Source organism: Hemiscyllium ocellatum, chromosome 35, assembly GCF_020745735.1.
Source record: "Hemiscyllium ocellatum isolate sHemOce1 chromosome 35, sHemOce1.pat.X.cur, whole genome shotgun sequence".
NCBI lineage: Eukaryota > Metazoa > Chordata > Chondrichthyes > Orectolobiformes > Hemiscylliidae > Hemiscyllium > Hemiscyllium ocellatum.
This window is the reverse complement of record NC_083435.1, coordinates 33,664,811-33,953,168: the sequence shown is the minus strand read 5'-3', so window position 1 is coordinate 33,953,168 and position 288,358 is coordinate 33,664,811. Positions and strand designations below refer to the sequence as shown.

At 41.2% G+C, this 288,358-nt stretch overlaps 2 long non-coding RNA genes and 6 other non-coding genes across 12 annotated transcripts; 3 read left to right on the top strand and 5 right to left on the bottom strand.

The window, feature by feature from the left end:
• Positions 1-167,156: 167,156 nt before the first annotated feature.
• On the bottom strand, positions 167,157-167,228 carry trnae-uuc (transfer RNA glutamic acid (anticodon UUC)). The gene has a single exon. It is a non-coding gene; the product is annotated as a tRNA-Glu (tRNA).
• A 3,238-nt stretch (positions 167,229-170,466) lies between these two features.
• Positions 170,467-170,538, bottom strand: trnae-cuc (transfer RNA glutamic acid (anticodon CUC)). Its single transcript has one exon. It is a non-coding gene; the product is annotated as a tRNA-Glu (tRNA).
• A 3,072-nt stretch (positions 170,539-173,610) lies between these two features.
• LOC132832487 (uncharacterized) lies at positions 173,611-233,984 on the top strand. Of its 4 annotated transcripts, none has more exons than XR_009646950.1 (5): positions 173,611-173,729; positions 215,905-216,001; positions 218,903-219,001; positions 231,057-231,378; positions 231,873-233,984. It is a non-coding gene; the product is annotated as an uncharacterized LOC132832487 (long non-coding RNA). The 4 variants fall into 4 exon arrangements; XR_009646948.1 differs by lacking the exon at positions 173,611-173,729 and adding an exon at positions 214,980-215,226; XR_009646951.1 differs by lacking the exon at positions 173,611-173,729 and adding an exon at positions 214,980-215,226 and having other exon boundaries at positions 231,057-231,382; positions 232,715-233,984.
• On the bottom strand, positions 199,172-199,243 carry trnae-uuc (transfer RNA glutamic acid (anticodon UUC)). The gene has a single exon. It is a non-coding gene; the product is annotated as a tRNA-Glu (tRNA).
• A 7,070-nt stretch (positions 233,985-241,054) lies between the features above and the next one.
• Positions 241,055-241,128, bottom strand: trnan-guu (transfer RNA asparagine (anticodon GUU)). Its single transcript has one exon. It is a non-coding gene; the product is annotated as a tRNA-Asn (tRNA).
• Positions 241,129-245,402: 4,274 nt separating this feature from the next.
• On the bottom strand, positions 245,403-245,474 carry trnae-cuc (transfer RNA glutamic acid (anticodon CUC)). The gene has a single exon. It is a non-coding gene; the product is annotated as a tRNA-Glu (tRNA).
• A 5,647-nt stretch (positions 245,475-251,121) lies between these two features.
• Positions 251,122-281,207, top strand: LOC132832716 (uncharacterized). Of its 2 annotated transcripts, none has more exons than XR_009646972.1 (5): positions 251,122-251,470; positions 253,999-254,113; positions 264,971-265,231; positions 272,519-272,565; positions 279,593-281,207. It is a non-coding gene; the product is annotated as an uncharacterized LOC132832716 (long non-coding RNA). The 2 variants fall into 2 exon arrangements; XR_009646973.1 differs by lacking the exon at positions 251,122-251,470 and adding an exon at positions 252,374-252,434.
• Positions 272,711-272,782, top strand: trnae-cuc (transfer RNA glutamic acid (anticodon CUC)). Its single transcript has one exon. It is a non-coding gene; the product is annotated as a tRNA-Glu (tRNA).
• Positions 281,208-288,358: the final 7,151 nt, after the last annotated feature.

The window sequence follows — 288,358 nt, the reverse complement described above, 5'->3', positions numbered from 1 at the left end:
ATCTGCAGTCCTCGCTCTCACCCTCTATAAGCCTACATCTACATATTGCACTTGTGTGGAATTCTCACCACATTTTCCTAGCATTCTAACTTTGCATTGCACATTTCGAAACACAAACAAAATCTGAATGCATTTTTTTCTTTAACTACTGCTGGGTATTCCCCGCAATCCTTTACCCCTTCCCCACAATTTAAACAGGTGCCATCATATGCATTACGAACAGAAAGTGTGTATTTGGCGCCATCTGCGAGTGGAGAAATAGAGTGAATGTTTCCAGTCCTGCAAGGCTCTTTTCAGAACTCTTCACTCATACCAGCCACACTTCTAACCACTTTTCTTTTCCACCTTAACACCGTAAATTATTTGTGTCACATTATTGAGTTCGATGAATTTGGAAATGCTGACATTATGCCAATGGTACCATCACGTGAAATTCTGAGGTTCAGACTGGAGTTCTGGAGTCATTATTTCAAATATCATCTCAACGCTAAAGGAATTTCAATGTAATTAACTCATAAATTTGGATTAAAATTTGAGGCCATAATAATGATAATGGAACAAGCAGGACATGGAGTTGAGGAAAACCATTTCATTCCCTAATACCCTTCATCCGAAATTACTTTGGCTGAAATATGACTCCAGATCCACAGCAATGTGATGAGCTCCATATTAACTGCCATTTGAAATGATCTAGTACGTCATTGATTTTAAAAACGATAAGTAATAAAGTTGGATGGGCCACCCAAAATCTATCTAGAAAATAGAACAATAGTATACCTGGCTCAGTTGCTAGATCCTCCCAAACGTCAGCTGGGAATTGTGCTATAATCGGGGGAGCTGTCCAACAGACAAGTAATAAATTATACCTGAAATCCACTTCTTCAGCATCCTCCATCAATATCCCTCTCCCACTGGCAGAATAAATACAACAAAGATGGGAAGGATCAAAGGTATACAGTCAGGAGTTCATGATAGTCCTGAGAGGCCTCTAATTTGACTTTGAACCAGCTGACATTTCAAGGTATCGGCTCAAACATGAGCATGGAAACCTCCTGCTGATTTTCACCTTTCCTTCTGTCTTATCCTGTTTTCAATTGATAAGTCAGATTATCTCCATGTCGAATACACTCGGAAGAAGCATTCAGGGTGTTACGGGTATATAATGTACTTTGAATGGGGTCGTCAAAGTTAATCACCAATTAGTTCAATGGTATAAAAGTTGGGGAGGTAGAAGACCCAGTGGGCCATCAGCATGCATGCAACTGTATTCAACAACAGCCTGTAACACTCATCCTGCAGCTTAAATGAGAAGTACGGTGGAACATGTCAGAATATATTTTTTGTTAAAAATGTGTATCCACCGGGCTGGGAGAGTTAGAGGTCCAAAATTTGACATAGCGGAAGAATGACCATGTCGTTCACAGACAGGGTAGTGCATTTTGGAGGTGAGTAAGCAGATGGTTTTCCCATGCATCTGCCACGTTTACAATCACTGCGGCCTGTTCAGGCTTTCAGACTAGCAGAACGAGCATGAGAGTGATCCAAACGTCCCTGAACAGTATCCACGATGTGTGAAGACATATACGAGACAAAATATTCAGAGTGTGTCATAAAGGCATGGGAATAAGCATGGATTACTTTACCCTACACATAATCTGAAAACATTGGATTGGTAACAGTAGCAATTCCCTTGATGGCGAACTAACAGAATGGTTTCAAAATAGTCGGTCCGAGCTGCACGTTCATGAGTTGACAAGAGGACAGCTTATATGGGAATTGACATTGCATAACATCATTAATAAATAATTTCAGAGTAAAAGTAGTTTCAAATAGTAACGATCATAATGCACAATTTTGCAGTCATTTTGGAAAGGAGATGAGTGGGTCTAAGTATTGTTTACTTAAATTAGGACAGCTGTGATCTAGCTGGAATGAACTACGATATTAGGGTAAGTGATTGGACAACCTCAATTATCCAAACGTCGATTATCCGAATTTCGGATTATGTGAAAGATCGTAAGATTCGATGCTTAGGTAAACTGTTTTATCTGAGCATTAGATTATCCAAATATGCGATTATCCGAACAAAATATTCCTCCCATGTCATTTGGATAACTGTAGTTTACACTGATCGTTATTATTGGGCAGAAATGAGAAGTGTTTTCTCTCACTCAGAGGAAATACTTCGTTTGAAGTTGATAAATATGCATTCATTGACTCCTGTTAGGATGGAGATAAGTAGATTCCTGCTAGTAAATTGAATGAATGGCTATAGGGTGGGGGTGGGGAGTCTGTTGGCAGTCAGGACAAAAATAGGTCAGCTTTGATCTTATTGAATGCTGGAGCAGATTCAAAGAGGTGAATATCTTCTTTCTGTCTCTAATTTGTATTTTTCCATATTTCTTAAAGGTTCACAGAACTTTGGAGCTACTGGCTGAGGGAGAGTGGTAGGTGCTAACCAGCAGAAGGTTTTCTTTTCCACATTTGACCTGCTGCCATGCATCTGATTTAGAGTTCAGAATCTGTGCAGCGAGCTATCGAAACTTCATTTACTGACTGCATACCCATGTGACAGCTCTGGAGGAACTGCCCTGCTGGTGGGGAAAAACAGAAGTAAGGTAGTGATGTGGAAGTCTGAAATCTGTAAGGTATAATTCAGGGAATATGAGTAGATGAGACTTCTGCTCCAGTCATGTTGATATATGTCCAGGATAATAGCAAATCAGAACTAAAAGGACGGAATGGTCATGATGCACAATTGCAGAATTGGATGCCTAGATACATATCAGTTTGCAAGTTTTACTCCTATTAACATTTATGCTCTGATTCCATCCAGCTGAAATCCTAGTTATTTCAGTGGGCAGTTAAGAGATAACCACACGTCGTGATTCTGGATCACTGTAGATTAGAAAACATAAGGATAGCATATGTTTTACTTTGAAGGGCATTTATGCAATAGTAACTTTTCTGCGAGGTTTTAACAGCAAGTGGGTTGTTTTTTTTATTCTGAATTAACTAATTAATTGAACATATGTATCCTTCACTGCTGTTCTGGGATTTCACTTTGATTCACTCAAACTATAAGCTCATATGTCTAGATTGCTCACCTACAGTAGTTATATTGGCACAAGTCTGTCCCCTTGTGCAACATGGTTGGTACAATGACATGTATTTACATAGCATGATTGGTAATGAAACACATCGTAAAGTATTGAGGAGTCTGGCCAGGCAAACATGTGACACTTCATTACCGAAATATTGAAATCAAAAGAATGAATTTCTGCAGAGAAATCAATCAAACATAAAATCAGCAGTGATGGTTGCTTCAGAAACAAGCATTTCGATTAAAACCTTCTTTAGGGGTGCTTTTGACAATTTGGTTCTTTGTCATGAACAGTTTAGATCTCAAAATCTCCCGCGTCTCCTCCACTAGTCAGTTCAGGTGGCTATGGTAATTTAGTAAGAGCCTCCTATAACAGCAACAGATAGCAAATCGAACGATGCTAAATTGTTAAATCCGAAAGCTTCATGTCATTGTAAAAAAAATCTGATTTGATTTGACTTTAACAAACAATTTATGCATGCTTTTCATTGTCTGAAAAGGAAAAGTAAGATTGAAAATTTAACATGTAACTTAGTATTACTTAATATGTAATTTAATATGCAATTACCCGGATTATCTTGAACAGGAGACGTCAGTAGGTCAAGCAGGATGTCGACGAACTATATCATGACTGTGTTTCCTGATCAATATCATGTACCCTTATGCAGAGATACCAAGGGTGATTCTAATATTTTATGGTTATTTGTATAGACATCAATTAATTCGGTAGATATAAGTCTTTTTAGGCTGAAGAACCTTTCATGCTTACGTTCTTTTACAACTCAGAAACACTTGGGACATTGTGCTGCATTAAAAGTTCCTAATATGTTTTTGCTTGCCAGAAGGCAGTGGAAAGAACCCAAACTGTCTTTTAAATGAAGCAAGGTTCCAGTATTTATAACATTGTCATTTGCAATATGCGGATGCTCCAGTGTGTTTTGCAGACAATGACATGCAGTTTGAAGTGCTTGAATGTAGAACATGAAACATAGAACATACCCTGGATGTAGCACTGACCTGTGAACTAACCTAAGCCCATCTTGCTACATTACCCCATCATCATCAATGTCCCTAATGTGGCTGAGTTAACCACATTTTAGGCAGGACATTCCACGCCCGTTATACTCTCTGAGTAAAGAACCTGCCTCTGTCATCTGTCTAAAATTTATCACCCATCAATTTGTAGTTGTACCTCATCGTACATGCTGACGTCATCATCCTAGGAAAAATACTTTCACTGTCTACCCTACCCAACTCTGTGATCATCTTGTATGTCTCTATCAAATGCCGTCTTAGCCTTCATCTTTCCAATGAGAACAGAACAAATTCTCTCAGCCTTCCCTCGTAAGCCCTTCCCTTCAGACTAGGCAACATCCTCGTAAATTTCGTCTGCAACTTTTCCAGTGCTTCCAAATCCTTCCTGGAATGGCGTCCACCAGAACTTTACACAATATTCCAAATGAGGCCGCACCTGTGTTTGTATAGTTGCAGCACATTACAGCTTCGGAATTCAATCTCGATACCAATAAATATAAACACAAAGTATGCCTTCTTAACAGCCTTATCAACCTGGGTGGCAACTTTTAGCAATTTATGTATATGGACTCAAAGGTCTCTCTGCACTTCAAAACTACCAAGAGTCTTACCATTGACCCATCATTCTGCCTTCCTGTTGTTCTTCCCAAAGTGAATCACCTCATTTTATCTGTATTGAGCTGCATTTGCCACCTCTCAGCCTGATTCTGCAATTTATCCAAGTCCTCACTGCAACCTGCAACCATCTTCTACCCCGTCTATACTTCACCGACTTTAGTGTCATCTACAAACTTATTAATACATTTACCTATGGCTGCGTCCAAGTCATTTATAAAAATGGCAAACAAGAGTGGTCCCAAACCAGATCCTTGTGGCACATCACTAGCAACCGGACTCCAGGCTGAATATTTTCCATCAATCACCACTTACTACCTTCTGACAGAAAGCCAGTTTCGAATCCAAGCTGCTAGACCACCTTCAATCTCATGCCTCTGCAGTTTCTCCAACAACAACCTTTTCAAAGGCTTTACTGAAGTCCATGTACACCACGTCAACCGTCCTACCCTCATCCATATGTTTGGTCACCTTTTTAAAAAACCCTGTTAGATTTGTGAGACATGGCCTGCCCTTTATGAAACCATGTTGACTACATGAAATAATGTTTTTGCTCGCTAGATGATTATAAATCCTATCTCTTATAATCCTTTCCAAACCCTTTCCCACAACAGACGTAAGGTTCACTATTCTATAAGTACCTGGGGCAATTCGTCAGTTCTGTGTTACTTAACCTGCAGACAATGATGACAGAACCATCAAGGCCAAAGTTTCCAAACTCTCCTCCCTAGCTTCTCAGAGAATTCTTGGACAGATCCCAGCTAGCCCAGGGGACTTGTCTACTTTCTCTCATTCTAGAATGGATAGCACGTCTTCCTTACTAGCATCAATTTTTTCTAGCCTAACATTCCATTTCTCATTCTTCTCCTCTACAATATTCTAATTTTCCTGTGTGAAAACTGATGAGCAGTATTCGTTTCCCACCATTCCAAACTCCAAAGGGTCCACACACAACTTCTGACTAATGTGTTTGACTGGCCAATTTCCTACCCTAGTCACCCTTTTGTTTCTCATGTGCACATAAAAAAGCTTTAGAGTTCTCCTTTATTCTTACCTACTAAATACTGTTCATGTTCTCTGCTCGCTCTTCTTAAAACTCCCTTTAAATGCTGCTTAGTTAATCTGTAACTCTCCATTCCCTCATATGAATTATCTCGTCTCAACTTCACATAAGACTCCTTCTTCTTCTTAATAAGAGTTGCAATTTATTTAATAAACCACGGCTCCATTGCCTTCTCACTTCCCCCCGCCTGACAGGGACACACCTCTAAAGGACATGCAATAACCATCACTTAAACATTTCGATTGTCCCCATCCCCTTCATTTTATAACTTTGACCTCTGGCACGTATCTATCCCTTTCCATCGATCAACTAAACATAATTGAATTATGGTCACTCTCCAAAGTGCTTACCAGCAGTATATCAAACACCCTCGTGAGGGCGCTTCGACATATTGTGTCAGGAAACCCCTCGTGCATACATTACCCAAAAACTGATCCACCCGACAGGCTGTCATAATATTTAAGATCATGGCAGCCCGCTTATGATCACCCATTCCCAGAAGGGAATCTGACTGCAAGTCAAAATCAGTGCAGTCTATTAAATGGTGAACACTACCCACAGGCAACAGCCTTCCTTTGAGGAACATTGTGAGAAGCAGTGTTTTACAACAACAAAAACAAAAAAAGATTGATTCATCCCACACTGACCAAATGGTCAGAATCTTTATCGTTTGAAAAGTAATGTAAGAATGGGAATGATAGTCTAAAATTAAGCACGCAATAAGTGCATGACTTGGGGTATTTGAATTGTGGACTTTACATGAAATAAATTTCCCTGCTTTCAACGAATTCAACAGTCTACAATCTACTCGTTGTTTTTCTGATACTGCCGTTAGCATGGTAAATTGCACACAATTCATACATTCAAATGATTTATTCGCACCACCGTGTGCTGTAAAAGCAACCTGACATTCCTCAATAGGCTGGTGTCTGATGGATTGCAAAAAAAAGGTGGAAAACAAAATTCACTTAAACTCTCACTCTGTTAATTTTTAAACAAAATAATCAGGAGTTAAGCATTCAATTGCAAGTACAGATGTTTGCAAGTTCTATTCAATTGCAAGTACAAATGTTTGTTTTCCTCTCATCGTTACGAACCAATATTGACCAGATTCAAAATATCATCACAATTAAATTTTAATGCATTTGGAAAATCTGCCATACATTATGCCAGTAGAATTTTCGAGGCATTTCTCAGATGCATGATTTTAAGAAGCAAGTAAAAACATTCTTTCTCTGTTGGCATCAGAGCAACTGAGCTCCCAAAATTAAGTGTTAAATGCATTTAATTCATACTGCACCTAAAACAGAATTAATCCTCTTAATCAATTGAAATCTCAACGAGTGTCCAGATATGACACAACTGCATGTCACAGAAAAACACTACCTATGTGTTCACATCTTATTCGGTTTCAGATTAAATTAAGCCCTGTCCTTTTTGGCAACCTACCCGAGGTCAATCTCAAAGCAATGTTATCAAAGTGACTTAAATCCATATTTATTACCTTTAAATTTTGATTGTGCTGATTTGCTTTATCACCTCAATGCTGCCACCAATTCTCACTCACTTCCTTTTTAAGTGAAAGCAATAATGCTCTAGTTGTTTATATGTCATCACATTTTAATCTATAAAACAATTAACATAAAAAATCGATATTTTTCAGCCATGTTGACAAGCTCAGTAAGAAAAGTTACGTAATGTCCATACTTAAATAACGAAAAGTAAAACTATTAAATGGCTGAAATACATTACAAAAATAAAGGCTACTATCAATACTTTGCATTGACCCTTTAAATGCATGAACTCTCTGTTACTTCAACTCTCACACTATTTCTAATTCTTTCCATCTGTTCTGCCATGGAGGTATCAGGCTGTTGGGTGTCTGACTCAGCTTTTTTTCGTAATCATTCCTTTAACTACCATCGGGTCAATTTGTGTCACGCAAATGTTTAGCTTTGCGGGTATGTAACGTGGTAGCCGTTCACTTTAAGGATCCTCAGTTCCCAAAAGAGATGTCCCGAAATCTAGTATTATGATGTACCTAAGGGTCACACAAAGGGAATTCTGGGTATGTTCCGTCCCAAACCTTCATCGCACTCTTCCTTCATTCCTCTAGATTGTTCCCACTCCTTTCCTTTCCATGGATTGTATAGTGCAACAGAATACAAGAAATAATTCACAATGGAAGGATTTCGAAGTTGTTACAATGTCAGAAAAAAGAAAAGGCAGTAAATCACAGTTACTTCATGGATGTGGTGATAAATCAGAATTCCTGTGTTTTTTCCGAACATATAAAACAGTTGGAACAAGCAAACAATCAACAGGGATGGACGAAATCCTTCAGGCTAATATTAATGTTTCAAGTAAAGCAGAATGGGGATGCTAACGTTAGTTATGCATTTTGGAAATCAATCAAAGTCAGCATATTCAGGTTTCAAACATTAAGTTGCCTGCAAGACGACAGGTTCTTTTCTTACTTCAATTTCAGGAATTGCTTTGCAAATCTGGTTCAAGTTTGTACTTCATTTGCTGAAGATTGTCAGGCATAGCATGTGGGAGAGCAGGGGAAAGTCGCCAGGGATTAAAATACCATTCAAGGCCCAGTGTTAACCCCCATTTAAACTCTGCAGTTTGTGGTTGAATGTTAGTTCCAAGTCATGGTGATATTTAAAAATTTGTGAAAGATCTGAGATTTAGCTTCACGATGTCTACTGTGTTACATCAATGGACGTAATTCCTTTTGATGATTATTTAGTTGTTTTGCATTCATCATGGATGGAAGTTATAGCATTATTCTAGCTCATTTTTCAATCTAAAATAAAACAATACATACATTTACTTAAGTAACATGTAGTTGTCAATATTGAACTGAAAGATTTTGATAGCGTACAAATCATAGTTGTGCCGCATGCTAACTGAGAGCTGGAAGACTTCGTGGGATCCAGTGAATGATACAACCATTTCCAGTCTTGCTATTGCATTGTTCGTTTCGAACTCTCCAAATGCAAATCTACATAACGTTATAAACTGAAGTATTGTGTGGTGGAATTACGAACTTGTTCAATGTTCATGTTTTAGATAATGAAATCAGAGACTGAATTCCCGTACATTTTAACTTAAGACTGAAAGATCAACTTGAATTTAGACAGTTGCACCTCGCCTCATCAAAGACCGAAGAATTTTCGCATGTGCGCTAGAATCAGCATGTTATCTTCAAAGTGGTTCTGTAATAATTCTGCAGAATGGAAAAACGAATTAGAAAAAGTAACATTACACAATGGTTTTCAAAAGCAGGAGTTCATAGACGAGATTAAATAGTATACATCCTTTGCACGGTGGTGTTTAGCTCATTTGGCGATATGGTTATTCTGCGGTGAATAATAATGCCAACAGTGTATTTTTGGTTCGTCTTCTGGCCAGTATATACTTATAAACGGACTACCTCCAATGGAGCGAATTGGAAAACCCAAGGCTACCAATAACTCATCTTCACATTCTCTCCTTCAGACCCATTATTTGATCGGTATTGGAGGCATTCAGGCCAAGTTCTCTAGATTGAGCCAGTATATGGCAAGATTTTCTTATCTGCAGAAGTTTGGCCTTTGTTCATTGGCGTTTAGAGAAATAACGAGCAGCCTATTGAAACAATCAAGATTCTTCGGAGGTTTCGGAGGGTTGATTCTGCGAAATTACATTAAGGTGGCATTATTTCAAATGAGTTATTTCTTTTGCCCTGAAATGCATTTTACTCAGTATGAAATAGCCATTAAATGTCTACGAATGTATTTCCAAAATGTCCCTTCACCCGATATTCCTGATCTCTTTATTCAGCTATGCATCTGTATGAATCTAAGTCCTTGTATATTGGTTCAAATAATAATTTTGGACCCTTTGTGTCGACAATGATCTTAACCTGAAATTCAATCACGTCATGATTGCAGCTTCTGTAGTGAACCTTGTTACAAGAAGATTAATTGATCCATTTTTTTTGTCAGTTGCTTAGTTTCTAATATCCTTCCCTACTATTGACTTTAGTTCATAATGCTCCAATAAAATGTTGTGCAACTTATAAGTCAGTCAAGATCACTCCTGTTTATTTCCCAAACACGCCATCTCATGAAGGGTCTATCATTACCAAACCTTTAGAACACTTTTCAAAATGATGCATTCCCTGAACTTTTTCTTAATACTATTCAAAATTATTCTATACCAGGATATTTAGAATGAATGACTAATCTGTGCTCAGCTACTTGGTTGCTTTGTTCATCGTATGCATGTTAGTTAATTAAATCCCAAGCCAAAATAAAGGCAGATTTCGCTGGGGTGGGGTGGGTGGGCTGGGGGAGTTGGGGGTAGCTCAGCAGGTCTGGCATCATCTGTAAAGAGAAAACAGAGTTGTCGTTTCACGTCCAGTGATCATTATTCAGATTTCTGGTTATATTTTGAATTTCAGTATGCATAATTTTACCTTTTTATTTTGTTCAGTGAGTTAATGCCTGAGTGTGTTCTATTAGTAATTATACATGTGTTTTCCTGAGCTAATGGACAATTCATCAGTCTCATTGTTTGTGATCAATCCCTCAGACGGATGTTTTTTTTTATTTGTACATTCACGTGATTTGAGATGTGTTGGCTCAACCAGAATATGCTATTCATTCCTTGTAACCTTGGAGGTAGGTGGTCAGCTGCTTGATTGAATATATGCAGTGCAGTTACAGTCGTTTCCTCGACATTACTGATAGAAAGACGTGTCAGAGTGTGGGCATAGATACCACCATTACGCGTGGGGACACGTCCCACCTCGGACATGGTGGGTGCTCATGTGTCTCAGCTAACGTTGTTTATCTTATGCGTTGCTGGCAAGGATGCCCGGAGGCATGGTACATTGGGGAAACCGAGCAAAGTCTATGACAACGGATGAATGGGCACCGCACAACAATCAACAGGCAGAAGTGTTCCTTCCCAGTTGGAGAACACTTCAGTTGTCCAGGACATTCAGCCTCGGACCTTCGGGTGACCATCCTTCAAAGGGGACTTCGGGACAGGCAGCAGAGAAAAGTAGCCGAGCAGAGGCTGATAACTAAGTTCAATATCCATAGGGAGCGCCTCAACCGGGACCTTGGGTTCATGTCACATTTCAGGTGACCACCATTGCACTATAAATACACACACACACACACACCATCCTACAACTCACACACACACACACAGGCACTCCTATACACACATACACTCGGACACACATATATACTGAAGTGCGCACAGACACCTACACACACCCTTACAGACACACACACTCCCACACTCTTACATGAACCCCCTCACAGACTTAAGACACTCTGACTCATTACACACACACATGCACTTTCTCACACTCACAATCCCCCAACCCAGACAGACATACATACACAGACAGACAAAAACCCACATATATGTATTGTGTGGGGTGAATTTGGACTTGCAGGGTAACATTTTACTTTACTCAAAAAGTGCATGCATTCATTTAGAACTCCGAGCTCAGAAACTGCATGAATTCATGCAAATGGGTGGCACGGTGGCGCAGTGGTTAGCACTGCTGCCTCACAGCACCAGAGACCCGCGTTCAATGCCCGCCTCAAGTGAGTGACTATGTAGCGTTTGCACATTATCTGCGTGGGTTTCATCCCACAATCCAAAAATGCGTCGGTTAGGTCAATGGGCCATGTTAAGTTGCCCGTAGTGTTAGGTGATGGGATAAATGTAGGGAAATGCGTCTGGGTGGGTGACGGGTAGGTGTGGACTTGTTGGGCTGAAGGGCCTGTTTCCACACTGTAAGTAAACTAATCGAAAAAAAAAACCGTTATCTCACTTTTTAGATTGGAATCAATCTAAACATCATGGCATAGATAGAGAACACAGGGGACAACCACCTTCAACATTTGGCCCAGCTATCACCATTGTTAACAGCTAGCTTGAGAATGCAACTTTTTTTAAAAAAAGGTTTAGTGATTTACCTACGAAAGAAATGAAATTATCATGATATTCTAACAGATGAAAGGCTGAACAGACAATCAATTTTTCAATGTATAAAATCAGTTACATCACACTGTAAGTTTTTCCTATGAATTCTGTATTTTAGGATTAAGCCCTCCACTCCCACCTGATGAGGGAAAGACACTCCGAAAGCTGGTGTGTTTCCAATTAAACCTGTTGAAATATAACCTACTGTTGTGTGATTTTTAACTTTGATAGAAAGACGGTTTCAATGATTTTGATGCAATGCAGTGAAGTTATGATATATTTCCAAAACACACTGGCGTTTATCTTCAAGACATTTGGAAGGTGATAGTGCGTCTTTCCTTTTGCCACCAGCGAATGCTTTATATATCGTACACGGTACAGTTGTCTGAATTGGTATAGTAGTGAATGTTTATGGTTTTCATTGTGCTACCCAATCATTAGATGCAAACATATACGCCTTGGAAATGGTGATCATATGATCCTTGTGAGAATATTTCTTGCTTCTTATTAGCCAGAGACTAACAAATGGAGTGAAGCCTCCTGAGTGTTGAGTTGCACTCATCATCGTTGTGCATTATAGATTTGGAGACGCTGTGTGCATCCAAAATAATTAACTCATCACACAATGTGTATCGCATCATCTGGGTGCATAACCATAATAATTCTATTGCTGATTCAGTTCAAGATTTGGGCAATACTTGCTCCAAATTGTTGATGGTGCGAGATTACATTATAGCAATAACATTGAACATCAAGGGAAAATTGTTCATAGAATCACTTAATCATTGAATCATACAGCACAGAAGAGCTTTGTGGCCCATGAGTCTTTAGCGCCAACAGTGCACTGAGTTAAGGACCAGCCCACACCCCTCAAATCATTTGAAGAAAGTTGCCCAGACCTTAATTTTGCTAGTTGTTTTAAACAGGTGTGTCTCAGATATGTCAGGAAGGATGCAGTTGGTCAACCACGTAGTTTTAAACGAAACAGAATTTATTTACAGGTTTGTTCAATGAAACACAAACATTAAAAAAAAGGAATAACATAACCGACCTGAAAATCCAAACAGCATCCCAAATTAATGATGCTGTGACAAATACTTACAACAATCCCCATAGACACCCATTGGCACAAAGGTAAAATCAAATATAGGTTCTTACAGGAGAGAAGTTAGAGCGTGAGTACCAGGATGGACCTCCTTTGTCGGGTTCAGCAGCATCAACGCAATATTGTTGTAAAACCAAACACAACCAAACAAAAGTGGAACTGGGAGAACTGGCCATGACACTTTCAATGTAAAAGTTTTTTCTTTTTTAAAACTTGAAAGCGTTTTGCCTGCGGCAGTATCTGTTAGCTATAATCAACGTAGCCCTAAAACTCTTCAACTTAGAGTTTTCAGAATCTGTGTCTTTTACAATCTCTATGAAAGAATATCTGAGGATAACATAACATTGTTAAAAGAGTGGCATTGTAACAGCTGCTGCTGATATTACTCCCACATTCTCACACAAGGTCCATAAATTTGAATGTTATGATGCTTCAAGTATTCATCAAAGTGCTTCGAAAAGGTTGTGAGGTTAGGCACATTAACTACTCTTTCCATGCAATATATTCAAGACTCAAACCACACATAATACGAAAGAAAATTTTCAAATTCCCCCTGAAATATCTACCTGTTACCTGAAAGTTTTGTCACCTTGTTCTAGACCTTGGACAAAATGAGAGGGGTGCGGAAGTCGTTTTTAATTCATGATGTCCATGACCTTGATCATCTACATGTCCCTATTCGTTCCCCCACAAACGTCTGTGTTCAAGAGAAAAGAGCACGAGCTTATCCAGTTAATCTTCACAACTTAAAGGCTCCATCCAAGGTAATATTCCGCTGGATCTTCTCTGAACGCTCTCAGGTGTACTCCCATCCTTCCAGTGGTGATGAGAACTTGACATAGTACCACAGCTGTGGCTGAAACAAAGTTCTGTGCAGCTCCAACATACCTTTTCCTTTTATAATTTTTGATGCTTTGATACAGATAATCTGTTCCCGGAAATGAAAATCATGCAGTACTAGTCTTAACAGAGTAATACTTGCCAATTTTTAGATGAAATGTTCTGTATTCCAGTATTGTGTATGATGAGAATCAAACTGTTGTAATACTTAAGACATTGAGTATGGTTACACATCGTTAGGCAAAGATCTTCAGATATTCCTATAACTAACCTTTGATGGGTCATTCAAGAACCAGTTGCAAAGATTTGGGCCTAAGAGACCACCTGAGGAGTTCCTACACTGATCTCATCTGACTTAGATCAAATGCTGCCTTAACGTCAAAGCAGACATCCCGAAACGTCGATCTTTCTGCTCCTCAGATGCTGCCTGACCTGCTGTGCTTGTCCAGCACCACGGTAATCGAGACTCTGATCTCCAGTATCTGCAGTATATGCCATGCTTATGTCAATTTTACATTTCAGAATCACCAGGTTATAGCTGTTGCGTTCGTTAACATTTAATCTTGAGAATTTTGACATTTAGTATTTATTTGTATATCATGCAACTGAAAATGATCAGTTGTCAAACTCCCTATATTTCTATTATGATGTCTCCTTAGTCTACTGCAGCAAATTTCGCAACATTTTGTTCATTACTATTTCAAATTTAAGGACAGTTGTTTTTCAAAGCGCATGTTAGATCCATGTGCTTGTTAGCTGCAGCTAATGTATTGTTTTGAAATGACATTTTATTTGAAATGGTTGTCGTTAAAGATTCATCTTTTGAGTTTAATATGCTATTGTAAACACTGTTCCTTTGACCTATTTTATGTGTTGTGTGAGTTTGAGATGGTGTGTTATTTCCAAGAACTTCAGTTAAAAATAATTTATTCTGCCTAATTTTATACTCATTTCCAAATTAAACCCAGGGTCATTTAAATAAATAGTCACAATTATTCTGGTTGTCGAGAAAATTAAACATATAAGTTTTTTTTATATTTTATCTTGAGTAAGTTGTAAGCAGTAATATAAATATTAAGAGCGAGTAATTCTGTGACTTACAGATAAAAAGCTGTGTTCTTTCTTTTTGTCAGTGAGGTAACTTGAATTAACGGATGTAAAAATTCTGGAGTATAGTAGAACACCACAGACAGGGTGCATAAACGTTAAAAATTGCATAAATTGTATTGATACATTATGTGGGGCATCCACATCTCAGAGTTCATTCGTGCCAAGGCTTTCAAATATTGAGCTAGAATGCTGCATGAATGCAGCAGCATTCAGTGAAATATATCATCGATATTAAAAATACAAGTATCGATTGGACTTACTGTTTTTAAATGATCAATCTATCAAAGGGCGATTAAAAGACGAAACATCTTCTTGAGTTCAAGATCTTTCAGGATGTGTCAGTATTTTAACGATGTTGCAATCCTAAAGTCCCCACAGACTCCACAGTGTATAAATTAAGGTCTCGGCTGATGTTTAAGTCTGAGAGGTAGCTTGCTTCACAAAACGGTAGATTGACACATACAGAAAATGTTTTACATTATCCGGAAAATATACTACCTAATTGTTGCCATTATTGGTGTCCCCGGTAAGTGCCTGTAATTGCTTCTACAGTTTAAACATTTGTTTTTCCTCTTGGCTCTTTTACTGCTATGACTCTAAGGTTTTTTGCGCTAGTCAGTCTTGACTACTATACAGATACAAGGTAAGTCCTACGGTTTGATAAGACAACAATTACGGTTTGCAGTACAGGTTAGTTGCCTCAAAAAAATCTTTGGCTGTGGCACACTCTATCTGAATTTCAAGAATTCTTCTGTCATACAAAATTGCATCCTTTCTAAATAGTCCACATATCAGATAATTGCCTGAGAATTGATGTTCGTGTAGATATAGTTCCTTTTAAGTTTATAATGAGTAGATCTGGAGAGGAACGCTCGCCTCACTGAGTATTGGGAATATCTAACTCTGTAAAATTGTAACGTGCTCAGGATGCATTGTTTCTACTTCCGAAATTAAACTAAGAATTGCTGATACTTCACTAAATCTTCTTCCTGGACATCTGATGTCACCATTCCATGGAAAAAACAAAAGCGAGGGAACATTTTTATTGACAGATGATGACATTTTGTGGTAAATTTAAGAAGTCTGATACCTTGAGTTAGTTGATAATAATCTCTAGTAAGTTCAATAAATGTTATGTTTAGCAATAGGTAACCAAGAGGACCGTACATGATTTCATTTAAATTGCTGTGTAAATACTTATCCATATTTTAAGTAATTACCTTTAATTAATTTGTTTGGCGGTTATTAAAACCCAAACTGCAACTTAACAGTAAGGAACTATCAGATTTGGATATTGTCTTTTCATGGTCTGTCTGATACATGCAGAATTTGGTCTTTAAACGCTAATAATGGAACTAATTAGCCTGTGGTCATCCAGACGATATAGCATCACTTCCTCATCCTTCATGATGGATCGATTTGAAAACAACTCAATGTTGTGTGTTCATCCATTGGCTTATAACAACTCAATACATGAACAGCGTATTTTTTTCACACATGAAACAAGACCCCGTTTAAGATGGCAGAGTCGGAAATGCAGAATTTGTTTGTTTAACGTTGAGTATCTGCCTGCTTTATTGTGACGACATTATGCGTGCGAGCACAGCGCAGCTCCATAGACAAGTTTTCACCGTTATGAAAGATTGATATCCAGATCCTCCTAGTGATTTGTCAATGCTACGGGATTTCATCAAGGAATGATTATGCGCGTTGCTCAGTGCTTTCCAACTCTCCGCCTGGAATGCTGATTACTTTTGAAATCACACATCAAAAGCTTGCAGAAGAGGTGAATTTGAGCGATTCCAGCAATGGTAAAAGAATCGAAGTTGATTGTGGGGGTGATAGACCTAAATGCTTGGCTTCAAGAAGGGCATCATGTGCTGATCTGTTGAGTCTGGACTATATGTTACATGCTGTCCAGATGGGATTTGTAGAACAATCGTCATTTGGCACAAAAGCAATATAATGGCAAGTTTTATGAGCTAAGACTTATGTTGACGATAGGAAGTCAGTTCTGTCAATGAATCACTCATGTCATTTGCAGAAACTTGAATTAGTTACGTCCAGTGTTTCACGTCATCAAATACCTGTATGCTTTTTCCCAACGTTGGGTAATAAGGTATGGGAAAGTCCTAATATATTTCAATTTCTCCCCACTTTTATTTTCAATGATATCTGCCTTTATGCCATTGAGAACTGTTTCGGTGGTGAAATACATGAATGCACATGTCAATTTATGCAACTTATTAGTCAGTTTTGTTTCCTTAAAAACTTCATCAGTTTCTATTTAATAAAAAAAATGCTTCTGCACTTCAGCCATGAAAGTTCTGTCAACTGATCTATGATTCTTTGGACATGCTGCACGTTTTAATTTTTTAACACAGGAGTCAGACATATCTTTCTTATTTTATTTTCATCAGTTCAAAATTTGTCTTTTATGCACAAATGCATGGAATCATTCTATTTGAATTAAAAGTTTTATTCCTACTGTTATTCATCTGTCATTTATTTTCGCCGCTCTATTTTATATCTCTACAATCGTTTGATGTATTAATATGTTTGCTGGTTTAAATTTCATTTCTCGACTTCATTCCTTTATTTGGGATCTCAATTTTCATTCATTTTCTATTATTAATTCAGCCACTAATGTCCACAATGAGGGTGCCAATTTCGTTGGCTTTTCCATAAAGCTCCAGAAGTTTGTTTGCATTTTTATCGTTTCTGTCAATTCTATTCTACTGCAAAATCCAGCATTTCAGCGTATCCATTTAAGTCACAGTGAATGATAGAATACTGGCAGGCATCAATTTCCATTTGCATCCCATTCTTGATTCACAATCCACATCTCACTCTGTGCTATTTAACCAGTGCCCTCTGTTCAACTTCAATCTTCAGCTCAACAAAAGAGGAGAATGATGCAGTTATATTGAGTCTTCCAGCTTAACTTTACTGAATATGTTAGTAATTCTAATTATTGTGGATCAAAACTTGGTTCCAGTTTTCTCAGCTAACGTTGGTGAGAATGAAAGTTGTTCACCTCAAACCTTCCAACCTGGATAAATCAAATGTCCTGGGTCTGAACAGTAAAAAGTTTGTGATTGCTTGAATTTGAAATCATGGTTTGCTTTTTCAAAATTGTAATGTCTGTCACCACTCAAATCAAAGCAATTATGGTTGGTTAACTACAGTCCTTTTTGTCTTGTTTGCAGTTAATTTAATGGCAATTATAATATTGTCCCGGAATAAATGTGGTCTGTCCACCTGCACCACCCGTTATCTCGTGGCCATGGCTGTTGCAGATCTGATGGTTATAATTGCTGAGGTCCTACTTTGGAGAATTAGTTATTATTTCTTCCCAGGATCGTTTCTGGAAATCACTTTTGTATGCAGTACTATCTTCTTCCTTGGCTGTGCAGCCACTGACTGTTCTGTCTGGTTCACAGTTACTTTTGTTTTTGATCGATTTATTGCTATTTGTTGCCAAAAGCTGAAGCTAAAATTTTGCACAGAGAAAAATGCTGTCATTGTTCTCACTGCAACTTGCATTTTGTTCTGTTTAAAAAATGTTCCCTTCTACTTTACAATCGAATCTGCCGAGATGATCGGCAACATACCATGGTTCTGTTTCACTAAACCAAGCTATTTCACAGAGCCTGGGTGGATAGGATTTAATTGGTTTGATACAGTGGTAAACCCATTAGTTCCATTTGCTTTCATTTTGCTGCTCAATACTCTGACAGTCAAACATATTTTAGTGGCCAGCAGAGTTCGTAAGAATCTAAAGTGTCAACGGAACGGAACGAATTTCAATGATCCAGAGATGGAAACCAGAAGGAGGTCTGTGATTTTACTCTTTGCCATATCCAGCAGCTTCATACTTCTATGGCTTATAGATGTCGTAGAATTTCTATATTACAACATCACAGAAATAGATCCTTCAAATTACAGTTACACCTTATATATCTTTCGTCAAGTTGGAATTATGTTGCGAAGTTTAAATTGCTGTACAAACACATTTATTTATGCAGTTACTCAGTCCAAGTTCAGACATGAATTCAAAAGTTTGGTGATATATCCAGTTGCATCTGTCACTCCACTAATCAATCGTCATAAGCACTGATTTATCCCACAGACGGATTCCAGCATTCACAATACGTAAAATATATATTTAGCCCCAGACTTCTATGAATTGAACTGCATCATGATGATATGAATATTTACTCTTCAGCATGACCGCAATAAGATATATGAAGACTTTTCTTTTTGACTGATAGTTGTTCGAGAGACACAAGTACTTTGAAGGTTAATCTATTAATTTAAAACTTTTAATTAATGGCATATGGGCATAACTCAGGAAATCTTATGCATATTATAAATAATGTCTATTGAACTGGGGAAATTACAATTCTTGCTTTCCCATGCAATTTAGGGTGCTTCGCCTCTTTCCAATGCCTCGAAAACGTACCACCACTGATTATGAGGACCATATCTTCAAACTTGATCAGATGTGCTAATGGGCTAAGGAGTGGCAGATGGAGTTTAATTTAGATAAATGCAAGGTGCTGAATTTTAGGAAAGTACCCCTTAGCAGGACTTATAGAGTTAACAGTGAGGTCCCCCGGAGAGTTGCTGAACAAAGAGACCTTGGAGAGCATGTCGTTAGCTCCTTAAAAGTAGAGTTGCAGGTAGAGAGGATGGTGAAGAAGGCGTTAGATATGTTTTGCTTTCTTAGTCAGAGTATTAAGCACAGATGATGGGAGATCATGTTGCGACTGTACAGGACATTAGTTAGGCCACTTTTGGAATATTGTGTGCAAATCGGATCTCCTTCTTATCAGAAGAGGGTTGTGAATCTTGAAAGGGTTCAGAAAAGATTTACAAGGATGTTGTCAGTGTTGGAGGACTTGAGCTAGAAGCAAACGGTTGAATAGGCGAGGGCTGTTTTCCCTGGAAAGTTGAAGGCTCTGGGGTGACCTTATAGAGTTGTATAAAATTACGGGGGGCATGGATGGGGTTAATAGATATGCTCTTTTCCCTGTGGTGGGGGATTCCGGAACTAGAGGGTATAGGTTTAGGGTGAGAGGAGAAAAATATAAATGAGACCTAAGAGGCAGCTTTTTCACACAGTGTTTGGCATGTGTTTGGAATGGGTTGCCAGAGGAAGTGGTGAAGGCCAGTACAATTGTAACATTTAAAAGGCATATGGATGAGCATATGAATAGGAAGGGTTTGGAAGGATATGCGTGCTGGCAGCTGGGACCAGGTTGGGTTGGATATCTGGTCGGCATGGACGAGTTGGATCAATGGCTTAGTTTCCATTCTGTACATCTCTATGACGCTATAATTTTCTCAAGTCCTTTGGTCAGCAGTCAAAAAGTGTGACGCAGAAAAAGCACATCAGGTCAAGCAGCGTCCGAAGAGCAGGAACTTTGATCAGCAAATGTTGGTGCTTTTAAAATCTTTTGAAAACATTAACTACATGTTAATCAATTGCAGCATGATATATTGATTTGTCTAGGCTACATGGATCTTATAGTCAATTGTTCAAGAAAAAGATAATTAATCCCAGATTATATTACCCTTGCTGAACAGTGAGGAACGTCACCAACACTGTATTAGATTAAATTCATTTACAATGTGGAAGCAAGCCGTTCAGCCTAACAAGTCCGCACTAACCCTCTGACGATTAACCCATCCAGACCAATTTCCCTCTGAATAAAGCACCTAACACTATGGCCAAATTATAACTGCCAATTCACCTGACCAGCACATCTTTGGACTGTGGAAGGAAACTGGAGCACCCGGAGAAAACCCACGCAGACACAGGCAGAATATGCATGCAAACTCCACACAGGCAGTCACTCAAGTCTGACATCGAATCTGGGTCACTGGTGCTGTGAGGCAGAGCTGCTAGCCACTGAGACACCGTGCCACCCCAATTGTGACGGCTTCATTAAGATTTTAATTATTTCTTTTTCCATTCACCTCACTATGTTTTATGTTGTCAATTTAATAACACAATGGGATAAGTTGAATTTTCCTTTACTTCTTTGTTCTAAAAAAGAGGCAATGGTGGTCACGAGGAGAATATTGATTTTCTTGAACTCATGTCTCAATCATTGCTTTATTGCTGAAATTCTCATTAAATCAGATACTTGCTTTTCACTGATCATTTGCTCATTGTTTTTCTTTGCTTTATTTGATGATGGGACGTCTGGGGTAGTCTTCGTTTCCTTTTCTGCTCTGAAGGTAAAAATAATTCAGAAGATCAAAATATAAATCGTTCAGAAAATACCAATCATAACAAGTTGTTATGAATTAACTGTAATAATGTGTGTCATTTGTTATAATTCCAGCATAAAAATTACGTGGACACAGCCGTGGATATTATTTTTCGAACAGGGCTAAAACGCCCAGCAGTATACCTATTGTCTTATGAATTGCGTAGTCATTGGGATGCTGCCATCTCATATGACTGAGAAGAACCCACGTTGTCCCAACCATTTGTTTGACAGCTGGTAATAGTAAATCATCCTTAACTCTCGTGATTTCCTTATTTGTAATGTTTATGCATCTTACCTAAACTGCTGCTTCAAAAACACTTAATAAACTTGACTAAACTATCTGTGATTGATGCGTTACGTTTTCTTCCTGAATCGAAAATCTTCCAGTCTGTCATTGAGTTTTCAATTCTGGAAGTTTAATAATTGTTACATCCCAAATATTTGCCATTTTCCCAAAGATTGTGACGACATTTTGTTGACTCGCTGGGAATGCCTCGTGTACCGTTCTGTAAATTTAAAAAAACTGTCACGTATCATTTTCTGCCCATAATACATTTCCGTTTCATCCAATTGAAATTGTTTTCGTACTCCAGTAGCCACAATTTTGTTCATCAACATGTTACATGGAACTTCGTCAGATGACGTTTTTTCGTATCCATGTAGGCAACATTCATCAGATTATCAACACCCACCCTTCCCAAGGTTTCTCTGTTTTTTTTTCAAAAAAAACTTGCATTTCTATGAGCCAAGCTTGATCTGTACTTCACTAATTTCTGAGGGCATTAATTGAACAACGAAAACGTCAACAAGCGCCTGAATTTCTTTTCTGCTTTGTACTGCTTATTCTTTTCAATATTGTCGTTCCTACTGGTTTCAAATGAAATGGTTTACATTTGCTCAAATACTCCTCTTGGAAATATGTTTGAAGTTTCATACTTGCCCCCTCCCAATTGCCTGGAACATTATGTTCATATGACAAAGGTTGAAAAATTGCAATAAAAACCTCCAATGTGACTTTTTTAAATAGCTGGAATAACCTGGAATGGAAACTATGAAGACCAAATGGCAATGAAGGCTCAGTAGGCCTCATGGCTCCTATTAGTTTTCAAATTATCAATACTAAAATTTTGTCAACTTCATCTTTTTTAGTAAATACAAATATCGAAACTACATGTTGGTTAAAGATCCAAACCTCGCCCTTTGCCATTATTGTCGAGCTCCATTTAAATATCAATAAGACCACTCAGCATCTTATTACCCACAGTTCATTGTCATGTTTTGGGAGCATTTTTATTCACTACTAAAAAATATATGGAATGTTTCAAGAATTTGTGTTTTATCTTTTCTGTATCATTCCAAGTTTAGTATATGGATCGGAAATCTCTCTCTTTTATGTTGAAGACCATTCTTTCTTTATCATGAGCAATATTATCTTCAAATACCCTCTCGTCCGATTGCACTTGATATTGTTGTTGCTTGATCGCTAACTTAACTTCCACTGTCTTTCCTCTTTTAATGCATCATTACATTTTCAATTTCTCTTGTCCAAACATTACCAGTCATTATTTCTCCCAAAATCCTGCTTTATTGAAATGCATCTTTCTTTACGTGACTCAAAAAGTCATCTCCAAATTTAAAAAAAACATTCATTTTTCAGTTAAAGGCTTTGTTGTCAGACCTTGTTTCTAATTTATCTCGGCTAAATCTTCTCGTTTAAACGATAGACTGCTAACTTGAATCAGATTTTATCCCTCAGAATAAGCTGAACATTGCCATCCAGTACTAAACAACTGACTCCCCTAGCTTACTTTACCACAGCTATTCACACACATACCCCACACCCCAACCATACCCTGCAAGGATTACATCTCATTCTCCCAATTCCTTGCCTGTATGGTATCTGTTCAGTTGATCCAGCTGTTATCATGGATTTCTTCTTCCATAACTGGGCTTTCCCTCCCAACACTATCACCCGTGCTTCTGCCTGTGCCCATTTCCATCATCATGATTTCATCCCTCTTTTCTTCACTTTGCATTGCACCAGTTTCTTCAAATCATCATTCTCTGCCATTTCAGAAAACTCCAGAAGAACGCCACCACGAAGCACAACATCCCTTCATTCCACCTGTCTGCACGTCACAGGAATCTTTCCTTCTGGGTAATCCTAGGCCATTTCCCAACAACAAATGATGCACTTCCTTCCCACGACACGTTGCCATACATCCGGAGAAGGTGCAATGCCTGCCCCTTCATCTCCACCTTGCTCATCATCCAAGGGTCGAAACAGTCTCTACAAGTGAAACAACATTTCACCTATTTCCTCAAATCTTCTGTGTTATATTTGCTGCATTGGTGTAACTGATTGTAGACTGGGTGATTGTTTTGCAGAATACTTTCAATCGGTTCACAAGCAGAACCGCTACTTTCCCACAGCCAGTCACTTTCACATAGCATCCTGCTTGCATGCCTAATTGTCTGCTTTTGGCATGCCGCAATGCTCCAGTGAATCACAGTGCAAACTGAAGGAACAACTTCTCATCTTCAGATTGGGCACTGTAGATCTTTTTGAATTTAATATTGAGTTCAGCACCTTCAAATTGTCAACTCACTCTAATTCCTCCTGTTCCTTTTGAGCTTTATGTTTTATATTTTCTGTCACCATGTCCGTCCTCTTTCTGCTCTCCCACCCCAGTGGGACTGCCTGTTCTTTACATTCTCACAGGTAGACACACCGTTGTTCCACTGTTCAAATGTTCTGATCACTTAATCTGAACAATCAAAATCTTTTCTCTTCTAGTGTTCCTCCTTCCCATTCCCACACCCACTATTGCATAACTACTGGCTCCTCCACACTTCACGCTAGCTCTGATGAAGTGTCAACTAACTCGAAACACTAGCTTGCTTTCTCTGCATGAATGTTGCCTGATGCATTCTGAAGTTCAGCAATTTTTGTTTTCCGCACAGATCCAGCTTCTGCAGTAATTTGCTCTTACATTGTGTTATCCCGCAGAAACCTGGTCCAATTAGTTCAACTCCTTTCCCAACACCAGGTTCAGCAATGCCTCATTCGTTTATTTTATGGACCTGAGACCATACAGATGAATAAAGTTCACTTGATGTTAATTTCATAATTGTTCACTCGCCTTATCCTATAATCGATACCCAATCCAATATGGAACAATGACTCCATCAATATCGTTGGTAAATGGGTCTTCCATATTTTATTGAGCTTCTTGTTTTTTTTACTCTGTCTCCTTGTATAGCGGTCTCCCTCCCTTTCCCTTCCTAACTCTGTTTAACACTAACAGACTAAACACAAACAAGAATATGGAAATCCATGCAGATGCACATACACAGATGTGTGTGTGTGTGTGTGTGTGTGTGTGTGTGTGTGTGTGTGTGTGTGTGTGTGTGTGTGTGTGTGTGTGTGTGTGTGTGTGTGTGTGTGTGTGTGTGTGTGTGTGTAGAGAGAGAGAATAAGGAGACAGTGAAGTATTGAATAACCCGAGCAGTGAGATCACATTATTTTTGCTTCTAAACTCCAATCAAAAATAACTTTTTTTTAATATCAGGGATACGTTTTCTGTATTTTAATACAACATAGTTCCTTATCTGTATTATCACCAAATTTTCCTTTATGTCTCGATGTCTTGTTTTTATTGCAATATAAACGACTGCGTATCGTTTTAATCAAATAAAACTCTACCTCTAAAAAAATTACACACTTGTTCACCCCCACCTCTGTACAGTTAGGCGACGTGGAGTCAGGGATTGCATTTTACAGCAATTTCTTGAGGGTCCATCTCATGTGCTTTGACTACTGAACTTTCACTGTTGTGTCGCATGGAAATATGCAAGACAAGCACCCTGAGATACACAAGTGCCACGAATGCAAAGAAAAAAAATGACAATTTTGTTGAATTCTATTAAATTCTTCAATTTTGGCTTTCAATTTCTCCATGCACAAGGAAGATCTGATTGTAGATAGGGCAGCATTGCAAAAACTGGCATTTGCTCATCCAGAGTTGGCCTCGCAATTTTCTCTTCCTCCAAAATCAATGGGATGGTAACGCCTGCGAAGTAAACTACATTTTGTAGCTTGTTTTGTTTTTATGCATTCAGATATATTACAATACAAATCTTGGTAGATGGAACTTTAAATTTCTAGACCAGCGACTTGAACCCACCAGTGTGTCATCAAATCATTTACATGGATGTTTTCCTGTTTGAACACGTTAAGATGGTTTGACAAATGATGGACAGTTTATTCTTAAAACCTGGATGGTCCGTCTCCCAGGTAGGCTTGCCACCAATGTGCTGCAGATAAATGCTTCCTATTGCCATTTAATATATCTCTAATGATAAAGTTAGCATTAAGGCATTTTACCTGAATGCTCGTAGCATTCATAAGAAAGCAGGTGAATTAATGGCATAAATCATAGTGAATGATTACGATGTGGTAGGCATCACAGAGACGTGGTTAATGTGGGGTCAGGACTGGCAGTTAAACCTTCAAGGATTTTCAACTTATCGAAAAGACAGGGAGGTCAGCAGAGGGGGTGAGGTTGCCTTGTTAGTTAAGAACATAGCGTCGGATGATGTAGAGTCTGTGTGGGTGGAATTGAGAAACCACAAAGGCAAAAAAAAATTATGGGAGTTATGTACAGACCTCCTAACAGTGGTCAGGACCAGGGTGCGACATGTACCGGGAAATAGAGAAGGTATGTCAGAAAGGCAAGGTCACGGTGATCATGGGAGACTTCAATATGCAGGTGAACTGGGTAAATAATGTTGCCAGTAGATCCAACGAAAGGGAATTCATGGAATGCTTACAGGATGGCTTTTTGGAACAGCTTGTCATGGAGCCCACAAGGGAGCAGGCTATTCTGGACCTAGTGCTTTATAATGAACCGACTTTATGAAAGATCTTAAAACCCTTAGGAAGCAGCGATCATAATATGGTAGAGTTCAGTCTGCAGTTTGAAAGAGAGAAGGCAAAATCGGATGTAATGGTGTTACCAAGTATGAGGTCATGACAGACGAACTGACAAAAATATACTGGAAGCAGAGCCTAGCAGGGAAGACAATAAAGCAAAAATGTCAGGAGTTTGTGGGTATAATTGAGGACACTGCACAGACGTTCATCCCCAAGAAAAGAAAGATTATCCGGGAAGGGATTAGACAGTCATGGCTGACACGGCACGGTGGCACAGTGGTTAGCACTGCTGCCTCACAGTGCCTGAGATACCGAGTTCAATTCCCGACTCAGGCAACTGACTGTGTGGAGTTTGCACGTTCTCCCCGTGTCTGCGTGGGTTTCCTCCGGGTGCTCAGGTTTCCTTCCACAGTCCAAAGATGTGCGGGTCACGTGAATTGGCCATGCTAAATTGCCCGTAGTGTTAGGTTAGGGGTATGGGTGGAGTGCGCTTCGGCGGGTCGGTGTGGACTTGTTGGGCCGAAGGGCCTGTTTCCACACTGTAAGTAATCTAATCTAAAAGGAAGTCAGGAAATGTATTAAAGAAAAATAGAGATCCTATAAAGTGGCCAAGAGCAGTGGGAAATCAGAAGATTGGGAAGGCTACAAAAACGAACAAAGAGAGAAATAAGGAAGGAGAGGATCAAATATGAACTTAGGCTAGCCAGTAATATTAGAAATGATAGTAAAAGTTTCTTTCAATACATACGACAGGCAAAAGTAGACATTGTGTCACTTCAAACTGATGCTGGAAGCCTAGTGATGGGAGATAAGGAAATAGCAGGAGAACTTAACAAGTACTTTGCATCAGTCTTCACGGTGGAAGACATGAGTAATATCCCAACAATTAAAGGGAGTCGGGGGGGTTGTGTTGATTATGGTTGCCATTACAAAACAGAAAGTGCTAGTAAAGCTAAAAGGTCTTAAAATTGATAAATCTCCTTGCCCCGATGGAATACACCCTAGAGTTCTCAGAAAGGTGGCTGAAGAAATAGCGAAGGCATTGGTTGAGATCTTTCAAAAGTCACTGGAGTCAGGGAAAGTCCCGGATGATTGGAAGATCGCTGTTGTAACCCCTTGTTCAAGAAAGGATCAAGACGAAAGATGGAAAATTATGGGCCAATTACCCTAACCTCGGTTGTTGGTAAAATTCTAGAATCCATCATTAAGGATGAGGTTTCAAAATTCTTGGAAGATCAGAGTCTGATTAGAACAAGTCAACATGGATTTAGTAAGGGGAAGTCGTTTCTGACAAACCTGTTGGAATTGTTTGAAGAGGTGACAAGTAGTTTAGACCAGGGAAACCCAGTGGATGTGGTCTATCTGGAATTCCAAAAGGCCTTTGATATGGTGCCACACGGGAGGCTGCTGAGCAAGGTGAGGGCCGATGGTGTTCGAGGTGGGCTACTTGTATGGATTGAGGATTGGCTTTCTGACAGAAGGCAGACAGTTGGGATAAAAGGTTCTTTTTCAGAATGGCAGCCAGTGACAAGCGGTGTTCCACAGGGTTCAGTGTTGGGGCCGCAGCTGTTCACATTACATATTAATGATCTGGATGAAGGGACTGGGGGCATTCTAGCGAAGTTTGTCGATGATACGAAGTTCGGTGGACAGGCAGGTAGTACTGAGGAAGTGAGGAGGCTGCAGAAGGATCTAGATATTTGGGAGAGTTGTCCAGGAAATGGCTGATGGAATTCAACGTGAGTAAATGCGAGGTCTTGCACTTTAGAAAAAAGAATAAAAACATAGGCTACTTTCTAAACGGTGAGAAAATTCGTAAAGCCAAAGTACAAAGGGATCTGGGAGTGCCAGTCGAGGATTCTCTAAAGGTAAACATGCAGGTTGAGTCCGTGATTAAGAAAGCGAATGCACTGTTGTCATTTATTTCAAGAGGGTCGGAATATAAAAGCACCGCTGTGCTACTGAGAATTTATAAAGCTCTGGTTAGGCCCCATTTGGAGTACTGTGTCCAGTTTTGGTCCCCACACCTCAGGAAGGACATACTGGCACTGGGAACGTGTCCAGTGGAGATTCACACGGATGGTCCCTGGAACGGTTGGTCTAACATGCGAGGAACGGCTGAGGATCCTGGGATTGTATTCATTAGAGTTTAGAAGATTAAGGGGAGACTTAATGGAAACTTACAAGATAATACTTAGCTTGGAAAGGGTGGACGCTCAGAAATTGTTTCCATTAGGTTAGGAGACTAGTACCCGTGGACACAGCCTTAGAATTAGAGGGGGTCAATGCAGAACAGAAATGCAGAGACATTTCTTCAGCCATAGAGTGGTGGGCCTATGGAATTCATTGCCACGGAGTGCAGTGGAGGCCGGGATGCTAAATGTCTTCAAGGCAGAGATTGATAGATTCCTGATGTCTCGAGGAATTAAGGGTTACGGGGAGAATGCTGGTAAGTGGAGTTCAAATGCCCATCAGCCATGATTGAATGGCGGAGTGGACTCGATGGTCCGAATGGCCTTACTTCCACTCCTATGTCTTATGGTCTTATGGTCTTAAAATCCAAAGTCAGCACCGTCGGAGTGTGTATTTGCCTTTTAGATTCAAGGCAGGAGTCCTTGTATTTTCGGGTACACACTAGAAAAAAATGTGTTCAACGCACAATTTTCCGTTTAATGCATTCATTTTAATTAATGTTGGTCAGTTTAGGCACGAACTTTGACTGTAGATTTCAAACAGAACATTTCACATCAATAATCCTATACAACAATCATTGCTAGAATGCTTTCAATTATACCACATCTTGTTTAAAATACTATGGAGCATGTAAAGATAAAGAAACAATTACACTAATAAACGAATGATACGCTTTTCAGAAAACAATGATAACTTTATTGTAACTGTGTGACTTATATTGGGCGAGGATTAATACTGAAATATCTACAAAAGCATTGAATACAAAAAAACTTCCAAATGCATCAATACCAAATTCTAAACTGATTCATTAATTCACACGTTTGGTCTTGTGATGAGAAAGCAGATCATTTTGTATTTGATGGCCAAGCAAGAGTCGCCATAATTTCCATTTTTTAAATCAGTCTCATTAATGTACCTGTCACAGACACGGGCTCAACCACTCAGTGACATGCAGTCATAGAATTATACAGCACGAAAACAGCCCCTTCGGTCAAATCATTCCCTGCCCTTGAACAATATCCCTTTCCACATTTCACATTCAAATACTTTTCCAAATTCTTTTTAACATTTCAACTGTATCCACAAACAACGTACGATCATTCCAAGCGCGAATCTCCCTCTGTGTAACAAAAAGCCTTTCAAGTGCTTTCTGAATCTTTCTCCTCTAATCATTAAAACAATACATCTACTCTTGAAGTCCCAAACATTGGGAAAACAAAAACCCTGCCATTTACTTTATTTACAGCCCTCATGATTTTATAAGCCCCTCTTAGGTCCCAACCTATTCAATCTCTCCGTATAACTCAAACAATTCATTTTTGGCAACATATTTAGAAACTGTCCAACGTAATTAAATCATTACTATTACAGGACGACAACAACTGGACACAGTAAACCACAAGAGGCTTCATCAACACCCAATATACTCCCAACAAAACGTTCCAACTCTTGTACTCAAAGTTCTGAGCAACTGAAGCAAACTTACTAAATGCCTTCTCAACCACTATGCCTAACTAGGTCACACATTTCGAGGAAAAATGTACTGGAACCCTTAGATTTCTGTTCGACGACACTGCCCAAGACCCTGTTTTTAATTGTGTCCGTGCCTGTTTTACGAAAATATCATACCTTGCATTTATCTAAATTAAATGTCATTTGCCAGTTTTATTTCCATTGACCCAACTGATCAAGATATCTTTTTAGTATATGATTGCCTTCTGAATGTCTGTCGCTCTGCAGTCATCAATCTCCTTTTTGAGATCAAAAAACCCAATCAATTTTGAGATGCGAATTTCCTCGTACAAAGCCATGATGATGTATCCCTAACCTTAAGTATCCTCTCCAAATGGATATAAATCCTATATTTCAGAATAAGCTCCAACACCGAAGTCAGGCCGAGAGTTTTATATTTTCCAGGCTTCTCCTTCCATTATTTCTTTTACAAAGGCACAACATTAGTAACTTTCCAATCATCCGACATCTCACTACTAATTATAGATAATACAAATATTTCTGCAAGGGGCCCTGAAATTTCCTCCGTTTCTTCTCACAATGTCCTGAGATACACTAGACCAGATCCCAGAGTTTTCTCCACGCTTATATTTTTAAAACCTTCTGCGATTCATCTTCTCCTATGTGAACTGTTTTCAAAACATCACTTTGCATTTCCCTGAGTCCTGGCAACTGAAGCTCGATCTTAATTTCCACTTCAATGGCACCAGCCGTGAATGCAGTCCAAGGGTGAAGTTCAGCAATCTCTGAGACGTCCCTAATATTAATAGCATATTGGATGAATAGTTGCACGCTGAACTGCGTCTTCTGAGTACGTTTCTCAGACATTCCTCTGTGCTTGATGGCCAAAACATAAGTCCAGGTTTCACTGAAAAACAGCCTTTTATCGCACCAAGTCTATCTTCTTTCAAAAACCTTCTACTCACGCATTTTTTCCATCAAATACATTTTACTCATATTAAATTAACACTTAATGCCATTTTCAATTGATAAATTTCACAAGGTGTGATGGGGAAATAAACCGGTATTGGGACACAAACTGATTTCAACACGTTTAGATGTCAACTCTGGAATGAATAATGAGTTTATCGACATACACAGCAAATCTAAAAGGCCATTGGATACTGTTGAATATTTACAGTCGATGAAATGATATTGTTCAGAATTGTCCTGCTGCTTTGGCATAAAAGAGAATTTTAATGTGCAAACAGAACCACCAGGTAGGAAGTCAAAATGCATTGCAACGTGTGTTAGAGTAATGTGCAAGTAAATTAGTCAGAGAAGCATTTCTGAGGCCATAGTGGTTTTGTTTTTGTGCAGATATTAATTACCTGCCGATGGAGATAAACACATTTCCCAATAAAGAAGCCAACAATTATTCAATATATTGGGATCTGACAATGCAATAGGGTCGCTTTGTTAACATTTGGAAAGACATTGCAAACATACATAGTATTATGCACAAAAATAAGACTCAGACTTTAGATCCTGCTCTGTTATCTTATAAGATCATAACGAAGGTCATTGCAACCCCACAGCTGCATCACTGCCAAGCTCTGATAAAACTTCACATCCTTGCCAAACAAGAACATATCAAGTGCTGCCTTAAGAAGTGCTAAAGGGCTTCGTTTCAACAACCTTTGCAAGAACGATTTACAAAGACTTCTACTGAATGAAATAATATCATTTCCACTATGATGATACTGTGCCTTGAATAGATATGTTCTGTTCTGTTTCTCTTCCGAAGACCTGCTGTCACAGTAGTGCAAAAATGCCTCATTCATCAATCAAATGGTAAACAGTTTTGAGTTCTCCCTGGGTGAATATATTAAAGAAAGACAAAAGAGGTTTGAGTGGCAGGATAAGGCAGACACAGGTCTTGTATTTAGTTCTTCTTTCAATTAGTTGAGTCGGACTTTTCCTGGCTGCGGGATGTGAAGGCTTGAGTTATCTGCTGCAACAGTAACGTCTTATGCACCGAAGGGTTTTATACCAGGCCAGATTCACTCAAAATATTTTAACAAGATAGCCCTGACACCAACGGACTTTTTTTTTTAAATGTCAATGACAGATGCAGAGTGAATATTCCAGGCGTGTTACAGCTGGTCAAACTACTTGGCTTTCAGCAAAACGGATTTTATTCACACACTGCGGTTGTAATTCGAAGAAAAAAATAGTATAAATGTACATATTTGAAAACCCGACCAAACCTAACACAACTTAATGACTGTTCCAATTCCCGCAACATCATATAAACACACCTCTTGGCAAATAGAAAATTCAAACGCAGCTTTTACAGGTGAAACAGATTTCAGAGAGAAAGTCCTGGCAAGACATCTATTAAAGCATGGAGTCCGTCTATTCACTGCAACTGCTTCTCTGCTACCAGCAGTTTTTTTGACTTCATTCTAAAATAAAACCAAATGAGGATAAATATGATCTGGAAGACTGGCCGCTTCCTTTTAATTGTACTTTTTTTTAACCTAAAGGGCTGCTCTGATTGTTGACTTTGGCAACTTCTGTTCGCCATGTCCAGCCATATCAACACCTTCACCATTACGATCCCTTTGAAATAAATCAAAGAAAGAATGCACTTGTTAAACTGATGATATGGTCACTGAAGTTTTCACTTAAAAATCGAAAGTGTAAGAATTCTACTTTCGGTGTTTTTTTTTTCTGATACACTGCAGAGAAACAGTGTGTGAGAGTAATAACTTTTTGAAGTGTCTTTGACAAGGGTATGGTTGTGGGAAGCTTCCTATATTGGAACAGTTGATGATTAATTGTTAAATAATGCATTGCATTGTTAAGTGTTTTATTTAGTAAAGTTATGCCAATTCGTCTTTTTGTTGGATTTTAACCGTATGGTAAGAATAAAGTGTGTTTTCATTAAAGCTTAGATGTCGATCAAACGAATTGAAAAAAATAAAGAATTTAATTTCGAGGTTATCTTCATAATATGCTTTGCAGTGTATAGTTGGGGTGGTGGTGCTGACTGCTCTGGGCCATAACAAACTGTGGAATTTTGTGGGAACAAAGCTACTGATTCCAGGTTGGGTTGAGGATTCTTTTTAAATGGGTGATAATTCATTTTTAAACAGCGACCCTCGAGCTCCAGATGTTCCCATTTGTTGAAATGTCTTTCATCTTCATACGTGTTTCACTAAGACACACCTCAATCAGCTCTACGGTAAACAATATAATCTGGTTTCCAGCATCTGCAGTCATTGTTTTACCTGGTAAGCAATATAATCCTACCCGGTCCAATCTTGGATCAAAAAGCAATCATTTGAATCCATGCATAACTCCAAGAAATCTGCATCAAAATGCCTCCATCTCATTTTCATTCGTCATTGAGTAAGGTGAACTATCATTACACAGTAATTTAGATATGCTTCAGCAGTTCAATGTGTAAAGAGGCATAGTCAACTCAGTTTTGCTTTCAATTCTTGTTGTGCTATCTGTTAATGTGGCATTAAATGTACCATAAAACATCTGCCCCTTAATTATTAACATGTTACAAATACACTTAAACACTTATTGTCGAAACACTCTTTTTTCCAGACTGTTTATACAGAACAAGCCTTTCGTTTTCTTTTCTTTCCGGCTAATGGAACACCCCATTTTTGCAGTTAAACACTTCATCATTGAATCATCATTCAATTCTCCCAAAGCATCGAAAGAAGAGTACAGTACTCAAACCTTAGAGTCTATCCTGCCATTTGTGATAATACTACGTAGTGTATTTTCTCCCGTTTCTTTTTTGTGAAGATAGATTCAGAGAGAGTTACCGAACAGTATGCTCAAAGCCAATAAAGCCAAACAGCTAACGAGACTTTTTAATATTAAAGTTGGAACAATAGAAGCAGGCTGAATGTGCGGGCTCAAGCTTCGAAAGAACCAAGATTGTAACTTTAGCTATTAGCACTAGATTTTGGGGTTATTAAAGCTGATATGTCTTGCTCTTTTTGTTCCTGCTAACTGTTGGGGTTCTCTTCATGTTGCTAGAATTACATGGAGGAAGAGCACCTCATCTTCCACCTACGAACCCTCCAACCACAAGGGTTGAATGCAGATTTCTCCAGCTTTCTCATTTCCCCTCCCCCCACCTTTTCTCAGTCCCAACCCTCAGACTCAGCGCCGCCTTCTTGACGTGCAATCTTCTTCCCGACCTCTCCACCCCCACCCCCTCTCCGGCCTATCACCTTCAACTTAACCTCCTTCCAACTATCGTATTCCCATCGCCCCTCCCCCAAGTCCCGCCTCCCTACCTTTTATCTTAGCTTGCTTGGCACACCCTCCTCATTCCTGAAGAAGGGTTTATGTCCGAAACGTCGATTCTCCTGCTCCTTTGATGCTGCTTGACCTGCTGCGATTTTCCAGGAACACATTTTCAAGTTCTGATCTCCTTCATCTGCAGTCCTCATTTTCTCCTAGAATTATATGTCAGACAATCTATTTTGCTCAATTTGTCTTTACCAAGGGTGTGTTTGTGGGATGTTACAACTGTAGAATTCATTTCAGTTTTCCAATCTATTTAACGTTTGCAAATGTTTCTTTCTCTTGTTGTCGATTAACGTTTGTTGCAAAACAAAGTGTCTAGGAGAAAGTGGAGGACTTCAGATGCTAGGAGATCATAATAGATAAGTGTGGTCCTGTGAAAACACACCAGGTCAGGCCGCATTCGTGGAGCAGAAAAGTCGACGTTTCGAGCATAAGCACTTCATCAGGTATGAGGGGGGAGTGGAGAGGCATAAGAGAAACAACGACTTTCCTGCTCCTGGGATGCTGCCTGAACTGCTGTACTTTTCACCGCCACATATTTTGACATAAATGTACGGAAGGTTTTGCTTAAAGATGAGTGGATTGACCAAAAGAATTGCATCTGGAACACAACACCACGCACGTACCTTAAAAATAAGTAAAATGTTAGGGTCTGGGCAGTGTTGTTAATATATTTTGAAGGAGTTTGATCTTTCCTTAATGTTTTCTAGATCATAACTGACCATCTATCGCAATTCAATGTTTTCAAACCAAGTCCCATTTGTGTAATGTCATTAACAACTATAAAAAGTCTGTAAATCTCGATCTTGGAGAACTTTATTAATAAGCTTCACAACACCTTCTGGAAATGAACTCCAAAAAAACTTATCACTTTGTAAATAAATATCTTCCTGATACCTAAATAACTCTATTGATTCGAATGTCAACAGCAAATGGAAACTTTTCATCAAATTCGAATTCGCTTGCCCATTAAAGATTTTGCATGTTTCTGATTTTAACTTGCATTCTTCTAATCTACAAACAATAAAGTTCCATTTGTCTCAATATCTCCATAAAGGGCAATTTCAGCAGCTGAAGAATCTGTCTGCTGACCATCTTCTGCACTCCTCCTTCATGGCCAGCGCATCCTTTCTTCAGCAATGTGAAAAGAAAGCACGCAGCGCTGCCACAATGTTATTGACAGTGCTCTGTACGAATACAGCAAAATCCTTTCCGTCTGTAATAAAATTGTCTTGTGATAAAGCCGAGCATACCTTTCTTTCTGCCACTGCATGCTAGCTTTCAGTGACTTATTAACAAGGAGAACTAAATTCCATCCTTTCCTATCACTCACAATTTAAGAAATACTCTGAAACAGTTTTGCTCCTTCATTTTTATGGCTACCAAGCTGACATTAGCATTTGTATTCAAATTCTCTGGTTGCTGTCTATTATTAATCTATGCTGCTCCAATTTAGTTCTTGGCCCTCAAGGTTTTATTTCCATTCTTTCGTTTCTTGCAATGGTAGCTGTTAAATGGTGAACTGTCAGATATATCCAGTATATTTGCTCTCCAGTATACGTTGGATTAATCTAGCTCTTAAGTAAAGTGTGGCTTGTTAAGTCAAACGCAACCCACAGTTTATCTTTCTGTGTGATATGCCAACTGCATTTTGTTCTATATTTACTCCATCACTTTGTGCTGGATTTCAAAAAGCGAATTTACCTGCCAATTTCAGGTATGTAAAAACGCAACTCCATTCCCAAAGCAACCTTCAAGGGGAAGCAAAGCTCACGGACCTTATATCAATCGGTGTGGTAAATGACAATACGTTGGACCCGTTCTCATGTATTAAATGAAAGGTTCAAAACATAACTGGTTTAAACCTGACAACGCTCAGTCCACAAGAAGCACAGTACAGATTCTTTTACGAATGTGTTTAGTATAAACACCTGAACGTTCCTCCCAACAAAATAACTTGAGCCTTCCTTTGAATGTCAACAGCGCAGCTATCCAGCTTTTTAGTTATATAACCATTAGAACATATAGAACATAGAATGCTGTCCAAGCCCTTTTGGCCTCGGTGTTGCGCCGCCGTGTAGAAATAATCTGAAGCCTATCTATCCTATGTCATTCCATTTTCATCCATATGATAATCGAGTGACCATTTAAATGTGCTTAAAGTTGGTGAATCTTCTGTTGTTGCAAAAAGAGAGTTCTATGCCCCTACGACTGTCTGAGTAAAGAAACTACCTATGACATCTGTCGTCTAGCTATTACCGCTCAGTTTAAAACTACGCTGCATCACAACAGCCATCGCCATCCGAGGAAAAGGGCTATGACTGTCCACCCTATTAGCGACTTTTCAGAAACTTCGTAGGTCAGGTTGAGGTTCTGGTTTTGGGTTTGCTCACTGAGCTCGAAATTTCATTTTCAGACGTTTTGTCAACATACTAGCTAACATCATCCTTGAGCCTTAGGAGGAAGCACTAGTGACATGGCCCGCTTTCCAATTATGTGTTTAGGTTTCCTTGGGTTGGTGGTATCATTTCCTGGGGTGACATTATTTCCCGTGTTGATGTCCTTTCCTTTACTTTTAATCAGGGGATGGTAAATGGGATCGAAGTTAATGTGTTTGTTGATACAGTTCCGATTGGAAGGTCATACTTCTTGGATATTCTCATGCATGTCTTTGTTTAGCTTGTCCTAGGATGGATGTGTTGTCCCACTAGATGTACTATTCTTCCTCATCTGTACGTAAGGATACGAGTGAGAATGGATCATGTTTTGTTTTTGCTGCTAGTTCATGTATAGGGTGTAGGTTTGCTCGCTGAGCTGCAGGTTTGATATCCAGACGTTTCATAACCTGGCTAGGTAGCATCATCAGTGGCGACCTCCAAGTGAAGCGAAGCTGTTGTCTCCTGCTTTCTGTTTATCTCTTTCTCCTGGATTGGGTTCCTGGGGTTTGTGGTGATGTCATTTCCTGTTCCTTTTCTGAGGGGTTGATAGATGGCATCTATATCCATGTGTTTGTTTACAGCATTATGGTTGGAGTGCCAGGGATCCAGGAATTCTCTTGCATGTCTTTGCTTAGCCTGTTCCAGGATAGATGTGTTGTCCCAGTCGAAATGGTGTCTTTTTCATCCGTGGGTAGGACTACGAGGGCATGAGAGTCGTGTCTTTTTGCGGCTCGCCGGTGTCCATGTGTCCTGGTGGCTAACTTTCTTCCTGTTTGTCCTAAGGTAGAGTTTGTGGCAGTCCTTGTATGGAATTTTGTAGGTGGCGTTGGTTTGTCCATGTGTTGTACTCAGTCTTTTAAGTTTGTTAGTTTTTTGTTTGAGAGTGTTGATGGGTTTGTGTGCTACTAGAATTCCCAGGGGTCTTAGTGGTCTGGCTGTCATTTCTGAAACTTTTTTGTGGTGTGGTCAGGTGGTTAGGTTTTCTGGCTGTGTTTGGTCTGCTTGTCATGTTTTGTTCTTGAGGAATCTGTGCTCATTTGTTCCTCAAGAACAAACCTTCCAGCTCAGCGAGCAAACCTATACCCAGTTCTCCCTATCTAATTCTCTGAATAGCAACCTTCTTGCATGTGATGAAGAAAACAGAGCCAGATTTTTGTTTTTAAGAAAATGCATAAAATATGATCAAAAATAATTTTCCTGATCAATTTAGGTCTACTGTTTCTATCGCTTACTCTGAATTTAAATGGGCTTTATACGGAATTAACATAGTACCAAATGCAATTGGTAACTCCTGAAACCAATATGATTGTATGCACGTAAAAAGCAGGTGAATGTAAATTGGGAGATCAGTTTAATTGGCACCGTTATTAATTTTGCATCACCGTTCCATATCCTTGAATTCTCCATCTCATTGAATGGATGTTGAAGGCTTCCTGCTTGTCAGTAAACTAAAGCAGCTTTCAAAGGTAAATTTTAATGTTCCATAAAATATTTCCTCAGTGCTTTGGCGTCACAGAAAGCTGTTTTTGTGTTGTGTATCAGATTATTAAACCTTTATTAAAAATGAAAAAAAAATCACTAACTGTGAAGTGATCCTGAAATTAACATTGGAAACACAGTTACAACACAGTAAATGAATGAACAGTTAATGAAGAACGTCCGACCAGAGTCTACAGGAAAGCCACACAAACAGGCGAGATGCTTAACTATAGAAACAATCATCCCAACATACACAAACGGAGCTGCATCTAGACATTATTTAAACAAGCCACTGCACACTACAGTACCCATGAACTATGACCAGAAGAAAAATACTTATTCAAGAAGAACGGGCACCCAATTAGCACAGTCCTCTGATTCTTAAACGGCAGCCCCAAACAAGAACTCAAAGTACACCCAGGTACTCTAACCACATTAACACACATCAATGACATCACTACCGAAACTTCGTCCCCTTAGGGCATGGTAGCTCTCAAACCTATCAACACACTTAAACAACGGCTAATGAATAACACGTTTGAACAGTGGCTGATTAACTTGAAGGAGCCTACACAAGAAACACTAAAACCCATATAATTTACCGAATGAAATGCAAGGAATGTAAGAAACACTACATCAGACGGACAGAAAACTAGCCACCAGGCTACAGGAACAACAACTAGCCACCAAAGGACATGACCAACTATCACTAGTATCCTTTCAGACAGGTGAAGAAGGGCACCACTTCGACTGGGGCAACACATCCAACCGAGGAGAGGCTAAATATGGACACACACACACAAATTCCTAGAGGCTCGCATTCAACCGGAACTGCATTGATAAACACATCGATTTGGTCCCCATTTCTCAACCGCTGAGAAAAATAACCCGAAATGGTATTACTCAATTTAAGAGATCAAGACACATAAATAGAATGTTGGACATAACACCAGTGATTCACTGGAGGCTCGCCGATGATGTTACCTAGCATGGTGATGAAACATCTGACAACAAACCTTCCAGCTTAGCGACAAAACGTACAACCTGAATCTCAACCTGAGCTACAAATCTTCTCCAAAATTGTAAGCAGTAAAGTAAACTGCAAGATGCTGACTATGAGGCTGCAGAGATGAGTGCAATGCACTAGGTACTTGTTGTGAGCTCAGTAATCTAAAGCAAGAATAGCAGAATGCGGGAGTAACATTCAATACTTTCTTCCTGCCTGTACGTATGCAATCAGAATGATATCTGAATTCCCGAAACCATCAGAACAAAGACGCTCACTTTAGCAGCGTTGACTAGTTTAATAATTGTTCCTTCCATCACTTGCGCTGTATTGTTAATGTTTCCTATCCACAGGAGAAACTGAAGTATTTCACAAAGTTTCACGGGCAACATCGCTTTCTACGACCTCATAAACAGACAAGTGGAGCAGTCTAATGTTCTTCTAAAAATAGACATCATCCTAATTAGAAAATGAATCACAATCCTGATGAAAAACTCATGCTCGATTCGTTGATTCTCCTGCTCCTTAGATGCTGCCTGGCCGACAGTGTTTTGCCAGCATGATACGTTCCGACTCTGATCTCCAACATCTGCAGTCTTCACTTTCTCCTCGCACACGATACATTCATCCTGATTGTGCGAAAACCCTGAAGCTTAGTTCTTAACAGGGAACTTTTTCTTGGACTTTAGTGTCTCCATAAGCCGAGCAATGATCACCTGTTAAACATTAACAAAGAGTGGAGAACAACTATACATGTCTTGATATAGGAAAATCCGCACAACGACTTATTATTTCGGAACACTGAGCTGGTTTTGTTGACCTTATAAGTCTCTTAAAGTCACTATTTTCGTGACTTCTGCTGAATATGGGAAAAAGAGCACCATATTTTCTGAGTCACTTTCGCTAATAGTTGAGTTTCATTGACACTGGTAATGCTCCGAGAATTTCCCATTAAGCATACTGGGCTGCTGTGACCTATTGACATATATATGAATGATAAAGACTTGTAAAAGATGGTTGGCTTGTATCTTGGCTAGACTGGCTTTTGCATGCCCACACGGACATTTGCAGATATAGTTTGGAAAGCATAATCTGAAGCTGCAGCAAAAGGGGGAGCTATGGTTCACGAGAAGCAAAAGTAGAAATCAAGTGTTGAGCAAGAAATACAACTGAAATGAAGCATAGTGTTTCAAGATCAGAATGAAAGAAAGAAAAGGAGGATACATGTTGCATATGCAAAAGGATTGAGAGTTTGAAAGCAAAAATTGAGTTAATTGGTTAGGTTTATTTAATTAGTTATTTGGCTGAAAGACTGGTGTTTGAAAATAAATGGTTTTCAATTCATGTGCCACGGAGAAAGAGGAAGACCTGCTGTATGGAAGCCCTCAACCTCCCTTGTGGTCGCTGCGGCTTGTCTATCCAATTAAATGTCTGCAGCTAGTCATATAAGTTCTTCTTTTCTCTTACGTAAGGAGAAACTTGGACGAGAACACAATGTCGATGAAAGAGCCACAGGCCCAAAATTTCAAATTTTAATTTGATGAACAGAAGGGTAAAATTCGGCCTGAGTGAAAACTAGCAGGTATGAGCTATCAGCTTCAGAGAAAAGCGGAAACATAGGTAAAATGGGTTATAAAAACTTAGGAGTTACCAAGAGTTTTAAGTTGGAGATGCATCAATCGCCCAGAGCTTCAGCTAGTGCCTGAGGGCATGCACTTTATGTTTCCACAGAATGGTAACAGTTAATGGTGTTGGCATGAGTCTATTGCATGTTTTAAGAAAACATTATGACCCATTTTCGGAAGGCTACAGAACATTCATGAAGGTCTGGAGCAGAGTAGTGAATAAGTCACACGGGGAAGCCAATCCTTCTATCCACCCCTGCTTCAATCCCCTCCTCTCCTGTTTGAAGACTCATGGTAATATTCATAACAGAAAACGATGGAGCAATCTGAGACCAAGGAGAATATCTTCCCTGAGCATCGGGGTTTACTAGGGAGAAGAAGGAGATGTCAATGGCCGAGCTCAAACACTTGGATCGGTTGGAGTAATACTCTTTCTCAGACGGATAGAGCCAGACAGAGAGTGAATGCAGTGGAATTTGGGAAATGCTCACATGGTTCAGTTAAGAAGGAATATTATGTTAAGAAGATCGAGTAGAACTGCAAAATGAATTCGGCTTCCATGTGGCGTCCTCATTGACAAAATCACTTAGGTGAAATGTTTTAATACATAAACTATCTGTAGTGACCAACGCACGGACATCATTGGCGTCCCTGGACTGTTTTCAAAGTCCAAAGCCGAACACTTTCCACTTTCAGTTCTTAGACATCGCACCTGAGCCTGAATGACGAGTGCCGCTGCACTACTGCATGACCAGGATTCAAATAGTTGAAAGAAGATGAGGTAACTAATACTGTCATTCGTGGCTCTGTCCCTCGATGACCCTACTTCTGTGCTATGGATAAATCACGTGATTTCAGTCGTGGATCAGCAACACATGCTGTTACACTGTGGAATCTTTTTTTTTGCCAGTTTTATTTGCTGCCTCAGTGCCTTGCAAAACAATCGTGTGTGTCTAATTTGCCGTGATTTGCACTCTCAACACTCTCAACATAATCTGATCGAGGCTACTGAAGACTCTGGTGAAAATGTGTCCACAGATGCCTGACAAATGCAGTTGGTGTTTTCGCTTTTGCTGCCAACACTAATTAATCCTTCCACTGATCTGGCCTTTTTGTGTCCTATAGTGACTAGTTGTAATGTTGCAAAATGTGTAGCTCCCTTTCTAACATATTTTGAGGATTTTTTTAAGGGACAATAGACATAGGAGTTCCTGTAGATTTTAAACAAAATCAGAAACATATTCTGAAGACACGTTACCCTATGTGAACCAAAAACTCTGATTTCTTTCCACAGAATATGCCAGACCTGCTGAGTGTTTCCATTAATTTCTGATTTGCAAAATTACTCCACCTGGAATGCAGTTACATCCTTAGTAGTCACGCTCATTAGAAGATCACCCCCCAAGTCAGTGTGATTTGCCCCACGTTCTAACGAGTACATACTAGATTAGAGATATTGAACCATTAATAGGCACAGACTTGACTGTACAAATTCGATGCGAAACGTAAAGACTGCATGTAAGCAGAGGCCATCAGAATGGTAAAACAGAAAAACGTGAGCAAGGGTTTATTTTATGGGAGGCTGTGTGTAAAATAAGATCCAATGTAACACATTTTCCAGCTTGGATTATTCCTTAGTCTTAGATATTCAGGTTCCCTCTTGGTGGGATCTGGGAGTTGGGGTGTGGGAGGGACGGGATGAGGCCAGTCAATCTGTTTGCAGAATTTTGCTCAATACAGCTAATACCAAGTTCATTGGTCAAAGGGTGAAGGAACCCAAAGCAATAGCCACCAAACTCCATATGTTTCCACTGGGCCTCAGCAGTAGACCCAAACCGGAATATTGGTTTGGATCAAGGACTAGTCCTCACTCCAGACACAATCGAAATTCTGACCCCGGTAAAAGACTTGCCCCAATTACCTATTCGGGTCAGGATGCTGGACAACATTCAATCTGACACCTCAGCCTTGGAGACTGAACAGCAGTTCGCCCCATGAGTTCCTGCCAAGGAATGCAGACTTTTGCACGCAGCAGCCCCATCAGGGAAAGGGATATCTGGAGCCATTCTATTTAAAATAGTGTCCTATTCGGCGATCTAGATCAGTAACAGAAGCAGTCATTCCAATGCTCTTATCGTGACCTGGTGGAAGTGCAAGTCCCCTGGCAGGCAGAGCCTCTCCTCCCGGGCGGACTAATCGATCGGCTATGTTCCTTCCTGTCTCTCACTCTCTGACATAGACACACACGAACACACTGCATCTACTAATCCCAACTCCAAGAATATTGTAATAATGTTCAGCTACTAAAGTAAACAGAACTGTCAGTGCATTCTGGTCGTGGCTGCCCGACGGTATAGTGTGATCCATATGCAAATCATTTTCATTTTCCGTCCATTTTTCATCTTATCCTCAAAAGTTAATGCACTGGCCTGCTTCTTCGTCCAAAATGCCGATTATAAATATCAGGCTTGAGGTAACCCCTGACATACAAGCATGCACAGGTAAAATATCCCCAGGTCCTCCATTTTAGATGATTAGATTTGATTTATAATTTTCATATGTACCTGGGTACAGAGAAAAATGATTTTTTTTCGTGCAATGCAGACAAATCATATAAAGTGCATGAGGCTAATGGAATAGGTTGAATAATGCACATATTAATGCTGCAGAGAAGGTGCTCAAAGAGGCAGACCAACATGAAATTCAACATTTGTGAAGTACATTCGGAAGACTAATTACAGCCGGAAAGGAATTGTTCCTGAATCGTTTGGTCTATGTATAAAAGCTAGTGTATCTTATGCCCAGCACAAAGACGGAGCAACAGTTTGTAACCATGGATGGAGGGTTCTTTGATTATTTTGTCAGCCTTTATTAGGTAATAAGAAGTATTGATGGAGTCAATGGATAGCAGGTTGGCTTGAGTGATTGACTGGGCTGTGTTCAAACCTCCTGTTGTTTCTTATGGTCCTGGGCGGACCACTTGCCATAGAATGTTATACATGACTCTGGATTAAATGTTTTCTATGGTGCAGTTGTACAAAACATATGAAGAATCTTGATGGAAATGCTGAATTTCTTTTACGTACCGAAGACATAGAGACATAGTGGTGCTTTTTGGACATCGCCTCAATGTGGATGGACCACGACACATTGCTTATAATCATCATTCCACAGTAAGGAATGGGCCCTCTATCAAGCTTCCCGAAGTCAATGACCAGATTTGTTTTCGCTTTGCTCACGTTAAGGGAGAGTATTTTTAATCTTTACACCATGTCACCAATCACTCTATCACTTTGCTTTCTACTGTGTCATTATTATATGAGATCTGGACTTCAGGTCGTGTCAGCAGAGAATGTAAAAATAGAGTTAGGGCAAAATTTGACCACACAATCCTGACTGCATAGGCAGTACAGTAAGGGTGTGAGTATGCAGACGTGAAGAGCACTGGTGTTTAGGGTTATTGTGGAGGAGATTTTTTTTCTCACTGATTATGGTCTGAGGGCCACTAAGTACAGGATTCATTTGCTTGGATAAACCATTTTGGACGTAATGTGAGGCCTGAGACACAGGCAATTGACTGATGTAAGAGGAATTTGCAGAAATCAGTTAAAGCAATCTTTGGAAGGAAATTTGTCGTGCACAGGCCAATGGTAGAAGGAGTTATACAATACGTCTACAAGTACAGAAGTGTGTGTAGGTATCTAAACGAGGTCAGATATTATCTAAGGATAATAACAGATATCATCTGTCACCCTTCTCCAGGGTGATGATGTGCAGCATTGTCACGTGAATTATCAGGTTGTGATTGTTGAAAGTATTCATTGCAGTCTGTAAGTGGTTTGCCCCACTGAATGCAGTCGAAAGTGAGGATGGGTCCTTCTGAGCCATCGCAATAACTCCTCAATTTTTGAGAGGTACAAACAATGGTTGTGTATTAGAAGACAATTTGCAGCTCAGAGGATTGTTATCTGAGGAGACTGTCAGGGTTTTTCCACAGGCAGATACATGGAAAAAGGTTATGTGGCTATCGGTCCAGAGAAAGGGCTAGAAATTTGTGACGCTGTTTGCACGAAATTGGAAATGGGCAACTAGCCAAAAGTGCAGGCCTACACGTTTGTCTGAGGACTATAGCAAAACTTCAAGATGGGGTATGTTTAAATGCAGACAGGCAAAACGTGATATGAAAACATGCGCAACGAATTGGAAATGATGTGTTAGATGTCTGGAACTCAGCTGCCAGAGTGCTTCACTCCCCAACGTTATGTAACTTGTATTTGATCGTTTGACAGAAAAAAAGCTGATTGACACAGGGAGATCAAGAAGCAGGCCACACAATGATTTGATAACAACTTACGGTGCAGATTGTCAAACTACCCACAACGCAGGTAATTTGGATAATGAACTCAACCAGTTAACCAATAAAGTTACGCAGACACCGTATATAATTAATCTGGACAGTCAGCAAAGGGATAGGGAGTGGGCAGGCAGAGTGATCATCATGGTAGAGAGATCTAAACGAAAATCAGGTGGACCAATACATACTAATGGTTCTAGAAAAGCATATACAGTATCATCCAGAGAAAGATAGATAATCACAGAGGCAGACCAATAGAACCCTGTGCAGAATCTGTGGACAGTGCATAATCAAACTTCGAACTTGCTAAGCAAGGACACTTTCCATCTTGAATCAACGACGAACTGATCAAGTATTGCTTAAAAGGATGAAATACACTGATATTTCAAATTTACAGTAACTGATCAAGAATTTATTTAATGGATGAAAAGCTTTGGGGATGCTATTCAGGATCGAAATCACAAAGTCCAATCACATTCGGCTAATCGTTTGTGATGGGGAAAATGTTGGCAATATCTGAGACGGAGTATTGAATGCATATGGATCTCTGTCTTCTCTGTGCTTTTGAGGAAAAGGGATGTCTTTTATGTATCAGCGAGATAAACTTCGTTCGACAAAAGTAAATAGTTTTGTGCTGCCATTTAATATATGAATTGAAAATATTTTGGGCAGTTTCTGTCCAAACATCCGTTTAAAGTGTACTGTAGAAATCCGGAGACTGACATAACCGGTGTTGCCTATAGGGAGAAGACAGAATGCTGCATCACAAAATCCTGATACAACACCCATGTGAGACTTTCATATGTAACAGGCAAGACACAATCATTTCTATTGAGCCACACATATCAGCTCCGGTAGGACAAATCAAATTCTCACATAGCACCAGCCGTGTGAAACGTTATTACTACAACCCAAACCTACTGAGTCACAACTCATGCATTGTCCATTAGGCTCTGGACCATGATTTTCCAAAGTCAGTGAGAATGCAGTTGCTGGGATAATGTGATTACTGCTATAATATACATATAGTACACTGCTATAATACTATGCCACCTGAGTATTGGCAGACCATAAGCAATGATATGATGTCATAGGCAAAGAGGTCCTGGGTTTCTGAAAGGTTTACCGATTACATATTGGGGTTCGAGATTACTATTTAAACAGACCATAAACTGCTGGTTATCTCCTAACTACAACAATTTTGCTCACCTGCCATTTCCCTGTATATTCGTCTGTACAAATTGACTTAAATTTTAAATATGGAGTGCATGGTGTCCTGTGTTTCTTTAATGAAGAAATGTGTACATGAACATGTCAGAAACCAGATGAAATTTAAGCAGCACAAAACGCTGATGCACATATGATATTACATGCTCAATGAATTTTGAATTAATGCCTTGAACAGTGTTGAGATTTTAGCCACATCAATAACATTTTGGTTAACAATGAAAGTCTACTTTTACTCTTCAGAAACTTAGTTTTAGAATTTTAGTTTCAGAATCTACATTGTCCAGTGGTTATACCATGGGACAACTGAGTTTTACCTGAATAAGTATCAATGATATGGAATATGTACATTGCGCAGGGCGCCAGGGTACACCAGTCTATAGTTCCCTGGCTTGTCTTTACCGCCCTTCTTAACAGTGGCACCACGATTGCCAACCTCCAGTGCTCTGGCACCTCACCTGTGACTATCGTTGATACAAATATCTCAGCAAGCGTTTCAGCAATCACTTCTCTAGCTTCCCACAGAGTTCCCGGGTACACCTGATCACGTCCTGGGGATTTATCCGACTTTAACAGTTTCAAGAAATCCAGCACGTGCTCCAATGTAATCTGGACATTTTGCACGATGTCACCATTTATTTCCCGACAGTCCATATCTTCCATATCCTTTTCCATAGTAAATACTAATGAAAAATATTCATTTAGTATCTCCCCCATTTTCTGAGGCTCCACACAATGGCCGCCTTGCTGATCTTTGAGGGGCCCTATTCTCTCCCTAGTTATCATTTTGTCCTTAATATGTTTGTAAAAGCCGTTTGGATTCTCCTTAATTCTATTTGCCAAAGCTATCTCATGTCCCCTTTTTGCCCTCCTCATTTCCCTCTTAAGTATACTCCTACTTCCTTTATACTCTTCTAAGGATTCTCTCAATCTCTCTTGTCGATACCTGTATATGCTTCCTTCTTTTTCTTAACCAAGCTATCAATTTCTTTCGTCATCCAGCATTCCATATTCCTACCAGCCTTCCCTTTCAACCTGACATAAATGTTCTTTCTCTGGATTCTTGTTATCTCAGTTCTGAAGGCTTCCAGTTTTCCAGCCGCCCTTTTACCTGCGAACATCTGCCTCCAATCAGTTTTTGTAAGTTCTTGCCAAATACGGTCAAAATTGGCCTTTCTTCAATTTAGAACTTCAACTTTTATATTTGTTCTATCCTTCTCCATCACTATTTTAAAATGAATTGAATTATGGTCGCTGGCCAAAGAGCTCCCCCATTGACACCTCAGTCACCTGCCTTGCCTTACTTCCCAAGAGTAGATCAAGTATTGCATCTTCTCTAATCAGAAAATGGTCCTGTACACACTTAAGAAATTCCTCTCCATCGAAACGTTTAACACTATGGCAGTCCCAGTCGATGTTTGGAAAGATAAAATCCCCTACTATAACTACCCTATTATCCTTACAGATAGCTGAGATCTCCTTGCAAGTTTGTTTTTCAAATTCCCTCTGACTACTAGGGGGTCTATAATACAATCCCAATAAGGTAATCATTCCTTTCTTGTCTCTCAGTTCCACCCAAATAACTTCCCTGGATATATTTCCCGGAATATCACCCCTCAGCACAGCTGGAATGCTATCCCTTACCAAAAATGCCACTCCCCCTCCTCTCGTGCCTCCTTTTCTATCCTTCCTGTAGGAGTTGTATCCTGGAACATTAAAGCTGCCAGTCCTGCCCATCCCTGAGCCATGTTTCTGTAATTGCTGTATTATCCCAGTCCCATGTTCCTACCCATGCCCTGAGTTCATCGGCATTTCCAGTTAGGCCGCTTGCAATGAAATAAATGCAGTTTAATGTATTAGTCCTCCCTTGTCCCTGACTGCCCTGATGTTTTTTTTGGTTTGTTTGTCTTCTTTTCTCAACTGTACTAGTCTCAGATTGATCTCTCTACTCACTATCTCCCTGTTCCCCCCACCCCACCTTACCAATTTAAATCCTCCCAAGCCGTTTTAGCAAGTTTCCTTGCCAGCATATTAGTCCCTTTCCAATTTAGATGCAATCCGACCTTCTTCTGCAGGTCACTTCTACTCCAGAAAAGATTACAATGATCCAAAAATCCTTCCATACACCAACTCATCAGCCATGCATTTATTTGCTCTGTCCTCCTGTTCCTGCCCTCACGTGCTCGGAGCACTGAGAGTAATCCAGATATGATTCTCGAGGACCTCCTTTTTAAATTTGTGCCTAATTCTCTATAATCTTCCTTCAGAATCTCAACTTTTCCCTTCCTACATCGTTGATTCCAATGTGGATAACGATCTCTTGCTGGCCCCTCTCCCCCGTGATAACATTCCGCATCGTCCTGAGACAACCTTGGTACTGGCACCAGTGAAACAACACACAATTGTTCTTTTTCTCTGCTGGCCACAGAAATGTCTGTCTATATCTCGGACAACAGAATCCCCGAATACAATTGATCTCTTAGAAGCCGACGTAGCCCTCGTTGCATTAGAGCCAGTCTCAATACCAGAAAGTTGGATATTCGTGCTGCATTCCCCTGAGAATGCACCCCCTACATTTTCCAAATGTTCAGCTGTGGGAAGGTCAGTTTCCTGCTTGTGTGCAGACCGGAGGTGTTCCGCATGGCGGACACCCAATCTGCATTTAGTCTCTCCAATGGAGAGTAGGCCGCATTGGGTGCAGCAAATACAATACACAAGATTGGAGAAGGAACATTTGAAACGCTGCTTCACCTGGAAAGACTGTTTATGCCTTTGGTTGGTGAGCAGGGAGGAGGGGATGGGGCAGGTGTTGCACCTTCTGCTGTTACATCGGAAGGCAGTGGTGGTGATGCAGGTTGTGGAATGGACTGATATATCCCGGAGGGAATGATACCGGAGAAATCTGCAAGTATTAGTGACAGTTACTTTTGTAGACACCAAGTTCGCAGCAAAAGACGTGAGACCAAACCCAGAGTAGAATACCATCCAACCAGACGATGAAAAGGCTTTCAACATTCTGATTGTAACAGATGATGTTAACCAGCTGGAAGTTAACCAGCATAATATGCACAAAGTAAACTGGCAAACACACATTCAACCAAAGACTGACATCAATTAAATCTAGTGAAAGACATTTACCAGGACCATCAAAACACTAGCTTAACACTGAAAGCCGCTACATTAGCTGCACACAATGGATTTCCCATCTCTTTCACTGCCACATTAACAATGCGATGTAGCTACTGTAATTAAACATGGAAACCTCAAATATTTTACCTGATAGACACAAACCGACCAGAACTACAGCTTTCAAAACAGCTCACAGATCACAAAGCTACCCATAGTAGCAGAAAAGACTGAGAATATTCTCACTGACTCAGTCCAGGATTTCCAACAATTGTACAATTGTTTTAATGTCATAGGAAGTTTCAATAGTGACAATATATTACACCTCAAAGAGCACAAACATCATCAATTGACCCTCTCTGATAGTGTGTGTTCACATCCAGGAAAAGGTTCGATATAAGTGCAAGGACTCGAATACAATGGTACCAACCATTATGTGCATACCCACACAAATACATTTGATTCTGTGAGTCGATGACCAAACCCGAACATGGACGTCAGCATTCCACTTGATCTAAACATTGACAGTATGAATATTCAGGTTTAAGATCTTCTCAAAGTCAATCTATAATGCATTTTGTTCAACAATGTCATTTCGAAACAGCTAACAACCTATAACTGAAGGCAGAGTTATCACTATCAATGTTATCATTGAAGGGTGGCCTAACATTGTTAGAGATTCCAAATACTCCCAGGTAATTCTGGACTTAACAGACATGAGCTCAGTATCTTAAGGGGACCATTTTATAAGATAAACAACTACTCATGCCCAAAAATTTCTGTCAGGGAATATTGTTACAACTGCACCAAGGACTTTATGGGCCTACAGCAGATTTCATGCCTGTCATGTGATTCAGTTTATCAGCTAGTATATAACAGTGGCACCAAACAGTAGGTGAGGTATGTTAGTGCCACCAGCCACAGCAACGTTGAGAACAATTGAATCCATGTGAGATTCCAGCAGTACTTTCGTCCCAAACGGGCAATGATCTAGTTGTCATGATTGGAGATGGCCTCATCTTTGTCGCTGATCTATTTCTCCAAATGTCCAATTATCAGACAGGTAAGACATTGGAGGTGCAATGGCAAATGATTATAGGATGATATTTAATGGCTCAGATATTCCAGCGACTAGACAGATGTACCTGTAGTGCAGACTGGAGTTCAGCATCAGGAAACCTAGCACAGGGAAATTGTCGTGAAATTTGACGTTTCTGATAGGCAATTCCACTGCAACTCGAACTGTCTGAAAACATCCATAAAAACTGAGTTTGGAGGGTCCTCACTAATTTAAATTTATAGCTACTGAGGAAAAGTTAGAGAATTAAAAACTTATCCTAATTACAATGTAAACAGTAACCTGAACCCCAGATTCACCAGTGACTCCAAACTACACCACAGATCATCAATATTTAATACTCCTTAGGGACTCAGGTACAGAAATCATGAAAAGGTCTTGAGCAAGTCCAGAAAAAATTCAAAATCCTCAGAGATTGCAAGGAAAAGAATACAAGGAGGGATAAGTTATGTTTTAAGTAATTCAAAGGACTGGTTTGACCAAAACAGACCTTTGTATTTCTGACACATAAGTTCTGGACATTTTCCCACAGTAAGGAGTCCTTGGAAGAGGAACAGGGAATTAATCAGACTGAGCCCCAGACTGAAAGAGTTATGTTATGAGGAGAGATAAAGCAAAACAGGGCTAAATTTCCTGGATTTCGGATTTTCCCTAATCTCTCAGCTCACTCCTTTACTGATCACTTAACATTGATGATGCCTCGGAGGTCATGTCTGCCTCACCAAGGGGAATAATCTGCAATGAATATCCTTCATAATTTCAAAATATTAAATTCAAGTCTAATTTCATCCCACCCTGTTCTAAAAGAAACAATTTTAGTGACCTTGGGAGGAGAGTTAATGAAATCAAAGCATATGCATTTCAATTACATTGGAACAGAAAGTAAAGAAACACACAATATTGAAGAGTTTCGATAGACTGGGGCGGTAGGAACTGCTTCCACTGGTAAGAGGATGGATAAGCAGAGGGCACAGATACAAGATAATTAGTGAATGAACCAGGGAGGATCTGGAAGTTTATTCATTGCTTCTTGTTGTGAACAATTACTGGGAGCGAAGGAGGTTGGAGGAAAAATAGTGGTCTGGATTTACTAAGGAAAACCAATCCCATTCAGGTCGCCACTCCAGCCTGTTTTATGAAAGAAGGGAGCCCCACATTTTCGAGAGGAGATTTTAATTAGGGCTCTGTCAGAACTGCCAACCTGCATCCCCTTTTCACAGCATTCAGCTGCCACATTCTGACATGTAAAGGTGTGATCTAAGCACGGAAGGGAAGTGTAATGTTAGTTGCTGGGAGGGTAAATGCTAGATAGTATGTCAGGCATACAGGTATGTCGGGTGTTGGCTAGTTTGGGGTGGTGAAGGGTGCCACATGGGTGAAGGTGCCAGGGGGCCAGGGAAATGCTGCAGTGTTTAGGGTAGGTTGGGTTGGGAGGAAGCCATTTGGTCCAGTGGAAATGGTGGTCGTCACAGATGGTTTCTCTCATGCACATAAACACACACACACACACCTACATATAAAGATAGATACACAAATACACAAACACGCATACGCAAACTAATATGTACGCAGAGGTATGTACATATCAGTACAAACACATAAGTACATACACACATACCTAAATGAACATTCAAGCACACGTACACACTAAAACACTCATAGGAGCATACAACTATTCATATGTGCACACAAATACTCGTAAATGTACACAGACTTGGAGACACACACACACATGCAAGCACGCTACATACATATACAAAGATTTGTACTTGCACACAAACATATTCACACACAGAGAGAAATATATACATAAGTGGCCACAAACACATGGCACACACACATAGACACAAACACATGTACACATCCATCCACACCCGCACACACATACACATAGATACATATACACAAACACATATATGTATGTACATGCATATACACACACGTGTACACAGAGAACCAGACACGACACACATGCACACACAGAACACACATGCCGAACACATACACATGCAAAGAACAGGCACACAACACACTCCGCCACCTTCCCCCCAGACCTGTCCCTGTCCCCCCCACCACACACATGCACACACACACACACACACACACACACACACACACACACACACACACACACACACACACACACACACAAAGAACGCGTGTACACACATTGCCTTGTGGAAAATTCAATCGTTCAACAATTCCTTCATAGTTTGTTACAATGGAATTTCTACAGGGTCCCATTCACAACTCCCTGCTTCACTGGAATAAAACTCTCTTGTCAGTGAGAGCTGCAGGCCAGCGTTGGACTATGAATAAAGAAGTGGTTGTGACTAACTGGGTAACTCTTTCAAAGATCCAGCAATGGGATACCGAGCAAAACAGCTGTCATTCCAGTCATGCTGTTGTGAGCATCTCTGCTCATAACTAATTTCCCATTCCTGGTACTTCCTGATTAGTCTATTTTACTCTTTCTGTAGGGTAAAATCATTAATTTACAAATAGCATTGCCAACAGTAATTCCTAGCATTTGAAACTTTGTGTATGTGATGAACACAATTAAGCATGATGGATATTTATAGCCAGTGGGCACTTTACTTGGTGCTGCACAGCAGCATGGGTAAGACCCTCCAACAAACTTTCCATACTGTTGACATCTTGAGTTTCACTATGAGATACTCATTGTTTCTCCGCCTCTCTCTAATGAATAGCCTGAATTACCCGAGGAACAGTCTGGTCCTTGGACAGTGATCTGTAATCTGAGAATCATTCTGGGAATTATCAGTGCAGTTGTAGGGGTCATCATACTGATTAAAGTGAGGCAACGGCTGCAATTCCTGGTATCTAGGGATAAGTACAGGGTGCAGTGTCTGTGTTTATAACACATATTCAGGAACGTTAAGGACACACAAGGTCACTAGTCCTTATTGCTGTACATGTGTACACACACATGGCAAGCTCTGAGCTAGTCTGCTATACTCCTTGCTGACATTCACAGGAAGAATAAGTCCTTGGGTGAGATGGAGATGGGATACATTCAGAGCTGCCATCATTGGACATTTTTTTTCACTTAGACCATAGCACTGCAATAATCCACCCAGCCATTTCAGGGCTTTCTCATCAGCATATTCATCCCATTGGCACTGCTTCCATTAACCTGCAGATGTATAGTGGCACTTTCTAAATTTTAAAGCATTCTGAGAATAAGGAGTATGTGAGTGTAGACTGTAAACCACTAAATAACTGGAAGCATATAAAGGAATAAATTCGGGGGTGAATTACGGGGGAAAATGCAAAATCTCCAGAAACTGAAGAGGAATTCATACTGTCTGCAGTGTCTTTTATCATGGGTGGCATTGAATACTTCATTCCAGCCTGCATGGGACAGAACCTGACCATTCGGTACCTCCACCATCCAGTGAGGTCATGAGTAATCTGCAACTTTACTGCAATAATCCATCTTTAATTCTTTCCCTTCATATTTTTGAATGACAAAATAGCTTCTAATCTCTATTTTAAAGCTTACAATTGATCAGACTTCCAAATTGTGAAAGTGGGTTTTAACCTTCTACCATTCTTTGTGTGTAGAAATGCTTTCTAATTTTTCGCTGACCAGGTCCACCTCTAATTTTTACGTTATGCAACCTCGTGGTAGACTCAACAAACCAGTGAAATAGCTTACATCAAGTTGACGGCTCCCAGTAATTACTTTGAAATTCTGATCACCACTAAACTTTAACCTTCTTAATTCCAGGGAATACAACCCTAGATTGTTTAATCCCTTTTTACAATGCAACCCTAGCATTCCGGGATCATTCTGGTAAATTTACGTTGAACCCCCTCCAGGACTAATACCTCCTGCCTGTGGTGATGTTCCCAGGACTGCTCCCCGTAGTCCAGACATAATCTGACCGATTTTCAATAACTAAAACATGACTCGTAACCCCTTGTATTCTTTTCCTTTAGATATAAAGACCAGCACAACACCAGCATATTTTGTTATTTTCCTTTCCGGTTGCTGACATTTTCATTATCTGGACATTCACTGTTTCTATTTCTCACCATTTGTCAAAATGGATGCTCCCACGTTTCTTACATTTAGTTACATTTGCCGCAATTTTGCCCTTTAATTAACCTTTTAAGATCTTTGTGATGTTACACTGCTATCTTAACTGTTTACAATGCTATTTTTGAGTCATCAGCAAGCTTTGATATACGTTTTTCCCCGTCATCTACATCTTCCATGAATATAGGGAATAGTTGAGACCGCAAAATAGATTTTCTGTGTCTCCACTATCCCCATTCCGCCAGTTTGAGAGCGTTACTATTATTCCTGCTGTTTCTCCTACCAGTCAGCACCTTCTCACCAAGTCACTAATTTACCTTCAATTGAACTTTACCTCACAGCCTCCAATGAGGAGCTGTACCTGCACCATTCCAGTTGATTTGTGCTATGTGGGTTACCTGATACACAGTAAGTGTTACATATTCTTCTACAATTAGGCCTGCCTTTTATTGTGCAAACAAATGAACATTGTGCCTTTATTTTCTAACTGCTGTAATATTGATCTGTCTGTCATTGCTAATCTTAATCAATCTCTGGTCATCAAAATTCCACTTCAGAATCAACACAATTAGGTAAGAGAATAAATATCTTACACTGAGCCTGATTTCCACACAAAGACTGCAACAGTTCACATTTATGCAGTCAATGAATTTGTGATGGTGCAATAATTTCTGATCATTTCACAGAACTCCAACAAACAATTACTTCCTTAACCCACAGATTGTTTCAAACTCAATTCTTCGTTGTTACTCTTAACATTTACGTCTATAACTGTACTGAAAAAAAATCATTTTTGCCATAAAACACAAGCCGTTTTCCAAGATTTGAAACTGTTCCCAAGTGAAACTATTATTTCAATAATCACGTTCTCAACTTTAGCTTCCAATCTTTACGACATTCTTAAGAGTAACGTAGCTTTTGTTTGTCATTTCTACCATTAGAACTAATATAGGAAAGACATGAGGCAGCGTTCCACCAGGATCAAGGTGCTACATGGACAGCACAAACTACACAATTAAACACGGCTTGAAGTGCAAAACACACAAGTTGCAGTGCAAAAGAAGAATGGTGAATAACAGACATTTTTCTGGCAGCAGTACAAAAGTATTTCAGTTGAGAAAGAGTCTGATTACACTCTGTTAAGGAGCCTGATTATCTGGGGGAAGAAACTGTTGCACAGTCTGGCTGTGAGAGACCACATGCTCCAGTAGTGTCTTCCAGTTGGCAGGAGGGAGAAAAGCTTCAATGAGGGGTGTATGAGGTCTTCAAAATGCTCTTAGCCTTTCGGATGCAGAGTGTGGTGTAAATGCCAGTCATGGAGGGAAGAGAAATCCCAGTGATCTTCTCAGCTTGTCATATCAAATGTAATTAAAACAATTTCTTTTTTGCAGTCCGATTCTCATGTCTTAATTTCTACACGTATCATCAGTGCATTAATTTAGTTTTGTTTTATCTTGTCTGAATGTTTCACTGCCTTGATTCTATCTGCACTGTTATAATTGGCTCTTCATAGTTGTATTTTAATGTTCAAACTCAAGATAGGGGCAAGTCTTTTACGTGACAGGATCACATATTTTGAAATTGTGAATCTTCCGACCCAAATTTTCTATCTGCATCATCAAATGGATTTTGGATCTTTGTGCCATTTCCAGATCAGCAAGCCCAGAAGAGCTGAAGCAGAACCACTTACAGTTTGGAGTAATCTGTTTATTGATGGAGTAACTGTATTAAAGCTGGACATATTTCTCCTGCTTGGGATATCATAGTCTAATTTGTCAGTGTTAGCTAGCCATAGCATCTTATAACATGTGATGGTTTTGCTCACTGTATGCGCTGTTATTTTGCAGACTTTCTTATTGTGATTGATTTACTTTCTTATTCTACGCAGATGTTAGAACACGCCCAAGGTACTAATGGAAGGATTGTGCAAAAAAGCAGATTGGAAATCAATGTATTCAGCTTCCCATGTATATTTGATGGCTTTCTTTTCAGTTTAAGTAGGAGACAGAAATGCTTTACCAAACCATGAATTCTTCATCTTTGCACGGTGTCCTCTCATTGCACCGAGAAACATAATCTTTCAGCTTCCCTGACCCACAGTTCTATATCCTCTCACACTTTGTGTGAAGCAAGAGTAAACTGAAACTCATTTCTGCGGCTAGGCAGGTTTTATACAATTTTATCCGGTGAATTCATGGTAATTCTTTAAATAATTTTCCAAGATAGACTAACTTGCTGGAAATAAAACATCTCCTTTTCTTGTACCACATGCATGATTTCACTTCATTGAGATATTTACAGTGTCTCAGATTTCAATCACACCTGTACGAATCCAGAATGTTGTTTCTGTGATCGTAGATGTATTTTTACCATCTTGTCCAAATACTCTGTCCTCTACACAGTGCTGTTGGATGACTGTGAATTAGCAGAATTCAGTTCTCTCCTGGATAGTAATGGAATTTTTTATCATTAGTAATTATTTTTAATTATTTTTTAGTAATGGGTTAACTCTGTCAAAAGGGGAGGCAAGAGAGAGGGGGAGTGTCAATTTTTATTTGTGAAAACATCACGTAAGTACTTAGAGAAGATATTCCTGTTGGGATCATCCAGGAAAAGCTGTTTGGGTGTAACTGAGAAATAAGAACGGAGTGATCACTTTGACGGGATTGTCAAATCGGTTCCCCAATAGGTCAGCAGAAAAGTGAAGGGCAAGTATGTCGGGAAATCACAGATTTATAATAGGGTTTTAATAAGTAGAGGATTTTAACTATTTCTATTACTTTTTAAATAGTCATAGTCAGAAGTCACACAAAAGCAGGTAACAGTGCAACAGGTTTATTTGAAATCACAAGCTTTCAGAGCACTGCCCCGTTGTCAGGGACCTGACTGACCTGACAAATCAGCTGCACGTCGAAAACTTGTGATTTCAAATAAACCTTTTGGACTATCGCCTGGTGTCATGTGACTATTTCTGACTTTATCCACCCCAATCCAACACCAGTGCCTCCACATAGTAAATTGTCGTGGAAGTGAACAGGCCTGGTCAACAAATTAAAGTTCTAAATTGGGGCAAGTCAGGAATTTTAAAAAGTTGATTGCATGTAAAGGGAAGTCTGATAATTGGGACGCTTTCAAAAGTGAGATAACGGAAATTCAGGGACAGCGTGTTCCTGTTGGTTTGTTGGGCAAGGCTGGCAGGAGTAGGAAACACTGGATGATCACAAATATTGAGGCTCTGGTCAAGAAAAAATTAAGGGGGCAAGTTCAGGTTTAGACAGCTAGGATGAAAGTAATCCCTCGAGGAGCATTGGGAGTGTATGAGTATTCTTAAGAGGGAAATCAAGACACAAAGAGGGAGAATGCGTGGTAACATTGGCAGATAAGTTGAAGGAAAATCCAAAGAGACTCTAAGTATATTAAGAGCAAAACAGGAACGAGGGAGAGAATAGAACTCCTTATAGATCAACAAGGCCATCTATGTGTGGAACCACGAGAAATAGGTGAGATCCTAAGCCAATAAATCTCTTCAGTATTAACTGTAAAGATAGACAAGGAAGCTAGGGAATGAGGACAATAAATGCTGATGTCGTGAAAAGATTCCACATTTCAGAAGAGGTGGTGCTGGAGTCTAAAACACACAAAGATAAATAAGTTGTCGATGACAACTATATCAGTGATATAGTATATTCTGAAGAAAGTTATCTAAGAGTACAATAGGATCTTGATCAACTGGGCCAGTGGACCAAGGAATGGCCTATGGAGTTTAACTTAGGTAAATCTGAGGTAAGATACTTTTTGGTAAGACAAACCAGGGCAGGACTTATACAGTTAATGGTTGGGTCCTGGGGAATATTGTTGAATAGAGAGACGTATGGGTTCAGGTATGTAGTTCCTTGAAAGTGGCATAACAGGTAGACAGGGTGGTGAATTAGGTATCTGGCACACTTGACTTTATCAGCCAGAGCATTGAGTACAGGAGTTGGGTTATCAGGTTATGGCTGTAAAGACATTGGTAAGGCCACTTTTGGAGTACTGTGTACAATTCTGGTCACCCTGCTTTAGGAAAGATGTTATTAAACTGGAAAGGGTGCAAAAATATTTACAAAGATATAACTGAGACTAGAGGGCTGGAGTTATGAGAGTCTGGATAGGCTGGGACATTTTTTCTGAAATGTAGGAGGCTGACAGGTGACCTTATCGAGAGGTTTATAAAATGTCAAGGGGCATGTATAGGGTGAGCTCAGGGTCTTATCTGTGGGGTGGGGAAATCCAGAACTAGAGGGCATAGGTTTGAGATGCCAGGAGAAAAATTTAAGACACCTAAGTGGCAACTTGTTCACACGAAGGTGGAATGAGCTCTCAAAACGAAGTGGCAGAAGTGGGTGCGATTAAAACATTTAAAAGATATTTCAACAGGTACATGGATAGGAAATGTTTAGAAGAATACGAGTCAAATGCTGGCAAATGAGATTAGTTCAGTTTAGGAAACCCGGTCGGTATGGACAAGTTGAGCTGAAGTATCTATGAACCCAGGCTGTGTGCCTGTACGAATCTATGACGAGGAAGGCTGGTGAGGATGAGGTGAGCACCAAACCCATCTGCCCATCCTCACCATGAAATCCCAACAACAGGAATCATGGGAGACTTAAAAAAAACAAGCTGTGGGAGAATATCTTCCAAAACCAAGGCGAATAGTTAAAACAAAGACATGATTAGGTAATTGTCCCAGATTACAGCTCTTCAACATTCCAATTGGTCACAGGGAAGAGGTTTTTAGATGAGGGTCATTATCCAAATGGGTGATACTCTTGACAAGGGAGGTTAAGTTTCCTATGTGGAGTCAGGTGAGAGAGAATAGTGGTTTATGGGGAAAGTTAAAAAGACTGGGGATAGAGTGCAAGGAGACTCGATGTTCAGTGAAAGAACAGAGACACAGATACAATCGGGACCTGAGCCATTGGAGTTGGGGATGTAACAGAAGATTGTAAACAAAAACATACAAATAAATTGAAATGACACTATGGGCTGAATGAAAATAAAGAACAGAGAATATTGAAGTTACTGGACTGAAAAACACTAAGGTCTGTTTAGGATTGCAACATGATTTAGGGAACAACAATGATCTTACAATACATTCCAGCTTGCGGCTGACCCACCATTGAGTGTTACAGCACGTGGTAAACCCTTGTGCTAATTAAGCCAAACACTCAGAAAAGCTCACCTCATCTCATAATCTGTTAAAGTATGAGTCACATGTAGACCAGACCAGATAAGGATGGCTGTCCTTCTTGAAGGACATACAGTGAACCAGATGGGTTTTTCTAAAAATTGACATTGATTTTATGGTCATCATTACATACTTAATTCCAGATTTTTTTTAAAAAATGAATTTGAATTCCACCTTCTGCCATGGTGGGATTCGAAACCGGCTTCCCAGAATATTCTGTGACTTTTTGGATCAGTAGTCCAGCAATAATATAAGTACACAATCATTTATCAGAAACCCTTGGAATAAATGACACTATTTCAGTGAAAGTTTTTTTTTGGAAAATTACTGACAGCAGATGCAGCTGTGACTACTTCACGCACTGAGACACAATTAACTCCTCTCAGTGTTGGGCCACGATGCTACGTAGAATCTGAGTGATGTGGGGCATGTGGGTGTGGAGTTGGGTTAACTGTTCACACGCCAAACAACCTTGTTATGCCGAAAAGCATTTCAAGACAGAATCTTTGGATTTTGGCGCTTTTAGGATTTTGGAATTTCACATAAAAGTTTGTGTACCAGCGACACTAGTACCACTAATCAAGCTGGTAGGGTTCTAAAGGACATAGCTGCTAGACTGAGTCTGTGTCAGGTGGTGAGGGAACCAACAAGAGGGAAACACACACTTAACGCCATCCTTCCAATCTGCCAGCTGCAGATACATCTGTCCATGATATTATCTTTAAGTGTGACCATCGCACAGCCCTAGTGCAGAAAAAGTTCTGTCAAGATATTGAGAATATTCTTCATTGTGTTGTGTGGCATTATCACTGTGCCAAATGGGACAGACTTTGAACACAGTTAGCAACTCAAAACTGGACATCCATGAAGTGCTGTGGTCCACCATCGAGCAGAATTCAGTCCAACACAATCTGTAACGACATGGTCTAGCATATCCCTCAGTCAACCATTACTATCAAACCAGGGGATCAACGGTCATTCAATGGACAATGCAGGGGAGCATGCCAGGAACAGCATCACGCATACCTAAAGGTGAGGGGTCCACCTGGTGAATATACCAAACAGGAGTACTTGCCAAATACAATAAGCAGAAAGTGGAAGGCACTTATGTCAGCTCCAGGACATTTCTGCAGGAGTTCCGTGGGAGTTCCTCCTTGGCCCAACTATCTTCACTTGTTTTATCAATGACTTTCCATCATATGGTCAGAAGTGGAGAGATTCACTGATGATTGTTAAATGATCAGCAACATTCGTGAATCCTCTGACACCAAAGCAGTCAGTGTCCAAAAGCAACAAGATCTGAATAGCTTGTGATGAAATGTGGCAAGTAACATTCAAGCCACAGAAATGACAGGCTCTGACCATCACTCACAACAGACAAACTAATCACTGACCCTTGATGGTGTTACCATCGCTGAATTCCCCACTGTCACTATTCTGATGGTTATTGTTGACTAGAAACTCAACGGAACTCACCACATAAACACACTGGCTCCAGAGGCTAGGAATACTGCAGTGAGTAACCCACTTCCTGAAACCCCCAATACCTATCCACCATCGAAAAGGCACAAGTCAGGGGTGTGATTGAATACTCCCCACTTGCCTGGATACATGCAGCTCCAACAACACTCAAGAAACTTGAGACATCCAGGAAAAATCAGCCTGCTTCATTGCCACTATGTCCACAGATATCCACTCTCTTCACCACGGTTGCTCAGGAGCAGCAGTGTGTACCATCTACAAGATGCACTGCAGAAATTCACTAAACATCCTCAGACACACCTTCCAAACACACAATCACTTCCACCTAGAAGGACAATGGCAACAGGTACTTGGACAACAACACCACCTGCAACTTCCCTTCTAAACCACCCGTCATCCTAACTTCAAAATGTATCGCTGTTCAATGCGTGTCACTGGAAGAAAATCCTGGCTTTCTCTCACTAAGGACATTGTGGATCAACCTACTGCACATGGACTGCAGCAGTTAAAGAAGGCAGTGCACCATAACTTTCTCAAGGGCACTAGAGACGGGCAATAAATGTTGCCCATGCATTGAAGAAATAAACAAAAAACATCATAATGTTCTCTTCTCAATTGGAATAGGCAAAGATGGGATGTGATGGGCATTGAAGAGTTGGAGAGCAGTAAAAATCTTCACAGAATTAAGATGATGATATTGAGCAGAAAGAACATCGCATTCCGTATGACAGAGCACAATAGTGTCAGATATAACAATGCTAACATGACATGAATGATACTCATATGTAGTAGGTGAGAACCACACTGTTCATTTACTGACTGTACATTTGTTGATGGAAAAGCAAATGTTTTCTATCTCCACCTCTGAAGCAAAAGTAACTTTTCTTTTCTTTACTTTAGCTGTTGCTGAATGAAAGTGAAGGTCTTCACTGCGTGAAAGTTTTTCTTCAGTATATGATCCACCCCCAATGAAACTTGAGAAGATGTTGAGGTACTCAAGGTGTGACTAATTGTGAAATACTCCCTCACTTGGAATTCTAAGATGACTGGAAATCCTGCTGAGTGAGGTCTCTTGGGGAAGAGTGACCTTAATATGATAAAACTCTTTATCAAGGTGGAGAGTGATATAGTTAATTCTGAGATGAGAGTCCTGCATCTCAATTAAGGAAACTATCATGGTATGAAGAGCAAGTTGGCTTTGATAAATTAGAACCATCACTGTAAGAGATGACAGTGATAGACAATGGCAAAAATTTCAAAAGTGCATGGAGGACTTCAAACATTTTTCACTGTTGCCTGGCACAAAAATAATACGGAACAGGTGACCTGGCCATGGTTAACTAATGAAATAAGGGATTATACCAAGTTGAAGGAAGGTGCACACAAAATGGCCAAAAGAAGCAGCAGACCTGAGGATTGTAACTATGTTAAACGTTCAGCAAAGAGTACCAAGGGATTAATTACCAGGGAGAGAGCCCGTACCAGAGTCAGCTTGCAGAGAACATTCAAACCGATTGTATAAGTTTCTAAAGATGTATTGATATGGACCAGACCAGACACCTTAAAATACTTTAAGAATGTAGATTTGACCCTATTTTTTCTTATTGAAAAGGCAAGTGTGACATGCTAATTCAATTGGTCAACCTACTCAACACTATGTAAAAACAGATCATTCAAAACACAAAATACAACAAAAGTAAAAGAAAAAGACTTAGAATAACTTAACTGTATTGGAAAACCTAATAAAATAATAGATATTGTAACTATTGCTAATGAACAGTTCCTTTATAGTCACATCCCAAAAACATATCTCTTGGCAAAATGGAAAATTCAGAAAAAGATTCGTCTCACAGGTACCTCAGCAGCAGAGAGAAACGCCAGCCTCTAGCTGTTACTAAGGGAGAGAAAAGACAACTTCGAATTCTTCAAAAATCCAACAGCTTCTGTCTCGTTGGGACTCCAATAGCAATTGCTTCAAGCTAGACTTAAAAACTAAAAAAAATCTAGAAATCCTGGCCCCACCCAACCATGCTGCGTCCATCATTCCAACATTAAAAGAAAGCACTGTGGACTCAGACGTTGTTTAATAATTAGTGTTCAAACTGGACAGTTGTGTACCAGTCTTAAAACCTCTCTGTAAAAATAGAAGCACAAAATTACCTCTTAAACCCATAGCAACATCACAATATGAAAAGAAAGAACGAGTGAAGACAAATGTAGATCCCTAACAGTCATAAACAGTGAAAGTTATAATGGTACGTGCAAAGAATTGACAGAATAACTGAAAATATAATTTAATTTAATTCTGTCCTCACAAAGGAGGACAGAAATTATATCCCAAAAATGTTGAGAATTTTATGACAGATATGAACAGAAGGAAGTCAGTATTAGTCGAGAAAAGATGTTGGGGATGTTTAAGGGTTTAAAGCCCCACAGGTCGCTGGAACTCAGCATTCTACATCCTAAAGTATTGACGAAAGTTCATCGAGAAAGAATGGATGCACTGGTTGCCATCTTTCTTGCTTCTGTCGACCCTGGAACTGTTGTTATGGGTTGGACGTGAGCTAATGTAACACCATTATTTAAAAAGGGAGAAAAAAGGAAGACAGAGAGAAAATCAGTTCTGAAAGGGCAGTTATGGTCGACAAATCTGGAATTTTTAAAGGATGTAACTAGTGAAGTTATTTGGAGGAGTCAGGAGAAGTGGTTTACCTGGACTATGAGAAGGGTTTCAATAACGTCCCATATGAGTTGAGCACGTAAAGTTAATGTATATGAGATTGGTGCTTGGACCCCAGCGAACATGTGCAAGTCTAAAAGTGAAAACCGTAAACTAGAGTTTTCGATTTGGATACAGCCTAATTAAACAAAATCAAACAGCGTCTATACACAGTATATTGGGGAAGTGTGCTAATTGGTCAAACAATTGAAACACTTTGGAGAATTTTTTTTAAAATTCAAAATCAGCTTATAACTCTGAGGGGAAAATGCTCAATTTAACAGAAAAAAAACCCATCCAGGACAACTGAAGAGATAACAGTAAAACTAATATAAAGGGCTAACAAAAATGCAAAATAAAAGTACAAATTCTTCTGAATGGCAAACATATAAAGACAATCGAAGGGCCACAAAGCAGCTTATAGGAGTTATGATAAAGGATTATTAAAGGAAATTTGACAGGAAGTTTAAAATCAAGAAGTGTTGTAACTACATAAAGAAAATGGTCACGAGGAACGCTGGCCTACCAATGACTGAAAGTGGGGTAATGTCAATGACTATCAGCAAATGGCAGACATGTTGAATAATTATTTTATCCCAGCAGAAGAAAATAAAACATTTACAGCAGAAAAGGAGAAAAGCTTGTCAGAAGTCATGAGGAAGTTAATAGAAGATTGGGAACAGAGACCGAATAAAAAGTTGCATTGTATAAAAATTTTAAAAGAAGGAAATTAATGGAATTAAAGAGTAACAAATTGCAGGATCTGACGGTTTCCATCCAAGGATGTTAAAGGAAGTAGAGGAGCTTTCAGAATTCGCTAGACACATAAGTCAACCCTCTAGATTGACAAATTGTGCACGTCGCTCCACTTTGTTTGGAATGGATAAAGAGGAAAGCCAGGAAAGTTCACACCAGTCAGCCTATTATCTGTGATGGAAAAATTGTTGGAGTCTGTAATCAAGGATCGGTTAACTGAATATCTTGACCATTTTCAGTTAATTAGGAAGTGCCAATAAAGTAGTTCATGCCTGACAAACCTCATTCAATTTTTTGGAACGGTGACTCATGTCTGTGAATGTTGTTTATATCAACTTCAAGAAAGCATTTGATAAAGTCTCACGTAAAAATTTGTTAACTCCGGTAAAAGCCGACATAATTTAGGCCAAATTACTGATAGGGCTGGGTAATTGCTTGAGTGACAGGCGACAAAGTAGAGATAATGGGGAGGTATTCAAATTGGCAGGATGGGACCTGTTGTCCCACATAGATCTGTGCTGGGTCCTCAATTATTCACCTTATTTATTAACTACTTGGATAATGGCATACAGAGTCATATATCCAAATATGCTGATGACATAAAATTAGACGACATTATAAACAGTGTAGATGGGGGGATAGAATTACAGTGAATATTGATAAAACAATGAAATGGGCAAAACTGTGGCAGGTGGAGTTCAATTTAACGTGAGAATATCCTTTTTTAAACAAAAAAAAGGATAAATCATTTCTTGATGGCATGAAATTGAATACCGTGGATGTCCACAGATTTGGGGTCCAGGTGCATACATTTTTAAACGTCACAAACACGTGCACAAAATAATCAAGAAATCTAGCCTTTATATTTCGAGAATTGAATACAAGTTGAAGAAGATACGGATGCAGAAGTAACGTTGCAGTTTTCTACAGGGGTGTAAACCCAAAGGCAGGAACCACTTGGAGTATTGAGATCAGATCACACTTTAGAAACTAAGTATTCGTCTTGGACTGGGTGTAACGCAGGTGAAGAAGAATTATATCTATACTTCAGGAGTTATGAGGTCAGATTGTAGAAATTAGGTTTGTTTTCTTTGTAGAATTTAAAAGGTTAAGAGGTGACTCCATCTAAGTCCTCAAGCTATTGACAGGCAAAGACAGGATTGATAAACATAAATTATATCCACAGGTTGAAGATTCCAGAATTAGGGTTACAGTCTGTAAATTCAAGAGGTTTCCAAGAGATATTCAGAAGCACTTCCACAGTTCAAGGGTGGTAGATGTTTGGAACTCTCTCCCACAAATAACAGTGGATGCTGGATCAGTTATTAATTTTAAATCTGACATAAAAAGTTGCTGTTAAACAGAACTGTTAAAGAATGGGCCAAAGGCAGCACATGGATTTAGGCCGTGGATCAGCCGTGATCTCACTGAATGATGGAATAGGTTTGAGGGGCTCACTCTTTTGTTTCTCTGTCTCAGAATTACTGGAATGTTTTAAATATATGGACATTGTAAAGGATTTTTTTATGGCATGAAGAAAGAACTGGAGGTTTCATTACTGGACCTTGAAGCTTGTATTCCTTTAATCTAATTTTGGGATGCACCCAAGTATTTTCAAACCTCATCTAGATTTTCTGAAGTCAGAGTCTGACAACCAGAATGATTTATCCAATTCTTCTCACATAATCTGAAAGATTTTCAGACTTTGCAGAACTCAGGCTATTTATTCATTTTTTGTGATGGTATTTCTCACATGCTATCAATCTTATTGTACAGTCCATTAATCAAGTTCCATATGATGACTCCACGTCAGAGTTAACCACAACATGCATACAACCGTTCCATTGTCCTGGCTTGTGATTCAAGGGTCAAATATAAAATAAACGAGCAAAATTAATGTCATTTACTAAATACCGTTCAAAGACTGTAACAAACACTACATTGGACAAACAGGCAGAAAACTATCCAACAGGACATATGAACACCAACTAGCCACAAAAAAGCACGATCGTCTCTCACTAGTATCCTCACATACTGATGAAGAATGACATCACTTCAACTGGGACAACACATCCATCCTATGACAAGCCAAGCAAAGACGCGCACAAAAATTCCGAGAAACATGGCGTTCCAATCGAAACTCTATCAACAAACACATCAAGTTGGACTTCACCTACTACCTCCTGAAAAACTGAACTGGAAGTGACTTCATCACAGGAAAAACATCACCGCAGGAAGTGACATTACCAACCCAAAGAAACCCAAACATATAAATTGAAAGCAGGAATTTTCAGCATTGTTTTGTCTGAGGTCCAAAATTGATGTTACCTAGTAGAGTTACGAAACATCTGGAAATTAACCTTCCAGCTCAGCGAGCAAACTTCCCTCCAAAACCTCAAGCTGAACTACAAATCTTCACAAAACTCGCTACTGTTATTCTTTTTTGAGACCTGATTCCTGAACTGGCTGTTCGACACAGCCAGTTTGTTATTGCTATTCCTTGAAGAGGACTGATTTTTGAGATGGCTCACCACACAGTCAGTGTGGAACTGATGTATTTCAGCTCTCTCCAGAGAACTGTTGTTTCACTGGCTGCTTGCAGTCTGTTTTTTACCCTTTGTTATTTCTAAGTAACGACAATGTTTATTTTGTGGCAGTGTTCAGCTTTTGCACGACGGTTTTTAATGTCTGCAATACCTTTTTTTCACGTGTTTTCACTTTTTAGATTTTGGACTGAGCCCCTGTGAGCCAACTGCACTCTTACAAATGAACTCTCCCTCTGAGAGTGGGCCTGAGCCTCTGTGGGTGGATCAAACCTCTGAAGAGACTGAACAACTGTGTGTAATATGAGGTGAGCATTCGCTGCATAATGGAATTGACTCTGCCTTTTTGATGATTGGGTTTATCACCCGCACTGCCTTGTGCGTTCCTGGGTATGGCAGGCCTTGCTGTGAGCCAGGAAGCTCATAGGTTGACCAGAAAGCTGTCAACCTCATCCCACCTGCCAGCACCCGGCCCATGTCCATCCAAACCCTTACAATTCATATATCCATCCAAATGCTTTTTCAATGTTGCAATTTTACCAGCTTCCACCACCTCCATTGGCAGCTCATTCCATACACTGCGTGAAAAAGTTGCCCTTTAGGTCTCTTTTATATCTTTTACCTCTCACCTTAAACATATGGCCTCTAGCTTTGGCTCCCTGGCCCGAGAGAAAAGACTTTATCTATTTATCCTATCCATGCCCCTCATGATGTTGTAAACCTCCATAAGGTCACCACTCAGCCTCTGACTCTCCAGGGAAAACAGCCCCAGCCTGTTCATCCTTTCCTTATAGCGCAAACTCTCCAACACTGGCAACATCTTTGTAAATCTTTTCTGAACTCTTTCAAATTTCACAACATTTTTCCGATAGGAAGGAGACCAGAATTTCACGCAATATTCGAACAGTGGCCTAACCAATGACCTGTCCAGCCGTAACATGACCGCCCAACTCCTGTACTCAACACTCTGACCAATAAAGGAAAGCATACCAAACAGGTTCTTCACTATCCTATCTACCAGCGACTCTACTTTCAAGGAGCTGTGAACCAGCACTGCAAGGTCTCTTTCTTCAGCAACCCTCCCTATGACCTTACCATTCAGTGTATATGGGCTGCTAAGATTTGCTTTCCCAAAATGCAGCACCTCGCATTTATCTGAATTGAACTCAATCTGCCACTTCTGAGCCCATTGGCCAATCTGATCAGATCCTGTTATAATCTGAGGTAACATTCTTCGCTGTCCACTACACCTCCAATTTTTGTTTCATCTGCAAACTTACTAAGCATATGTTTTATGCTCGTATCCAAATCATTTATTGAAATGACAAAAAGTAGAGGAGCCAGCGTCGGTTCATTCTTGATTATGTTTAATTGAAAAGTCTCTTGCAGTTCTGGTCTCCTGCCTATCCGAAGGATGTTGTGAAACTTGAAAGGTTCCAAAAAGATTTACAAGGATATTACCAGGGTCTAAGCTGCAGGGAGAGGCTAAATTGGCTGGAGTTGTTTGCCCTGGAGCATCGGAAGCTAGGTTACTCGAGGTTTACAAAATTATGGGGCATGGATAGGATAAATAGATAAGTCGTTTCATTGAGGTGGGGAGTCCAGAATTTAAGGGTGAGACAGGAAAGATATAAAAGAGACCTAAGGGGCAAATGTTTCACGGAGAGGGTGATGCATGTATAGAATGAGCTGCCAAAGGAAGTGGTGGAGGCTAGCACAATTACAGCATTTAAAAGCCTTCTGGATGGGGATATGAATAGGAAGGGTTTAGAGGGACGTGGGCCGAGTGCTGGCAAATGGAACTAGATGAGGTTAGGATATCTGGTCAGCATGGACAAGTTGGACCGAAGGTTTTGTTTCTGTGCTGTACAGATGACTGAGTATGTAGTAATCAGACAAGTAAATAATCAAAATACGTGTTGGTATAAACAAGAATGCAGAAGAATTACTAACAACTGCCATCAACTCTATTCCTGATGAAGGGCGTTTGCCCAAACATCGATTTTCCTCTTCCTATGATGCTGCCTGACTTGCTGTGCTTTTCGAGCAACTCGCTGATCTAAACTGTGGTTTCCAGCATCTGTATTCCTCACTTCTGCCTGGCATCAACAAATGTTGAGCAGTGTTTTTGAGTTTTTGAACCAACTGTCGAACATCTAACGTGTTTAATGGAAGGTTCATGCTTCCTCAAGCTTCAACTGTTTGGTGTATGTCCCCATCTAATGAAAGTGAAGGTTTATGATAAGTACTGCGTTTTTTTTGTTATGTTGATGTTGAGTAAAAGATACCCTTTTCGTTAATATTAGACATACTCACGGGCTTGTTTGGCAATAATGAATCAAACTTTTGACGTTAATCTGATGTGCATGTCTCTTAATTCCCCTCGTTTACATGGAACGATTGCTGAGTCATATTGTCCTTATTCAAAATATTTAAGTTGAAACCAAATTAGGAGGGTCGTTATGACAAAGCAGTAAAATCCCTACCTGAGCCAGGAGCTGTGGAGTTAAGCCTCATCTGCTCTCGAGGTAGTAATAATATATTTGAACAAGTGAATTTGAAAATTTCTAGACTGAGAAACTGCAGATGTGTCCATGGACTGTGATGATTGTTCTTAAACGATCTCAAAAAGTGGGGTTCTTGTAGTGCAGTGACAGTATCCCTGCCTCTTGAGGTATGGGGTGTGTGTGTGTCTTGCACAGAGTGGTAATGTCCTTATCTATAAACTAGAATGCCAGGGATCATGTTCCATTTGCCAGGGAAATGCAATTGTGTCTGAATAAGTTGTCTTAATTTGATATTTAAAAATGACAGTAATTTCCCAAAGTATCTCACCACAGTGGGCATTCAGTGAGCTATGGAAATGTGCTGCTGTCTTCCCCTCCTGCTTGTTTTCATACCTTACATTGTGATTACTGTGGATGATGCTGATATTTAATACAAATGACCCACAGGCTCGGAACTGCACTAACTCCATCTATGTCCTTGTGCCTCTCAGGGTACTCGTGCTTTGACCATAGCTGCCAGCTGTGAGTTTAACAGCTCCGGGAACTGGACCTGCTTCGACCAGTTCATCTACGCTGATCATGTATTTCAAATTTAACCAGAAGAGGTTCATTGTGGTGAAGGATTAGGTGAAGTCTTACGTGGAGAGATTCACTAAAGAGAGAGGGGAAGCCATATGTCAAGAAGTGCTCGCTACATGTCCAGCTACCATTGTTTTCCTGGAGAGTGAGGTTGCTGCCCTGGAAATGTGAAGCGGTATTGGTGGGGGAGAGGGTGGTGTCACAGGGTGATGCCTGCACTGCCCCCCTCCTCCCCCTGGGTTGGTGGGTGAGCACAGGGAGATCTCAGCACTGCCTCTGCCTCTCCGGGGCACAGGGAGATATCAGCAGTGTTCCCTGCCCCAATGTGTGTCTGAGAGGAGAAACTTTCCCAGGGTTTGTATCACCGCCATCCCCATCTGGGAAACACTGCACCGCACTGGAAACATGGTCCCAGACTCAGTCTGAGTTAGAGATCCTCAGCCCACACTGTTCCTGTTACACGGAGCTGTAAAATCCCTCCAACCCTTTTGTATGATCAGCCCTCTGCAACATCAAAGGATTAGGGTGCACAGGGCCACTTGGCCCATTATGACTGTACCAGCTCTTCAATTATCACTACCTGCTAAAAATGTCCCGCCTTTACTGCATATCCCTATATTGTTTCTTCCAAATAATCAATCCAGTCCCCCTTGTATGCCTCCATTGAATCCTGCATCAACCACATGCACAGTGTTTAAGAGTTCTGACATCACCTTTGCAAGACATAGCGGACGTGGATTTTAGGCTACCATGTGGAACCTTGTCAAAACTCAATTATTGAAGTTAGTTCACATGGAAATCAGAAAGAATTTGCCAATGGGTTACAACATTAGCTTAATGGTAGGATACAGAAATGGTGGAGGGTGGTTTGTCAAACTGGAGGCTGTGATCAGCGGTGTTCCACAGGGATCGGTCTGGGTCCTCTTGTTTGTCACTTATAAAATGGATTTGGATGGGAATTTAGAAGGCATGGTTAGTAAATTTACAGACACCAAAATTGATGACAGTCGACAAAGAAAGTTATCTAAGAGTACAGAGGGATCTTAATCAATTGGGCTGAAAAATGGCAGGTGGGGTTCAATCTGGATAAGTTGAGGTATTTCATTTTGATACAACATACAGGGGTATGGTTTACACAATTAATCGTAGGGCCTTAGATAGCTCTATATTAGAGTGACCTAGGGGTGCCGATGCATAAGTCTTTGAAGTTTGCATTACATGTATACAGGCTGTTTGAAAAGATGTTTGACACGCGTGCCTTCATTACTCACACCTTTGAGTGCAGATGTTGTGTTGGGCCTCTTGTTTTATCATGTGCTACTTATCACTTCCATTCACCAGATGCTATTATGTTTTCTAATCAACCTATTCAGTGCTGCTATTACACCTCTCTGGAACAGGTGGACTTGAGGGTAGGGACACAACCACTGTGCGTCAAGAGCCCTTCTGTAAATTTGTGTTTATTTTACTCCTACTTTAGTGTCTGTGATTTTTAGACAAGTAGAGGTCTCTTCTCCACTTTGGGTGTATAAAATGTTTCAATATCATCAACACTTTCGAACGTGTATATTTTATACATTTGCTGTTTTTACCGAATTACAGTGAGCCCACTCAATCTCATTTCACCGCAGACACCTTGGCCTAAAACTAAGACCTTCAGACTTTCAAATTTCTCTCGTTCAAACACAATATTTCACTTCAATCTCATTGTGGTCACTGTAAGCGAAATATTCCTGCTTTGGTCGTGGTGGTGTCCCGACTGCATTGAGGCCCATGTTTAAGCCCCACATCCAAGGTTTGTAATAAAATGTCCAAACCAGTTGATTAATGAAATAGCTTAAGTTTTAAAGTTAAATTTGACCTTGCTCATTTCTAAATAATGATGCTGGACACTGAATAATATGTATTCCGTGCTGATGCTGTACATTATGCTGCTTGCCTGGACCTTTCTCCGTATACTTTACAAGTTACTGCAGTTAATATCGAACATTATCTCTTCTCACAGTTTGAGCTGTCACATGGTCTGACTTGCAGTTTACACTAGGGCTTCTGGAGAATTTGAGCCATTTAGAATGAAACTGTATCTTACTGTGCGTCAATCCGGGATATTTGTAGGTTTTCGTAAATCCTATTTTTTTCAGTTACAATTTCACAATTTTCAAAGCATATCTTAATCTTGGTCACCTGAATGAAGACCAGGCCTCAGATAGGCATCAAACAGGATATAACATATCCAATTCGGGCTATGCAGGAAATACAAATGAGGATGGGAGAGTCAGGCACAAACTGAAAACATTTGAACGTGTCCTGTGCTTTTGTTAATAACTTTCTTTCTGCTCCATTTGAACTGACAGTCACTCTCCGACCTACAGTATCTCAGCATTCTGCACAGTCAGCTCTACTCTCATGTCATGTCAATGGATTTTACCCTCCCCAGGCTGAAAAATGTAGCACCAATTCCTGATGGTGTCATCAACACTGTCCTGTTATCGGATGGTGCCTGGATTAATCAGATGGAGGATCTCCTCCAGTTCCAGCCAGTGTCCGAGGTATAAATGCACCGTTGCATGCAACACAGCAGCCTGAGTGGACTCAAGAGTGTGGACTTGGGTAAGAGACACTTTTTTTTATTCTGAAGCAATATTATGTAGATTGTACAATGTTGAAGTACTCTGATCTGTGGTGGCGGGGGGAAGTGGAGTAACAGAATTAACAGGTTAATCCATCATAAATAAATGCAAATGACAAATGAATCTTAAGTCACCACTTTACCCACATTTAGTTCCAGTGTGCTTTTCTTAATTACTGCCCTTTCTCTTCCATTATAAGCTGTTTGTTTTTCCTTTTCTGTATCAACTTGACTTCTCCATAAGGTTTCAATGTGAATCCTTAAGTGTTCACTTGATCGTCTAGGCACAATTTTGTTCCATTTCTCCAAGGTGAGCTGCGCATTTGAAGAAGCTGAAGATGCTTGAATTGAGGACACTGACCTGAGGAACTCCTGCTCTGGTGTAAATGATTGGCCTCCAACAAAACAAGCTTCCTTTGAGCTAGAAATGACTGCAATCAAAGCTTTCCCATTGATGCTCACTGACTTAAATTTTACTACAGTTCTCTTGATACCATTCTTGGTCAAATGTTGTTTTAATGAAAATGTTAACCACTCTCCTCTACCTTTTCGGATGCTACTTTCCTATCTGGACCATGGCTGTAATGACGGATGGAGACAAATGATCCTGACAACCCAAAATGATTTCAGTTTTACTGACAGATGTACCGGACTATTTTCTTCATATTTGTGGATGGAGCTGTATTTAAACTTAGCAGCATCCTTAATCAATATTGGCAACTTTTAAGTCACTTTTCTCCCAACTGTAAAACATTGTGACACCTTGTGTGGGTCTGCTCCGATCGGAAAAGGCAACCAATGCTATTCTGACCGATCTTAATGGACATAATTACCCTTACTCAGTTGCTGCTCATGCCTATGGAAGGTACTGGACTCTTACCTTGAATTCAGTTTAACATTGTACAGATTACTCTATGCCACTTCCGTGGTATAGGGAAACGCTCTTGGAAATCAAGTACAGACAGCACTTCCTATTTTTCCTTCCTTTTTTTTCTCAAGTGAAGAATATTTGGACAAGTTGGATCTTAACCCATTAATGTTCTTTTGTGGGTAGCTTGTGGAATTCCATCCAAAAAATAGTGGAAGCTGTTATTGAATTTACGTAAGCTACATTTTTGATCAACCAGGGTATTGACATTGTGGGATCAGGGTAGGGAAACTGCAGTTCAGCTTCAATCTGATCAATTCTGATCTCAGTAACTAATAAAGCAGGTTCGAGGGACCAAATTGCCTTCTATCATCCTATGTCATGTTCCCATTTCCTCTGAGCATCGTACCTAAACCAGAAGGTAGCTCCCTGATGTGTTGTCAATATGAAGCTTATGACACCATCTGTTTTGACTTCAACAGAAGTCCGGAGTATTCCTGAATTGGCACATCCCAAGATTGTTGTCGGAGCCCTGTTCTTGGTAATTGGGCTAATCATCTTGCAGGTTGGAGTGATAATGAGGCTGAAGAATGCTAAAGGTGAGCCTCTAAGGTGGTGGTTGTCGGGAGGGCGGGCGTGGCGGGATGGGGTGGTGGTGGTGGGGGGGGACGGAGAGACGAAAGTAGGATAATCCTCCAAATAGAACAGGACTATGAAAATAGAGAAGGGAGCTGGCTATTGGAACTTGCTGTGCCAATGCCATGATAGGAATACAGAGTTTTACTGTCTGGCATTCAAATGTCAATTCCTAGTGGGGTACTCTAGTTTCACATTTGACCTCATTGGAATATAGGCATTGTTGCATGTTGATAACCATGATTTGGAGGTGCTAGTGTTGCACTGGGGTGGGCAAAGTTTAAAAATTTCACAATGGTTAAAGTTCGACAGGATTATTTGCAAAGCACTGGCTTTTGAAATGATGCTTCTTCATAAGCTATAGAATTTATAGGAAAAGAGCTGCAGTCATAGAGTTACAATGACATATTAAACTAATTTAGATAAAGTCTTTTAGAATGGGATATGCTGTTTTACATTCTTTAATAAGTAAGTCCCAGAACTCTTTTTACTGTGAAGATAGTACAAAGAGCTAAGGTGATCACTGTTCTCTTGAGGAAGTGTTCTGTTTGAGCCCATTCAAAGTGAATGGTAAAATCTGATGTGGTGATTGAGGCTAGTTCTTGAAAATGTCAATCAAATAGTGTCTCCTGCACAAGGTCTGGGTTGAGATTCATCACTCTACTTCACTGAGCAGCTACGTTGATGTTGTGCCTGCCCAGCATCCTGCTGAGAGTTGCTTTCACCTTAGCTTTGTTGTCTGGTTGTAAGTTTTCTAGTTGAGCTGAAGCGTTTGGTTTCAGGCGTTTTGTCAACATGTTAGTTAACATCAGTAAGCGTCTGGTGAAGCGTTGGTTTTATGTCCCGCTTTCCAATTGTTTCGATTTGCTTGGATGAGTGATTTCATTTCATGCAGTGAATCATTTCATGTGTTGTTAGGGTCACTTCTTGTTCTTTTTGAGGGTGGTAAATGGGGCCCAAGTCAATGTGTTTGTTTGCAGAGCTGCAGTTGGAATGCCAAGCTTCTCGGAATTCTCGTGCATGTCTGTTTGGCTTGTCCAAGGATGGATGTGCTGTCACATTCAGGGATCATGTCTTTTTGTGACTCGTTGATGTTTATTTACCCTGGAGGCTAGTTGTCTGCCTGCTTGTCCAATGTAGTGTTTGTAACAGTTCTTTCAAGGTATTTTGTAAATGATTTTAGTTTTGTTCGTTTTCTGTGTTGGGTCTTTTAATTTGAGCTTCATACAAGACTAAATTTTGCTGGTTACCTGAGGTTGGCATTGGTTAGGGATCCTTTTCTTTCCTTCACTTGGACTGAGTAGAGCATTGCTGTATCTAAAGATCTTTCACCTCCTGAGGTGCCAAATTCAACATCAGCCCTGACTGTCACTCTAAAGCTGCCTGTATTTTGAGGTATGACTGAAGGCTGTCAGGTGCATCTTTTTGCTGTCTGTCATTTCTAATTGCGACCGGGTTTAGTGTAGCTGTTTGGCTGTTTGCTGAACAATCTGCATATTGCATCAATCATTATGACAATCTACACATGAACAAGGTTCAAAATAATTTCAGTACACCAAGGTAATCGGCTGTATCATTTGGTGTGTCCATATGGCTAAATAATTGGCTTCCAAATTTAAAAATAATAAAGTAATTGGTCACCGTTTGAAGGATAAACAATGATCAAAACTTCAGCTTTTAATTTGTGCCAAATGAATTTTTCACTTCTAATGCAGAGGGGAACGGCATGTAATATCTCAGCCAAAAGGCCGCAGCTCTGACAGTGCAGCAGTCTGAAATATTGCATTGGCGTATAACCCTGTTACGATTAAACCCTCAAATGAAACTTGAACCAATAGCCATCCTCATTAGAGACAAAATAACCTCATATTCATTCTCTTGCAGCTAAACTGGACTCCAGCTATCACGGTCCACGTAAGTATACCAGCTATTTTGGATGTGGTGAAGAAGGAATACTTTCAAACAATGTGCCAATTCTGACCAGAAGCAGATTTCCTGCTTAATTCTAGCTGTGAATATTGTAAGATGCCGACCGAGGCTATGAACTCCTTCAACCTACTTTTCCATTTAATAAGATTGTGGCTATCTGATGGCCACAATACTGCATTCATGCTTACGCTAAGACAGGTTCATCTGTTTAGGTTGTAAAACCTCCTCCAGGAATTGTATTGAAGCATGCACCAAAACCCACTTCACATCAGATTTTGCAAGTTGCAGTATAACTTGTACCCTTCCTAGAGGATAAACAGTACTCAAACCATCCCTCCTGTCTGTTATGGCAGAGCAATGAAACAGGTAATCTCTGGACACTATGGGGATTCTTTGTCAAACATGAAGCAGTCTGGACCCTAACCTGTCTCAGACTGATCTGTTAGCAGTATGAGTAGAACTGTTCCTGTCATGAGATATTAGTCGAGGTTTTCCTTCTACCACACGTGACTCCTGATTGCATTGTTATTGCCAACCATGTATTTTTAGTTTATTCAGAGATATGGATTTTCACAGACTGCTCACTGTTTACCCTGGAGAAGATGGTGATGGGCTGATGCTGTCTTGAACTGATGTAGTTCTTTTGGCGTAGGGACACTATTATTAAGGAGGGACTTCAGGTATTTCATCAGCAACAGTGAAAAAATGGTGTTGTTTCCGAGTCAGTAATTGCTGTGACTTTTGAAAATCTCTGGAATGGTGATCTACCATCCATTACACAACTGCAAATGTCGACTGTCAGTGTAATGCACAGCTTTTGAGACCACTGGGGCAAAATCAGGGTATCCATCCCATCATATCTGCTCCACCATTTAACTATGGCTGATTTGTTTCCCAACCCGAACCTCCTGCAGTCTCCCTGTAGCCCCTGGTCACCTTATCTGTAAAGAACCTATCTATCCCTGTCTTAAATACACTCAATGACTTGGTTTCCATGACTTCCACAGATTAACCTTGGCACTACTATCTGTAAGATTTGCAGGTTGCAAATTAATTGACTGTGTAAATTAAGTTGGGTTCTGTGTTTTCGAACATAAATTCTCTATTCCAGGTCGGAGTGCACCTGTAAGTTAAATGTGGACGGGACCTGAAAGAGTGAAGTGATGTCATGGATTAAACAGCTCCAAAATGCTTCGAAATTTCAACGTGACCACAGACCATCATATAGGCTGCTTCACGTTGACTTTTGATTGAGGTTAATCTCATGCAATGTATGACACTTGTACACTGTAACTTTTTAATCATATCCAAATGACCTGTAAAAACAGATGTTTAATGTACAACTGCCACAGTGTGATTAACTCCTCCCTCTGCACCCCATCCTCACCCTGAGATACTGGGATTAGTGCGTGGGTGGAGGGAGGCTCTCTCTTTTAAACTTAACTTTCTGTTCACAAAGCTTTGTGGGAAATTAGATTAGATTAGATTAGATTACTTACAGTGTGGAAACAGGCCCTTCGGCCCAACAAGTCCACACCGACCCGCTGAAGCGCAACCCACCCATACCCCTACATATACCCCTTACCTAACACTACGGGCAATTTAGCATGGCCAATTCACCTGAATCACACATCTTTGGAATGTGGGAGGAAACCGGAGCACCCGGAGGAAACCCACGCAGACACGGGGAGAATGTGCAACCTCCACACAGTCAGTCACCTGAGTCGGGAATTGAACCCAGGTCGCTGGCGCTGTGAGGCAGCAGTGCTAACCATGTTCTGAAATTTCCGTTATTTACTTGAAAAATAATCTATTTTCTTTCTAAACATTTTTAATGCAACAATTGATTTTTAAGATCCCATACATGGACTTTATTCTTGGTATTATAGCTGCAATCAGTTTGATAAAGACCATTTGTATTGGGTTTGCTGCTGTTTGTCCTTTACTGTCACTCAACACAAAGCTTCAACTACTAACCAATAAACTTTGGGACTGTACAATTGCTGTCTGCTTTTTCCTATTCCAACAAAATGCGCAAAAGGCAGTCTTTCCGTATTGAATTTTGGTAGACTGAGTTCAGTTTGTGGAATGTGCCCTTCATGTGAATTTTCCTATGTTAAAGCTAAGCTATTTCAGAGCGGAGAGGCTGTCAGCCAATCGCTGTATACAATGCAGATCCAAACATACGTGAAGCAATATTGATCACTGGTGTCGTGGAAATTAAATCGACTTGACTCAGTTATTATCATGAGCAAAGAAATGAGTTTTATCCTTAATCCTGCAGGATTGACTCATTACACTAAGACAGATGCCTCAATGTAAGGAGTACTGAGCATTTTTCAGAGGCTTGTCTTACACTGTTTCTGATCATGCTCTCAAGGACAGAGACTGGGAGAGCTCAAGTCATTATTCTCTTATCCCCTGGTCTTTGACATAACAGTTCTTCAGCATTCGCTGAGTTTGACTATCTCAAGGTTTCATCGAATGTTTACAGAATTCAAACAGGGATAAACTAACTGCAGACCTTCATCAAGGTATCGTTTACAAAGCTCAGTACAGCATTGAATTGAAGAAACACATTCTCCTTTAAATTTCACAGTACATGGCTAAAAAATTTCACAGTAATTGGATTACTTTTCATTACATTTTCCTCCTTTCTGTCATAAAATGACAACAAGGAGAACTACTGCTACAACAACAAAATACAGAGCGAGAATAGTTAAACATCAGAAAATGTTTAGGAAACACCAGGCCTTTCCTCAGACACCACCTACCCGAAACATAGCTTTTTAGTGGTATCGTCACTTGCTCTGGTGTGCCCTGTACACAGCCAATGTTCACACGTCACACTCGTCAAAGTCATGGTAGTGTGGGGTCCACACAATGTCCCTGCCCTTCCGAATAGTCCTACCAGGGCGCTTGCTAAAAGTGTGAGCTGTGGCAGCCCCATATTCGTATGAGGCTTCTAATCACTATTTGCACTTTATTGGTTCCAGTGCTGTCCGATGCCTCCTCACATGCTTGCAATGGCTGTTGTTTATCCACGTGGCTCTTTCTGCAATTTTAACAGTTGTCTGTATTGCAAAGAGCACTTGAAATGTCCAAGCCACCTATTCACCTTCCAGTTTTTCCTCCTGAAGTCTTTAACCACTATCCAGTCTCCAGGTTCTAGATCATGCAGCTTCCCTCCTGCTGGTTGGGGTAGTGCTGCTTTCACTTGATTCTGTATTTGAGATAAAAATGCATCAAGTTTTATACAATAATGTAACATCTCATCCTCACAGTGGCTTGTTAGCTGCCTTATCTTAGGTCTTGGGTCAACTCCTGTGTTGGGCGGTCTACCAAACAAAATCTCAAATGAGCTAAAGTTAGCTCTTCCTCTCCTCCTAGATTTCACATACATTAGCACAATCAGAAGAGCCTTTGTCAATGTCACCCCGAGTTCCTCACAACTTTTTTGTCAATTTTTTTTAGGGTAACATTTTCTCTTTCCACTGCCCCACCGCTCGCTGGGTGGTAGGCACAGTGTTGTCTCATGTTTATTGCCAAATAATCACTTATCTGTTGTAAGGCATTATTGGCAAGTGGTGTCCCATTGTCACTACTAAGCCTTTCAGGGATGCCCCATCTCGGAATTATTTCAGTGAGCAAAGCTTTGGCTACTGCACTGGCATCCTGTTTAGACGAAGCGCTTCCATCCATTTAGAAAACATATCAAATATTACCAGACAATACCTTTCCCTTCGCTGGGCGTTAGATCAAAGAAATCCATCTGTAAATGTTCTGAGGGTTTGTGGAGTCGGGAATGTGCTGCCTGACTCATCTGTATTCCCCCCCTCACATTATTAGCGGCACAGATAACATACCACCCACAATATTTCTGGTAGTAATCCCTTCGTGTACCAGTGTGCCGAAATTCTGCTGTATATTCCCCCCTCCACCCCCTCCCGCACCCACCCGCCCCCACCACCCTTTTGACACATGGTCCTTGCCGTGTGTCAGTTTGGCATAGAATAGAAATAATGATCGTGGTGGACAGGGTTTACCATTGGGACCACACCATACCCCTTCCCTCACATTGCATCCTGCTTTTGTCCACTCACGCTTTTCTTCCGGTGCGGCCTGTGTCTGTAACTCCCGTAGGTCTGCTGTTGGGGTACAATTTTTTGTCATACACATGTCAATCTGCTTACTTGCAGGATGCTGGGCTGCCATTCTTGCTGCTGAGTCTGCCCTTGCATTGCCTTGGGAAATAAAAGCATTATATTTTGTGTGGGCTTCACATTTACAAACAGTGATTGATTTGGGCAATTCCAGGAGGTCAGAAATGAGGCCATGGTGTTCGATGGTGGAGGTCAAGAAGCCCCTGTGTTTCCATAGGTTTCCAAAATCATGTACAACCCAAAATTAATACCTACTCTTTGTGTAAATATTCAGTGTCTTTCCCTCAGCTAATTTACATGCCTCAGACAAGGTAATTAGCTCTGCTGCTTGCGCTGGCAGATGAGGAGGAAGTGATCCTTCTTTGATTATCTCGTAGGTAGTCACTACAGCATACCCAACACAATTCTCGCCTGGGTCCTTGCGCCTGAATGCTGACCCGTCCACAAAAATCTCCATATCTGGATTTTGAAATGGTGAATCCTGCAAATGTGATCTAGGGCTGCAAATTTCATTTGTTACAGCGACACAATCATGTGGGTCTCCGTCTCTTTCTGTAGGGAGAAGGCTAGCAGGGTTAAGGACGTTACATCACTTTATTGTACCGTTAGACATCTTCTAGAGCACAGTAATATATCTGAGACAATATGCTGCTGACATGTGTGCGTTCCTTTGATCGCAAAGCAGTAAGGATACTGCCTGTATGACCAGAAGGGTTAATTCACCATTGACGACTACAACACTGGATACTATAACACCCTCTTCAGCTGCGGACCACGGCTCGCAGACATTTAGGCAATGCTGCCGCTACGGGGTCTAATTTAGCTGAAAAATATGCAACTAGCCGCAAACTTCCCCCATGATCCTGCAATAACACTGAATATCGTGCAACCACACTTCTCGTCTACCGTTTGTACAAAAAGCTTGTTTGGATTCGGAATCCCCAGTGTAGGTATAGTTTGAAGCGCCTTTTTTAATTCAACATAGACACTTTCGGCCTCTGGGTACACTAAAGAAGGCATTTGCTAAACGTACAACAGTGAATAATTTACTGTCCAGTGGAATTTGAGCCAACATCGTATAGGGTTTGGGAACATTTTGGGCGCAAGGGACAACAGCATTATTGACTGCTTGCAGGTCCCTAACAAACCTCCATTCCTCCGGTTCATCAGGAATGCTTGCCTTTTTGAGCAGAAAAATGGGGGTTCTCACTAGTGAGATTTCACAAGGGATTATCACTCCAGCCTTTAGCAGGGATCAATGACCGGAGTAATTCCTTTTATGGCCTCGGGTTTAACGGGTATTGTGCTATACAAGAACGACACTCAGACTTCGTTGTTATTCGTATGGGTTCACAGTCTCGTATGAGCCCCACATCATGTTTGCCTTTTGCACACACCTCAGTAGGGACCGTTTTTAATCTTGGGTCTGAGACTTCTATCTTAGGAAAACGCCAGGCTACCCTCAGAGGCTTTTTAGGGCTACCGCGGGTTACCTGGACCATCCTAGCTGTCTAAGTTAGACAATTTGGTTTCTTCTTATATGTCCACATAAGTGCATTGAACCACATAACCACATCATCCCTGAAGACCCAACCTTTCGTTCTTTGTTCCTTTAGCACCCATGGTCCAAAATACTGGACGCCTTCCCCAGTGACACGTGCGGAGCTGAGGCGTCGACATCAAAAAGATAGGGTCTACTTGCTTTCACAGATACTTTAGATAAGTTTACACTAACTTCACATATTTGATGACTCCAATAAAATTCGCAAAATAGCAACTAATCTGGTTTAACTAATCTCCTGAAGCAATCCTTCTCATCTGATTCATTAGGATCATCGTGGTGTACGTGTGCTGTGCAGTGCAGCATGATCCCAGTAAGAAAATTGATGTTAATAGGATTAACATGTTTACTTGCATCCAGAGCGAGTGAATCACTCACTGAACTTATCGCTCTCTGGCTTAATTGCCATTCATAGATATACCTCAGTGGTCGTGGGTCATGGTTGCCTGCAAGGATAAATCTTCACTTTGAATTACCTGCAAGTCCGTCAGAGTACTGAGCAAATCCAACCCATTGTGTTCAACAACATTCCACTCATTTTTATTGGTTTCGATTGTCTAAACTGGCTTAATTTAAGGACTGAATATGTTGCTCCTGAATCTACCAAAAAGGGAACTGTTGTTCCTTCCACATATAACGTAAAGGTTGGCATCGGCGGATACACAACATTGTTATATTGAACACGTTGTCCATACTTCGCAATTCCAGTGCTCAATATAGAGGTGGGACATGTCTCAGTGCTCCGTAAGGTGAGTAGAAGAGATTAACATAAGGGAGACTTCGTTGCCAAGCATCAGGGAAAGAAGCTTATCCGTACCCTGAGGGCTCCCCACCTCCACCTCAGCCTTCCCGTCAGTCACCAGCCCCTAGGGCCGATTGGGGCTGTCTGTGTGGGCATTGTCTCGCCCAGTGGTCCATTGCTCAGCAAACAAAAGCACCTGCCAGTTCTACCTCTGCCAGCACCATTTCCACAACCTTTTCCTTTTCCTCTTCCACGACCTCCACCTCTGCCTCTCTCTGTTCCTGCAGTACGTCCCTCCAACTGACCATTTGCATAATAGCAAGCTGAGTCTTATGTGCTTGCTGTTCCATCTTTAGTTTCTGTTTATCCTGCTTGTGGATAAGCAATTTTTTTAGCTTGCATCGCATGTTGTTCTATCAATTTCAACTTTCCTGTGTCCCAGGTAATACATGTGTTTCTTTTTTTACCTTTTTTGCTATTTCCTCCTTCATTCCATTGATGAAGTTGTTCCTCAGGTGTGCTTCATACGCCGTGATTTCTGCCGCTATTATGTTGTCGGGTGTTCTTAGTCCACTTTGGGCGTTATGGACTTCAATGAGACGCTTATGGTACAGGGACACTGAGTCACATTGCAATTTAGGTAATGTCCATTCGCACTGCGAATGCCTCCATACAGGCTGCTGCCGGCGTTCAAAGCAAAGCATTAAAATCTCCATTCTCTTCTGTTTGCGGGTCAGTTCATCTGCCAAGGACATTTATGGCTGGCCAATTATGCTTGATTTTGGTGACATCGGCACACAGTGTTCATCCCAGAAGATATCCCATCTCATGTGACATGGGACGGAACCCAGTGTAGAATTTTGTCACTTCTTTGGCAAACTTATTACCTCCAACCTCGCGTGCGTCAGGCAACTGCCAATATGCACCTACATAATCCTTCCTGGTCCATGATCAGTGGAGAAGTAATGTGCGCTCCTCAACCATTGGTTCTTGCAGAACTACCTGATAAGATAATCGTATGTTAATGTTCTCACCGTCTGACTCATCATTCATCGTGGGGAGATCACGAGCAGGCCCTGGATAATTTTCCGTCTTGGAGTGGCCGTCGCTATTTTGCGCTTCTTGCTTCAATTGTTTTCAGGTATGACTTGATATCAGTGATTCAGCAGACTCTGAGGCGGCGGTTGCTGACTTGAAATCTTCACCAGGCGGATCTAGCAGGGGCGGTGTACGCCGCGGAGGGCAGTCATCAAGGTCAGGATCTGGAACAGACTTAAGACACTGTCCAGCTTCGTTAGGTTGTTTTCCGCGCACGTCTGCATATGCGCGAGAGTTTGTACACATATTTGATCAATCTTTTACTTGAGATTTCCTTTCTCTGATACAGCCTTGCCTTCCACACTTTATTAGCACTCCAATTCACATGTTCTATTTTTCTTTTGCATTTCTCCTTCTCACTTTCATCCAACCTCGACCTGAATATTTCCAACTGCCTTTTACTAAAACTTCCTCCCTCCGGAAAACCAAATTTCGTGATCCAGAATTCTAACTGCTTCACAGACACTGGGCCATAACTATTTAGCATGTGTTGTGTTTTTCGTTGGCCATTCCAAGTCCTCTGTGGACCCTCTTTTGTTTTAAATTGCTGGGACCCATTTTTAGCGTTACTGGAAAAGTGTTCAGCTCTCTCTCTCTCGTGGTATGGTTATTTTTTTCCCCTTTGACTTGCTTTTTTTTCTGAATTCGACTACTCACAAGGCCGGGTTGAATGTTTCCAAAGTTCAGCGAAAACGAGCAGTCCTCGACTGCAGAATTCAGCGAAGTGTTGGAAAGTTCAGAAAAATATTACATTAAGCTAAATTAAATTTAACAATTTTTCAGATTTCACAGTAAATATTAATTTTGTTAATTTTCAACTACAATCGATAAAGAAAGGGAAAGCTAATCTGTTATTGGTTGCAACACAGAGTGAAGAACCAAGTTCAGATAATTCCAAATTGAACATCCCTCAAATTAATTGGACAGTGAGGAAGTTCTCAAAAGAAGTGACAGATTATTTGATTACTTTTCAGAGGGGTATCGAAAATACATGGAAGTGTTATTGCAATCAAATGGGACATATGTTGGATTAAGCTCCGGTGTGCAAATCTTAACATGCATGATGTAGATACAGGAAATGCTGTTCCAAATAAGCAACATGCTTATGGATGTAAACCTCCAAAATTCACACAGTTTCAAAAGGAGGTTAATTGCATGGTCAAAGACAATATAATCGAAGAGAGTTGCAGAAACGGGAGCTCACACAATATAAAGTTGCTGAAAGCAAATGGCACCTATTAATCATCGACAATCACAAAGTCGATGACATTACAAAATCTGATTGATATCTTACTCCATGTTTGGATGACTCTATTTAAGAAGTGGGAAAAGGTATATTTAATTGCAAGGTTAAAGTTATTCAGAAGATACGGGCAGTTTTTTTTTAATCTGAAAGAACAAAGGAAATTTCAGCCTTCCTGATACCGAATGATATGGACCAGTTTATCGTCTTGGTATTTGTTAGGAAAACTAAGCCAGCTACATTTCAAAGATTTAAATAATAAAGTGAATTTTGATTTAGCTAACTGTGTGTTGTATGTCGATGATATGGTGATTTTTAGTCGTTCATGACAGGAACATTCGAAGCACATATCTGAATTATTTGGGAACAGATTAGCGTTGAGTAGCAGGCTTGATGATAAACCTTGCTCAGAGTGAGTTCACAAAAGCTCAATTCACGTTCCTGGGTTATGTCATTGATCATAGACAAGTGACCCCATAGGATGTGAAAACAAAGGTTATTAGGGAGTTTCATATCGCATTCATGAAGAGAAATTGCGATTCCTGGGACTGAGTAGGTTAATCCAAATTTTAGAAGTTTGGCTGCTCACCAGCTGATTTGTTGAAGAAGAGCATAAAGATTTAGCAGGCGCAGAAATATCAAAGACATTTGTTGCCTGGAAGCTCTGTTAGCCACTGTTTGAGTGTTAGCCACACCTAATTACATAATGCCATTCAATGTGATCGTTGCTGCAAATGACTTGGGTGACGTTGCTGGTCCCTTGCAAGAAGAAAATAAATAGACCTATTTATTATTTTTTTCAGTAAAGGGAATAGCAAATCAACTGAAATACTCCACGATTGGAAAGGAGGTTTTGGGTTTTGTGTTTGCATTCCATCCTTCCAATATTTATATTTGCTGTCATTAGTCTAAGATAATTGTATATACTGTCAGTAAGGAGTGAAAGCTTTTGGACAAAAATGAGGCTAAAAATTCTCGACTCATCAGATGGACATTATTATTACAGACTTTCTATTTGAAAGCTAAACTTGTGACAGGATGAGAGAACGGAACTGTCAATGTGTTGCCGCGACTTTGTTGAAAGAAGGTGATGGGACAAATCAGACTATAATGGACTGTAGTAGCGAATGTTTGTATATAAGAATCCATGTAATGTATAGGTATTGCATTGTATTATTAGGATAAAACTAATTCTTTTTCAAAAATGAAGCCGTTTTTGCATATTAATGGTTCTTTTCATTTAGGGAGGAGATGTGACGGTGCAATGACTTTAAGATGCTTGACTGAGGTTGAGACAGAGATACTGAGCGTTTTGTTCAAAGCCAATAAAGTGAACAACTTGGGAGGTCTTCGTTTATTTTATATTCGTAAAATTGGAAATATAGACGCAGCCTGAATGAGTAGGCTTCAGCTTGCAATGAACCACGATTTATAATTTGGCGTTCAGCAATGGCTGGGATCTTGAAGATGGATGTGGGAGCTGTTATACCTCTCTTTCTTCAAGCAGAAATGCTGGGGCTGTCTTTTTCCTGCTCGAATTGTGTGTGAGGTAATCTATTATACTGAATTTGCCTTTGCCAAAGTTATGTTCATGGAATGATTCTAAAGTGTAACAGTTGCTGTTTAGTGTTTTAATAATTTACTATTCCAGTAAAATCGACGTGAGAAAGCATTTTTCCCCTTAATCTTTGGCTTAGAAATGGAAGAGAGATCAATAACAATCTATGATTTGTACAGGGAAATCCAACATGTTTATGCAATTTGTGTTGCAAAAATCAAATACAGCGTAGTTACTATCCTTGCCCTAAATTGCGTCCATTCAATCCTGTCAAAAACAGATTTATCAATGATGGTCATTCCTACACACAACTTCCAGATTCCCATGGCCTCATGGAGTTTAACAGCCATCTTAATCTTTCGGTCTTTGGATCTTCCTATGCATCCATTCATTTGAGTGCAATGATACTCACTATGCACCTTCAGATCTGTCTCAGGCTTGCGGATATCTAAAGACAGCTTAAAAGCAGTTACTCATCATATTTTTCACTCTCCTAATTATAAATGCAAAAATTAGCAAGCGCACCTTAGTTTTTAGTAGTTTCTATAAGATTTGTAATATTGATTTCTGTTATAATGTTTGGATATATATAGCTTCTTCTACTGTTCCCGCTTCGTGATTAGCAAATTGTGCTTAATCTATATTTTATTAGGCATTTTTAGAGATTGGAGAAACTGAGGCTAATTACATTTCAAATCTAGGTTTAAATGTTTTTTTTCCCAAATGCTTCTATTACATTTTGGATATATGTTTGTCTATACAGATGGTGAAATTTATCCTTATGATTATCTGAAGAACTATTAACTGGAACATGTTTATTAATATTGCAAGTAAATTCAAAGAAACAATTATTTACGATAAAGTAAATTGAGCTGTTATGCTTGACGCTGCTGAGGGAGTCCATTTGTTTGGTTCATGGGCTGAGACTCGCATCTGGTGCTTTTAGATTACTGAGACAATCATGATTTCATTAATGAGGCTGGGATCTATTGATTGTTTGCCTTTCGGCATTGTCCTCTGAAATCTGTCTCAAATGGTTGCTCGCAAGGCCCCATAAATGACCTCAGAATTTTTCACTGTTTATGTAGGTTTTTAAAATTTTGCTTATGTTTCGTCAGTCATTTTGTGTAAGCAGTCATGGGCCATTTTGTATACGCAGGTATGGGCCGCCACTACAAATCTTCAATATAGTTATGTTAAAGCAATCCTTGTTTCTTTTGTTGTATTTTAACTAAAGCGTACAACTAGCGTTTCTTTCTGCTTCAAGACTGGTAGGTGCAAGTCTAATCGAGTTGCATCCAGATCTCAATACCTGGAATTGACAACAAAAGAGAAATACAGTCTTGGCTATCTCCTCGGCATGTTTTGAGGGGATTTGATATGGTCCATAAGATACGAAAGGTTGTACTAACTTTGATTTTACTTTACATGTGCTTTCAAGGAAGAGTAGAAGAAAAAATCTTTGGTGTGTGGCAATGGTTACGCATTAATATCAGTATCTACTTCTGGATTAAGAAAACACATGTTTTTAAAAAAAAACTTTAGACAAGTTGATATCTAAAGTGCCAATTTCGTTCGTGTAATGTGATGGTCAAACCAGACGTAATTTTCCAATGATGTGTTAGGCAGAGCTTTATTGATGCTTATCAAACAGTTCCAGACTCGCAACCAAATATTCACAGATGAAGCAAAAAATTCCATTTCCAGTTTATGTTCAGATGGAATGCAATATGTTACGTTTTATTTGCCATAATTATCTGATCTGTGGCATACTGCTTGGATACAAATCAAGAATATTATTAGTAGACTTAATACTTGATAGTCCATCATTTTTTCCATTCATCAGAAAATGCTGAAGTTCCATTCCATTTTCTGATGTGCAGGCTGTCAAAAAAGTAGACTAAACTGTGTTCGTTTTCCATTTAAGATATTGTGACATGCTTAGCTATTATATTTCAAATAGAATCCTTAATTATAAACAAAAAACTCGGAGCTTTCTCCATATTACTGTCTTTCCCACACATAATAGTTGCTTACGAATATAAACATGCATGAAACGTTTTTATTCAAAAAGATCACCTGACGTTTTTCTGACCGTCAGAAATCATCTTAAAATTTAGGTAGATGCACTAATTGTTTTATTTCAAATGGACAATAAATTATACACGACGAATAAAATATCGGTATGTTAGCAGATTGCATAATTTTCTTCGCGGGATGAGCCATGAAGTAGAGGCCGAGAATCTCCAATTTGAATATTATGCATTTCCTCTGAAAGAAGGGAAAAACTGGTCATTATTTCATTGTTTTCAATTAAGGTTGTTCCATTTCAATTGATGCCTTGGAATCCAGGCTAAGCTGATGATGTTATTACCTATGTAGTCACACCTTATATTTTAACTTGCTTTTCGTATACCACATAAGCTACTGCTTTTGAAGTTAGATTCATCTTTCTCAGCGTGCACAAACATAGAAATTGAAACTAAATAAGTAGCAATTTGTTGTGGCACGAAGATCAGTCATTCTCTTTGTTTTTTGAAACAATCAGAATCTTTACTCTTCTTGCCATTTTAAGACGTTGTTTCAACGAAATTCATTTCACTTTTTAACATGGAAAACCAAAATGTCAGATCTAACCTTGTATAGTTGGTATTTTCTATGGAGATTGTTACTTTGTTATCAAAGATAGACATTAGGGTGCTGCGAATAAAGATGTTTTTTTGTACAACTAATTACTTGATGTAACTTTTGTTTATGCAGCATCGGGCTGCGTCTGGGTGTGCTACTCTTCAGATGTTCCGCGTGGGCTTCATGAGCCGTGGACTGTTCCACATTGTGGAGATTCTATGAGTTTTATGCAATATTTCTGCTTACGGAGGTGTCAACGTTTTGGTCCATTAGAGTCAACAACCTTCGTCTTTTGGCTTTCATCATGTTGCATGCTGTAATACATATGATGTACCATAATGTCGAATTTGATGACAATGTTTGGATTTTTCTGGAGGTATTCCATCCAGAAGTACTTCTGATTGCAAAACTTCCCAATGTCAAATGAATAATCGGGAGAAATTTAGACATATTCATAGTATTGCGAGTTCATGGATAGGCTGGCATCTTTACATGTCCACAGGATAGTTAAGGGTAAAACAGAGTCCTTTGCATCTAAGGTCACATTTGCTCGAGACCAGTTAAAGATGATTAATTTCATTCACTGAAGTTCATCAATGAACCTAAGCATTTTGTGCAGCTTTGAAAAGTGGTTACACAGCCACCATAAAGCTCTCTATTTATTTTAAAGTCAATTTTTTAAAATTGAATTCGAATTTAAATGACTGCCATGCTAGCATTTGAGCCCATTGCTGTAGAATACTAACTTGAGATTTTTGGTTTGCTCCCCAGTAAAATCATCAATACATCATCATCAACACGCTTGACTACGAAAGTTACAGTTAAATGGATTTGAAATATTACTTAATTATAATTAATGTCTGGTTGTAACAGGCTGTTCCTTTCTTGAGGTATTTTCGGTGTTGGATGTAATTTCCTCGAATTAGAGGAACAGTAATTACTGCTTTATACGATGTATTATTGTTTTGGAAGTTTGGAAAAAAGGTTAAAACAACAGCTCTTAGAAAAGGGAGAGAAACAGACAAAGGCAGCACATGTTGAGGTCAGTGCAGACGAGACAGAGAGAGAGAGAGAGAGAGACCCACACCACTAACTGACACAACAAAGAACATGCACAGTCAATGCCTTTGCTGTTGAATTAATGTATTGATCGATATCGGAGAGCGTCTGGGAAAATTAATAAACAGTGAAATTCACAACTGATCTTGGAGGAACCTGTTTGGGAGTGGTCATAGTGCAGAGACAAGTAAGTGAATAGCTTTAAGTGTTGCTTCGGGGCCTTGCTGGAAGTCCGCAGTAGTGAATAGAGTAGAGTATGTCTTCATTATACGTTTTATTGAGATATGTCTCTTGCTTAAATTTAAAAATATAAGCCATAAGTATTGAGTTAGCTGGGAACAGTGTTTTGTCGAGGAATAATACGGCGCTATTCTCTGGGTCTGCAAATTAGAAGAAGCAAAAATGACCCTCAGTAGAGTGATATGCTCTTCTTGTTGAATGCGGGAGTTTAGGGGGAGTTTATGTGTTAAAGAGGATAACATCTGCAAATAAATATCGGTTGTGAATCCTATCAAATTGAATGGAACTGTTAGAGTGACAGTCAGAGGCAACTGGAGGTTCACATGTGCAAATAGATTTGATATATGGCAGTTACAGGAATGGAGAAAAGTCGCAGGTACAAGCACAAAGAACGGCTAACTCCAGGAAAGGTAAGAGAGGAAGGAACATCGTGCAGGAATCTTCTGTGGCTATCCACATTTCAAATAAGGATGCTGTTTTGGAAAACATAGGGGGTGATGGATTCACAGGGAAATATATCACGACAACATAAAGTTTCTGCTATTGAGACTGGCTCTGATGCAATGAAGGGTACGTCGAGGTCGGAGAGATTGATTGTCTTCAGGGAGTCTCTTGTCCGAGGTACAGACAGACGTTTCTGTGGCCAGCAGCGAAAAATCAGAATGGTGTGTTGCTTCACTGGTGGCAGGATCAAGAAAGTCTCAGAGAGGGTGCAGGATGTTGTCAAGGGGAAGAGGACCCAACAAAAGGCCATTGTACACATTGGAACCAACGATTTAGGAAGGGAAATGTTTAAGACAGTGAAAGGAGATTGCAGAGACCTCGGCAGGAGTTTAAAAAAAGGAGGTTCTCTGAGAGTAATAATATCTGATTTACGAGCCAGTGAGGGTGATTAAGAGGAGAATAGAGCACATTAATGCATAACAGAGGAGCTGGTGGATGGCAGCAGAATTCACATTTTTAGATCATTCAAATCTCTTTTGGGGTAGAAGTGATTTGTACAAGAAAGACGGATTGCATTTGAAATTGAAGGGGACTGGCAAGGAGATTTTCTAGATCTGCTCGGGAGGAGTTAAACTAGTAAGGCGGGAGAGGTGGGAAGATAGTAAGGAAAGAGATCAATCTGAGATTAGGATAGGTGATAAAAGAATCGAGCCAAATAGTCATGGAAGGCAGGGACAACGCGGAGAACAAGGTAGGATTGATAAAATAAACTGAATTCATTTCAATGCAAGTGGCCTAACAGGGAAGGCAGATGAACTCAAAGCATGGGTAGGAATATTAGACCGTGATTTCATAGCTATTATAGGAACTTGGCTCAGAGATGGATATGATAGGCAGCTGAATGTTCCAGGATACAAGTGCTACAGGAATGACAGGAAGGGAGGCAAGAGAGGAGGGGGAGTGGCATTTTGATAAGGGATAGCATTACAGTTGTACTGAGGGAGGATTTCCCTGGAAATACATCCAGGGATGTCATTGGGTGGAACTGAGAAATATTAAAGGAATGCTCACCTTATAGGGATTGTATTATAGATCCCTTAATAGTCAAAGGGAAATTGAGAAACAAATGTGTAAGAAGATCTCAGTTATCAGTAAGAAGGTTGATTATGGTCGGGGCCTTTAAATTTGCAAAAATAAACTGGGACTGCCATCGACTTAAGGGTTTAGATGGAGAGCAATTTGTTAAGAATGTAAAAGAACATCTTTTGATTCAGAGTGTGGATATGCCTGCTAGATAAGGTGCGAAACTTGACCTACTCTTGGGAAATAAGGCAGGACAGGTTACTGAGGTGTCAGTGGGGAGCACTTTGCAATCATAATTCTATTAGCTTTAAGCTAGTAATGGAAAAGGACAGACCACATCTAAAATTTGAAGTTCTAAATTGGAGAAAGCCCAATTTTTGACGGTATTAGGCAAGAAGTTACAAAAGAGGATGGGAGATGCTATTTGCAGGTAACGGGACAACTGGAAAATCCGAAGCCTTCAGAAATGAGAAAACGAGGGTCCAGAACAAGTATATTACTGTTAGGGTGAAAGGAAAGACTGGTAGGTGACGGGTACAGATTGGAGGAAACAATAGGGGAAATAATGTTCCATAGAAACTGTACATTCCTGTCCTAAAATTCTGTTTTGTACCTTGATTAGTGATTATTTTTAACCTCTTTTCACAGGGATATTAGAAGAAAAGTTGGGATCAGAAAACTCAAAACAACAGTGTCATATCCACATTTGACAGTATTGCTTTACAAACAGGTCCTGGTTATTCTCGGCATTTGAATGTGAAAGGAGATACGTTTTGTTCCATTTGTCTGTTCAAAACATTTCATGCATCGATGTGACTTGAAGAACACCAATACCCAGACACCTGACTGAAAATGTACCGATGCAATGACTATGAAAAGAACATCAACTAGTTATCATTGCTGAATAAAAAAATAATATTTGCAGCAGGAGCAAATGTACATGTGTACTTCGTGTGGACAAGACTTCAACTCATCATCCAACCGACAGCATCACAGAGCCACCCAAACCATGGAGAGACCATAGAAATGTGGGGACTGCAGGAAGGGATTAAACTATCATCTCAGTTGGAGATTCATCGACGTAGTCACACTGGGGAGAGACTTTTCAGCTGTTCGCAATGTGCGAAGTGTTTTAGAGAATCATCTATCCTGCTGAAACACCAGCAGCTTCATACGGGCAAGAGACCATCCAGCTGCTCCGTGTGTGAGAAAGGATTCAACCAATCGTCTCACCTGCTGACACACCAACAATTTCACACGGAGTGAAGGCATATAGTTGCCCTTATTGTGTGAAGACATTTACCCGTTCATCCAAACTTCAGAAGCTTCAGCGAGTTCATACCAGAGAGAGGCCATTCACCTGCTTTATTTGTGGGAAGGGAATTCACTCAGCCTTCTAACCTCCTGACTCATCAGCGGGTTCATACTGGGGAGAAGCCGATCACTTGTTCGATTTGTGGGAAGGGATTCTCTTACTTCTTCCACCTGCTGACCCACCAGCGAGTTCATACTAATGAGAGACCTTTCAAATGCTCTGGCTGTATGAAAACCTTTGCACATTTATCGAACTTGAAGACGCACCAGCGAGTACACACTGGGGAGAGACCACACACGCCATGTATGTGGGAAAGGATTCACTCAGTCATTTAACCTACTAAAACACTAGCAAATTCACAAGTGATTGCAGGGTTGGACCTTGCTTTTGTCACTGCTGATATTAACATCCACAACTGAACCACATTCTGAGAGTTGGGTTTTGTTTCTGCTGATGGAACTAAACTCCAGCCTGGTCACATTGCTAAATTAATAAATAAAGCCGTTTAATCAAATATATTTGACTCCATATAGCTCAATGGCCCACAGTTGTATATTCAAAGGAGAGTGTCAGCAATGTAAATGTCCTGCATACAAAATAAAGAACATGTGCATGCTTAGCATAAAATGATTTATTTCTCAGCATCTCACCGAACTTCGCTTAAATTACATTTTGGTTAGTTTCTTCTCTTGCAGATAAACCTGGGAGAATTTTCTGTTTTAATGGAGCTACGCATTGTTTTTGTAAACTTGGGATAAACTATACCATGATTTTAAATACTTGCCATATGAATTTAGCAGGTCTCACCAGTTAAATGCAGACTGAGCCAAAGAGAAAGTCTGCTGCCAGTTTGGATTATTCCCATCTCTAGCCTAGAAAAACTCTCACGACACAGAGGCTGCCAAGCATTACAGGAAACTGAAGTAGGACCAATCATAGATGAGTAGGGTCTAGGTTTTTTTCCTTTCTCTCACGTTTCTGATGGTCAAGGACTTGGACCACTGGAGTTTCACTGCTGAGGAGATTTTTTTTCTCTGCCTGTGCTCACTGCTCTTGAGATTCCCACACATTGTCATGTTGTGACACTGTACCTTGTAGATGCTCGTTTGCCACTGTGCACCAGAGATGTATTAATTATAAGCTTAGGTACTGAAGGGCATTTCGATCAAACGGTTTGTTTTGTCCTGAAGGATGTTTGTGGATTTGTATTCATCCAGGTTGTGGAGAGTATTCTATTGCACTTGTGAGTTAAGTTCCGTGACACTTTGAGTCAGGCGTTGAATAACTCTTCAGAGAATCTCAGCTTCTAACTTCTTTTTGTAGTTACAGAAATTCCAAGGCAAGTCCAGGTAAGTCTCCGGATGACCTCATGAGATGCTACCAAGTTCAAAGTTGCTGACTTTGGCATCTCAACATCATATTCAGTTCATGAAAACTCCAGGTAGTACATCTTTTGTCTTCACTTTGTCAGGGTATGTGTGTCTCTCGCTCCAAACTCCTGACATCGTACCGGGTTCACATTGCTGGGAAGCCATTTACCTGCTCTGTACATGGGTAGGGATTCTAACATTTCTTCCACCCATTGAAATGTCAATGATTGTTCTTTGTCAGTTCGTCCCTTTGTATCTTACTTCTGTGCCAAAACAATTGGTCTGATTGAGCTATGTGCGTTGTGAGTTAACAGTAAGCATACTACAGAACACCATTTGATCTGTGCCACCATGATCATATAATGGTTATCACTCTTCATTGTGGCCACCGCCTTTTTGTTTTGGAGATATTTTGCTATCTGCCGCTCCTGATCACTGAACACAATGAGGAATCAGTTGCAGAAAGAAATAAATTTGTCAGCAAGACATATTTGCACTTTCCAAATCTCATGTACTGATATATCTTACTCCAGAAATCAGATCCACCTCTTCCATCCCATGGTTTATTGTCTTTAACTATCACTGATAATCATTTACTTTCACACTTGCTCATGCAAGCTCCCGAAGAGTTTGCAATCTGCAGAGCCACTAGCAGCTTTGTACTGGAGCGAGGTCCTTAATTTGTTGCATTGGTAGGAAATGTTTCACCTGCAATAATTAGTTAAAATAGTTAAGAGGCAGCATTGTTTTGGAATTTCGAAAAAAAAGTCAAAACAACAGCAGTTTTAAAAGGGAGAAGAACAGATAAAGGAAGCACATCGTTAGGACAGTGCAGGAGAGAGACAGAGAGAGACAAAGAGAGAGAGAACCTGAACAGTTACTGCCTTTGCTGTTTTTGAATTCATGTGTCGCTGGACATCGGAGTGTATTTGGGAAAATTAAAAAATGGTGAATTTCACATCTAATCTTGGAGGAACCAGTATACACGAAGTTCACAACACAATCAAAAAGGTTAATTGCTGTTTTAAGTCTGTCCAAGAGAAAGGCTGCATGAGTGAGCACAGTGAGTTCTTTCTTGATTATATGTTTTTGGAGATAAGTCTCTTGATTTATCTTGAAATATAAGCTATTAATTTAAATTGGTGCAGTGTTTTTGGAGGAATAAGACAGTGTTAATTTCTGGGTCTGTAGATTGTGACGGAGCAAAAATGGCCTTTGCAGTGATATGGATTTCTTGTCAGATGTGAGAGTTTAAAGAAAGTTGAAGGGTTGCTGCAGATTATATCTGCCATAAGATTTGCATCGAACAGCATTTATCAGTTCGAGTGGATCAGTTGGAGGGAGAGACATAAGGGAAGAGGATTTTGCAACAGCAACACTGTGTGATGGATGGCAGTTATAGGAAGGGGGAGAAGTCCCAGATATATTCACATAGATGTGTTAACTCCAGGAAGTGTAAGAGAGGTAGGCACCTATGGCAGGAGTCTTTTGTGGATATTCCCATTTCAAATAGGTATGCTGTTTTGGAAAATGAAGTGGGTGATGGATTCACAGGGGACGTAGCAGGAACAACCAAGATTCTGGTATTGAGACTGGCTCTAATGCAACGAGGTGTACGTCGGCTTCCAAGAGATCAATTGTGTCAGGGGATTCTGTAGTCCGTGGTACAGATTCACGTTTCTGTGGCCAGCAGAGAAAAAACAGAATGCTGTGTTGTTTCCCTGATGCCAGGATCAAGGATGTCTCAGACACGGTGCAGAATGTTCTCACGGAGGAGAGGAGCCAGCCGAAGTCATTGTCTACATTAGAACCAACGATACAGAAAGTGAAATTTTTGAAATTCTGAAGGGAGATTACAAAGAGTTAGGCAGAAAGTTTCAAAAGAGGCCCTCAAGGGGAGTAATATCTGCACTACTCCCAGTGCTATGAGCTAGTGAGGGCAGGAATAGGGGAAAAAGCAGAAAAATGCATGGTTGAGGAGCTGGTGTATGGGAGAAGGATTCAAATTTTTGGATCATTGGAATGCCTTTTAGGGCAGAAGTGAACTGTACAAGAAGAATGGATTGCACCTAAATTGGAAGGGGGCTAATATACTTGGAGGGAAATTTGCTAGAACTGCTTGGGAGGATTTAAACTAGTCGGGGGGGGGGGGGGGAAGCCAGGGAGGGAGTGAGGCAAGAGATCAATCTGAGAATTGTACAATTGAGAACAGAAGTGAGTCAAACAGTTAGGGCAGGGAGGGACAAGGTAGGACTAATGAATTAAACTGCATTTATTTCAATGCAAGGGGCCTAACAGGGAAGGCAGATGAACAAAGGTTATGGTTAGGAACATGGGACTGGGATATCATAGCAATTACAGAAACCTGGCTAAGCGATGGGCAGGACTGGCAGCTTAATATTCCAGGATACAAATGCAACAGGAAGGACATAAAGGGAGGCAAGAGAGGAGGGGGAGTGGTGTATTTGATAAGGGACAGCATTACAGCTGTGCTGAGGGAAGATATTCCCAGAAATGCATCCAGATTACAGAAGAGGAAGTGCTGGATGTCATGAAACGGTTAAAGGTGGATAAATCCCCGGACCTGATCAGGTGTACCCGAGAATTCTGTGGGAAGCTAGAGAAGTGATTGTTTGGCTTCTTTCTGAGATATTTGTATTATCGATAGTAACAGGTGAGGTGCCCGAAGACTGGAGGTTCGCTTACGTGGCACCACTGTTCAAGAAGGGCGGTAAAGACAAGCCAGGGAACTATTGACCAGTGAGCCTGACCTCAGTGGTGGGCAAGTTGTTGGAGGGAACCCTGAGGGACAGGATGCACATGTGTTTGGAAAGATGAGGATTGATTAGGGATAGTCAACATGGCTTTGTGCATGGCAAATCACGTCTCACAAACTTGATTGAGTTTTTTTGAAGAATAACAAATGAGATTGATGAGGGCAGAGGAGTAGATGTGATCTATATGGACTTCAGTAAGGTGTTCGACAAGGTCTCCCATGGGAGACTGATGTGCAAGGTTAAATCCCATGGAATACAGGGGAAGCTACCCATTTGGAAACAGAACTGGCTCAATGGTAGAAGACAGAGGGTGGTGATCGAGGGTTGTTTTTCAGCCTGGAGACCTGTGACCAGTGGAGTGCCACAAGTATCGGTGCTGGGTCCTTTCCTTTTTGTTACTTACATAAATGATTTGGATGCGAGCAGAAGAGGTGCAGTTAGTAAGTTTGCAGATGACACCAAAATTAAACAGCATGGAGGCAGCTCCTTTGGCCCAAACTGGTACATGCCAACCAAAATATACATCCACTCTAACCCCATTTCCCTGCACTTAGCACATACCTTCTTAACCTTTCCTATCCCTGTATTTGTCTAAATGTTCATGCACCCGCCTCAACCACTTCCGCTGTCAGCTTATTCCATGAACCTACCACCCTCTTGAACCTTACACTAATCCCCTCTAGTCCTCAATTCGCCAACCCTGAGTGCATTCACCTTCGACATGTCTCTCATGGTCTTATACACCTCTACAAGGTGCCCCCTCCGTCTCCTATGCTCTGAAGAAAAAAATTCCTAGTTTGTCCAACAACTCTCTATAACTCAGGCCATTGAGTCCAGGCAACACCCTGGTAAATATCTTCCGCAGTCTATCCATTTAATAATATAAAAGCAGTGACGTGCTTCTGAGACTTTATAAAGCTCTAGTTAGGCCCCATTTAGAATACTGTGTCCAATTTTTGGTCACTCACATCATGAAGGACTTACTGGCACTGGAGCATGTCCAGTGATTCATACGGATGATCCCTGGAATGGTCATCCAAGCATATGATGATCGGCTGAGGATACTAGGATTGTATTCATTAGAGTGTCGAGGGTTGTGGGAAAATCAAAGAAGCTGAGAATATAATACATGGCTAAGAAAGGATGGATGCTGGGAAGTTGTTTCCCTTATACAGGGAGATTGGGACCCATGGGCATTGCTTTAAAATTAGAGGGGGTGAATTTGCAATGGAAATGAGGAGACATTTATTCAGCCGGAGAGTGGTGGGCCTGTGGAATTCTTGCCACGGACGATGGTGGAGGCCGGGGCGTTGGTTATCTTCAGGGCAGAGATTGATAAATTCTTGTTCTCGCAAGGAATTAAGGGCTACAGGGAGAGTGCAAATATGTGGAATTGAAACGCCCATCAGCTATGATTAAATGGCGGAGTGTTCTCGATGGGCCGAATGGCTTTGCTTCCAATCCTATGTCTTTGATCTTCTAACATCCTTCCAGTAACGATGACGAAAACTGATCACAATACTCCATGTACGGCCTCTCCAACGTCCTGGACAAATGCAACATACCTTCCCAACGTCTGCACTCAATGGCCTGGCTGATAAAGGACAGTGTGCCAAAAGCCTTTTTCAACGCACTGATCTCTGTGACTCTATGATTCTTCTTATCTGCTGACACACCACCGAGTTCACATTGGTCCACATGATGAAGGAGCGACGCTCCGAAAGCTAGTGTGCTTCCAATTAAACCTGTTGTACTATAACCTGGTTTTGTGTGATTTTTAACTTTGTACACCTCTTTTCTATGCAGCAAAGGGTTTTCTCAATCTCTCCATACCAGCCGATGTGTTTTTTCAGGGAACCCCAGGAAAGCATAAGTGCAGTGTTTGTTGGGTGGTGCCGTCATCACGTAGTGGTTTGTACTCTGCGTTGTGGCCGCAGCAACTTCCATTCGAATCCGAGTCACGGCCCATTTCTGCTTTGGCGTATTTTATGCACTGCCGCACCTGGCAAAAGAACCCGGGTAAGGAAGAATAAAGATATGTGATGGCAAAAACTGCTTGCAGCTTCTAAACCTCGAGCGTCTGTACTCTCCATCAAACCTTACCCTTTTCTCATGTTTTCTTTTCCTCACTCTAAATCACTAGCACTCATTAATTTTCATTCTTCCATTACATCTTTATTTTCGTGCTGCATCACCTAAGGGAACAGTTTCCATTTATTTCCATATTTATACTTCCACGTGTGTTCTGCAATGATCGCTGTTCCTTGGACTATGTGACTCAATCCCACCAGCTGTGCAGTGAAACCAATCGATCCCTTTAGATGTGCTTGATATCCAGACAGGTGAGCAGTGCACCGACAAACCGATGGAGAGTTCAAGATCGAACTGCCAGGCATCTCCTCTGTTGAAATATGCAGTTGCAATAGATGGACGATAATCCAAAATATTAAAAAATGTTGCAGTAAGTTATCCCTGAGAAAAATGTTATTGGCATAAGCAGTTTTCGGAAATGCCGACTTCAAAGCAGATGTGAGTGAATATGAGCACTCATGTATGAGAAACGCTCAAGGAGTTGTACCCTTGAGTGAAGTTGTCTGGAGTTCAGGATGATTTTGTAGCAACGTGACCAGAAGTTGCTGTCAGAACTGATAAAGAGCCAATGAATTCGAAGCCTATCTTTACTCTCTTCCACAGACGCTACCTAATTTGTTGAGTTTTTACAGCAATTTCCGTTTTCCAGCATCCGCGAATCTTTATTTTATGGTGCATAGTGATCACATAAAATTAAAGAAAAACAGAAACTGCTGGGGATCAAAATTATGTGGAGATCAGACAACCGTTTCTTACTCACTTACTAGCTGAAATTGTTTGTATTTGGCCTATAGAATATTAACACTCCTCTATCGTTAAATTGTCCCATCTTCCCTTGGTCTGAAACCTAACCGAATTTGAAGCTGATTTCAATATTTTGCTCAAATCGCGGATCTGTCAATGCGGATTCTGCAACCTGAGGTCGGGGCCAGAGTGCGGGACTGTTCTGTACCGTCCACAAAATGAACACCACCGTCATAGAGTCACAGAGTCACAGAGATGTACAGCACAGAAACAGACCCTTTGGTCCGACTCGTGCATACTGACGAGATACTCAAAACTAATCTAGTGTGATTTGCCAGCATTTGGCCCATATACCTCTAAACCCATCTTATTCATTTACCCCACCAGATACTTTTAAATACTGTAATTATAACAGCCTCAACCACTTCCTCTGGCAGCTCATTCCGTACGCAAACCACCCTCTGCGTGAAAAAGTTGACCCTTGGGTCCCTTTTATATCTTTCCACTCTCGCCCTAAACCTATGCCCTTGAGTTCGAGACTCCACTACCCCAGGGAAAAGACCTTGTTTATTTATCATATCCATGCCCCTTATGATTTTATAAACATCTGAAAGGTCACCTCTCAGCCTCTGACACTTCAGGGAACACAGTTCCAGCCTGTTCAGCCTCTTCATTTTGCTCAAATCCTCTAATCCTGGTAACATCCTTGGAAACTTTTCAAGTTTTACAAAACCAAATTTCACAGTTTCCGATAGGAAGCAATCCAGAGTTTATGCAATATTCCAAAAGTGACCTCACAAATATCCTGTACAGCCGCAACATGACCTTCCAACTCCTATATTCAATGCTCTGACCACACCAAACACCTTCTTCACTATCCTATCGACATGCGACTCTACTTTCTGGAAACTAGCAACCTGCACTCCACGTTCTATGTGTTCAGCCACACTACCAAAAACCTTACCATTAAGTGTATAAGGCTTGCTCTGATTTTATTTTCCAAAATGCAGCACGTCACATTTATCTAAAATAAATTCAATCCTCCACTTCGCAGTCCATTGAGGCATCTGATCAAGATCCTGTTATGAGGAAAGTTTCTTCAGTGTCCACTACACCTCCAATTTTGGTATCATCTGCAAGCTTACTAACTCTACCTCTTATGTTCGCATCCGAATCATTTATATAAATGACGAAAAGCAGTGTGACTTGCACTGATCTTTGATATAAATGACGAAAAGCAGTGGCACTCCACTGGTCATATGCTCCAGTCTAAAAAGCGGTCATGATGATAGGGGACACGACCAACGGAAGCAATTCGGTGTTCAACAGGAGGAAAACGCGTCGCTGGGTGGGCTCGATGATTTTATAAACATCTGATGCTTTTAGTTAACATCCAAACGCTCTAACCATTTGCACCACAGAGACTAACCACAACTTGCATGCTTCCTCTAGTCTGAATAAAATCGTAGACGGAACAGCGCTCTGAAAGTTAGTATTTCCCATTGAACCAATTGGACGATAACCTGGTGTGTGAGTTTTAACGTTATCCACTCTAGGCAAAACACCGGCATCTCGAAATCATGACGACACTCTCGTTCTCATCCAGTCAATGTTGTATGTATTTTTGTATTATTTCCTGACCGAGAGAAATGAAAATTCTTTGGATGAGGCAGATCAATTCCTTTTATGGAAAATAAAGAACTTGAAAGCATGGAAAGTGTTAAAGCATGAAGACCATTGGAAATCTGTGGTCTGTGGAAGGCAAAATGGGATAAGCATAGTGGAACGCTCTTACACCAATTAGCAGAGTAAGGTTAAGGATAACTCAAGTAATGAACCAAGTTTCTCTATTAAGTGTTATTATGACATGATTGGGACCAAGAATATTTGGGACATGGCATTAAAATATCTAATTCGTAGTCAGTAGAGTCAGCTTGAGACAGGAAACTATTGTAATAGATGGAATAGCTAAATATCTATCATAACAGGTTAGTCTAGAATGGACGATCACTGTAGCAGAGTTGATAAAAAAATATATAATCATGACATTAGCAAAATATTAAGTAGGGTCTGGAATGAAAGACCATCGTTGCAAGACTTAGCACTAAATATCTAACCGTAACATTAGAATAACATTAAGTAGAAAGTACAATCAAAGAGATAATGGGAACTAACATCACTGGTTTGTTGTGCAGCTAGAGTGAAGTACTTTGATTAATATTGTTGGACATGCTGATAACCTAACAAAAACATGATTAAAGAAATATAAAATTCCATGCACCCTGAGATTTGGGAGCATTCGAGAATCTAATTTCTCAGTGTCATGGCTTTTTTTTTTGTTTCCAAATAGAAGACTTCATTCTTGAATAACTCCCTTCGTGTCCTGGAGATTCTCTCTATTTTCTCCACAACACTTACACCCATATTTTAACAAGGAATGCGTGAAAGGGGGAGTGAGGGCGGTCATCCCCTGACTATTTTATTTCGCATTTGCTTTTGTTAATCAATTTTCCTAAGATTCTAATGACGAGTTATCGCCACTGGAAACGTAAGCTTGCTCTCTCTCCATGGAAGCCGTCTGACCCGATGTAATCTCCAGCATTTGTTATTTTCAATACTGTACCATCTATAGTGTGAGCTGGGGAACTCATTGACCATGGAAAAGCTGCTCCGAAATTGTTTTGGTGGTTTTTTTCTTTGTTTTCAGCTGATGCACTCAACTGGGCACTCTCTTGTGTCATAAACTTTCTCTGCTTGTGATCTGCACAAAGTTCCTGATTTTCGAACAGCTACTGCTGTGTGTCTCTGGGATAACGCAATGGTTTGTGTCCTGTATAGTGGACGGAGCAAACGACATTCTAAGAGAATGTTATAGACCCAAAATGTTTAATCTGCTTGTCTTACCAAATTATTTAGGGGTAATTAGAGGGTGGGGGAATGGATGGATGATTCTTGGAAGGGATGGTATGGACTTGTCGGGCTGAATGTCCTGTTTCCATACCATATGGGATCTAAACTTGAAAAGCCCTACTGCATCAATGTGGATTTCACCAGTTTGCTCATTTCCCCTCCCCAACCTTATCCCGTTCCAACCTTCCAACGCGACACCGCCCTCATGGCCTTCTTATCTGTCCATCTTCTATCCTACCTACCTGCTCCAGCATCTTGTCAGACCTATCACCATTACCCACACCTCCATCTACCTATCCGAGTCTCAGGTACCTTGCCCCCAGCCTCACCCCGCTCCCATTTATCACTTCACCGTGAAGGCTCCAGGCCACAATCCTGAGGAAGGGCGTTTGCCCAAAACATTGAATCCCAATGCCACTCTCACCCTGATGGCCACCTTTCTGTGTGGCTGCATCAAGTTGTACGTGGATCCCCGGTATGCTAACACCAAGTGTCAGAGCATACTGAAGGTCTACCTGTCCCCGGTGTTGCAAAGGATTGGCCTGGACTCGCTGCAGAATGTCCCAAGTAGTTGGACCATTCCGTATCACCAGTCCTTCGTGGAGAAAGTGATGAAGCAAAACACCTTTGACGGCAAGCCCAACAGAAAATGGTCAGCACATAGTATCCTTGAGACCCTTCGGAAAAGGAGAGGGAGGATCCTGTCGAACGTTCCCTGGGCAGACTGGCAAAGTCATTTGACAGAATGCATCATTGCCAGAACTTTTCAACAAGTACCAAGACATGGCTTGCCTGGTGGTGAGAAGGGCTCTGCCTGTGAGATCCTTTACACACGTCCGGGCTCTCTGCCGCACCGCACGCTGCACTTGGCTGAGACTGTCACACACGTCCTGCTGGATTGTGCCCCCGCAAAGGAAGTCTGGAGAGGAATGTAGTGATGTTTGTCGAGATTTGTCGCGAGCAACTCCGTGAAGCGGGACTCCATGCTCTACGGTCTGTTCCCCAGGACGCACACCGAGACGAACATCAATTGTGCCTGGAGGATCAGCAACTCGGTGAAAGACGCTCTTTAGTCTATCCAAAATCTGTTGATCTTCCAGCTGAACGAGCTGACCCCGACTGGCTGTTTTGGACTGGCACATTCCAAGGTCCAGGACTATGTGTTGAGGGATGCGCTGAAGCTTGGGGCAGCTGCCGTCAAAGCGCAGTGGGGAAAGACCAACATATATCTGCTTGAAAAGCATAGGGGGCCCACGCAGTAAGTGGGCTCTGCTGACGCCTCAGCAAAATATATGGATAGTAAACGTACAGACCTGTATATATGGTTGATTTTTTGATCTCTGCATGCAAAGAAATGGAATGTTTACGTATGTATGGCATGACCAATTGTACAGATCATCAAAATACTTTATGAATAAAGCACATTTTTGAAATGAAAAAGAAGATTCTCCGGTTCCTCGAATTGTGCCTGACCTGCTTTTCCAGCACCACACTCTTGGCTGACACTAACTCTACACCACTCAATAAAACATTTCATTGCTTTCAAACTCACACAAAAGTCTCTCATGGCGGAGAAAATTATTGCAGATGCTGGAATATGCAATGAAACCGACAAATGCTGGCAATCACAGCGGGTCAGGCAGCATCCATGGAGAGAGAGCAGCGTTACATCCGCGTCCTCACGACTTGAAACGTTAGCTTGCTGTCTCTCCATGGACGTTGTCTGAATCGCTGTGATCTCCAGCATTTGTTGTTTTCAGTCTGTCATGGTAGAGTCTGCTGAAGGTCAAGATGAAGCAATTAGTGACTACATGTTTACATTTTGCTTCTTCCTGTAGATCATGAACTGTTACAATCCTGTTTTTAATAAGTTTAAGTAGTTGCTTAATAAGTGGAGACATTAGATGTTAGATCACATTGTGTCAGTTGGCAGACAAAGAGTAATGGACAGGAGTGACAACCAGAAAAGTGTTGCCTCACACAGCTGATCAGCATTTATTCCCTATTTTACACACTTTAAATGTTATACATTATTCTTGCACTGGTGAAACTACTTAGTGTTAAATTGAATGGATTGGCAAAGCCATCGATTTTTTTTTTCTCGCAGACGTTCGAATTCTGTTCAGAGAATCTGCGCAGTAATCCCCTATGCTTCTGAATGAACAAATCCTGTTCTGAATTTCTTGTTTGGTCTCTCATAGCCCAGTTCTTACGGAGGCTAACGCAAAATTGTTCCTGTGATGGAACATATGAACATCTTGGACCACGAGCAGTTTTCTTGTTACGAACAAATTAACGAATCAACAACAATCGTTGGCAAATAAAATGATTTACTTTAATTTGGCATTAATTTATATTCATTTGTTACACAGCAGTTGTTCTTTATTCCGCTGTACAGTTTACTCCAGACACCTCATTCTCAATGCACTCCAGTGCATCCTTCCCACGTGTGGAAAATGACCAAAACAAATTTAACGATTGAAAGCGTTTTATGTTGATTGTATACTTCCATTTCAAGTTCCATTGTTTTAAAGTCGCAGCCGGTAGTGAATTTCCGCCTGAGTTTACATGTAATCTTGTAAATTTCAATGAGATTTGCATTCGATTATGGGAAAGAAGTACAGATCAGCACTTTTGCCGATTGCAATTTATCCTGGGTGTGCGTCCGCTCCTTGACCCTCTGCAGCCATGAAGCAAAAATTACATGCAGTGCTCTTAGAATGACAATTGCAGTCTGGCAGTTCGCCACATCATTGTTCTGCCATTCTTACATTCCGATCACTTATTCTGAACGATCCAAATCCTCTCTCCTGCAGCATTCTAACAAATCCCTCACTGCACAAAAGGTGCCAATTCCACACTTCACCAGCTCTGATAAAGAGTTATCCAGACTCCAAGGTTTAGCTTTCTTTCTCTCAATGGAAGCTGTCTGACTCGCTTGTGGTCTCCAGTCTTTTCAGTAGAGATTCCAGCATCTGTAGTAAGTTGTTCCAGGATTTCTACAGTACATATGCAAAACAGTGTAGTACAAGAAGATAGTGCGAACTGATCTCTCAATTGATGAATGATCATCTTCCGGTTTTCTTGCGATATTAAAGTGTGTGGACAATTTCCTTGGGATTGAGTGCGCAACAATTCATGGTGATGTTTTTATCAAGAATGCTAACACTGACGTGCTAATGCGTTCCGGGGTGGACTCGTACTATTTACATTTTGGTTAATAGCTACGCAGGCTGATTGATTGCGCCATAGAGACTTTGCACACCAAATGCGCCTAGGGGACACTCATAGATATCTTGGAAACAGGTTATGTGGTTTGCTTACTCTCGCCGTCATCTTCGTTATAGCCATTTAATGCATCGTTAACGATATATTCACAAGGTTTTGAAGCCAACATTGCACTTTATGACTTGCTATGCAATATTGGGAATTGCCTCAGTAATACAGATTCAATAATTTTGTGGAGACGTTCGGAGTAAATGTTCAAGTATCTAAAATGAGAAAGAAAAATTAAAAATAAATAAAAATAAAGAACTGCTGGAAAAAACTCAGCAGGTCTGAGAGCACCTGTGACCGAGCAGTTCTGAATGAGGAACAGTGAACTCCGACACTTTAACTTTGCTTTCTCTCTACAGGCACTCCCAAGCCTGTTGAGTTTCCTCCAGCCAACTTTGTTTAGATTAGAAAGAAAGGTGCACTGAAGCGCCCATCAAGAGTTACAGAATTGGTGTCTGTTTTTTTTTCTTATTTTTACATTTCACTCGACTCCTAACTAGCAATATTTCCTTTCTAACCTCTCGCCTTAAGATACTGATTCAAACAGACTGCTGCAAGTTGTTTTTACAGATTTCAAATACACTTTAAAGCTACTTCAGTTGAGGTGCAGGTTGAATTAGTGGAGGCAAAACAATGCTCAACACATTGCTCCATTTGTTAGACGTTTATTCTGAAAATTTTTCCCAGAGTTGGACATATTTCCGACTGACAGAGTCGCTACATATCCCTCTCCAGCTGTGCTCTCCATATGTATACCTGCCGGAATGTGCATATTTGCCAGGTTTCGCTCCTACCAGCGCCGTTTGCCTGTGCAAGATTATGGAGATTTTGTGAATGAATGAGTGCCACATTCTGGAAAAAAGTGTTTTCAGGAACGTGTGGTTATTTGACCTCCCCTCTCCACCTTGCCTGCACCCGAACAAAACAGACCACATTCACAGAATCAAGTTCAAAATCATAGAAGCACAAATAAATCTGTTGGACTCTAACCTGGTGCTGTGTGATGTTTAACTTTGTCCACCCCAGTCCAAAATCAGCACCTCCAATTCACAGAATCAGTGTGGTGTTTTCCGGAGACGGGACGGGGGTGCCGAAAGAAGGTCAGATTATCATGATTCACGGAAGGAAATTATGAAAGAAAACGACAAGTACCGGAAATATGGAGCAACACTAGTGACCTTTGTGGGTGGAGAAGTAATTCTTCTTCGGAAGAGGAACAGATTCGTGAGTGTAAAGTTTTCGTAATTGATATTCCTTTTTTCCTCTCGCATAAAGTGAATTATGAACTGTGAAACGGGCATGAAAGTAAATATGTGCAAAGCATTCGATAATGCAAATTAGATGTATACACCTGTAGTTGTTAACCCCGGGAATTACAGACCAGTTAGTCAAAGTAATGGAAAGCGTACTGAGGGATAGGATTAATGAGTATCTAGAAAGGCACTGCTTGATTAGGGGCAGTCAGCACGGATTTGTGAGGGGTAGGTCTTGCTTTACAAGTCTAATTGAATTATTTGAGGAGGTGACCAAGCATGTGGATGAGGGTAGAGCAGTGTATGTAGTGTACATGGATTTTAGTAAGGCATTTGATAAGGTTCCCCATGGTAGGCTTATGTGGAAAGTCAGGAGGCATGGGATAGTGGGAAGTTTGGTCAGTTGGATAGAAAACTGGCTAACCGGTCGAATCAGAGAGTGGTGGTAGATGATGAATATTCAGCCTGGAGCCCAGTTACAAGTGGAGTTCCGCAGGGATCCGTTCTGGGTCCTCTGCTGTTGGTAATTTTTATTAATGACTTGGAAGACGGAGTCGAAGGGTGGGTCAGTAAATTTGCAGCCAATATGAAGATTGGTGGAGTTGTGAATAGTGAGAAGGGCTGTTGTCGCCTGCAAGGGGACTTAGATATGATGCAGAGCTGGGCTGAGGAGTGGCAGATGGAGTTCAATCCTATCAAGTGTGAGGTTGTCCATTTTGGAATGACAAATAAGAATGCGGAATACAGGGTTAACGGTAGGGGTCTGAGTAAGGTGGAGAAGCAGAGGGACCTTAAGGTCTATGTTCATAGATCTTTGAAAGTTGCCACTCAGGTGGAGAGAGCTTGTAAGAAGGCCTATGGTGCATTAGCTTTCATTAGCAGAGGGATTGAATTCAAGAGTCGTGAGGTGATGTTGCAGCTGATTAGGACCTTGGTAAAGCCACATTTGGAGTAGTGTGTGCAGCTCTGCTCGCCTCATTTTAGAAAGATGTGGAAGTTTGAAGAGGGTGCAGAGGAGATTTACCAGGATGTTGCCTGGAATGGAGAATAGGTCGTACGAGGATAGGTTGAGAGTGCTAGGCCTTTTCTCATTGGAACGGAGAAGGATGAGGGGTGACTTGACAAAGGTTTAAATGACGATTGGGGAATAGATCGAGTAGACAGTGAGAGACTTTTCCCTGGGTACAACAGAATGTAACAAGGGGACGCAAATTTAAAGTGATGTGTGGAAGGTATAGGCTGGATGTCACGAGTAGGTTCTTCACCCAGCGAGTGGTGGGGGTATGGAATGTGCTGCCTGTGGGAATGGCAGTGTCAGAATCATTGGTGAACTTCAAGCGGCAATTGGATAAGTACATGGATAGATGCTAAAGCTAGGACAAATGTCCGGCACAACATCGTGGACCAAAGGCCCTATTCGGTGCTGTATTGTTCTATGTTCTATGCACTATTGCCGTCTCCCACCCATCTCGCCACAAGCTGTCCTGAAATCTCCATCCACTGATCCAACATTTTCGCTGTCTACAAACATTTATCCTGGCTGTCAGCCGAAGCCGGAGACAAAAGTGATGAAAATTGAGGTAGCACGAGATCACTAACCAGATCTTTGGTAAACATTTGGTTTCACAGGCAGCAAGATACAGAAGCTGGAACAGTTAAGCGAAAACTATTTACATTGCAGATAGCTCTTTAAAAACTGACTTCTCTGACTGGGAATCGAACCCGGGCCACGGCAGTGAGAGCGCTGAATCCTAATCGCTAGGCCACCAGGGAGTCACGCAAGCAGCTGCTGTCTCAATGCCATTTACAGTGAGGTCAATGTATCGAAATGCATCGAAGTGGTCATGTTTGAATTGTTTTATTTCCATGCGCTGAATATTACATTTTTTTTCATGTCTTTGCTTGCTACAAATCTATTTCGGTTCATCTGTGTTTGAAAGCTGCATTTGGCTTCATTCAAAGATCTTTTTTGAAAAAAAAAGTAATTGTCAACACGATATTCCACTAATTTTGTTTGGGACAGGAAATTTGCCATCATTATCTAACGAGAATCATGTGAATTCAGCCATAAAGCACTGTGCTTGATTTTTCAAATGCCCTCTGAAATCGCCTGTCAAGCTACCGGTGTGTTTCAAACCACTGTAACTAAGACCATTAAACGATGGACCATTGGAATTCAGCCAAACATTGTTCATGATCATAATTCAAACTTAATGCTTTAGTCCTCTACTCTGACTTCAGATACTTTTCACAAAAAAAAATTCACGGATGAACCTTGGAGTGTCACTGGCTCAGCCACGATTAATTGCCTGTTCTTAGTTTCCCTTCAGAAGGCGATTGTGTGCTGACTGAAATAACATTTGATTCGGTACAGTGTAGAAATAGTCCCTTCAGCCCAACAGATCCACACTGACCCTCCGAAGAGTAACCTACCCAGACCCATTTCCGTCTGACTATTGCACCTAACATTATGGGGAATTTAGCATGGCCAATTCACCTGACCTACACATCTTTGAACTGTGGGTGGAAACCGGAGCACCCGGAGGAAACCCACGCCGACATGGGGAGAATGTGCAAACTCCACACAGACAGACTATTGCAATCCATGTGTTGGAAGGGGACATATTTTGCCAAGAGTGAAGAAATTCCAGGATTTTGACCAACCAATATTGAAGGAACGGTGATACCTTTTTAGTCAGGGTTCTGACAGACTTGGAGGAGAACTTGCAAGTGGTGGTATTCCAGTGTAGCTGCTGCCCTTGTCCTTCTATATGGTATTGGCTGTGGATAAAGAAGAAGCTAAGGATCTTTGGTGAATTTCTGAAATACATTTTTGTAGATGGTGGTGGAAAGAATGGATTTTTTTGGATGTGGTGACAATCAAGTGGGCTGGTGCCAAGCTTCTTCTAAGTGGTTGGAACTGCACCCATCCAAGCTAGTGGGGAGTGTTCCATCATAGTTGTCACTCGTAACTGATGGTCAGGCTTTGTGGAGTCAGGCAGTGAGTTACGTGCAGCAATTAACAAACCACTAGTTTGTTTTTATTCAGCCAACATAATTATATGGCAACTCCCATTCAGTTTCTGGACAATTATAACCTCCAGGATGCCAGTAATGCGGGATTCAGTGAAGGCAACATGTGAGAAGCATTGGTTAGATTGTCACTAATTGGACATTGTCATTGTCTGGGATTTGCAGCATAAATGTTATTTGCCACTTCCCAGCCAAAGTCTGGCTCCTATCCAGATTATATCGGATTTGGATACAACGACTTCAATATCTGAGGAGTTCTGAATGATGCTGAAAATTGTGCAATCTTCAGTGAACATCTTCACTTCTAACCCTGTGATGGAGGGGGTTTCATTGATGAAGGAGTAAAATAGGATTGGCCCTTGGCCACTCTCTTAAAAAATAACTACAGGGATGCTCTGAAGCTGAGGCGACGACCTCCAAAATGTGGTCTGCACGACTCCAACTCGTGCAGAGTTTTCTGCTGGTTCCCATTGACTCCTCTTTTGCTTGGGCTCCTTGATGTCACACTTGGTCAACTGTGACCTTGATGTCAAGGCTGTCACTATCAGCTCACTTCTGAAATTATGCTTTCTTGTCCACGTTTGAAGCAAGGCTGTAAATAGGTCAGGAGCTGAGTGGCCCTGGAAGAATTCAAACTGGGTGTCACTGAACCAATTATTGCTGAGCAGATGCGGCTTGAAACCACTGTTCACGACAACTTCCATCAATGTACTGATGACTGAGGGTCGACTGATTGGGTGGTAATTGATGTTATTGGATTTGTCCAATGTTTGTGTACAGGGCACATCTGAACAATTTCACACGTGTCACTAGATGCCAGTGTTGTAGCATATTGGGTGAGAAAGTGAGATCTGCAAATTCTGGAGATCAGAGCTGAAAATGTGTTGCAGGAAAAGCGCAGCAGGTCAGGCAGCATCCAAGGAACAGGAAATTCGACGTTTCGGGCATAAGCCCTTCATCAGGAATGAGCTTATTGGAACAGGTTACACAGGACTGTAGCACAATTTTTCAGTACTAATGGTGAATACGTGCCACAGACATTGCAGTACCCAGGAACCCATTTGATTCTTGATATCACATTGAATTGCCTTAAAACTGGCATCTGTTAAACTGAAGACTTTGGAGGAGGCCAAGATGGATCCACTTGACAAGTTCAGAGGAAGATGGTTGCACATGCTTCAGCCTAATCATTTACACAGAAGTGCTGAATTTCTGCCCTAATGGGGATAGGATGTTTATGAGTGTCTTCCTCCAGTGAGTTGTTTAATTGTCCACCACCGCTCCCAACTAGATGTTGTGGGACTAAAGAGCTCAGATCTAATCTACTGGTTGTGGGATCACTTAGCTCTGTCTACTACTTGCTGCTTATGTTGTTTGGCATACATGTAGCCTTGCGTTCATCAGGTTGACACTTCATTTTTAGAATTTCCACGTTGTCCCACTCAGCATGCCCTCCTGCCCACTTCATTGAACTAGGTTAGCTTGCTTGGCTTGATGGTAATGCCTCATTTGGCAAATGGCTGCCACGAGGTTGTAGATTACGTTGAAGCATGATTCTGCTGCTGCTGATGCTCACAATGCACCATAGACGCTCAATCTTGAGTTGCTAGATCTGTTTAAAGTCTTTCCAATTTCGTATGTGAGTCCTTCTGCACAAACATGATTTGAGGCATGATCAGTGTAAAGGCAGTACATTATCTCAACAAGGACTGCATGGTTGTCAATTACATCTGTAGCAGACAAACCGCTCAGAATGACGTCAAATATGTTTTCCCCTCTTGTTGGTTGCTTCACCATTGCCTGACCGAGAGTTGCTGTTGTTTCTGATGCCAGAGGACGATTTTCATTCCATTTTTCACTTTCTCGTGGTTAGTAGCATTGAGAGCAGATAACAGTCACATAATGACCAGAGCAGATAAGATTTCATTTCTCTCCCACAATCACCAACCGTCATCATTGAAGTGTGAAATACATATTCATGTTTCTTGGAAATTCCACAATCTGCCTTCATTGGATGTGAAGCCAGGTCTCTGGAACATGACCTCGGTCTCCAGATTGATACCATCAAGACATCACCTAATCGCGGCATGACTGCACCTTGATATTATCTTTAATGTTTGTTTCTTGAATCCTACAAACCCACTGAGTTAATTTAAAGATCTCTTAACAGTACTACACCTGCCCTGTGAGAAACCCAGGCCCAACTCAGTTAAGCAGAAGCCCATTTTGTCTTGCACAATAAATTTACCCAGAACTTGTTCAAGAGCTTCAGCTCTCTGATTAATTTATATTTGTTTTTTTTTCATAATTTTCCACATTATTTCTGCATTTTGAAAAATAAAATGTCAAACAGTCAGTTTTCGCTGAAAACACAATACTCTATAAACAACTTGTTTAGTTGGGCTGAACAATGGCAAAAGGAATTGAAGTCTGAACATAATTTTTTTAAATTTTATGAGGACTAACAAGGCAACGAAGTATCTATTGCATGTGAGGACTCCAGGAAATACTGAGAATTTCAGTGGCTTTGGTATACATGCTCATAGACGCTTGTAGGCAGCAAGACAACTACATTATTGGTTCATGCCGTTAAGAAGGCATATGATGTACATGCCTTTATGAGTCAAAGCGGGGAGAATATTACTATTATTATTATTATCATTATCATTATTATTGTCATTCTTATTATTGTTCAGCAGCATATATTTTGAGGCTCAAGCGGGAGTGCTGTGTGCAATTCTGCTCACCATGCTTTAGGAAGGATATGAATGCACTGGAAAGAGTGTAGAGAAGCTTTGAGGGGATGCTGTCTCGGTTGGAGTGATTCAGCTCTAGAGAGACTGCGTCTTCCAGGGCAGTTTAACATAGAACAGGGAAAGCTGAGGATGTATGTGATTAAGGTGTTCAAAGTCCTGATGGATCTAGACAGGGTAGATCAGGAGAATTGCTTTGCTTAAATGTTGGGGGTCAATAACTATGGCGTGCAACTTTACGAGAAGGACCAGGACATTTCATTTTTCGAGGAAGTATATTTTCGCTCAGTGTTGCAGATATCTAGAACTCACTACGTAAAATGGCAGGAGAGGCAGGAATATGCAAAGCCCTTAAGAAATTATGAGATGAACGTTTCAAACAAATTTGCATCCCGGACGAAGGGTAAACTATTGGAAAATGGGGTTAGAATAGACGTATGTTTGATACCTGGCATGGAGACAATGGGATCCAGAGAAAGGATTTAGCTTGTAAACATAGAGGACATGGAATGAGAGGGAGAGGAAAAAGCAGAAACATAATGTGTCAAACAGACTATGGGCAGATATAGTGATTCTTGTGGCACTGTGATCCTGTCTCCATGACTGACTGATAAGTCCAGGTTGATGTCTTGTCTGCCACAGAGATATGCCACAACCAGTTCATGAAAACATAATTTTTTGGGCCTGCTGTCACTGGGTCTGAAGCCAAAGAGAAATAGAATCATAGAGTGATAGAGATGTACAGCATTGCAACAGACCCGTCAGTCCAACCTGTCCATGCCGACCAGATATCCAAACCCAATCCTGTCCCACCTGCCAGCACCCGGCCCATATCCCTCCAAATCCTTCCCATTCATATACCCATCCAAATGCCTCTTAAATGTTGCAATTATACTTGCCTCCACCACTTGGTCTGGCAACACATTACATACACGTAATTCCTCCCTCTTAGTGAAATAGTTGCCCCTGATGTCTCTTTTATACCTTTCCCCTCTCTCCCTAAACCTATGCCCTCTAGTTCTGGATTCCCTGAACCCAGGGAAAAGACTTTTCCCATTTATCATATCCATGCCCCTCACAATTTTGTAAACCTCTGTAAGGTCACCCCTCAGCCTCCGAAGCTTCACTGAAAACAGCCCGAGCCTGTTCAGCCTCTCCCTACAGTCCAAATCCTCCAACCCTGGCAATGTCCTTGTAAATATTTTCGGAACTCTTTCAAGATTCAAAAATTCGTCCTGATAGTAAGGAGACCAGAATTGTATGCAATATTCCAACAATGGCCTAATCAATGTCCTGTACAGCCGCAACATGACCTCACAATTCCTGGTCTCAATATTCTGACCAATAAAGGAAAGCATACTAAATGCCTTCATCACTATGCTACCTACCTGCGACTAAACTTTCAAGGAGCTACGAACCTGCACTCCAAGATTTCTTGGTTCAGCAACACTTCCCAGGCCTTACCGTTAAGTGTATAAGTCCTGCGAAAATTTGCTTTCCCAAAATGCAGCACCTCGCATTTATCTGAATTAAACTTCATCTGCCACGTCTCAGCCGAGTGGCCCATTTGATCCAGTTCCTGTTTTAATCTGAGGTAACACGCTTCGCTGTCCACTGCACCTACAATTTTGGTGTCATCTGCAAACTTACTAACTGTACCTCTTATGCTCACATCCAAACCATTTATGTAAATGAAAAAAAGTAGAGGACCCAGCACCGATCCTTGTGGCACTCCAATGGTCACAGTCATCCTGTCCGAAAAACAACCAACCACCATCACCCTCTGTCTTCTACCTTTGAGCCAGGTCTAGATTCCAATCTCACCTGCTCCCAAGGTGAACCACAATATATGTGAACAGGTTGATTTGAATATCTAAGCCCTGTTTCCCGACTGGTCCATATAAGCCCAATTTGAAATTCAGGGGCGTTTGTGGCAACGTGGTCATGCCGTTTCCAGATGGCGTGAATTCAAATCCCATCTGCTCCAGAGATGTATTTTAGCATCTCTGAAAGGGTCATATGGGAAAGGGGTATATTATTTCCTTGAGCTGAGATGTGCTTTCGTTTCCAATTCGTTGGCTCAGTAAATACTGGTCTAAATGGACGAAACATTATCACACCCGAAATTTCATCCCTCTTATTCCCCAGGTACTTATTTCTGCTTCTGTTATATACATGAAATATCTACCTGTGTTCCTAAGATCAAGCCTTCCATCGCCCTTCTTGCTCCATTTTCCAATATTTTGGATGTGAGAGACATTGCATACAAGCATTGACAATGAGCAATTCGTAATTTTGCTATTATTCAATCGCTGTACTTACTATTTTTGCTTTTACCTATAATTTTCGATTTTTAGGTATCAGATTTTTTCTTTTATTGATAATTTCTGCTTATATTTCTGACTAACGCTGACTTTGCATTTGAAGTGAGTTTTGCAAAGCTAGTGCAAAGTGATAGAAGTTCCTTTGATTGGCAGCTCGCTCTCGCCCGAGAGCAAGGCAGCAAATAGGTGACTCGTTTTTCACATCACAGCGATTGTGAACTGTGGAGACACTGTGAACGTGGTCTTGTTTGTAAGCTAAAAATCATATAACCCCACGTTAATCTCCGTCTTGTTGGATGGTAATCTGGTGTTGAGTGATTTTTAACTATGTCCATCGCAGTCCAACACGGCACCTCCGCATCATTGTCACTGAGCTGCAACACGTGGCCAGCAGACCAGCTCCCAGGCCCGGAATGATAATGTTGGCAGAATTTTTTAGGTCGTCGGTGAGTCCTCCAGACAGAGGTGCTAGCTGACAACCGAGGAGTGGACTGGCCCCAGGCGTTTTCTCGCTGTATCCGTTTCCACTTGGATTCCAACCGAATGCTCCTGTTTCATTCCACAGTCCAAATATGCGCAGTTTGAGGAAGATTGGCCATATTAAGTTGCTCCAAAATATACAGGGATGTGCAGGCTTGGGGAATTCGCCATAGCAAGTGTGGCTTTAAAGGATAGGGTTTGGGGAACGGATAGGTCTGGATAGGATGCTCTTCTGATGTTCCATGCAGACTCGATTGGTTAATGATCTCTTTCTGTTCCCGAGGGATTCTCTAATTCTGGACCTGGCGTTGTGAGGGTGCACCGGTCGTTATGAGGTCACATGAGCTAAAGGTGCAGCCGTAGATTTCCTATACTACCGAAATAAGCCATTCATTACATTCAGTCGGCACTGACCCTGCAGGCAAGAGGACATCCAGACCAATGGCAATGGAGATTCGCCTTTTCCACGATTCAATGTGGTCATAGCTGATCCAGATTCATTCCCCACCATTTGCTTTATATTCCTCAATCCTTTGGTTGGCAAACATCTTTCAAGAATGTTGAGGAAAGAACACTTGACCTGAAACATTAAATCTGGTTTGTCTCCATAGATTCTTCCAGACCTGCTGAACATTTCAGGCAATTTGCTTTGTATTTGCTTCTGGATTGTAGTAACTGCAGTTCATTTTATTTAAACATCTTTCAATCTCAGAACAAGGTGGGAAAGAGGAGACAGGAGCAGTGAAACGGACAGCATGTTACATTGGACCTCCTGTGTGATTCTTCATGAATTTCCTTTCTCATATCATATGATTTGCCTTCTCAGTACAGTCGCAGGAATTAGACGCACGAGAAGGAAATTTAAGCCTGTCCCTTTGTCACACTCTGTTAGATCCAGGTGGAAAAGATGAGAAAAGAGAACAAGAAGAAACTATGGGCCAAGTGCAGAAAATGTTGGAGAAACTCAGCAGATGGGTTGAGCATCCTGCTGAGTTTCCGGGAATTTCTACTGCATCTGGTGAGCTGGCTCAGATTACTCATTGTCTCTCTTTTCCTTCCTCCCAGTCAAACAGGAGGTGGATTGGATCTTAAAATTGCACTGAATCAGAGGATGATACAGATGGAGGTAAGTTGGCCCTTCGTGTACTTGAACTGAATTTCTGAATGAGTATTTTCAAAAGGAGTGGAGAGAGATTGGTCAACAGAGCATGGCAATGCCGGATGAAAAGGATACATCAGGGTCTTCAAGTACAGAATTAATTGATCAAGGTATAAGGAGAAAGAAATATTGCAGTGAGGAACTGCAACGGTATGGACCTTCAGATCTATAGTCAGCATCACGAAGGTGTGGTCAGGATGAAGAGCCCAAGCTAGGCAGTCAGAGACAAAGTTCATCAGATGAACAATAGGACTGTAGTAAACATAGCATGGAGGTGAACAACGTCAGGAAACGTAAGAAATAAAAATCTGAGTGTGGAGGTCCTCATCCAGACAGTGAGAGCATCGGATGGAGCAGCCTCATGCAAACATGAACAGCGACAGCAAAATTTCTGAATAAAATTTTGAGTTTTGAGGTGCAGACTGAGACAATTGGAAGAATTGTCAGCACAATAAGGCTCATCTGAATTCGAACAGGCGGATGAAAATCAAATCAGCCACATTTAGTGAGCTGACTATTCAGTCACTTTATTTTGTGTCCCGACATTAGTGCTGGAATAGAGAATTTGAGATTTATGTATGTTTTCTTTCAAATGCTTAACATATTTCCGTACTTCATTTATATTTATGGGAAGATTATATTGAGTATGATATGTTCGTTGCATGATCTGTAGAGTATGAGATGTCATGAATGTGCTTGGAATTCCAGTTGAACAAATCTCCAAAATTTCCTGTGCTTTCAAATTTAGTGCTTCCGCTAAAGTGATGGGTGGAGGCAAATCCCTGAATAGCACGTTATTTTCTTTCTCAATGATCACCCGGCGAATTACAAAAATTTGTTCAGAGAAGGGATAGTTCATCATCAGTCAGAATAAGAGGTAGTCTGGAAAAATCTATGGCGTATCGCCATCAATACAGTTTTGCTGTCGTGAAATCAGCAAGATGAGAATTCCTCTCGGAGTTCGGCCAGTGCGTATTTGCACTGGAGAAATTGATAAAGCCTAATAGAGGAAGGGCCACAATAGTGTGCAGTACATTCTGTTGTTTTGTTTTATATCCGTGAACGTGACAAAAATGTGGTGTGCTATGAAATGGGGCCATGGTTAAGGATGTCAACAAACAGCTCGAGAGCATCCTGACTGGGCAGCACAAACAGTCAGATATCAAGACATAGATACAAAGAGGATGAAGTACTGTAATAAGAAATTTTCAACTAGATTGATTAACGGAGCCTCATTGTTGTACTCTCCGCAATATGCGTTGCAAAACTTACTAATGGCTATAGAAATAATCAAATGGATTAGACGAATGAATACCTGAAGAGCTGTTGTAAGATAAAAAAAAGCCTTTCGGATTCTGGATCACTGAGTCTGTGACTGGGAAGATGGAACGTGCACTAACCCAAAACACTGCAACAAAAACCGGCGGGAAACTAAACAGATAATGTTTTTGCTATGAGTGTTGCTGGGGGAGGGGAAGAGTTCCTGATACTATTGGTGGGGCAATTGTAAAATAATTTGATGGAGAGATGGATGCAGAAGTAGACGTACAATAGAGGGTGATGGAGTTTCAAGAAAGAAGAGATACAACTCTTCAGGCACAGGTTAAGGCACGATCGGGCATGGTGAAACTGAAGGACATTTAATTTAAAGGAACGGAGGATGGATAAATTTCGTACGTTGAGTATCACGTCACACTATGATGTATTAGCTACTGGTTGAGGGTGGGACAAGAAAATATGGCAGATTATAGAAGCTTGCGGACTGACGGGGTCTAGAAAGAAAAGTACCGAGGGAATAACAGACTATAGAGAAAAAAAACGAGGATGACGATTAAACTTGATCTCATAGAATGATGAAGCAAGCTCGATGGGTGAAATGTCCAACTTCAACTCAGACATTTTGCACTCTTAAACAGTGTAGTCACTGAAGTCTGTAGCAAAGCCTCTCACTGCTTCCACTCTCTATGTCTTTCTGCAACATTTATTTGAACCAATTTTGTTGCCAATTTGATTGCCAATGCAAATGTAGTTATATGGAACACGGCTTTTTCACACAACATTGTTTTGCACAAAGACAATGTTACATTCCCTGCACTGTTAGTTCTTACTTTGAAGGTTTACAGCTTGTGTTTACAACTTGAGTGTCTCTCATATTTATTGTCCAGCGAATGTATTTTCCCACAATTTAAGCATCGATGATATTCTTGAGCACGACTATGGGTACTCCATTATTGTTGTTGTAAATACTTCAATTTGTGAATCTGCGAAATCCTTTGCTCTGCAACAATTGCTCGCGGGATCTTTATTAGTCTTCATCATAGAGATCATTTCCTGCATTGAGTGTGTGCTGGTCTCTCATCGATACCAAACCTCATTTGAAGTATAAACAGAAAGACAAAATCCATGTTATCCGATAGTTGAAAATGATCTCATGGTCCTCACTTGCACGGAAGAAAGCACGTTGTTTTTCTCCGTAGAGTTGTATCAGACCCAGCATGTGTAAAACATTGATGATGTGTTCATGAACTATTTCAGTGTTTCTGGGAGCTTGCTGCGTCCATATTAGTGGTGCAAGTTGCCGCCTGCAAGCCCTGATTTTGTGGAAGATGCAATATTTCTTTATCATTGAGTAGCGTATTCAGGTCAACGTCCAAGGCTCCACCATAAGCCAATCCGTTTAGATTCTGTTGTACAAACAAGACAAGCCCACTGGAGCTCACTGAACTTTATGAAGAAAAGGAAGTGTGTCTTTAGGACTCCCACCAACACAATTTTGCTGAGCAGTCTAATGGCCTTAGTTGATAAACAATTAAAGAACGCTGTTACTTTTAACCTACTGTCCATTGTTAGAGTTGCAGAGGAGATTTACCAGTATGCTGCCAGTTTACTGGATTGTTGGTTGACAGAGAAGTTTAATGCCAACAGCGAAGGTTCTGTTCCCATCAAGGTTTGAGATTACTTGAAGGACTTTCCTTCTCAATCTCCTCCTTCACCAGAATTCTAGAGGCCCACAGGTTGAATCACCAACAGTCCCTTCTCTCTCTATTGAGAGTCCAGACCCTATGATCTGGTAAGACTATGGCGTCACACAACATTCCACTTGGAGCATTTCAGATATATCCAGAGCTTGGATGGCTTTGAATTTTTTTAGTGACATAGTGTTAGGGACGGAGCACAAAATTGAGGGGTATATGAATATGAGGGGTGTGGACAGGGTGGATGGCAAACAGCTATTATCATTTGAAGAGTTACTAATACAGGGCTATGATGTAAAAATGAGAGCTAGGAGGATTTGTTTTTTTTTAAATCAATTAGTGAAATTGTAGTATTCACTCCCCAGATGGCAGTAAAAGTTGGAGTAGCACAATCTTAAAACTCATAGTAATGTCCATTTGAACTGTTATAATTCCAAATGTCATCGAGCAAATTTTTGGAAGTTGCAATAGTCGATTGACACAGGGTCGGTGGCTGAAAGGCATTGTCATGTGTATGTATATATGAACGTCCTATCTTACCTCGGGAGGCAGTGATTCAGTTATACAGAGCATTGCTGAGACTGTAGCTGGAGTATTCTCTGCGGTATCATTCACTGCACTTACAGCAAAATAGAAAACCGTCGGAAGCAATACACACAGCATCTGTTAGTGTCTGGGATGAACAGATTGCCTTCTGAGGAAAGGGTAGGCAGGAGAGATCCATACGTTCTGGGATTTAGACGACTCACAGATAAATTAATTGAAACAAATAAAATGTTGAGATTGCTTAGATATTTGTACGACAAAAGCGTGTTTCCTCTTGTGGAAGAATCCAGATCATGTGGTAACAATTTTAAAATAAACTGTCCCCAATTTGAAATATAGTTGAGGGAACATTTTATCTTTCCTGCAGATGTTTATCTTTCTTTCTCATTCCATTTCTCGATAGGTAGTGCGTGAGAATTCTGAAGGATTTTTAAAGTTTGATGAAGACATTATTGATTACTAAGGGGGTGGCAAGTTATTGATGACGTTGTAGAGTCGAGATTAAAATAAGAACAATCATGAACTTCGTGAATGTTGCAACAGTTTGAAAGTGCCAAGAGATATATTCTTGTTCCTTCTTAACATGGTCACATGAACAGGAAGATTTAAAGCTGTTTCATCGATGAGTACATATAATTTCATTCTGCGTAGGCAATGTATGTCCCTTGAGAACATTCGTTTCATTTTTAAGAGCATCTTTTACTTGGGTTTTGTGATGTACTTTTATTTGGTGAAGCGTCTCCGGAACAAATAGACATCTGCTATTGGAGGGAGAATGTGAGCGACAATGGACAAAAAATATCTATTCGAGTTTCACATATATATATTTTTTTCTTTTCAAAGTGGAGAGAATCTATTGTCCCTAACTTGCTGCTGTTGCAATTCCCCGTCTTTACATTTTTGGATGATTCCTTGTTTTATGCCATTATATAGATATTTGTTTATGTTAGTCGTTCATGGGATACTGGTATATCTTGTTGAGACATAATCGACATTGCATCACTAGTTCCCCTTGGTGTTGGTATTGGTGACCTGCTTTCTTAAACCACTTCAGTCCATTCCTTGTTGGTACGTGTATGGTGTAGTGAGAGATAGAGCTCCAGGATTTTTCACCTCGTGCTCCTGATGTATAAATTACATTTACCGAACTACAGACGCTGAGTGGCTTGGAGGTCAACTTGCAGAAGGTAAAGTCTCCATGTAGATTAGATTAGATTAGATTAGTACTGCTGACCCGTCTTCCTCAGTGGGCGGTGTTGTTTGTTTGGAAGTTTCGTTCTGCAGAACTTCGGTGAAATTCAGCAATGTATCCTTTAGCTTGCACATGTTGACTGTGCTGACCCTCGATGTCAGAGTAACGAAATATTTGTGGATTTGATGCCAAGAACGTGAGTTGCTTTCTATTAGATGCTGGTGATCTTGTTCAATGTTACCGCAGCTGTTCAAGCAAGTAAGAAATACTCCATGAAACTCCCAATATTGTGTTTACTGAAGGTATACAGAGTTCGAGGAGTGATGAGCTCGGTTACTGCCAGCAGTATTCCTAGTACCTGACTTCTTCTTGCAGCTACAGCATTTATGTGCCACGTGCAATTCATTAATTACCAAGAGTACTATTTATGTTTTCGTGTTGGGGATTCAGAAATTGTAACCCAAATGAATGCTATCGGGGTAATGGTATGCTTCTGTCTGATTAGAAATGCTCATTACATTGCAAGTGTATGCCATGGTTGCATTTTTCCTAGATTATACGGTATACTATAATAAGCTACCATATCTGTAGAGTCGCATTTATTGCTGCAGCTACACGGGAAAGATCAAAATGGCACAGAGATAGTGTCCCTACCTTTGAGACAGGCGCCCTGTGCTCAAGTCCCACCTGATCCCGAGGAGTGTCATAGCGTCCATGAAAAGGTGGATTATAAATATCAACAATGTGAAAATCGAAGAACGTTTTACACAATGATAACACTGTTACATCTGAAGCAGGAGTCTGGATTTAAGTCCCACCTGCTCTGGGCGTGTATGATATCATTAATCGGCAGAATGATTTGAAAATGTCTATATTGGCAATCTACTGCAAAGAACCCGTGGAAATGGACGTGATAGAATGTGAACAGCCACAACCAAAACTGAGGCATCACTTTGGTTTACGTTGACTCCGATTTGTGTTGAGTTCCTCGGGGCTACATTCAAATAAGTTCTCCCTTGAAGTCAACGTCATTCACTCTCAACTCAAACGCTAGGGTTGAAAAACGTTTGTCGCTTTGAACAAGACTGTGATGCTGTTCAAATCTGAGTGAGCTCATCGCAAATAAACACATGTGTACACGTGATTAGTAAGCAAGTTGTGTTTGATTTATCGATTAATGACACATTCTATCACTTTGATGACGAATAATATCGTATTCATAGTTCATCCAGTTGCCACATTAATTATGTCCTGTTTTTGTGCACATAGCACATACCATCAGGTAAATTGCAGAGTTGTAAGTGTTCAAGACCATACAGCAATGTTTGCAGAAATAAAAGAGTTCTTTACACTTACAGGAATGTCATAAAAGGTCAAAGCCTTTCCACTTACCCCATTGCCTTCTGACATTTCTTGACATCATTTGTCGAATTAAATTCGAGGAAGTTTGTCATCAATTATTTTGGCGTTCTCCAGTGGACATTCCAATAAAGATTGCTGCAACTTGCTCAGATTTATTGCTTGTCTTGTGTTAGTCATGTCCTCACTCTTTCGGACTACTTTGCAGTATCTTCATGCATTGTGGTGTTTAGTGGTATACAAGTGTTCATGTCACAATTCAGCAACTGTAGAGATGAGAAGCGTTATTTGCAAAGTTGCTTATGAGCAATTTAAGATTTCCATGGCCATCGGACATTCGCACACTTGGACTGTGACCAGAAACTAGAGAATTAGCGATACGTCCACACAGACAAGTGTAGAATCAAACCTGTGTTCCTTCTGCTGTGAGGCAGCAGAACTAACCACTGAGCCACCATGCTACCCAAATATGAATTGTGGTTACATTAATCTCCCGAATTCCTGGGTCAGTGGCGAAATGGTAATCACATTGGGCAAGCAATCTCGCAAGTCTTGACCAAATGTCTTTGTTAGAAGGTAATGAAATTTGCATTCTCCAAAGTATTGGAATCGTGAAAATGCCGCATGATGACTGTGTAATATTTTTTGTAAAATATTCATCTACTTCGTAATGCCGGTCAGGAATAATTCTGATGTTCTGACATTCAGTTTACTTGATCTAGCCTTAAAAAACTAGATGACAGCAACATGGTTGACTCTAAACAGACACTTGGATAGTATTAACGTGAAAAAAATCGTTGTCCTGCGAATTAAACTTCAAGTTCATTTCGAAACATGGCTTATGTTTCAGAAAACATCATCACTGATCACGTGAGTCATTGTAAATATATTTCATCGAAGCCAAACAGTTTATTCGTTTTTTTCGTATCTAGCCTATCTGCAACATTCTTATGAAGTGATGTGTGTTAGAAAATGGGCAAATGTCCTTAAATCCGTGAAGCTGCCTGTTTAGGATTGTGGTTAGGCTGCAGGAACGCATCATGTTCCCGCAGGAACACCATGCCTGACTCCAGGCCAGAAAAATTTCACAGCTTGAACTGACCAACTGCACAATGCCTGACAGATTTTCTAAACTGATATGTCGATTTTCAAAACTGCAGAAGAGAGCGCTTTTACACTTTGGTCTCATTATCACCGTGTGTCCATGAGGAGATAAAATCGTCAGCTGTTTTATTTTTCTTTCAAATTTCAGTATGGTACGATAGTTCAAAACAGGCAGTCTATCCACAGAATGAAGTCTCTCGGTCTCAGGCATGAAAAAGCTGTTATGGTGACTTGCCGGAAGTAATTTGCAATTTTAAGACAATCACAAGTGAAAAGATATTGATCTGAAGCTCCCATAGCTTGGTCCTTTTTTTTTCCCTTTTACTGACAATGGAGACAGTCCCGTTGTCGTCCTTAGTATTTTCACGTGTTTTGAACTTTGAATTATTGAAGTATCAAGCTGTTAAGTAAACAATTTGCTTTAGAATTTATTTTCTTCCATGCAGTATTTACTCTAAAATAACACGTTCAAGTGGAAGAAAATGTCTATTTCAAGTGCAGAATCCTGATCACACAACGAGATTAGTTCATTTCTAAATGCAGTAATACACTTGCGAAATTCAATGAGACCCATACTGATATTCTTTTCTCACAGTTATACGTGTAATTTCCTATTAATTATCTTCGTTGCAGTGAACATACTGACGATTATCGTGGTGATCATTCGCATGTGCGGTCCTCTCAAATGCATTACTTGAAATCTGGTCGCCATGGGAGCAGCTGATGTACTCATTGTAATCATCGATCTCATATTGAGATAGATTCAAATTGTTTCAGAGGAACAGTTTATTTTTTTGCGTATTCGATCCCTTTGTGCAATATCCATGCTCTGCCTATCTATGCAGTCACAGATTGTTCCACCTGGTTCACTAAGGATTGACTTATAGCTATTTGTTGCCAGAAACTGACAACTAAGTGTTGTTGGCAGAAAACACTGGCTATTAATCTAGGAGCTGTGACTGTGCTGAGTTGTTTTAAAGAATACTGTCTGATATTTCATTTTCACCAATCAAGACTTGTGACAATGTACCCTGGTTTAGTGAGGTAACAATGCACACTCTGCAATCACAATTTTGGGGAACAATTGTGTTTCTGCATCACAGCCTCACCACCTTTGAACCCTTTATTTTGGTTATGTCACCGAATGTTTTCACCGTCAAATACATTGTTGCGGCCAGCAAAACTCTCAGGAGACTTAGACGTCAAAGCAATAGAGACAGTCCGAAGTTCCCACAGATGGAAAACATAAGAAAATTCATAACTTTACTCTTTGTAATCTCGGGATATTTAGTACTATTATGGTCTATGTTTATGTTACCTTCCAAGTGGGGTCGCATGTGCAGATGGGTCATAGGTCGGTATTTCACCCGTTTGCTGCAAAAACCATCGCATATATGCTGTAACTCAGACAATTTTTGGATAGCAAATGAAACCTTTGGTGGCCAATCCCTTTATGTTTATTAGAAAAATCAATAAATTATTAAATATATTTAATCCTTTACAGTAATACTGTTTTTGTTTCGATGAACTATCCTTCCTAACAGATGTCACTGACAAAGTTAGCACTGACACACTCACTCTGGGGGAAAAAAAGCAATGGCATATTGTACAAGACATATCAAGAGACTTAAAATATGGAATCATCACACCAGACTCGGAAACAACAGGAAACTTTTACCAATATATTAGCGCATCAGGCAGTTTTATACTCAATGATATTGTTAACTGCCGACAAAACACAGTTTATATGGCAAATATTTTAACTTGAAGACAGGGGTATTTGCATTGTTTGTCAGCTTCAGCGTGGTTTAGTCATTTATTACCTGTCAAGAAATGGAGACTGTGAGGAACATTTAATATTCGCATGTTATGTGGTAACCACCACAAACCCCAGGAACCCCATCCAGGATAAAGATATAAATGGAAAGCAGGAAACAACAGCTTCGCTTCACTTGGAGGTCACCACTGGTGATGTTACCTAACCAGTTAATGAAACGTCTGGATATCAAGCCTACAGCTCAGCGAGCAAACCTCCACCCAAGAACTGATGATTTTCATCAACTTAGTCCCGCTTCATTCTTTGATACTGTTCACTGACAAATTCATTGTCAGTCAGAACTGAACTTATTGAAAAGAGGTCTGTGTTGTGTGTAACCTTGAATATCCAGACCGTTATTTTATGTCAGTGAGAGAAGCATACTTCATTTGTTAATGTTCAACATCGCGCAGATTTCAAAGCAAGTCTTTGATCAAATTGGATGCAGTGAAGTAGGTAGTGTGTATTGAGCCAATATAGAATTAAATGAAATCCTGATTCATTAATATTTTCCTCAAATGTATTTGTCAAGTTTCTGAATCTGAATCCCTAAAACATACAAGTGAATCCCTTACATTCCCTACAAACCTGTAAAGAAAGTCATAATTTATCCAAAAGTACTGACCCGTCCAGTAACTGATGCACTCACAAGCTTCTATAAACAGAGTTGTCCTTATTATCATATAGGAAAGTTCCAAAATCCGCAGGGCAAAAAGGGGAGTCCTCATGACTTAACAGGTCAGCAAAGGTAAATGTGTTTCTTCTTTTCAGAAGAATGCTTTTTTTAAATAATTCACATCCACCTGTATAAGCTGGTGTTTTCATTTAATAACTCTTTATCAATGCAGCACAACTGACCTGAAAATTGTCTAGAGCATTATCTTAACAGTTTGAAATATAAAAACTGCCATAACATTCGGTGCCAAACATTGTCTTCTTAACGACAGGTATCTTCCTCCAAATGTATCATTGAATTCCGCAAAAAACGTTTTCCAGTTCTGAAATATGGTTCCACTTTTTTGATTGAATCCATCTAAATAAACAGTTAAGTAAGGTATAGGATCAGAATGTTAAAAATAGACAACTTCTTTCCCCAAGGAGAAAGTGAGGTCTGCAGATGGTGAAAATGTGTTGCTGGAAAAGCGCAGCAGGTCAGGCAGCATCCATGGAACAGGAGATTCGACGTTTCGGGCACAAGCCCGAAGAAGTGCTTCTGCCCGAAACGTCGAATCTCCTGTTCCTTCGATGCTGCCTGACCTGCTGCGCTTTTCCAGCAATACATTTTCAACTTCTTTCCCCAAGCAAACTTCAAACTTTCAATACTTTTCGAAATGTTGCTGGCAGATACTGTTTTAATGACATAATTTTCAAGATATAATCTTTCCAGGTCGCCATCAATCACACGAGGACTTCACGGTTTTCACCGCTTGCTACACACAAGGGGGCTCTTGGCTTTTCCATAAAACCAGTGTTAAACTTCAGTATCTCATATTCGCACCAAACTAATTGAATTGGCTCCAAAGCATTGACGTACAGGCAATGGAGGGAGGACAATGACACTTCGGAGAACTGAATGCAGAAGAATGATTTTAAATAGGTTACACATTGAAAGTGTTAATTAAATGATGGGAAGTGAAGTTACGATTACATTCAAAGAGGGAATTTTTGATTAGTTAGTAATGGTGAAGGGGAGAAAACATCTGGAAAAAGAAGTAGGTTTCAGTTTTGAAACATCAAGAATAGACACACTAGGACTAGACTGGTATAGAATCATAAGTTTTCTTCACTAAAGTGTTATGTAACAAAGTAGTAAACGTTGACTCATCACTACATTTTGTCGACCGTGTTGCAGAGAACAGATCACATAAACTAACGCCTGCATTTATTTGGGATTTTGTCGAGTTTATGAAAGCTACAGATCATTACTGATTACAACAAAATGATGTTTCCACGTAAAAGTTGCTACCTCACAGCCTGTATAGAGAATAGTATTCAGCATCACTACCTTGCAATTAAATAGGTTTGGAAAAAGGAATGAATAAGAATTAGCTAAAGGTCGAATCGGAAGTTGACTGAGTGTTGACTTTCCTCTCTGAGTATTCAACGACTCCAGGCTGTTGCATTAAATGGAGAAAATATGTCTGTCTTTTGTAAATCACACATGTACAACGCCATGAAGAGCATACTTATTCACATTGGAACACAACTAAGCCTTTCAGCTCAACTGGTTATTCCACCATCTACTGCAATCATGACTTGGAACACTTCAATGTTATTTCTCAAATCACCTCCATTAACCTGTAGATCTTTAGTACACAACATAGCACAAGCATATATGTAACTGAAGTCAATAATAAAACTTCTGCATCTCTCTGTGATAAACAATGCCAAAGGTCTACAACCCTCTGCATAAAAGTCAGTTCTCCTCAGGTATGACTTAATTTGGATCTGTTTTTAAGGCATAACCCTAGTTCAGGTCATCTCAATTGGTGAAATGTCTCACCTGAACCTACTCTGCGTATTCATGTTTTCTGTTTGAAGTATTTCGTTGAGATTGTTCTCATTCCTCGAAACCTTGTCGATAATCTGGTGAACATACGTTGCACTCCCTCCGACTCAATATATTTCCTGCGATGGGAACACATCAGCAGCAGTCTAAACAAGCTCCTAAGCAAGCAATGTAATCCTATTATACTCCTGTCTTCAAATCAACATTTAAATGCAGTCTAGAATTGTGTTAGTCTAACTCGTGGCCTTCCTGCAACTGCGTGTCATCCTATGTAAATTTGTATATCCACACATTCCAATCACTTAATGTTTGAGAAATACTGTGCATGCTTGATAATTACAAAACTGAATGGCTCCGCACCTCTCCACATTATACCGCAAATGTCAACTACTCGTTTATTCATGACGATCATTCTAATATACCTCGGGCCACTTTCAACAAACGTCCAAACATTGGACTTGACTCTTACCTGCAAATCGTTGATATAGAGTGAAGAGTTCGTGCCCAAACACTGATCCTCACGGTACACCACAAGACATATCACGCCAATGTGAAAGTCACTCATTTATTCTTGTTCCCATCTTCTTTAATCTTTAATCTATATCAGTTCGAATTTCATGCATTCAAACCTGTCTAACCTGCTTCCTTTGTACCATTTTATAAAACGTGTCACGAAAATCTATGGATACAACATCCATCAGCTCTCCTTAATTTAGTTTGCTGGTAATGCCGTCAAAATATGTCCAGCACAGTCGTCAAACAGTAGTACCATTGAAATTATTATTAATCCACACCTATTTATCGCATTGTTTGTTAAAGATTCTAAATTTTGTCACTTCCTTCTGCAAGGCCAGAAGGTGAGTTGTTCCATCATTTCTTACCTGCTACCTTCCCAAATAGTTTTGTGAAATTCGTCCCCTTCTGTGTATCTGAGGAATCATTGTAGAATTTATAGAATGCTGAGTGATAATAAGCAATGCTCCAACTAACTTCATAGCATTTTCCATCAACACTGAGATGTGTACTTTCAGTTTCCAAGTGTCTTATCGGCTTTCCCTGCTTTTAAATTTACTAGCACAATGGTTTTACTTTGATCTCATCTTTCTTCCTTGGAACCCTAGTTCTGCTAAATGTATTAGTTGTATTATATTTTCCGTTCTGTTTTAAAGCGAGCCATTTAAAGGTGGTGGCCTTGATTAATGGTGTGTGCATTTTGGAAAGTATTGTCAGGCATTCTCCAGCTTCAGTCAAGAGCAAATTATTACCAAAGCATTAAGCAGAAAACGATTTTTAAAAAAAAAATACATCAGCGGAAAATAATGGATTCACAAACAAGCTTTGCAGCAAGTGCGGAGAGAAAATGAATTCAAAACTGTTGGATTAAATTTGCCAAAATTATGTTGCTCAAATTATAATAAAGAGCACTGATTAACTGTACTAGTTAGTCAAATGAGGGTGTGTTCTGTCAGCATACCTTTCGGAAAGCTATTCCTGCAATCACCATGAAACCGAACCAACTGTCCAGAATGTGATGGCTTGACTTGGGTCCAATAGTCGAGTTGGAATTACACCTATTTTAGATAATTTTTTTGTTATTTTCATTACTAGTCATCTGTTCAATTATTTTTAATTATCATGATGCAGTATGTTTCTCCTCCTCCTTTACATGCTCCCTCTTCACAACCCCGTTCCGTTTTTATTGTTGTTGCACTCACTGACGGGCATTCTTTGTGAATCATTCAATGTTAAAGCAAGCAAAAAATGCACAAAAATTCAAGTAGGCTAGTAGTGGCACGTTCGATTAATGAATGTCCTGTCATTGAGATGCATCCACTTGAGCTGTACACATTTTCACTTTCATATGATACTCCTCGAATGTTTTGCTCATGGGCAGAATCGAATTGACGGGATCCTTCCGTCTTATATCTGGAAGATGATGTCGATGCATTTTGACTTAATTGTGCTCAGCAACCGGAGAGCGTTTCACAAAAGAACCAACAAAGATTTACGTGTATAACTGGAGAAAGAGAGGGCTGCACAGTTACAGCCATAGAGGTCGTCGTGGTTGCGTGGTTAAGGCGATGGATTCGAAATCCATTGGGGTTACCCAGCGTAGACTCGAATGCTGACGACTACGTCGCGTGCTGCGTTTCTTGCCTTGATTTTCCTTCTAAATTATTTGGGATGTATCATGCTTGAGGTGGTATTTGCGTTGAAGCATGCAATACCACGCGTTGTTTTGCTATTTCATTCAACTGAAAAAAAAATCTATCTACAGATTGAGTGGGGCTTTTCTGTGTTGTATGATTTTGGCAGGAAAGCAATCACCCAAATTCAGCCTCCGATCTACGAGTAAATATCTCCCAAGGTAGACTTCGGGGCACGCAATAATTGTTTGATTAAATTTCACGAAATTGTGTTGCTCAAATGGCCGTTCACCATGTTTGGGAACCATGAGTACGGCCTCAGACAGGATGTTGACTTCATGTCACACGGTAGGTGAACCCATCACACTATTCACATACACACACGCGCACGCGCACACACACACACACACACACACACACACACACACACACACATACAGTCATATGCATGGACACACATATTTCTCATAAACACACACACTCACACAGACACATTCTCAAACACGCAGTTGCACTCATCCTCTCTCATAGGGATATACCGCACTCACGCACACACTATCTCAAACACACAAACATACTGAAGAGCACACACACCCACACTAACTCCCTCTCTCTCCCTCAAACAACTACACATCCTCGCTCACTCTCTTTCTCTCTGTCTTTCACACAAACACTCATATGCACGCTGTCACAAACGCACATCAATGTTTGGGGTGAACTTGTGTTTGCAGACACATTTCATCATATTTGTGCAATATCCATATTGTTCCGTCTGGCTCACTATTGTGTTTACCAAGTATCAATTCAATCTATTTGTTGCCAGAAACTGACAACTAAGTATTTCTCGCGGAAAACTCGGGCTATTAATCGAGGAGCAGTGATTGTGCTGAATTGTTTAGAGAATGCTGTCTGGTATTTCACATTCACCAATCAATATTGGCTTGACAATGCAATCTGGATTCTTGAGGTAAAAATGGATGCTCTGCAATCCCGGTTTTGGTGAACAATTGAGTTTCTGCATCACATCCTCACCTGCTTTGTACCATTTATTTTGATTCAGTCCCTGAATGTTCTCACTGTCAAACACATTATTGTGGCCAGCAGATGGAAAACAGAAGAAACCATATCTTTACTCTTTGTAATCTTGGGAAATGTCATACTTTTATGTTCCATGTTCATGTTGTATTCTTTATGTGGTTGTACGGGGAGGTGGGTTATAGGTGTGCATTTCTCTCATCTGCTGCACGAACATTTGCATATATGCTGTAACTCAGACGAAGTTTGGAGAGAAACTGAAAAATGTGTGACCAGTCCATTTATGTTTGTTGGAAAAGTCATTACATTATGAAATGTGTTTAATCCGATCGAGTAGTATTGTTTTTATTTTGTTTAAATAAACTTCCTTCCAAATGTCACTGATAAATTTTACACAACCAGTCTGGGGTGGTGGGGTAGGGAGGGGGTGCGGCGGGGAAACTGCATATTGTACAAGGCACATCAAGAAAATTTGGAATCATCCCACCAGACTCAGAAACAACATGAAATTTTTGCCATAACATGAGCACATAAAGCAGTTTTTTTTCACTCAATGATAGAGTTAATTGCTGACAAACCACATTTTACATGGTAAGCATTTGAACTTGAAGACACGGGTACCGGGGTCCAATTCCCGGACGAGGAGGTTGTTACTTTGGATTAAGTTCTCGTGAACTTTTTTTTAAAATGCCACTAGAAGAAATTATAATGTTAAAAGTAAGTGTGCCATCCAAGCTTGTCAGAGATATGTCACGAACACAGCGCAATTAAAATGTGCCTTAATTGTGCCAGAAACGACACGACCAGCTATCCCTAGTAGCCACACACGCAGACAACAGCAACATGAATTCGACTGGGAAAACACTACTATCATAGGGCAAGCCAGACAGAGAACAGCCAGGGAATTCCTAGAGGCATGGCATTCATTCACAAACTCCATCAACAAACACATCGACCTGGACCCAATATACCAACCACTACAGCGGACAGCTGAAACTGACAACCGGAAGCGGCAAGGACAGACCACTATAAATACCGGAAGAAACATCAAAGAAACGCTTCGCAGGAGGCTCCAAAGCACTGATGATGTCACCTAGCCAGGGGACGAAACGTTTGCAACAAAAACTTCCAGCTCGGCGAACAGAACCACATCATCTTGTCCTACTGTGACTCCATCCTCTCCCCCCAAGTTCAGGCATTTCCCACTGACATCCGAGAAACCACTCATGCCCATCATATTGACAACAACTTCCAGTTTCTGGCTCCACAGCGCTTTCTCTTTATAATGGATCTGCAGTTATTATACACGTCCATACTCCACAAGAAAAGCCACCATGCCTTCTGTTTCTTCCTCTCCAATAGGCCCATCCAGTCCCCTCGACCAACACCCTCCTCTGTCTCACTAAACTGGTCCTCACACTTCATACTATTTCCATCAACTGCCCCCATTTCCTACAAATCAAGGATGTGTCCATGGGTACTTGGATGGATCCCAGCTATGCCTGCATCTTTGATTGTCATATCGAACAGCCCCTCAAATCTTTCACCATTACATCAAGCATTGCACCAGGGCAGTGTCCTAGCCCCCGACTGAACTAGAGCAGATTATCGTCCTCGCCCATAACTTCCACCCCACTCTCAAATTCAGTTGGTCCACCTCAGCCGCCTACCTCCCCTTCCTTTAATTCAACATTACATCTCTGGCAACATCCTGCAGATAGGCATCTACTACAAACCTACAGACTCCCATAACTAACTGGACTGGACCTCCTCCCACCCAGCAACCTGCAAAATCTCTATTTGTCCAATCACCCACACTCCATCACATCTTCTTGAATAAGTAGACATTCCACTCACGACCATCCTTTAAGGTAAGACACATGTTCACCAGCCTCTCTTTCAACCTAGATTATTGCATCAGGTACTCCCAATGTGGTCTTCTCTACATCAGGCAAACCGATTATAAACTGTGGCAATGACTCACTGAGTATCACAGTCAGATCCGCAGGAGCCACCGGACATACCAGTCACCACCCAATTCAATTCCCCCAACTACTCCCTTTCCAACATGACTATCCTTGGTCTCTACCATTTCTGAAACAAAACACAATACCTGTTGGAGGAACAAATCTTATCTTTCGCCTGGGCATAATACAGCCATGAAGACTCAACAATGCATTCTCCTACTTCCAATAACCTCCCTCCCCATTCCCCAATTCCCCTCTCAGCCCCTGCGCCTCACTGTCACTCTCCCTGCCGCCAACTGGATCCATTCCTCCCATTGACCAACCAGGTCATCCCCTCCACTTGTCTTCACTTATCCCAACTTCTTCACCGTGCCCCTGCATCTTCCTTCATCTACAACTCCCCCAACAGTCACCACATCAGTTCTCTAAATATATTGCCAACTGCACAGCATCTTCTTGATTTTAGTGAGATCACCACTGCCATCCAAGGGCAGCCTGGGCTCTTGGCCTGGGGCTATCTGAGGCCAACAGAAAGGCCCTGAATGTGGCTACTTCACGGAATCCAGGAGACGCTCATGGTGACTTCACAGACTCACATTCCTCGTTTTGTTTTCAATTAACACTTGGTTTGTCACTTGCCTGGAATCCCCAAACCGGGGAATTTGTAGGATCACAGAACTACACAACACGGGAACTGCCTCATACATGCCAATCATTTGCCAGCACCCAGACCATACCGACCTCCGAAAAGAACCACACCCAGACCCATTTTCCTATATTTACCTCTTCCCCTAACACTACGGGCAATTTAGCATGGCCAATTCACCTAACATGCACATTTTTGGACTGTGGGAGGAAACCGGGGCACCCAGAGGAAACACCTGCAGACACGGGGAGAGAGGGCAATCCCCATACAGGCAGTTGCCCTAGGCGGGAGTTGAACCCAGTTATCTGGCGCTATGAGTCAGCAGCGCTAACTACTGTGCCACCATGCCGCCCGGTGCGCCAGCCTCCACAATTTCCTCTCGAAACATTCCTTGTATGCACCATCCTCTGCTTGAAAACATTACCTCTGGGGTCACTTTCAAATCTTTCCCCTCTCAGCCTATCCCAATGCCCTCTAATTCTGGGCTCCCCCACCCCAGGGAAATGTCTCTGACTACTTAGCGTATCCATGCCCCTCGTGATTTTATAATCCTCTGTCGGTCATGCCTCAGCCTCAGATGCTCTAGGGAAAACAGCCCCAGCTTATTCAGCCTCTCCCTATCGCTCAAATCCTCCAACTCTGACAAAATCCTTGTAAAATGGTTCTGAACCGGTTCCTGTTTCAGAAAATCCCTTCGATAGGAAATAGTCAGAACCGTACATGATATTCCAAAACAATAGCCTAACCAATCGTGTGATGACATCCCTGAAGTGCAAAAAGCAATCAAAACATCTGCAAACTTACTAACTGGGATGGTACGGTTGTCCAGGGTGTGTGGGAATTGGGAACACCTGCACTTGCTCCATGAGGCAATTAAACCATGAGCATTCTCTATCCTCTAACATTGGCAAAATGCTGTGATTTGTCTGAATCTGAAACAGAATGCTGGAGAAACTCAACATGTCTGGTAGAATTTGGAGAGAATGAAAAAACATTTTGAGTCCAATGAGAACTCTTCAGAACTGATTTCAATCACACCAGACTCAAACAGTACAAAAGTTTCTCAGCATTTTCTGTATTTGCACCTGTCTATATATTCTGTTGTACTGAAATGTGCTTGCCCCTTTAAGAGATTGCTTCTTAAACTATTGCACATCATTAAATTCTTGGACACGATATCATGTTTATATCCCCATAACTTGCTGTCACATCTGCATTCTACAGAGTACAGATACATTCCATTGAAACACCCTTCAGTCCAAATAGTCATGCCGAATGTGATCCCAAACTGAACTCGTCCCAGCTGTTTGCTCCGAGACCATTTTCTTCCAAACTATTCCTATTTCTATATCTATCCACATGTCATTTAATCATAATTGTACAACCTTCCACCACTTCCTCAGGGATTTCATTCCACTTATTTTCTGCATAAAAATAATTCCCTCTTATATCAATTTTAATTCTCTTCTCTCTCACCTAAAAAAAAAAGTGTCACCAAGTCTTCAAATTCCCCATCCTTCAGGACAGCCAACCATCATTCACATTATCTACACCACTCAATATTTTATTAACTCCTGTCAGGTCGCCTCTCAATCTCCCGCACTTCAGTGAAAAAGGTCCCAGACTTCCCAGCCTTTCTGTTTAAGAGTTGAAGTGTGGTGCTGGAAAAGCACAGCCGGTCAGGCACCGTGTGAGGAGGAGGAGAATTGACGTTACGAGCATAAACCTATCTTCATAAATTCCTGATGTAGAGCTTATCCTTCAAACATCGATTCGCCTGCTCCTTGGATGAACACGCAAAGCCATTGCATAAGCTGCAGTCTGTTAACTGTGCTCTCATTCTCACCACCAAAATTGCCACTATTTTGAATGTTCCAAAAGAATAAGCCTCAAACTAACTACCCTTGCAAAACTCCACCTCACCTTTAACACGTTTTCGAACCTCCCTTCCTCAAAAAGCCACAATCAATCCTTTCCAATCACATTTCTATCCCTGTTTCAGTACCAAAATAGCTACTGTCAAAATCATCAGAGTCAACTGATTGATTCAGTTCCTTAATCTGTCTTCGGATTTTAAAATAATTCATTTCACCATTCTCTTCCAATACATCTTCACATCGTTCAGCTGTATGAGACTACCCTTGCAAAAGTATAATCATGGAAATATTAAGACCCCTTAAAGATCAATAAGGTCGTCTGTGTGTGGTGCCAAATGAAACAGCGAAAATCCTGAATGAATAATTCATGTCAGTATTTACCATGGAAAAAGATATAGAAATTAAGGAATTCTAGGAATAAATAGTGAGGCCATGAAAAAATTCTACACTGCAGAACTGGAGTTGCTGAAAGTCAGAAAATGCATCAAGGCGGATAAATTCTTGAACATAATCACGTGTATCCCAGGACAATGTGAGAAACGAATGAAGAAATTGCTGTGCCCCTGCCAGAGACATTTGTATCATTAATATCCACAGGTGATGTGCTAGAAGCACGCAGGGTGGTTAATGTTGTGTCATTTTGTTAAAGAAAATTAGCAATGAAAAACTATGACACTACAGACTTATTAACATAATGTCAGTGGAAGTAAGTTATTAGAGGGGATTCTTAGAGATGGCATTGACAAGCATTTGGGAAGGCAAGGACTACTTAGGAATAGTCACCATAGCTTTGTATGTCAGAAATCATTTCTCAAACATTTGAGTGATTCTTTTGAAGAGGTGACAAAATATCTAGATGAAGGCACAGCGATAGACTTTGTCTACATGGAGTTTACTGACATCTTTGACAAGATTCCATATGGTAGACTGATTAATACGGTTAGATCATAATGATCCAGGAAGAGATAGCCAGTTCGATACAAACTTGATTTGCTATTAGGAGACAGAATGAAGATTGTTGTTTAGACTTGAGGACTGAGACAAGCAGGGTGCAACAAGGATCAATGCTGTGTTTGTTATTGTTCATCAGTTATTCCATCGATTTTGATGAGAATGTAGGAGACTTGATTAGAAAATTAGGGGATGAACCATAATTGGCAGTATAGTGGACAAGGAAGAACATAATCTCAGGGTACAACAGAATCTTGATTAACTAGAGCAGTGGGAAAAGGAATAGCAGATGAAGTTCAATGCATATAAATTTCTGACAATGCATTTTGTGAAGACATACCAGGACAGGACTTGCAGTTAATGGTCGGGCCCTGAGGAGTGTTGTCAATCAGTCTTAGCGGTGATTGGACGTAGTTTCTTTGAAGAAGTGATACAAGTAGAAAGACTGGTGAAGATGGCACTTGCACTTCTCCTCCAAAGTTTAATGGAGGTCCCAGAAAAGAGATCCTTTCCTTACATGATTCAAAGATTACAAACAGGATTTTAGAGTTTGAGTCGCAAACAGAACAGCTGGGATCTCATTAGAAGGCTGCACAATTTCAAGGGGACAAAATGTCCTAAACCATATTTCTGCACTTACATGTCGTTAAAAAAAGTGAATTATTCTATACAAATGAGATCACATTATCTTCACTAATATCAGACATTACTTCCATTTTAATTTAATCTTTAAATTATAAAATTTAATTTATGATTCAAAAGGTGAAATCCCCGACATAAGCAGTGAATAACAACGTTCCTCGTGTCAAACAATATGGAACAAAGCTTCCCACCTTCATGAATATTCTGGTGCACAGAGAGCTGACTGTCACTTAAACCTGGCCTTTGACTCCATGTGCTCTGACTTTCATCGTGAATGCACTATATTCTCACTTTCTGAAGGCCTTTTAAAAACGCAAACATGTTACATCCACTGTGTTGCCGTTATCTACTTTTCCTGTTACTGTTCAAAGTATTAAGACTGAACACTTTGCATTTTGAAAACAGCACTGACGGTTTTATTTTAAACAGTATTTTCTATTCCTTGAAGTCAATTCTCTATTTGAATATAGATTTCTCACCACTATTATGTAGTTACTTGTACGTAATATTTTGCATTAGGTTTTGTTCTCATTTTATTTTTCAGAAATGCATTTATAAATCTCCTGTTGACTTGTTTCTCTGTTGAACAGTGCTTCTGAAAGGGATACTGAAGTTCTGAGGATGAAAGTAAATAATGATCCAATATTCCTAACAGAGGTCCCAGAATGAATAGGATCCAAAACAAGTTCTGATTGAATTCATCTGATTCAGTCTTTTGCATAATTAACAAACTCCTTCCATCTCACGTGAACGTGCTGGTGTTTCTGCAAATTAGAAGATCGATTCAATCCCATCTCATTCACTGCGCACGTGATTAGTCATGTGTGCACAGTGTGAACCCACTAGTGTGTCAAAAACTCAGATGACCATGTAAATCTATTCTCACACACAGGGCAGGTAAAAGGCCGCTCCCCATTGAGTAAGTGCTGGTGTGACAGTTGGTGGGATACGTGGGTAAATCTCTTCCCACACATTGAGCATGTCTACAGCCTTTCCCCTGTGTGAATTCTCTGGTGCGCAATTAGATGAGGTGACTGTCTGAATCCCTTCCCACAATGAATGCAAGTGAATGGTCTGTCATCAGTGTGAACTCGCTGACGTGTCTGGAGGATCAAGAATTGACCGAATCCTTTCCCACATAGAGATCAGATGAATGCTCCCTCCCCAGTGTTAGTGTATCGATGATTGTTTTAGTTCAGATGTGTAATTGAAACCTTGACCACAAACAGAGCAGGTGAATGGCCATTCTCAGTGTGGCTGTGATAATGAATTTCCAGTTTGGATGGATAATTGAATCCTTTCCCATAGACCCCAAATCTCCAAGGCTTCTCCTAAGAGATATGGCCTTGCATCTCTCACACTTGGATAATCAATTGAATCTCGTCAACGCACAAAACAATGGAATAATTATTCCTCATCGTAAATGCTTTTTTTGAGGCTGCATAATTTATAAAACGTTATTTCTCAGTCAATCTACTGGAACAGATGCACTTTGAGTGTATGTGTGTTGGTGCTTCTCCGGTGACATTCATTCAGGATTTTCGTTCTCTTCAACCGAACAGGCAACAATTATCTCATTCTACATCCAAAGGTAGATGGCATTCGGGGTCCAAAAACATCTGATGAACTGATTCATGCTGTTAGATCTTAATATGATATTTGGTTCGAATTTCCCATCTGCAAATGCTCTTCTTCCAATGCCCTGTAAAAAGGAAATCATAAAAGTTATCAGTGTTATAACAAGAGTTAAGTTCGATTGTACAATTATAGTTTCCACAGAATATACTTGCTGAACTTGCTTACTTTTAGCTCCACATTCATTTACCACTCACTCATTCTATTTTTCTGCATCCCAGCATGATATAGCAACTGCTCTTCCCAAGACCAAAAGATATTTGGTCTTGGGAAGAGCAAATTCATCTTGTAAACCATCTTTCTATCCATTGACTTCATCTATACTTCCTGATACTTTGGAAAACCAGAAAAATCATCAAGGCACCTCCTTCTCTAGTCATTCTCTGTTCTACCCTCTTCCGTCAGGCAGAACACAACAATTTATACAAAATTTGTTTGCATTGAAAAAACAGCTTTTCCCATGTCGTTACCAGACTTTTGAATTGACCTCTTTAGTGTTCGTGCGGATCTCTCTCTGCACCATCTCAGCAGATGGAACATTGGATCCTGCATTCTGTTGTTATCCTCACGCATTTGTACAGAATGGTCTGGCTGTAAAGCATGTAAGCCAACACTTTTAACAGTACTTCAATACATGTGACAATGACAAATAAAATCAAATCAAATCTGCCTCGACTCGGTGTCAACATCGAAACCCATCACAGCATCCAAAACTTATTACTCTTTTTGTTGACTTTCCCTTTTTATCCTCATGGTCTATGACTGGCTGTATTCATTTCTCCACTTGCTGATTCCACTGAATATTTTGAATCTGGCTATGTCAGGTTCTAAGCACACCACCTTAACTTCATATGAGACTCTGTGCCCCATCTATCGGTGTGATAATCGAAAATTTGCTGAAGACGCTATTCCTCTTTCATCAGCTGACGCCTCAAACTTACAATATACCTGCTTGAAATTAGACATGTTAAGTAAATAAAAAGAAATCGCTGTCCAGTGTAAAACTGAGTAAGATAGACAGTAGAAACGTCTCCTGCCTTCTCAAACGTAATTAAGGATGGTCAACATATTATGGCGTTGGCAGAAATACCCACAACACATTAACTAAAGAAAACCCTGGCTTGCAAGTACTCAAGAAATTCTGTTCATTAAAACTACGACTGTAAGGCAAAACAGAAGAAGTCATTCAGACTGTTGCACCATTCAGTTTGTATCCTGGCCAATCAATGTCCATGTCCGTGCTTCCTGGGTGTAATTGCATGGCGCCTGAATGAGCTCGAACCTTCTAAGGTGATTTCTAAGAGCACTGAATCAGAAATTTAGACCGATTTACCTTTCAAACTGGAATAATTTCACCGAGAGATATTGTGAGGAAGAATCGAAAACCGTTTGCACAGACGCAGAAGACGGGAGATGGCCGTTTTCCGCTGTTTTGTTTTCAGGTTGCAGGATAAAGGTCCCGTCTGCGATTCCAGCCGCTGCAGAATATAAATAGCAGGAGGGCTGCAAAGCACGGGAGCAAAAAGCCCAGCTTTCTCGAGAGAAGCAAGTCCCATAGAGTAGATTGCACATTGGGCCTTCCAGAAGTTGGCTCGGGTCGGTTTTTGGGGCGAGGGGATAACAAGTGACAGGTGGCTAAGAGGTGCTTATTGCGGGTGTCGGGGCTCGAAACAGAGTTGCTTCACCTGGTGATTTGACGTCTGTGGTTAGCGTTTACTTGGCGTTATCACTCTTCCACCATCAACTCGCCGCCAGGCCCTGATCTCTTTTCTCCTGTCCTCCGCATCTGGTTCGATACAAAAGAGCATCCAGAATGCCTTGCTGCCCATCCTTGTGAGCACGCGGCATTTTCAAATTCAAAGGTTTGGACAGAGTACTTTCTCAATCGCAGAGCATTGTGGATATTGAACTTGCGATTACTGGTTGGCTCTTCAAAAGCGTCGAATTTATTGGGATTAGCCACAAAATGTGTTTCTCCGCCCGCAGAAATTGTTGTGCATTTTCGATTTCGTAATGTTATGGTTACCTTTTTTTAATAATTGAGCAAGTTCCCTCAGGCATCGTTGTTGCCCAGTGCAAGATTCAGGACGGTACTTCTAATGATTCACCACTGACGTCTTGAGTACAACTTATCCATCGTTTATTCAACCGTTTCATTTCTTGACTGGCTGGATTGAAAACTTTCCTGAATACAGATAAATGCCTCTTCACACCAAGTTATAATGCGTAAATACAAATTATCCAAGTTCTGATCATGTTTTGAACAATTATTTGTAAGAAACAGATGCATTCTCTGTTTACAAAATTACTCACCCACTCAGTGATTCTTTATACATATCTTCGCCTGGGTCTGTTTGCCGTATTCCTTATCTGTCTGGTACTTGTTCATTTATGACTCCTTTTTCTAATGCTCCAAGTCTAACACCTCCGTTTCAAATGAAGAAGTTGGGAATTTTCTTGCTGTGAAAATAGGAATCTCAATTTAATACTTATTAACAATATAGTTTTTCTCTCTCACTTTTAGCCCTATACAGGTATATATAGTATGTCGGACAAACAATGAGATTCTGCTGAAGGACGAAAGACAATCTCAGGATGATGTGAAGAAATAGAAACTGAAAGGTAATCATTGCTGTTTGGAATAGATCAACAATGGGAATTAAATATTCAGATGTATGTGACTTTTATGCAAAAAAAGCATGAAGAAAAGGGGAGTAAGGTAATATGGTTCGTACAGAATGGAATAAATATGGTAGCAAGGAATAATCCTGGATTGGTGTGCATTAAATCTATATGGATGAAGGAAATGAATAAAGAGGTAAAGAAGACACTGTTAGGAGCAATCTGTCATTTCAGATTTCAATAAATTAAAATTCCACTGTGTGCCTTGGTGATATTCAAACCAAGCTCAGCACATTATCTCAATCTTTGAATTAATAGTCCAGAGAGCATAGCACTCGGCCTCTTCCAAAATGGGGCAAATGGGGTCTAATCATAATAGCAAACTGCATCTCATTGAGAGGATGTTGCCAAATAGTTTATGATGATATATAACAATGACTTGGCTGAGGAAGATGAATGTGCCATTCGTGAGCATTGTTTTGAAACTGCAATATCAACTTTTTTTTTCATTGTTAAACTACACCATTACCTCTATCTTTTGGTGCACTCCTGTCTGACTTCTCCATCTGTGGATTTCTTTGACAATTCATGATCTCTTTAAGGGCATGTTTGATCCCAGTTCAGTGTTTGATCTTACCCACATTTTCCTGCCTTTCATCCTTGTTCTTCAGCTCCCAACTCCAAGGGTCCAACCTCCTTGCCCTCATCCTGTGTGCAGTATTCATCCTGAGGACTTCCCTCTTCTACTTATAATGATCAAATTTCTCAATTTACGAGCAACACCTGGTAAATATTGGCCGTTTAATTCCCTTTTTGGTCATCTTTCTTTCGAGCAAATAGCCTCATATTGACTTTGAAAACTATTGTTAACAAACTGTCAATTTTAGCAGTTGAAGTCTTATACCTGCTAAGCATTTGTTTATGAAGCGCCTCAGTCCTTGTTACTTTCCATAATTTTTTTGATAGCTTGTCACAGGAAAGGGTTATACAGAAAGTTTACGGCGCCTTGTGTTAGAAAGGGTCAAGAATTAGTTACCAGACAGAAGCTGAAATTAGAGTTAAATGGGCATTTCTGAGTTGGCAGGTTGTGATTAATGGAGTCCTGGCAAGGAGGAACTTTGGGACCTTTGCTATTTGGAATCTATGTTCATTACTTATGCAAAATAAAAGAAATAATTGTCTTAATTTTGTCTATGGTACAATTTAATTAAGTGAGTCATGATGTAGAGGTGGTGATGTAGGACTGGGGTGTATAAATTTAAAGATCTTGCGACACCAGGTTTTTGTTGTACAGGTTTATTTGAAAGTGCATGCTTTTGGAGCACTGCTCCTTACTCAGGTAGCTGTGTGATTTTTGATTAAGTGAGCAACAGTGTGACAAATGAAATATGATATTATTCACTGCTGACAAAAATAGAGAAGCTGAAGTTTTTTTCAAAGCTGACAATCTTCCAAATGTAATGCATGCGAAGCATTAAAATGCTATCACGAAGGTACACCAAGCAATGAGAAAAATAAATGTTAATCTTCATTTGTATAAGGAAATTCTGCAGCTGAGCAGGACTTGCATGACATCACAATCGGAAAGCCTCGTACTGTTTTGCTGTTCACATTTAAGGAAGGATGTATCATAATTGGAGGCAGCGGAGTGAAGGTTCAACAGATTGGACAATGGAACAAGGGAGTTCCTTTGTGAGGAGAGGCTCTATAACTTGGGCATCTGGAGTTCAGAAAAATAAGAGGTCATCTGACTGAAATATACAAGATTCTGAATTTGTTTTGCAGAATAAAACTGAGAGGATGTTCAATATAATTTTGTGCTTTGGTTCAAGAAGTGAGTTTCAGTATTAAAAAGTAATTATTTCGGAACCATCTGAGAAAATTTCTTCACTGAATGAGCGATAAAGTTTTGTCATTTTCTATCATGAAGTCTTCTGGATGGGAGTTTATTGACAATATTGAACGGTGAGACGGATAGAGTTTTGAATGCTTGAGAAATTAAGATATATGAAGAACAGGCAGAAAACTGGAAAGCAGTTTGGAGATTGATGATTAGAAATGAGAATGTTGAGTGTTATGGTGTTCTCCTGAGTTTTTTAATGTGTTATTCCAGATTTCCAAAGTCTTCAACATGTTGTTTTTGTTGTAATTCAGACCTTGCACACAGAACTCAGTCAAATGTTGCAAGACAAGAATCAGTTTCTGGAAGTGTGGATGATGATTTGCAGATGAGGTCCCTTCGAAGGTAACTACATTTCTTTTCGTCTCCCCTAGGTGTTTATCCAATTTGCATTTTAAGTTAATTGCAGCAGTTTGTGCTGCAGTGCAGACGGAGTGGTAGCTGCCATTTCCTTAAAACGCTTCTTCAAATGTTCCCCTTTGTCTCCACTTTGTGCCATTTGAGTTAATATTTCTTCATCTGTCTTCAGGCTTTGTTTATTGCTTTGAAAACACGATGGCATAAGTGACTCCTGTTGATGAGCTCGTGAAGGACAAACCCAGCAATTTCTAATCCAGTTATAAAGCTGAGCAAATTCTAAGGCTCATTAAAACTTTATAGCTTTTTAATAAATTTTGTATGTTCAGAGTTTGTTTAAATTTCAGTTTTGTTTTGTCGAAAAGCAAACCCAGTATTAAGTTGGGCAAATGATGAAAGAGCTTTTTCTTTGTGGTGAAGGCGCTCTTCCTTTACTCTTATTTCAGGATAAACTGGATGTTCATTCCACAACAATACAGTATCACGATATTTGTTGGATACAAGCACAAGAATTTCTTAACGTGGTGTCTTTGATTTAAGGTTTAAGGTTTTCAAGACGAGCGTACAGCCTTGAGTTTACCTTAAGTCACTGAGAGCAATTTTGCAGCAGACTCCTGATGACAGAGCGTAATACTTTGAGGCTCAAGGGAGGAAAATGGAATAGAGAGGAGGTTTGGTTTAGTGAGGGAAGTAACTGAGGCTATTACTAATAGGATTGTTGTAACTTCCTTTCATCTGTTCAGAATACATGAACGTATAAAGCAAAATATCCCATATGCTTTAACAATGCTCAGTTTGGCATCAAGTGACTAAAAGAAACAACAAGACCACCCTAACACTCTTACAGGACCTCACCCATGAATAGCAAAGATGCAAATATCTCAGCAAGGAGCCTAGAAATGACATCGCTAGCCTCCCACAGAGGTCTGGTTCATTCTTTTTCTTGAACAAAGTCTCAATTTCCCCTAACAACCAGCATTCCCTGCAATTACCAGCCTTGTCTTCGCCCTAACAGGAAAATACTGTCTCTGTACTCCTGTTATCTCAATTTTGAATGTTTCCCTTTCTCCAGCCTTTATCTGCGAACAGCCACCCACATCAGCATTTGAACATTTTTGTCAAATACCGACAAAATTCACCTTCCTACATTTTAGAACTTCAGCCGTTTGATCTGATCTATCCTTTCCCATCATTATTTTCAAACTAATAAAATTATGGTCGCAAGCCCCAAAGTGCTCCCCCACTGATACCTCAGTCACCTGCCCTGCCTTATTTCCCACGAAGAAGTCGAGTTTTTGCCTTCTATTGTAGGTACATCCATGTACTGAATCAGGATTTTATTTATTTGTTTTGAAAGTCAAAATCCCCTCCCATAATCCTGTGATTCATGCAAACAACTGAAATCTCCATAAAGGTTTTTTTTTAACTGAAGTTCCGTTTGACTATGAGGGATCTCTAGTACAATCCCAATAAGGTGCACATCCCTTTCTTATTTCCCATTTCTAAAATAACTTCTCTGGGCAAAATCCCAGGATTATCTTCCCAAAGTACAGACATAATGTTACTCCTATTCAAAAGAACCACTCTAACCCAACCCCCCTCTTTTCTTGAAACTCTTTCTATCCTTCCGATAAAATCTATACCCTGGAACATTAAACTGCAATCTGGTCCACCCTGATCCACATCTCAGTAACTACCATGATATTCGAAATCCCATGTTCCAAATCATGCCCTCAGTGCTTCTGCTTTCTAATGCATCCTGCCTTGAAATAGATGATGTTTTATTTATCAGTCCCACCTCATTTCTATTTTGTTCTTGATTGCCCTGTCTGTTTGATTTACTCTTTTTCCCAACTGTACCAGTTTCAGAATGATCACTTTCCTCACTCTCCCCCGGTTCCGCTATTCCACTAGATTTGCTTATTTCTACCCAAGCAGCTTTAGCAAATCTTCCCACCTTTATGTTAGTCCTCTTCCAATGCAGATACATTCTGTACTTCTTGCACAGGACATTTCTCCCCAAGAAGACATTCAAATGAGACAAAAATGTGAATCCTTCTCCCTGTATTAGTTCCTCAGCCACGCATTCATCTGCTGTATCCTCCTATTATGACCATCACTAGTTCATGGCACTTGGAGCAATCTAAATATGACTATCCTCGAAAGTTTCATTTTTTATGATTCAGCCACAGCTCTGATATTATCTCCTCAGAATCTCGTTCTTCTCACTTCCTAAGACGTTAGTTCCAGACCACCTCCTGGTCCTGTTCCCCTTGGAAAAGTTGCTGCACCCTTTCTGAGATAGATTTGATCCAGTCTCCACAGAGGCAACACACCACTCCGATATCAAGCTGTCGGCTGCAGAGTCATCTGTCTGTGCCTCGAGCTAGAGAGTCCTGTATCACAATCGGTCACTTGGAGTTGGCATATTCCTCATTCCATTAGAGCCAGCATCAGTACAAGACACTTGCCTGACAGTACTTCATTCCCTTGAGACTCGATCAGCCCCTTCATTTTCCAGAACAGCATGCACGTTTGAGATGAGGATAACTACAGATGACCCCTACAGGACCTGCCTCCCTTTCTGACCTTTCCTCGAGGTCACTCATCGTCCTGAATGTTTCATCGGTTTATCTCCCTCTCTTCAATTTTCATCCATCACACCCCCAGCTACTGTAATTTTTGTATTCCAGTTGATCCATGCAATTTGACAGGATTCACAACCAAATACACTTCCTGCAGACATAATCATCAGTCACATGGAAATTCTCCCTAATCTCTCACATCCGACAGGAAGAGCGCATCCATCCAGCAAAAAGAATCTTTACATATTAACAATCTACACACCCAGAAATTAACACTGTCTTACTGCTCTAAAAAAAACTACTCCAAACTTTTTACCTAAGTTTTTATATTCTTAAAGTTTTAACAAAATAATCAAAAAGTAAACACATCCTCGCTATTGTGGATTTAACAAAGAAATACAGTGTGGGTACGCTTTTTAAAATGTCACTTTGGTGCTCTCCTGCTGTGAGCTGCCACAGACAGGTTTCTCCAAGGTCAGATGTGAATTTTGCTGTCTTAAAGTCCCCTTATTCTTAGAAATAACTAATAACCCTTCACAAATTTGTTTGATAAGTAATTAGAATCCCTACTGTGAGGAAACAGTCCCCTCAACCCAACAAGTCAACATCAACCCTGCGAACAGTATCCCACCCAGAACCATTCTCCGACATTTACTCCTTCCTCACTCAAATAACCTACACATCCTTGAACTCTATGGGTAGTTTAACATGGCCAATTTACCTAAACTGCACACATTTAGATTGTGGGAGGAATCCAGAGCACCCGGAGGAAACTCACGAAGATATGGGGAGAATATGCAAACAACGCACTCAGTTGGTCGAGGTCCCAGGTACTGTGAGGCAGCAGCGCTAACCACTGAGCCATGGAGCCGCTTCTCAATTTCCTGCTGACTATTGACGCGCCTATATTTAATTCCAGTGTGGTGATAATCCATTTCTTCTTTTCATTTTCACCCAAATAACTTCATTGAACGTAATCACAGGAATATCCTCCCTGAGTATAGCTGACCAAAATGCCACACACCTTTCACTCTTGCCTCTTTTCTCTCCTTTCTCTAGCATCAGTACCCTGAAACATTAAGCTGCCAGTCCTGTACTTCCCTGAGACAGGTTTATGCAATATTTATGATATCCCTGTGACACGTTTCCAACCATGCCCCAATTTATCTTTCAGTCCTCTTATATTGAAATAAATGCAATTTGATTGATCAGTCTTATTTCGATCTCTGTCTTGCTCTTGCCTGCCTTGACACTTTGACTTGCTCCTCTGCTCAATTGTACCAGCCTCAGTCATTTCTCTTTTTTCACTATTTTATTGCCCCATCTCCACAGCCTTTACTGTTTTAAGTCACCTGAGTTGCATGACCAGTCTACCCACCAGGATACCGTCCCCTTCTAATTCAGCTGCAAAGCATTCTTCTCTTAAGGCCGTTTCTGTCTCAGACAAGATTCCAATGATCCAAAAATGTGAATCGCTGCCCACTGCACAAGCTCTACACTTACACGTTCTTCTGCTCTAATCTCTCCTTCTTATTCTCACTCGCATCAAGCACAGGGTGTAATCTATGTGACTGACTGTGTGGGGTTTGCACGTTGTCCCCGTGTCTGCGTGGGTTTCCTCCGGGTACTCTGGTTTCCTCCCACAGTCCAAAGATGTGCGGGTTAGGTGAATTGGGTATGCTAAATTGCCCGTAGTGTTAGGCAAGGGGTAAATGGTGTGGATTGCGCTTCAGCGGGTCGGTGTGGACTTGTTGGGCCGAAAAGCCTGTTTCCACACTGTAAGTAGTCTAATCTAATCTAATCTAATCTAATCTAATCTAATCTTTGTATTACTCCCCTCGAGGGCTTATTTTCCAATCTCCTGCTCAATATCCTATATTCTCTCTTCAAAACCTACTCCCTTTTCTTCCGATATCACTGGTACCAATGTGTACAATTAATTCCTACTGGTCACTCGTCCCTTTGAGAATAGTCACCCTCTCCAAGACATTCTTGACCAGGGCAGCTACAGACCATTTTGACCTCTCGCTATCGGTGACAAAAATGTCTGTGCTCCCAGAAAGAGAAAGAGTCTCAATCACAAATAATTGCTTGGAACCGGACATATCTCTCACCACAGTGTAGCCAGTTTTGGTGCCAGAAACTTGGCTGACAGAGCTGCAATCTCCTGATAGTCCATCACACCCTACATTTTCCAAAGCAGCGTACATGTTTGAGATGCGGATAGCCACAGGAGACTCCTGCACTACCTATCTGCCTCTCCTATCTGTCCACAGGTAACCCATCTATTTCACTATGCTGTAGTATTCTACCTTCCTGAACTTCAATCCATCACATCCTAATTGGTTCTAACTGCTGCTCCAACTGATCCATAGACTCAATAGGATTCACAACCAAACACACCTATTGCAGGCACAATCATCAGAAATATTGAAATTCTCGATAACCTCATGCCTTAAACAGGAAGAACATATAACTCTACTAATCGCCATCTGTATACCTTAATTTACAGATCCAGGCAGTAGCACCATCTTATTGCTCTAAAACACTCTCTCGGATAACTTCATATCTATGTTTTATATTGAAAGAATTGAAAATACAGATCTCAGTAAAACATCATAGTCTATTACAGATTTGCCAAAGTAATTTAGGATTTATAAGTTTTTTAAATCTTCAGGACAAATACTCACTGATCAATGGAATCATGATTCCCCCAGCTGTGAGCTGTTCTGAAATTGAGGTCCCTGCAAGGCCAGCTGTTTGTTTGGTTCTCTTCGACAGAGCTCGGATTTCCAGAGATGCTTGTAATTTCACAATCAGTGAGCTGTGAACGTTAAATGTTATTTATTGAACTCTAGATCCATTCTTGGACCTCCAACATGGCCTCTCCCGAAATTCCTGCACTCTCCATTTCTTCCAATTTAAAGTATGTTGTTTCTGATTTTTGCTTTGAATTCAAACTGTGAAGTAATAACTTATAATTACAATAATTACTCCAAGAAATCGAGGGAAAAAATGATCTGCTGTATGGCGATGATTCTTTCTCATTCACCATTTTGAAAATGGTTCAGGCACAGGATTTACTCATCACTGGAACACAATGAACACGAGGGATATTCAATGTGGCTTTCTGCAGGGAGGGCTTGTCTCACAAACCTTATTTAGAAAGTGATAATGATAAATGATGAATGAAGGCTGTGAATGTTACCTCCACAGATACTGCTAAACCATTTGACAAGGTTCCTCATGGTAGGCTGGACCAGACATTAAGTCACATGGGATCCATATTGCGTTGGTAAGTTGGATACAAAATAAGCTTGGTTCAAGAAGACAGACGATGATTTGTGAAAATGTATTTTTCTGATGGAATGTCTGTGACTAGTTGTACTCTGCAAGAGTTAGTTCGGGGATCTCTGTTGTTTGTATACAAATTTACTTAGATTAATATGTATGCTTTCAGTTCTGATTAGGACGTTGGCAGACGAGTTGAAAATTGGTGAAGTTGTTCATGGAGTATCTCCATGAAAGCTATTTGCAAGCTTGTAGCTTTCATGCTGTCCACGTAAATATTCAGGACCACGTTTCGTTATCACTTTGTTCATCATGGGACCTGACCCCGCATCCATCGTGCCTTTTATCCATGCAGGGACATTCCTTTGTTTCGAAACTAAACTTCGTCCCATGAAGTAAATAGCCTCTCTGATTTAGAGGGTCCTGAATCCAGCATTGGCGTTCCTGAAGTTGTTTCACCACCACCACCAGCACCACCCCAACCCAACCCCTCCTGGTTTGGGAAGATCTGATTGGACATGGTGCAAGGTCTTCTCCCCATTAGATACTCTGCTGGAGTTGTCCCAGTAGGTGTGTGGGATGAACCTGGAATCAACAGAAACAGGGGCAGATTGTTGTTAAGTGAAGCTGTAGGCTGTTTCTTCAAGACTGCCTTCAAAGTTTGGACTGTGTTTTTTTTCACCTGACCAATGGGCGATGGATTGTATGGATCTGCCCTTATTTACCAAACGTCATGCGACATGAGGAAATATTCAGAATACTTGTTGGTAAATGATGGCCTATTGTCTGTGACCGACACCTCATAGAGTCTGTGTATTGCAAAAGTTTCTTTCAGTTTGTCAGTCATCATCCTGTCATTGAAAAATGAACTGTGTGCACATCTAAACACTATTAGTGGATGTCCACTATGAGTTAAAATACAAAGCCCATGAAAGGATGTTGCAGTCGACCTGTAACCAAGTCCAGGGTTTAGACAGCCGTTCCCATAAATGTGGAGGAGCTGTTGGCGGTGACGTTTTTGTTTTGTTGGCACTCTGGGCACTGTCCAACCAACGTGGCTATGTCAGCATTCAACCCTGTTCACTAGAGATAAAAATCTCGCCAAATTCCTGGTGGAATTCAGCCAGTATCAGGTCATGACCTTTGTTCTGGACAATTGTTTTTGCCCCCCATAATAATATGCCATCCTCTCTGGCGATCAGGTCTCCCTGGGTCCAGAAAAGTTTCCGTTTTCGTTGTGATGGCACTTTTGATGTCCCCACCACCACCAGCTGTTTTAGTTTGCCAGGATGATATACTTTTGTATCCACAGTTTGATATTACCAGCAGTGACTGCAATAGTGTACAGAAAATTTAAAAATCAGAACGGACTCTTCCAGTAGTGGAACCACTAATCTGCAAGTGGGAGGCAACGTAAAGCATTCACATTTGCCACTTGACTCGCCGACAGTGTTCCAACTAGTAATTGTCTGCACTCAGAATAGGAGCTCAATGCTAAATCTTACCTAAAACTATAGGTGGCACAGTCTTTTCCACTTCCAGTAGCCCTAGCTATTAATTTACTATAGTGGTCCTTTACTGTGACAAATGTACTTTCATAAACTTTTTGGTGGAACTTGCTCTCAGCGTCAAAATTTTCTATCTAGACTTATCTCTTTTCAGCATCAGCCAAAGCACAAAAGCATACGCTCCTGGATGCTTTTCTCTGCTGGGCCACCAATGAGCCAACAGTACCCTGATACTATGATGGGAGGCATCAGATAGCAGCTCTGCATCTATCTTGATATAGTAGTGTGCCACCACCATAGACAATGATTCTTCAGTTGCCTAAAGGTAACACCTTAGCTACAAGACATTTTGAATGCTTGCACTTTTTCACTCACAAATGTAAAAGTGCCACCACAGGGTCCAGGTTAACTGTGACTTTTCTATAATAATTCACCAACCCAAGAAAAGACCAGTACATACGTGAGAGTCAGGGCACCTTTGATTGCCCTCACTTAATATTTCAACGGATTGCAATCTGATCTTGTCGACTCTGTCAGCTAAGGAGGTCATTTAGGGTGACTGGAACGCACATTGTTCTCTGCTGAGGACACAATTTCTAAGATCTTTCAAGTCTCTTTACTGGTCTTCTCCGTTGTCCGTACATCATCCAGATAAATGTTGACTTGGGAAGATTTTTAAAATGTTTTCTATTCTTCATTGCAAAATGACACAGCTGATTAGACCCCTAGAAGAAGTCTCATATATTTTTAAAAACACTTATGGGCATTATCTAATTTCCTTTTATTATTTCATCACAAAAGAAGGTACGTATGTTTCCCATCCAGCTTGATGAAGGGCAACTCTCTCACCCCCGCCAGATGTGTATATAAGTCCTCTTTGCAAGAGATTTGGTATTTATGTTGCTGTGAAATGCAGTTCACCATTTGTTTTCAATCGTCATAATGGCAAACCGATCTGTCAGGCTTCAGAATCGAAACGACCAGTTCTGCCGATTCCACAAACTGCATTGGTTTGATAATTCTTCCACGTTTTAGCCTGATATCCCATTCCTCTACTTTTGCACATGTAGTGAATGGCATTGGTCAGGCCTTGCAGAATTAAGAAATTGCTTCTTAGTAAACGTATAGGGTGCCCTTCCCACTTTTGATCGTCCGTAGACATTCCTGACGCACTTCAGGGTATTTAATTGAAACTTCATTCTGGTGGCTATTTTCTAATCGAAAAATGCACAACCAATCGAGTTTAACCTTTCTGAACCAATCTCACCCCATCAGACGTGCGCCTCAGCCTTTTACGATCATCAACCTGTGGCAACTGAACCAAATTATTTTCATAAGAGACTGGAACAAAAGTTGTAATCTTAATTTGTTGGGACTCTTCCACAAACGTAAGGTTTGCAATACAGGGTGAACTTTGGTAAAGACTGGTTCCATAGCCACAGATACAGACACACTGGTATCGACTTCTAATGGAACTGGGAAACCATTTAACCATTTGCTTGTTTAGTTGGTGCTGGTTTGGATATTGTGAATCAATTTAAGTGTCCCAAACCAGCTGTAGTTGCACTTGACAGGGTGTGCATTCTCTTCGATAATAGTCCATGAGTTCTCTTACTTTAGTCAGGCATTTTGCACTCCTTTTTCTGACTTGAGTCTGCGTACTGGCTGCATTACAGTGGCCTGCTGGTCTGGATCCACGAGAAAATTTTAATTACTTATAAATACAATAATTACTCCAAGAAATCGAGGGGAAAAAAGATCTGCTGTATGGCGATGATTCTTTCTCATTCACCATTTTGAAAATGGTTCAGGCACAGGATTTACTCATCACTGGAACACAATGAACACGAGGGATATTCAATGTGGCTTTCTGCAGGGAGGGCTTGTCTCACAAACCTTATTTAGAAAGTGATAATGATGAATGATGAAGGAAGGCTGTGAATGTTACCTCCACAGACACTACTAAACCATTTGACAAGGTTCCTCATGGTAGGCTGGACCAGACATTGAGTCACATGGGATCCATATTGCGTTGGTAAGTTGGATACAAAATAAGCTTGGTTCAAGAAGACAGACCATTACAGTGGCCTGCTGGTCTGGATCCACGAGAAAATTTTAATTGTTTGGTTGAGGCTTGACTTTGTTTTGGGGTTTTGCTGTGGGCTGATCTAGCGTCCCTCTGTTCAGGACATGACCTGAATGAGATTGTGCAATTGCCTGTATTCAAATGGTGTTCCCGAATCTGAGCTGGCCTGCATAGGGCGTCCATTTATATTGGTATACCTTGAACCTCAGAAATTCCACTTGCCGCATTTTCTCACAATAAAGACAATTATCATGCCTGTTTGAAGTCCAAGTGGGTTTCACCTAGTCGGCGCTTTTGCATGGTCACATCATTAAAGCCACTGATTGACACAAAAATAATTCCACAAAGGCTTGTGTCCAATCATCTAGTCATCCTTGATTTACACGTGAACAGTACAGAGCACTGGCCCAGCTTGTTCAGAGAGAACTACTGAAGTGAACAGAACCCCTGATTCTCCTGTTTATTTTCTTTAATAATCCCTGCAATATTGTCTTACGACGGGAGTGCTTATTCTCGCCAGCACCTGTGTTGTGTGAATGTAGGTGAAGGACAAAGTGACAAATACCAGTTGTGTGGATACCAGTTCAATATTCCTCCACCAGGGAATAACACGCAAACAGGCATCCCGGATTGGACCAGGTTCACATCCCTAATAAAGGAACTAATTCTTTGAAGTCCAAATGACTGACCTTGTTCCAATCACTACAGTGGATAGTGAGGAAGAATGCACAGCAGGGTCAATGTAAGTTGGAAGTTTGAGTGGAGAAATGGCATACAGAATTTAATCTAAAAATGTATATAGGGTTGTATTGTGGGAGGTCAATTGCAAGAATTAAGTATAAAGCAAATGGAAGAACACTTATGAGCATGGACATAAGAGGAAGCTTGGGTTGCATGTCCATAGCTTCCTGAAATGGCAACACGAGTGGAAAAGGTGCAAACCAGATGTATAATATACTTACCTTCATTGGATAGGACATTTGCAGGTTTCAATTTACATATCAACTATATAAACTTGAATTAGGCCACATTTGGAGTATTGTGAGCAGTTGTGGACACTGCACTTATCGGAAGGCTGGGGATGTTTTGTAGGATACTGTTGTGAAAGCAGCATATTAACTATCAGGAGAGATTGGACAAATGGATTGTTTTCATTTGAGCGTCAGAGGCTGAGGGGGGAGACGTTAGAAGTATATAAAATTACGACAGCTATGGGAAGCGTGTGTGGACAGAGTCATTTTTTTTCCCCAGCCTGGAAATGCCAATTCTGAGGGAACGTAGGTTTAAGATGAAGGTCAGTTTAAAGATGTGCAGATTTTTTTTAAACAAAGAGTGTAATGTGCCTGGATTGCACTATCCAGAGACGTAGTAGAAGTAGATATAATAGCAATGTGGAAAATACTTTTAGACAGACACCTGAAGAGGTGGAGAATACTGGCTATGGACCATGTGCAAGCAGTTTGGAATGGCACCATGGTCAGCACATATATGGCAGGCTTGAGTCTGTTCCTGCACTGTGCAGTTCTATCTTCAATGTTGATTCCGCTATCAATGAAACATCATGCTTTTTTATGGTTTTCCCAAGTTGTACAAACATATTCGAGGATTTACCATGCTGGTAAGCATAATATTTTTCATCCTCCTCACTCTTTAGAACTGTGCACTTTAGTCAAAATTGTTTTTCTTTGTCCTTTCTTTGAAAAGGCATCAACTTATATTTTTCTATATATGTTTCATTTAACAATTGTCTATATATTTAACTAGCCAATTCCACTATGTTCTTCTTTGCCGCGATATCCACTTGTGTTGCCACTTTCAGGAAGCTATGGACTTGCAACATTAGATCTCTTTGAAGATCAATGCTCCTGGGAGGCTTGCCATTTGCTCTATGCTTTCTTTCTTTGTGCATTTAGCCTCACAAAATGCATGGCATCGCATTTGTTCACTTAAACTCCATCTGCTGTTTCGCTGACCAACTTACTAACTAGTCTAGTCCTTGCTGTATCCTTAAATAACCTTCCTTAGTCTTCACAACTCCACCAACTTTTCTGTTGTTTGCAAAGATATTATTCAACTCATTCATATTTTCTTCAAATTATTTATATGTAGTTCAGACAACAGAGTTGCCAGCATTGATCCTTGTGGAAACCCACTGATCACAGACTGCCAGTCAAGAATTTGAGGACAAAAGTTGTGAATTTATTGTGAACCTCAGAAAGTTCCAGTTATGCCAGATCAAGGGCAGTGCATTCAATTTTGTCAGCAACACTTAGGAGTCGAAAAGGGGTATACGGGTGATTTTATTAGAATGGTTCCAAAGATATAGGAAATTGTAAGTTTAGATTAAAGAAGTTGACATTGGAACAAAAAAGATTAGGTGTTGAGATGATTGTGTTGTACAAGGTTATGAGAGTTTTAGATGACGTAAATATGAAAAAGCTGTTCCTTTTACTTAATTGTGCCAGGATTAGAGGACAGAACTGCAAGATATTTGGTAAGGAATAAGGAGGACAATGTGAAGAGGAAAAAACTTAAATTCACCTGGAGTTGCATGAAGGAAGTCCGAAACCCACATTTGCCCATTGAGACAGGTTTGAGTCAGCAGGGTCTCTTGTTACCAGGGCAGGCTCATAAAAATGGCAGCCAACTTGTATGATGGGCGAGAGAGCAATCTGTGTTTAAACACACTGGTGATCATTGACTCGTTGACTTTTTTGTCACTTTGCAACTGGGGTTGGAGAGTTGAACTCAGCTAGAAGAGGGCAAAGACAGAGAAGAGAGAAATTTTGAAGGAGTGTGTCAGATTGAAATCTCTCCAAAGGGACAAAAGAAAATGTATGGGTTGAGTACTTACAATTTTAAGGAAATAATGGGGGAAAGAATGTTCCATACAAACTATACATGCCTGTTCTGAAATTCTGTTTTGTACCTTGAGTAGTGATTATTTCTAACCGCTTTTCACAGGGACATTATAAGAAACGTTGAGATCAGAAAACTCAAAACGCAATGTCATATCCAGATTTGACAGTATTTCTTGACGAACAGATCCTGGTTATTGTCGGCTTTTGAATGTGAAAGGAGATACGTTTGCCCCATTTTCCCGATCAAAACATTTCAAGCATCGAGATGACTGGGATAACACCAAGATCCAGACACCTGACTGAAAATGTTCCAATGCATTGACTGTGAAAATAACTTTGACTAGTTATCGTTCGTAAACAAAAGTTTAGCCTTTGCAGCAGGAGCAAATGTACATTTGTACTTCATTGGACAAGACTTCAACTCATCATCCAACCGACAGCGTCACAGAGCCACCCAGACCATGGAGAGTCCATGGAAATGTGGGCGCTGTGTGAAGGGATTCAACTACCCATCTCAGCTGGAGATTCATCCACGTAGTCACACTGGGGAGAGGCCGTTCATCTGCTCGAAAAGTGGGATGTGTTTTCGAGAATCATCTAACCTTCTGAAACCCCAGCAGCTTCACACGGGCAAGAGGCCAATCAACTGTTCCGTGTGTTCGAAAGGATTCACCCAATCACCCCACCTGCTGACACACCAACAAGTTCACACCAGGGAGAAGCCATACAGTTGCTCTTGCTGTGTGAAGACATTTCCCGGTTAATCCAACCTTCTGAAGCATCAGCGAGTCCATACCATAGAGAGGCCCTTTTCCTGCTTTATTTGTGGGAAGGGATTCACTCAGTCTTCTCACCTCCTGACTCACCAGCGGATTCACACTGGGGACACGCCATTCACTTGTTCGATTTGTGGGAAGGAATTCTCTCAGTCCTTCCACCTGCTGACCCACCAGCGAATTCACACTAATGAGAGACCTTTAAAATGCTCTGGCTGTGTGAAAACCTTTGCACATTTATCGAACTTGAAGACGCACCAGAGAGTACCGAGTGGGGAGAGATCATTCACTTGCTCTGTATGTGGGAAAGGATTCACTCAGTCATCCAACCTGCTTAAACACCAGCAAATTCACAACTGATTGAAGAGGATGGACCTTGTTTTTGTCACTGCTGGTATTCGCATCCACAACTGAACCACATTCTGAGAGTTGGGTTTTGTTTCTGCTCATGGAACTAAATTCTAACCTGGTCACAATCCTAATTTAATAAATAAAACTGCTTAATCAAATATGTTTGATTCTATATAGCTCAATGACCGACAGTTGGATATTCAAAGGAGAGCGTCAGTAATGTAAATGTCCTCCAGCATACAAAGTAAAGAACATGTGCATGCTTAGCATAAAGTGGTGTATTTTCAGCATCTCTCCGAAATTCTCTTCAATTACATTGTGGTTAGTTTTTTTCTCTTGCAGATAAATGGAGCTACACCATTGTTTTTATAAATTTGGGATAAACGTTACCATGTTATTAAATACTTGCCGTTTGAATTTAGCAGGTCTCATCAGTTATATGCAGACTGAGCCAACGAAAACGTCTACTGCCAGTTTGAATTATTCGCACCGCTAGTCTGCAAAGATTCTAACAACTCAGAGGCTTCCAAGCATTTCAAGAAACTGAAGTAGCTCCAGTCCGAAATGAGTAGGGTCTAGGTTTTTTCATTTCTCTCACTTTTCTGATGATCATGGACTTGGACGACTGGAGCTTCACTGTTTAGGAGTTGTTTTTTTTTTCTGACCTGTCCTCACTGCTCTTGAGATTCCCACGCATTGTCATGTTGTGATCCTGGACCTTGTAGATGCTCGTGTGCCACTGCGCACCAGAGATATATTAATTATAAGCTTATGTACTGAACGGCGTTTTGATCACATGGGTTGTTTTGTCCTGAAGGATGTTTGTGGAGTTGTATTCATCCAGGCTTGTGGAGCGTATTCTATTGCACTTCTGATTTAAGTTTCGTGACTTTTTGAGTCAGAAGTTGAGTAACTCTTCACAGATTCCCAGCTTCTGACTTGCTTTTATAGCTACAGATATTCCAAGGCTATTCCAGGTAATCTCCGGATGACTGCGTGAGATGCTGCCAAGTTCAATTTTGCTGACTTTGGCGTCTCAACATCATATTCAGTTCATGAAAAACTCTAGGTACTACAGCCTTGTCTTCAGTTTGTCAGAGTATGTATGTCTCTCGCTCTTTCGATCTGTGGCTCTCTCGCTCTCTCGCTCTCTACCTCCAAACTCCTCACATCGTTTCGGGTTCATACTGCTGAAAAGCCATTTTCCTGCTCTGCATATTGGAAGGATTCTATCATTTCTTCCATCCAATGAAATGTCAATGAATGTTCTTTGTCATTTCGCCTATTTGTATCTTACTGCTGTGCCAACCAATTGGTCTGATTGAGCTACGTGCATTGTGAGTTAACTGTTCGCAAGGTACAGAACACCATTTGATCTGTACCACCATGATCATATCATGGTTATTACTTTTCATTGTGGCCACAGTCATTTTGTTTTTGAGATATTTTGCTGTCTGCCGCGCCTGGTCAATGAACACAATGAGGAATCAGTTGCAGAAAGAAATATATTTGTCAGCAAGACATATTTGCACTTTCCAAATCTCATGCCCTCATAAATCGTATTCCAGAAATCAAATCTACCTCTTCCATTCCATGGTTTATTGTGTTTAACTATCACTGAATTATTTACATTCACACTTACATTCAATTGCTCACGAGTGCTCCAGAAGAGTTTGTAATCTTTAGAAGTACGAGCAGCTTTGTACTGGAGCGAGGTCCTTAATTTGTTGCATTGATGGGAAATATTTCAACCAGGATAATTAGTAAAAATAGTTAAGAGTCAATATTGTTTTGGAAGTTTGGGTTAAAAAAAGTCAAAACAACAGCAGTTTTGAAAGGGAGAAGAACAGATCAAGGAAGCATATAGTGTGGACAGTGCAGAGACAGAGAGAGAGAGAGAAAGAGAGACTGCCCAGTTACTACCTTTGCTGTTTTTGAATTCATGTGCAGCTGGACATCGGAGTGCATCTGGAAAAATTAACAAACAGTGCATTGCATCACTAATATTGGAGGAACCGGTTTGGGCGAAGTTCACAACACAGAATCAGATAAGTTAATTGTTGTTTTAAGTCTGTACAAAAGAAAGGCTGCATTAGTGAGTACAGTGGATTATATGTTTTTGGAGATAAGTCTCTTGATTAAACTTAAAATATAAGCCATAGCTATTAATTTAAACTGGTGCAGTGTTTTGTAGAGAAATAAGACGGTGTTATTTTTTGGGTCTGTGGATTGTGAAGGAGCAAAAATGGCCTCTGCAGTGATCTGTACTTCTTGTCAGATGTGGGCGTTTAAAGAGAATTTCAGGGTTACTGCGGATTCTATCTGTCACAAGTGCTGTTGTATGCGAGTCTTATTATTTCTCGTGGATTGGTTGTAGAGACAGATTGAAGCGATCAGGAATTTGCAACAGCAAAAGTATTTGATGGATGGCAGTTATAGGAATGGAGAAAATCTCAGATACAGTCACATAGAACGTTTAACACAAGGAAGGGTAAGAGAGGTAGGCACACAGGGCAGGAGTCTTTTGTGGATATCACATTTCAAACAGGTCTGCCGTTTTGGAAAATGTAGAAGGTGATGGATTCTCAGGGGAACATAGCACGAGCAACCAAGTTTCTGGAATTGAGACTGGCTCTAATGCTATGAGAGGTACGACGGCTTCCAGGAGATCAATCATGTTCGGGGATTCTGTCATCTGAGGTACAGACAGACGCTTCTGTGACCAGCAGAGAAAAAGCAGAATGGTGTATTGTATCCCTGGTGCCAGGATCAACGGTGTCTCAGAGAGGGTGCAGAATGTTCTCATGGGGGAGAGGGGCCAACAAAAAGTCATTGTCCACATTGGAACCAACGACATAGGAAGGGAAAAGGGAGACATTCTGAAGGGAGATTAGAGAGAGTTAGGCAGAAATTTAAAAAGGACTTCCTCAAGGGTAGTAATATCTGGATTAAACCCAGTGATATGAGTTGGTGATGGCAGGATTAGGAGGACAGAGCAAATGAATGCATGGCTGAGGAGGTGGTGTACGGGAGAAGGATTCACATTTTTGGATCATTGGAATCTCTTTTAGAGTAGAAGTGACCTCTACAAGAAGAACGGATTTCACCAGAATTGGAAGTGGACTGATATACTGGCAGGGGAATTTGCGAGAACTGTTTGGGAGGATTTAAACTAGTAAGGTGGAGGGGGCGTGGTGTGGAGTGGGATCCAGGGAGATAGTAAGGAAAGAGATCAATCTGAGAATTGTACAGTTGTGAACCGAAGTGAGTCAAACAGTCAGGGCAGGCAGGGACAAGTTAGGACTAAGAAATTAAACTGCATTTGTTTCAATGCAAGGGGCCGAACAACAAAGAACTAAGGGCATGGTTCGAAACAAGGGACTGGGATATCATAGCAATCACAGAAACCTTGTTCAGAGATGGGCAGGACTGGCAGATGAATGTCCCAGGATACAAATGCCACAGGAAGGATAGAAAGAGAGGCAAAAGAGGAGTGGGAGTGGCATTTTTGATAAGGGGTAGCAATACAACTATTTTGAGGGAGGACATTACCGGAAATACATCCGGGGAAGCTATTTGTGTGGAACTGAGAAATAAGAAGGGGAAGATCACCTTATTGGGATTGTATGATAGACTCCCCAAAAGTCAGAGGGAAATTGAGAAACAAACTTGTTAGGAGATCTCAGCTATCTGTAAGAATAATAGGGTAGATATGGTAGGGATTTTAACTATGCAAACATCAACTAGGACTGCCATAGTGTAAAGGTTTAGATGGAGAAGAATTTCTTAAGTGCGTACAAGACAATTTTCTGATTCAGTACGTCGATATACGTATGAGTGAACGTGCAAAACTTGACTTACTATTGGGAAATAAGGCAGGACAGGAGACTGAGTTTCCATCTGGGCAGCACTTTGGGGCCAGCGACCATATTCCATCTTTATTTAAATATTGATGGAAATGGGGAGACCAGATAAAAAACTTGAAGTTCGAAATTGGAGAAATTATAATTTTGACGGTATGAGGCAAGAACTTTCGAAAGCTGATTGGAGGCAGATGGTCGCAGGTAAAAGGATGGCTGGAAAATGGGAAACCTTCAGAAGTGAGAAAACAAAAATCCAGAGAAAGTATATTCCTGTCAGGGAGAAAGGGAAGGCTGGTAGGTTTAGGGAATGCTGGATGTCTGAAGAAATGAAGGATTTGATTAAGAGAAAGAAGGAAACAAATGTCAGGTATCGACGAGATAGATTGAGTGAATCCTTAGCAGAGTATAAAGGAAGTAGAAGTATACTTAAGAGGGAAATCAGGAGGGCAAAACAGGGACATGAGGTAGCTTTGGCAAAGAGAATTAAGAAGAATCCAAAGAGGTTTTCCAAGTATATTCAGGACAAAAGGGGAACTAAGGAGAGAATAATATCAGCAAGGCGGCCTTTGTGTAAAGCCACAGAAATTGGGGGAGATACTAAATGCATCAGTACTTACTGTGAAAAAGGATACGGAAGATATTGATGGAGGGAGGTAGATGGTGACATTCTGCAAAATGTCCAGATCACAGAGGACGAACTGCTGGATGTCTTGAAACCTTTAAAAGTGGATAAATCAACATGACATGATCAGATGGATCCGAGAACTCTGTGGGAAGGTAGAGAAGTGATTGCTTGGCCTCTTGCTGAGATATTTGTAACATCGATAGTCACAGGTGCGGTGACAGAAGATTGGTAGCTGGCTGACGTGCTGCGACTGTTTAAGAATGACGGTAAAGACAAGCTAGGGAACTATAGGCCGGTGATCCTGACCTCAGTTTTGGGAAAGTTGTTGGAGGGAAGCCTAATGCACAGGGTGTACATGTATTTGGAAAGGCAACGACTGAATGGGGACAGTCAATATGGCTTCGTGCATGGAAAATCATGTCTCACAAACTTGATTGAGTTTTTTGAAGAAGTAACAAAGAAGCTTGATGAGGACAGAGCAGTAGATGTGATCTATGTGGACTTCAATAAGGCGTTCAACAAGGTTCCCCATGGAAGACTGATGAGTAAATTTCGATTTTTTTGAATGTAGGGAGAACTAGCCATTTGGATACAGAACTGGCTCAAAGGTAGAAGACCATAAGACCATAAGACATAGGAGTGGAAGTAAGGCCATTCGGCCCATCGCGTCCACTCAGCCATTCAATCATGACTGATGGGCTTTTCAACTCCACTTACCAGCATTCTCTGCATAGCCCTTAATTCCTCGTGATGTCAAGACAGAGGGTGGTGGCGGAGGGTTGTTTTGCAGACTAAATGACTGTGACCAGTGGATTGCCACAAGGATTGATGCTGGGTCCTCTACTTCTTGTCATTTCAATAAATGATTTGGAGACGAGCATCAGACGTGCAGTAAGTAAGTTTGCAGATGAAACCAAAATTGGTGGTGTAGTGGACAGCGAAGAGGATTATCTCAGATTACAACAGGGTTTGGACAGATGGGCCAATCGGCTGAGAAGTGGTAGACGGAGTTTAATTCAGATAAACGGGAAGGCAAATCTGAGCAGGATTATACACTTAATGGTAAGGTCCTAGGGAGTGTTGCTGAACAAAGAAACCTTGGAGTACAGGTTCATAACTCCTAGAAAGTCGAGTCACAGGTAGGTAGGATCGTGAAGAAGGCGTTTGGTATGCTTTCCTTTATTGATCAAAGTATTGAGTACAGGAGTTGGGAGGTCATGTTGCGGCTGTACAGGACATTGGTTAGGCCACTGTTGGAATATTGCGTGAAATTCTGGTCTCCTTCTTCTCGAAAAGATGTTCTGAGACTTGAAAGGGTTCAGAAAAGATTTACAAAGATGTTGCCCGGGTTGGATGATTTGAGCTATAGGGAGAGGTTGAACAGGCTGTGGATGTTTTCCATGGAGCGTCAGAGGCTGAGGAGTGACCTGACAGAGATTTACAAAATTATGAGGAGCATGGATAGGATAAATAGGCAAAGTCTTTTCCCTGGATTCGGGGAGTCCAGAATTACATTGCATAGGTTTAGGGTGAGAGGAAAAAGATATAAAAGAGACCTAAGGGGCAACACTTTTTCATGCAGAGTTTGGCACGTGTATGGAATGAGCTGCGAGAGGAAGTGGTGGAGGCTGGTACAATTGCAACATTTAAAAGGCATTTGGATGGGTATATGAATCGGCAAGGTTTGAAGGGATATGGGGCGGGTGCTGGCTGGTGTGACTAGATTGGGTTGGACTGAAGGGTCTGTTTCCATACTGTACATTTCTATGACTCTATGACTCTGTATGGGATGCTTGACTTTATTAGCTGAGGTACAGAATTTAAGAGCAAAAAAATGTATGTGCTGAAATTGTGAAAAATGTTCATGAAGCCACAGCAAAGCATTGCATACAGTATTGGAATCCACATTTACAGAAGAGATGTGGTTGCACTGGAGAGGGCGCACAAAATTTTCAAAGATGATAGCAGAGTAGTAACACTGTGCCTGAGCTTCTGGCCCAGGACCATCAGCTTCTGTCTGCTTTCAGAGTCATACGGTCCGACAGGACAGAGACAGGCCTTCTGGTTGAAATTGGTTCAGGAACACAAACCGCATTTCCCTGCAACTGGTCCATACATTCTGAACATTTCCTTTCAATGTTTTTTTTTCCAAACGCCTTTCAAATGTTGTTAATATACCAACATAAAACACTTCCACTGGCAGCTCATTCAATATACTGACCACCCTCGGTTTAAAAACGTTGACCCTCTGGATTCCTTTTATTCTTCCCCTCTAACATTAAACTGATGCACTCTCAGCCTTGATTCCCCAATCCTGAGGAAAAAGCACTGAGTGCATTCATGCTATGCATGCCTCTCATGATCTTCTCTACCTCGGTAAGATTCCCCCTTCAATCTCCTGCACTCGAAAGAAAAAATTCCCAGTTGGTCCAACCTCTCGCTATAATTCAGACGCATCAGTCCAGTCAACATCCTTGTAAATTTAGTCTACACACTTTCCAGTTTAATAACATGCTTTCGACTGCAAGATGACCAAAACTAACACAAAACTTCACGTGCAGCCTCACCATCATCCTGTACAATTACAACATAACTTCCCAAAACCTGTCATCAATGCACTGACTGATGAAGGCCAGTGTGCAAAAAGTCTTCTTCACTACCCTGCCAAACTGTGACTCCATCTTCGGAGAACCATGCACCCGAACCCCAAGCTCCTTCTGTTCCATTACACTCGTTAAAGCCCCACCTCCATTTACCTATCACATTCTCAGTTACCTTCCCCCCAGCCCCAGCCCATTTCCATTTACCTCTCCATTGTTTGGCTCCCGGCCACATTCCTGATAAAGAGCTTTTGCCCATAATGTCAATTCTACCGTTCCTCGAATGGTGCCTGACCTTGGCTGACATAAACACTACTCCACTCAAATAAACATTTCATTACTTCATACTCACATGAAAGTCTCTCATGGCGGAAACAAATTACTGCAGATGCTGGAATCTGTAATGAAAACGACAAATGCTGGTAATCACAGCGGGTCAGGCAGCATCCATGGAGAGAGACCAACGTTTCATCAGCGTCATCTCGACTTGAAATGTTAGCTTGCTGTCTCTCCATGGATGCTGTCTGGAGCGCTGTGATCACTAGTAGTTGTTGTTTTCAGTCTCTCAGATCATCTGCCGGTTTTCTTTCGATGACAAAGTTCGTGGAAAATTTCCTTGGGATTGAGTGCACAATAATTCGTGGTGATGTTTTAGCAAGAGTGCTAAAATTAATATGCACGAGCGACCCTGGGTAGGCTCAAACCACAAACCACTCAGTTAATAGCCAAACCCACCAATGGATAGCGTCAACAGAAACTCTGGCAGTTGCGTTTGCCGAGGGGAGACTCGTGGATATTTTGGAAACTGGTACACGTGGCTTGCTCGTTAATGAAGTATTGCAAGGTTCTGAAAACCAGCCTTGCACTTTATATCCTGATGTGCAATATTTGGAATTGTCTCAGTAATACAGAGTAATTAATTTCGTGGAGACGTTCAGAGTAAATGTTCGGTATCTCAAAGGAGAAAGCAAAGTCAGCAATAACTAAAAACGAAGAACAGCTGGAAAAACTCAGCAGGTCTGACAGCACCTGTGACGCGAGCAGTTCTGGTGTTTTCCGGAGGCAGAACGAGGGACCCGAACGAGGGCAAGATTCTCAAGATTCGAGGAAGGAAAATATGAAAGAAAACGGCAAAAAGCGGAAATATGGGGCATCTCTGGTTACCTCTGTGGGGAGAGAAGTAATTCTTCTTGGGAACAGAAACAGATTGGTGAGTGTAAATTTGGACAAAATGATATTCTTTCTTTCCCCACGCATAAAGTGAATTGTGAACTGTGAAATGGGCATGGAAGTAGATATGTGCAAAGATTTCGAAAATGCAAAACGTTAGGTGTGTATACCTGTAGTTGTTAAATGCTCTACCACCTTCTCCCACCCCTCACGCCACAAGCTCCCTGAAATCTCTATCCACTGATACATTTTCGCAGTCTACAAATTTTTGACCGAATAAACATTTTTTAGCCGAAGCTGAAGACAAAAGTGCTGAAAATTGAGGTCGCAGTGGATCACCAAGCAGACCTGATGCGCAAACGATCCTCTGGTCACTTTAGCAAGCATTTGGTTTCATAGACAGTAATGTATCGAATCCGGAACAGTCACGTGAACAGCATTTACAAGGCCGGACGAACATGACTCATCAACAATTACGTGTTGACATCTCTTCCAGAAAAACTTCCCTGACCGGGAATCGAACCCGGGCCGCGGCGGTGAAAGCGCCGAATCCTAACCACTAGACCACCAGGGAGACATGGAGAGACTCTTGACGCAATGCTATTTATATTGAACGCAATGTATCGACATAAATTGGATTTGTTGTATTATGATTGCTTTTTCCTATGCGCTGGAAATTACACTAGTTTTCATGTCTGGCTTTCTACAAATCTGTTTCGATTCGTCTGTGTTTGAAAGTTGTATGTGGCTTCGTTCAAAGTACTTTTTTTGAAAACAAAACATAATTGTCTTGAAGATATTTCACTTATTTTCTTTGGGACAAGAAAATTGCCGTCATTGTCTGACCTGAAACATGTAAATTCAGTCATACAGAACTGTACTTGATTTTTTAAATGTCCTCTGAAATCGCCTGTAAAGCCACGGGGTTGCTTCAAGCCCCTGCATCTGAGAATATTAAATTCTGGACTTTTGGCAATTTGTCAAATATAGAACATAATCCTAATTTTAAAATAATTACTTTGTCCTCTACTCTGATTTCAGACTCTTTCTGCGAACAAAAAACATTGTTGGCACCTGTGAGTGTCATTGGCTCATCCAATGATTATTACCTATTCTTATTCCCCTTCAGAAGGCGATTGTTAGCTGACTTTCTGAACTGTTTCAGTCCATGTGTTGTCAGTGAATATGTGAAATGCGGGAAGAAATTCTAGAATTTAGATCAGCAATTTAGATCAGCAGTTTTCGGAAATGCCGACTTCAAAGCAGATGTGAGTGAATATGAGCACTCATGTATGAGAAACGCTCAAGGAGTTGTCACCTTGAGTGAAGTTGTCTGAAGTTCAGAATGATTTTGAAGCAACATAACCAGAAATTGCTGTCAGACTGATAAAGAGTCACTGAATTCGAATCCTATTTCTACTCTCTTCCACAGACGCTACCAAATTTGTTGAGTCTTGACAGTAATTTCCGTTTGCCAGCATCCACGAATCTCTATTTTATGGTTCATAGTGATCACATAACATTAAAGAAAAACAGAAACTGCCGGGGATCAAGATGTTGTGGAGATCAGACAACCGTTTCTTTTTACTTAATAGCTGAAATAATTTGTATTTGGCCGATAGAATATTTTACGCACCTCTATCGTTAAATTGTCCCATCTTCCCTTGGTGTGAAACCTGACCGAATTTGAAGCTGATTTCAATATTTTGCTCAAATCGCGGTTCTGTCAATGTGGTTTCTGCAACCTGAAGTCAGGGCCACAGTGCGGGACTGTTCTGTACGGTCTAGGAAAATGCCACTACAGTCATTGAGACAGAGAGTCACAGAGACGTACAGCACAGAAACAGACCCTTTGGTCCAACTCGTCCATACTGACCAGATACTCAAAACTAATCTAGTGCGATTTGCCAGCATTTGGCCCATATACCTCTAAACCCATCTGTGGTAAGTTGTTCCAGGATTGCTACAATACAGATGCAAAACAGTATAGTATAAACTGATCTCTCAATTGATGAATGATCATCTTCCGGTTTTCTTGCAATGACAACATTTGTGGATAATTTGTTTTGGAATAGAATGAACAACAATTCATGGTGATGTCTTCAGCCAGAATCTAGGCGCATTTGAGCCCCTGGGTGGGCATGAGCCAACAACCTTGCGGTTCATCGCACAACAGCTAGCCGATTATACCACTGAGACTTCACCAGCGTACCTCGCCTGGGGATACTCATTGATATATTGGAAACAGGTTGATGTGGTTTGCTTACTCTCACCGTCGTCTTCGTTCTGGCCATTTAATGCATCGTTAATGAAATATTCGCAAGGTTTTGAAACCAACATTGCACTTTATGTCCTGCTGTGCAAAATTGGGAATTGTCTCAGTAATACATAATCATTAATTTTGTGGAGACATTTTGAGTAAATGTTCCAGTATCTCAAAGGAGAAAGAAAAATGAACAATAATAAATTTAAAGAACTGCTGGAAAAACTCAGCAGGTCTGAGACCACCTGTGACACGAGCAGTTCTGAATGAGGAACAGTGAACTCCGAAACTTTAACTTTGCTTTCTCTGTACAGGCACGCCCAACCCTGCTGAATTTCCTCCAGCAATTTTTTTTTAGATTAGAAAGAAAGGTGCACTTCAGCATCCATCAAGAGGTACAGAGTTGGCGTCAGTTTTTTTTTTCTTATTTTTCATTTCTCTCTACTACTAACTAGCAATATTTCCTTTGTAACCTCTTGCCTTAAGTTAGTGATTCAAAGAGACTGCTGCAAGTTGTTTCTACAGATTTCAAATACAGTGTAAAGCTACTTCATTTGTTGTGCAGGTTGACTTACTGGAGGCACAACAATGCTAAACACACTGCTCCATTTGATAGAAGTTTATTCTGAATATTTTTTTTTCCAGTATTGGACATTTTTCCGACAGACAGAATCACTACATATCCCTCTCCATCTGTGCTCTCCAGATGTACAGCGGCCGGAAGGTGCATATTTGGCAGGTATCGCCGCTACCAGCGTCGTCTGCCTGTGCAAGAGTATGGAGATTTTGTGAATGAATGAGTGCCACATTCTGGGAAGAAGGTGTTTGCAGGAACGTGTGGTTAAGTGACCTCTCCTTTCCACCTTGCCCCCACCCCAACAAAACAGGCTGCATTCACAGAATCAAGTTCAAGATCACAGAAGCACAAATAAATCTGTTGGACTACAACCTGGTGCGGCATGATTTTTAACTTTGTCCACGTCAGTCCAACTCCGGCACCTCCAATTCACAGAATCAGTGTGGTGTTTGCCGGAGACGGGACGAGGGTTCCGAAGGAGGGTAAGATTGTCATGATTCGCGGAAGGAAAATATGAAATAAACGACAAGTACCGGAAATATGGGACAATGCTAGTGACCTTTGTGAGTTGAGAAGTAATTCTTCTTCGGAAGAGGAACAGATTCGTGAGTGTAAAGTTTTAGAAATTGATATTCCTTTTTACCTCACGCATAAAGTGAATTCTGAGATGTGAAGTTGGCATCAAAATAAATATGTGCAAAGTACTCGACAATGCAAAATGTTAGATGTATACACCTGTAGCTGTTAAGTGCACTATCACCGTCTCCCATCCATCTCGCAACAAGCTCTCCTGAAACCTCCATCCACTGCTCCAACATTTTTGCAATCTACAAATTTTAACCTGGCTGTTAGCCGAAGCCAGGGACAAAGTGATAAAAATTGAGGTAACGCAATATCACCAACCAGATATTTGATAAACATTTATTGTCATAGGCAGTAATATATAGAAGCTGGATTAGTTCAAAATTCTACTTCCCTGACCGGGAATCGAACCCGGGCCGCGGCGGTGAGAGCGCCGAATCCTAACCACTAGACCACCAGGGAAACGTGCAAACCTATGTTGTCTCAATTCCAGTTAAATTGAGGTCAATGCATCGATTTTGTCGTGTTTTATTTCCATGCGCTGGATATTGTATTTTTTTTTAAATCTTTGCTTTCTACAAATCTATTTCGGTTCGTCTGTGTTTGAAAGCACTTTCTATTTTGAAAATAGCACTGATGGTTTTATTTTAAATTGTATTTTCTGCTTCTTGAAGACTATTCTCTATTTGAATATAGATTTCACACCACTATTATATAGCTCCTTCTACATAATTTATTGGATTAGTTTTAGTTCCTTTTTTATTTATCAAAAATGCATTTATAAATCTCCTGTTGACTTGTTTCTCTGTTGAACAGTGCTTCTGATAGGGATACTGAAGTTCTGAGAATGGAAGCAACTAATGATCCAGTATTCCAAACAGAGGCCCCAGAATGAACAGGATCCAAAACAAGTACTGATTGAATTCATCTGATTCAGTCTTGTGCATAATTAACATTAGCAATAATAAAAGACTCAACGCCCTTCTATCTCACGTGAACGTGCTGCTGTTTCTATAAATTAGAAGATCGATTCAATCCCTGCTCACACACTGTGCACATGCATGGCCTTTCTCAGTGTGAACCCGCTGATGTGCCAAAAACTCAGATGACCATGTAAATCTCTTCTCATACACAGGGCAGGTAAAAGGCTGCTCCCAAGTCAGTACGCGCTGGTGTATCAGCTGGTGGGATAAGTGGGTAAAACCCTTCCCACACATAGCGCATGTATACAGCCTATCCCCTGTGTGAATTCTCTGGTGTACAATTAGATGAGGTGACTGTCTGAATCCCTTCCCACAATGAATGCAAGTGAATGGTCTCTCATCAGTGTGAACTCGCGGATGTGTCTTGAGGATCGAGAATTGACCGAATCCTTTCCCACAAACAGAGGAGGTGAATGGCCATTCTCCAGTGTGGCTGTGTTAATGAATTTCCAGTTTGGATGGATAATTGAATCCTTTCCCATAGACCCGAAATTTCCAAGGCGTCTCCATTGTATGTATGTCCTTGCATCTCTCTCACGTGGATATTCAATTGAATCTCGTCTACACGCAAAACAATGGAATAATTATTCTGCATCATAAATGCTATTTTTGAGGCTGCATAAATTATAAAACGTTATTTCACAGTTTATCTACTGGAATAGACTCACTTGAGTGTATGTGTATTGGTGCTTCTCCGGTGATATTCATTCAGGATTTTTTTTTCTCATAAACCGTACAGGCAAAAATTATCTCCTTCCACATCCAAAGGTAGATGGCATTTTGGGTCTGATGAACTTATTGAAGCTGTCAGATCTTGATATGATATTTGGTTTGAATTTCCCATCTGCAAATGTTCTTCTTCCATTGCCTTGTAAAAAGGAAATCATAAAAGTTATCAGTGTTATAACAGAGTGAAGTTTAATTGTACAATTATAGTTTCCACAGAATATACCTGTTGAACTTGTTTACTTTCAGCTCTACATTCACTTCTCACTCACTCATTCTGTTTGTCTGCATACCAGCATGATATGGCAACTGCTCTTCCCAAGACTAAAATAAATTATAGATTTGTTAACACAGCCCAATTCATCTTGTAAACCATCTTCCTATCCATTGAATTCATCTACACTTCCTGATACTTTGGAAAAGCAGAAAAATAATCAAGGCACCTCCTTCTCTCGTCATTCTCTATTCTACCCTCTTCCATCAGGCAGAAGACATCGAATTTATATGAAATTTGTTGACATTGAAAAAACAGCTTTTCCCCTGTCGTTACCAGACTTTTGAATTGACCTCTTCAGTGTTAGTGCTGATCTCTCTCTGCACCATCTCAGCAGGTGGAACATTGTATCCTGCATTCTGTTGTTACCCTCATACATTTGTAAAGAATGCTCTGGCTGTAAAGCACATAAGCCAACACTTTTAACTGAACTTCAATACATGTGACAATGATAAATCAAATCAAATCAAATACGCCTCTACTCAGTGTCAACATCCAAACCCATCACAGCATCCAAAACTTAGTTCTCCTTTGGTTGACTTTCCCTTTTTTCCTCATGGTCTATGACTGACTGTATTCATTTCTCCACTTACTGAATCCCCTGAATATTCTGAATCTGGCTAAGTCAAGTTCTACGCCCAACACTTTATCTTCCATATGAGACTCTGTGCCAAATCATTCTGTGTGATAATCGAAAATGTGCATGAAGAGGCTCTTCCTCTTTCATCAACTGACGCCTCAAACTTACAATATACCTGCTTGAATTTAGATATGTTAAGTAAATAAAAAGAAAACACTGTCCAGTGTAAATCTGAGTAAGTAGAAACGTCTCCTGCCTTGTCAAACGTATTTAAGGATGGTCAACACTTCATGGCCTTGGCAGAAATACCCACAACCCATTAACTAAAAAAAACCCTGCCTTGCAAGTACTCAATAAATTCTGTTCATTAAAAACCACGACTGTAAGGGAAAACAGAGGAAGCCATTTAGACTGTTGCACCATTCAGTTTTTATCCTGGCCAATCAATGCCCATGTCCATGCTTCCTGGGAGTATCTGCATAGCGCCTGAATAAGCTCGAATCTTCCGAGGTGATTCCTCAGAGCACTCAATCAGAAATATATACCGATTTACCTTTCGAACAGGAATAATTTCACCGAGAGATACGGTTAGGAAGAATCAAAAACCGTTTGCACACACACAGAAGACGGGGGATGGCCGTCTTCCGCTGTTTTGTTTTCATGTTACAGGATAATGGCGCCCTCTGCGATTCCAGCCGCTGCAGAATACAAATAGCAGGAGGACAGCAAAGCACAGGAGCAAAAAGCCCTGCTTTCTCGAGGGAAGTAAGTCCCATAGACGGGCATGCACATTGGGTCTTCCAGAAGTTGGCTCGGGTCGGTTTTTGGGGTAAGGGGATAGCAAGTGAAAGGTGGTTAAGAGGTGCTGATTGCTGGTGTCTGGGCCCGAATCAGAGTTGCTTCGCCTGGTCATTTGGCATCTGTGGTTACCGTTCACTTTGCACTATTGCTTTTCCAGCATAAACTCGCTGCCAGTCCCCGATCCCTTTTCTCCTGTCCACCGCATCTGGTTCGAGACAAAGGAGCATCCAGAATGTCCCGCTGCCCGTCCTGGTGAGCACGCGCCTTTTCGGCACCATCGAATTCAAAGGTTTGGACAGAGTGCTTTCTCAATCGCAGAGCATTGTGGGTATTGAACATGCGGTTACTGGTTGACTCTACAAAAGCGTCGAATTTATTGTGATCAGCCACAAAAGGTGTTTTCCCACTCGCAGAAGTTGTTGCTCATTTTTGATTTTGTAATTTTATGGTTACCTTTTTCTATAATTGGGCAAGTTCCCTCAGGCATCGTTGATTTGCCCACTGCAAGATTCAGGACGGTACTTCTCATGATTGATCCCCGGAGTTTTCAGTGCAACTTATCCATCGTTTATTCAACCATTTCATTTCTTGACTGGCTGGATTGAAAACTTTCCCGATTACAGATAAATGCCTCTTCATAACAAGTTATCATGCGTAGATGTCCAATTATCCAAGTTCTCATCTTGGTTTGAACAATTGTAAGAAACAGATGCATTTACTGTTTACAAAATAAGTCACCTAGTCAGTGATTCTTTACACATATCTTCGCCTGGGTCTGTTTGCCCTATTCCTTATTATTATCTCTCTGATACTTGTTCATTTGTGACTCCTTTCACTAATGCTCCAATTCTAACACCTCTGTTGCAAACGAAGAAATTGGGAATTTCTTGCTGTGAAAATAGAAATATCAATTTAATACTTATTAGCAATATGGTATTTCTCTCTATAAATAGAATGTCAGACAAAGAATGAGATTCTGCTGAAGAACAAAACACAATTTAAGGATATTGTGAAAAAATAGAAACTGAAAGTTGATCATTGTTGTTTGGAATAGATCAACAATGGGAATTTAAATATTCAGATGTATGTGACTTTCATGCAAAAGCATGCATGAAGAAAAGGGGAGTAAGTTAATATGTTCCGTACAGAATGGAATAAATATGGTAGCAAGGAATAATCCTGGATTGATGCACATTAAATCGATACAGATGAAGGAAAGGAATAAAAAGATAAAGAAGGCACCGACAGGAGTAGACTGTCATTCCAGATTTCAATAAATTTAAATTCCACTGTGTGCCTTGCTGGTCTTCAAACCAGGCACAGAGCATTATCTCAATCTTTAAACTGATAGTCCAGAGAGTATAACACTCAGCCTCTTCCGAATTGGGGATAATGGATTCTAATCACAATAGCAAACTGCATCTCATGGAGAGGGTGGGGCCAAATAATTTATGATGATATATAACAATGACGTGGCTGAGGAAAAGGAATGTGCCATTTGTGAGCATTGTGTTGAAACTGCAATATCAATCCACATTTTTTTTCTCATTGTTAAACTACACCATTACCTCTATCTTTTGATGCACCCCTGTCTGACTTCTCCATCTGTGGATTTCTTTAACAATTCATGATCACTTTAAGGGGCATGTTTGATCCCAGTTCAGTGTTTAATATTACCACATTTTCCTACCTTTCATCTTTGGACTTCATGTCCCAACTCCAATGGTCCAACCTCTTTAGTTTCATCCTGTATTCAGTATGCATCCTGAGGACTTCCCTCTTCTCCTTATAATGATCCACATTGACAATTTATGAGCTACACCTGGTAGGTATTGGCCGTTTAATTCCCTTTTAGGTCATCTTCCTTCCGAGCAAAGAGCCTCATATTGACTTTGTAAATTCAACTACTATTATTTTAAGAAACTGTAAATTTAGCAGTTTAAGCCTTATACCTGCTAAGTATTTGTTTATCAAGTGCCTGAACCCTTGTTACTTTCTATAATTACCTTAAAACCTCCAAATTTGTAGTTGAAACCAAACAATCTTTAGCGACCTGCATTGTGTAGTTCCATGTTGTGCAGTTATGATTTTTCTGTATTTACCAGTAAACTTCCCTTGGTGCTTCATTTTTTAAGCCTTTCTCTCTTTTAATAAACCCTATTTTCCATTATTTAAGCTGGTTTCTGATTGTGTTACATTACACATTAACAAGAACTGATTTTTTTTTTCTGAGAGTTTTTTCTAAGTAAACCTTTTCTGCCTGCACACTTCTCTTACCCTTTTCGATTATGTCTCGAGAATCTGTTCAGACACAGTGATGCTAGAAAATGGTATACTAAGAGACATCAAAAATATATTGACAGCTTATCACAGGAAAGGGTGATACACAAAGTTAACGGCTCTTTGTGTTAGAAAGGGTCAAGAATTAGTTACCTGACAGAAGCTGAAATTACACTTAAATGGGCATGTCTGAGTTGGCAGGCTGTGATTAATGGAGTCCTGCAAGGAGGAACTTTGGGGCCATTGCTATTGGGAATCTATGTTCTTTACTTATTTAAAATAAAATAAATAATTGTTTTAATTTTGCCTATGATGCAATTTAATTAAGTGAGTCATGATGTAGAGGTGGTTACGTTGGACTGGGTGGATAAAGTTAAAAATCGTGCGACACCAGGTTATGGTCGTACAGATTTATTTGAAAGTGCATGCTTTTGGAGCACAACTCCTTACTCAGGTATCTGTGTAATTTTTGATTAAGTGAGCAACAGTATGACCAATGAAATATGATATTATTCACTGCTGACAAAATTAGAGAAGCTGAAGTTTTTTCAAAGCTGACAATCTTCCAAATGTTAGGCATGCGAAACATTAAAATGCTATCACGGAGGTACACAAAGCAATGGGAAAAATAAATGTTAATCTCCATTTGTATAAGGAAATTCTGCAGCTGTGCAGGGCTTGCATGACATCACAATCGGAAAGCGATGTACTGATTTGCTGTTCATATTTAAGGAAGGATGTATTATAATTGGAGGCAGTGAAGTGAAGGTTCAACAGATTGTACAATGGAACGATTCAATTTTTTTGTGAGGAGAGGCTCTATAATTTGGGCATCTGGAGTTCAGAAAAATAACTGAAATATAAAAGATTCTGAATCTGCTTTGCAGAATAAACTGAGAGGATGTTCGATATAATTTTGTGCCTTGATTCAAAAAGCAATTATTTCGGAACCACATGAGAAATGTCTTCACTCAATGAGTGATAAAGTTTTGGCATTTTCTATCATGAAGTCTTCTGGATGGGAGTTTATTGACAATATTGAAGGCTGGGATGGATAGCGTTTTGAATGCTTGAGACATTAAGCTATGTGAAGAACAAGCAGGAAACTGGAAAACAGTTTGGAGATTGATGATTAGAAATGTGAATGTTGAGTGCTATGGTGTTCTACTGAGTTTTTTATGTGTTATTCCAGATTTCCAAAGTCTTCAACATATTGTTTTGGTTTCAATTCAGACCTTGCACACAGAACTCAGTCAAATGTTGCAAGACGTCCAAACAAGAAACAGTTTCTGGAAGTGTGGATGATAATTTGCAGATGAGGCTCATTAGAAGGTAATTACATTTCTTTTTGTCTCCCCCAGGTATTTATCCAATTTCCATTTTAAGTTAATTGCAGCAGTTTGTACTGCAGTGCAGATGGAGAGGTAGCTGCCATTTCCTTAAAACGCTTCTTCAAATTTTCCCCTTTGTCTCCAATATGTGCCATCTGAGTTAATATTTCTTCATTTGTCTTCAGCCTTTGTTTATTGTTTTGAAAACACTGTGGCATAAGTGACTCATGATGCTGAGCTGGAGAAGGACAAACCCAGAAATTTCTAATCCCGTTATAAAGCTGAGCAAATTCTAAGGTTCATTAAAACTTTATGGCCTTTTAATCAATTTTGTATGGTCAGTGTTTGTTTAAATTTCAGTTTTGCTTTTTCGAAAAGCAAACCAAGTATTATGTGGTTAATGCCCAGTTTTCCTTTGGGCAAATGATGAAAGAGCTTTTTCTTTACCTTTATAATGTGTGTAGTGAAGGCACTCTTCCTTTGCTATTATTTTAGGAAAAACTGGACGTTCATTCCACAACAATAAAGTATCACGATATTTGTTTGATACAAGCACAAGAATTTCTTAACGTGGTGTCTTTGCTTTTAATGCTTTAAGGTGTTTAAGAGGAGCTCTACAGCCTTGAGTTTAGTTTAAGTCAGTGAGAGCAATTTTACAGCAGAATCTTGATCACAGAATCTTGATTACTTTGAGGCTTAAGGGTAGAAAATGGAATCGAGAGGTGGTGTGGTTTAGAGAGGGAAGTAACTGAGGCAATTACATATAGGGTCGGTGTAACTTTCTTTCATCTGTTCAGAATGAATGTACATATAAAGCAAAAAAATCCCATATGCTTTATCGATTGCTCAGTTTTGCCTCAAGTGAATAAAAGAAACAACAAAGCCACCCTGCACTCTTCCAGGACCTCACCCATGGCTATCGAAGAAGCAAATATCGCAGCAAGGTGCCCAGAAATGAAGTTGATAGCCTCCCACAGAGGTCTGGTTCCTTCTTTTTCTTGACCAAAGCCTCAATTTCCCCAAACAACCAGCATTCCCTGCACCTGCCAGCTTTGTCTTCACCCTAACAGGAAAATACTGTCTTTGGACTCCTGTTATCTCAATTTTGAACGTTTCTCATTCTCCAGCCATCCCTTTATCTGTGAACAGCCACCCATATCAGCATTTGAACATTTTTGTCGAACACCAACAAAATTCACCTTCCTTAAGTTTAGAAATTCATCTGTTTTATCTGGTCTATACTTTCCCATCATTATTTTCAAACGAATACAGTTATGGTCGCGAGCCCTAAAGTGCTCCCCCACTGATACTCAGCCACCTGCCCTGCCTTATTTCCCAAGAAGAGGTCGTGTTTTGTGCCTTCTATAGTAGGTACATCCATATACTGAATAGAGATGTTTCTTGTTTGGAAAGTCAAAATCCCCTCCCATAATCCTGTGATTCATACAAACAACTGAAATCTCCTTAAAAGTTTGTTACTGAATTTTCGTCAGACTATGAGGGATCTATAGAACAATCCCAATAAAGTGATCATCCCTTTCTTATTTCCCATTTCCAAAATAAGTTCCCTGGACAAATTCCCAGGAATATCTTCCCTAAGTACAGACATAATGTTGCCCCTAGTCAAAAGAACCACTCCACCACACACACACACACCGCCCTCCTCAGAATCTCATTCTTTTCACTTCCTAAGACGTTAGTTCCAGACCTCCCCCGGTCCTGTTCCCCTTCGAAAACGTTCTGCACCCTTTCTGAGATACATTTGATCTAGTCTCTAGAGAGGCAACACGCCACTCTGATATGTAGCTGTCAGCGGCATAATCATCTGTCTGTGCCTCGAGCTAGACAGTCCTGTATCACAATCGGTCACTTGGAATCTGGCATGCTCCTCATTCCATTAGAGCCAGTCTCAGTACCAGACACTTGCCTGACAGCACTTCATTCCCTTGAGAGTCGATCAGCCCCTACATTTTCCAGAACAGCAGGCACGTTTGAGATGAGGATAACTACAGGTGACCCCTCCACGACCTGTCTCCCTCTCTGACCTTTCCTCGAGGTCATCCATCGCCCTGAATGTATCATCGGTTTATCTCCCTCCCTGCAATTGTCATCCACCACACCCCCTAGCTACAGTAATTTTCTCATTGCCTCTAACTGCTGTTCCAATCGGTCCATGCAATTTGACAGGATTCACAACCAAATTCACTTCCTGCAGACATAATCATCAGTCACATGGAAATTCTCCCTCATCTCTCACATCCGACAGGAAGAGCACATCAATCCAGCAAAAAACACCTTTACATATTAACAATCTATACCCCCAGAAACTAGCGCTGTCTTACTGCTCTAAAAACGTTACACCAAACTTAATATCTAAGTTTTCATATTCTTAAAGTTTTAACAAAATAATCAAAAAGTAAACACATACTCGCTATTGTGGATTTAGCAAAGAAATACAGTGTGGGTACACTTTTTAAAAAGCCACTTCTGTGCTCCCCTGCTGTGAGCTCCCACAGACAGCTTTCTCCGATGCCAACTTTCCTGACCTGCACATATTTAGATTGAGGGAGGAATCCAGAACACCCGGAGGAAACTCACGAAGATATGGGGAGAATATGCTAACAACACACGCAGACAGTTACTCGATGTCCCTGGTACTGTGAGGCAGCACGCTTACCACTGAGCCATGCAGCTGCTTCTCAATATCCTGCTGACTATTGAGGTTTTTTGTATTTAATTTCAATGTGGTGATAATCCGTTTCTTCTTTTATTTTCACCCAAATAACATAATTGAACTTAATCACAGGAATATCCACCCTGACTACAGCTGAACAAAAATGCCACACACCTTTCACTCTTGCTTCCTTTCTCCCCTTTCTCTCGCATCAGTACCCTGAAGCATTAAGCTGCCAGTCCTGTACTTCCCTGAGCCAAGTTTATGCAATATTTATGATATCCCTGTGACACGTTTCCAACCATTCCCCAGTTTATCTGCCACTCCTCTTATATTGAAATAAATGCAATTTAATTGATCAGTCTTATTCCTATCTCTGTCTTGCTCGTGCCTGCCTTGACACTTTGACTTGCTCCTCTTCTCAATTGTACCAGCCTCAGTCATTTCTTCATTTTCACTATTTTATTGCCCCATCTCCCCAGCCTTGACTGGTTTAAGTCACTTAAGTAGCATGAGCAGTCTACCCACGAGGATACCGACCCCCTTCTAATTCAGGTGCAAACCATTCTTCTCATAACGCCGTTTCTGTCTCAGGCAAGATTCCAATGATCCAAAAATGTGAATCGCTGCCCACCGCACCAGCTCTACACTTACAAGTTCATCTGCTCTAATCTCTTCTTCCTATTCTCACTCGCACTCAGCAAAGGGTGTAATCTATGTATTACTCCCCTCGAGGACCCATTTTCCAATCTCCTGCTCAATATCCTATATTCTCTCTTCAAAACCTACTCCCTTTTCTTCCGATATCACTGGTACTAATATGTACAATTAATTCCTACTGGTCACTCATCCCTTTGAGAATGTACTACACCCTCTCCAAGTCATCCTTGACCAGGGCAGCTACAGACCATTTTGACGTCTCGCTGTCGGTCACAGAAATGACTGTCTGTGCTCCCAGAAAGATAGAGAGTCTCTATCACAATTAATTGCTTGGAAATGGACATATCTCTCACCACAGTATAGCCAGGTTTGGTACCAGAAACTTGGCTGACAGAGCTACATTCTCCTGATAGTCACCACACCCTACATTTTCAAAAGCAGCATACTTTTTTGAGATGCGGATAGCCACAGGAGACTCCTGCACTACCGATCTGCCTCTCCTATTTGTCCACAGGTAATCCATCTATTTCACTACAACTGCAGTATTCTACCTTCCTGAACTTCAATCCATCACATCCTAATTGCCTCTAACTACTGCTCCAACTGATCCATAGACCCAATAGGATTCACAACCAAACACAACTCTTGCAGGCGCAATCATCAGAAATATTGAAATTCTCGAAAACCTCACATATCAAACAGAAAGAACATATAACTCTACTAATCGCCATCTGTGTATCTTTATTTACAGATCCAGGCAGTAGCACCATTTTATTGCTCTAAGTCACTGCTCTTGAATAACTTAATATTTATGTTCTATATTAAAAAAATGAAAATACAGATCTCAGTAAAACATCAGAGTCTATTACAGATTTGCCAAAGGAATTTAAGGTTTATAAGTTTTTTTTCAATCTTCAGAACAAATACTCACTGATCAATGAAATCATCATTCCCCCGGCTGTGAGCTGTTCTGAAATTGAGGTCCCTGCAAGACCAGCTGTTTGTTTGGTTCTCTTGGACAAAGCTCAGGATTTCCAGAGATCCTTGTAATTTCACAATCAGTGAGCTGTGAGCGTTCATTGTTTTGTATTGAACTCTAGATCCATTCTTGGACCTCCCACATGGTCTCTCCCGAAATTCCTGCACTCTCCATTTCTTCCAATTTTAAGTATGTTGTTTCTGATATTTGCTTTGAATTCAAACAGTGAAGTAATAACTTATAAACACAATAATTACTGCTCCAAGAAATCGAGGGAAAAAAGGATCTGCTGTATGGCGATGATTCTTTCTCATCCACCAGTTTGAAAATGGTTGAGGCACAGGATTTACTCATCACTGGAACACAATGAATACTAGGGATAGTCAATGTGGCTTTCTGCAGGGAGGTCTTGTCTCAAACCTTATTTAGGGAGTGATAATGATGAATGATGAGGGAAGGCTGTGAATGTTACCTCCATGGACACTACAAAACCATTTGACAAAGTCCGTCATGGTAGGCTGGACCAGACATTTAGTCACATGAGATCCATATTGTGTTGCTAAGTTGGATACAAAATTAGCTTGATTCAATAAGACAGACGATGATTTGTGAAAATGTACTTTTCTTATGGGATGTCTGTGACTAGTTGTGTTCTGCAAGAGTTAGTTCGGGGATCTCTGCTGTTTGTACATAAATTTATTTAGATGAACATGTAAGTGGTAGTAAGCTTTCAGTTCTGATTAGGACGTTGCCAGACGAGTTAAAAATTGGTGGAGTTGTTTATGGAATATCTCCATGAAAGCTGGTATCCTGTCATCAAGTCACCTTTTATTTAAATTGCATAACAAATGACATTCACCCAGCTAGCACACAGCCAATTCCTAAACTGAGCAGAAACCCTGAGACTCCTGTTCATTATTTTTTCGCATACGTTTTGTGTGTGTGTGTGTAGGTGTGAGACACACTGAAAGACACAAGATGCACGAATCTTTATTGAAATTTCCACCACCAGGAAGAAAGGAAGCACCCAAGTGGTCAGTGACAAGCAGTGCCCTTGAGACTCCTGTTTATATCTGTCAGTCAGGACTCCCTGATTTGATTAGATGAACAGCCCCAATCAGGGAAATCATATTCTATGAGAAGAACTGATTCAAAGCACAACATTCACCCCCCTTTAAATCCTGGAAATGGGTATGTCCTTCATCCAGTAGTTTCTTCTTGGGCATTTTCACACAAGGTCGGATTCCTCTGCTTCTGCCTAAACTGGAGTGATAATAGCCTGCCACTTGTACCCAGAGTGTCTTGGCCGAAACTCCTCTTCTTCAGGTGGTAGTTGTTTCGAGGCTGTGACATATGCTGTGTCCAATTTATACTGAGATCCTCTGCAATGGGGATGAACCCACGAGGGTTCTAACATCTTTGGAAGTTCTGAGGGGAGAGGTATGCTTTGCTTCCGCCTTGTGTGCAGCGTTGTAGCTTTCATGTTGTCCACGTAAATGTTGAGGACCACATTTCCTAACCAAACTTTGTTCATCATGGGACCTGACCCCGCATCCACCATGCCTTTTATCCATGCAGGGACATTCCTTTGTCTCGAAACTAAACGTCGTCCCATGAAGTAAATAGCCTCTCTGATTTAGAGAGTCCTGAATCCAGCATTGGCATTCCTGATGTTGTTTCACTATCACCATCAGCACCACCCCTTCTGGTTTGGGAAGATCCGATTTAACCTGGTGCAAAGTCTTCTCCCCATTAGATAGTCTACTTGAGTTGTCCCGGGAGGTGTATGGGGTAGACCTGGAATCAACAGAAACAGGGGCAGTTTGTTGTTGAGTGAAGCTGTAGGCTGTTTCTTCAAGAGTGCCTTCAAAGTTTGGACTGTATTTTTTTTCCACCTGGCCACTGTGCGATGGATGGTATGGAGCTGTCCTTATTTATCAAACATCATGCGACATGAGGAAATATTCAGAATACTTGTTGGTAAATGATGGCCTTTTGCTTATGACCAACACCACATAGAGTCTATGCATTGCAAAAGTTTCTTGCAACTTATCAGTCATCATCTTAACATTGACAAATGAACTGTGTGCACGTCCAAACACTATTAGTGGGCGTCCACTATGAGTAAAAACACAAAGCCCATGAAAGGATGGCGCAGTCGACCTGTAACCAAGTCCAGGGTTTAGACAGCAGTTCCCATGAATGTGGAGGAGCTGTTGGCGGTGACGTTTTTGTTCTGTTGGCACTCTGGGCACTGCCGAACCAGCGTGGCTATGTCAGCATTCAATCCTGTTCACTAGAGATAAAAATCTCGCCAAATTCCTGGTGGAATTCAGCCAGTATCAGGTCATGACCTTTATTCAGAACAACTGTTCTTGCTCCCCATAATAATATGCCATCCTCTCTGGCGATCAGGTCTCCCTGGGTCCAGAAATGTTTCAGTTTTCGTTGTGATGGCACTTTTGATGCCCCCATCACACGAGCTGTTTTAGTTTGCCAGGATGAGATATTCTTGTATCCACAGTTTGATATTACCAGCAGTGACTGCAATAGTGTACAGAAAATTTAAAAGCAGAATGGACTCTTCCAGTAGTGGAACCACTAATCTGCAAGTGGGAGGCAATTCAAAGCCTGCACATTTGCCGCTTGACCTCGCAGACAGTGTTCCAACTATTAATTGTCTGCACTCAGAATAGGATCTCACTGCTAAATCTAACCTGAAACTATAGGTGGCACAGACTTTTCCACTTTCAGTAGCCCTAGCTATTACTTTACTATTATGGTCCTTTACTGTGACAAATGTACATTCATAAAGTTTTTGGTGGAACTTGCTCTCAGGGTCAAACTTTTCTTATCTATCTGGACTTATCTCTTTTCAGCATCAGCCAAAGCACAGAAAGCATACGCTCCTGGATTCTTCTCTCTGCTGGGCCACCTATGAGCCAACACGACCCTGATATTATACTGGGAGGCATCAGATATCAACTCTACATCTCACTTGAGAATGTCGTGTGCCAACACCATAGACAATGATAGCTAATTCTTCACTTGCCTAAAGGCGAGACCTTAGCTATAAGACCATTTTGCATGTTTGCCCTTTTTTCACTCGCAAATGTAAAAGTGCCACCACAGGGACCAGGTTACCTGTGACTTTTCCATAATAATTCACCAACCCAATGAAAGACCAGTACATACGTGAGAGCCAGGGCACCTTGGATTGCCCGCAATTAATGTTCAAATGCATGTAATCTGATCTTGTCGACTCTGTCAGCCAAGGAGGTCATTTCGGGTGACTGAAACACACATTTTTCTCTGCTGAGCACACAATTTCCAAGTTCTTTCAAGGCTCTTTACTGGTCTTCTCTGTTGTTAGCACGTCATCCAGATAAATGCTGACTTGGATAGATTTTTAAAGTGTTTTCTATTATTCATTGGAAAATTACCCAGCTGACTAGACCCCTAAAAGCAGTCTCATGTATTGGTACAAACCCTAATTGGCATTATCTAATTTCCTATTATTATCTAATCACAATTGAATTTACACATGTTTCTCATCCAGCTTCATGAAAGACAACTCGCTAACCCCCGCCAGATGTGTATATAAGTCTTCTTTGCAATGGATTGGGTATTTTTGTTGCTGTGAAATGTAGTTCATCATTTGTTTGCAATCGCCACAAAGGCAAACCGATCTGTTGGGCTTCAGAATCGAAATGACCAGTTCTGCCAATTCCACAAACGGCATTGGTTTGATAATTCTTCCACTTTCCAGCCTGATATCCATTACCTCTACTTTTGCGCATGAAGTGAATGGCATTGGTCAAGCCTTGCAGAATTAAGAAATTGCTTCTTAGTAAACGTACAAGGTGGCCTTCCCACTTTTGATAGTCCGAAGACATCCCTGACAAACTTCCGGGTATTTAATTGAGACTTCACACTGGTGGCTATTTTCCAATCGAAAAATGCACAACCACTCAGCTGACTAGACCCCTAAAAGCAGTCTCATGTATTGGAACAAACCCTAATGGGCATTATCTAATTTCCTATTATTATCTAATCACAATTGAATTTACACATGTTTCTCATCCAGCTTCATGAAAGACAACTCGCTAACCCCCGCCAGATGTGTATATAAGTCTTCTTTGCAATGGATTGGGTATTTTTATTGCTGTGAAATGTAGTTCATCATTTGTTTGCAATCGCCACAAAGGCAAACCGATCTGTTGGGCTTCAGAATCGATATGACCAGTTCTGCCGATTCCACAAATGGCATTGGTTTGATAATTCTTCCACTTTCCAGCCTGATATCCATTATCTCTACTTTTGCACATGAAGTGAATGGCATTGGTCAAGCCTTGCAGAATTAAGAAATTGCTTCTTAGTAAATGTATAAGGTGCCCTTCGCACTTTTGATAGTCCGCACACATCCCTGACGAACTTTAGGATATTTAATTGAGACTTCACTCAGGTGGCTATTTTCTAGTCGAAAAATGCACAACCAATCGAGTTGAATCTTTCCCAACCAATCTCACCAAACCAGACATGCGCCTCAGCCTTTTACTATAATCAACCTGTGGCAACTGAACCAACTGCTTTTCATAAGAGACCGGAATGAATATTGTAGTCTTAATTTGTTGGGGCTCTACCACAAATGTAAGGTTTGCAATACAGGGTGAACTTTGGCAAAGACTGGTTCCACAGACACAGATACAGACACACTGGTATCGACTTTTAATGGAACTGGGTAACCATTTAACCATCTGTTTGTTTGGTTGGTGCTGGTTTGCATATTGTGAATCAATTTAAGTGTTCCAAACCAGCTGTAGTGACAACAAAGTGACAAACACTAGTTGTGTAAATACCAGTTTAATATTCCACCTCCAGGGAATAACACACAAACAGGCGTCCCTGATCGGACAAGGTTCACAGCCCCAATAAAGGAACTAATTCTTTGAAGTCCACTTGACTGACCTTGTTCCAATCACTACAGTAGATAGTAAGGAAGGATGCACAGCAGGGCAGAGGTAAGTTGGAAGTTTGAGTGGAGAAATGGCAGACAGAATTTAATCTGAAAATGTATGTAGGGTTGTATTGTGGGAGATCAATTGCAAGAGTTAAGTATACAGCAAATGGCAGAACGCTTAGGAGCATGAATATAAGAGGAAACTTGGTCTGCATGTCCATAGCTTCCTGAAAGTGGCAACACGAGTGGAAAAGGTGCAAATCAGATGTATGATATACTTACCTTCATTGGACAGGACATTAACAGGTTTCAAGTGACATATCAACTGCATAAACTTGAATTAGGCCACATTTGGAGTATTGTGGGTAGTTGTGGACACTGCACTTATAGGAAGGCTGGGGAAATTTGGTGGGATACTGTCGCGAAAGCTGTATATTAGCCATCAGGAGAGATTGGACAAACGGATTGTTTTCATTTGAGCATCAGAGGCTGAGGGAGGACCTGATAGAAGTATATAAAATTATGAGAGCTATGGATAGCATGTGTAGACAGCGTCTTTTTTCCCAGCCGGGAAATGCCAATTCCGAGGGAACCTAGGTTTAAGATGATGGAGGTAAGTTTTAAAATGTGCAGATTTTGTTAAACAAAGAATGTTAGATGCCTGGAATGAACTATCCAGGGAGTTAGTAGAAGTTGATACAATAACAATGTGGAAAATACTTTTGGACAGACACCTGAAGAGGTGGAGAATAGTGGTTATGGAGCATGTGCAAGCAGTTTGGAATGGCACCATGGTCAGCACATATATGGCAGGCTGGAGTCTGTTCCTGCGCTGTGCAGTTCTATCTTCAATGTTGATTCCGCTATCAATGAAACATCGTGTTTTCTTATGGTTTTCCCAAGTTGTAATACCACATTCGAGGATTTACCATGCTGGTAAGTAGAATACTTTTAATCCCCCTCAATCTTTAGAACTGTGCATTTTCGTCAAATTTGTTTTTCTTTGTCCTTTCTTTAAAAAGACATCAGTTTATATTTTTTCTCTATTACGTTTCATTTACCAGTTGTCTACATGTTTAACTAGCTAATTCCACTGTATCCTTCTTTGCCGTGATATCCACTTGTGTTGCCACTTTCAGGAAGCTATGGACTTGCAACCTAAGATCCCTTTGTATATCAATGCTCCTGGGAGACTTGCCATTTGCAATATACTTTCTGTCTTTGTGCATTTAGCCTCTCAAAATACATGGCATCACACTTGTTCACATTAAACTCCATCGACTGCTTCGCTGCCCAACTTACCAACTAGTCTATTTCTTGCTGTATCCTTTAACAACCTTCCTTCGTCTTCACAACTCCACCAATTTTGCTATTGTTTGCAAAGATATTATTCAAGCCATCAATATTTTCTTCAAATTATTTATGTGTAGTTCAGACAACAGAGTTGCCAGCATTTATCCTTGTGGAAACTCACTGATCACAGACTGCCAGTCAAAATTTTGAGAACAAAAGTTGTGAATTTATTATGAACACTCAGAAAGCTACAGCTATACCAGATCAAGGGAAGTGTATTCAATTTTGTCAGCACAGCTTAGGAGTCTAAAAGGGGTGTATAGGTGATTATATTGGGATGGTTCCAGAGATATAGGAAATTGGAAGTTTAGATTGAAGAAGTTGACATTGGAACAAAGGAGATTGAGTATTGAGATGATAGGGATGTACAAGGTTATGAGAGTTTTAGATGAGCTAAGTATTAAAAAGCTGTTCCTATTACTTAATCGTGCCAGGATTAGAGGAAAGAACTGCAGGATATTTGGTAAGGAATAAGGAGGACAATGTGAAGAGGAAAAAACTGAAATTCACCTGTAGTTGCATGATGGAAGTCCGAACCTCACATTTGCCTATTGAGACAGGTTTGAGTCAGCAGGGTCTCTTGTTACCAGGGCAGAGTCAAAAAAATGGCAGCCAACTTGTACGATAGGAGAGAGAGCAATCTGTGTTTCAACATACTGGTGATCATTGACTCGTTGACTTTTTTGTCACTTTGCAACTGGGGTTGGAGAGTTGAACTCAGCCAGAAGAGGGTAAAGACAGAGAGCAGAGAAATTTTGGAGTAGTGTGGTAGATTGAAATCTCTCCAAAGGGACAAAAGAAAATGTATGGGTTGAGTACTTACAGTATTAAGGAAACAATAGGGGAATGAACGTTCCATAGAAACTATACATGCTTGTTCTGAAATTCTGTTTTGTACGTTGAGTAGTGATTATTTTTAACCTCTTTTCACAGGAACATTAGAGGAAAAGTTGAGATCAGAAAACTCAAAACGCAATGTCATATCCAGATTTGACATTATTGCTTGACGAACAGATCCTGGTTATTCTCGGCATTTGAATGTGAAAGGACATACGTTTTCCCCATTTGCCCGTCCAAAACATTTCAAGCATCGATGTGACTGGGATAACACCAAGATCCAGACACCTGACTGAAAATGTTCCAATGCATTGACTGTGAAAAGAACTTCGACTAGTTATCATTCATGAACAAAAATGTTAACCTTTGCAGTAGGAACAAATGTACATTTGTATTTCATTGGACAAGACTTCAACTCATCATCCTACCGACAGCGTCACAGAGACACCCAGACCATGGAGAGACCATGAAAATGTGGGGGTTGTGTGGAGGGATTCAACTGCCCGTCTCAGCTCGAGATTCATCCACATAGTCACACTGGGGAGAGGCCGCTCATCTGCTCGCAATGTGGGAAGTGTTTTAGAGAATCATCTAACCTGCTGAAACACCAGCAGATTCACCTGCTCCGTTTGTGAGAAAGTAATCACCCAATCCTCTCACCTGCTGACAAACCAACAAGTTCACAACGTGGAGAAGCCATACAGTTGTTCTTATTGTGTGAAGACACTTATCCGTTCATCCAAACTTCTGAAGCATCAGCGAGTCCATACCAGAGAGAGGCCCTTTACCTGCTTTATTTGTGGGAAGGGATTCACCAGACTTCCTGACTCACCAGCGGGTTCACACTGAGGAGTAGCCATTCACTTGTTCCATTTGTGGGAAGGAGTTCTCTCAGTCCTTCCAAATGTTGACCCACCAGCGAATTCACACCAATGAGAGACCTTTCAAATGCTCTGGCTGTGTGAAAACCTTTGCACGTTTATCGAACTTGAAGATGCACCAGCGAGTACACACTGGGGAGAGACCATTCACTTGCTCTGTATGTGGGAAAGGTTTTACTCAGTCATCCAAACTGCTAAAACACCAGCAAATTCACAACTGATTGCAGAGGATGGACCTTGCTTTTTTTCACTGCTGGTATTCACATCCACAACTGAACCACATTCTGACAGTTGGATTGTGTTTCTGCTGATGGAACTAAACTCCAACCTCGTCACATTGCTAAATTAATTAATAAAGCTGCTTAATCAAATATATTTGACTCTATATAGCTAAATGGCCCATAGTTGGATATTTAAAGGAGAGTGTCAGTAATGTAAATGTTCTTCACCATACAAAATAAAGAACATGTGCATGCTTAGCATAAAGTGGTGCATTTCTCAGCATTTCTCCGAACTTCTCTTCAATTACATTGTGGTTAGTTTCTTCTCTTGCAGATAAACCTGGGAGAATTTTCTGTTTTAATGTCTGTTAAGTGTCTGTTTCCATACTGTACATCTCTCTGATTCCATGACTCTGTATGGGCTACTTGCCTTTATTAGCTGAGGTACAGAATTTAACAGCAGGAAAATGTAAGTGCCGGAATTGTGAAAAATGTTTATTAAGCGACAGCAAAGCATTGCATACAGTATTGGAATCCACATTTACAGGAGAGATGTGATTGCACTGGAGAGGGTGCACAGAATTTTCCAAGATGATAGCAGAGTAATAACACTGTTCCTGAGCTTCTGGCCCAGGACCATCAGCTTCTGTCTGCTTTCAGAGTCATACGGTCTGACAGGACAGAGAAAGGCCCTCTGGCTGAAATTGGTCCAGGAACACAAACCGCATTTCCCTGCACTTGGTCCATACATTCTAAACCTTTCCTGTCAATGTTTTTGTCCAAATGCCTTTGAATTGTTGTTAATATACCCACATAAAACACTTCTGCTGGCAGCTCATTCAATATACTGACCACCCTCGGTTTAAAAACGTTGACCCTCTGGTTTCCTTTTATCCTTCCCCTCTAACATTAAACTGATGCACTCTCAGTCTTGATTCCCCAATCCTGAGGAAAAAAACACTGAGTGAATTCACGCTATCCATGCCTCTCATGATCTTCTCGACCTCGATAAGTTCCCCCCCTCAATCTCCTACACTCGAAAGTAAAAATTCCGAGTTGGTCCAACCTCAGTCATACCCTTCAGTCCAGCCAACATCCTTGTAAATTTATTCAACACACTTTCCAGTTTAATAACATACTTTCTACGGCAAGGTGACCAAAACCAGTACAAAACTTCACGAGCAGCTCCACCAACATCCTGTAAAATTACAACAAAACTTCCTAACACCTATACTCAATGCACTGACTGATGAAGGACAGTGTGCCAAAAGCCTTCTTCACTGCCTTGCCGACTTGTGACTCCATCTTCAGAGAACCATTCACCTAAACTGCAAGCTCCGTCTGTTCCATTACACTCCTTAAAACCCCACCATGAAACTCCTGCCTTGATTTGACTTTCCAGTATTCGATCCCATACACTTATTTATATTAATCTCCATTTGCCATTTCTCAGCTCACTTTCCCAGATCATCAAGGTCCTGTTGCAATTTCTCAGAAACCTCCTTACTGTCCACAGTACCTCCTATTTCAATGTCATCTACAAACTTACAAATTGTGCCTTCTACATTCTCATCCAAATCTTGATATAGATGAGAAACATCAATTATCCCAGCACCGAGTCCTGAGGCAATCCACCAGTCACAGATCTCCAGTCCAAGAAGCATTCTACCACCATTATCCTCTGCACCACACATCGCGCCAATTGTGTATCCAATTTGTTAGCTCCCCCTGGATTCCACGCGAAATAACCTCCCACAGCAGCTTATCATGTGGAAGGCTGTACTGACACCCATATAGGCTACATCCACCATCCTGCCCTCGTCAATATTCCTGGTCATCAAACAACTCTAATAATTTTGTGCGACATGATCTTCAACACAAGAAGCCATGCTGACCGTTCCTAATCAAACCCTGTATTTTTAAATGCATGCACACCTTATCTCTCAAAATCTATTCAAGTAACTTTCCTACCAAGTTAGGCTGACTGGTCTACAGTTCCCTGGTTTCCCTCTGAAACCCTTCTTGAATAATGGCACTAATTTTTTCTCCTTTCTCTTTTACATTTTATTTTTGCTCTTCTCTTTTGCTCAGATGATTTCTACCTTTTGCGATTTTAAAGACTTTTCAGCATTGTTGACAGGGCAAGAGTGAGCATGGTCTCCTGGCATGTTCAGCCAGTGACTCCTCTTAGTGAGTCGGCCCTCAAAGAGTTTGCAATGACAGTGAATGTGGCAAAAGATGGCACTCGAGCATAAGGACATCAGTGCTGGTGGGCTCACCAATGCAGCGCTCAAGGCAGTGGCAGAGGCATTGGCTTTCAAGATAGTAGCAATGGCAAGGCAGTCTCTGTTGACAGCAGGGAAGGCAGTTGCCTTCAGATGCAGGACGGTGGTCTTCAGCAGTGACAGTACATAAGGCTCCTGAGAGATTGGCAGGAGCACTTGTTGTATCAGCAGTGCCATGGTAGCCCCAATCTGATATTCCTCATGTGCAATGGTAGCAGTCATGTTGCCCCCAGATTATCTTCTGTCTTCCAAAATGGTGCTGGAGCATGGCAACGTATTTCACATTTGACTTGTGGCAATAAATAAATCATTCCTTCATTCAGGGGATTTTGCAGGGTATTTCCTGGGCTGAGTTGTTTTATTTGTGAAGAGAGTACAGTTTCCATTGGAGGGCTGGAGATGATGAAGAAGAAAACTGGGATGCATAAACTTATGCGGGGCATACGCAGGGTAGACAGGAAATTCTTTTACCACCACCAACCACCCCAGCATCGGTGTATAGATTTAAAGTAAGTTCCAAGAGGTTTAGAGGAGATGTAAGAGGAAAAGAAAACTTTTTCACCAACTAAGTGGTTGAAATCAGGAACTCACTCTCTGTAAGGGTGTGTAAAGGCACAAACGCTCATGACACCTATGACACATTTGGATATACAATTGGAATGACAAGCCATACTGGGCTATTGCTGAAATACTGTAAAAAGGATAAGAATAGTTAGGTGGATGTTGACCAGCAGATGAGCGAATGAGCTAAAGGTTGTTTTTTTTTGTATATGCTGTAGATAGAGTCATAGAGTCCAACAGCATCGAGGCAGCTCCTTTGGCCCAAACTGGTCCATGCCAACCAAAATATACATCCACTCTAACCCCATTTCCCTGCACTTAGCCCATACCATCTACACCTTTCCTGTCGATGCATTTGTCAAAATGTTAATGCACCCGCCTCAACCACTTCCACTGTCAGCTTATTCCATGTGCCTACCACCCTCTTGAACCTTAAACTAATCCCCTCTAGTCCTCAATTCCCCAACCCTGAGTGCATTCACTCGAGTCATGCCTCTCATGGTCTTATACACCTCTACAAGATGCCCCTTCAGTCTCCTATGCTCTGAAGAAAAAGAAATCCTAGTTCGTCCAACCTCTCCCTATAATTCAGATCATTGAGTCCAGACAACAGATTTGTAAATTTCTTCTGCAGTCTTTCCAGCTTACCAATATAAAAGCAGTGACGTGCTTCTGAGACTTTATAAAGCCATAGTTAGAATACTGTGTCCAATTTTTGGCCCCACACCTCAGTAAGGACTAACTGGCACTGGAGCATGCCCAGTGGAGATTGATGCGGATGATCCCTGGAATGATAGGCCTAACATATGATGATAGGCTGAGGATCGTGGAATGATATTCATTAGAGTTTAGAAGGTTGAGGGGAAATCAAAGAAACTTAGAAGATAATGCATGGCTTACAAAGGGTGGATGCTGGGAAGTTGTTTCCATTAGACAGGGAGACTAGGCCCCGTGGGCACAGCCTTAAGATTAGAGAGGGTCAATTTAGAATGGAAATGAGGAAACATTTATTCATCCAGAGAGTGATGAGCCTGTGGAATTCTTTGTCACAGAGCATGGTGGAGGTCGGGACTTTGGGTGTTTTCAAGGTAGAGGTTGATAAATTCTTGATCTTACAAGGAAATAAGGGCTACAGGGAGAATGCGGATATGTGGAATTGAAACGCCCATCAGCCATGACTAAATGGCAGAGTGTTCTCGATGGACCGAATGGTCTTGTTTTCAATCCTATATCTTTGCTCTTCCAATATCCTTCCAGTAATGAAATGACGAAAACTGATCACAATTCTCCAAGTACGGCCTCACCAACATTCTGTACATCTGCAATATATCTTCCCAATATTTACACTCAATGGCCTGGCTGATAAAGGACAGTGTGCCAAAAGCCTTCTTCACTGCCCTGATCTCTGTGACTCTATGATTCCCCTTATCTGCTGACACACCACCCAGTTCACAATGAGTTGTATAGTTGTTCTTATATTATTATTGGGCAACAACATTGAGCCATTTGTCCAACCTTCTTAAACATCAGCGAATCCAGAGCAGGGAGATGTCACTCAACTGCTTTTTTTGAGTGGGAAAGGTTTCGCTCAGTATCATAAACTCCTGAGGTCCCCGTGGGTTCGCACTGGCGAAACGCTGTTCACCTCTTTTCTATGCAGCAAAGGGTATTTGCGATCTTTCCATACCAGCCGGTGTGTTTCATAAGTGAACCCAAGGAAAACACTTGTGCAATGTTTGTTCTGTGGCGCCATGATCATGTCGTGGTTAGTATTCTACATTGTGTCTGCAGCAACCGTGGTTCAAATGCGAGTCACGGTGCATTTTCATTTTGAAGTAATTTATACACTGCCACACCTGGCAAAACAACACACGAAGGGAAGAATAAAGATACGTGATGGTAAAACCTGTTCGAAGCTTTTAAATCTAGCGCCCTCGCGCATCAGTGTTCCGTACCGTCTCTCAAACCTCACCTTTTTCCCATGTTTTCTTTTCCTCCTTGTGAATCACTAGCACTAATTTATTTTTATTCTTTCATTACATCTTTACTTTTGTGCTACATCACCGAAGGGAACAGTTTCCATTTATTTCCAAATTTATGATACCATGTGTGTTCTGCAATGATCACTCTTTCTGGGACTATGTGGCTCAATCCCACCGGATGTGTGTGATGTCCAGACACACTCTTACACCAATTAGCAGAGTAAGGTTAAGGATAAAACAACAATAAAGCAAGTTTCTCAATTAAGTGTTGTTATGACAGGATTGGGACCATAAATATTTGGGACATGACATTAAAATATCTAATTAGTAGTTGGTATAGTCAGTTTGAGATAGGATACTATTTTAATAGATGGAATAAGTAAATATCAATCATGACAGGTTAGTCTGGAATGGGCAATCTCTGTAGCAGAGCTTATAATACATATCTATTCATGACATTAGGAAAATATTAAGTCTAGTCTGGAAAGAAAGACCATCGTTTCAAGAGTTAGCACAAAACATCTAACCGTGACATTGGAATAACATTAAGTAGAATGTACAACTAAAGAGGCAAAGATAACTAACATCACTGATTTGTTGTGTAGCTCGTTTGAGGTACTTTGATTAATATCGTTGGACATGCTGACAAGCTAACAGCAACATGATAAAAAAAATAATAAATCCACGAACCCTGAGCTTCAGGAGCATTCGAGAATCTGATTCATCAGTGTCACGGTTTTTTGTTTGAATAGAGATGAACTACGTCTTGGAGACATCGTGGACGGCACGGTGGTACAGTGGTACAGTGGTTAGCACTGTTGCCTCACAACATCAGAGACACGCGTTCAATTCCAAGTGGAGTTTGCGCATTCTCTCCGTTTCCTCCATGTGCTCCGGTTTCCTCCCTCAGTCCAAAAATGGTCAGGTTAGGTGAATTGGCTACGCTAAATTGCCCATAGTGTTAAGTGTAGGGGAATGGATCTGGGTGGGAGCGGGTCAATGTGGACTTGTTGGGCCGAAGGGCCTATTTCCACACTGTTAGTAATCTAATCTAAAACTCTCTGTGTCTCCTCTATGCTTTCTCCCCAACACGTTCATCCAAAGAATGTGTGAAAGTGCATGGCCATCCCCCTAAGTATTTTACGTAGCATTCACCTCTGCTTTTCTAAAACAGTTTTCCCAAGATTCTAATGACGAGTCATCGCCACTCGAAACTTTAGTTTTCTCTCTCTCTCCATGAAAGCAATCTGACCAGATGTGAACTCCAGCATTTATTATTTTCATTACTGTTACCAACAATAGTCTGAGCTGAGGAACTCACTGACCATGGAAAAGTTGTTCCGAAATTGATTTGGTGGTTGTCTCTTTTTTTCAGCTGATGCACTCAACTAGCCACTCTCTTGTATCATAAACTTTCTGTGATTCTGATCTGAATAACGTTCTTGATGTCAGAACACCTCTTGCTGTGCCTCTCTGGGATAATGCAATGGTTTGTGACCTGTATAGTGGACGTAGCAAATGACATTCTAAGAGAATGTTATACACACAAAATGTTTAATCTTCTTGTCTTACCAAATTACTTCGGGGTAGTTAGAGGGTGAGGAATGGGTGGATTCCTCTTCGGAGAGTCGGTGTGGACTTGTTGGGCTGAAGGGTCTGTTTTCATACTGTAGGGGATCTCATCTTTAAAAGGCCCTACTGTATTAATGTGGATTTCACCAGTTTACTCATTTCCCCACCCCCAACACTATCCCGATCCAATCTTCCAACTCGACGCTGCCCTCATGACCTGTCCTACCTGCCCATCTTCCCTCCCACCTAGCCGCTCCAGCGTCTTCTCTCACCTACTAACATTATCCACACCTCCATCTACATATCACATTCTCAGTTACCTTCCCCCCAGCCCCAGCCCGCTCCCATTTACCCCTCCACTGTCGAGGCTCCCGGCCACATTCCTGATGAAGGGCTTTTGCCCAAAATGTTAATTCTCCAGTTCCTCGAATGGTGCCTGACGTGCCGTGCTTTTCCAGCACCACACTCTTGGCTGACATAAACACTACTCCACTCAAGTAAACATTTCATTGCTTTCATATTCGCACGAAAGTCTCTCATGGCGGAAACAAATTACTGCAGATGCTGGAATCTGTAATGAAAACGACAAATGCTGGCAATCACAGCGGGTCAGGCAGCATCCATGGAGAGAGAGCAAAGTTTCATCAGCGTCAACTTGACTTGAAACGTTAGCTTGTTCCCCCTCCGTGGATGCTGTCTGAAGCGCTGTGATCTCTAGCAGTTGTTGTTTTCAGTCTGTCATGGTAGAGTCTGGTGAAGGTCAAGATGACGTGATAAGTAACTACATGATTACATTTTTGCTTCTTCCTCCAGGTCAAGGAAATGTTACAATCCTGATTGCAATGAGTTTAAGCATTTGCTTAATAATTGGAGACATTAGATGTTAGATCACATTGTGCCAGTTGGCAGAGAACGAGTGATGTACAGGAGTGACAACCAGAAATGTATAGCCTCACACAGCTGATCAGATTTCATTCCCTATATTTCACACTTCAAATGTTATACACTATTCTTGCAAAGGTGTAACTAATTAGTGATAAATTGTACGGATTGGTAAAGCCGTTGATTTTTTTCTCCCAGAAGTTCGAATTCCGTTCAGAGAATCTGCGCAGTGTTTCCGAATGAACGAATTCGAAACGGTTCTGAATTTCTTGTTTGGCCTCTCATAGCCCAGTTCTTACGGAGGCTGACGCTAAAGTTTGTCCTCTAATGGAACATCTGAACGTTTTTGGAACATCAGAAATTTTTTTGTTACGAACAAATAAACGAATAACAGTTCAATCAACAACAATCGTTGGCAATAATATGATTGCCATTCATTTGGCGGTAATTTATACTCATCTGTTACACAACAGTTGTTCTTTATTGCGCTATACAGTTTGCTCCAAACGCCTAATTCTCAATACACTCCCGCCCATCCCTCCCAAGTGTGGAAAATAACTAAAACAAATTTAACGAATGAAGACGTTTTACGTTCATTGTATGCTTCCATTTGAAGTTCCATTGTTTCATATTCGCAGTCGGTGGGGATATTCTTCCCGAGTCTACATGTAATCTTGTAAATTTCAATGAGACTTGCATTTGATTACGTGAAGTAAGCACAGATCAGCACTTATTATCTTTTGCTAATTATCCTGGGTGGTGGGTACCCTCCTTGACTCTCTGCAGACAAGAAGCAAAAAGTATATACACTGCTCTAAGAATGACAATCCCAGTCTGGCAGTTCGACATACCATTGTTCTGACATTCTCACATTCCGATCACTTAATCTGAACGATCAAAATCCTTTCTCCTTGGGCATTCTAACACACCCCTTACTGTATAAAAGCTGCGCATTCCACGCTTCACCAGCTCTCATAAAGAGTTATCCAGACTCGAAAGTTTAGCTTTCTTTCTCTCAATGGAAGCTGTCTGACTCGCTTCGGGTCTCCAGACTTTTCAGTAGAGATTGTAGCATCTGTAGTAAGTTGCTCCATGATTGCTACAATACAGATGCAAAACAATACAGAGTACAAGAAGATAATTCGAACTGACCTCTCAATTGATGAATGATTATCTTCCGGTTTTCTTTCGATGACAAAGTTGGTGGATAATTTCCTTGGGATTGAGTACACAATATTTCGTGGTGATGTTTTTTGGAAGAATGCTAAAATTAATATGCACGAGCGACCCTGGGTAGGCTCAAACCACAAACCACTCAGTTAATAGCCAAACCCGCCAATGGATAGCATCAATAGAAACTCTGGCAGTTGAGTTTGCCGAGGGGGCACTCGTGAATATTTTGGAAACTGGTGTACGTGGTTTGCTCGTTCGTGAAATATTTGCAAGGTTCTAAAGCCAGCCTTGCACATTATGTCCTGATATGCAATATTTGGAATTGTCTCAGTAATACAGAGTAATTAATTTCGTGGAGACGTTCAGAGTAAATGTTCGGTATCTCACAGGAGAAAGCAAAGTCAGCAATAACTAAAAACGAAGAACAGCTGGAAAAACTCAGCAGGTCTGACAGCACCTGTGACGCGAGCAGTTCTGGTGTTTTCCGGAGGCAGGACGAGGGCCCCGAACGAGGGCAAGACTCACAAGATTCGTGGAAGGAAAATATGAAAGAAAACGGCAAAAAGCGGAAATATGGGGCATCTCTGGTTACCTCTGTGGGGAGAGAAGTAATTCTTCTTGGGAACAGAAACAGATTGGTGAGTGTAAATTTGGAGAAAATGATATTCTTTCTTTCCCCACGCATAAAGTGAATTGTTAACTGTGAAATGGGCATGGAAGTAGATATGTGCAAAGAATTCGAAAATGCACAAGGTTAGGTGTGTATACCTGTAGTTGTTAAATGCACTATCACCTTCTCCCACTCCTCACGGCTCAAGCTCCCTGAAATCTCTATCGACTGATACATTTTCGCAGTCGACAAATTTTTGACCGAATAAACATCTTTTTAGCCGAAGCTGAACACAGAAGTGCTGAAAATTGAGGTAGCACTGGATCAACAGCCAGACTTGATCCGTAAAAGACCTTCTAGTTACGTTAGCAAACATTTGGTTTCATAGCCAGCAATATATTGAAGCCGGGATAGTTATGTGAAAAGTATTTACATGGTTGGACGAAGATGACTCATAAACTACTACGTGTTGACAGCGCTTTTAAAAAACTTCCCTGACCGGGAATCGAACCCGGGCCGCGGCGGTGAAAGCGCCGAATCCTAACCACTAGACCACCAGGGAGAGATGGCAAGCGTGTTGACGCAATGCTATTTATACTGAACACAACGTGTCGACATAAATTCAATTTGTCGTCTTGTCATTTTTTTTTCCCATGTGCTGGATATGGCACTACTTTTCATGTCTGGCTTTCTACAAATCTGTTTCGATTCGTCTGTGTTTGAAAGTTGCATGTGGCTTCGTTCAGAGTTCTTGTTCAAAAAAAACATAATTGTCTTGACGATATTTCGCTTATTTTCTTTGGGACAAGTAAATTGCCGTCATTGTCTGACCTGAATCATGTAAATTCAGTCATACACAAATGTGCTTCATTTTTTAAAATGTCCGCTGAAATTGCCTGTAAAGACACGAGGTTGGTTCAAGCTACTGCATCTTAGAATATTAAATTCTGGACTATTGGCAATTTGACAAATATAGGACATTATCCTAATTTAAACATAATTACTTTGTCCTCTACTCTGATTTCAGACTCTTTCTGCGAAAAAAATACATTGATGGCAACTGGGAGTGTCATTGGCTCATCCAATGATTACTGCCTCTTCTTATTCCCCTTCAGAAGGCGATTGTTAGCTGACTTTCCGAACTGTTGCAGTCCATGTGTTGTAAGTGAACATCAGGAGACATGCGAGAAGAAATTCCAGAATTTACACAACCAATACTGAAGGAACGATGATATAATTCTAAGTCAGGGTGCTGGTAGGTTTGGAGTAGAACTTGCAAGTGCTGGTATTCCCATTTAGCTGTTGCCCTTGTCATTCTGTAGGGTATTGTCTGTAGGTATGGAAGAAACTACGGGTCTTCAGTGAATTTCTGAAATGCATTTTGTGGATGGTGGTGGAACGAATGGATTGCTGTGGATGTGGTGCCAATCATGTAGGCTGGTGTCAAGCTTCCTGTGAGTTGTTGAAACTTCACTCATCCAGGCTAGCGGGGAGTGTTCCTTCACACTCGTCACTTTTAAATGGTGGTCAGGCTTCGGGGAGTTAGACAGTAATTTACTTGCAGCAATTTACCAGCCTCCAGACAATTTTGTTTTCGAGCCAATGTATTTATATGGCTCTTCCGAATCAGCTTCTTGTCAATGATAGCTTGTAGGATGCTGATAATGTGGGATTCAGCAATGGCAACATAATTGAATGTTGAAAAGCGTAAGTTAGATTGTCTCTAATTGGACATCTTTATTGCTTGGCATTTGCAGCATGAATGTGGCTTACCATTTACCTGCCAAAGTCTGTTTATTGTACAGGTTATGGTGTATGTAGACATGAACCACTTCAATGTCCGAGGAGTTGTGAATGTTTCTGAACATTGTGCCAACTCCAGTGAACATCCTCACTTCTAACACTGTGATGGATGGAGTGTCATTGATGAAAGAATAAAACAGGATTGGTCCTTGGCCACTCTCTTAAAAAATACCTGCAGAGCTGTTCTGGAGCTGAGGCGACTGATCTCCAAAGTGTTCTTCTCTTCTATGTGGTCAGGTATAACTCCAAATAGTTCCGAGTTGTCTGCTGATTCCCACTGACTGCTCTTTCGCTAGGGCTCCTTGATGCCACACTTCGTTCACTGTTGACTTGATATCAAGGCTGTCACTATCAGCTCTAGTTTAAAATTATGCTTTCTTGTCCATGTTTGAAGCAAGGCTGCATTAAGGTCAGGAGCTGAGTGGCCCTGCCAAAATAAAAACTGGGTGTAAGTGAATAGATTATTGCTGAGCAGATGCCGCTGGAATGCACAGCTCATGACAACTTGCATCAATTTACTGATGACTCTGAGCAGACTGATGAGGCGATATGTTACTTTGTTGGATTTGTCCTATGTTTTGTGTACATGGCACACCTGACCAATTTCACACATGTCAATAGATGCCAGTGTTGTAGCTGTACTGGAACTCTTTGGATAGGGCTGTTGCAAAGATTGTAGCACAACTTTTCAGAACTAATGGCGAATAACGGGCCATAGACATTGCAGTATCCTGTACCTGCAATTGTTTCTTGGTATCACATTGAGTGAATTGAATTGCCTTAAAACTGGTATCTGTTATGCTTCAGACCTTGAGATGCTAAGTCTTTCCCACTTCGGTTGGGAATCCTAGCAGGCAAGCATGATTTAAGGTATTATCAGTGTGAATGTAAGACATAATCCCCACAAAGACCGCATGATTGTCAATTGCAACAGTAGCAGACAAGTTGGTAAGAATTAAGTCAATAATGTTTTTCCCTCTTATTGGTTCCTTCACCATTGCCTGACCCAGAGTTGCTGCTGTTTCTGATGCCAGGGGATTATTTTAATTCCCGTTTTCCCTTTCTCGTGGTTACTGGCATTGAAAGCAGATAACAGACACACATTGACCAGAGCAGATGAGATTTTATTTCTCTCCCACAATCACCACCCGTTATCATTGAAGTGCTAATTATATATTCATGTTTCTTCCAAATTCCACTATCTGCCACAATTGGATGTGAAGCCTGGTTATGGAACATGACCTCGGTCTCCAGATTGATAGTTTAGTGATAATACCGTTAAGACATCACCTAATCGCACCTGTCCTTTGAGAAAACCAGCCCCAACTAAGTTCAGTGGAAACCCATTTTGGCTTGCGCAGACGTCATTTTACCCCGAACTTTTTACAGATGCCTTAGCTCTCTAAGATTTGTTTATATTTCTTTTATAATTTTCCACATTATCTCTGCAATTTTTTGTAATACAATGTTCAATAATCAGGAGGAAAGTCTTCACCTAAAACGCAATACACTACAAGCAAGTTGTTCAGTTGGGCTGAAAAATGGCAAAAGGAATTGAAGTCTGAAAATAATGGGGTGATTATACTTTGGATGGACGAACAAGGCAAGGAAGTACCTGTTGAATGGTAGGACTCCAGGAAATACAAAGAATTTCAATGGCTTTGGTATGCATGTTTATAGATGCTTGAAGACAGCAAGACAGGTAGATATACTGGTTAATGTAGTTAAGAAGGCATATGATATACATAGCTTTATGAGTCACAGCATTGAATGAAACAGTAAGGAGAATATTATAATAATACTAATAATTATTATTATTATTCAGCGGCACATAACGTTAAAAAGGCTAAATCTGGAGTGCTGTGTGCAATTCTGGTTACCATGCTTTAGGAAGGATGTGAACGCACTGGAAAGAGTATAGAGGAGCTTTGAGGGCTTGTTGTCTGGGTTGGAGTGATTCAGCTCTCGAGAGACTTCATCTTCCAGGGTAGAACAGGGAAGGCTGACGATGTATGAGATAGAGGTATTCAAAGTTCTGAAGGATCTAGACAGGTTAGATCGGGATAAAACTTTTGTTTTCATGGTGGGGGTCAATAACTTTGGAGTGCAACTTTACGGTAAGGACCAGGACATTTCATTTTTCGACTAAATATATTTTCACTCAGTGTTGTGGATATCTGGAACACATTAAGTTAAATGGTATTAGAGGCAGGAATATGCAAAGCCCCTAAGAACTAATGAGATGAACATTTCAATCAACTTTGCATACCGGGGGAGGGGTGAACCTTTGGAAAATGGGATTAGAATAGATGCATGTTTGATACTTGGCATAGAGAAAATAGCATCTCCATTGATAGTAAAATCTCTGACTCTTGACAAAGAGCTGGATGATTGAATTGGACAGATCCGGAGAAAGGATTTAGTTTGTAAACATAGAGGACATGGAATGAGAGGAAAAAGGAACAGCAGAAATATAAACTATCTGACAGAATATGGAGAGATATCGGGATTCTTGTGGCACCGTGATTCTGTCTCCATGACTGACTTGTAGATCCAGGTTCATGTCTTCCTGTCACTGAGGTATGCCACAACATGTCCAAGACAGTTTATGAAAAAAATAATTTTAAAGGCCCAACTGTCACAGGGCTTGAAGCCCTGGATTCCAATCTCACCTGCTCCCAAGGATGAATCATAATATAAGTGAACAGGTTGCTTTAAATAACTAAGCCCTGTTTCCCAACTGATCTATATATTAGGGGTTTTTATGGTACCATGGTTATTCGGTACCAGAAGGTGTGGATTCGAGTCCCATCTGCTCCAGAGATGTATTTTAGCATCTCCGGATGGGTCATATGGAAAAGGGGTAGGTTATTTTTCGTGAGCTAAGAGGTGCTTGGTTTTCCAAGTCATTGACTAGCTAAATACTGGTGTAAATGGAAGAAAAATACACACACAATAAATTTCATTCCACTTGTTCCCCACGTACATATTTCTATTTCTGTAATATACATGAACTATCTACCTGTGTTCCCGAGATCATGCCCACCACCGTCCCTGCTGCTCCATTTTCCAATATTTTGGGTGTTTGAGACATTGCATGCAAGCATTGACAAAGAGCAATTCACAAATTTGCTACTATTCAATCGCTGTACTTACTGTTTTTGCATATACCTGTAATTTTCGGCTTTTATGTATCAGATTTTTCTTTTGTTCAGTGATTTATGCACATATTTCTGAATAACGCTGCCTTTGTATTTGAAGTGAGCTTTGCAAAGCCAGTGCAAAGTGATGGAAGTTCCTTTGATTGACAGTTCGCTCTCGCCCGGGAGCAACCAGCAAACACGTGACTCGCTTTTCACGTCATCGCGGCTGTGAACCGGGAACAAAGATTAAAAAAATCACACAACAACACGTTATTGTCCAACAGGTTTAATTGGAAGGTCACTAGCTTTCGGAGGGACGCTCCTTCATCAGGTGGTAGTCGCTCCGAAAGCTAGTATGCTTCCAATTAAACCTGTTGGACTAGAACCTGGTGTTGTGTGATTTTAACTTTGTGCACCCCAGTACAACACCGGCATCTCCAAATCGTGAACCGTGGAGACACTGTGAACGCTGCCTTGTTTGTAAACTAAAAATCACATAACCCGATGTTAAAGTCCGTTCTTTTGGATGATAATCTGGTGTTGAGTGATTTTTGACTTTGTCCATCCCAGTCCAACACCGGCACCTCTACATCATTGTTACTGAGCGGCAATATGTGATCAGCAGACAAGCTCCCGGGCACGGAATGATAAAGTTGGCAGCATTTTCTGGGTCGTCGTTGAGTCCTCCAGAGAGAGGTGCTGCCTGACAACCGAGGAACGGACTGGGCCCAAACGTTTTCTCGTTGTCTCTGTTTCCGCTTGGATCCCCACTGGATTCTCCTGTTTCCTTCCACTATCCAAATATGCGTAGTTTAAGGCAGACTGGCCGTACTAAGTTGCTCCATAAAATCCAGGGATGTGCAGGCTCGGGTAATTAGCCATGGGAAGTGTGCCTTTAAAGGTTTGGATTGGGGAACGGATAGGTCTGGGTAGGATGTTTCTCTGAGGTTCTGTGCAGACTCAATGGGCAGAATGGTCTCTTTCTGCTCCCAAGGGATTCTGTAATTCTGGACCTGGCGTGGTGAGGGTGCACCGGTTGTTGAGACGTCACAATAGCTGAGGTTGAGGCCGTAGATTTACAATAGTACGAAAATATGCCATTCATCACAGTCATTCTGCACTGACACTGCAGGCAGGAGGACTACCAGACCAAAGGCAATGAAGATTAGCCTTTTCCACGATTCAATGGGGTCAGTGTTGATCATCGATCCAGATCCATCCATCTCCATTAGCTGCATATTACTCAACCATTTGGCTGGCAAATATTTTTCAAGAGTGATGAGGAAAGAACACTTGTCCAGAAACATTAAATCTGATTTCTCGCCATAGATTCTGCTAGAACTGCTGAACTTTTCAGACTTTTTTTTCTTTGGTTCTGGATTATTGCATCTGAAGTTCGTTTTATTTAAACAACTTTCAATATCAGAACTAGAGGTGGAAGAGGAGACAGGAGCAGTGAAACGGACTGCAAGTTACATTGGACCTCCTGTGTGATTCTTCATGATTATCCTTTCTCATGCCATCTGATTTGCCTTCTCAGCACAGTCACAGAAATTAGACGCAACAGAAGGCAATTTAAGCCTGTCCCTTCGTCACACTCTGTTAGATTTAGGCGGAGAAGATGAGAAAACAGGACAAGAATTAACTATGGGCCAAGTACAGAAAATGTTGGAGAAACTCAGCAGATGGGTTGAGCATCCTGTTGAGTTTCCGTGAATTTCTACTGCATCTGATGACCTAGCTCAGCTTAGTCATTGTCTCTCTTTTGCTTCCTCCCAGTCAGACAGGCAGTGTATTGGATCTTAAAATTGCATTGAATCAGAGGATGATACAGATGGAGGTAAGTTGGCGCATCATGAACTTGGAGAAAGTGAGGACTGCAGATGCTGGAGACGAGAGTTGAAAAATGTGGTGCTGGAAAAACACAGCAGGCCAGGCCATAAGCCCGAAACGTCGATTCTCCTGCTCCTCGGTTGCTGCCTGGCCTGCTGTGTTTTTCCAGCATCATGCACTTGAAAGGGATTTCTGAATGAGTATTTTAAAAAGGTTTGGAGAGAGATTGGTCAACAGAGTACTGCAGTGCTGGACGAATAGGATACCTAAGGGTCTACATTTACAGAATTAATTGGGCAATATATGAGGAGAAAAAAATATTACAAAGAGGACCAGCATCGGTGTGGGCCTTCAAATCTGTAGTCAGCATCAAGAAGGTGTGGACAGGATGAGGAGCCTATGCTAGGCAGTCAGAGACAGAGATCATCAGATGAGCAGTAGGACTGTAGTAAACATAGCATGGAGGTGAACAGCGTCAGGAAACGTACTAAATAAAAATATGAGTGTGGAGGTCCTCATCCAGACAGTGACAGCATCGGACGGAGCAGCCTCATACCAACATGAACATGAACAGAGACAGCAAAACTTCTGAATTTTGAGGTACAGACTGAGCCAATTGGAAGAATTGTCAGCACAATAAGGCTCATCTGAATTCGAACAGGAGAATGCAAATCAAGTTAGCCATAAATGGTGAGCTGAGTGTTCGGTCACTTTGTTTTATTTCCCGACATTATTGGTGGAATGAAGAAGGTAAGATTTGTGTGTGTTTTCTTTTAAATGCTTAAAATATTTCCGTACTTCTTTTATGTTTATGGGAGGATTGTATTGGCGATGATAGGGAATTTCAGGATTGTTCGTTGCACGATCTGTAGTGTGTAAGACGTCTTGAATGTGCTTGGAATTCCAGATGAACAAATCTACAGGATTTCTTCTTGTTTTCAAAGTTAGCGCTTCCACTAAAGTGATGGGTGGAGATAAATCCATGAATAGCACTTTATTTTCTTTCTGAATGATCACCCGGCGAATTATGAAAGTGTGTTCAGAGAAGGAATAGTTCATCGTCAGTCAGAATAAGGGGTTGTCTGGAAAGATCTATGGCGTATCACAATCAACAAAGTTTTGCTGTCGTCGAAAGTAGTGACAGTGAGAGTTCCACTGGGTAGTTTGGACAGTGGTTATTCGTATCTCTTCCTATCACGCTATAGACCGGGGTTCAATTCCCCACTGAGGGGTTTGCTCTTTGGTTTTCGTTCTCGCGCGCTTTTTAAAGAAAATGCCACGGGAAGAAATTATAACGTTAAAAGTAAGGGCGCCATCCAAAGCTTGTCGGAGATACATCACGAACAGAGCGCAATTAAAATGCGCCTTAGTTATACCAGAACTCATGGCTGCTCACTGTCGGCCTCAGACCAGGAAAAAATGTTGACAACGATGGTCTTTCATTCGAATTTCACTCTGTCACGGTGCAAAGCAGTCAATCAGACAACAGGCACGCTTTTACTTCCCTCATGTTTATCGCACACAGATTAATGTCACCAGTTGTTCAATCATGCGACAATTAAAGTCTGTCATAGATCATCGGAAAACTTTGTCTTCCCTCACCTCTGATCCGTGGCGAGGTTGAAAGCCAATTCCTTCACCTCCAACTTCATTTTCATTCAATCTCCTTCCTCTTTACCTCCTCATTCCCTTCTCTTGCTGTTGTTTCTCTCACTGACGAGCATTCTTTGTAATTCATTAAATGTTAACAGAAGCAAAAAGATACAAATATTCAAGAAGACTGCTTGAAAGAAGACTAACATTGGCAACTTAGATGAATGAATGTTCTCTCCTTCAATGGCGTCCACTTGAGACATACCCAGTTTCACTTTCGGATGACTCCCCTCGGACGTTAAGCTCATGGGCGGAATCGAATTGACGGGATCCTTCCATCTGGAAGGTGATGCTGCCGCGGTTTGATATAATGTTTGCTCAGTGGCAGGAGAACACTTCCAAAGATAACCAAAAGAGAATTACGTGAATAACGAGAGAAAGACACGGTTAAAGGTCGTTGGGTTTTCATGTGGTCATGGCTGAGTGGTGAAGGCGACGGGCGGGAAATCCATTGGAGTTTCCCCGCGTGGTTTTGAATGCTGTCGATATTTTCAAACAAAGTGACTTGGGATGTGCCGTGCCTGAGGTGCCATTTTGCTCAACAGAATGCAATACCATAAGTTGCTTTTCTCTATTTTATTCATTTGAAGAAAAATTGGCTGCAGTTTCAATAGGCCTTTTCTGTGTTGTATGATTCTGTTCGGACAACAACCACCCAAATTCTCCCTCGGATCTACGAGTAAACATCGCCCAAGGCAAACTTCGGGACACGCAGCAACAGGTGACTGCACCAAACTATTCACGTGCGCGCACACACACGCAGAGAGTCAGACACATGGACACACTCTCTCTCTCTCTCACACACACACACACACGCACACACACACGCAGAGACCCTTTTTCAAACACACACGGTCGTACGCACTCTCACGGGGATATTCTGTAATCCCTCACAATCACGAACACACTATCTCAAGCACACACAAATGCTGAAGAGAGCACACAGCCAGACCCCCTCCCTCTCTCCCTCAAACAACCACGCAATCTCGCTCATACACACTGCCTCTCTCACACACACACACACATTCACATGCACATAACTGTTTGGGATGAATTTGTATTTGCAGACACATTCTATTTTGTTCAAAAAGCACAGGATTTGTAGACAGTCAAGGTGGCCTTTAAAAAAATCTACTTTGTAAATAAAACCAGTCTGACTTCTGGTTCAGATGCAAACAGACTTGCCTGAAACGTCGATTCTCCTGCTCTGTGGATGCACCACACTCACGACTCTAAATTACAGAATCTGCAATCCTCGGTTTCGCCCAGACATAAAATGTGACGTCATACCTAAAATGCATTGTCTGCCTGAGATGTCACCCTTAATGTGGGTGGCATGATCTTGGGGCAGAGACTTAAAATAAATTCTGGGATTTACATATTAATTATCCGAAACCTGCACCTCCATTGTAATGGATTACAGACTTAATAGCCACTTCGGTTTGGTTGGTACATTCGATGAAGTGGTATGACCCTTTTATCGTTTACTTATAAATTCTGTGCTGGATGCATCCTCTCTCACTAACTGAATGCGGGGAGGAACAGGGGCTCCGAAAGCTTGCAGTTTCAAATAAACCTGTAGGAATCAAAATGGCATCTCCTCGTGCATTCAACAACAAGAACTTAAATTATCATTAATCTCGGTCCTGCAACATATCGGAATTGGATTGCATCAAGTTCCAAACGTATAAATATTTATGATTCATCGTTTTGTAAACGGATTGCAGTGTGAGTGAGTTCCTCGAAATACACGTGTGCATCTGAATTGAGTATCAATACTTTAGTGATTGAAAGAATCGTCAAAAATAAATAAGTAACAAAATTGTTTCTAATGAAATGTGATGCAGCCGATCCAAAAACAATGATTGGAAATATATACAAAAGAGTCCTATGAGAAAGAAAGTTTTCCCACTATTTGGTGGTCTAATGGTTAGCGTTTCGCGCCGTCACCAGTATAGTCCGGGTTCGATTCCTGACCAAAAAACATGCGTTTTGATTACTGACGTGTAGGTGTTATTGTGACAAAATATTAAGGAGAAAGCAAACATTTGTCATTTTAAAATCTACGTTTACACAGCTGCCTGACAATACCGAGCTATCCTTTTCGTTGCACGTTTGAGCAAATGACATATAGTAGGGTGTAAGAGAATGAACGCTCGATCATCTTTTCACTTACTTCGATTGGCATTTCACAGATCCATAACACAAAACAAAAGGAGAAAGGAAAGGGAAAGAAAAGCACAGCAGGTCAGGCATCATCCTGCTGTATATTTTCCAGAGGTACGCTTCATCGACTCTTGACTCTCCAGCATCTGAGGTCCTCACTCTCTTCCACGAACATCGGTGAATAAGGCGAAATAGCAATTCTCCGAACATGTAGCACTCCACTCGCTCCACTACAACCCCTGGTTCACCATAAAAACAGTTGACTGGTGGTAGTACGGAGTGAGGACAATCAGATTGTAGAGGCCAAATGCCAACTCTATAACACCATATCCTACCTCCCACTCCCCCATATACCACTGCAACCCATGATGGCCGAATCCAAGACACCGTCCATGCCCTCACTGCCTCTGAAGATCTCCCCTGTACTGCCTGAAAACTCATAGCCCCACCCAACCATCCCAGTCACTCCCTGGCATTTCCACCTGCTCCCTAAGGTCCACAAACCTAACTAAACTGGCGACCTATTATCTCGCCTGCTGCTGCCCCACCGAACTCATCTTGTCCGACTGTGACTCCATCCTCTCACCCCAAGTTCAGGAACTTCCCACTGACATCTGTGACACCATCCATGCCCTCCATATCTTCAACAACTTCCAGTTTCCCGGTCCACAATGCTGTCTCTTTACTATGGATGTGCAGTTATTATCTTCGAGTAAAAAATGAGGTCTGCAGATGCTGGAGATCACAGCTGCAAATGTGTTGCTGGTCAAAGCACAGCAGGCCAGGCAGCATCTCAGGAATAGAGAATTTGACGTTTCGAGCATAAGCCCTTCATCAGGAATCAGATTCCTGATGAAGGGCTTATGCTCGAAACGTCGAATTCTCTATTCCTGAGATGCTGCCTGGCCTGCTGTGCTTTGACCAGCAACACATTTGCAGCTGTGCAGTTATTATACACGTCCATACACCACAAGGACGGTCACCAGGCCCTCTGCTTCTTCCTCTCCAGTAGACCCATCCAGCCCCCTCCACCAATACCCTCCTCTGCCTCACTAAACTTGTCCTCAACCTTAATACTATTTCCATTAACTGCTCCCATTTCCACCAAATCAAGAATGTGTCCATGGGTACCCGGATGGTTCCTCGCTTTGCCCGCATCTTTTTGGCCATATCGAACAGTCTGTCAACTCTTTCACCATTACATCAAGCATTGCACCAGGGCAGCGTCCTACCCCAGGCTGAACTGGAACAAATTATTGACCTCGCCCACAGCTTCCACTCTATCCTCAAATTCAGTTGGTCCACCTCAGATGCCCCCCTCCCCTTCCTTGACCTCAACATTACCATCTCTGGAAACAGCCTGCAAATGGGCATCTACTACAAACCTACAGATTCCCATAACTACCTGGACTGCACCTCGTCTCACCCAGCAACCTGCAAAACTCCATCCTATTTGTCTAATTACTCTGCCTCCACCAGATCTGTTTTAACGAGTAGACATTGCAATCACGAGAATTCCAGATGAGCATCTATTTTGAGCAATTGCTTTTCCTCCCTCCATCTTCCAGACAGCCCCCTGCCACACCACCTCCATTCCCTATTCCACCACTCTAAAATCTGCCTCACAGAGTCCCCCTTGTCTACAACTACTACCACACCACAGTCCGCATCCAACACATTATCCACAAACACTTCTGACAACTCCAAGACCCCACCACCAAGAACATCTTTCCCTCCCCATCCAACTCTGCCTTCCACAAGGTCTGTTCCCTTTGACAGTTCTTGGTTCATGCCACCCCTTTCACTGAACCCCAAGTACCTTGCCTTTCACCCAGAAAAAATGGAAAACCTACGAGCACACCACCCTCCCCAAATGCACCCAGGGCCCCAAACAGCCCTTTCGAGTGAGGCAGAGGTTCACCTGCCTCTCTTCCAACCCAACTATTGCATCAGGTACTCCCAATGTGGTCTTCTCTACCTCAGGGAAACCGATTAAAATGTTGGCAATGACTCACAGAGTATCACAGCCAGGTCCGCAGGGGCCAGCCGGACATACCAGTCACCACCCAATTCAATTCCCCAACCACTCCCTTACCAACATGACTATCCTTGGCCTCCTCCATTGCCAAAACAAACCACAGCACCTATTAGAGTAACAAGACTTAACTTCCCCTGGGCGCACTCCAGCCCTGAAGACTCAACATTGCATTCTCCAATTTCAAATAACCTCCCTCCCCATCCCCCAACTCCCTTCTCAGCCTCTGCACCTCACTGTCATTGCACCATGACCAACTGGATCCATTCCTCCTATTGAACAACCAGGGCATACCCTCCACCTATCTTCACTTATCCCCACTTCAGTACCATGCCCCTGCCTTCCCCTTTATCGACAACTCCACCCACACCCACCATATCAGTTCCCGAAAGATATTGCCAACTGAACAGCATTTTCTTAATTTTAGTGGAGATCATCACTGGTATCCAAGGGCAGCCTGGGCTCTGGGCCTGGGGCTGTCTGAAGCCAACAGAAAGACCCTGAATGCGGCTACTCCACGGAATCCAGGAGACGCTCATGGTGACTCCGCTGACCAACATTCCCCGTTTTGTTTTCAATTAACACTTGTTTTGACACTTGTCTGGATTCCCCAGACCAGCTGTAATTTGTAGGATCACAGAGTTACGCAATGCGGCAACAGACCCTTGGGTCCAACTCGTCCATGGGACAAAGCTTTCCATCTTCATGAATATTCTGGTGGACAGAGAGCTTCCTGTCAATTAAACCTGGCCTTTGACTCCATGTGCTCTGACTTTCGTCATGAATGTACGATGTTCTCACTGACCAAATGCCTTTTGAAACCACAAACATGTTACATCTACTGCATTACCTTTGTCTACTTTTCCTGTTACTGTTCAAAGTATTAAGACTGGGCACTTTCCATTTTGAAAATAGCACTGATGGTTTTATTTTAAATACTATTTGCTGTTTCTTGGAGTCAATTCTCTATTTGAATATAGATTTCACATCTCTATTATGTCGTTCCTTATACATAATTTATTGGATTAGTTTTAGTTCCCTTTTTATTTATCAAAAATGCATTTATAGATCTCCTGTTGACTTGTTTCTCTGTTGAACAGTGCTTCTGAAAGGGATAATGAAGTTCTGAGAATGAAAGCAAATAATGATCCAGTATTCCAAATACAGGTCCCAGTATGAACAGGATCCAAAACTAGTACTGATTGAATTCATCTGATTCAGTCTTGTGCATAATTAACTCTAGCAATAACAGAAGATTCAAACCCCTTCAATCTGAAATGAACTTGCTGGTGTCTCTGTAAATTAGAAGATCGATTAAATCCCTTCTCACACACTGAGCAGATGGATGGCTTTTCTCCAGTGTGAACCCGCTAATGTGTCAAAAGCTCAGGTGACTGTGTAAATCTCTTCTCACACACAGGGCAGGTAAAAGGCCACTCCCCAGTCTGTATGCGCTGGTGTATCAGCTGGTGGGTTACATGGGTGAATCTCTTTCCACACATAGAGCATCTATACGGTCTTTCCCCTTTGTGAATTCTCTGGTGTTCAATTAGCTGAGGTGACTGTCTGAATCCCTTCCCACAATGAATGCAAGTGAATGGTCTCTCATCAGTGTGAACCCACTGATGCGTCTGGAGGATCGAGAATTGACCGAGTCCTTTCCCACATACAGAGCATGTGAATGGCCTCTCCCCAGTGTGGCTGTGTCAATGATTTTTCAGTTCAGATGGGTAACTGAAACCTTTACTATAAACAAATTAGGTGAATGGCCATTCTCCAGTGTGGCTACGTTGATGAATTTCCAGTTTTGATGGACAATTGAATATTTTCCCACAGTCCCGACATTTCCAAGGCTTCTCCATTGTGTATTTGTCCTTTCTTTTCTCTCGTTTGAATAATCACTTGAATCTTGTCTGCACACAAATCAGTTGAATAATTATTCTGCAAAAACAAATGGTATTTTTGAGGCTGCATGAATTATAAAATGTTATTTCCCAGTCCATCTACTGGAATGGACTCAATTGAGTGCGTGTGTGTTGGTGCTTCTCCGGTGAAATTTATTCCAGAAATTTTTTTTCTCACAAACTGAACAGGCAAAAATTATTTCCTTCCACATCCAAAGGTAGATGGCATTCGGGGTCAGATGAGCTGATTGATGCTGTCAGATCTTCATATGATATTTGGTTTGAATTTCCCATCTGTAAATGCTCTTCTTCCAATGCCCTGTAAAAAGGAAATCATATAAGTTATCAGTGTTACAACACAGTGAAGTTTAATTGTGCACAGAATATACTTGCTGAACTTGTTTACTTTCAGCTGTACATTCACTTACTTCCCACTCAGTCATTCTATTTGTCTGTATCCCATCATGATACAGCAACTGCTCTTCCCAAGACTAAAAGAAATTATGGACTTGTTAACACAGCTCAATCCATCTTGCAATCCATCTTCTCATCCATTGACTTCATCTATACTTCCTGTTGCTTTGAAAAAGCAGAAAAATCATCAAGGCCCCTCCTACTCTAATCATTCTCTGTTCTACCCTCAATCAGGCAGAACACATCGAATTTATATGAAATTTGTTTGCATTGAAAAAAAAGCTATTCCCTGCCATTACCAGACTTTTAAATTGACCTCTTTAGTGTTAGTGATGATCTCTCTCTGCATCATCTCAGCAGGTGGAACATTGTATCCTGCATTCTGTTGTTATCCTCATGCATTTGTACAGTATGCTCTGGCTGTAAAGCATGTAAGGCAACACTTTTAACAGTACTTCAATACATGTGACAATGATACATCAAATCAAATCTGCCTCTACTCGGTGTCAACATTGAAACCCATCACAGCATCCAAACTTATTTCTCTTTTAGTTGATTTCCCCTTTTTCCCTCATGGACTATGACTGACTGTATTCATTTCTCCACTTGCTGGCTCCTCTGAATATTCTGAATCTGACTATATCAAGTTCTATGCAGAACACTTTATCTTCCATATGAGACTCTGTGCCCAATCTATCTGTGTGATCATCGGAAATGTACGTTAAGAGGCTATTCCGTTTTCATCATCTGGTGTCTCACACTTAACATATCTAATTTCCAGCAGGAATATTGTAAGTGAATAAAAAGAAATCACTGTCCATTGAAACATTGAGTCAGACAGACAGGAGAAACGTATCCTGCCTTCTCAAACGTAATTAAGGATGGCTAACATGTCATGGCCTTGACAGAAATACTCACAACCCATTAACTTAAACAAACCCTAGCTTGCAGGTACTCAATAAATTCTGATCACAAAAACTATGACTGTAAGGAAAAACAGAGGAAGCCATTCAAACGGTTGCACCATTCTGTTTTTATCCTGGCCAAACAATGCTCATGTCCTCGCTCCTTGGGAGTATTTGCAAGCCGCCTGAATAAGCTCGAATCTTCCGAGGTGATTCCTAAGAGCATTGAATCAGAAACTTAGACCGATTTACCTTTCAAACTGGAATAATTTCAACGAGAGATATTGTGAGGAAAAATGAGAAACTGCTTGCGATTCCAGACGCTGCAGAATATAAATAGCATGACGGCAGCAAAGCACAGGAGCAAAAAGCCCTGCCTACTCTGGGGAAGCAAGTCCCACAGTCGAGCATGCGCATTGGGCCTTTCAGGAAGTTGACTCAGGTCGGCTTTTGGGGGGGAAGGGATAGCAGAGAGAGGCGGTGAAGAGCTGCTGATTGTGGATCTCGGGGCCCGAATAAGATTTGCTCGCTGGCCACTTGGCATCTGTGATTCAAAGGGAGCGAGGTTACCGTTCTCTTGGCACTATCGCGCTTCCACCATTCGCCGCCAGTCCCCGATCCCTTCTCTCCTGTCCACCGCATCTGGTTCGGGACAAAGGAGCATCCGGAATGTCCCGCTGCCCGTCCTGGTGAGCACGCGGCATGTCGGCACCATCGAATTCAACAGAGTACTTTCTCAATCACAGGGCATTGTGGGTACTGACTTGCGATTACAGGTTGGCTCTTCAAAAGCGTGGAATTTATTGTGATCACCCACAAAAGTTGTTTCCCCACCCGCAGAAGGTGTTGTGCATTTTCGTTTTCGTCATTTTATGGTTACCTTTTTCTGTAATTGAGCAAGTTCCCTCAGGCATCGTTGTTGCCCAGTGCAAGATTCAGGACGGTACTTCTCATGATTCATCACTGGAGTGTTGAGTACAACGTAGCCATCGTTTATTCAACCGTTTCATTTCTTGACTGGCTGGATTGAAAACTTTCCTGAATACAGACAAATGCCTCTTCACACCAAGTTATAATGCGTAGATGTCCAATTATCCAAGTTTTGATCTTACTTCGAACAATTGTAAAAATTGTTTACAAAATTAGTCACCCAGTCAGTGATTCTTTACACATATCTTCGCCTGGGTCTGTTTGCCCTGTTCCTTATTTTTATCTCTCTGATACTTGTTCATTTATGACTCCTTTCACAAATGTTCCAATTCTAACACCTCTGTGGCAAACGATGAAATTGGGAATTTTCTTGCTGTGAAAATAGAAATCTTCATTTAATACTTATTAACAATATAGTTTTTCTCTCACACTCTTAGCCCTATACAGGTATATAAAGTGTGTCGGAAAAAGAATGAGATTCTGCTGAAGGACGATGACAATCTAAGGATAATGTGAAGAAATAGAAACTGAAAGGTAATCATTGTTGTTTGGAGTAGATCAACAATGGGTATGAAATATTCAGATGTATGTGACGTTTATGCAAAAGCATGCATAAAGGAAATGGGGGGTAAGGTAGTATGTTTCGTGCAGAATGGAATAAATACGGTAGCATGGAATAATGCTGGATTGCTGCACATTAAGTCGATATGGGTGAAGGAAAGGAATAAAAAGTATTAGAAGGCACGAATAGGAAGAGTCTGTCATTCCAGATTTCACTAAATATAAATTTCAATCTGTGCCTTGGTGGTATTCAAACCAGGCTCAGAACATTATCTCAATCTTTAAACTAATAGTCCAGTGAGTATAACACACAGCCTCTTCCAAATTGGGACAAATAGGGTCTAATCACAATAACAAACTGCATCTCATGGAGTGGGTGTGGGCACATAGTTTATGATGATATTTAGCAATGATTTGGCTGAGGAAAATGAATGTGCCATAGCTAATTTGTGTGTAAGAAAAACTAGGTAGGAAGTAATATGGTGGGGATGCAAAAGGTGTGGAGAGGCATGTTACAGGCTAAATAAGTGGGCAAAAAATTGTCAGGTGGAAGGTAATGTGTGGAAATGTGAAGTTTGGCAGGAAGAATAGAGGAGCTGAATGTTACTTAAGTGCAGAAAAACTGCAGCAAGTTTCAAAACAAATGCAACTGGGAGTCCTCATGCATGAACTCCATAATAAAGTAGAATCCAAGTTCACCAGGTCATACAGAAGGCAAATGTTTTGCATTATTGCAAAGGGAGAGGAATATAAAAGTAGAGATGTTACTCCTTTCTTTGTAAAAAAAAGAAAATGAGATAGCCAAGTGCTGCTATGCGCCCATTACAGTTTGGAGATTTCTCCATTCGTGAGCATTGTGTTGAAAATGCAATATCAATCTTCATTTTTTTTCATTGTTAAACTACACCATTACTTCTATCTTTTTGTGCATTATTGTTTGACTTCTCCATCTTTGGATTTCTTTAACAATTCATGATCACTTTAAGGGGCATGTTTGATGCCAGTTCAGTGTTTGATCTTACCCACATTTTCCTGCCTTTCGTCTTTGTACTTCATGTCCCCACTCCAAGGGTCCAACCTCCTGGCCCTCATCCTGTGGACTTCCCTCTTCTACTTATAATGATCAAATTTCTCAAATTACTAGCCACACCTGGTAAATATTGGTCATTAATACCCTAAATGTTCATCTTTCTTTCGAACAAATCGCTTCATATTGACTGTGAAAACTCATCTATTATTCAGCAAATTGTCCATTTTAGCAGTTGAAGCCTTATACCTGTTAAGTATTTGTTTATGAAGTGCCTGAATTCTTGTTACTTTCTATAATTTCTTCAAAACGTCCAAATTTGTAGATACCAAACAACCTTTAGCGAACTGAACTGTTTAGTTCCATGATGCGCAATTATGATTTTTCTGTATTTGCCAATAAACTTCCCTGGGAGCTTCATTTTTTTAAGCCTTTCTCTCATTTAATAAGCCATATTTTCCATTACTTAAGCTGATTTCTGACTGCGGTATATTACACATTAACCCTAACTGATTTTTTTCTGAGTGTTTGGTTTTAAGTAAAGCCTTTCTGCCTGCACACTTCTCTTACCCTTTTCGATTATGTCTCGGGAATCTGTTCAGATCCTGTGATCCGAGCAAATGGTTTATTAAAAGACGTCAAAAATATTTTGATAGCTTGTCACCGAAAAGGGTTATACAAAAAGTTTACAGCTCCTTGTGTTAGAAAGGGTCAAGAATTAGTGGCCAGACAGAAGCTGAAATTAGAGTTAAGTGGACATTTCTGAGTTGGCAGGCTGTGATAAAGGGGGTCCTGCAAGGAGGAACTTTGGGGCCTTTGTTATTTGGAATCTATGTTCATTTCTTAAGTAAAAGAAAATAAATAATTGTTTCAATTTTGTCTATGATACAATTTAATTAAGTGAGCCATGATGTAGAGGTGGTGATGTTGGACTGTGGTGGACAAAGTTTAAAAACCACACAACACCATGTTATGTTCGTACAGGTTTATTTGAAAGTGCATGCTTTTGGAGCGCTGCTCCTTATTCAGGTAGCTGTGTGATTTTTTTTAATTAAGTGAGCAACAGTGTGACAAATGAAATATGATATTATTCACTGCTGACAAAAATAGAGAAGCTAAATTTTTTTCAAAGCTGACAATCTTCCAAATATTATGCATACAAAGCATTAAAATGCTATCACGAAGGTACACCAAGCAATGAGAAAAATAAGTGTTAATCTTCATTTTTGTAAGGAAATTCTGCAGCTGTGCAGGGCTTGCATGACATCACAATTGGAAAGCGATGTACTGTTTTGCTGTTCATATTTAAGGAAGGATGTTTTCTAATTGAAGGCAGTGAAGTGAAGGTTCAACAGATTGGACAATGGAACGAGACAGTTCTTTTTGTGAGGAGAGGCTCTATGACTTGGGCACCTGGAGTTCAGAAACATAAGAGGTCATCTGACTGAAATATAGAAGTTTCTGAATCTGCTTTGCAGAGTAATACTGAGAGGATGTTCAATATGATTTTGTGCCTTGGTTCAAAATTTCACAGTTTCAGGTTCAAAAGCAATTATTTCGGAACCAGATGAGAAAATTGCTTCACTCACTGAGTGATAACGTTTTAGCATTTTCTGTCTTAAATACTTCTGAATGGGAGGTTTTTAACAACATTGAAGGCTGAGATGGATAGAGGTTTGAATGCTTGGGACATTGAGGTACATGAACAGGAGGCAGGAAACTGGAAAGCAGTTTGGAGATTGATGATTCGACATGACAATGTTGAGTGTTATGGTGTTCTCCTGATTTTTATTTGTGTTGTTCCAGATTTCCAAAGTCTTCAACATGTTGTTTTTGTTTCATTTCAGACCTTGCAAACACAACTCAGTCAAAAGTTGCAAGACGTCCAAACAAGAATCCGTTTCTGGCAGTGTGGATGATGATTTGAAGATGAGGTTCCTTCGAAGGTAACTACGTTTCTTTTTGTCCCCTCCAGGTGTTTATCCAATTTCCATTTTAACTTAGTTACAGCAGGTGGAGAGGTAGCTGCCATTTCCTTAAAACACTTCAAATTTTCCCCTTTGGCTCCACTTTGTGCCATCTGACTTAATATTTCTTCATTTGTCTTCAGGCTTTGTTTATTGCTTTGAAACCACTATGGCATAAGTGGCTCCTATTGATATGCTGGAGAAGGAGCAAACCCAACAATTTCTATTCAGGTTATAAAGCTAAGCAAATTCTAAGGTCCATTAGGTTGTGAAACAAACAGTGATCATTAAATGTAAAAAAAAAAGTCAAATTGTAGGAGCTAAATTTCTTTATGGCCTTTTAATAAATTTTGCATATTCAGGGTTTGTTTAAATTTCAGGTTTGCTTTGTGGAAAATCAAACCCAGTGCAAAGTGTTTAATGCCCAGTTCTCCATTGGGCAAATAATGAAAGGGCTTTTTCTTAACCTTTGTAGTCTGTGTGGTGAAGACGCTCTTCCTTTGCTGTTAATTAAGGAAAGACTGGATGTTCATTCCAAGACAATAAATTATCGCGATATTTGTTTGATCCATGCACAAGAATTTCTTAACGTGCCTTTGCTTTAAAGGTTTTTAAGAGGAGCTTTGCAGCCTTGAGTTTTGCTTAAGTCACTGAGAGCAATGTTACAGCAGAATCTTGATCAGAGTGTAATAGTTTGTGGCTTAAGGGGGAAAAATGGAATAGAGAGGTGATGTGGTTTAGGGAGGGAAGTAACTGAGGAAATTATATATAGGATCGGTGTAACTTCGTTTCATCTGTTCCGAATAAATCTACTTATAAAAGCCAAAAATCCCATATGTTTTATCGAATGCTCAGTTTTGCCTGAAGTGACTTAAAAGAAACAACAAACTGTCCTTTATTCACCACCTTTAAAACTGTTCCTTTCCACTTGTATTGTCTCTCCTCACTGTTTGATTATGGAGAGGTTACATTAATACCCTTGGGCATTTCCACATTAGGAAGGAGGTGGTTTTGGAGGTCTTGAGAAACATTTAAGGTAGATACGTTCAGAGGGCCTGATGTAACCTCTGCCAGGATACTGAAGGAGGCAATAGAGGAAACTGCTGTGGTGTTGACCGAGATCTATCTGTTGACTTTAGCCAAGGTGAGTTCCCAGAAGATTGAAGAATACACAGTGTTGTTCCTTTGTTTAAGAAAGTTAACAGGGATAATCCAGTGACACTTACATCAGTGGTCAGTAAATTATAGGAGAAGATTCTTGCAGTCATACAGTTGTACAGCAAGGAAACAGATCATTCAGATCAATTTGTGCACGCTGACCTAAAATAATCCAGTACCATTTGTTAGCATTTGATCCATATCACTGTAAACCCTTCTGACCCATGAACCCGTCCAGATGCCTTTTAAATGTTATAATTGTACCAGTATCTATCAAAACCTCTGGAAGCTCATTCCATATTCACACCACCGTCTGCATGAAAACATTGCAGGTTAGATCTTTCTAAATCTTTTCCCTTTCACCTTAAACCCATGCACACTAGTTTTTGGGAATGGGTCTGGGTGGGTTGCGCTTCAGTGGGTTGATGTGGACGTGTTGGGCCGAAGGGCCTGTTTCCACACTGGAAGTAATCTAATCTAATCAGAAACCCTGGGAAAAAAGAAAACTTTGTCTATTCACCCGATCCATGTCTCTCATGATTTTATAAAACTCGATAAGATCACACCTCAACTTCCAATGCTCCAGTGATAACAGCCCCAGCCTCTGCAGCTTCTCCATATCGCTCACTTCCTCCAAACATAGCAACATCTTTATATATCTTTTCTGAACCCTTTCATGTTTCACAACATTGTTTCCAATAGGAAGGAGACAAAAGGTGAAAATAGTATTCCAAAAGTGGCCTAACCATTGTCCTGTACAGCTGCAACATGACATCCAAAATCCTAAACTCAATTCAATTACCAATAAAGGCAAGTGTAACAACCATTGCCTTCATGACACTGTCGATCTGTGACTCCACCTTCAAGGAACTATGAACCTGCACCACAAGGTCTTTTTGTTCACCACCACTATGCAGGACCTTACCATTAAGTGTATAAGACCTGCCCTGATTTGCCCTGCCTCATTTATCAAAGTTAACATGCACTTGACACTCCTCAGCCAATCAACCCACGTGAATAAAGTCTAGTTGTACGCTGCCAAAGCCTGTTTCACTGTCCACTGCGCCATCAATTTTGGTATCATCTGCAAACTTACTAACTATTGCTTCACATGCAATTCATTTGTACACAGCAGCAGACCCATTCTTCTGGCACATTACTGGTCAGAGGTCTCTAGTCTGAGCAACAACCCTCCACCATCACCCATTGTGTCGTACGATCAAGCCACCTTTAGTATCTAATTTGCAATCTCTTCCTCAATTCTATGTCATCTAACCTTGCTAACCAGTCTACTATGTAGAACCTTGTTGAATGTCTTCCTGAAATCCATTTGGTCAACATCCACCACACTAGGTTCATCAATTTTCTTTGTCACCTCTTCCAAAACTCAGTCAAGTTAAGGAGATATGATTTTCCAAGAACAAAGCCATGCAGCCCATCCCAAACTAGTCCTTGCTCTACCCAATGCACATACATCGCGTATCTCAGAATCTCTTCCAACAAATTATCCACTATTGACATCAGTCCCCTGATCTATGGTTCCCTGGCTTTTCCTTCCCACTTTATAAAATAATAGCGCTACATTAGCCACCTTCTAGTCTTCCAGGACCTCACCCATGGCTATCGACGATACAAATATCTCAGCAAGAAGCCCAGCAATGACGTCCCTAGCCTTCCACAGAGGTCTGGATGCACCTAATAAAGGTCTAGTGATTTATCCATCTTTATACATTCTAATAGGTACAAGACCATCTCTTCTGTAATATTTCAAGATATCACTGTTTCTTTCTCCAAGTTCTCTAGCTTCCAAATTCTTCTCCACAATAAATATTGACATGAAACACTCATTTGATATCTTGCCCAGCTCAAGAAGTTCGATACTTAGATGACTTTGTTCATCTTTAATGGACCCTATTCTCTCCCTCGTTGCCCTTTTGTCCTTAATGTATTTGTAGAATCCCTGTTTTATTCACCTTAACCCTATCTGCCAATGCTATCTCATGTCCCCTTTTTGCCCTCCTAATTTCCATCTTAAGTATATTGCTACTGCCTTTATATTCTTCTGGGAAATCACTTGATTTCTGCTGTTTATTACTGACATATGCTTTCTTCGTTTTCTTGACCAAAGCCGCAATTTCTCTAATCAACCAGCATTCCCTACACCTACCAACCTTGCCTTCACCCTAACAGGAAAATACTGTCTCTGGACTCTTGTTACAGAGTCATAGAGATGTACAGCATAGAAAACAGACCCTTTGGTCAAACCCGTCCATGCCGACCAGATATCCCAACCCAATCTAGTCCCACCTGCCAGCGCCCGGCCCATATCCTTCCAAACTGTTCCTATTCATATACCCATCCAAATGCCTCTTAAATGTTGCAATTGTACCAGCCTCCACCACATCCTCTGGCAGCTCATTCCATTCGCATACCACCCTCTGCGTAAAAAAGTTGCCCCTTAGGTTTCTTTTATATCTTTCCCCTCTCACCCTAAACTTATGCCCTCTAGTTCTGGGCACCCTGTCCCCAGGGAAAAGACTTTGTCTATTTATCCTATCCATGCTCCTCATAATTTGTAAACCTCTATAAGGTCACCCCTCAGCCTCCGACGCTCCAGGGAAAACAATCCCAGCCTGTTCAGCCTTTCCCTGTAGCTCAGATCCTCCAATCCTGGCAACATCCTTGTAAATATTTTCTGAACCCTTTCAAGTTTCACAACATCTTTCCAATAGGAAGGAGACCAGAATTGCACGCAATATTGCAACAGTGGCCTAACCAATGTCCTGTATAACCGCAACATGACCTCCCAACTCCTGTACTCAATGCTCTGACCAATAAAGGAAAGCATACCAAACACCTTCTTCAGTAACCTATCTACCTGCGGCTCCACTTTCAAGAAGCTATGAAACGGCACTCCAAGGTCTCTTTGTTCAGCAACACTGCCTAGGACCTGACCATTCAGTGTATAAGGAGAAATTGAGGTCTGCAGATGCTGGAGATCAGAGCTGAAAATGTGTTGCTGGAAAGGGGCAGCAGGTCAGGCAGCATCCAAGGAGCAGGAGAATCGATGTTTCTGGCATGAGGCCTTCTTCAGAAGAAGGGCTCATGCCCGAAATGTTGATTCTCCTGCTCCTTGGATGCTGCCTGACCTGCTGTGCCTTTCCAACAACACATTTTCAGCATTAAATGTATAAGTCCTGCTCAGATTTGCTTTCCCAAAATGCAGCACCTCGCATTTATCTGAATTAAACCCCATCTGCCACTTCTCAGCCCATTGGCCCATCTGTTCCAGATCTTGTTGTAATCTGAGGTAACCCTCTTTGCTGTCCACAACACCTCCAATTTTGATGTCATCTGCAAACTTACTAACTGTACCTCTTATGCTCACATCCAAATCATTTATGTAAATGGCAAAAAGTAGACAGCCCAGCACCGATCCTTGTGGCACTCCACTGGTCACAGGCCTCCAGTCTGAAAAACAACCCTCCACCACCACCCACTGTCTTCTACCTTTTGAGCCAGTTCTGTATCCAAATGGCTAGTTCCCCGTGTATTCCATGAGATCTAACCTTGCTAATCAGTCTCCTATGGGGAACCTTGTTGAATGCCTTACTGAAATCCATATAGATCACACCTACTGCTCTGCCCTCCTCAATCTTCTTTGTTACATCTTCAAAAACCTCAATTAAGATTTTGAGACATGATTTACCATGCACAAAGCCATGTTGACTGTCCTGAATCAGTCCTTGCCTTTCCAGACATATGCACATCCTGTCCCTCACGATTCCATCCAACAACTTGCCCATCACCGAGGTCTATCTTTATCGCCCTTCTTAAGCAGTGGCATGTCATTTGTCAACCTCCAGTCTTCCGGCACCTCACCTGTGACTATCGATGATACAAATATCTCAGCAAGAGGTCACGCAATCACTTCTCTAGTTTCCCACACATTTCTCGAGTACACCTGTCAGGTGGTACACCTATCCACCTTTAACTGTTTCAAGCCATCCAGCACTTCCTTCTCTGTAATCTGGACATTTCGCAAGATGTCGCCATCTAGTTCCCTACAGTCTGTATCTTCCATATCCTTTTCCACAGTAAATACTGATGCAAAATATTAATTTGGTATCTCCCCCATTTTCTGTGGCTCCACACAAAGGCTGCCTTGCTGATTTTTGAGGGCCCGATTCTCTCCCGAGGTACCCTTTTGTCCTTAATAAATTTGTAAAACCACTTTGGATTCTCCTTAATTCTATTTGACAAAGCTATCTCATGTCCCCATTTTGCCCTCCTGATTTCCCTCTTAAGTATACTCCTACTTTCTTTATACTTTTCTAAGGATTCACTCAATCTATCCTGTCTGTACGTGATATATGCTTCCTTCTTTTTATTCACTAAATCCTCAATTTCCTTAATAGAACATAGAACATAGAAAAATACAGCGCAGTACAGGCCCTTCAGCCCTCGATGTTGCGCCGACCAAAGTCTACCTAACCTACACTAGCCCAATAACCTCCATATGCTTATCCAATGCCCGCTTAAATGACCAAAAGAGTTCACCACTGCTACTCATCCAGCATTACCTATACCTACCAGCCTTCCCTTTTGCCCTGACAGGAATATACTTTCTCTGGATTCTTGTTATCTCATTTCTGAAGGCTTCCCATTTTCCAGCCGCCCCTTTACGTGTGAACATCTGCCTCTAGTCAGCTTTTGAAAGTTCTTGCCTAATACCATCAAAATTGGCCTTTCTCCAATTTAAAATTTCAACTTTTTGATCTGGTCCATTCTTTTCCATCACTATTTTAAAATGAATAAAATTATGGTCGCTGGCCCCAAAGTGCTCCCCCACTGACTCCTCAGTCAACTGCCCTGCCTTATTTCCCAAAGTAGGTCAAGTTTTTCACCTTCTCTATCCTTCCTGTAGCATTTGTATCCTGGAAAATTAAGCTGCCAGTCCTGCCCATCCCTGAGCCATGTTTCCATAATTGCTATGATATCCCAGTTCTATGTTCCTAACCATGCCCTGAGTTCATCTGCCTTCCCTGTTAGGCCCCTTGAATTGAAATAAATGCAGTTAGTTTATTAGTCCTAACTTGTCCCTGCATGCCCTGACTATTTGACTCACTTCTGTTCTCAACTGTACAAGTCTCAGATTGATCCCTTGCCTCTATCTCCCTGGGTCCCACCCACACACCCCACCTTACTAGCTTAAATCCTCCCAAGCAGTTCGAGCAAATTCCCCTGCAAGTATGTTAGTCCCCTTCCAATTTAGGTGCAATCCGTCCTTGTACAGGTCACTTCTACCCCAAAAGAGATTCCAATGATCCAAAAATGTGAATCCTTCTCCCATACACCAGCTCCTGAGCCATACATTCATCTGCTCTATCCTGCTATTCCTACCCTCACTAACTCGTAGCACTGGGAGCAATCCAGATATTACTACCCTTGAGGACCTCCTTTTTAAATTTCTACGTAACTCTGTGTAATGTCCCTTCAGAGTCTCAACCTTTTCCCTTCCTATGTCATTAGTTCCAATGTGGACAATGACCTTCTGCTGGCCCCTCTCCCCCGTAAGAACATTGTGCACCCTCTCTGAGACATCCTTGATCCTGGCACTAGGGAAACAACATACCATTCTGCTTTTTCTCTGCTGGCCACAGAAACGTCTGTCTGTACCTCTAACTACAGAATCCCCGAACATGATTGATCTCTTGGAAGCTGACGTACCCCTCGTTGTATTAGAGCCAGTCTCAATACCAGAAACTTGGCTGTTTGTGCTACATTCCGCTGAGAATCCATCACCCCCTACATTTTCCTAAACAGCATACCTGTTTGAAATGGGTATATCCACAAAAGACTCCTGCTCTAGCTGCCTACCTTTCCACCCTTCCTGAAGTTAACCCATCTATGTGACTGTATCTGAGACCTTCCCCCGCCCCCCACTTTCTAAAACTGCCATCCATCACATACTGTTGCTGTTGCAAATTCTTCATCGTTTCTATTTGTCTCTCCAACCGATTTACTCGATCTGATAAGATTCGCATCCAACAGCATTTATGGCAGATATAATCCGCAGTAACCCTTAAATTCTCCTTAAACACCCACATTTAACAAGAAGTACATATCACTGCAAAGGCCATTTTTGCTCCTTCACAATCTACAGACCCAGAAAATAACATTGTCTTATTCCTCTACAAACACTGCCCCAGGTTAACTTAATAGCTGTGGCTTATATTTTAAGTTTAATCATGAGACTTATCTCCAAAAACATATAATCAAGAAAGAATCCACTGTATCCACTACTGCAGCCTTTCTCTTGGACAGACTTAAAACAACAATTAACTTATCTGATTCTGTGCTGTGAACTTCGGCAAACAGTTCCTCCAAGATTAATTGTTAATTTCACTGTTTGTTAACTTTCCCAGATGCACTCCGATGTCCAACGATGCACTAATTCAAACAGCAAAGGCGGTAACTGTGAAGGTTTCCTCTCTCTCTCTCTCTCTCTCTCTCTTTATCTTCTGCACTGTCCTCACCATGTGTTTCCTTTGTCTGCTCTTCTCCCGTTTAAACTGCTGTTGTTTTGACTTTTGTTTCCCAAAGTTCCAAAACAATGCAACAGCATATAAAACACTAATTGCTGCTCCTGGAATTCGACAAAATCACCTCCAACACCTAAAATACCTCAAAAAAAGGAGCAGCTCTTACAGCCAGAAATCTTTCCCGTCTTTCACCCACAATCCATTCCAATTTTGAAGGTTTCCCATTCTCCAGCCATCCCATTATCTGTGAACAGCCACCCCTTTCAGCATTTGAACATTCTTGTCGATAACAGACAAAAGGCTCCTTCCTCCAGTTTAGAACTTCAGCCGTTTGATCTGGTCTATCTTTTGCCATAATTATTTTCAAACTAATACAATTGTGGTCGCTAGCCCCAAAGTGCTCCCCCACTGATACCTCAGTCACCTGCCCTGCCTTATTTCCCAAGAAGAAGTCGGGTTTTGTACCTTCTGTAGTAGGTACATCCATATATTGAATCAGAAAATTTTCTTGTTTGGAAAGTCAAAATCCCCTCCCATAATCCTATGATTCATACAAACAACTGAACTCTCCTTACAGCTTTGTCACTGAATCTCTGACTTACTATGGGGGATCTATAGTACAATCCCAATAAGGTGATCATCCCTTTCTTATTTCCCATTTCTAAAATAACTTACCTGGACATATTCCCAGGAATATCTTCCCTAAGTACAGACATTATGTTGCCTCTGATCAAAAGCACCACTCCCCACTCCTTTCTTCTCCCCCTTTCTATACTTCCTATAAAATCTATACCCTGGAACATTAAACTGCAACCTGGTCCATCCCCGAGCCACATCTGGAACTGCTATGATATTCCAAATCCCATGTTCCCAATCATGCACTCAGTGCTTCTGCTTTGTTAGAACTCCTACACTGAAATAAATGATGTTTAATTAATCAGTCCCACCTCGTTTCTATTTTGTTCTTGATTGCCCTCTCTGTTTGATTTACTCTTTTTCCCAACTGTACTAGTTTCAGACTGATCACTTTCCTCACTATCTCCATGGGTCCCCTACTCTTTAGACCTGTTTATTTCTACGCAAGCAGCTTTAGCAAATCTTCCCGCCGGTGTATTAGTCCTCTTCCAATACAGATGCATTCCGTACTTCTTGGACAGGCCATTTCTACAAAAGAAGACATTCAAATGAGAAAAAATGTGAATCCTTCTCCCTGTAACAGCTCCTCAGCCACGCATTCATCTGCTCTATCCTCCTATTCCTACCATCACTAGCTCATGGCACTCGGAGTGATCCAAATTTGACGATCCCTGAAAGCCTCCTTTTTGCTATTCCACCTAAACTCTGATATTCTCTCCTCAGAATCTCATTCGTTTCACTTCCTAAGACATTAGTTCCAGACCTTCTCCTGGTCCTGTTGACCTTTGAGAAAATTATGCACCCTCTCTGAGATATCTTTGATCCTGTCTCTAGAGAGACAACACACCACTCCGATATTTAGCTGTCAGCGACAGGATCGTCTGTCAGTGCCTTGAACTAAAGAATCCTCTATCACAATCGATCACTTGGAATCTGGCATAATCCTCATTGCATTAGAGCCAGTCTCAGTACCAGAAACCTGGCTGTCAGTAGTACATTTGCCTGAGAGTCGATCAGCCCCTACATTTTCCAGAACCGCATACTCGTTTGAGATGAGGATGGCTACAGGTGACTCTTCCACTGCCTGCCTCCCTGTATGGCAATTGCAGGGAGGGAGATAAACCGATGATACATTCAGGTCGATGGGTGACCTCGAGGAAAGGTCGCCCATCGTCCTGAATATATCATCGGTTTATCTCCCTCCCTGCAATTGCCATTCATCACATTCCCTAGCTCCTGCAAATTTCTCATTGCCTCTAATTGCTCTCCAATCGATCCATTGCTATTCAACCTAAACTCTGATATTCTCTCCCCAAAATCTCATTCTTTTCACTTCCTAAGACATTAGTTCCAGACCTTCTCCTGGTCCTGTTGACCTCTGAGAAAATTATGCACCCTTTCTAAGATATCTTTGATACTGTCTCTAGAGACACAACACACCACTCCGATATTTAACTGTCAGCGACAGGATCATCTGTCTGTGCCTTGAACTAAAGAATCCTCGATCAAAATCGGTCACTTGGAATCTGGCATAATCCTCATTACATTAGAGCCAGTCTCAGTACCAGAAACCTGGCTGTCAGTACTACATTCGCCTGAGAGTCGATCAGCCCCTACATTTTCCAGAACCGCATACTCGTTTGAGATGAGGATGGCTACAGGTGACTCTTCCACTACCTGCCTCCCTCTCTGACCTTTCCTTGAGATCACCCATCATCCTGAATGTATCATCGGTTTATCTCCCTCCCTGCAATTGCCATCCATCACATCCCCTAGCTCCTGCAAATTTCTCATTGTGTCTAATTGCTGCTCCAATCGATCCATGCAATTTGACAGGATTCACAACCAAATACACTTCCTGCAGACATAATCATCAGTAGCATGGAAAACTCTCCCTAATCTCTCTCATCCGACAGGAATAGCTCATCAATCCAGCAAAAAACATCTTTACGTATTAACAATCTACACCCCCAGAAACTAGCACTGTCTCACTTCTCTAAAAACACTACTCCAACCTTAATACCTCAGTTTTTATATTCTTAAAGTTTTACCGAAATAATCAAAAAGTAAACACCTACTCGCTATTGTGGAATTATCAAAGAAATAGTGTGGGTACAGTTTTTAAAAAGCCACTTAGCTGTTCCCCTGCTGTGGGCTTCAACACACCGGTTTCTCCAAGGTCATATGTGAATTTTGCTGTCTGTTTGTTTTTCTTAGAAGCACTCCAATGTCTGAAGATGCTTGAAAACAGACAGCAAAGGCAGCAGCTGTGCAGGTTACTGCTGTGTCAGACAGCAGTGTCAGTCTCTTTCACCATTTGATTCACTGCCCTTTTCTGTCTTTTTCTTTTTTGCAGTGCTGTTGTTTTGATCACTTTTTCCCCAAACTTCCAATACAATGCAACAGCATATAAAACAGTAATTACTGCTCCTAGAATATGAGTAAATTCATTCCAACACTGAAAATACCTCAAGAAAGTCGCAGCTCTTATGGCTGCAACTTTTCTCCCCCATCCTCCATTTTCAATTTCCTAGCCCTTAATTCTGCATCTCATTTTTGAAGTCTCCCACTTTCCAACAGCCCCTTTACCCATGAACAGCTTCTCCTTATCAACTTTTGAAATGACTTGCCTAATTCCATCAAAATTTGTGTTACTTCAGTTTAGAATCTTAACTTTTAGATTATGTCTATTCTTTTAAAACTAACAGAATTATGATCACTGGCCCCAACTTGTACTCCCATTGACACCTCAGTCACCTGGCTTACTTTACTTCTGAAGAGAACGTCATGTTTTGCTCCTTCTTCAGTAGGTTAATCAACATATTTAATCACAGAATCTTCTTGTACACAATTGACAAGTTCAAATCCATCTAAGCCCTCAACACTACATCAGTCCCACTCTATGCTTGGAAAGTTAGAATCCCTTACCATTACATTCCTCTTATTCAGAGAGATAACTGATAACCCCTCACAAATTTGCTTGATAAGCAATTAGAAACCCTACTATGCAGAAATGGGCCCTTTGGCCCAACAAGTCAATACCGACCCTCTGCACGGTATCCCACCCAGACCCATTCTCCTACATTTACTCCATCATCATGCACCTAACCTACGCGTCCTGGAATAATATGGGCAATTTAACATGGCCAATTTACCGAACCTGCACATCTTTAGATTGTGGGTGGACACCAGAGCAACCGGAGGAAACTCACACAGACACAGGGAGAACATGCAAACACCACACACAGACATTTGCATGGGGCTGGAATCGAGCTCGGGTCCCTGGTACTGTGAGGCAGCAGTGCTAACCACTGAGTCACTGAGCCGCTTCTCAATTTCCTGCTGACTATTGAGGGGCTTATATTTAATTCCAATATGGTGATAATCTCTTTCTTCTTTTCATTTCCACCCGAATAATATCATTGAACGTAATCCCAGGAATATCCTCCCTGAGTACAGCTGAACAAAAATGCCACACCCCCTTCGCTCTTGCTTCCTTTCTCTCCTTTCTTTAGCGTCAGTACCTGAAACATTAAGCTGCCAGTCCTGTCCTTCTCTGAGACAAGTTTATGTAATACTTACGATATCCCTGTGCCATGTTACCAACCATGCCTCGGGTTCATCAGCTTTACATGTCAGTCGTCTTATATTGAAATAAATGCAATTTAATTGATCAGTCTTATTTTTATCTCTAGGAGAAAGTGAGGACTGCAGATGCTGGAGATCAGAGCTGAAAATGTGTAGCTGGAAAAGCGCAGCAGGTCAGACAGCATCCAAGGAACAGGAGAGTTGACGTTTCGGGCATGAGCCCTTCTTCAGGACATTCCTGATAGTGGCTATGGACCATGTGCAAGCAGTTTGGAATGGCACCATGGCCAGCACATCTATGGCAGGCTGGAGTCTGTTCCTGCACTGTGCAGTTCTATCTTCGATGTTGATTCCTCGATCAATGAAACATCATAATTTTTTGATGGTTTTTCCAAGTTGTACAAACACCTTCAAGGATTTACCATCCATGTAAGTATAGTACTTTTGATCCTCCTCACTCTTTCGAACTGTGCATTTTAGTCAAAATTGTTTTTCTTTGTCCTTTCTTTAAAAAGACATCAGCTTATGCTTTTCTCTGTTCTGTTTTATTTACCAATTGTCTATGTGCTTAACTGGCCAATTCTACCATGTTCTTCTTTGCCACAATATCCACTTGTACTGCCACTCTCAGGAAGCTATGGACTTGCAACCCAAGATAGCTCTGTATATCAATGCTCCTGAGAGGCTGGCTATTTACTATATACTTTCTTTGTGCATTTAGCCTCTCAAAATGCATGACTTCACACTTGTTCACACTAAACTCTTTCTGCTGTTTCTCTGCCCAACCTTTTAACTGGTCTATTTTTTGCTGTATCCTTTAACAACCTTCCTTACCCTTCACAACTCCTCCAATGTTTGTGTTGTCTGCAAAGATAGTATTCAAGCCATCAATATTTTCCTCAAATTATTTATATGTATTTCAGACAACAGAGATGCCAGCATTGATCCATGTGGAACCCCAGTGATCACAGACTGCCAGTCAGAAATTTGAGTACAACATTTGTGAATTTATTGTAAACCCTCTGAAAGCTCTAGTTATGCCAGATCAAGGGCAGTGTTTTCAATTTTGTCAGCACAGCGTAAGAGTTTAAATTAGGTTTATAGGTGATTTTATTAGAATGGTTCGAGATATAGGAAATTGGAAGGTTAGATTGAAGAAGTTGACATTGGAACAAAGGAGATTGGGTGTTGAGATATTGTGCAAGGTTATGAGAGTTTTAGATTAGATAAATATTAAAAAGCTGTTCCTATTACTTAATTGTGCCAGGATTAGAGGAGAGAACTGCAGGATATTAGGTAAGGAATAAGGAGGAAAATCTGAAGAAGAAAATACTGAAAAAAACTGGAGTTGCATGAAGGAAGCCCGAAACCAACATTTGCCCATTGAGACAGGTTTGAGTCAGCAGGGTCTCTTGTTACCAGGCCAGGGTCATAAAAATGGCAGCCCCCTCATATGATGGGAGAAGGAGCAGTCTGGGTTTCAATGCACGAGTGACCACTGACTCGTTGACTTTATTGTCACTTTGCAACTGGGGTTGGACAGTTGAACTCAGCAAGAAGAGGGCGAAGACAGGGAGGAGATAAATTTTGGGGAAGTGTAACAGATTGAAATCTCTCCAAAAGGACAAAAGAAAATGTTTGGGATGAGTACTTACAGTTTTGAGGAAACAATAGGGGAAAGAATGTTCCATAGAAACTATACATGCCTGTTCTGAAACTCTGTTTTGTACCTTGAGCCGTGATTATTTTTAACCTCTTTTCACAGGGACATTAGAAGAAAGGTTGAGATCAGAAAACTCAAAACACAATGTCATATCCAGATTTGACAGTATTGCCTTACGACAAACAGATCCTGGTTATTCTCGGCATTTGAATGTGAAAGAAGATACGTTTGCTCCATTTGCCTGTTAAAACATTTCAAGCATCAATGTGACTGCGAGAACACCAAGACCCAGACACCTGACTGAAAATGTTCCAATGCATTGACTGTGAAAAGAACTTCAACTAGTTATCATTCCTGAATAAAAATTTGAACCTTTTCAGCAGGAGCAAATGTACATTTGCACTTTGTGTGGACAAAACTTCAACTTATCATCCAACCTAGAGAGTCACAGAGCTACCCAGATCATGGAAAGACCATGGAAATGTGGGGAGTGTGGGAGGGGATTCAACTACCCATCTCAGTTAGAGATACATCTACGTAGTCACACTGGGGAGAGACTGTTCATCTGCTCGCAATGTGGGATGTGTTTTAGAGAATCATCTAACCTGCTGAAACACCAGCAGCTTCACATGGGCAAGAGGCCATTCACCTGCTCCATGTGTGAGAAAGGACTCGCTCAATCCTCTCACCTGTTGACACACCAACAAGTTCACACTGGGAGAAGCCATACAGTTGCTCTTATTGTCTGAAGACATTTAACCGTTCATCCAAACTTCTGAAGCTTCAGCGAGTCCATACCAGAGAGAGGCCGTCCACCTGCTTTATTTGTAGGAAGGATTCACTCAGTCTTCTAACCTCCTGACTCACCAGCAGGTTCACACTGGTGAGAAGCCATTCACTTGTTCAATTGTGGGAAGGGATTCTCTCAATACTTCCACCTGCTGACCCACCAGCAAGTTCACACCAATAAGAGACCTTTCAAATGCTCTGGCTATGTGAAGATCTTTGCACAGTTATCGAACTTGTACCAGCAAGTACACACTGGGGAGAGACCATTCACTTGCTCTGTATGTGGGAAAGGATTCACTCAGTCATCCAAACTGCTAAAACACCAGCAAATTCACAAGTGATTGCAGGGATGGACCTTGCTTTTGTCACTGCTGGTATTCACATCCACAACTGAACCACATTCTGACAGTTGGATTTTGTTTCTGCTGAAGGAACTAAACTCCAGCCTGGTCACATTGCTGAATTAATAAATAAATCTGCTTAATCAAATATATTTGACTGTATATAGCTCAATGGCTCACAGTTGGATATTCAAAGGAGACTGTCAGCAATGTAAATGTCTTCCAGCATACAAAATAAAGACCATGTGCATGCTTAGCAGAAAGCGGTGTATTTCTCAGCATCTCTCCGAACTTCTCTGAAATTTCATTGTGGTTAGTTTCTTCTCTTGAAGACAAACCTGGGTGAATTTTCTGTTTTAATGGAGCTCCCCCTTTGTTTATGTAAATCTGGGATAAAAGTTACAATGATTTTAAATACTTGCCATTTGAATTTAGCAGATCTCATCAGTTATATGCAAACTGAGCCAAAGACAAAATCTGCTGCCAGTTTGGATAATTCCCATCTCAAGTCTGCAAAAACTCTCACGACACAGAGGCTGCCAAGCATTTCAGGAAACTGAAGTAGCATCAATCCTAGATGAGTAGGGTCTAGGTTTTTTTCTTTCTCTAACTTTTCTGATAGTCGTGGACTTGGACCACTGGAGTTTCACTGCTCAGCAGTTTCTTTTTTCTGGCCTGTCCTCACTGCTCTTGAGATTCCCACACATTGTCACGTTATGACACTATACCTTGTAGATGCTCGTGTGCCACTGCTTAGGTACTGAACAGCGTTTTGATCAAATGGGTTGTTTTGTCCTGAATGATTTTTGTAAAGTTGTATTCATCCAGGTTTGTGGAGAGTATTCTATTGCACTTGTGAGTTACGTTTCGTGACTTTTTGATTCAGGCGTTGAATAACTCTTCACCGAATCTCAGTTTCTGACTTCCTTTTGTTGCCACAGAAGTTCCAAGGCTAGTCCAGGTAAGTCTCCAGATGACCTCATGAGATGCTGCCAAGTTCAAAGTTGCTGACTTTGGCATCTCAACATCATATTCAGTTCATGAAAACTCCAGGTAGTCCAGCTTTGTCTTCACTTTGTCAGGATATGTGTGTCTCTCGCTACAAACGCCTGACATCGTACCGGGTTCACACTGCTGAAAAGACATTTACCTGCTCTGCACATGGGAAGGGATTCTATCATTTCTTCCAACCACTGAAATGTCAATGAATGTTCTTTGTCAGTTCGCCCCTTTGTATGTTACTGCTCTGCCAAACAATTGGTCTGATTGAGCTATGTGCGGTGTGAGTTAACAGTAAGCAAACTATAGAACACCATTTGATCTGTACCACCATGATCATGGTTATAACACTTCATTGTGGCCACTGCCATTTTGTTTTTGAGATATTTTGCTGCCTGCCGCACCTGGTCAATGAACACAACGAGGAATCGGTTGCAGAAAGAAATACATTTATCAGCAAGACATATTTGCACTTTCCAAATCTCATGACCTTAAAAACCTTACTCCAGCAATCAGATCCACCTCTTCCATCCCATGGTTTATTGTCTTTAACAATCACTGATAATCATTTACTTTCACACTTACATTCAATTTCTCATGAGAGCTCCAGAAGAGTTTGTCATCTACAGAAGCACTAGCAGCTTTGTATTGGAGCGAGGTCCTTAATTTGTTGCATTCGTGGGAAAGGTTTCACCCACAATAATTAGTTAAAGTAGTTAAGAGGCAGCATTGTTTTGGAATTTGGAAAAAAAATCAAAACAACAGCAGTTTTCAAATGGTGAAGAACATACAAAAGAAGTGCAGGAGAGAGAGAGAGAGAACCTGCATAGTTACCGCCTTTGCTGTTTTTGAATTCATGTGCCTCTCGACATCGGAGTGCATCTGGGAAAATTAACAAACGGTGAATTTTAAATCTAATCTTAGAGGAACCAGTTTGCAAGAAGTTCATGACACAATCAGATAAGTTAATTGTTGTTTTAAGTCTTTCCAAGAGAAAGACTGCATTGTAAGCACAGAGGGTTCTTTCTTGATTATATGTTTTTCGAGATAAGTCTTTTGATTAAACTTAAAATATAAGAAATAGCTATTAATTTAAATTGGTGTAGTGTTTTGTCGAGGAATAAGACGGTGTTAGTTTCTGAGTCTGTAGATTGTGACGGAGCAAAAATAGTGCTATGTACTGATATGTACATGCAGTTATATGTACTTCTTGTCAGATGTGAGAGTTTAAGGGTTACTGCAGATTATATCTGCCATAAGATTTGCATCGCACAGCATTTATCAGTTCGAGTGGATCAGTTGGAAGGAGAGACAGAAGGGATGAGGAGTTTGCAACAGCAACAGTATGTGATGAATGGCGGTTATAGGAAGGGGGGAAAGTCCCAGATACCGTCACATAGATGGGTTAACTCCAGGAAGGGTAAGAGAGGCAGGCACCTAGTGCAGGAGTATTTTGTGGATACCCATTTCAAACAGGTATGCTGTTTTGGAAAATGTAGGGGGTGATGGATTCTCAGGGGAACGTAGCACGAACAGCTAAGTTTCTGATATTGAGACTGGCTCTAATGCAACAAGGGGTACGTCGGCTTCCAAGAGATCAATTGTGTCAGGAGACTTTGTACTCCGAGGTACAGACAGACGTTTCTGTGGCCAGCAGAGAAAAACCAGAATGATGTGTTGTTTCTCTGGTACCAGGATCAAGGATGTCTCAGAGAGGGTGCAGAATGTTCTCGCTGAGGAGAGGTGCCACCAAGAGGTCATTGTCCACATTGGAACCAACAACATTGGAAGGGAAAAGATTGAGATTCTGAAGGGAGATTACAGAGAGTTAGGCAGAAAGTTACAAAGGAGGTCCTCAAGGGTAGTAATATCTGGATTGCTCCCAATGCTATGAGCTGGTGACGGCAGGAAGAGGGAAAAAGCTGAAGAATGCATGGCTGAGGAGCTGGTGTATGGGAGCTGGATTCACATTTTTGGAATATTGGAATCTCTTTTAGGGTAGAAGTGACGTGTACAAGAAAGACGGATTGCACCTAAATTGGAAGGGGACTAATATACTGGCAGGGGAATTTGCTCAAACTGTTTGGGAGGATTTAAACTAGTGAGGGGGTGTGTGGGACCCAGGGAGAGAGTGAGGCAAGTGATCAATCTGAGTCTGATACAGTTGAGAACAGAAGTGAGTCAAACAGTCAGGCAGGCAGGGACAAGGTAGAACTAATGATTTAAGCTGCATTTATTTCAATGCAAGGGGCCTAACAGGGAAGGCAGATGAACTCAGGGCATGGTTAGGAACAAGGGACTGGGATATGATAGCAATTACGGAATCGTGGCTTCGGGATGGGCAGGACTGGCAGCTGAATGTTCCAGGATACAAATGCTACAGGAAGGATAGGAAGGGAGGAAAGAGAGGAGGGGGAGTGGTGTTTTTGATAAGGGATAGCATGACAGCTGTGCAGAAGGAGGAAATTCCAGGAAATTCATCCAGGGAAGCTACTTTTGTGGAACTGAGGAATAAGAAAGGGATGATCACCTTATTGGGATTGTATTGTAGACTCCCCCCCCCCCCAATAGTCTGAGGAAAATTGAGAAACAAACGTGAAAGGAGACCTCCACTATCTGACAGAATAATAGGGTAGTTATGGTAGGGATTTTAACTTTCCAAACATAGACTGGGACTGCCATAGTATTAAAGGTTTAGATTGAGAGGAATTTCTTAAGTGCGTACGAGATAAATTTCTGATTCAGTATGTGGATATATCTGTGAGAGAAGGTGCAAACCTTGACCTACTTTTGGGAAATAAGGCAGAGCAGATGACTGAGGTGTCAGTAGGGGAGCACTTTGGGGCCAGCGACCATATTCTACTCATTTTAAAATAATGATGGAAAAGGAAAGACCAGATCGAAAAGTTGTTCTAAATTGGAGAAAGGCCAATTTTGATGGTATGAAGCAAGAACTTTCGAAAGCTGATTGGAGGCAGATGTTCGCAGGTAAAGGGATGGCTTGAAAATGGGAAGCCTTCAGAAATGAGATAACAAGAATCCAGAGAAAGTATATTCCTGTCAGGTAAAAGGGAAGACTGGTATGATAGGGAATGCTGGATAGCTAAAGAAATTTAGGGTTTGGTTAATAACCCTCAGGTATAGACAGGATAGAATTAAGGAGAATTCAATGGGTTTTTACAAATATACTAAGGACAAAAGGGTAACTAGGGAGAGAATAGGACTCTTCAAAGATCAGCAAGGCAGCCTTTGTGTGGAGCCACAGAAAATGGGGGAGATAGGAAAAGAATATTTCCATTTGGATGGCACGATGACACAATGGTTAGCACTCTGCTTCACAGTGCCAGACCCGGGTTCAATTTCTGCCTCAGGCTACTGACTGTGTGGGTAACTGCGTGGGTTTCCTCAGGGTGCTCCAGTTTCCTCCCACAGTCCAAAAATGGTCAGGTTAGGTGAATTTGCCATGCTAAATTGCCCATAGTGTAAGGTGAAGGGGTAAATGTAGGGGAGTGGGTCTGGGTGGGTTGTGCTTCAGTGGGTTGGTGTGGAATTGTTGGGCTGAAAGACCTGATTACTTACAGTGTGGAATCTAATCTAATATTTTGTATCAGTATTTACTGTGGAAAAGGATATGGAAAATATAGACTGTAGGGAAATAGATGGTGACATCTTGCAAAATGTCCAGATTTCAGAATAAGAAGTGCTGGATGTCTTGAAACAGTTAAAGGAGGATAAATCCCCAGGACCTGATCAGGTGTACCCGAGAACTCTGTGGAAAGCTGGAGAAGTGATTGCTTGTCCTCTTGCTGAGATATTTGTATCATCTATAGTCACAGGTCAGGTGCCCGAAGACTGAAGTTTGGCTAACGTGGTAATACTGTTTCAGAAGGGCGGTAAAGACAAACCAGGGAACTATAGACCAGTGAGCCTGACCTCAGTGGTGGGCAAGTTGTTGGAGGGAACGCTGAGGGACAGGATGTACATGTATTTGGAAAGACAAGGACTGATTAGGGATAGTCAACATGGCTTTGTACGTGAGAAATCATGTCTCACAAACTTGATTGAGTTTTTTGAAGAAGTAACAAAGGAGATTGATGAGGGCAGAGCAGTAGATGTGATCAATATGGACTTCAGTGAGGTGTTCGACAACGTTCCCCATGGGAAACTGGTTAGCAAGTTTAGATCTCATGGAATACAGAGAGAACGAGCCATTTGGAAACAGAACTGGCTCAAAGGTAGAAGACAGAAGGTGGTGATGGAGGGTTGCTTTTCGGACTGGAGGCCTGTGATCAGTGGAGTGCCACAAGGATCTGTGCTGGGTCCTCTACTTTTTGTCATTTACATAAATGATTTGGATGCGAGCATAAGAGATACAGTTAATAAGTTTGCAGATGACACCAAAATTGGAGGTGTAATGGACAGCGAAGAGGGTTACCTCAGATTACAACAGGATCTGGACCAGATGGGCCAATGGGCTGAGAAGTGGCAGATGAAGTTTAATTCAGATAAATGCGAGGTGCTGCATTGCGGGAAAGCAAATCTTAGTAGGACTTCTACACTTAATGGCAAGGTTCTAGGGAGTGTTGCTGAACAAAGAGACCTTGAAGTGCAGGTTCATTGTTCCTTGAAAGTGGAGTTGAAGGTAAATAGGATAGGCATGGATGGGTTGGACCAAAGGATCTGTTTCCATGCTGTATATATCTGTGACTCTCTGACTGTAAATGGGATACTTGCCTTTATTAACTGAGGTACAGAATTTAAGAGCAGGAAAATGTAAGTGCTGGAATTGTTAAAAAACAGTATTCATCAAGCCACTGCTGGAGCATTTTATACAGTATTGGATCCACATTATAGGAGAGTTATGATTGTACTGGAGAGGACGCACAGAATTTTCCAAGATGATGGCAGAGTAATAACACTGTGCCTGAGCTTCTGGCCAAGGACCATCAGCTTCGGTCTGCTCTCAGAGTCATACAGTCCAACAGGGCAGAGACAGCCCCTCTGGCTGAATCTGGTCCTGGAACACAAACCGCATTTCCCTGCACTTGGTCCATTCCTTCTAAACTTTTCCTGTCAATGTTTTTATCCAACTATCTTTCAAATGTTGTTAACATACCCACCTCAACCACCTCCGCTGGCAGCTCATTCAATCTACTGACTGTGTGTAGAAACATTGACCCTGATTTCAATATTTTGCACAAATCGCGGATCTGTCAATGCGGTTTCTGCAATCTGAAGTCAGGGCCAGAGTGCGGGACTTCTGTACCGTCATAGAGTCACAGAGATGTACAGCACAGAAACAGACCCTTCGGTCCAACTCGTCCATCCTGACCAGATACCGAAAACTAATCTAGTGCGATTTGCCGGCACTTGGCCCATATCCCTCTAAACCCATCTTATTCATTTACCCCACCAGATACCTTTTAAATACTGTAATCATACCAGCTTCAACCACTTCCTCTGGCAGCTCATTCCGTACACACGCCACCCTCTGCGTGAAAAAGTTGCCCCTTAGGTCCCTTTTATATCTTTGCCCTCTAGTTCTAGACTCCCCGAACCCAGGGAAAAGACCTTGTTTATTTATCCCATCCATGCCCCTTATGATTTTATAAACATCTGTAAGGTCACCTCTCAACCTCCGACACTCCAGGGAAAACAGTTCCAGCCTGTTCAGTCTCTCCCTAAATCCTCCAATCCTGGTAACATCCTTGTAAACTTTTCAAGTTTTACGACACCAAGTTTCACAGTTTCCGAGAGGACGCAGACCAGAGTTTATGCAATATTCCAAAAGTGACCTCACCAATGTCCTGTACAGCCGCAACATGACCTCCCAACTCCTATATTCAATGCTCTACCAAACGCCTTCTTCACTATCGTATCTACATGCGACTCTACTTTCTGGGAACTAGCAACCTGCACTCCAAGTTCTCTTTGTTCAGCCACACTAGCAAAAACCTTACCATTAAGTGTATAAGTCTTGTTCCGATTTTATTTTCCAAAATGCAGCACCTCACATTTATCTAAAATAAGTTCAATCTGCCACTTCGCAGTCCATTGAGCCATCTGATCAAGATGCCGATTGGAGGAAAGTTTCTTCACTGTTTTCTACACCTCCAATTTTGGTGTTAGCTGCAAGCTTACTAACTCTACCCCTATGTTCACATCCAAATCATTTATATAAATGACGAAAAGCAGTGGGACCAGCACTGATCCGTGGCACACCAGCGATCACAGGCCTCCAGTCTGAAAAGCGTTGATGATTTTAGGGTCCACGACAAACTGACACAGTGTGGCGTTTAACAGGAGGAAAACACGTCCCTGGGTGGGTTCGAACCACCAACCTTTCGGTTAACAGCCGAACGCGCTAACCGATTGCGCCACAGAGACTGACTGCAGTACTGCCGTAGCGCTCTGAAACTTCCTGTTTCTAATTAAATCTATTGGATTATAATCTGGTGTGTGAGTTTTAACTTTATCCACTCTAATCCAACACCGACATCTCCAAATCATGATTACACTCTAGTTCTCATTCAGTCAATGTTGTATGTGCTTTTGTATTAGTTCCTGACGGAAGGAAATGAAAACTCTTTTGATGAGGCAGATCAAATCCTTTTATTCTTTATTCAAAAAATAAAGAACATGAAAGCATGGGAAGGGTTAAAGCATGAAGACCACTGGCTATCTGTGGTTTGTGGAAGGCAAATTGGGATAAGCACAGTGGAACGCCCTTACACCAATTAGCAGAGTAAGGTTAAGGATAACTCTAGTAATGAAGCAAGTTTCTCTATTAAGTGTTATTATGACAGTATTGGGACCAAGAATATTTGGGACATGGCATTAAAATATCTAATTAGGAGTTAGTAGAGTCAGCTTGAGACAGGAAACTATTGTCATAGATGGAATAGCTAAATGCTGAAAATGTGTTGCTGGTCAAAGCACAGCAGGTCAGGCAGCATCTCAGGAATAGGGAATTCGACGTTTCGAGCATAAGCCCTTCATCAGGAATGGGAATAGCTAAATATCTATCATGGCAGGTTAGTCTGGAATGGACGATCACTGTAGCAGAGCTGATAATAAATATCTAATCATGACATTAGGAAAATATTAAGTAGGGTCTGGAATGAAAGACCATCGTTGCAAGAGTTAGCACTAAATATCCAACCGTGACATTAGAATAACATTAAGTAGAATGTACAGCTAAAGAGATAATGGGAACTAACATCACTGGTTTGTTGTGTAACTAGAGTGAGGTACTTTGATTAATATACTTGGACAAGCTGATAACCTATCAAAAACATGATTTAAAAAGATATAAAAATCCATGGACCCTGAGGTTTGGGGGCATTCAAGAATCTGATTTCTCAGTGTCATGGCTTTTTTGTTTGCAAATAATGCGTGAAAGAGGGAGAGAACGTGGTCATCCCCCTGACTATTTTATGTAGCATTCACCTCTGCTTTTGTTCATCAGTTTTCCCAAGATTCTAATGACAAGTCATTGTCACTCGAAACGTTAGCTTGCTGTCTCTCCATGGATACTGCCTGAATCGCTGTGATCTCCAGCATTTGTTGTTTTTAGTCTGTCATGGTAGAGTCTGCTGAAGGTCAAGATGAAGTAATTAGTGACTACATGTTTACATTTTGCTTCTTCCTCTAGATCAGGAACTGTTACAATCCTGTTTGTAATAAGTTTGAGTAGTTGCTTAAGTTTAAGTAGTGGAGACATTCGATGTTAGATCACATTGTACCAGTTGGCAGACAACGAGTGATGTACGGGAGTGACAACCAGAAAAGTGTTGCCTCACACAGCTGATCAGCATTTATTCCCTATTTTTCACACTTCAAACGTTATACATTATTCTTGCACGGGTGAAACTACTTAGTGTTAAATTGAATGGATTGGCAAAGCCAATGATTTTTTTTCTGCCAGAAGTTTGAATTCCGTTTAGAGAATCTGCACAATAATCCCCTGTGTTTCTGAATGAACGAATCCTGTTCTGAATTTCTTGTTTGGTCTGTCATAGCCCAGTTCTTACTGAGGCTAACGCTAAATTGTTCCTGTGATGGAACATATGGACATCTTGGGACCACCAGCAGTTTTCTTGTTACGAACAAATAAACGAATCAACAACAATCGTTGGCAAATAAAATGATTTACATTAATTTGGCGTTAATTTATATTCATCTGTTATACAGCAGTTGTTCTTTATTGCGCTGTATAGTTTTCTCCAAACGCCTCATTCTCAACACACTCCCTCGCACCCTTCCCAAGTGTGGAAAATAACCAAAACAAATTTAACGATTGAAAACGTTTAATGTTTATTGTATACTTCCATTTGAAGTTCAGTTGTTTTACATTCGCAGTCGGTGGGGATATTCCTCCTGAGTCTACAGGTAATCTTGCAAATTTCAATGAGATTTGCATTCGATTATGGGAAGGAAGCACAGATCAACACTTTTTGCCTATTGCAATTTATCCTGGGTGGTGCGTTCCCTCCTTGACTCTGCAGCCAAGAAGCAAAAATTACATACAATGCTCTTACAATGACAATTCCAGTCTGGCAGTTCGCCACAATATTGTTCTGCTATTCTCACATTCCGATCACTTAATCTGAACGATTCAAATCCTCTCTCCTGCAGCTTTCTAACAAATCCCTTACTGCATAAAAGCTGCCCATTCCACACTTCACCAGCTCTGATGGTTTAGCTTTCTTTCTCTCAATGGAAGCTGTCTGATTCGCTTGTGGTCTCCAGTCTTTTCAGTAGAGATTCCAGCATCTGTAGTAAATTGCTCCAGGATTGCCACATTACATATGCAAAACAGTATAGTACAAGAAAATAATACAAACTGATCCCTCATCTGATGAATGATCATCTTGCGGTTTTCTTGCCATGACAACGTTTGTGGATAATTTCTTTGGGACTGAATGACCAACAATTCATAGTGATGTTTTCAGCAAGAATGCTAAAATCTACACACAGATGAGCTCCAACCAACAGCCTTTCAGTTTATAGCACAACACGTTAACCGACTGCGCCATTCAGAAGTGATCGGCAAAATTTGTCTAGGCGATACTCATAGATATCTTGGAAACAGATTTATGTGGCTTGCTTACGCTCGCCGCTGTCTTCGTTCTAGCCATTTAATGCATCATTAACGAAATATTCGCAAGGTTTTGAAACCAACATTGCACTTTATGTCCTGCTGTGCAATATTGGGAATTGCCTCAGTAATACAGATTCATTAATTTTGTGGAGACGTTTGGAGTAAATGTTCCAGTATCTCAAAGGAGACAAAAAAAGAACAATAATAAAAATAAAGAATTGCTGGAAAAACTCAGCAGGTCTCAGACCACCTGTGACACGAGCAGTTCTGAATGAAGAACAGAGAACTCCGAAACTTTAACTTTGCTTTCTCTCTACAGGCACTCCCAAACCTGCTGAGTTTCCTCCAGCAAATTTTGTTTTGATTAGAAAGAAAGGTGCACTTAAGCGTCCATCAAGAGTTACAGAATTGGCGTCTGTTTTTTTCTCTTATTTTTCATTTCTCTCTACTCCTTACTAGCAATATTTCCTTTGTAACCTCTTGCCTTAAGTTACTGATTCAAACAGACTGCTGCAAATTGTTTCTACAGATTTCAAATACACTATAAAGATACTTTATTTGTTGTGCATGTTGAATTAGTGGAGGCAAAACAATGCTAAACACACTGCCCCATTTGATAGAAGTTTATTCTGAATATTTTTTTCCAGTGTTGGACATATTTCCGACTGACAGAATCAAAACATATCCCTCTCCAGCTGTGCTCTCCATATGTATACCGGCATATTTGCAAGGTATCACCGCTACCAGAGTCGTCTGCCTGTGCAAGAGTATGGAGATTTTGTGAATGAATGAGTGTCACATTCTGGGAAAAAAGTGTTTGCAGGAAGTGTGGTTAAGTGACCTCTCCTCTCCACCTTGCCCCCACCCCAACAAAACAGACTGCATTCACAGAATCAAGTTCAAAATCACAGAAGCACAAATAAATCTGTTGGACCTGATGCTGTGTGATTTTTAACTTAGTCCACGTCAGTCCAACATCGGCACCTCCAATTCGCAGAATCAGTGTGGTGTTTTCCGGAGACGAGACGATGTTTCCGAAGGAGGGTAAGATTGTCATGATTCGCGGAAGGAAAATATGAAATAAAACGACAAGTACCGGAAATATGGGGCAATACTAGTGACCTTTGTGGGGAGAGAAGTAATTCTTCTTCGGAAGAAGAACAGATTCGTGAGTGTAAAGTTTTAGAAATTGATATTCTTTTTTCCCCCTCGCATAAAGTGAACTGTGAAACGGGCATGAAAATAAATATGTGCAAAGTACTCGACCATGCAAAAGATTAGATGTATACACCTGTAGTTATTAAGTGCACTATCACCGTCTCCCACCCATCTCGCCACAAGCTCTCCTGAAATCTCCATCCGCTGATCCAACATTTTCGCAGTCTACAAATTTTTATCCTGGCTGTCAGCCGAAGCCGGGGACAAAAGTGATGAAAATTTACGTAGCACGAGATCACCAACCAGATCTTTGGTAAACATTTATTTTCATAGGCAGTAATATATAGAGGCTGGAATAGTTATACGAAAACTATTTACATTAGCTCTTCAAAAAAATCACTTCCCTGACCGGGAATCGAACCCGGGCCGCGGCGGTGAGAGCGCCGAATCCTAACCACTAGACCACCAGGGAAACTTGCAAACATGCGTTGTCTCAATTCCACTTACAGTGACGTCAATGCATCGAATTTGTCGTGTTTTACTTCCATGTGCTGGATATTTTTTTAAAAAAACTCTTGGCTTGCTACAAATCTATTTCGGTTCGTCTGTGTTTGAAAGCTGCATTTGGCTTCATTCGAAGTTCTTTTTTGAAAAAGAAACATAATTGTCATCACGATATTTCACTAATTTTCTTTGGGACAGGAAATTTGCCGTCACGTGAATTCAGTCATGCAGCACTGTGCTTGATTTTTTAAATGTCCTCTGAAATCGCCTGTCAAGCCACGGGGGTGTTTCAAACCACTGTAACTAAGACCATTAAACGATGGACAACCGGTATTGAGCCGAATATAGTTCAAGATCCTAATTTAAATTTCATGACTCTGTCCTAATACTTCAGACACTTTTTACAAAACAAAAATCACTGATGAACCTGGGAGTATCATTGGCTTAGCCACTATTAATTGCCGGTTCCTAGTTTCCCTTCAGAAGGCGATTGTGAACTGACTGAAATTAGATTAGATTCGCTACAGTGTGGAAACAAGCCCTTCGGCCCTACAAGTCCACAATGACCTACGAAGAATAACCCACCCAGACTCATTTCCCTCTGACTAATGCACCTAACACTACGGGCAATTTAGATTAGATTAATTTGATTAGATTACTTACAGTATGGAAACAGGCCCTTCGGCCCAACAAGTCCACACCGACCAGCCGAAGCGTATACAACCCAGACTCATACTCCTACATTTACCCCTTCACCTAACACTACGGGCAAGTTAGCATGGCCAATTCACCTAACCTGCACATCTTTGGACTGTGGGAGGAAACCGGAGCACCCGGAGGATACCCGCGCAGACACGGGGCGAATGTGCAAACTCCACACAGACAGCAGTTCATGTGTTGGGAGGGGACATACGTTCCCACGAAAGAAGAAATTCCAGGATTTTTGCCCACCAATACGGAATGGTGATACATTTTTAAGTGCTGATAGGCTTGGAGGAGAACTTGCAAGTGGTGGAATTCCCATGTAGCTGCTGCCCTTGTCCTTCTGTAGGGTATTGGCTGTGGATAAAGAAGAAGCTCAGGATCTTTGGTGAACTTCTGAAATACATTTTTGTAGATGGTGGTGGAAAGAATGGATTTTTGTGGATGTGGTGACAATCAAGTGGGCTGGTGTCAAGCTTCTTGTAAGTGGTTGGAACTGCACCCATCCTGGCTAGTGGGGAGTGTTCCATCATACTTGTCACTTGAAAATGGTGGACAGGCTTTGGGGAATCAGGCAGTGAGTTACGTGCAGCAATTTACAAGCCTCTAGTTTGGCTTTTGTAGCCAACAAATTTATATGGCTAGTCCCATTCAGTTTCTGGTCAATGATAACCTCCAGAATGCTGGTAATGTGGGATTCAGTGATGGCAACATAATTGTATGTTGAGAAGCATTAGTTAGATTGTCTCTCATTAGACATTGTAATTGCCAGGCATTTGTAGCATGAATGTTGTTTGCCACTTACCAGCCAAAGTCTGGCTATTATCCAGGTTATGCCATATGTGCACGTAAACTACTTCAATATCTGAGGAGTTGTGATTCATGCTGAACATTGTGCAATCATCAGTGAACATCCTCACTTCTAACCCTGTGATGGAGGGAGTGTCATTGATGAAGGAGTAAAACAGGATTGGCCCTTGGCCACTCTTTTAAAGAATACTGAGAGAGATGCTCGGAAGCTGAGGCGACTGACCTCAAAAATGTTGAACCCTTCCATGTGGTCGGTATGACTCCAACTAGTACAGAGTTTTCTGCTGGTTCCCATTGACTCCTCTTTTGCTTGGGCTCCTTGATGCCACACTTGGTCAACTGTGACCTTGATGTTGATGCTTTCACTATCAGCTCACTTCTGAAATTATGCTTTCTTGTCCATGTTTGAAGCAAGGCTGTAAATAGGTCAGGAGTTGAGTGCCCTGGCAGAATTCAAACTGGCTGTCACTGAACCAATTATTGCTGAGCAGATGCTGCTTGAAAGCACTGTTCATGACAACTTCCATCAATTTACTGATGACTGAGGGTAGATTGATGAGGTTGTAATTGATGTTGTTGGATTTGTCCAATGTTTTGTGTACAGGGCATACGTGAGCAATTTCACACATGTCATTAGATGCCAGTGATGTAGCTGTATTGGAACAGTTTAGACAGGGGTGTGGCAAAGACCATAGCACAATTTTTCAGTACTAATGGTGAATAGGTGCCACAGACTTTGCAGTATCCACTACCCAAGGAGCAAAAGATCAATGTTACTGCTCCTCGGATGCTGCCTGAATTGCTGTGCTTTTCCAGGACCACTCTACTCCACAATCTGTTTTCCAGCATCTGCAGTCATTGTTTTTACCCAGTATTCAGTACCCCATTTGTTTCTTGATATCACATTGAATTGCCTTAAAACTGGCATCTCTTAAACTGAAGACTTTGGAGGAGGCCAAGATGGATCATCCACTTGACAACTTCAGAGGAAGATGTTTGTACATGCTTCAGCCTAATCATTAACACAGAAGTGCTGGGTTTCTGCACTACTGAGGATGGGATTTTTGTGAGCCTCTTCCTTCAGTGAGTTTTATTTAATTCTCGACCAGCATTCACAACTAGATGTAGTGGGACTAAAGAGCTCAGATCTAATCCACTGGTTGTGGGATCACTTAGCCCTGTCTACTACTTGCTGCTTATGCTGTTTGGCATACATGTAGCCTCGTGTTGTAGCATCATCAGGTTGACACTTCATTTTTAGAATTTCCATGTTGCCCCACCCAGCATGCCATCCTGCAGTCTTCATTGAACTAGGGTAGATTCCTTGGCTTGATGGTAATGGCTCATTTGGCAAATGCCTGCTACAAGGTTGTAGATTACACTGAAGCATGATTCTGCTGCTGCTGATGCTCACAATGCACCATAGATGCACAATCTGGAGTTGTTAGATCTGTTCAAAGTCTTTCCCACTTCGTATGAGAGTCCTACCGCGCACGCACGATTTAAGGTATTATCAGTGTGAAGGCAGGTCATCATCTCCGCAAGGACTGCATGGTTGTCAATTACATCTGTAGCAGACAAATTGATAAGAATGAACTCAAATATGTTTTTTCCTCTTCTTGGTTCCTTCACTATTGCCTGACCCAGAGTTGCAGTTGTTTCTGATGCCAGGAGGCTATTTTCATTCCTTTTTCTCCTTTCTAGTTGTAAGTAGAATTAAGAGCAGATAACAGTAACACATTGGCCAGAGAAAACAAAACTTTTATTTCTCCCGCAAAATCACCAGCAGTCATCATTAAACTGTAAATTACATATTTTTAATCTAATTCAAATTTCACTATCTTCCATAATTGGATGTGAAGCCAGGTCTCTGGAACATTACCTGGGTCTCCAGATTAATGGTTTGTGATAATACCATTAAGACATCACCTAATCGCTGTCCTACTGCACCTTAATATTCCTCTTTAATGTTTGTTTTTTGAATCCCACAAACCCACTGAGTTAATTTAAAGCTCTCTCAACAGTACTGCACCTGCCTTGTGAGAAACCCAGTCCCAACTCAGTTCAGTAGAAACCCATTTTATCTTATACAGACGTCATTTTACCCAAAACTTGTTCAGGTGTCTCAGCCCTCTAAGATTAATTTATATTTGTTTTATAATTTTCCACATTACTTCTGCAATTTCTGTAATAAAATGTTAAATAGTCAGGAAGAAACCTTAGCCTAAAACACAATACTGTATAAACAAGTTGTTCACATGGCTGAACAATGGCAAATGGAATTGAAATCTGAAAATGATGGGGTGATATATTTTGGGAGGACTAAGAAGGCAAGGAAGTACCTATTGAATAGTAGGACCCCAGGAAATACAGAGAATTTCAGTGACTTTGGTATGCATGTTCATAAATGCTTGAAGGCAGCAGGACAGGGAGATATATTGGTTAATGTGGTTAAGAAGGCATATGGCATACTTGCTTTTATCAGTCAAAGCATTGAATGCAACAGCGAGGAGCTTATTGTTCAGCTGCATATAATGTTATTTAGGCTAAAACTGGAGTGCTGTATGCAATTCTGGTCACCATGCTTTAGGAAGGATGTGATTACACTGGGAAGAGCGAAGAGGAGCTTTGAGGGGATGTTGTCTGTGTTGGAGTGATTCAGCCCTGGAGAGACTAGATCACCTAGGGTAGCTTTACGTAGAGCAGAGAAGGCTGAGGGTGTATCTGATTGAGCTATTCAAAGTCCTGAAAGATCTCGACAGGATAGACTGGGAGAAAATTTTATCTTTAATATTGGGGGTCAATATGGAATGCAATTTGAAGGTAAGGACCAGGAGATTTCATTTTTTGAGAAAATATATTTTCACTCAGTGTTGTGGATATCTGGAACTCACTGAGTAAAATGGCATTAGAAGGAGGAATATACAAAGCCCCCAAGAACTAATGAGATGAACATTTCAAACAATTTTGCATACAGGGCTAGGGGTTAAGGGTTGGAAAATGGGATTATTTGTGTGTTTGATACCTGACATGGAGACAATGGCCTGAAAGGCCTCTCCATTGACAGTAAAATCTATGACTCTTGACAAACAGCTGATAGTTGAATTGGACAGATCCAAAGAAAGGATTTATTTTGTAAATGTAGAGGACACGGAATGAGAGGGACAGGGAACAGCAGAAGCATAACCAATCAGACAGAATATGGGGTGTTGTAGGGATTCTTGTGGCACTGTGATCCTGTCACCATGACTGACCTGTAGACTCAAGTTCATGCCTTGCCTGCCACAGAGATATGCCAAGAAACATCCAAGCCAGTTTACTAAAAATAATTTTAAGGGCCCTACTATCACTGGGTTTGAAGTTCGAGATTCTATTCTCAGCTGCTCCCAAGGTGTAATATATCTGAACATAATCTATCTGAACAAGTTGATTTAAATATCTAAGCTCTGTTTCCCAACTGGTCCAAATAGGCCCCATTTGAAATTCTGAGGCTTTTTTTGGCACCATGGTTATGTCCCTACCAGAGGGTGTGGATTAAAGTCCCATCTGCTCCAGAGATCCATTTTAGCATTTCCGAATGGGTCATATGGAAAAGGGATATATTTTCTCCGTGAGCTGAGAGGTGCTTGGGTTTCCAAGTCATTGGTTAACTAAATACTGGTGCTAATGGATGAAAAAGAAACAAAACCTAAATTTCGTGCATATTATTCCCTGGATACTTACCTCTATTTCTGTAACATACATGTACTCTCTAACTGTTTTCCTAAGATCATGCCCTCCACTGCCCCTGCTGCTCCATTTTCCAATATTTTGGGTGTTAGAGACATTGCATATAAGCATTGACAAAGAGCAATTTGTAAATTTGCTATTATTCAAAGGCTGTACTTCCTGTTTTTGCCTTTACTTGTCATTTTCGATTTTTAAGTGTCAGATTTTTCTTCTGTTTAGTGATTTATGCTTATATTTCTGAATACTGCAGACTTTGTATTTGAAGTGAGCTTTGCAAAGCCAGTGCAGAGTGATTGCAGTTCCTTTGATTGACAACTTGCTCTCGTCGGGGGAGGGGAGCCACCAAACATGTGACTCGCTTTTTTCATCACCACGTCTGTGAACGCTGCTTTGTTTGGAAGCTAAAAATCACACAATACTAGGTTAAAGTCCGTCCTGTTGGATGCTAATCTGTTGTTGTGTGATTTTTAACTTTGTCCATCCCAGTCCAACATCGGCACCTCCACATCATTGTTATTGAGCGGCAATGCGTGACCAGCAGACCGGCTGCTGGGCACTGAATGCTAATGTTGGCGGCGTTTTCTGGATCGTGGGCGAGTCCTCTCGAGAGACGTGCTGACTGGCAACCCAGGAGCGGACTAGGCCCAGATGTTTGCTCGTTATCTCCGTTTCCGCTTGGATTCCCACCGGATGCTCCTGTTTCCTCCCACAGTCCAAACATGCGTAGGTTAAAGTAAACTGGCCGTATTAAGTTGCTCGATAATGTCCAGGGATGTGCAGGCTCGGGGAATTAGCCAGGGGAAGTGTGGGTTTATGGGATAGGATTGGTGGGGGTAGGATGCTGTTCTGAGGTTCCATGCAAAACCGATGGGCTGAATGGTCTCTTTCTGCTCCCTCGGGATTCCACAATTCTGGACCTGGCGCGGTGAGGGTGTACCGGTCATTGTGAGGTCACAATGGCTTGGGTAGGCGTAGATTCCCGATAGTAGAAAGAATCCATTCATCACATTTACTCTGCACTGACCCTGCAATCAGAAGGACGTCCAGAGCAAGGAGTTTGGCCTTTTCCACGATTCAGTGGGGTCATGGCTGATCATCGATCCAGCGCCATCCTCCTCCATTTGCTTCATATTCCTTGACCCTTTGGCTGACAAACATCTTTGGAGGATTTTGAGAGAAAAACGCTTGACCTGCAACATTAGCTGTGATTTCAGGCTTTTTCTGTTTTTGTTTCTGATTTGTAGCATCTGCAGTTTTTTATTCAACCATCTTTCAATGTCAGGACTAGGGGAAAAAGGTAGAGACAGGAGCAGTGAACCAGACTGAGTTACGTTGGACCTCCTGTGTGGTTCTCCATGAATTTCCATTCTCACACCACCTGGTTTGCCTTCTCAGCACAGTCACAGGAACTAGGAGCAAGAGAAGGCCATTTAAACCTGTCCCTTTTGTGACACACTTAGATCCAGGGGGAAAAGACGAGAAAAAAGGACAAGAAGTAACTCTGGGCCAAATACAGAAAATGTTGGAGAAACTCAGCAGATGAGCTGAACATCCTGTTGAGTTTCTGTGAATTTTTACTGCATCTGGTGAGCCAACTCAGCTTGTCTCTCTTTTGCTTCCTCCCAGCCAGATAGGCAGTGGATTGGATCTTAAAATGGCACTGATTCAGAGGATGATACAGATGGAGGTAATCTGGCCCATAATATACTTGAAGTGGCTTTCTGAATGTGTATTTAAAAAAGGTGAAGAGAGAGATTTTTAAGAAAGACATGATTGTCAATTTTTTTATACCAAGGGTGGTCCACATGTTGAATGAATGTCCTGAGGAAGTGGTGGAGGTGGGCACAGTTATAACTGTTAAAAGCCACTTCGATAAGTCCCTACATAGGAAAAGTTTGGAGAGGTATAGGCCAGGAGCAGGCACATGGGATAAGTCTTGTTTCAGACTATGTTTGGTGTGGATTGGTTTGTATGCTATATGACTGTTGAATTTATATGGATTCTGTTGTGAGTGAGTGAGCCACTCTGCTATTATGACTGATAACGTTAAATTTGTCATTCATAAACATCTCTGCACAACTGGGATTGTCCAGCGCAGGATATCAAATTGCAAAATCAAATGTTGCACGCTGTGCTCTGAAGTTTGCAAGGCCGCATGCTTTGTATCGGATCAGTTCTCTGTCTGTTCATAGATGTAAATGGACATGTTTTATATGATGTGCCAGTTGTGAGACATAATATTTGTACCTAATTTCACACTAGCACAGAGAGTCAAATCCAGATACTTATCATAGATTCCCTACAGTGTGGAAACAGGCCCTTCAGCCCAACAAGTCCCTACCGACCTTTTGAAGAGTATCCCACCCAGACTCGTTCCTCTACCCTATTGGGAATTTCTGAATTTCCCCTGACTAATGCACCTAACCTACACATTCCTGAACACTATGGGCAATTTAACATGGCCTATACACCTAACCAGCAAACCTTTGGACTGTGGGAGAAAACCAGAGCACCCAGAGGATACCCATGCAGACACTGGGAGAATGTGCAAACTCTACGCAGACAGTCGCCTGAGGGTAGAATCCAACCGGGGCCCCTGGCACTGTGGGGCAGCAGTGCTGACCACTGACTCAGGTGCTACTGTTTTGCTGCTTTTGCAGCAGGCACATTTATTTGGTTTGAATGCAACTAGTGAAGCAAGTGGTTGGCATGGTGGTACAGTGATTAACACTGCTACCTCACAGCACTAGAGACCTGGGTTCAATTCCCAGGTGACTCTCTGTGGAGTTTGCACATTATCCCTGTGTCTGTGTGGGTTTCCTCCCATAATCCAAAAATGTGCTGGTTAGGTGAATTGGCCATGCTAAATTACACCTGGTGTAGAGTTGTGGACTTATTGGGCTGAAGGGCCTATTTCCACACTAAGTCATCAATTTTTTTTTAAAATCACTTGTGTTTCCACTGTATCATCATAAAACTAGTTATGCTTGATCCTGAGGCATTTATGTTTCCCTTTTAAAAGTTGCCTTTGGATTTGTTTTATTTTTAGACAGCACATCAGAAAATCATAAGTAATCATGTTTAAAATTATGTTCTACCCCAGTTCTGATGTGTTCCCAAAGTTCTTTTCATCTGGAGTTTAGTTTTAAAAGATGGAAAAGTGGCTATTGTTGATTCAGGTGATGGTTGGGAGAGGTGGTCTTTGGGGATGTTTAGGCTCTGTTCTAAGATATCTCATTTTCCTTACTCAGCCACTCCCATTTCTACCTTTTGAACTGACACAGTTGCTGTAACTTGACTGCTGTGTGATCGTGACTGCTTCTCCAAGAACATTGATGTGCTTTTTTATTCACAGCACAGCTTGCCGTAAGTACTTCAAATGTATTTCAACATTAGATGTAAAATTGTCTGTGCCTTGATTTTAGCATTCTCATCATCTTGGGGTTGTTCGGATGGTGGACAATGATAGCTCAAAGTAAATTGTGAAAATGACACAAGGAATCTTCAAAGGGGAAATAAATAACATTTGTAAGCGAGCAAAGAATTGCCAGATTTTAGTGTGGTACAGTGATTAGCACTGGTGTCTCACAGCATCAGGGATCTGAATTCAATCCCAGCCTTGAGTGACTGTCTGAGCAGTTTGCACATTCTCCCCATGTCTGTGTGAGTTTCCTCCGGTTTTCCCCACAGTCCAAAGATGTGCAGGTTAGATGGATTAGCCATGCTAAATTGCCATGGTGTCCAGAAATGTGCAGGATAGGTGGATTAGCTGTGGGAAATGCAGGATTACAGGGATAGACCAGAGGGGTAGATCTGGGTGGATGCTATTTGGAGGGTCAGTGTGGACTCGATGGGCCTATATCCTGCTTCTGTGACTGCTGAATTTAGTAGTGGATTTTGTGTTATTGCCGTAGGTAGTGCTGGAAATTTAGACTGGCTTGTGTTCTTGGACTGTACTGTTGGAATACTTCCAGAATATGTCTTCACTCATGCCCTCTCCCAGCACATCTAACCTATGAGACCCACCTCCAGCTTCCTTGATAGTTCTCATTGCCACCAACGACATAGGAAGGGAAAAGATTGTTATTCTGAAGGGAGATAACAGAGAGTTAGGCAGGAATTTAAAAAGGAGGTCCTCAAGAGTAGTAATATCTGTATTGGAGTAGAAGTGACCTGTACAAGAAGGACACATTGCAACTAAATTGGTAGGGGACTGATATACTGGCAGGGAGACTTGCTGGAGCTGCTCAGGAGGATTTTAAACGAGTAAGCTGTGGGGGGGAGATAGTGAGGAAAGAGACCAATCTGAGACTGGTACCGTTGAGAACAGAGGCAAGTCAAACAGTCAGGGCAGGCAGGGACAAAGCAGCCAACAAGACAGGACTGATAAATTAAACTGCATTTATTTCTATGCAAGAGACCTAATAGGGAAGGCAGATGAACTCAGGGCATGGTGAGGAACATGGGACCGGGAATTATAGCAATTATAGAAACATGGCTCAGGGATGGACAGGACTGGCAGCTTAATGTTCCAGGATACAAATGCTATAGGAAAGATAGAAAGGGAGGCAAGAGAGGAGGGGGGAGTGTTGTTTTTGATAAAGGATAGCATTACAGCTGTACTGAGGGAGGATATTCCCAGAAATACATCAAGGGAAGTTATTTGGGTGGAACTGAGAAATAAGAAAGGGATGCTCACCTTAGTGGGATTGTGTTATAGACCCCCTAATGGTCAAAGGGAAATTGAGAAACAAATTTGTAAGGAGATAGATGAAAATAGACTGGAAGCAGAGCCTAACGGGGAAGACAGTAGAGCAAAAATGGCAGGAGTTTGTGTGTATAATTGAGGGCACTGTACAGAGGTTCATCCCCAAGAAAAGAAAGATTATCCGGGGAGAGATTAGACAGCCATGGCTGACAAAGGAAGTCAGGAAATGTATTAAAGAAAAAGAGAGATCCTATAAAGTGGCCAAGAGCACTGGGAAGTCAGAAGATTGGGAAGGCTACAAAAACAAACAGAGGATAAAAAAGAGAGAAATAAGGAAGGAAAGGATCAAATATGAAGGTAGGCTAGGCAGTAATATTAGAAATGATAGTAAAAGTTTCTTTCAATACGTAAGAAACAAACAACAGGCAAAAGTAGACATTGGGCCACTTCAAACTGATGCTGGAAGCCTAGTGATGGGAGATAAGGAAATAGCTGGAGAACTTAATAAGTACTTTGCGTCAGTCTTCACGGTGGAAGACATGAGTAATATCCCAACAATTAAAGGGAGTCGGGGCTGAGTTGAGTATGGTTACCATTACAAAAGAGGAAGTGCTAGAAAAGCTAAAAGGTTTAAAGTCTGGTTGAAGATTTGTAGCTCGGGTGTCCGTTGTTGTGGTTCTGCTCGCCGAGCTGGAAGTTTTTGCTGCAAACGTTTCGTTCCCTGGCTAGGGAACATCATCAGTGCTATTGGAGCCTCCTGTGAAGCGCTGCTTTGATGTTTCTTCCGGTATTTATAGTGGTTTGTTCTTGCCGCTTCCGGGTGTCAGTTTCAGCTGTAGTAGTTTGTATGTGGGGTCCAGGTCGATGTGTCTGTTGATGGATGTTCTTGCCGCTTCCGGGTGTCAGTTTCAGCTGTAGTGGTTTGTATATGGGGTCCAGGTCCATGTGTCTGTTAATGGAGTTTGTGGATGAATGCCATGCCTCTAGGAGACATAAGATAGCTTTGGCAAATAGAATTAAGGAGAATCCAAAGGGTTTTTACAAATACATTAAGGACAAAAGGGTAACTAGGGAGAGAATAGGACCCCTCAAACATCAGCAAGGCAGCCTTTGTGTGGAGCCAAAGGAGATGGGGGATATACTAAACGAGTATTTTGCACGATTATTTACTGTGGAAAAGGACATGGAAGATTTAGAATGTTGGGAAATAGATGGTGACATCTTGCAAAATGTCCAGATTACAGAGGAGGAAGTTCTGGATGGCTTGAAATGCATAAACATGGATAAATCTCCAGGACTTGATCAGGTGTACTCTAGAACTCTGTGGGAAACTAGGGAAGTGATTGCTGGGCCTCTTACTGAAATATTTGTATCATCGATAGGTGCTGGTTGACTGGAGGTTGGCTAAGGTGATGCCACTGTTTAAAAAGGGTGGTAAGGAGAAGCCAGGGAACTATAGACCAGTGAGCCTGATGTCGGTGGTGGGTAAGCTGTTGGAGGGAATCCTGAGGGACAGAATGTACATGTATTTGGAAAGGCAAGGACTGATTAGGGACAGTTAACATGGCTTTGTGCATGGAAAATCATATCTTACAAACTTGAGTGAGTTTGTTGAAGAAGTAACAAGAGGATTGATGAGGGCAGCATGGTAGATATGATCTATATGGACTTCAGTAAGGTTTCGACAAGATTCCCATGAGAGACTGGTTGGCAAGGTTAGATCTCATGGAATACAGGGAAAACTAACCATTTGGATACAGAACTGGCTCAAAGGTCGAAGACAGTGGGTGGTGATGGAGGGTTGTTTTTCAGACTGGAGGCCTGTGACCAATGGAGTGCCACAAGGATTGGTGCAGGGTCCACTACTTTTCGTCATTTACATAAATGGTTTGGATGTGAGCATAAGAGGCATAATTAGTAAGCTTGCAGATGACACCAAAATTGGAGGTGTAGTGGATAGCGAAGAAGATTACCTCAGATTACAACAGGATCTGGACCAGATGGGCCATTGGGCTGAGAAGTGGCAGATGGAGTTTCACTCAGATAAGTGCAAGGTGCTGATTTTGGGAAAGCAAATCTTAGCAGGACTTATACAGTTAATGGTAAGGTCTTGGGGAGTGTTGCTGAACAAAGAGACTTTGGAGTGCAGGCTCATACTCCTTGAAAGGGGAGTCGCAGGTAGATAGAATAATGAAGAAGGTGTTTGGTATGCTTTTTTTATTGGTCAGAGTATTGAGTACAGGAATTGGGAGGTCATGTTGCGGCTATACAGGACATTGGTTAGGCCATAGAACACACCAGATGGCCTCCTTCTTTAGAGACCGCAATTTCCCTTCCCACGTGGTTAAAGATGCCCTCCAATGCATCTCGTCCACATCCCACACCTCCGCCCTCAGACCATACCCCTCCAACTGTAACAAGGACAGAATGCCCCTGGTGCTCACCTTCCACCCTACCAACCTTCGCATAAACCGAATCACCCGCCGACATTTCCGTCACCTCCAAAAAGACCCCACCACCAGGGATATATTTCCCTCCCCACCCTTTTTCGCCTTCCGCAAAGACCGTTCCCTCCGTGACTACCTGGTCAGGTTCACTCCCCCCTCCGACCCACCCTCCCATCCTGGCACTTTCCCCTGCCACCGCAGGAGCTGTAAATCCTGTATCTCCTCCCTCACCTCTATCCAAGGCCCTAAAGGAGCCTTCCACATCCATCAAAGTTTTACCTGCACATCCACTAATATCATTTATTGTATCCGTTGCTCCCGATGCAGTCTCCTCTACATTGGGGAGACTGGGCGCCTCCGAGCAGAGCGCTTTAGGGAACATCTCTGAGATACCCGCACCAATCAACCACACCGCCCCGTGGCCCAACATTTGAACTCCCTCTCCCACTCTGCCGAGGACATGGAGGTCCTGGGCCTCCTTCACCGCCGCTCCCTCACCACCAGACGCCTGGAGGAAGAACGCCTCATCTTCCGCCTCGGAACACTTCAACCCCAGGGCATCAATGTGGACTTCAACAGCTTCCTCATTTTCCCCTTCCCCCACCTCATCCTCGTTTCAAACTTCCAGTTCAGCACTCTCCCCATGACTTGTCCGGACTTGTCCGACCTTTCTCTCTTATTTTCCTCCTATCCACTCCATCCTCTCCTCCCTGACCTATCACCTTCATCCCCTCCCCCACTCACCCATTGTACTCTATGCTACTCTCTCACCAACCACCCTCCTCCAGCTTATCTCTCCATGCATCCAGCTCACTGCCTTTATTCCTGATGAAGGGCTTTTGCCCGAAACGTCGGTTATATAATGGAGCTGTGTACTGTATAATGTTATTTAGGCCCAAACGGGACTGCTGTACGCAGTCATTGTTGCCACACTTTTGGAAGGTTGTAATTTGCACTCAAAAAGGTGCAGAGGAGATTGACTGGCATGTTTCCTGGACTGGGGTGATTCAGCTATGCAGGAGGACTCCATTAGAACAAGAAGACTGGGGAGGCACATGATTGACGTGTAGAAAATTATAAATGACGTAGATCAGATCATCAGGAGAAACTTTTCTCATTAATAGGGGTGTCAATAATCAGAAGCACGGTTTTAAAAGAAGGAACAGGAAGTCTCGAGAAAATTTGAAACAAGGTTTGAACCATATGGCGCTGGGTACCTGAGACTCAACATAAAAATGATTGAGGTGAGAGCCCTCAAAAAAATTCAATAAGTATTTAAATTCACTTGAAACAACACAGCATGCAACGCTATGGCCTAAGTGCCGGAAAATGTGATTAGAACAGATTGAGGCTTGAGTCAGAGTGGACACAACAGGTTGGAGAAGCCTTCTGTGCTGTAACAGTTCTGTCTCTCCATTAACTATAGGTTCTCATCTTTCTCGACCTCAATACAAGCTTTAGTGAACTTGATCGCAGCATCTTCCCCCAAGATCATTCTGCTATTCTGCAGCTGGATACAATTGTACTCGTTTTGTTCCGTTCTCATCAATCTAACCATATCTGGAGAAGCACTGTTGTGTTCTGGAGACACAAAGCACTTGCTAGCCAGAATTCCACTGATCCTTAACCTTCAATCATCAATAAAGTGATGGAAAGGGTCATCAATTGTGCTATCTCACAGCACTTGCTTGACAATAATCTCCTCACCAATATTCAGTATGGACTCAGCTAGGACTACTTATTTCCTGACCTCAATATTACTATTTAAGAATGGTGGTCAGGAAAACTATAGACTGAGCTTGACATCAGTGCTGGGCAAGTTGTTGCAGGGAATGCTGAGGAACAGGATTTATATGTATTTGGAAAGGCAAGGACTGATTAGAGATAGTCAACATGGCTTTGTGCATAGGAAATTGTGTCTCGCTAATTTGATTGTGTTGTTTTGGAAAAGTAACAAAGAAGATTGAATGATATGGACATCAATAAAACATTCAACACAGTTCCCCATGGTAGACTGGTTAGTAAGGTTATATCACATAGGAGGACTACCCATTAGGGTACAGAACTGGCTTGAAGGTAGAATACAGATGGTGGTGGTAGAGGGTTGCCTTTCAGATTGGATGTCTGTGATCAGCACACTGCTTTTTGTCATTTATCTAAATTATTTGGATCTGAACATGGTTAGTAAGTTTGTAGATGATACCAAAGTTGGAGGTATAGTAGACAACAAAGAAGTTTACCTCCGAGTACAATGGCCCATCTGATCAAGATCCCGATGAGCTGAAGTGTGGCAGATGGAGTTTAATTTAAATAAATGTGAGGTGCTGCATTTTGCAAACTCAAATCAGAGCAGGATGTATGTACCTAGTGTTGTTGAACAAAGAGACCTTGGAGTGCAGGTGTACAGTAGAGTCCCACGGAGATAGGATAGTGAAGAAGGTGTTTGGTATGTTGCCTTTATTGGTCAGTGCATTGAGTATGGAAGTTACAAGGTCTTGTTGTGGCTGTATAGCACATTGGTTTGGCCACTATTGGAATACTGCATACAGTCTGGTCTCCCTGCTATAGCAGGAATGTTGTGAAACTTGAAAGATTTACAGAAAATATTTACAAATTTGTTACCAGGATTGGAGGGTTTGAGCTATAAGGAGAGGCTGAATAGCCTGGGGCAATTTTCCCTGGAGCGTCGGAGGTTCATAAAATCACAGGGGCATGGAGAGGGTGAATAGCCAAGGACTTTTCCCCAGGGTAAGGGAGTCCAAATCTTAGCAGCATAGGTTTCAGGTGAGAGGGGGAAGATACAAAAGGGACCTAAGGGGAAATGTTTTCATGCACACGGTGACACTTGTATGGAATGAACTGCTAGAGGAAGTGGAGGAGGCTGGGACAATTACAATGTTTAATAGATTTCTGGACGGTTAAATGAATAGGAAGAATTTAGAGAGATATAGGCAAAATGCTGGTAAATGGGACTAGATTAATTTAAGATATCTAGTTGGTATGGTTGGGTTGGACCAACGGGTCTGTTTTCATGCTGTACATCTGATTCTAATGCTCACACAATGGAGAATCACTGGAAATGTGGGTTAGTCGAAAAGGATTGGATTATCAATCCAAGGGGGAATTCATCAACTCAGCCACACTGGGGATTACCCCTACCCTGTTCTGTGCATGGCAAGGAATTTAATTGCTCGTCCCACTTGCAGACACTAGTATGCTCACTCTGCAGGGATGGTACCTCATCAGTACACAAGAAAGGGTTCACTTGTTCACCCTAACTCTGACACTTGGCATTCATGCTGAGGTAGTCACCTGCTCTGTTTATGAAAGGGCACTTAATCAATCTTCACACAAACTCTAGGGGTTTTCACACCACACCAGAGTTTGTCCATATTGAGTCGAAGACAGCATTGAGATTAGTAACCTTGGTTGAATTTAAAAATAAGCATCAGTGAGCAAGTTATTGCTGTGTAAATATTCTTCGATAGCATTATTAATGATACCTTTTGTTACTTTGCTGAAAGTGAAAGTAGAACGACTGGAAGATAGTTGGTCAAATCAGATTTGTCTTGTCCCAGTTTCAGTTTGTTTTCAGCACAGCAAAGCGATTTTCACCCACTCAAACCCCAATTATCATTTGTCTAGCATCTCCTCTTCCCTGCTTTGATTGCACCCTGGTTTATTCGCAACAATCACTTTGTCTGCCTGCTCTTCAATATCTCTCTCCGGGCACCTACTCAGTCACTCCATTTGTCCCTCCCACCTCCCCCAGCATGAATACCACCTTTTCCTAGATATTGTCAGTTCTGAGGAAGGGTCACTTGAAATGTTAACTCCACAGCCATGCTGAGTTTCTCCAGCAATTTCTGTTTTTGTGTATTGTGGATCTCTCTTGAGTTGCTTTGTGTGTGTGTGTGTGTGTGTGGGGGGGGGGGGGGAGCGCAGGGTATACCCGGGCAATTTTCGACATCATTTCCCTCTGCTTAGTGAGTTTCTCTGGGTGATCAATGTTAGTGGTGGTGTCTGATTGTAATGTGTCGTAGTGGAGCCTCAGTCTGGCCAGAGTCAGCATAGCAGTTCTGGAGGAGGAATGGGACCACTAAGTGGGTTGGAGAATCTGAAGATGTGGGGGTGGGCGTGCAGACAAGCTGTCTTGAATCTGCGTAGTACATTCCGGAATGACAAGTCTTGGCTCTATGTTTAAAGGGCACTCAGACAGCCATTCATTCCCTGCGAGCACACAAGGCATCAGTCGGCCTGCAGCTAAATGTACTTTCACTTTTTCTCAGCTGGCCCACTTATGACAAAGAATCATTTTGGACTCGAGATGTTAACTCTTTGCACGCAGATCAGCCAGACGTACTGAGTTTCTCGAGCGCTCTGTCTTCATCTCAGAAGCTCAAAAACTGTCTGGTTTTGAACTTCCTGGTAACTGATGACAGAATGCTGTTTACCCTTTTTAGTTTTATTTTTGTTTCTGAGACAAACCAATCATTCACCCTCTGGTTGAAAAGTTCAAGCTTCGTTAAAGTAGAATCCAGTAGAATGGTTGTTCATTTTCTTTTCTTTCTGGTTCACTGTTGTTTTCCTATCATTCAGAATTTTAATTCTCCAGTCCTGGTTTGGAATAGGGAGAGTGGATTTCCAGAATGTTGCTGATCCTTTTCATCTATTTGTTTTTACTGGGTCTCTGCCGGTAAATACAAAAATAGCCTTCCAATTCCTCCCTCTCTCCTGGGGTCACCCAACCACGTGCACGCACTCTACCCATTAGAAACAGACCTTTTGGTGAGAGTTTGAAATTGGGATGTTTGATCAGAGCTGAAAATGTGTTGCTAGTTAAAGCGCAGCAGGTCAGGCTCCCACGAGGAGGTTGAACAGTTCATCAACTTTACCAACACCTTCCATCCCGACCTCAAATTCACCTGGACTCTCTTAGACTCCTCCCTCCCCTTCCTAGATCTTTCCATTTCTATCTCGGGCGACCGAATCAACGCAGACATCTACTATAAACCGACTGACTCCCACAGCTACCTGGACTACACCTCCTCCCACCCTGCCCCCTGTAAAAACGCCATCCCATATTCCCAATTCCTTCGTCTTGGTCGCATCTGCTCCCAGGAGGACCAGTTCCAATACCGTACAACCCAGATGGCCTCCTTCTTCAAAGACTGCAAATTCCCCCCAGACGTGATCGACGATGCCCTCCACCGCATCTCCTCCACCTTTGAGCCCCGCCCCCCCAACCGCCACCAGGACAGAACCCCACTGGTTCTCACCTACCACCCCACCAACCTCCGTATACAGCGTATCATCCGCCGTCATTTCCGCCACCTCCAAACGGACCCCACCACCAGGGACATATTTCCCTCCCCTCCCCTATCAGCGTTCCGCAAAGACCACTCCCTTCGTGACTCCCTCGTCAGGTCCACACCCCCCCACCAACCCAACCTCCACTCACGGCACCTTCCCCTGCAACCACAGGAAATGCAAAACTTGCGCCCACACCTCCTCCCTTACCTCTCTCCAAAGCCCCAAGGGATCCTTCCATATCCGCCACAAATTCATCTGCACCTCCACCCACATCATCTATTGCATCCGCTGCACCCGATGTGGACTCCTCTATATTGGGGAGACGGGCTGCCTACTTGCGGAACGCTTCAGGGAACACCTCTGGGACGCCCGGACCAACCAACCCAACCACCCCGTGGCTCAACACTTTAACTCTCCCTCCCACTCCACCAAGGACATGCAGGTCCTTGGACTCCTCCATCGCCAGAACATAACAACACGACGGTTGGAGGAAGAGCGCCTCATCTTCCGCCTGGGAACCCTCCAACCACAAGGGATGAACTCAGATTTCTCCAGTTTCCACATTTCCCCTCCCCCCTACCTTGTCTCAGTCGATTCCCTCGAACGCAGCACCGCCCTCCTAACCCGCAATTTTCTTCCTTACCTCTCCGCCCCCACCCCACTCGGGCCTATCACCCTCACCTTGACCTCCTTCCACCTATCACATCTCCATCGCCCCTCCCCCAAGTCCCTCCTCCCTACCTTTTATCTTAGCCTGCTGGACACACTTTCCTCATTCCTGATGAAGGGCTTTTGCCCGAAACGTCGAATTTCCTGCTCCTTGGATGCTGCCTGACCTGCTGTGCTTTAACCAGCAACACATTTTCAGCTCTGATCTCCAGCATCTGCAGACCTCACTTTTTACATGTTTGATCAGAGCCAAACTGATTTGTTTTTACACTTTGAACACAACGCAGTCTGGCTTGACAAGATAAATGCTGAGAGGATGTTTCCCCTCATGGACGAGTCTAGGACCAGAGGATATAGTTGTTTTTTATTCTCCCATGGGATGCACGAATCATTGACTAGTCAGCATTTATTGTCCATCCCTAGTTGCTCTTGAGAAGGCAGTGGTGAGCTGCCTTCTTCTACTTCAGTGGGTAAACACAATGCTGTTTACGGTTGAATAGAACAGCTTATCTCACACCATCACCATCTGACTGCCTATATATGAAGAAATTAAAAAGCTCTAAAGGATAGTGTAAATCCAGCAATCCAGATTCACTGACACCATTCCCTTCCTGATTATGGTGATAAACCACAGACCTGCCCTTGGGTTTTCCGGAATTCCTAACTCCAAATGTTTTCTGGTCAGTAGGGTCTCTTCATTGTCTCTCTCCAAAGGTTTCCTCAAGTTGGCTTTACCTCATTGCTGTTCTAGATTAGTCATGGATCCGGAATGCCCGATATTATGTTTCCAAGTTAGAGAGTGACCTCATGTATTGAAATAATTGCTCTATTTGGGACCTAATATCTACCCCACATCTACATATATTGAGCTTCTTTCTGTCTATGTTTCCACATTTATTCCTTGAACTGAGAGACTGAAGTCTTCTAATTCTGACTCAATTTTTATATGATTTGCTTCTCATATCAGACAGAATTCTGAGAGTGCAAGGATGTGGTGAATTATTGGAGATTGTCACTCTGGGTATGCCTTTGGTTGTGGTCAGTGTGTATGGTTGATAATCTGCCTCTTTCCTTTTTGTTTTCTAGACAGTGATTCACTGACTGTGCTACACATGGCAGGAACTGGCATTGACGACTTTCCTGACGTGACTAAAATTGCAATGGTGAAAGGAATTCAACTTAATTAACATGATACAAAAATCCATTAAATGATTCCCAGGCGGAAGTTCATGGCAGACACGTTTGGTGCCGAAACTTGGAATGTTGTCACCAATATTGCAAATTCACGTTCAACTATATCAAAGGAGAATCTCCACACAATAATGAAGGGGATGAACCAGGCATCTGGTAAGATCAGGTTAACTGTCCTGTTGAATGGATGTTAGTCAGATACAATACAGTCAAAAACAATAATACTGCAGACGTCTTGTTGGAGAATTCGGAGTTACTGTTGTAAATAAGAGGAGAAGAAGCTTCTTCTCAAGATAGAGAGTTTTGGAACTCTGTTCCTGAAGAGGTGATGGAAACAGAGTCTTTGTATATTTTTAAGGCATTAAAGTGGATTGAGAATTAAATGTTATCATGGGTAAGCAGAAATGTGGATTTAAGATTGCAATCAGATCAGCCACCATTATATCAATCGTCACAGAAGGCTTATCGGGCCTATCATGGCCTACCCCTGCTTCTTGTAGATATACTCATGTTAATAATTGTTTACCCCAGCTAGGTTATGTAGAATTATGACTTTTTGAAATGATTCTGGTCAGCTGCAAACCTGAAGCTTGTAGCATTATCAAATTCCTTAGCCTTACTTTGGGCCTCATTGATTAGCATACTATCTTCAAATTAGCTACTACACACACTGTGCAAGTGCATCCACTGTCTGGCAGCATCATTTAATGATGCAGCAACCATTTAGAATCATAGAATCTACAGTATGGAAGCAAGCCTTTGGCCCATTGAGTTCACGCTGACCCTCCGAAGAGCATCCCACCCAGACCCACGGCCTTCCCTAACAATGTAACCTTTGCATTTCCCATGGTTAATTCACCTAAACACTGTGGGCAATTTAGCATGGACCAGCCACCTAATCTGCATTTCTTTGGAGCACCCAGAGGAAAATGAACAGACATGGAGAGAATATGCAAACTCCAATTGCCTGAGGGTGAAATTGAACTTGGGTCATTGGTGTAGTGATAACCACTGAGCTACTGTGCTGCCCTGGATTACTGGTTGAAGGTTACTTGGTTTATTACTGGGTTGATGCTTCCTGTGAGAAATAGAGTTTCTTCAGAAGGATCAATCTCCATCATCACCTTATAAACTTTTTTTTAACCATGTGTTATTTCAAAAACCTTGTGCTATCAATGTTCATTTTATTATTTGAGACCTTGTGTTCTAAAGGAAAAATAGATTTAAGTGTGCGAAAATCAGACTTTTCTTTGAATGTCAGTCATTTTTAACATTGAGTTCAAATCAGCATTTGCATGGAATTTCGTGACGTTTAACAAAAATGCCTGCCACGAGGCGATAATTGCTTAGGAGATTGCTGATTTGAGGATTATTCTCACCAGCAAAACAGCAAGAGAAAGAGGATCATGAGCAGGCCCATTCAGAGAGAAGAGTTGCTGTTTTGAGCAGTCTCCAAACAACCAGGGCTAGGGGAGAAGAAAGTTCCACTAGCAAATGAACTATCCGAGAAAAAAAATCATCTTACAAGGCTGTTGAAGATATGGGCCAAAGGCTTGCTTCCACACTGTAGAGATTCTATGATCCTGAATGATTTAATTGCTGAGTCATTAAATTATTGCTGCCCGTCAGTGAATGCACATGCACAGTGTGTGGAGTAGAATTTTTAGATTAGATTAGATTACTTAGTGTGGAAACAAGCCCTTCGGCCCAACAACTCCACACCGACCTGCCAAAGCGCAACCCACCCAGACCCATTCCCCTACATTTTACCCCTTCACTTAACTACGGGCAATGTAGCATGGCCTGTTTTAATCAATGAGGCTCAAAGTAAGGCCAAGGAATTTTATAATGCAGTTGAGCAGAATCATTACAAAAAGTCATAATTCTAAGTAAAGTAGCTGGGGTAAGCACTTACCAACATGAATATATCTACAAGAAGCAGGAGTAGGCCATTAGGCCCCTTTAGCCTTCTCTGACAATTACTATTGCAATTAACAAGTGGGCTGAGTTTTCTGCTTATGATAAGGATCTCAGAGACGGAGGGGGAGAGAGAGACACACATTGGCTTAAGGCAATAGCATTATATGAATGCTGGCAAATTTGCCAAAAGGAAACTAGTTAACATCAAACGTGTTGAGGAGAAAGCTTTAATACGGAAATAATGGTGACTCTTCACTGATGTTTGAATATTATAAAGGTATTGCTGCGATTAAAAGCGGATGAAACTCTCGTCCTGATATTTGTAAAGAGATCATTCCAATTGTTTTTGGTTAGTGAAAGACAGTTTACATTTTTCATTTGCGTATTTAGGGCCCAACTATATTTGTTGACTTTTCTTGGCTCAGTTGTGCCTGATTTGCATGCAGAGTGATAGCAGCAGTTCATGTTCCACACTGGCTTAGATCATCACGTACGTTCCAGATTCTCAATCTCGATCCTGTCTGAGAGGTTTTAAATTCACTATCATTTATCTCTCTGAGCCCTTTAGTCCTCTGGGGCTGTGGTGACATTTCCTTGATTGTGCCACACAAGTTATATCTGTAATACAACCAACAATGCATCTACTACTTACTTATTTCAGAAGTAACTTGCTAAATATGAGGACTATGCTGTGATCCAATACCCCATGGCACAAATCAAAAACAGACAAACTACCCACCATGCTCATTTGGGAATGCTCAGTTGTAAGCACTGAGGTCATTCATGTGATGTCATATGCCAATGAAGTAGTGTGCAGATAGATATGTGCAATTTTGACTGGGCTTAGCAATAAGAGAGGGACACTGAATGTGGGACAGGGAAGCCCCTAGATTAAGAAAGGAATGCAGACCAGAAGACAGGGTTTTGCGTGGGGGTGTGGTGACATGTTGAGCCTAGTCATCAGGTGGCCACCTTCCCTTCTCTCTCCTTTCCACACCCTCCACACTCAACCTAGCTCTCTTTTTCCCCAGTGGCTTTCTTTTCCACCCACTGCAGCTCCCCAGCATCAGGCTCTTTCCCCACCTCCCCAGACTTTTCTGCAGGATCCCAGTTACAACCCCATTCGTCCCTGCCCTTCACTTCCTGCCCTGCAAAAAAAAAGACTCTCCTGATCTTTCCCAACCATGAACTTTTACACATGCACAGCTTAGTATATTACATCCTGTGTACACAAGCAGTCCAAAATACAGGTCAAATTCAACCCAGCCTATTATGATGCCATCACTCTACTCTTGATCATCAGTGAAGTGGTGGAAGGTGTCACTAACACTGCTATCAAGCAGCACCTGCTCAGCAAAAACCTGCTCAGTGATGCCCAGTTTGCGTTCTGCCAGGGCCACTCTGCTCTTGACCTTGTTACAGTCTTGTTTCAAACGTGACCAAAAGAGCTGAATTCTGAAGATGAGGTAATCGTGCGAGCCCTTGAAATCAAGTCCACACTCGACCAAGTGTGGTATCAAGGAGCCCGAGCAAGACTGCATCCTATAGGAATCAGGGAAAAGACCCTACTGGTTGGAGTCATTCCTGGCACAAAGGGAGATGGTTGTGGTTGTTGGAGGTCAGACATCTCAGCTCCAGAACATCATCTCTGCAGGAGTTCCTCATGGTAGTGTCCCATGCCAACCACCTTCAGCTGCTTCTTCAATTACTTTCTCCCACCATAATGTCAGTTGTAGGCATGATTGTAGAATGTCCAGCACTATTCACAACACCTCAGATACTGAAGCAGTCCATATTCAAATGTAGCATTACCTGGGTGAGTTCCAGACCTGGGCTGACAGTTGGTTAGTAACATTTGCACCAAGCAATGACCATCTTCAACAAAAGATCACCACCATCCTTGCCAGTCAATGGCTTTGCCATTACTCAATTCCCACTATCGCCATCCTAGGACTTACCATTGACAAGAAACTCCAATTGGACATTTCACAGAAGTATGGTGGTTGCAAGAGCAAGTCAGAGGTTTGGAATACTGCAGTGAGTAACTCTCATCCTGACTCCACAAAGCCTAGCCCCATCTACACTGCACAGTGATAAGTATAATGGAATACTCCCCACTTGCTTTTGGAACTGCACAAATCAAATCAAGAGGTTTGACATTATCCAGGACAAAGTAGTCCACTTGATTAGTGTCACATCCACAAACAACCACTTCCTCCACCCCGATGCTTAGGAGCAACAGTGTGTATGATCTGCCAGATGCACTGCAGAAATTCACCAAAGATCCTTCAGAAAGCACCTTTCAGTCCTCTGACCTCTGCCATTTAGAAGGTCAGTGGGAATATACATGGGATATGCAGATACATGGGAACCCCACCACTGGAAGGTGGTGATCAGAAGTGCACATAGTGCTCCAACTGTGGCCTAACCAATGTTCTGTACAGCTCCAACATGACCTCCCTGCTCTTCTAATCTATAACATGACAGATCAAAGCAAGTGTCTCAACTACACTATTAATTTGTCCTGCCACCTTCGTGGATCTCTGAACAAGCACTCCAAAATCATCAGGCAGCACTTTCCAAACCCACATTACTGCTATCTAGAAGAACAAGGGCAGCGGATACACAGAACACTCCCACCCACAAGTTCTCCTACAAGCCATGCACCAACTTGACTTGGAAAGATATTGACATTCCTTCATTGTTGCTGAATCAAAATCCTGGAATTCCTCCCTCATGGCACTGTGGATGTACCTGCAGCACATGGAATAGCAGCATTTCAAGACGGCAGCTCACCACCACCTTCTCAAGGACTACTAGGCACTGACCATAAATGGTCACAACCCATGAATGTGTTTAATTATACATCAAATGTGATCACGATGGATCCTACAGATTTCTCAGCCAATCCTTCAGAATTTAAGGTGACGTGCAGTCAGTCAATAAATCCCATTGACTTTCACAAGGGCTTACAATTCTCCACTTTTCCTGGTCTGGTCTTGAAATCTACTCTCAAGCCATTCTATACTTCTAAATTTTCACCCATGGCCTACAAGGATGTTGTTGCTTTTTTCCCTTTATTTTTCAAATCCATAATATTTGTGCAGAGTTGTCTTGTCCTGTCTTTTCTGGTATGAATGTGTTTTGGGATTAAGGACATACCATTTAATTCTCAACAGTATGATAGTTGATCACCAGTTTTGTCACTTGTTTGAATAATTTACATTTTTAATAAACGATTGTTTAGCTTTTTGAAGAAACCCAGTGGCAGTCTCTTGTTGTACAATAGTAAGGGTACACATCTTGACCATTTTGGGAAAATGAACATTTGCACTTGTTCAGTTTGTGTGGTGGGGAAGTTAATTACCAGTCAGAGTAATAAGAAAGTTTGGGGCTTAGTGTGGGCATTGGACGCAGATAACATGAAATTGGATGTTGAGTACTTGTAATGGTACCAGCTATCTCTTATTATAAAATTCAAATGTTATTTATTAAATATTAGAAGAGGTACCCCTGATTTATTTGCAACATTGAGTTAATCAGCAAAGAAAGGAAAGTTGAGATTTCCTGCATAAGACCATTCAGCCCATTGAATCTGCTTCATCATTCAATCATGGCTGATAAGTTTTTCAATCCCACTCTACTGCTTTCTCCTGTAATTCTTGTTCCCTTTGATACTCAAGAGCCTATCTGTCTCCATCTTAAATATACTCAATGACTCAGCCTCCACAGCCTTCTGTGGTAGCGAATTCCATAGATTCACCACTCTCTGGCTGAAGAAGTTTCTCCTTATCTCCATTCTAAAAGGTCTTCCCTTTTACTCTGAGGCTGTGCCCTCTGGTTCTAGCCTCTCCTACCAATGAAAACATCTGCCCAATATCTACTCTGTCCAGGCCATTCTGTATTCTATATATTTCAGTTAGATTCCCCCTTCATCCTTCTAAACTCGATCAAGTATAGACACAGAGTCCAGAAACATTCCTCATATGTAAACCTTTGTATTCTTGGGACCATTTCTGTGAACCTCCTTTGAACATGCTGTAGGGCCAGTACATTCTTCCTGAGATATGGGGCCCAAAACTGCGCACAATACTCTAAACCTGACAACAGCCTTATAGAAAGTGAGGACTGCAGATGCTGGAGTATCAGAGTTGAAAAATGTGGTGCTGGAAAAACACAGCAGGCCAGGCAGCATCCGATTCTCCTGCTCCTTGGATGCTGCCTGGCCTGCTTTGTTTTTCCAGCACCATATTTTTCAACAGCCTTATAAAGCCGTCAGAGCTTCATACCTGCTTTTATATGCAAGTCCTCTCAAAATAAGTGCCATCATTGCATTTGCCTTTCTAACTACTGACTCAATCTGCAAGTTTACCTTGAGAAAATCAGGGACTAGAACTCCAAAGTCTCTGCATTTCAGACTTCTGAACTTTCTCCCCATTTAGAAAATAGTCCATGCCTCTAATCTTCCTACCAAAGTGTGTGACCTCATACTTTCCTAGAATGTACTCCATCTGTCACTCCTTTGCCCATTCTTCTAACCTGTCTTAATCTTTCTGCAGTCTTCCTGCCTCCTCAATGCTACCTTTCCCTCCACCTATCTTTGTATTGTCTGCAAACTTAGCCAGAATGCTCTCAGTTCCTTTATCTAGGTCGTTCATGCATACAGTGAAAAGTTGTGGTCCCAACACTGACCCTTGAAGAACACCACTTGTCACTGGCTCCCATCCTGAGAATAACCCTTTTATCCCCATTCTCTGCTTCCTGCCAAACAGCCAAGCTTCTATCCATGGTAAAGATGGATACTAGGAACAGCTGGTCATGTCATTTAGTGGCTAGTTGCTGTTCGCAGATGTGGATTGCTAGTTATCTGTTTGTTTGTCCTATATTGTGTTTTGTGCAGCCTTTTCATAGAATCTCATAAATTTCTTTAGTCTTGCACGTGATGGGTATCGTGTCTTCTTTCCTGGTGAGTTGTCTGAGTGTGTCTTGTCGGTTTATGAGTTATTATGAATCCCAGTGGTCAAAGAAGGCTGTCTGTCAGTTCCGAGGTGTTTTTTATATAAGGTAGAATGGCTAGTGTGTAAAGTCGTGGCATGTCTTGGTCAAGTTGTTTGTCTATTAGGCATCTGCGGATGAAGTTGCAGGGCTATCCATTCTTGATGAAGACTCTGTCGAGGTGAACCTACCCACAACCATGACAACTAGCACCCAAGTTACAAATGTTTACACAAACGTTGTGTTGTATTTTTGTATTGTTAGTTCATTCAGTAAACCCCACCACGCTTAATTTGAAATGAATTATCAGATTATGGTTGTTTCTTATATTTTAAAATCATGATCACTGACATTTTAAACTCTATTTTTAAACCACCTTTCAAAAGTTTATAGGCTTCAAAATTTGGTTTGTATATCTTGATCTGCTGTATTCATTAAATACTCTCCATTCCAACGCACTTGCTTTGGTCTCATTCTCTAATAATGGGTTATTCCCCATTCTACTTAATATTTATTTTGTTTCTACAGATTCACCAATGGTGACCTAAATAGCAGCTTGCAGTAAGTGACTGAAGGTATAGCCTGTTTCACAATTACATTTATTGAAAAAGGTAAAAAGAACTTGGTGAGGTTTGACTTAATTAAAGAAAGCCAGCTAGATTAGTAAAATACAGATCATCACTGACCATTTCAATTCAACTTTCAGGTGAAAGTGGTGACTCCCTGGTGGTCTAGTGGTTAGGATTCGGCGCTCTCACCGCCGCGGCCCGGGTTTGATTCCCGGTCAGGGAAGTAACTTTCCAGGGCAGAAATGACTAAAACGAGGGGTCATAGTTTTAAGTTGGTTAGAGGGGATGTCAGGGGCGGGTTCTTTACACAGAGAGTTGTGAGAGCATGGAATGCGTTGCCAGCAACAGTTGTGGAAGCAAGGTCATTGGGGATATTTAAGAGACTGCTGGACATGCATATGGTCACAGAAATTTGAGGGTACATACATGAGGACCAGTGGTCGGCACAACATTGTGGGCCTGTTCTGTGCTGTACTGTTCTATGTTATAAATAACAGGTAAATTTGATAAAAGGAAAGGAGTGAAGAGGATTTTAAGAAACACTTGGAAAGGTACCATTCAAAAGTACCAACAAAATTTAGACTTGTGAAATAGGAAGGTCAGTGTCACCTTGGATAGAAAATTATTTTCAGTATTTCTCAGACTTGAGGATGATTGTGGTGCTCCCCAAAGATCAGTAACTCGACTATCACTTCTCTTGACATACAAACATAACTTGAATATGGTAATGTAGATTGAAATGTAAAAATTTGCCACTGACGCAAAACTTGGAGAAGCGATCAAAGCAGTAATGATTATACAAACTAACTGCATTAGGACATAGACGAGCTAATGGCTAGCCAAGTGGCAAATGAAATTTAATAGAGTGTTAATGGTAGTTGTCTTTTCCGTAGGATGGGGGATTTCATGACTAGGAGGCACATTTTTAAGGTGAGAGGAGAGAGATTTAAAAATGACATGAGTGACAAATACAGTACTTTACAGAGGGTGCTTCACGTGTAGAATGAACTTCCTGAGGAAGTGGTGGATGTGGGTACAATTACAACATTTAAAAAACATTTGGATAAGTACATGAATAAAAAGGGGATATGGACCAGGATTATGTTCGGAATGGACTGGTTGAATTGAAGGGCCTGTTTCTGTGCTGTATGACTCTAAGTATGAGTTGGCACACTTGGCACAACAGATATGGAGAGAAAATGTAAATGTAATGGCATAATTTTGAGTCAGAATGCAGGGTATATTGGGGCAGCATGGTGGCTCAGTGGTTAGCACTGCTGCCTCACAGAGCCAGGGATCCGACTTTGATTCCAGCCTTGGCCAAATGTCCATATGGAGTTTGCACATTCTCCCCATGTCTGCGTGGGTTTCCTTTACGTGCTCCAGTTTCCTCCCATAGCCAAAGATATGCAGGTCAGGTGAATTAGCCGTGCTAAATTGCCCATTGTGTTAGGTGCATTAGTCAGAGAGAAATGGGTCTGGGTGGGTTACTCTTTCGAGGGTCGATGTGGACTTGTTGGGCCGAATGGCCTGTTTCCACACTGTAGGGAATCTTAAAAATAAAAGTCTGAATAACAGATCTGAGAGTGCATATGCATTGAATCTTGACATAAGCAGGCTAAACAGAGTGGTTAGCAAAGCATGTGAAAATTTGGTTGTCATATATATAGTTAAAAATCCCAAAACACCAGGTTATAGTCTAACAGATTTATTTGGAGGCACTTGCTTACGAAGTGCTGCTTCTTCATCAGGTGGATGTGAAGCAGGACCGTAAGGCACAGAATTTATAGCAAAAGATTACAGTGTCATGCATTGGTCACTCATTTAAAATAGAGATTAGACCATTTTTTTTCTGAAGGTCATCAGTCTTTAGAACTCTGGTAAAGTAGTTATAGCAGAATAATTGAATTTGAAGTAGTGTCCATGAATATTTTTAAGACAGAGGTATGTAGGTAGGTGGATTCTCTCTAAATGATAGAGTGAAATGTTATCATTGGTAAGTAGGAATGTGAATTTGAGTTGCAGTTGAATTAGTCACTATCTTGTTGAGTGTCAGGGCAGCCATAATAGGCAGAATGGCCTACCCCCTGCTCCAATTCATGTGTCACAACTGGAATATAGCTTCCATAAATGATCACCATTCTTTGAAGAAACTGAGGGACCTTGAGATTGCAGAGGAGATTTGCAAGAATGGTTCTAGAGATGAAAGACTTTATCCATAAGTTTAAATTCGAGAAGCTGAGCTAGTTCTCTTTGGAACAGTGGAGACTGATGGAAGCTTTGATAGAGGTACACAAGATTGTTATAATTTGGAGATGCTGGTGTTGGACTGGGGTGAACAAAGTTTAAAAAAAATCACACAACACCAGATCAGAGTCCAACAGGTTGAATTGGAAGCACACAAGCTTTCGGAGCGTCGCTCCTTCATCAGGTGATAGTGGAGGACTCAGTCCTAAGACACAGAATTTATAGCAAAAATTTACAATGTGATGTAACTGAAATTATACATTTGAAAAATACCGTGATTGTCTGTTGAGTCTTTCATCTGTTTGAATACCATGATAGTTTCACTTCTTTCATGTGTAAATCACAAAACCTTTGTTTTAAAAGTTGAATTCTCAGGTTAACTGTAACGATGGGTGATAGCGAGACAATATATTGAAGGTGTTATCCCCCTGAGTTCTCTGTCTATGCCATGATGTTTAGATTGATTCTAATCTAAAAAGTGAGATAACAGAGTTTCACAAGAATTCATGCAGTTTTTGAGCAAAGTACAATATAACTCTGCAAATACAAATTCACCCCACAAAATATATGTGTGCGTGTGTGTGCGTAGAGTGTCTTTAAGTCTGTGAGGGGGTGCATGTGGGAGTGTGTGCGACAGTCTGGGGTGGGGGATTATGAGTGTCTGTGAGAGAGAATGTATATGTGTGCGCATGATTGTAGAGTGGTCTAAGTCTCTGAGAGGATCCCTGTGACACTGTGGGAATGTGTGTCTGTGTATATCTGTGTCCATGTATATGTGTGTATAGGAGTGTCTGTGTGTGTGTATGTGTAGTGCAATAGTGGTCACCTGACACGGCAGAGTTCATCAGACAAATGAGACTCTGGAAATCCTTTCAAGGTGCTGGCAGTGATCCAATGAGCCCACTGATGAACCGGAACAGTCATCACAGGGATCTGTAGAGGAGCGACCAAAGAAGGTGTCAACTCGGACCCCACTGGAGGGCCGCTGCCCTGGGCTTGACATGTATGCTCAAACTGTCAGGAAATATATAAATGCCAGATTCATCAGCCATACCCACAAGGTAGAGCAAAACATCACCCATTCACAACGCAATGCCATCCAGGCTCTCAAAACCAATTACAACATTGTCATCAAACCAGCAGATAAAGGAGGAGCCATTATCATTCAGAATAGAACAGACTACTGCAAGGAAGTGTACCGATAACTGAACAACCAGGAATTCTACAGACAACTACCAGCTGATCTGACCAAAGAACACACACGTAAATTGAACATATTGATCAGGACTTTGGATCTAGTCCTTCAGAGTTCCCTACGCACCCTCATCCCACGTACTTCTCGTGTAGGTGACTTCTACTGCCTTCCAAAGGTACACAAAGCCAACACTCCAGGACGTCCCATTGTGTCAGGCATGGACCCTGTGTGAGAATCTCTCCGGCAATGTTGAAGGCATCTTGGAACCTATTGTACAGGGGATCTCCAGCTTCTGTCGCAACACTACGGCTTTCTTACAGAAACTCAGCACCCATGGACCAGTCAAACCTCATCAATGGAACGTTTCCGCACTCTACACCAGTATCCCCCACAATGATGGCATCACGGCAGCAGCCTCAGTACCACAACTGCCAATCTCCGAACACCATCCCACAACTCATCAGCTTTATCCTCAATCATGTCTTCATCTTTAACAACCAGTTCTTCATCCACACACATGGAACAGCCATGGGGACCAAATTGGCACCCCAGTATGTCAACATTTTTATGCACTGGTTCGAACAAGACTTCTTCTCTATGCAGGATCTCCAACCGACATTATACACCAGGTACATTGACGACATTTTCTTCCTCTGGACCCATGGCGAGGAGTCACTTATAAAACTACACAGTGACGTTAACAAGTTTCATCCCACCATCAAACTCACCATGGACTACTCTCGACTATCTGTCTCATTCTTGGACACATGCATCTCCATCAAGGATGGGCACCTCAGCACCACACTCTACCGCAAACCCACAGACAACCTCACAATGCTACACGTCTCCAGCTTCCACCCAAAACATATTAAAACAGCCATTCCCTATGGACCAGCCCTACCCATACACCGGATCTGCTTAAATGAGGAGGAACGTGACAGGCACCTGGAAATACTAAGGGATGCCCTCACAAGAACAGGGTACAATGCCCAACTCATCGACTGCCAGTTCCGACGTGCCACAGCAAGGAACCGTAATTACCTCCTCAGGACACTGACACTGCTGCAACCGACAGGGTACACTTTGTTGTTCAGCCCTGCCCAGAAGCTGAAAAACTACGCCATGTTCTTTGTGACCTGCAACACATTATCAATGAGGATGAGCACCTCACCAAGATCTGCCCCACACCTCCACTACTTACCTTTAAACAACCGCCTAACCTCAAACAGATCATTGTTCGTAGCAAGCTGCCCGGCTCTCAGGACAACTACATACAACCCTGTCACAGTAGGCACTGCAAGAGTGTCAGAGTGTGAACATGGATACCACCATTACGCGTGGGGACACCTCCCACCTTGTACATGGCAGGTACTTGTGTGACTCAGCCAACATTGTCTATCTTATACATTGCAGGCAAGGATGTCCGGAGGCATGGTACATTGGGGAAACCGAGCAAAGGGTACGACAACGGATGAATGGGCACCGCACAACAATCAATAGACAGGAATGTTCCCTCCCAGTTGGGGAACACTTCAGTGGTCCAGGAAATTCGACCTTGGACTTTCGGGTGACCATCCTCCAAGGCAGACTTCGGGACGGGCAGCAGCGAAAAGTGGCCGAGCAGAGGCTGATAGCTAAGTTCCACGCCCATAGGGAGGGCCTCAGCCGGGACTTTGGGTTAATGTCACATTACATGTGACCACCATCGCGCGCGCGCGCGCGCACACACACACACACACACACACACACACACACACACACACACACACACACACACTCCTATATACACGGACACACACACACACACACACTCCTATATACACGGACACACACACACACACACACTCCTATATACACGGACACACATATACACAGACACGCACCAGACACCCCGACACACCCTTACAGACACCCACACTCACATGCATCTCTCAGACTTAGACCACTCTACACTCGTACACACACATACACACTCTCTCACAGACACTCACAACCCCCCACCCCAAACACGTGCACACACTCCCACACTCACACATGCACCCCGTCACAGACTTAAGACACTCTACACTCACCACACACACACACGCACTCACTCACTCACTCACTCTCTCGCACTCTCTCTCACACTCACAAGCCCCAATCCAGACAGACAGACAGACACACGCAAAGACCCACATGCACATATATTTTGTGGGGTGAATTTGTACTTGCAGAGTTACATTGTACTTCAAAAGCTGCATGAATTCATGGAAAACTCTGAGCTCAAAAACTGCATCAATTCGTGTAAAATTGTTATCTCACTTTTTAGATTAGAATCAATCTAAACACCGTGGCATAGACAGAATAACACCTTCAACATATTGTCTAGCTATCACCCATCATTACAGCTAACCTGAAAATGCAACTTTTTTAAAAAAAGGTTTTGTGAGTTACACATGAAAGCAGTGAAACTATCATGGTATCCAAACAGATGAAAGACTCAACAGACAATCAAGATATTTTTCAATGTATAATTTCAGTTACATCACACTGTAAATTTTTGCTATAAATTCTGTGTTAGGATCGAGCCCTCCACTATCACCTGATGAAGGAGCGACGCTCCGAAAGCTCGTGTGCTTCCAATTAAACCTGTTGGACTATAACCTGGTGTTTGTGATTTTTAAGATTATAATAGAATCAGATTCAGTATACAAGGACAATGACTAGGATGGCTCAGTGCTTAGTACTGCTACCTCACAACACCGGGGATCAGCATTCTATTTCAGCCTCAGGAGTCTGTCTTTTTGGAGTTTGCACATTCTCCCTGTGTCTGTGTGGGTTATCTCAGCAGCGTCCAGTTTCCTCCTACAGTCCAAACGTGCAGTTAGGTTGATTGGCCATGCTAAATTGCCCACAATGTCCAGGGATTTTCCGACTGGATGGAGAAGCGATGGGAAGTGCCGGATTGCAGGATAAGGTAGGGAGGGTGGGTCTGGATGGGATGCTGTTCAGAGGGGTAGTGTGGGCTTGGGCCAACTGGGTTTCTATGATTCTAGGTGGAAGACAGGGCCATGAGTTTAAAGTTTTGCCGAAGAGATACAGGGGAGTTGAGAAGACATTTTTTGCACAATGGGTGTAATAACTTCACACTCACTCCTTACTCGGGAGATGGAAACAGAAATAATCAGCAATTTCGAAATAAAATTGGATGCCCACTTGCAATCAATAGGATTGCAAGGTTATGGTGCTAAAGGGCAGTAACTGAGACTAACTGAATTGCTTCACAAAGAATCAACATAAAATTAAGCTGAATGTCTTCTAACTGCTGTTGTTCCATCTCAGAATGTATCGATCCCCATCTTTCGTATACTCAATGAGTGCTCTGGGTGTGAAAATTCCGAAGATTAATATTCATCAGTGAAAAAATTTCTCCTCAGTTCAATTCTCAAGGGATAGGCTTGTATCCTGAGACTGTATAGAACATAGAACAATACAGCGCAGTAGGTTCTTGACTCTAGCTAAGATGCAATTTGTGTCTTCTCTCAAATCTTCAGATTTGTTTACTTGTCAATGGGATATTGAATACTTCACCTTTTCTTTTTATTTTCTCAGCTTCTGATGTCACCGTTCTACCTTCTTCATGACTCAGTAAGCGAGGTTTTGATCTCTGAACCCACCCAGTAATTTACAGATGGATGGATTTGTGTCTTGTTCATTAAGTAGCATTGTGCTTCCATGGATTCAACAAGAATTGGGATCCTGATGTTTCAAACCAGACTTTGCAGATGGCATTTGCAAAAAGCAGCAGCAATGTGACTAGCTTCACAGATAGAGACATCTTCAAAACTGATGTTTGCTCTCACGCTTTCTAGTCTTGAACAATGCATTTCCAAATACAGCATGCAGTCTTGCACTGTTTCGCAGTGGCTTTTGTGCAGACTTTGCAATGCTTATAGTTGACCCCAAAATGCTTCAGAAAGACCATTTATTCATCAGACACTCAAACCACATGAGCTGACTAGACCAGTCGAATCATGATTCACAATAAGAACATCTGCAGCTGGAAGGTCAGCTTATTGTTTGAATTTGGTGTCAGGGTTTTACTTAATCATCTGACCTTCATTCCTGCTGTGAGGAAGTTAATTTGAATGTCATTCTTTTTAACATGACCCAAGTATGTTGTTCACATTTCACGTGTATAAACTGATGGATAGAGATGGATGTGTACATACATTGATGAATGAATTTCACACACATGCTCACACTCACTAATGGACAGAATAATGGACACACCAAGATGTAGAGCTGAAAATGTGTTGCTGGAAAAGCGCAGCAGACCAGGCAGCACCCAAGGAGCAGGAGAATTGACGTTTCAGGCATGAGCCCTTCTTCAGGAATCTGATTCCAGCAATACATTTTCAGCTCTGATCTCCAACATCTGCGGTCCTCACTTACACCCAGATATAGATGCAATGATGGATCATTATGTTTGCAGGCATGCTACCGATGCACCGAGATGTACACTGAGATAGATGCAATGTTGCAGGGTTGTGATATTATAAACTTCAGAGCTGTAATAATTGTTCATGATTGAAAGAATCAACAAGGATAAACTGTTCGGTGCAGAAAGAAGCAGCAATATCTCTGGAATAAACTCTTGAAGGGCAAGGGCAAATTTGAACAGGAATTGACAGCAATTAGCCATGCCTGAGAGTAAGTGGCTTGAAGTTACATGAATGAAACTGTCAAAAGACTGCTTGATAAATAGCTAGACACACTGGCACCACTACTACCTTATATGGAGCATGGGTATGTGACTACTTGCAACTTAATATAAACGTTTGGGATTTGTGTCTCAGTGAACTCCATTGTATGGGATCATTGTGATCAGGTTTCAGTCAATTCACTGGCTGAGTGTCAGAGAAGTTTCTGGAAGAGAAAGCACATTCTGGGATAAAGTTAGCAGTACAAAGAATTTACTTCCTCAGAGAGGATTCAAGACTCACATTTGTGACATATGTGCCCTGAAGTTGCCTTCACAGCAAGGCAAGGTCTACGCCAACATCATTCGAGTTGGGGCGGTACATGTTTCAAGCCAAATTTATAGAGTTACATTACGGGTTAGAATTAAATGTAAATTATGTTAAAATGAAGTTAAATGGAATTAAAATTGAAGTTGTTAGAGATAAGAAGTAAATGTTGCTGCAAAGATATGTTTTATATTGATACCTGAAGTGTTAAATAAAGGAGAGTTTAATTAAATTCCAAGTCAATTCTGTGTCTTTTCTCTCTAACACAAAGGAAGAGCACTTGGAGAAAAGGCTTAAGTATACCATTCGGTTAACATCATCTTATGCTCCTTGAGAGGCTTCGATAAGAGGTGACCCTAAATTACTTCAAAGTCGAACCTACAAACCTTTATCTTCTCAAACATACAGCCTGAGCCTGCATTATGAGGACCGCTGCTACACATGACGTCCAGGATTGAAACAGATCTCTGAGGATAGAGGTGGATTGACCAGAGTGTGGAAAACAAAGCTCATTCACTTCAATAATTTCAGTCTGAGACAAGATCTGAATCAGTAGTGTCATTTATTTCACACTTGCAAGTGGGTGCGATGTCCACTGTAGTGAGTCCAGCCTTTTTCTGCCATTCTTATCGCTATTTCAGGGGTCCAAAGAGCCTGGTATGGCCCTTCCCAGTCTGGTTGCAATTTCGTCCCTGTCCATGATTTTACTAAGACCCAATTTCCCGGCTGGATGGGATGAACAGCAGGGCAGAGTCTGTGCCAATAAACTCTGTTTCGGGAGGAAAGACAAAGAGGAGGACAAGCCCAGTATATACTTCTTTAAGAACAAATCTTTAGTTTCTGGGCTTGGTAGTGGCGAGAGATAGAAGCTTCCCGAGGACTTGGGACAGTAGGTATTAGGGAATAAACCACCGCTTCCTGTAGATTCAGGGCTGCTTCTTTCGTTACCTCATCAGCCAGTAATGTAGCTTTCCATTCTTTAATTAACAATGAATTAATGCAGTCATGTTTTAAATTAACCATGAATCAATATGACAGGTCACTGAGAATGTGTGAACGGATCCTGCCAATTAATAGATTCAGGCTATCACAATCGATTTATTATATATTAATTATATATTATATAAATATAAAAATCATTATCTGTAATTCAGGGTGGAAACGCAACAAATGACTAAAACATTTTTAAAACTGTAATTGCGTAGTTCTGTTTGTTTACCAGTCACTTGTGACTTCTCATTCTGTTTCTGTAATTGTTTTGCTCGAGCATTTTCATTTTTAAGAACCTCAACAGATTTCATAACACCATTTGCAGTTAATTCAGTCCCTTTTTGGTGGCAGTATTTTGTCATGAGCGCAAAACTGATCCTTTGTGCCTCTCATCACAAAACTGTCATCATAATCCAATTAACTCTTTCATTCCCACTGCCTTGGTCTTAAATTTTAAGGATGACCTTGCTGCCCCTGTATCAACAAGCAAAACTACATCCTCTTTATAAAGTCCCACCTTTAAATTTGTCAAGGGTTCCTGGTGGATCCCCGGGGTCAGGAACTCCTGACACCCCTATTTTCATCAAGGTTCATAATGGTACTGTCTTTACTTCCTTTTTCAAATCTGGACACTCTCTCATAAAGTGACCCGTCCTTTCACAGTAATAACATCCCGCCAGTGGGGATTTCCACTTCGATCCTTGTTCCTATCCACCAGACCCCTTAACATCTCTTCCCTGACCATTCCGGTTTCTTTCTCCTTTTAGTTTTGCCCTTTTTTTATTATCTCATCAACCGTGGCTTATCATTATTTGTGCCTTTTGTTTTCACTTCTCATGTTACGTTGCCAGATCAATTGCTGACCCGATTTAACCAACTGAACAGCCTTAGGGCCACCTAATGGCCATTCTTCATCACCCGATGTTTTATTTAGACCTTGAGAATCTTTTTTAAAGAAATATTGCAATATTTCTTGCTCCTCATAACTTCAAATACCAATTCATCAATTTATGCTTGACTAACTTTAGAGCCTGTTCCAAACTTGTAAATATATTTTTATAGTATACATTCATTTATTCAGTATTCAATATTTAAAATGTAAAATGCATACAGGTCCCAGTTTTAGTCTCTTAATTTAAATCCAGAATTAATTTTCTTACGTAGTCCTGACCGATCATTGCTCAGTTACAGTGCTACAGGTCATGAAATAATCGGAGCTGCCTTAAAAGAATTTGTCTGTTCAAGTTAAAAAAAAACTTCTTATGCATGAACAATGGCTGAATCCAAGGCCACAGCTATTAACCATAGGATTTTTTACTACAATCTAATGTTGAACTGAAACTTCAACTGCCCCTCCATAAATCACTTTTATGTAAGGATAAAAGAGATCAGTTGGAAACTGATAGTAAGGCAGTCGTGACCTTTAAAAAGAATAGGAGTTACCATTTTATAGAATCCTTAATCTTAAAAAAAAATCCCCTGTTTACATCTGTTTCTAATCTAAACCTGGCTGTTCATCTCTGAACTCATCCGGCCTTGTCCGTGACAAATGTTTATTTCTGGCCTCACAAGGCCATGTTGACCGCCTCCTGCTGTGATCCATTGTTAGGTATATCCTCCTTCACTACCATCTGTTTCCCTTACTTGTTATGACCTTATGACCTCATGACTTCTTGATTTCGGTTTGTTCTTGTTTTTGCAGAAATGGGCAATAGATGCTTATAACTACTGTTTGTACAGGCATACCTAGCTTAACCCCCTCCCCTCACAGTACCTTATCTATTTGTCTGTAACATCTACCATTGTTTGCAGGCACATTTCATTCTTGTATGCACATTTTAGCTAATACAAAAACAATTATATATTTCCTTCACATAGTTTTCATTCTTGTTGACTCAGCTCTTGGCTGAAACAATTACACACTGGTGTGAGTTCATTCATCTTGCATAAGTAATTACAATTGCAAAAGTAACACGACCTTGCCTATATCCCAGAAGCACTTCACTAAATTAGACTGGATTCTGGGACCCACAGGTCAGATTTGAGAGTCGTACAAAGATACAGCACGTCCCTTCAGTCCAACTCATCCATGCTGATCAGATATCCTAATCTAGTCCCATTCACCAGCACTTGGCCCATATGTCGCTAAACCCTTTCTATTCAAATACCCATCTAGATGCCTTTTAAATGTAATTGTACCAGTGTCCACCATTTCTGGCAGCTGTAATGAACTAGAGTTTATAAAAAGTCTGAAAGTAAGGGAACACTTAGGATGCAGCCATCATAATATGGTAGAGTTCGGTCTGCAGTTTGAAAGCGAGAAGGCAAAATGGAATGATGGTGTTACAGTTAAATAAAGATAATTATGTGGGGATGACAGAGGAACTGACGAAAATAGACTGGAAGCAGAGCCTAGTGGGGAAGACAGTAGAGCAAAAATGGCAGGAGTTTGTGGGTATAATTGAGGACACTGTACAGAGGTTCATCCCCAAGAAAAGAAAGATTATCCGGGGAGGGATTAGACAGCCATGGCTGACAAAGGAAGTCAGGAAATGTACTAAAGAAAAAGAGAGATCCTATAAAGTTCTGGGGAATCAGAAGATTGGGAAGGCTACAAAAACAAACAGAGGATAACAAAGAGAGAAATAAGGAAGGACAGGATCAAATATGAAGGTAGGCAAGCCAGTAATATTAGAAATGATTGTAAAAGTTCTTTCAATACATAAGAAACAAACAACAGGCAAAAGTAGACATTGGGCCACTTCAAACTGATGCTGGAAGCCTAGTGATGGGAGATAAGGAAATAGCAGGAGAACTTAACAAGTACTTTGTGTCAGTCTTCACAGTGGAAGACATGAGTAATATCCCAACAATTAAAGGGAGTCAGGGGGCTGAGCTGAGTTTGGTTGCCATTACAAAAGAGAAAGTGCTAGAAAAGCTAAAAGGTCTTAAAATTGATAAATCTCCTGGCTCTGATGGGCTACATCCTAGAGTTTGGAGGTTGACTGGATGTGATCTTTCTAATTGCTTCAGAAACTTCAGTAACACACGCTTCTCCCCTTTGATGTGAAGGGCACTGCTTGTCACTGTACCACTCAGGTATTAAGAGAAACAAAAAGAAAAAAGAAGAAAAAAGTAACACACGCTTCAGAAGGGGTAATAAGGCCTGTGAGAATTGAGAGCCTGCAGATGTTACACATAATAATGTACAGATAGTAAGGCATCCGGTTTGAGCTTGGGAGAAGGAAGTTCAAAAGGCAAGTAAAGGCAAAAGGAGTAAGAATGGGAACATATTTCATATTAAACATCCTAATGCTGGTCCAGTGTGAAGAACTGAAGGAGGTAAAGGAAGAGGCGGTGGTGTTAATTTTTGTGGTGATGTTAATCTTTGGGGTTTTGCACCCCCATCTACAGTGCCTGTGGGTTGAGGTGGAGGACAATCACAAGGGGACACTAGACCTCTGGTGCAGTGTTATAATTGTGGCTGACTAGATTACTTCGCTCAGGATTGTAGAACATCTACAGGCACAACACGAGAGGAGGGACGAGGACAAGAATCAGAACAGCGATACAGAGATCTGCCACCAAAGGGACCAGTGCGACAGGTTCCAGTAAGGGAAGCAGTCCTCTGCTCTTTATCCACTGTTCTTCGATGTGAGAGCGAGAAAGTGCCAGGCCTCTCTGTATGAATGTGTAATGCCAGATAGGACAGTGTATGGAGACCCATAGCAGAAGTCGAAGTAGGAGGATATCCCACTGAATTCCTAGCGGATGCAATAGGGTTCCTGTACTACCCTTAAAACACCCAGAGTTATTTGTTTGTTTTGGCAAAAGAATGGGACAATTGTTTTGAGTGGGTTTACCGAATATTTAAAAGAGGGACTTTGAATGGTCTGGATTGAGTTTACGTTGGGTACTTTATTTTGTTATCATGTGGTCATATGTTCCCCAAACAGTATTTTGGATTCTAATTTTATCCGCAGGTGTATTTTGTCTTTTGATCCAGTGATTTGTAACATCTGGCAGATGGCTGATGTAAATGAGATGCCAATAGAGATATGCACAAGAATCTGTACAGACAGGATCCATACATTTAGGGAATTTTGACTCAAACCTACAAAGATGTCCAATGATTTAATTGTACAAGAGCTTATTACGAAGCATGCAGATGTATTCGTAATGCATATGCAAGAGTGTGGTAAAATGTTAGGGGAAATAATTGTTGAAGGTTCAGACACAAAATATCAAAGGCAGTATGGTTTCTCTCAACAAGCTGAGGGTGAAGTAGCAAAGGTCATTACAAATTTGCTAGAACGAGGGAGATTTGTGACCTATACCTTCAACAAATAATTCTCCCAGTTGGCCAATTAGGAAACCAGATAGTTCTTGGTGATTGACCATTGATTATGGAGAGTTAATGAAAGGACTGTTAACAGTACGAACACTAATCTTTATTGTGCAGTTAATTTTTTACTGAAAACATATCTGCAATGCCTGCATTGCTTCTACTTGACCTGCAGAACTAATTGTGGCACATTTACCAGACTGACCATAAGTTAAAGGAGCAAAATTATGCCTTTCAGCCCACCAAGTCTGCTCTACCGTTTGTCATTGCTAATATGCTTCTCAAGCCCATCCTCCTGTCTTCGCTCTGTAACCCTTCATCCCGTTACTAATCAACAGGATTTGTATCTCTGTCTCAAATACACTCAACAACTTAACTTCCACAGCATTCTGCACAAGATATTCACCACCCTTTAGCTGAAGAAATTCCTTCTCATCTGAGTTTGAAACAAAATCCATTCACTCTGAGGCTGTACTGTGGGTCCCAGTTGTTCCTATGAGTGCATTAACTGATTGTGGTGGTAATCTTTGACTGACTGATGTCTCCTTAAATCCATTATTAATTCCTTCCCTTTGTCTTTCAAACACAGCTAATTGGCTGAAGCACACGCTGTGTTCTCTGCATAAACTGTTGGTACGTATTGCAGATGTGACGTTAAGATGACATGGTGCAGCACAGCAACATGTCCAACTCATTGACTGCTCAGTGCTCCCAACTATGAAAAGCACCTGCCTCTCTATCTGCACTAAAATGGAGTGTAGGTCACACAAGCTGGCAGCCTTTAAATAGGAGATGGAAGTGAAGTTCGAATGCAATTCAAGCCATAGGCTGGCCACTTGTAAATAAGCACAAAGTGAATGGTTTAAAAGAAAGCTAAGAACTTTAATATGTACCAAAACCATAACTGTTTTTAAAAAAACTCAGCAAGTCTGACAGCATCTGTTGGCAATCCAGATCACCAACTGAAATTTACCTCATTTAGCATTTCATTATTTCATGGAAACACAACTTTTTGAACTGGGAATAAAAAAAAGACTTTGGGAAAACAGATTTCTTTGCCTGGTCTTAGTAACTGGTAGTCCTTATGCTTTATTAAGTTCAGACCTTATTTTCATCTCTGATATTATTATACATTACTGAATTAAATTGGCAGAAGGTTGGCAAATATGATGCTGGGGACCTCAAAGGGAGACTTAGATGGATTTTACACTTGTCACCTTTCAATGAACGTGGTTACAAGAGCTTCAGCATTGATATGTTGGGCTCCCCTGTCAGTGTGGATGGAGATATTCGTGGATCCTCCTCCTCCAGTGAGTTTGTTACATGGCCACCACCATTCATGACTGGATGTGCCAGGACTCAAAGAGTAGACCTGATCTCTTGGTTGTGAGATCACTTAGCTCTCTCTTTCAAAGGCTACTGGAGCTGCTTCTCATGGCAATTGCCTTATGTTGTACTTTCAGCAGACTGTCAGCTCACTTTTGGGGATACTTTGTGCTGCTCTGGGCATATTGCCTCATACTGTACATTAAATGAGAGTTGGCCTACTGGCTTGCAGTATTGCTAATGGGAGATAACCCATACTATAAGACTGTACATTGTGGTTAAATGCAGTTCTGCTGCTGATGGCTTATTGCATCTTAAGGAAACTCAGTCTTGATTTGCTCTGTTTGAAATCCCTCTCATTCATGGTGTAATGGCACACAACACAATGGAGGGTATACTTAAGAAGAAGCTGGGACTCGGTCTTCACAAGGAATGTGTGATTGTCACTTCTACTAATCTGAGGCATCTGTTACAAGTAGATTGCCCAGCGAAGGGGGAAGCGACACCTACAAGTTGAAGACGCATGCAGCTCTTCCGATGGTGAGGATGGGCGCAAGAAGGTTCGTCATCAGAGGAAGAGACAGAGTGCCGTGGGGAGAAAGGAGGGCAGCACTGCCCAGGAAGGAAAGGACGATCCCTCTGTGGGGATGGGTAAAAGCCTCCCCCTACCCGGTGAGAACCAGGAGG